Source organism: Pelobates fuscus, chromosome 8 (assembly GCF_036172605.1).
Source record: "Pelobates fuscus isolate aPelFus1 chromosome 8, aPelFus1.pri, whole genome shotgun sequence".
In the NCBI taxonomy this organism is placed as follows: Eukaryota; Metazoa; Chordata; class Amphibia; order Anura; family Pelobatidae; genus Pelobates; species Pelobates fuscus.
In genome coordinates this window covers 125723929-126010478 of record NC_086324.1, presented here as the reverse complement: position 1 = coordinate 126010478, position 286550 = coordinate 125723929, and the positions used below count along the sequence as shown (strand labels likewise).

General features: G+C 42.2%; 2 protein-coding genes across 3 annotated transcripts; both read left to right on the top strand.

The window, feature by feature from the left end:
- Positions 1-24446: 24446 nt before the first annotated feature.
- On the top strand, positions 24447-41843 carry LOC134570858 (fibroblast growth factor receptor substrate 2-like). Its single transcript, XM_063428842.1, has 6 exons — positions 24447-24498; positions 25842-25912; positions 29994-30180; positions 37439-37552; positions 40592-40740; positions 40823-41843. The coding sequence occupies exons 2-6, from the start codon at positions 25847-25849 to the stop codon at positions 41612-41614; spliced, it is 1308 nt and encodes a 435-aa protein (XP_063284912.1). The 5' UTR covers positions 24447-24498; positions 25842-25846; the 3' UTR covers positions 41615-41843.
- A 51746-nt stretch (positions 41844-93589) lies between these two features.
- Positions 93590-231238, top strand: PARN (poly(A)-specific ribonuclease). Of its 2 annotated transcripts, none has more exons than XM_063428841.1 (24): positions 93590-93671; positions 95115-95192; positions 99893-99972; positions 100766-100833; positions 100922-101003; positions 102257-102317; positions 102410-102575; positions 104765-104830; positions 105033-105071; positions 105901-105943; positions 108182-108259; positions 108845-108901; positions 110376-110453; positions 112373-112416; positions 113330-113372; positions 115756-115831; positions 119649-119759; positions 119883-119952; positions 142628-142683; positions 147991-148077; positions 156558-156632; positions 197435-197627; positions 224870-225057; positions 230634-231238. In XM_063428841.1, exons 1-24 carry the CDS (start codon positions 93653-93655, stop codon positions 230684-230686), a joined length of 1911 nt encoding a protein of 636 aa, XP_063284911.1. In that variant the 5' UTR covers positions 93590-93652; the 3' UTR covers positions 230687-231238. The 2 variants fall into 2 exon arrangements, with proteins under 2 accessions (XP_063284911.1, XP_063284910.1); XM_063428840.1 differs by having other exon boundaries at positions 108179-108259.
- Positions 231239-286550: the final 55312 nt, after the last annotated feature.

Sequence of the window (286550 nt, the reverse complement as noted above, 5' to 3'; positions counted from 1 at the left end):
TGTTTGTGGCCTTTACATTACTACCGTGTTTCAATTTTTCCACACGTTCACACAGCGCCGCCATCTCCCTGCGCGACAACTTGACGGCTATATAACGCTCCTTGCCTGGCCCCGCCCAGCTACTGGCAGCTCCGTGCGTGCACGCTCCCGCTGCCAGTAGTAAGTGACGTCACTGGTGCCAACTCCAGTACAGTAACTTTTGAGACCTGTAGAGTTGTCTACCTCCAAGGCGTCCACAGCACGTGGCAGGGTGGAAACTCTCAGTGTAAAGTCAGTGGGCCAGCCTCTTGTATGTAATGGCTCAATATTAGTGTTATGGTACTTTTTGGAAGTAAACCAAAATGTTCAAAGTCTATCTGTTCCTGTCCAAATCAATAAATTAAATTGCATATATACGCTGAAGTAATTAAGTCTGACACACGAGGTTCAGGTTAAAATAACTTCGAGAAAGTTTATTGGCAAGTGAAGTAAAAGCGGGCGCGCAGGCCCTTTTAAGAGGCATTTTGCGTCATCATTGATTATTAGAATATCAGCAAATAAACATCATCAATTGGATTAATTGTTAAGTGACGGGGTTAGTGTCTTACCTATTGGTTCGTAAAATTAAGAGGTTAGTCCCGTGCCCACCCATCAGAGGTGGGATTATTTTGGACACGGGTGGGGGACAAGGGGGTCCTAAGCGTCATTTTACACAGTCAATGATATCAGGCTTTATGTCCAGGTGCAAGGTCTCTTATGAATAGAACATTTCATTACTACTGTGTTCTGTGGCCTTCAAACTGTACTATCTTACAAGCTCTAAGGAGTAGCCAGCAAGTCTTAAGGAGTAGCCAGCACCTCCTGGTACTTGTCCTTGAAGGAAACACAGTCTTTGTCTACTGTACTAATTGGGTTGAGAAGTTCAGTCACGTAATGTAGTTTTAAAATGAACAAGTTAAGTCATGAGGACAAAATGGAGGATTGAGGAAGTCACAGTATAAAGTTAAAATGGAGTTAGTACAATAATTCAGTACAAGTACAATAAAGATTTTTAATAATTCCACATCAGTCCCCCCTATGAAATGTTAGATTCTAAGAGATAAAACTTTATTATGTTAGTATCAGAAGACGTGTTAACCCAAAGGCACAGAAACCCCGTGGCCGCTAGCTAGATGTTAATGCAAAGTGCAAGGCTGTCCCTAGATCTGACCCTAATAGGCTAACCATCCGTCAGTATGGCTCTCGAACGCTTCACACCCAAGGGTATCCCATGGCAGCTAACCCACCACTTCTCCACATGGGGCCTTTACCATTCACTGACAGATGCTGTCCCTAATCCAGTCCCTTCCTAGAATTCCTGCACTTTATCAACAAAGGGGATAATTTGCAGCGGCAGACAGGGTGAGTTGATGTCTTGAAATTCTTGGTCATCAACTTCGAGATGGGTGAAAGTGGGTGCCGCTTGGTCAACAGTCTTCATGAGGGATTTTCTCAGACATGGGAGGACACAACAAAAGAGAAGAGCAAAGATAAAAAGAAAAATTAGTATAGCCATACCAATCTGCATTAAAGCCTTTTGCCATCCTGTCATCCAACCAAACCATCTTTCCCAGGGATCTTTTATCCCAGAATTCCTTTTTAACTCTTCAGACAGGTCATTTAATTTTTCTATAGCTAGTGTGACTTTACCATTAGGGCCTGTGTTTTCTGGGATGTAGGTACAACATGTCATAGTGTCGGGCAAAATCTTACAAACCCCTCCTTTTTCGGCTAAGATCATATCTAGGGCCATCCTATTCTGGAAAGTCATTTGGGATGTGGCCTGCAACTGTTCGGCCAACCCCTGGAGGGCGTCTCTGGTGTAATTGACAAAACGCTGTTGATTATAATAAATGTAATTTATCCAATTTAGATTCTTGTTTGCGGTAACTATGGTAAAAATTGATTCAAATCCTGCAGCAACTTCATCTCTAGCTTTAAACTCATTGGGCACCCCCCTGGGCACTCCAATGGCATCAATATATACATGAGGATCAAAACTTCTTTTCACTGGGGCGTCACGTTTAACCTTAGTATGGCTGAACTCATGGGTGTTGAGGTGTGTGTCAGAAATAATATGTATAGGCATAATGGCCTTAGTCAAAGTACACTCTCCCCACCATTCCGTGTCCATTCTGGATCTCAGCTGTAAATCCCCACACAACCAGTAAATGTCTCCTAGTGACCTAGTATGGTGTTGCAGCAAGCGTACAGGAACAGTTCTGTATGTAGCACAATAACCTTTGGAAAAGTTACCCACAAATTTACCAATACCATCGTACATGGCATAGCACGTGTAATTACCTTTATATACGGTAATACCATCAGGGGGTTTGACATCGTTGGCTAGGAGAGGATACTCCTTTGTCCATGCAATACATATGGACCTGTTAAAATTATAGTGATAGGCAAAAAGGCTTAAAATACATTCTTCTATATCTACGGGTAGGATTAAAGGTACGGTACCCAGGTGAGGCCGGGCACCGCCACACACGTAACATGCAGTTCTATTATGCTTATTAGCATTATATTTCATTCATTCTAACCATAAATTTACATCATTAAAACCTGTTTCAGCGGCCATGGTATCTTCAAAGGTGGGGTTAGCAATGGCCATCATGTCCTGAAAGGTCTGGATATGAGGTTTTAATGGATTGGGGACCATATGGGTGGCTCCTTGTCACTCAGAAGAGTTGCACATATCTTTGAGGTAGAAATGTCCTAATTTCTGGTAGGAACCCCTTTTCCAGTACATTCCCATCACATACTGGTCTGCATCTGTTGGGCTTGGGTGCTCAATGTTAAGGATTAATTTCATTGGTGTACTCCCCCCAGGCTTTCTCAAAGTCATTCTCTGGAGGAGGGATCTACCATGATCATCTACTTTGGATACGGCACTTTTTGGTTTGTAACCCCAGGCAGGCCCGGCATTCCATCCCGCTGCCCCCCAATGGTCACAATTGTGCCCCCATTGCTTGTCAACTACACAAACATATGGGTCTTTCGAATGAGGGATATCTCTATAGATGCTCTGGATTTGTGGTGTGGGAAATGGGCATTCTACAATATCACAGTAGTCAAAGGTATAAGTAGCCACCTGGGTGCACGATGAATTATACCAGAAGGTGTACCCACTAATATCTTTGGTAATGGCTACTTGCTGGGCCTTCATAAGGCTAATTAAGGAGAAGATGTACCAGAGATACATGTTTGTGCGATATTCGCTTCCTCTGGGGCAGAAGATTTCTTGCAGTGGGAAGCGTGGATCCAATTTGGTCTACCGGCCAATTTGACGGAGGTTGCGGTAATCAGGAGAACTTGGAATGGACCGTCAAATCTCGGTTCTAGGGTATTTTTCCGCACAAACTTCTTGACCAGGACCCAATCTCCGGGAAGCAGGTTATGGGAACCTGTATCCAATTCGGGATCTGGAATTGAAGAGAAAACTTGGGCATGTATTTTGTTTAAAACACTTGCAAGTTCAGTTACATAATCTACTAAAACATCTGATTGGAGCTGTAACTGCTGTGGATAATAACAACCTAGCCTGGGTGCTGTCCCAAATAGAACTTCATATGGGGACAGTGAATGCTTCCCTCTAGGTGTGTGCCTAACACTAAATAAAGCTATTGGCAGACTTTCTGGCCAGGGCATCTTTGTTTCTTGTGACATTTTTAACATTCTGGTTTTTAGGGTGCCATTCATGCGCTCCACTTTACCACTACTTTGTGGGTGGTAAGGGGTATGGAAGGCTAGAGTCACCCCTAGAGCGGTCCAAATTTCTTTAGTCACAGTTGCTGTAAAGGCTGGGCCTTGATCACTCTCAATGACTTCTGGGAGTCCGAATCTGCATACAATATCTGTAATTAGGCGCTTTGCGGTTGTCTTTGCAGTGATATTGGCCACTGGGTAGGCTTCTGGCCAGCCTGAGAACATGTCCACTATTACTAGTGCATATTCATGGGGCCCACTCTTGGGCATTTGGATGTGGTCAATTTGAATTCGTTGGAAGGGGTACATGGGCTTTGCCAGGTTCTTTGCAGGCACCTTGACTGGTCTTCCTGGATTGCATTTTGCACAAATGACACAGGCCTTGCAGAAGCTACTGATCAATGTTGTGATTCCAGGTGCTTCATAATACTTCTGTATGAGAGCGGCCATCAATTCTTTTGACAGGTGTGCAGGCCCATGTGCCCATTGGACAACTGCTGGATACAAATTTCTGGGGAGACAAAATTTGAAGTTGTTATAATATATTCCGTCCTTTTGGACAGCTCCTTTCTTTTTCCATTTCTGGATTTCTTCAGGAGTGACTGCAGCTTGTTGTTCTTGTAAGATTCGCAAATCAGTAGGAAGAGTTTGCAGAGCAAAAATAGGGACTTCTTCTTCTTGTTGTCCGGACACTTCTTCATCCACTTCCTGCAGATCCCTGGCCGCTAACTTAGCAGCTTGATCAGCCAAATGGTTGCCCTTTGCTTCATCTGTATCCAATTTCCCGTGGGCCTTAACTTTCAAAACGGCCACTTCTTTAGGGAGTAGGAGGGCATCCATTAGCTCCTTGATTGCAGTGCTGTGTTTGACTGGTGTACCGGCGGTGGTAAGAAATCCTCTAGTCTTCCAAATTAGGCCGAAGTCATGTGCCACACCCAGAGCATATCTTGAATCTGTATAGATATTGGCACGTTTTCCTTCGGAAATTTTGCATGCTGAAGTCAGAGCCTGTAATTCAGCTTCTTGCGCAGACATTGCTGGCGGTAAGGATGATGATTTAATAATTTCATCTGTTGTGGTTACGGCATATCCTGTGTGATATGTTCCTCCTTCATCGGCATATCTCGATCCGTCCACAAACAGGGTAAAATCCGGATCTGGTAATGGGTTCTCATGCACAGTTGGTAAGTGCACTGTTTCCATTTTCATCTGTTCAAAACAGTCATGAGGTGTTTCTGGGTCATAATCATTCTTTATGACCAGATCTTGAAATTCCTTTTCCAGGAAATGGCGTGGCCATGCTTCTAGAAGGTCAGTTGTTGGGTATTTGACAATACCATTTTCCTGTAGCTGTTCTTCATTCATGGTGGCCCATAGTTTTGCCATGGGCCCAAGATCATTCCATGACCTTGTCTTCAACTTGGTAACAGGAATATGTGGGATAGCAGTATCCCAATGACGGTAAAGGTAGTTAAGTTGTTGAGGTAGCTGGATCAAGACCATGCTATTGCCTTCAGAGTCACAATAGAAGTCTTGTGCAGTAAGCTTTACATCGGTCCGGTGGTAAAGCTCATCTTCATAGCAAGGTTCAGGAGTAATGTTCGGTTTGTACCACGTGGTGCAGAAGGCGTGATCTGGGCCTTCACAGAGAGGTTTTTCGCCTTCATAAAATGTCAAATGTGGATGCATGACTTTCTTGATACATCCACAGAGCAGGTGAATGTAGGTTTCATCCGTGATAAATCCATAATAGATACCCCCCTCAGGGAGTGGAAGAAGAGTGGACGGATTAAGCACTTGACATCTTTGGATGGAAATGTTGTCAGGCAAAAGAAGATGACACTGTAAGCGCAGATGTCTGGCTGGAGACACGTGCTTGAGCTGGACTTGGTTGATGATGGCAGAAATGTCATGAGGGGCCAAAACAACCAGAGGGTGGCCAAGGACTAGGTCTGAGGTTCTTTCTATGAGTTCTCTCGCAGCAAAAACAGCCCTGAGACAGGAAGGAGTCCCTCTGGCCACAATGTCCAGTTGACATGAGAAATATCCAATAGGCCTCTGGCGGCCTCTTAAGTCATTAGTTTGGGTGAGGACTCCCGTTGCATGGCCTTGTCTTTCAGAGACAAATAATTTGAAAGGTTTGGAGTAGTCAGGCAGGCCCAAGGCAGGAGCAGAGGCGATGGCCCGTTTGAGGGCATTGAAATTGTCCAGAGCTTCAGCAGCCAGACAGAATGGGTCAGACTTAAGAACATCATAGAGAGGTTGCATGAGCAGAGAGGCTTCTGGGATCCATGCTCTGCAGTAGGAAATGAGGCCTAGGAAGGCATGAAGGGACTTAGAAGTCCTTGGAGGCGGAATGTCCAGCACAGCTCTCACCCGGTCTCGAGTAAGATGTCTGGTACCTTGAGATAGACAATGTCCAAGGAAGATCACTGAAGATTGACAGAATTGTAGCTTGATGAGGGAAGCTTTACATCCCTGTTCTGCCAAATAGGAAAGAAGACTAAGTGAACACCTTTCAGTAGTGGGCTTATCATCTCCACATAGCAATAGATCATCCACATACTGAAGCAGGACAACTTCTGGGTGCTCAGCTTGCCATGGGTCAAGGATGGTGCCCATGGCCTTAGCAAATTGACTTGGAGAATTTTGTGCCCCTTGGGGCATGACAGTCCAGGTATATTGTTGCATTTCATGAGTGAAAGCAAACAGGTATTGACAGGATGGGTCCAGTGGGACACTAAAAAAGGCATTGGCCAGGTCAATAACTGTGAAGAATTTTGCAGATGGTGGGACTCCAGAGAGCAGAGTATGAGGATTTGGTACAAGAGGGGTGTCCAGGACGGTAGCTTCATTAACAGCACGGAGATCCTGAACCATCCTGTACTTCTCTGGCTCACCCTTTGGAGTTTTCTTTTTCACAGGAAATAACGGGGTGTTGCATTCAGATTTACATTTGACAAGGGCACCCTTCCCCAAGAGTGCCTTGATGTGGACAGAAATTGCAGCAGACTGTGCTGGTTTTAATGGATATTGTGGTTTTCTTGGTAACTTAGCTCCTAAAATAAGCTTTACCACCACAGGGGGAACATTTAGGTGACCTATGTCCTCTGGGCCTGAGGACCATAACTTAGCGGGCACCTGTGTTTTTAATTCCTCTGGGAAATTGGACCTTAATTCTGCTGCCTCCTCACGGGGCTTTTCTAAATGCAGCATCAGAGGCAAAGAGCATAGGGCTGAAGTGTCTGATACAGACAGAGGTGTAAACATTTCTACCTGCCCATCCGGGGTAAAAGTGATGGATGCTTGCAGGCGTGAGAGGACATCAGCACCTAACAGGTTAATGGGGCATGTGGAGGATACTACAAAGCGAGCGAGCAGGCTAGAACCAACTCGCAGCGGAGTTGTTAGGGGGCTATGTCTCGGCTGGCCATCCACTCCAACACAAGAGACATCGATATTTGACAGAAAAGATGGGTCTGGCAGGTCTTGTTCTCGCAGAACACTACGGGCTGCACCTGTGTCAACAAGGAATGTGGTAGGGTGGCCTTCAATAGGCAAAGTCACTGTGGCGAGTGGCCCCCCTTTATCCCCTGTAGACACTGCCATTACAGGGGTTACAGACACAGGCTTGCCAGTCTCCTAATCGTCCGGTTCTTCAACAATTGGAACCTTTGTCTCGGTCCTGGGGCCTGGGGCAGGCTTAGAGAACTTCTTGGGTGCCCCTGGTTCCTTTTTAGGTTCCGGACAGTCGCCTCTGTAGTGTCCCTGAGCCCCACAATTGAAACAAGTTACATCTTCTAACCTGACTCTCTTGGTGCCAGAGGTGACGGGGGTAGCGCGAGCTACCATGAGGGGAGCTGGATTGGATCTTCTTGGGGTCTGAACAGATTCCAACCCTCTAGCAACTAAAAGCAGGGTATCCAGGGGAACAACCTTGTATTCAGGACGCGCAGCAATAATTCCCTTGCGTATAGAGTCTTTAACACCTTGGACAAACGCACCTGACAGCATTTGTGAATGAATCTTGTCAGTAAGATCAAACCCCAAATCTGTGAACATTTGATACAGTCTTGCATGAAACCTTTCCACTGATTCTCCTTTATCTTGAATAACATCAGTAAGGCCAGCAGCCTGATCCGCAAGTTTGTCCTTAGCCCATTCTCTTAATTGGGTGCAAAAAGTTACTCCGGAGGGGTAATCAACGTCACTGCCGAGCAGATCCGTACTGAGGTGTCGGGCCATGCTTGGCCAATATGCATCCCCTGCTTTTATAGCACAAATGCTCAGTAGATCACGCCATGCTGCGGAATAAGTCTTTTGAATTTGAACTATCCCTCGGTAGAAGGGCATAGGCTGTTTTTCTGGGTCAGGGAGTGATTTCATTAGAGCACTAGCTTGAGTGGGATTGAAAGCAACATATTTAGGAGGGGCCTGTTCTCCCCGACCCTTGTGGCCAAAGGGGTCATCGATAGAACGATGAGTTGGGGCTCCCGCGGCAAGCTCCGATGAGACATGGGACACCCTGTCCATCTCGTCATCATCGAATTCTATGATGTTGGCTCTTTTGCGCGGTGCAGGGCCCGCATGAGGTGAAAGGATCGGTGGTTGGGAACGGGCCCCAGATGCAGGGGTGGCTAGCGAGTCATAACCTGGGGATAGGTAGTCACCGGGAATTACCGGCATCAGGGCCGAACTGGGGGCCGCCATATTGGTGGCCGGAAAAGGTGTTACATTAGGGTTAGGGGAAGGAGTGGCGGCCATGTTAGATGTGGGCACACCCGGAGCAACCTGTGCCGGACTGGGCATAACCGGAACCTGGGGAGTGGCTTGGGGAAGGGGTAGTGGATATCCGGGATAGGGCAGGGCCATGGGATATGATAAGGGGTAGGGCCAGGCTGGGGAGGGAAAGGAGGTGGGGTATTGGACTGGGGCGGAGATGGGAGGGGACGGAGAGGGATTGGTAGGGGTGGGTGTAGAGGGAGGAGCCGGGGTGAGTGTGGAAGAGGTGGTTAGCTGGGCGGATGAAGAGGGGAGGGGATCATTAATGGAGAGGGAGTGTAGGGAAGGAATGGCAGATGAAATGTTAGGGGGAGGTATAGCAGGTAGCGTAGGGATGGATGAGGATGATGGGAATGTTAAAGATGGGGCAGGGGAAAAGAAAGATCCATCAGAATTCAGGACCGGGCAGACAGGGGAGGTAATGGGATGGGTATTGGGAGTGGGGAACATAGTCAGCTGGCTATCACTTATTGCTGACTGAACCTTGGGGATAGACATTCCCTGGGCGCCGGTTTTGGGCGCTGGCTGAGGATAGACCCCAGCAACACAATTATTATGATACACAAACAATTTCACACCTTTGTGATTTATCTCTTCCTCAACCCAACCTTCTAGCTGAATAGCCTTCGCTACTCTATACCATGCTTCAGCAGTCTTTAATAAACCATTATCTGTAAGCTTGCCTTTCTTTTCTGTCAGTAACCTACGCCAACTTTCTGGTTGCAATCTTCCACATGTCGGTACAGCAATTCTACATACTTTTGCAATTTTTTCAACACCTTTAACCATTTCCTCACCCTCTCTGTCTTCGACTAAATCACATGCTAACCAGCCCTTACTGGGCTTGCTTAAATCCTGTCCCATAATCCCTTTACCCCTATACCAGCGTCCTAGATATAGGGAGAGAGAGGGAAAACTGAACAAGAACGTCTACAATGCTCGACTGCCACCCGAGAATCGTGGGACTTTCTCAGGTGCGTCTTCCCAAAACGTAGACTAGTCACTGAATCCGCCTACCCGGGGTGGTAGACACGGATTGGAGCGAGGTGAGAAGTGTGTGACCAATCACTTCTCTTTCAAGAGAAATGGGAGTGGATAGTATAACAATATAGGAAGTGTAGAAAAGATGAAAGGCAAGGAAAAATCCTTAGAGACAGACACAGGAGTTCATGAGACTCCTAATAAAACAGACAAGACAACAATACAATTGAAATACAGTGCATGCATTACAGTTCAAATAAAATCAACAATAATCCCTTTCCTTCTACATGTGCTTACTCCAAAGTCACCTTTCTCAATCTCGTAGTGTCCCCGCTCGGAGAACGACTTTCATAAGTCTCACTACCAGCGGCCAAGGATAACAGCTAACACCGGTCCGAAATCCTTTCCAGCCTCCCTCTACTCTGCAGTCCACGAGAATGTGGCCACGTCTATCCTCACTCCCGTAGTGCCCCTATAAAACCCACTTATAAGTCTCACTACTACGTGATGCGAAAAACAAGCAATACCTGCCTGAATCTCCCCCGGAAACTGAGTCCCCTGCCACAAGGCTCAGACTCCTACCACAATTAAATAACCAGTGGATCTCCGGCTCAACTAGAGCCGAAAGGTCCGGGCCAGGACGTCCCCAACTCAACTAGAGCTGGATGGTCCGAACGTGCACAGTGAAGCTAGCTAGGCTATCAAAGTGACACACCATTGGATCACAGAAACCTATGATTCTACACAGATCCCACAGTTCCACCAACTTCTTTTTCCTTACAGCCACAGCCACGAGGCTCCTAAAAGAAGTAAACAGGCAACAGAAGACCCCCAGGAACACATCCACAGGTCAACCCCCCTTTTTCCTTACAACCACAGCACAGTGGTTCCTAAAAGAGGTAAAACAGGCAACAGAAGACCCCCAGGAACGAATCCACAGGTCCACCCCCCTTTATCCCAAAAGGGGTAAAATACAAACAGACAAACACACTGAAGACCCAGGCAAATCCCCTCAGGTCCACCCCCCTTTATCCCAAAAAGGGGAAAACAAGCAAGACAGAACCCCAGGCAAATCCCCTGCAGGTCCACCCCCCCTTTATCTCAAAATGGGGAAACAGGCAAACAATTCAAACACAATTCAAACACACCCAGGCAACAGATAGACTAAAATGCAGGTAAACAAATGAGTAACGAGACACCGGGCAAGATATTACCTGTCTTTGATGTCCTCCCGGGAAGCAGTCACAGACACGTGGACGGGTCAATCAAAGGGGCCGGAACATACCGGTGGCTCTGCAGAAGTCTCTACCGTGTATCTGGAGGTGATCAATCTCCCTTCCTTCCCCCTGGATTCCTCCGTCCACCCTTGTCTTCCTTAGGACGGCTCACCGGCCGGACATAGCCCGATGCCCCACGTTGGGCGCCAAGTTGTTATGGTACTTTTTGGAAGTAAACCAAAATGTTCAAAGTCTATCTGTTCCTGTCCAAATCAATAAATTAAATTGCGTATATACGCTGAAGTAATTAAGTCTGACACACGAGGTTCAGGTTAAAATAACTTCGAGAAAGTTTATTGGCAAGTGAAGTAAAAGCGGGCGCGCAGGCCCTTTTAAGAGGCATTTTGCGTCATCATTGATTATTAGAATATCAGCAAATAAACATCATCAATTGGATTAATTGTTAAGTGACGGGGTTAGTGTCTTACCTATTGGTTCGTAAAATTAAGAGGTTAGTCCCGTGCCCACCCATCAGAGGTGGGATTATTTTGGACACGGGTGGGGGACAAGGGGGTCCTAAGCGTCATTTTACACAGTCAATGATATCAGGCTTTATGTCCAGGTGCAAGGTCTCTTATGAATAGAACATTTCATTACTACTGTGTTCTGTGGCCTTCAAACTGTACTATCTTACAAGCTCTAAGGAGTAGCCAGCAAGTCTTAAGGAGTAGCCAGCACCTCCTGGTACTTGTCCTTGAAGGAAACACAGTCTTTGTCTACTGTACTAATTGGGTTGAGAAGTTCAGTCACGTAATGTAGTTTTAAAATGAACAAGTTAAGTCATGAGGACAAAATGGAGGATTGAGGAAGTCACAGTATAAAGTTAAAATGGAGTTAGTACAATAATTCAGTACAAGTACAATAAAGATTTTTAATAATTCCACATCATTAGACTCTGCTAAATAATAGACTTTATCTGTTATCTTTCACATATTCCTCCTGCCTCCCCTGAAGCACTTTTAGAACGTTTGCTAGTGCAGGTGGAACTTTTTCTTTCCAAATACGGTAGTTTTTACTGAAACATTTTCATATTATAAACATCAAAATAAATAAACATTAATGATGAAAATGTAACATATATCTAATAAAATAACCCCTTAAGGACCGGCCTGTTTTTGCGATGTTTGAACGTTAAGAACCAGAGCAGTTTTAACACTTTTGTGGTGTTTGTGTTTAGCTGAAATTTTCCGCTCTCTCATTTACGGTTCCCATACAAGTTATATATTGTTTTTTTCAGGACAAAAGGGGCTTTCTTTACATACCATTATTTGTATTATGTCATATATTGAATTTAAAAAAAATAATAAAATATGGTGAAAAATTAAAAAAAAAAACATGTTTTTGGACTTTTACTTGAAAAATCTTTTACTTATCTACAAAAGCTAATGAAAAAAACTGCTAAATAGATTCAAAATTTTGTCCCGAGTTTAAAAACACCAGTGTTTACATGCTTTATTGCTTTTTTTTTGCAAGTTATAGGCCTATAAATACAAGTAGGAAATTGCTGTTTCAATATATATATATTTTAAATGTATCAATAGTGACATTGTAACACCGTTATCTGTCATAAATCCCCGAAACACACCTAACATGTACATATTTTTTTAAAGTAGACAACCCAGGGTATTCAAAATGGGGTATGTCCAGTTTTTTTTAGTAGCCACCTAGTCACAAACACTGGCCAAAGTTAGCATTTATATTTGTTTGTGTGTTAAAAATGCAAAAACGCTAACTTTGGCCAGTGTTTGTGACTAGGTGGCTACTAAAAAAGGCTGAACATACCCCATTTGCAATACCTTGGGTTGTCTTCTTTTGCAAATGGTATGCCATCATGGGGCTAATTCTCATTCCTTGGCTACCATACGCTCTCAAAGGCAACCTAACCAATCCGACAAATTTCAATAAAAAAAAAAAAGTAAAATCAAGCCTTATATTTGACCCTGTAACTTTCACAAACACTATAAAACCTCTACATGTGGGGTACTGTTATACTCAGGAGACTTCGCTAAACACAAATATTAGTGTATCAGAACAGTAAAATATATCACAGCAATAATATCCTCAGTGAAAGAGCTGTTTGTGTGTGAAAAATGCAAAAAACTTCACTTTCACTGACAATATCATCGTGGTGATATGTTTTACTGTTTTGAAACACTAATATTTGTGTTCAGCGAAGTCTCCCGAGTAAAACCGTACCCCCATGTACAGGATTTAGGGTGTCATAGAAAGTTACAGGGTTAAACACAGTGCTAGCAAATTAAATTATCTGGACTTTCGGCCTGGGTTGGCAGGCAGGTCCCTCAAATTGCAATCATTAAAATTACTTAATTAGGTAAAAATATTACATAAATACGCACATAGAATTTTAATATATATACATATTTATATATTTGACGTCTACGTGTATATTTATGAAATTATTTATGTAATTATGTATATGGACATATGTATATTTCGTATTGTTTTTATTTATTTATTTATACATAGATATATATATCATTACATTCTAAGTCTATTTTGATATAAATATATATATATATATATCAAAATACTGTTAGAATAAAATTGCATATATAAATATTTTTTTTATAATGATTAAAAATTATTTTTATTTTTTGTTATTTATTTTTATTAACATATTATTTGTATTTTATAATAATATATATATACCATATATATAGCAATTATATATATTGTATATATTCGTGTGTAATTTAAATATAAGTGTATTTTTATATTAATATACATATATATAAATATAAAAATACACTTAATATGACATTATATATATATGATACATATACATATATTATATATAGATATAATACATGTATATATATCATATATATATATATATATACACATATTATTATTTTTTTTTACACTGATTTTACACTGTTTTTTTTTTCACTTTATTTTTTTGATTTTTCACTTGCAGGGAAACTGCCTGTCAGCACAGACAGTCCCCCTGCAGGCAGATACACAGACACCTATTGCGGTCATGTGATCGAGTGATCACATGGCCGTGGGGTCCTGATCTGCCGAGGGGGGACTGCCCGGGCAGACAGGCAGTCCCCCTGGACCGGGTGGAGCACTGATCGCCGCCGTGGGACCGACGGCGATCAGGTAAGTAGCCCCAGACCCTTATGACGGTTCAGGACCGTCAGCGGTCCAAACGCAACATTTTAAATAAAGAGAAAGGGAGGAAGCCTTTCTACTCTTCCTGAAACTATGAGCAAAAAAGCACGTACCAGCTTTGCATATCTTTGCTCTGGCACAATTCTTGTTTGAGATAAGTTAATCAAGTGGATACAATTTATAATTTAATAGCTATTTAAAGGCCACTCCAATCACTATTACCACTACAGCTTAATGTAGTGGTTATGGTACAAAGAGGCTGTCCATGCATACTGTCGTTTGTCCACTCCTTCAGACTGACAGTCAGAAGCGCTTAAGCTGAAACTTTTGTTATCTCTCTTGAGCTAAGTCCTGCTGATAATGTAGTGGGTATGGTCCTTTAATATCTCTTTAAAAACAAATGTATCTATTTCTAGCATTGAAGTTGTGGCAAAAGTAACCTCGCCACATATACTTGGAGGGGCCTGCTTGCCAGCCTCCTGCCCACAGACTATGGGCCTTGCAGGGAAACCTGTTAAAGACTACCGAACTTGACCGACTTTTAGCACTGATTTCCCTGGAACTGTGGGCATAGGACCATGTGCACGGTCGGTCAAAACTATGATTTCCATGAAATTCTTGAATCCCTGAATCGAACTGAGTAATATTTGGATATGTTGTTCACCCAGATCAGGGCTATCAGGGGATGTAACTTATGGGTTTTTGTGTGTTTTTAAGGTACTTTTTGGGGTTTCATAAAATTGTATGTTTTTCTGTGCTTGGAGATAATTGAGTTAGATTAGTACAGTTCCTGATTCAATTATCTCCCAAGCACAAAAGAATGATTCTATTGTTTGTGTATAGGAGTGTCTCAATGTATGACTCTGTTTTTATTGGTTTATTCACTTTGTGTCCCTGTGCCCAACAAAGTCCACCTGGGTGTCACCCTTGTTGGGAAACTTGCATAAAAGGCCAGTGTGCCTCCATTAAAATTCTGTTCCTGCTTACCCTCAACATAGAGTCTCATCTCATGTGTGGGGGAAACGGCTGTATCTATCCTGGGGATTGCTATATCACTTTACTCCCCAGGAATTATAATCACTAGCTGTTCCTGCTACGCTCTCTGTGAGTAGTAGAGGTCTGCCCACTGGAAGCTGGATCCCGGTCTTGAGTCCAGGGTGGGTGAAGGGCGGCGAGATCCCGGCGCAGCTGCATCGCTGGATGTGGGGTCTGCAGTGCGTGTCTGGTGGAGTGCTGGAATTCCTCGGTGAGCACTAGGAGCATCGATTGGCGGAGGCACTCGGTCGGAGTGCTAGGCAGTCTGTCACAGAAGTGTTCTTTTTTTAAGGAGTAGATCTAGCACCCTCTTTAATTTTCTTTCAAAAGTTAAATTTTTGTCAAAGGTTTTTGTTCTCATCGCAGCACCTCTCCATCTTCAGGAGCATCAGTAATACTTATGATCTACAGGCTAATACAATATTTTTCATACAGAAGCACTGGGGACCTGTCACCAGGGCCAAATTAAGTGCCCAGGGGGCCTGGTGCTGACAATTATGATGGAACTAATTACAGAAGCTTATCAACCAAAAACACTAAAACAATTATACCTCCCAAGTGTCATGTGTCTGGCGGAGGTGGTGCTGGAGGGAAACTCACAGGATGCAGCAATGAGAATACACATACCCTATCCTATCTCTCGCTTTCATATTTTAAGTAAATCCATACCCCCTAACAGCAGTGTCCAGTGAAGCAGGACGTCAATGTGCTTGGTAAAAGGGTGGGCCACTGATGCGAATCATGTAACCAGAACTGCCGAAAGGGGCGAAAATGCCCCAAAAGGGGGCCTGTCTGCCCGAAGAATATGAAGGCCTGCCTGGTGTGAATGCATGTCAGACTGCCTGCCAATCATGCAGGCTGGCCAACTAAGGACATACTATACAGACAGTACTCTGAGCTTGGCATAAATGTATCTGATGATGCGCTCAATCCACACTTTCTAAGGATTGTCCGCTAGCACTCACATGTCCACTTGTCTCCTTACCATCTTACTAGCAGGCAGAAGCTCCTGGTATATAGTCTAAGACAGAGAAAAGGTGGATGTAGTGAGTGTAGAAGAAAGAAGACATGCCACAGTGTTAGAGAGATCAAAGTCAGCATTACCTTAACCAATTTCATTGTCAGTCAGTCCACACAAGTTTTGTTCCCCTATATCCCTCTTAAGTTTCCATACATAAAAAAGAGTATGTGAAGAGTACTGTGTAACAAAAAAAAAAATCAATAGTCCTATTCCATGGGCATGGGCCTGCAGCTGCAAAACTCCATCAGCCTCTGTGTTAATTCAGCCCTGCCTTTCACCTGCATCATGCAAAATAAACGCTCTACTCTACTGAAGTGCTTCATGTGTCTTGAGTGTTCTCAAAAAGTCCCTTTCTTTGTCCTGCCTTTCACAATAAATGCTTGTGACCCTCTTGTTGAATTACCGGTATTTGTGTCTACAGAATCAGTGTCATATTGATCTTTGCTGGGTCTAACCAAAACAAGGTGCTAGCCAGGGTCCTGATGTTTCTTGATGTGTTTGCTAAATATTCAAACAATATATATTTTTTAAATATGTGCATTCTTTATTTATTTAAAGGGTTACTCCAATCTCCATGACCACTTCTGTTTTTAGAAATTACTATGGTAGTAGGAATCTGTATGTGCAAAGTTTCTGCTTGGAACACTGCACATACAGAGATATTTTTACTTTTGTGCCGGGAGATACTTGCACCTCCGTCAGAATATAGTGTCCCTTTAAAACACTTTGTTTATTCAGCCCTATAGTCATATATTAATATTATTATTTAATTATTTATATAGCGCCAGCAAATTCTGTAGCGCTGTTCAATGGGTGGACTAACAGACATATAATTGTAACCAGACAAGTGGACGCACAGGAACATAGGGGTTTAGGGCCCCTGCTCAATCAGCTTACATGCTATAAGGAGAGGGGTATAATGACACAAAGGGTAAAAGTAGGGGTAACGAATTAGGTTGCTAAAAAAGTATTCACTAAGGGCTTAGTAGGTTATTCTTGACAGTTGTAGGAGAGGAGTCATGGGGGGTGGCGATTAAAACCTGCTAACAGTTGGATTGCTATGCTCTCCTGAAGAAGTGAGTTTTCAATGATTTTTTGAAGGAGTGGAGACTGGGTGGAAATCTAATGAAAAAGGGAAGGGAGTTCCACAGAAAAGGTGCAGCCGTGGAGAAGTCTCGAAGGCAAGCTTCAGAGGTGAGTTTACGGATCGACGCAGATCCTCAGTGTAGGGGCCTCGATGGGACATACTTGTGTATTAGGGAGGATAGGTAGGTTGGACTAACATTATGTAGGAACTTGTAAGCAATCACTAGAATCTTAAATTGAGCCCTATGGGGTCTTACTGGAAGCTAATGTAGGGACTGATAGAGAGGGGAGGCGTGGGAGGTGGGGGTGGACAGGAAAATGAGCCTCGCCGCCTCATTCATTATAGCTAGCAGCGGTGCAAGCTGGGAACACGTAAGACCACTGAGAAGGCGATTGCAATAGTCAAGGCAAGAGAGAACAACGGTATGGACCAGCACCTTGGCCGCGTCCGGCGTTAAATAGGGGCGGATGCAAGCTTTTTTTTTTTTTAGATGCAAGGGGCAGGATTTGGTGATCGACTGGACATGAGGGGTGAAGGAGAGGTCGAAGTCAAAGAGAACACCTAGCCAGTAAGCCTGAGAAGTAGAGGTGATGGTAGCGCCATTGACTTGGAGAGAGACAGACACGGGAGTAGCAACACTTGAGGGAGGAAAGACCAGAAGTTCTGTTTTGGATAAGTTGAGTTTAAGGAAGTGAGCAGCCATCCAGTTGGAAATCGTGGAGAGGCAGTCAAAGACACGAGTCAAGATGGGCAGAGAGAGATCAGGAGAGGACAGGTAGATTTGCGTGTCATCTGTATATAAATAATAATGGAAGCCAAAGAAGCTGATGAGTTTACCAAGGGAGCAGTATAGATAGAGAACAGTATGGGACCATGGACAGAACCTTGGGGAACGCCAACAGAGAGGGGTTGGGGAGAAGAGGCAGAGCCAAAAAAGAAACACTGAAAGAGCGCTGGGAGAGGTAGGAGGAGCACCAGGAGAGAGCAATATCCCACAGACTGAGAATACGGAGAATGAGAAGAAGCTGTTGAGGATCAACAGTGTCAAATGCAGTAGAAAGATCAAGGAAAATAAGGATAGAGTAATGGCTGCCAAATTTAGCAGCGATTAAATCATTGCATACTTTGGTCACAGCTGTTTCGACAGAGTGATGAGCGTGGAATCCAGACTGAAGCGGGTCAAACAGAGAGTTGGAATCAAGGAAGACTGTCAATCTTGCACACACAACTCTCTCAAGGATCTTGGAGGCAAATGGCAGTAACGAGATAGGGTGGTAGTTGGATAGGGAGTTGGGGTCAAGGTTGGGCTTTTTCAGAATTGGGGTTACGGTTGCAGGTTTGAAGGGTGAAGGAAATGTGCCAGACGAAAGGGAGAGATTGAACATTTTAGTGAGAGGAAGATACATTCCTGTATGTGACTTGCACAGCCTTCCCAAACACTTCCTGTAAAGTTAGATTTACTGTTTACACTTCTCTTATTGCAAATTCTGTTTAATTTAAAATGTCGTATCCCCTACTCTATTAAAAGCTTGATAGACCCTGCATGAGCCTCTTGTATGTAATTAAAGTTCAATTTACAGAGCAAGAGATAAAAACTTTTAATGTAAGTTACATCAGATTGAAGATGAAACCATTTTTTTCATGCAGACTGTGTGTGACTCACAGCCAAGGGAGATGTAACTAGGGCTGCATAACAAAAACCAAAGTGATTTAACTCCTAAATGGCAGAGAATATTTGTGGCAGTGTATGTGTATATGTGCATATATCTTAGCTTTCAAATGCCAACACTACATACAAACACACCTCAAGATTATATATAAACACTCTCCTGCATTCAAAAACCAACACTACACATAAATGCATGCTTTCATTGAAACACCAACACTACATATAAATACACCGCTATATTCACACAAACATACTCAATATAAAAAAACATGCTTACATTAAAACACACAAACACTGCTCAGTGCTAAAAACAACGCTGCAAGCAAGGGTAAATGGTAAGGCCCCAGCTGTCAAACATTGTTTGAGTTGTACGACAGATGGGGATCTACCTTTTGGCCACCTTTGCAATAAGGGGGGCCCAAAAAAAGTCCTGCACCAGGGCCTTCTCTCCTTTAGTTCCATCACTGTTGATAGTTATATATTATAGTTGTTAAAGGGTAGAATTTGTGATGGACTACTTTAAGGAATCACCAAAGTTTGTTTTGGGCATTTCAAGAGTAACCATACCTTCAAAGTTCATAGTAAACCACCCTGGGTAAAACGGACGCACATTGGGAGAAGATCTTTATATTACTCCATAAAAGCTACGTAAGCACCAGGTACCAGGAAACTACAAACTCCTCTCCTCATGGTACAGGATGCCAGAATATCTGCACAAGGTGTTCCACACAGTGCCGAACACATGCTGGAGATGCGGAGACTCTGAAGGGGCAAGCAGACACTTATGAAGGGATTGTCCCCGAATAAAATCATTCTGGGAATTGTTTAAATCCAAGGTCTCAGATATACTGGGGGAGACTGCACCCTTCGAGATATAAAATGTTCTTCAGCACCCCATTAGCCATATAAAAAAATGTATCTACCGTCACCTCCTAAATGCAGCCACATCTCTTGATACCTGCCTTCTGGAAACAAGATAAGACCACAATGATCGAGCAGTGGTTGGATAGGGTAGGAGAAATCCAGTCAGCGGCAGCAATGCATGCATTCCTGATAGGGAAAGACACAAAACACACGGATCTGTGGTGAGCCTGGTTTGGGTAAGTGTTGCAGGCGGCTGCTGTGCATGTCGGAGGGCCGGGTGCTAACCCATGGGGTCTTGTATAATGGGTTCACCCCACAGCTTGCCTCTATGTCCCCATTTACCACATTGCTCCCCTATCTAATATGACCCTGCTATCTATTGCTACCTATTTTCTTCTTTCTAACTACTGATGTCGAATATGTGGGCGGGCCCGGACAGCGTAGCAGGATACTTGGGAGCCAATCGCTATTATTGGTACTGGCATAGTCATAGACCTACTCCAAGAGTCCTTTCTCAACATTGAGTTTATGAGAGATATGGGGAAGCATATAAACGCAACCCTACCAATCCTCGCCACAACCTGGATCTCCTGTCCATCTTCCCAATTCCCGGTGCTCGGTCTTCCCAAAGGCATATACACAAGATCAATAGTTCAGTCACAACATTTACAATTTGGATACCTCCTGTATAACCAAATCCACTTGTGCAAAAACAAAAAAAAGCCTGATAACAATGACGCGGTCCCTTCACTTAGCTTCTCACTGAAGGGTATGACTATCACTGCATTATGTTCTGTGATGTTCTGTAGGCCGTGATAGATACACATTCGTATATACTTATCCTTTTTATTTCTATGTAATACTAAATACCTATTAATCAACTGCATCTTTGTTTGTATGCACTGAGACCTGCGTGTCTCACACACATAACAATTGTCCTATTGTACTTGTAAAACTATGTTTGCTTCAATAAAGCCTTGTTAACAAAACAAAAAAATGTGGGGGCTCAAGCCCCAGGTATTTTATAACTCTAGCAATGCCCCTGCTAAGAATAACCACTTGATCTACTATCAGGGTTTCTCACAAAAGTAAGGACTGGCAAGAATTCAAAGTGAATTTCATATTTAATGCTAAAGTAGCCGAACTGGAACTACAGCTGATTTGGAGATTTTTTCCAGTTTGGCTATTTTGAGAAATTATAGTCACCAGATCCACTACTGCTTAATGTAGTGGTTCTTGTGTCTATAGCATTTGCCTGCAAGCTTTTCAATGTAAACGCTGCCTTTTCAAAGAAAAGGCTGTGTTTACATTGCTGCATAGTAACATCTCTAGTAGCAGTCACTACTAGAGGTGCTTCATATTTCCACTGTGTGCAGCACGTAAGTTCAGGTTATCCACGTTCTGCATAAGGAGATGTGAGGAGATGCTGATTGGCTTGGAGTGGCGTTTTGCCTTACATTGCAATAGCCTTCCTAAGCTTTGATATGGGAAAGCATTGGATTGGCTGAGATCATTAAGGTTAATAATCACAGCCATGATGGCAGGACCATACGTGGCAAAACCAGAGCAACGATGGAGAAAAAGTAAGTAAAGTTCACCTTTGCATGCACTTGGAGGGGGGGGCGGACACCTAAACATTGAACAGGTAACAAGAGTATTATGAATACATATTTGTATTTCTAACACTGTAGTGTTCCTTTAAGATTGAAATTCACTTAGAATTCACTTTGAATACCTGACGATTCTCAATTTAGTAATAATCCTAAACAAAAACGTAACTAGAAGCCACAGGGTGAGAATTGCCCCCTCCTCCCCCCCCCGACCCTATGTGTTCCATTCCCTCTGCCAAGCTCCTCCATTTGTCTTATTCCCTCTCCTCCCCATTTGTCTCAATCTTCCCAGCCACTCCACTTGTCTCATTCCCTCTCCTCCCAGCCCCTCCATTTGTCTCATTCCCTCTCCCCCCCAGCCCATCCATGTCTCATTACCCCTCTCCCCCATTTGCCTCATTGCCTCTCCCCACTAGCCCCTCCATTTGTCTAATTCCTCCCCCCTTCCCCCCCGTGAGCACTTCCTGTCAGACTGCAATGCTTGGCCACGCTAAATACAGCAGCAGCTCAGCAACAACTGTGGGCCCCGGGCCAGTGCTACAAGTTGTGGTGGCCCAGGGCCCCTGGAGTAACAGGTACACCACTGACCCTGAATGAGAGCAGGGCTTCACTTTCAATAACGATTTAATTTTGTTATAAGAGTGCTTTTGGAAGAGTTTCCCCAGAATAAGTGACACACTTAAACACACTATATATGTATACACACATATAAGATTTATCTAAAGTGCTCATTTTCACTGTACTATATTGTTTATTACTCTTATGGAAAGTACATACTACAGGGTTGTGTCAATTACTGGTGATCTGCAAGATGGCTATATTTATAAATATGCCTAATTAAACTGGTGATTGGGACACATGTATTGGTTGCACTCTGTGTAAAGTTGTAAGAAACACAAGCACTTTAGTAAAAATGATTAGAATGATGACTCGGGCACATCGGTTATGGGCCGAGGGCCTGAATAAACAGCAATGCTCTGGCTGATTGGGTAGATCATTCCCTCTACCCCCCAGCCCCTCCCCCTCCATTTGTCTAATTCCCTCTCCGCCACCAGCCCCTCCCCCTTCATTTGCCTCAGAGATCTCCCCCACCATTTGTCTTATTCCCTCTCCCCCCTTCATTTGTCTCATTCCATCTCCCCTCCATTTGTCTTATTCCCTCTCCCCCACCAGCTTCTCCATTTGTCTCATTCCCTCTCTGCCACCAGCCCCTCCCCCTTCATGTCTCATTCCCTCTCCCCCTCCATGTGTCTTATTCCCTCTCCCCCACCAGCCCCTCCCCTTCTATTTGTCTCATTCCCTCTCCCACCAGCCCATCCATTTGTCTAATTGCCCTTCCCCCTTCTATTCGTCTCATTCCCTCTCCTCCACCAGCCCCTCCCCCTCCATTTGTCTCATTCCCTCTCCCCCACCAGCCCCCTCCCTTCTATTTGTCCCATTCCCTCTCCCCCATTTGTCTCATTGTCCCTCCCCCTCCATTTCTCATTCCTTCTCCCCTCCATTTGTCTCATTCCCTCTCCCCCACTAGCCCCTCCCTTCCTTTTTGTCCCATTCCCTCTCCCCCATTTGTCTCATTGCCCCTCCCCCTCCATTTCTCATTCCCTCTCCTCCACCAGCCCCTTCCCCTCCATTTGTCTCATTCCCTCTCCCACCAGCCCATCCATTTGTCTAATTGCCCTTCCCCCTTCTATTCGTCTCATTCCCTCTCCTCCACCAGCCCCTCCCCCTCCATTTGTCTCATTCCCTCTCCCCCACCAGCCCCTCCCCTTCTATTTGTCTAATTCCCTCTCCCACCAGCCCATCCATTTGTCTAATTGCCCTTCCCCCTTCCATTCGTCTCATTCCCTCTCCTCCACCAGCCCCTCCCCCTCCATTTGTCTCATTCCCTCTCCCCCACCAGCCCCTTCCCTTCTATTTGTCCCATTCCCTCTCCCCCATTTGTCTCATTGTCCCTCCCCCTCCATTTCTCATTCCTTCTCCCCCTCCATTTGTCTCATTCCCTCTCCCCCACTAGCCCCTCCCCTTCTATTTGTCCCATTCCCTCTCCCCCATTTGTCTCATTGCCCCTCCCCCTCCATTTCTCATTCCCTCTCCCCCACCAGCCCCTCCCCCTCCATTTGTCTTTCTCTCTCCCCCACCATTTGTCTCATTCCCTCTCCCCCACCAGCCCTCCGTTCCTTATTGTCCCATTCCCTCTCCCCCCATTTGTCTCATTGCCCCTCCCCCTCCATTTCTCATTCCCTCTCCTCCACCAGCCCCTTCCCCTCCATTTGTCTCATTCCCTCTCCCCCACCAGCCCTCCCTTCCTTTTTGTCCCATTCCCTCTCCCCCCATTTGTCTCATTGCCCCTCCCCCTCCATTTCTCATTCCCCCTCCTCCACCAGCCCCTTCCCCTCCATTTGTCTCATTCCCTCTCCCCCTCCATTTGTCTCATTCCCTCTCGCACCAGCCCGTCCATTTGTCTAATTGCTCTTCCCCCTTCTATTTGTCCCATTCCCTCTCCCCCATTTGTCTCATTGCCCCTCCCCCTCCATTTCTCATTCCCTCTCCTCCACCAGCCCCTTCCCCTCCATTTGTCTCATTCCCTCTCGCACCAGCCCGTCCATTTGTCTAATTGCTCTTCCCCCTTCTATTTGTCCCATTCCCTCTCCCCCATTTGTCTCATTGCCCCTCCCCCTCCATTTCTCATTCCCTCTCCTCCACCAGCCCCTTCCCCTCCATTTGTCTCATTCCCTCTCCCCCTCCATTTGTCTCATTCCCTCTCCCACCAGCCCATCCATTTGTCTAATTGCCCTTCCCCCTTCTATTCGTCTCATTCCCTCTCCTCCACCAACCCCTCCCCCTTCATTTGTCTCATTGCCCCTCCCCCTCCATTTGTCTCATTCCCTCACCCCCACCAGCCCCTCCCCCAACATTTGTCTCATTCCCTCTCCCCCACCAGCCCCTCCCCCTCCATTTGTCTCATTCCCTCTCCCCCACCAGCCCCAGAGATCTCCCCAACACCAAATGTATAATTCCACACATATATTCCAGCCATAGGTAGCAGGGTATCTGCAACCTACCACACTGTAATTGACCCCCCAACCCTTTCTCTGAGTGAGCCCTAGCAGTGATTGTGTTGTGGTTATATTGTCTCTGGGTTAGGTCTCCTCTGAGGTGCTGTGTGAGAGGAAGAGGCGGGACCTGGGGATGGAAAGTGACATCACTTCCTGTGCTTTCATCTCCTGCAGAGTGCACCTGGGCTAAGTGGATAAGCAGCAGCCGCAGCAGGATAGGTTAGGGCTAGCAGAGACAGCACACACCAGGTATGCTCCTTTTTAATAAGGGGAAATGGGAGCTGGTGGAGAGACCAGCATTGAGGATGAGAAGGGCAGTGGCATATGTAGGCTGTATAGGTTAAATGGGACTCCTGTTCCCCATCACAACCCCTATCCCTGCTGCTCCCACTTCGGGCCATACTGTACCCCCTGACACTCTCCATAGCTTGTATCCACACACTACAACACACACTGCCCTAACAGCCACTCACACACTGCCCTAACAGCCACTCACACACTGCCCTAACAGCCACTCACACACTGCCCTAACAGCCACTCACACACTGCCCTAACAGCCACTCACACACTGCCCTAACAGCCACTCACACACTGCCCTAACAGCCACTCACACACTGCCCTAACAGCCACTCTCACACTGCCCTAACAGCCACTCACACACTGCCCTAACAGCCACTCTCACACTGCCCTAACAGCCACTCACACACTGCCCTAACAGCCACTCACACACTGCCCTAACAGCCACTCACACACTGCCCTAACAGCCACTCACACACTGCCCTAACAGCCACTCACACACTGCCCTAACAGCCACTCACACACTGCCCTAACAGCCACTCACACACTGCCCTAACAGCCACTCACACACTGCCCTAACAGCCACTCACACACTGCCCTAACAGCCACTCACACACTGCCCTAACAGCCACTCACACACTGCCCTAACAGCCACTCACACACTGCCCTAACAGCCACTCACACACTGCCCTAACAGCCACTCACACACTGCCCTAACAGCCACTCACACACTGCCCTAACAGCCACTCACACACTGCCCTAACAGCCACTCACACACTGCCCTAACAGCCACTCACACACTGCCCTAACAGCCACTCACACACTGCCCTAACAGCCACTCACACACTGCCCTAACAGCCACTCACACACTGCCCTAACAGCCACTCACACACTGCCCTAACAGCCACTCACACACTGCCCTAACAGCCACTCACACACTGCCCTAACAGCCACTCACACACTGCCCTAACAGCCACTCACACACTGCCCTAACAGCCACTCACACACTGCCCTAACAGCCACTCACAGCACTAAGTGAGGGGACCATGTGGGTGTGGGAGTCATAACTGTGTGGCTCTCACTCAGCCTTTCTGGGTACTTGGCAAATGTTTTTATGAGTTCTGCACAAAGAAGGGGCAGAAGACTAGTAGTAGCCAAAAATCCTTGCGCCTGATCTCCCATTACCCAAAGGCCCTTTGCTGTTTTCTGTAATTGTTTAATACTGCTTAATTATTAATTAATGGTAATCTATTAAACCACAACAGTAAAGCATTTTTGGTGTGATTTGCTTCTAGGAGCCATGGGACTTTGCCTCGGTAGCAAGATCAAGTTCTGTGATACTGACAATGCTGAAAAGAGATTTAAGGTAAATGTTAGTGTTTTGTGTAAAAAAAATAAATATATATTTTCTAGAATATTGGCTTCTGTAAACTTGGCAAAGCATGATCCAGTCATCTTGTTTGTGTGTGATATTTGCACCTTCAGTAATTATTGAGCTGAATTAGATTGAAACTGGTATTTGCTGATTCCAAAGTATATATTGCTAATGTGTGTTTTGTAATCTTAAACATTTTAAAGAACCATTCCAGGCACCACTATAACTTCAGTTATGGTGCAAATAGGTCCAAAATGATTAAATTGCAAACAAAATATAACCCCAAACAATGCACCTGGTCAGTCAGCCCCTCCACTTCTTATGTAGGTCCTTGACTTCAGCCAGGCTTCTATCACCTGCTACCCAGAGGCTTACCTAGAGCTTTTGGCACCTGAAACAGATCTTGTGTTTGGACACAAACACAGGGAGACACACACTTTTAAAATGTAATTTAAAAGATTATTTATTGCAATTTGTATACAGTATGTAAGAGTCCTATTAAGGCCTCCTGGCTGCCTCCTTGCGCCCGCTCCCCACTCCTGGCTGCCTCCTTGCGCCCGCTCCCCACTCCTGGCTGCCTCCTTGCGCCCGCTCCCCAATCCTGGCTGCCTCCTTGCGCCCGCTCCCCAATCCTGGCTGCCTCCTTGCGCCCGCTCCCCAATCCTGGCTGCCTCCTTGCGCCCGCTCCCCACTCCTGGCTGCCTCCTTGCGCCCGCTCCCCACTCCTGGCTGCCTCCTTGCGCCCGCTCCCCACTCCTGGCTGCCTCCTTGCGCCCGCTCCCCACTCCTGGCTGCCTCCTTGCGCCCGCTCCCCACTCCTGGCTGCCTCCTTGCGCCCGCTCCCCACTCCTGGCTGCCTCCTTGCGCCCGCTCCCCACTCCTGGCTGCCTCCTTGCGCCCGCTCCCCACTCCTGGCTGCCTCCTTGCGCCCGCTCCCCACTCCTGGCTGCCTCCTTGCGCCCGCTCCCCACTCCTGGCTGCCTCCTTGCGCCCGCTCCCCACTCCTGGCTGCCTCCTTGCGCCCGCTCCCCACTCCTGGCTGCCTCCTTGCGCCCGCTCCCGGCTGCCTCCTTGCGCCCGCTCCCCGCTCCCGGCTGCCTCCTTGCGCCCGCTCCCCACTCCTTGCGCCCGCTCCCGGCTGCCTCCGTGCGCCGGCTGCCTCCGTGCGCCCGCTCCCGGCTGCCTCCGTGCGCCCGCTCCCGGCTGCCTCCGTGCGCCCGCTCCCCACTCCCGGCTGCCTCCGTGCGCCAGCTCCCCCCCCCCGGGTGCCTCTTCTCGCGCCCCCCCCCCGGGTGCCTCTTCTCGCGCCCCCCCCCGGGTGCCTCTTCTCGCGCCCCCCCCCGGGTGCCTCTTCTCGCGCCCCCCCCCGGGTGCCTCTTCTCGCGCCCCCCTGCGCCCCCCCCAGGTGCCTCTTCTCTTCCCCCCCCCCCCTGCGCCCCCCCCAGGTGCCTCTTCTCTTCCCCCCCCCCCCTGCGCCCCCCCGGGTGCCTCTTCTCTTCCCCCCCTGCGCCCCCCCGGGTGCCTCTTCTCTTGCCCCCCCCCTGCACCCCCCCGTGCCTCTTCTCTTGCCCCCCCTGCACCCCCCCGTGCCTCTTCTCTTGCCCCCCCTGCACCCCCCCGTGCCTCTTCTCTTGCCCCCCCCTGCACCCCCCCGGTGCCTCTCCTCTTGCCCCCCCCTGCACCCCCCCGGTGCCTCTCCTCTTTCTCTCTCCCCCCCCCGGTGCCTCTCCTCTTTCTCTCTCCCCCCCCGGTGCCTCTCCTCTTTCTCTCTCTCTCTCCCCCCCGGTGCCTCTCCTCTTTCTCTCTCTCTCTCTCCCCCCCGGTGCCTCTCCTCTTTCTCTCTCCCCCCCCCCCGGTGCCTCTCCTCTTTCTCTCTCCCCCCCCCGGTGCCTCTCCTCTTTCTCTCTCCCCCCCCCGGTGCCTCTCCTCTTTCTCTCTCCCCCCCCCCGGTGCCTCTCCTCTTTCTCTCTCTCTCCCCCCCCGGTGCCTCTCCTCTTTCTCTCTCTCCCCCCCGGTGCCTCTCCTCTTTCTCTCTCTCCCCCCCGGTGCCTCTCCTCTTTCTCTCTCTCCCCCCCGGTGCCTCTCCTCTTTCTCTCTCCCCCCCGGTGCCTCTCCTCTTTCTCTCTCTCCCCCCCCGGTGCCTCTCCTCTTTCTCTCTCTCCCCCCCCGGTGCCTCTCCTCTTTCTCTCTCTCCCCCCCCGGTGCCTCTCCTCTTTCTCTCTCTCCCCCCCCGGTGCCTCTCCTCTTTCTCTCTCCCCCCCGGTGCCTCTCCTCTTTCTCTCTCCCCCCCCCCCGGTCCCTCTTCTCTTCCTCTCCCCCCCCCCCCCCGGTGCCTCTTCTCTTCCTCTCCCCCCCCCCCCCCCCGGTGCCTCTTCTCTTCCTCTCCCCCCCCCCCCGGTGCCTCTTCTCTTCCCCCTCCCCCCCCCGGTGCCTCTTCTCTTCCCCCTCCCCCCCCCGGTGCCTCTTCTCTTCCCCCTCCCCCCCCCCCGGTGCCTCTTCTCTTCCCCCTCCCCCCCCCCGGTGCCTCTTCTCTTCCCCCTCCCCCCCCCGGTGCCTCTTCTCTTCCCCCTCCCCCCCCGGTGCCTCTCCTCTTCCCCCTCCCCCCCCCCGGTGCCTCTCCTCTTCCCCCTCCCCCCCCTGGTGCCTCTCCTCTTCCCCCTCCCCCCCCCGGTGCCTCTCCTCTTTCCCCCCCCCGGTGCCTCTTTTCTTTCTCTCTCCCCCCCCCCCCGGTGCCTCTCCTCTTCCCCCTCCCCCCCCGGTGCCTCTCCTCTTCCCCCTCCCCCCCCCCCCCGGTGCCTCTTCTCTTCCCCCTCCCCCCCCCCGGTGCCTCTTCTCTTCCCCCTCCCCCCCCCGGTGCCTCTTCTCTTCCCCCTCCCCCCCCCCCGGTGCCTCTCCTCTTTCCCCCCCCGGTGCCTCTTTTCTTTCTCCTCCTCCCCCCCCCCCGGTGCCTCTTTTCTTTCTCCCCCCCCCCCGGTGCCTCTTTTCTTTCTCCCCCCCCCCCGGTGCCTCTTTTCTTTCTCCCCCCCCCCCCCCGGTGCCTCTTTTCTTTCTCCCCCCCCCCCCCCGGTGCCTCTTTTCTTTCTCCCCCCCGGTGCCTCTTTTCTTTCTCCCCCCCGGTGCCTCTTTTCTTTCTCCCCCCCCGGTGCCTCTTTTCTTTCTCCCCCCCCCCGGTGCCTCTTTTCTTTCTCCCCCCCCCGGTGCCTCTTTTCTTTCTCTCCCCCCCGGTGCCTCTTTTCTTTCTCCCCCCCCCGGTGCCTCTTTTCTTTCTCCCCCCCCCGGTGCCTCTTTTCTTTCTCCCCCCCCCGGTGCCTCTTTTCTTTCTCCCCCCCCCGGTGCCTCTTTTCTTTCTCCCCCCCCCGGTGCCTCTTTTCTTTCTCCCCCCCCCGGTGCCTCTTTTCTTTCTCCCCCCCCCGGTGCCTCTTTTCTTTCTCCCCCCCCCGGTGCCTCTTTTCTTTCTCCCCCCCCCGGTGCCTCTTTTCTTTCTCCCCCCCCCCGGTGCCTCTTTTCTTTCTCCCCCCCCCCGGTGCCTCTTTTCTTTCTCCCCCCCCCCGGTGCCTCTTTTCTTTCTCCCCCCCCCGGTGCCTCTTTTCTTTCTCCCCCCCCCCGGTGCCTCTTTTCTTTCTCCCCCCCCCGGTGCCTCTTTTCTTTCTCCCCCCCCCGGTGCCTCTTTTCTTTCTCCCCCCCCCGGTGCCTCTTTTCTTTCTCCCCCCCCGGTGCCTCTTCTCTCCCCCCCCCCCCCCCCTGGTGCCTCTTCTCTTTCCCTCCCCTGCGCCCTCACGGGTGCCTCTCCCCCTCTTTTCTATTGATTTAAAATTATTATTGGGTGGGGGGTGGGGGTGTAACTGCTGGTTTTCTGCCTATTTTAAGTGTTTAATAAATGTACTGTATACTTTTGTAATTTGTATACCGCCTGAGCCCTTTATTACGATTTTAAAAGTGCCAAAAGCACTTTTTTGTAGTGAAGTTTTAAATTCACCCTATTAATATGAAATAGTGTGTATGTCTAGAAAATAATTAGCACGCTTTTTTATTTTACATTGCAACTTTTTTTTTCTCTCTTCTCTCTCTCCAGGTAATAAATGTGAATGATGACGGTAAGAAGATATGCCCTGGAGTTATGGAACTCACAGACACCTCCTTAGATTTTCATCTTGAAAAAGGAGGGTTTGTTAAGTGGCCCTTCGTCAGCTTGTTGAAATATGGATACGATTCCAACCTCTTTTCTTTTGTCTGTGGTAAAAGGTGTCAGACTGGAGAAGGTACATCTGATTTGCATTTTATTTTTTCAGGAATTAATCATGTTGCTTGGTTTCTATAGTTTTTCAAGTTGAGATTTAGGTTAGATGGTGCATCCTCAGACTGGATATATCCTGAACAATGGGGAGAAAAGGTGGCATGATAATGACAATAGTTAATTTCCATTGTTTAAGTTGTCTGTTCTTATGAATAGGTGAGCAAAACATTCCTGTAATTGCACTTTACCAGTTAGCTGAAAGGAAAATTATCTGATGTTGAACAACTAAACAGTAAATCGAAAGAAAACACAACACAGGTTGTATACTGTATGCCAGTCTGTCCTTGCACAACCTGACATAAATTACCTTGACCTCTATGATTCCATGTTTAATAGTGCTATGAGACTAATTTAATCCTCCATCTTACGGGATATAAACTGTTGGAAACCAAGTTACCCATAGGTTATTATAGCCTGATGCTACCTTTGACCATTTAAATTACCCAAGTTATTTATTTTTCGACAAATATATAAATACAGGACTCAATGTTTTCACATGTCCACTAGCCAGTGACCAATGAAAATTCAGCCTTGGTTAGTAAAAACCCCAGACTTGCAGTGGCAAGTAACTTGTAGGCCTGGTGAGTAGCAAAGGACTTGAAAGTGTAAACCTTAATGTGATCTACACAATCAATATGGCAGACATGCGTTTTAGAATTTTTGTTTTCCAAAAACTCTACTGAAAAGCATTGCTGCTACAGAAAACAATATAATGTGACTAGTTGCCTGGGTCATGATGAATGTGTGGTATGTTTCAACCATTGCAAAAATGGATACTACCTGCATAGCATGTGGACCCAATGACTCCCACATTTTTAAGAACCTCTAGTTTAATACTGTTGCTCATGGAGCTTTCTCAGCTTGGTGCGATAATGCCTGGGATTGTCTAGCTAAAATAATAAAAATAAAACCATAAACGGTGCTCACGGTGCCTAGGGAGATATCAGCTATGCCTCACTGATGATGCCTTACAAGGCTGAAACGATCGTCTGGGGTTGCTGTGTCTCTCGTGCAGAGGGAACTTGCTGGCATTTCGGATCTGGACTGCCCGTATGGGTGGGACCCGTCTGATATGTTTCAGAGAAGTTCTCTCTGTAATGGCACAAGATGAGCAAAAAACAGCTTGAGAACTGAGCGGTGACCGACCGAAGGGCAGGCTATTTCAGTTGCTGCCCGTTCTCAGTATTCTCTTGCGACCCATTTTTTACTCTCCATAAAAAAACTTAAGATGAACCCACAACTACTGGATAAGAGAAAAGCAGCTGGAGATAAGCATTGTTTGTGTCAAGGAAGGGATACATTGCTTTCAAAGTGACTTTCACTTTCCAGGATCTCTTTGTATGTTGCAAAGACCTCCAAAGGCGATGTGCTTGTCTTGTTTGCAGTGGCAAGGGGACAATCATATGTTCCCTGCCTTTCAATTTAATTAGAAAATCCTCATTGAATAGATATGACAGAGCCTATACAGCAACAGAAGTAGGCATTACAAGTATACTAACTAATGTGTCCTTTGCCCTGTGTAATGCTCCAGCTGTCTTCCAAGAATTCATAAATGATTAAGAGAATTCATACAGTCATCAAATGTAGCTACCCATAAAGCTCACGTCTGTCAATTTCTTCAGAAATCACTCGAATGGACTATGCTGTAATCTAAAAAAAATACTTCAGTCTCTGATATCCTTTTTAGAGTATTTTCTATCATCCACTGTTTTAAAATATGGACCCACAGAAATTCAAAGTGGTCTCGGAATGGCCTTTGCCACGTGGCTTATAGTAATACTCTAACGTTAGGAATACAAACATGGATACCTAAAGTCAGTGTTGTGTTATCTTTGTAGATTAAGGGACCAACAGAGGTAATACAATTATAATGACCTACTTTATATCCCCAACACATCCGGTTTGCTGCAACCACTGCTCCTGATCTGGCAGAGATCATCATTTCTGATTCAATCCAATGTGTCCCTCCCATTGAAATATTTATGCTGAAGTGGTTTGTGTGAAGTGTGTCCTCTTTTTGTTTTTTCGTGTTTTGTTTTCATTTTACAGATTTTTTTTTATTATTTTTTTTTTCTGTCTCACCCCCCTATTGTCACCAGAACAACTACAGCTTAATGTAGTTGTTCTGTTAAGTATAATAGCTCCCTTCAGGCATTTTCATGTCAGAGAAAAGGTAGTGTTTACATTGAACACAGACAATACAGTGTTTACATTGCCCCTAGGGACTCATCCTAGTGGCCATTTCTCAGATGGCCACTGGAGGTGCTTCCTGGCTCCGTGCTGCACAGTAGGCAGCCCTGCCATTCAGCATCCCCACCCACGCTCTGCATGGAGACGCTGAATTTTCCTCAGAGATGCATTGATTCAATACATCCTGATTGACCAAAACGGCATTGGATTGGCTAAAAATCGTCCATTTTGATGTCACAAAGGGGGCGGAGCCAGCGTCGGCAGACCCGCATGGTGCTGGAAATAAGGTGTGCTTTAAACTTTAAATGGGGGGGGGAAAGCCACCTAAATGGTTGGTTTAGCACTATAGGGTCAGGAATACATGTATGTGTTCCTGACCATATAGTGATCCTTTAAGTTTTCATATAACAAACATGAAATAAATATATGTAACAATAACAACTGAGACCATATAAAGGTGTTTAAACCTTTACATTGTATTCATATTGAGAAACAACAAACTATGGCTCTCTGAATGTTAATTTAGTGGCTTTGATCTGTATCCAACTGGAGGACCACCAGCCAAGGCACCTTTCTGGGTCGTTTTACAGACTTTAATAGAAATCTGACTGTTAATCATGCAGCTGGTCCTGTCACTTCTTGAACGGTCTAGCTCAGTGGAGCTAAACGCAAGGGCAGGCAATTGCCCAGAGCATCTGCCTCGCAAAGAGGAACCTTTATCGTTCTGGCTGATATTATCGGCCGATATTCTGTATTTTCGGCAATATTGGTATCGGCAAATATAGATACTAATATTGCCGATAATACATACCAGGACCGCCGGGCCCATGACAAGCCTGGCAGTCCTGGAGGGCCCGCAGCAAGCTCTTACTTACCTTCACAGTAGCTCCCTGTGTAAAACTTGCGAGTCCCGCTGTTGTCAGAGCGTTGCTCTGCGCAACGCTCTTGCCGCAAGATTAACACTGGGGAGCTGAAAGGAGCTGCTGGGAAGGTAAGTAAGCGAAATGGCAAATGTACAGCATATCGGTAAGTTATCGGCTATCTCCCTGAAAGTTCAGATTATCGGTATCTGCTCTAAAAAATCAATATCCGTCGATCCCTACTTTACACCCCTTTTTGGAGCAATGAATTACTACATGTTAAACTGAGAACTATTACAGGCAATCTGGGTGGTTGTGGTTCCTCCTGTATTAATTGTATAATCACACACAGAGACCTGGTTCCTGAAATGCTATTCCCTTCCTAGACTGTGTTTTCCATCAGAGACCATTAATAAGTAACTTCCCCCTAAAGTTCTGGAAGTCAGAATTTAAGGAATACTTCAGTGTTGGCAACACATATTGATATTGGTAATGCTATAGTGTCCCTGTCCAGAGCAGTATTAAGTCCACTCCTTTTGCATACAAAGGATTAAAACCATAACTTTTTTTTTTTTTTTTTTTAATACATACCTTTTTCCAGCACTAAGACTCCCTTGGCACTGCTTAGTTCTCCTCCCCCGGCAATGTCATGGAGGAGTCAAGGCCACTGACGTTGTATGAGTGCCATTAGCACATTTAAGCTTACCCATGCCATTGCTGCGTATGCGCATTAGGTTGCTAACGTCGGCGTGGGTGGAACGGTGGCGGGTAAGTTATGGAAGGTTTTTATTTTTTAAGCCCTTTTGCACCACAGGGAGGGAGGCGGGCACTATAGGGAGCTATAGTGCGAGGAGAACAACTTTGTTATCCTGGCTCTACAGTTTCCCTTTAACCCCTTAAGGACCGGCCTGTTTTTGCGATGTTTGTACGTTAAGGACCAGAGCAGTTTTAACACTTTTGTGGTGTTTGTGTTTAGCTGTAATTTTCCGCTCTCTCATTTACGGTTCCCATACAAGTTATATATTGTTTTTTTCACGACGAGAAGGGCTTTCCTTAAATACCATTATTTGTATTATGTCATATGTTGTATTTAAAAAAATATGGTGAAAAATTAAAAAAAAAAAAAACATGTTTTTGGACTTTTACTTGAAAAATCTTTTACTTATCTACAAAAGCTAATGAAAATGAAAAAAACTGCTAAATAGATTTAAAATTTTATCCCGAGTTTAAAAACACCAGTGTTTACATGCTTTATTGCTTTTTTTTTGCAAGTTATAGGCCTATAAATACAAGTAGGAAATTGCTGTTTCTATATATATATATTTTAAATGTATCAATAGTGACATTGTAACACCGTTATCTGTCATAAATCCCCGAAACACACCTAACATGTACATATTTTTTTAAAGTAGACAACCCAGGGTATTCAAAATGGGGTATGTCCAGTTTTTTTTAGTAGCCACCTAGTCACAAACACTGGCCAAAGTTAGCATTTATATTTGTTTGTGTGTTAAAAATGCAAAAACGCTAACTTTGGCCAGTGTTTGTGACTAGGTGGCTACTAAAAAAGGCTGAACATACCCCATTTGCAATACCTTGGGTTGTCTTCTTTTGCAAATGGTATGCCATCATGGGGCTAATTCTCATTCCTTGGCTACCATACGCTCTCAAAGGCAACCTAACCAATCCGACAAATTTCAATAAAAAAAAAAAGTAAAATCAAGCCTTATATTTGACCCTGTAACTTTCACAAACACTATAAAACCTCTACATGTGGGGTACTGTTATACTCAGGAGACTTCGCTAAACACAAATATTAGTGTATCAGAACAGTAAAATATATCACAGCAATAATATCCTCAGTGAAAGAGCTGTTTGTGTGTGAAAAATGCAAAAAACTTCACTTTCACTGACAATATCATCGTGGTGATATGTTTTACTGTTTTGAAACACTAATATTTGTGTTCAGCGAAGTCTCCCGAGTAAAACCGTACCCCCATGTACAGGATTTAGGGTGTCATAGAAAGTTACAGGGTTAAACACAGTGCTAGCAAATTAAATTATCTGGACTTTCGGCCTGGGTTGGCAGGCAGGTCCCTCAAATTGCAATCATTAAAATTACTTAATTAGGTAAAAATATTACATAAATACGCACGTATAATTTATATATATATATATATATATATATATATATATATATATATATATATATATATTTATATATTTGACGTCTACGTGTATATTTATGAAATTATTTATGTAATTATGTATGTGGACATATGTATATTTCGTATTATTTTTATTTATTTATACAGATATATATATCATTACATTCTAAGTGTATTTTGATATAAATATATATATCAATATCAAAATACTGTTAGAATAAAATTGCATATATATATTGTATATATTCGTGTGTAATTTAAATATAAGTGTATTTTTATATTAATATACGTATATATAAAAATACACTTAGTATGACATACACACACATACATACATATATATATATATATATATATATATATATATATATGTGTGTGTGTGTGTGTATGTCATACTAAGTGTATTTTTATATTTATATATACGTATATTAATATAAAAATACACTTATTTAAATTACACACGAATATATATGCAATTTTATTCTAACAGTATTTTGATATTGATATATATATTTATATCAAAATACACTTAGAATGTAATGATATATATATCTATGTATAAATAAATAAAAATAATACGAAATATACATATGTCCACATACATAATTACATAAATAATTTCATAAATATACACGTAGACGTCAAAAAGACCCGGCATGGGGTCGAAACGTTGATTTATTTTACTACACTTGTAAACTACAACTAAGAATAAAAATACCACTTGGATGAAGACCTGTGAGTGCACCTTTTTTCCATTTTTTTATATATATATACATATTACATATTAATTATATATATATTTTTTTTTTTTACTACACGGATTGTTTTTGATTTTTCACTTGCAGGGAGACTGCCTGTCAGCACAGACAGTCCCCCTGCAGGCAGACACATGGACCCCTATTGCGGTCATGTGATCGAGTGATCACATGGCCATGGGGTCCTGATCTGCCGAGGAGGGACTGCCCAGGCAGACAGGCAACCCCCCTGGACCGGGAGGAGAGCTGATCGCCGCCGTGGGACCGACGGCGATCAGGTAAGTAGCCCCATACCGTTATGACGGTTCAGGACCGTCAGCGGTCCAAACGCACGTTTTACCGCTGACGGTCCTGAACCGTCAGCGGTCCTGAAGGGGTTAAGGTTTTTCTGGCTTTCCACAAAAAAATGCTCCTACCACCTGACTACATTAAATTCCTAGTGACTGACACATCTTCTCTCTTTTGCATTTATTCCCTTAAAGGATAACTAATCAAATTCATGAGGAAACACATATAGAAGACATATATATTTAATTTTACTTTATTTTTTTACTTATCTATAGCTTTATTATTTGGTAAATTGTTTATTTTTTATTTACAAACTTTTTTTGGCCAACCAAAATGCTAATTTTTGTTTACCGTGTATGCCAGGCTATGTAGCTATAAAAATAGAAATCCAGCGCACTCACTTATCAACTAAACAGCTACTTTGATGCTGACAGATTTAACTAGTTTTATTAAAAACACCTAATCTAGGCATTGCATAAGCCTGCCACAAACGTCAATGTACCCCATCTTTGGCAGGTCCTACTCTCACTGCCAACTGTCTACTAAATGAGCTACTCACTTGGGGAAATCCTTCCATCTCTAGTTCTCTGCAGTACAAGACTTAAATAGGGTCCTGAGATGAGACACCTGTGACAGGGGGCGGTGCAAAACCAAGGAGCTGGCTAGACATATATATATATATATATATATATATACACTCACTATGTAGCTATACCTCCTTATTTACTTTCATTGCATATTTCCAAATCCTGCCCACACACCTTACGCACATATTCAATAAGAGTGCCTGTCTACAACCTCATCAACCTTTCCTGTAGCATCATGCAAAAAAAGTAGATCTCCTTATTTAATGCATTGGGGCAGAGGGAGGAGGACTGGAATATTCCTTTAAAAAAAAAGAAACCATGGAATACGAGAAATGTTTTGCCATATTAATAATGTTTTTCTATTTGTTAATATAGGAATATTTGGCTTTAGCTGTAGCCGTGCAGAGGAGTTGTTTCACATGTTAAAGAGTTCAATGCAGAAAAACCGGATAAGCATAATCTCTGACACAGACTGGGAAAGTCATACATGTAAGCTCTTTGTTGTAAAACTTTTTATAGAAATTCCTATATAGACAAACGGATTTAAGAACTTATAGTTCTGGATACCAGTGATTGCTTATTTTAATTATTTAGTCACCAAACAGTCTTGTGCTTGACTTGGCACATTTGTACCTAAAACTCCTTTTAAAGAGTTACTCCAACCACAATGATCACTTATGCTTTTACTCAGGGGTCAAGTCCTGGGTAAAAAAGTGCAGGAACTCACCCCAGATCCACTCCCCTCCCCCCCCTCACCCCCCAAAAATTATACGCTTGTATGCAGGGGCTGAGTAAGGGCACGGGGCTGAGGAGGGGGGCAGGAGCTGAGGAAGAGGGACAGGAGCTTAGGAGGGTGGGGGGGGGGAGGGGGGCATGGGCTGAGGAAGGGGACATGGGCTGAGGTAAGGGATAGGGGCTGAGGAAAGGGACAGGAACTGAGGGGCTGAGGAAAGGGACAGGAACTGATGGGCTGAGGAAAGGGACAGGGGCTGAGGAAGAGGGACAGGGGCTGAGGAAGAGGGACAGGGGCTGAGGAAGAGGGACAGGGGCTGAGGAAGAGGGACAGGGGCTGAGGAAGAGGGACAGGGGCTGAGGAAGAGGGACAGGGGCTGAGGAAGAGGGACAGGGGCTGAGGAAGAGGGACAGGGGCTGAGGAAGAGGGGCAGGGGCTGAGGAAGAGGGGCAGGGGCTGAGGAAGAGGGGCAGGGGCTGAGGAAGAGGGGCAGGGTTGAAGAAGAGGGGCAGGGACTGAGGAGGGGGACAGGGGCTGATGCTCGTATGCAGGGGCTGAGTAAGGTGGACAGGGGCTGAGTAAGGGGGACAGGGGCTGAGTGAGGGGGACAGGGGCTGAGGAGGGGGACAGGGGCTGAGGAGGGGGACAGGGGCTGAGGAGGGGGACAGGGGCTAAGTAAGGTGACAGTGCTGTGGAAAAGGGACAGGAGCTTAGGAGGAGGAGGGGGGGGGGGACATGGGTTGAGGAAGGGGCCATGGGCTGAGTAAGGTGGCAGGGCTGAGGAAGAGGGACAGGAGCTTAGGAGGAGGGGGGCCATGGGCTGAGGAAGGGGCCATGGGCTGAGGAGGGGGACAGAGGCTGAGGAGGGGGGCAGGGGCTGATGAAGGGAGCAGGGGCTGAGGAGGGGGACAGGGCCTGAGTAAGAAGACAGGGCTTGAGGAGGGGGACAGGGACTGAGGAAAGGGACAGGGACTGAGGAGGGGGGCAAGGACTGAGGAGGGAGACAGGGCTTGAGGAGGGGGGCAGGGACTGAGGAGGGAGACAGGGACTGAGTGAGGGGGCAGGGGCTGAGGAAAGGGACAGGGACTGAGGAGGGAGACAGGGACTGAGTAACGGGACAGGGCCTTAAATAGGGGGACAGGGACTCGGGAAAGGGACTTAGGAGGGGGACAGGGACTTAGGAGGGGGACAGGGACTGAGGGGGACAGGGACTGAGTGAGGGGGCAGGGGCTGAGGAAAGGGACAGGGACTGAGTAACGGGACAGGGCCTTAAATAGGGGGACAGGGACTCGGGAAAGGGACTTAGGAGGGGGACAGGGACTTAGGAGGGGGACAGGGACTTAGGAGGGGGACAGGGACTGAGGAGGGGGACAGGGACTGAGGAGGGGGACAGGGACTGAGGAGGGGGACAGGGACTGAGGAGGGGGACAGGGACTGAGGAGGGGGACAGGGACTGAGGAGGGGGACAGGGACTGAGGAGGGGGACAGGGACTGAGGAGGGGGACAGGGACTGAGGAGGGGGACAGGGACTGAGGAGGGGGACAGGGACTGAGGAGGGGGACAGGGACTGAGGAGGGGGACAGGGACTGAGGAGGGGGACAGGGACTGAGGAGGGGGACAGGGACTGAGGAGGGGGACAGGGACTGAGGAGGGGGACAGGGACTGAGGAGGGGGACAGGGACTGAGGAGGGGGACAGGGACTGAGGAGGGGGACAGGGACTGAGGAGGGGGACAGGGACTGGGGAAAGGGACTAAGGAGGGGGGCAGGAACTGAGTAAGGGGATAGGGCTTGAGGAGGGGGGCATGGACTGGGGAAAGGGACTAAGGAGGGGGGCAGGAACTGAGGAGGGGGGACAGGGCCTTAAATAGGGGGACAGGGCCTTAAATAGGGGGACAGGGACTGAGGGGGGACAGGGCCTTAAATAGGGGGACAGGGACTGAGGAGGGGGACTGGGACTGAGTAAGGGGATAGGGCTTGAGGAGGGGGGCATGGACTGGGGAAAAGGACTAAGGAGGGAGACAGGGACTAAGGAGGGGGGACAGGGCCTTAAATAGGGGGACAGGGACTGAGGAGGGGGAACAGGGCCTTAAATAGGGGGACAGGGACTGAGGAGGGGGGGCAGGGCCTTAACTAGGGGGACAGGGACTGGGGAGGGGGACAGGGACTGAGGAGGGGGGGCAGGGCCTTAACTAGGGGGACAGGGACTGGGGAGGGGGACAGGGACTGGGGAAAGGGAAAAAAAAAATCAAAAATAAAGTGCCTTCCCCCCTCCCTGAGGCTTACCTTGGGCCAGGAGGGGTGGGACAGGATCTGGAACCTGCAGCCTGCAGTCAGTGGAGTAAGCCGGCCTCTCCTGATGATGTCAGGAGGAGGGGGCGTGGCTTCCTCTGCTCCCCAGCGGTCCTGTGAGAAGAGCAGAGAAAGTCACGCCCCCTCCTACTGACATCATCAGGAGAGGCTGGACGACTCCACTGACTGCAGGGGGAGAGGTGATATATATATATCTCTCATACAGGAAAAAGGGTTACAGTAACCCTTGAACACTAGTTTTACCCAGGCTACCATGACTCTCTAGGTGTTTAACTTGCATTTAATCTCTTAAGAGTATTTTCTTACAGTTAAGAATAATTATGGAAGAAAACACATTGCTTTATAGAAAAGAGGCAAATGTTTGCATGGGGAAGAGTTGTTGTGGGTTAGAGCTTTCTGTGATATTTAATGTGGTGCTTTTTGGTTTTAACAATGCTAAAGTGTTAAAACTCCCATTTATTCCTTCTTTTTTATATCCACATAGATGATGAACATGGTTTACCTTATAGATACAAGTCCTGCACATTTTATCCAAGCTCTTCACCTGTTATCCCAATCTCAAAAAGACCTGAACCTGTTGGGAGTGAGCGCCCACATGATTTTGATGGTATTTCCACACACACTTCAGAACAAGTGAGGATATTTTCTATTAATTTGCTCAAAATCTTGTCTTCCATATTGTAAATTCTTATGTGTGTTTTATTTATTCTTTTAGTTTTACACACCTACATCTTCTAAAGGAGACAGAGGGAGGCACAGGTATCCTAAAACCCTGGATCGGAACACCTTGGATACTGGTATCAGTCAAACATCTTCTACCCACAGTTACTATGAGGTTCCTATGGAGTATCCAGAGCCCAGAAACTATCAAAAACCATTATTTGCACTTAAAAACCAAATGGAAAGAGAAACTGGGCACCTAGAGTGCATAGACTACGATGTTGATGAGCACAAGTTGTCCTCTTGTATAAGAAGAATGGGTTATGAGAATATCAGTGCACTTCATAGTGAGGGGTCAAGAAGTATAATTTCGGATGTCAGTAGCTCTGACTCTCAGACTACAAATTGTGTTTCAACACTGTCTGCAGTAGGCTCGGAGAGCCGGCCATCAAGTCCTTCAGTGTCTGAAGAAAAGCACAGTTTGGAACTTAAGGTGTCTTCAGCAACTGAAATAAACATATTCCGTTCTTCTTATCTGAACAGACTTTCTTTGGGTCAAAACAGTGAGAACTGCACAGCTACATATTTCAACTTTGATATTACATCACATCCCCATGAAATGACAAAGCTAAACTATATTGATGTTGAGAGTAGCTGTGACTCAGACAATCCACAGACACCTGTAAGCCCTGACCCTTTCTTTCAAGGGGCTACAAGTCTACGATGCAAACCTTATGCAGAATTGGATTTAGAAAAAACTGTTGCATTATCGCGTATTCAAAATCAAAGGCTAACTGATGATGGCACTAGAAAGACCAGGCACAACTGCAAACATCTTCCAGCTTGATTAACCTAAACAGAATTTCTCACATAACTATGCTCTAGTACAGCATTGCTGAGATACCAGATCTTTTCTTTTGTGGGCCTTTTTTTTTTTTTTTTTTTTTAAATCCCTTCAAGACATAGGCTAAACTGAGTGCTGTCAGACTGATCAATTCATTATAAAATTATAGTAATCATGGTGTAATGTGAACAAGGTAATAATCTACTGTATAGAAGCACCAATTGTCAGCATTCTAATACGATCATGTAAGCGATTTGATTGCTTATGTTTACCATGAAGAAAAGAAGGTTGTGTGAAGTGGTTCTAAATATATGACAACTTATGTATTTGTAGTTTAAAAACAAGAAATACATTCATTAACTTGGAAAGGACTGAAGTAAGGTTTATGCTTATCCAGGAGGATGACTGTATAAATGAAGTATAATTTCCTGTTATTCAAATGGGTAAATCAATAGTGAAAATGGGTCTTCTTGTTTTTGTTAGTGTATATATTCATAACCTTGTATGCATTTGATACCTGTTTACCAGTCATTAAAACACCATTAGAAGGCACAAAAGACTGCAACTGGACATGCCAGAGAGCCATTTGTGTTTCCACACTGGTCCACTATTCTCAGTGGTACAACTGGACATGACCAAGTTGTCATCATGGGCATATTGATATTTCTAGTTCTCTGTGCTCTGGAAAAGAAGAGGAGCATGCTGGGAAATTAAAGTTGGGTATTGTAGTGGAAGGATCTGTGCTATCTAGATCTGTTGATCTAATTCCTGAAATGTGCTAGAGTAACTATTTAACAGGGATTTATTTACTAAAGAGGATTTCTACTGTAGGGTCAGAGTAGCTGAACTAAAAGCAGAGCTTCTCTAGAGAATGTTTATTTTTTTTTCGTTTTCACTATTTTGACTTTAAGTTTGCCATTTAATTTTGAATTCACTCTCTAGTGGATAACTGTTGGATAATTTGTAATATAACTAATTGATATATAATGTAGTGAGGTAATCGGTAACCTATTGAGTACGGATGGCTAAGTGGTTTTAAGTAGGGAAAAATATATTTTAAGAAACAAAGTTTCTGGAGATACACCAAAAAACCACAGCCCAACTTAACAAAACCCTTCCCCTCCAAATCCTTATAGACCACAAATCCTAATGCCAAATAACAGAATGAAATTTGAAAGTATAACTTTTTACAAGCAATTCTTAATTCATGACATGGACAAATCCCTGTGTAGGCTGACATATTTGAAGACAATACAGACCGCTCAAGATCGGCTTCTTTAGATCATTGCTTAAAACTAGATGATGAATTTCAATTTGTATTGAGCTGTAAGATGTGTTTGCTTTCCAATTGTAAAATTTTATTTTAAAAGTCTAAACATTTAAATATTTCCGTTAGTGTAAATTCAAATTGTTATTGGTTTTAGACCATTTATTTATTTTTATTTTCTTGCTCTGTAATGTATTGGAGTACAAAAGTTTGAGATATGAACCAATATTTGAAATTTGCATCAGTGTTTCATTTATTGGAACTAATTTTGTTAAAGGTGACCTTTACATGCTAGTTTATAACTGTTATAAACCTGGTGTGTGTGTTTTACTCTGCTGTAGATTGGCTTTTTAGTCTTTTCAAATGTGTGTGAATTGTTGAGAGCAAGAATTCTTACATTTTTATCAAAAATTGTAACATTTGTCCCTATTTAAAGGTAGAATAAATGGTCACTGTGAAATTTTTTTTTTTTTGTCTTAGTTATTCTCCATATGGAGCTGGTATGTTCTATAACCTCTTCTGTCTTTATTGCAAACAAAAACCACCTGAATATTATAATATAGCACAGTATATCCTCATGCATAGGTGTATGTGCAGTCTTGGAATGAATAAGCAGTTAAGAACCTTTCATGTAATATGCTGGTCTGGAGAGCATCTTAATAAAAAGTTTAAGGGAAATATATTGGTCATTATGCATAGGTTATGATAAAGTAAGCTAATAATAACCCACTTTTTATCGTACGTTAGGCTGGTCATTTTGCAAGAAATAGAAACGGGGAAGCGGTAGAACAGTATGTTTAGAAAGAATGATCAATACAGATAGAGAAGTGACCGGAAATGGGTCAATTCTACAGATCATTTTATGCAGTTCTAAGAACCGTTAACATGCTGTGCAGACTTCCAACCTCTACAGGAGGCTCCTAGAATGAAGAACCCCACAAATGCCACCCGTAACGGAACTTCCTGTACCCCGGTTGGGTACCTGCACCGACTGATGCTCCTAGTGCTCACCGAGGACCATCAGCACCGCACCGCACACTATAACTACTACAGACCCCACAAACCACCACAGCTTGGTTGGGGTCTCGCTGTCTCCTACACACCCTGGACCTACGACAAGGCTCCAGACTCCAGTGGGTAAACTTCTCTTCCTTCAGAAAGCGAAGCAGGAACAGCTCTTATTATTCAAGGGAGTATGAAGAGCATAGCAATCCCTTGTAGCAGTTCCCCCCCCCCCCCCCCCCCCCCCCCAAATAGGCAGAACTCAGTACTGAGGGTAAAATAGAACAGAAAGTTTAATGGCACACACTGGTCTTTTATAAAAGTTTTACAGCAAAGGTGCACCAAGACACACAACATGTAAGCCAATAAAAACCATGTAACAAGGAACGACACTCCCACATACATTACACAATCCCTCCCCTCTGCCTGTGATATAATTAAAGCAGCTAATTATTCGCAGGCAGGCAAACACACATTTTTGCCAAAATACAGAAAACACCCAGTATCACTATAATCCCCACATATCACCATCTTACATCCCCTGATAGCCCTGATCTGGGTGAACCACATATCCAAAAATCACCTAGATCAGAGCAGGGGTTCAGTAAATTCCTGGAAGTCTCTTATTGCTGACCGCACGCACATTTTCATGCCCAAAACGGTTCCAGAGAATTAGGTTGTGCCGCCTGTCTATTTTCAATGTCTAAGTTCAGTTCGAATAGTCGTAGGGAACCGTTCATGCACATAGTCAATGTGAAAGTGCCGTTCGAATTGCCAAACACCGTTCGACTCCCGGACAAGATGTCCGATTTGAATTCCATGAACTCGACGACAAAACCCCCGCTGACCTTGTTTGACTGAATAAAATGGGCGCCGCCGTGTTCGAATGGTGGCCACTTCAAAATTGCAAATCCTTTCCAATAGTATTTAAAGGGGCAGAAACAGTGCCTTAAAACCCAATAAGTCACAGGGCCATAATCCCAAGTCAAAAGGCTGGCCAAAAGTCCTCTCCAAAAACCAGTGGCGAAGTGGTTTTCGACACACCACCCAAAGGGGGCAAGGGGAAATTTTGGACTTTCTTTGTAAGTTACTTATATTTTATTAGACTTGAGCTACTATTAAAATAAAGCACTCTACCTGGAATTCCTATTTGAAGTTATTTCTTTTACATAAAAACTAGATGTATATAAACTAACACAGTGTCCGATTTTTAGTTCCACGCACTCGATGACCAAACACAGCTGCCTTTGTTCGTGTCTCAAGATGGCGGCCACCACATGCTCGTCTATACGAACGGCAACCATCCAGCCGACCGCTTAGAACGTTCATGTGATTGTGGTTTATGGAGGTGTGAATGGTGTTAATGAGCGGCACACTCCATATCTGGGTGGTCTGAATTTACACAAACGGCCAGGTAAAACAGGGAAAAAGCATAGAGTTCCAAGTAAGGGGAGTATGTCTTGCACAGTTATTGTAACTCCCAAACATAAGGTACAATGAGGAGGGGAGAATGGGGGTACAGACAGTCCGGAGCCAGTATAAGAATACGGTAGCAGGGTCCATTCTGCTACACCCCCTTATTCGCGTGAGCATAGAAGAAGCTCCTGGAATATTGGAGTGACCGGAGATGGCGATGTGTGAGGAGTTCCGTCAGTTGACGTCTGGCTTGCAGTAGTTCCCTGTATATGGGCAACGATTGTGTCCGTTTATGTTGAGACTCCTTTTTGAGAGAGGCTATATGTATGAATGTACCCTGGATTACGCTCTTGTGAGCTTCCCAGATCGGAGTAGGAGACATGTCTGCGGTCTCATTATCAAAAAAATAGCGGTCCAGGGCTTGTTGGATTTGTTCTCTAACCGCAGGGTCAAGAAGGTGCGACTCATTAAGGCGCCACGTCCAAGTAGAAGGACAAAACAACGGCAATTGGAGCATCACCTGGACCGGGCCATGGTCAGACCATGTTGATGGTCCAATTGTTGTGCCCAGCAGGTGGGTCAAACCCTCCTGTCTAATGAATACGTAGTCGATACGGGAATATTGGTCGTGCATTGCTGAATAGTGTGTATAATCCTTGACATCAGGATAGAGAGACCTCCAGCAGTCTGCTAGTCTCATATCCCTCGGAGCTTTACGAATAGAGTGAATATGCAGTTGGGAGATGCAGCTATGCCCGGAGGAAGAGTCGAGTAGCGGGTCGAGTGGAGCGTTAAAGTCCCCTCCCACTATGAGGCTTCCCTCCACGAAGTTCTCTAAATCAACCAGGGTTCTCCTGATGAACCGTGCTTGTCTACGGTTGGGAACATATAGGGAAGCGACAGTGTATGTCTTGTGATGCCTTTTATAAAAAGGAACCTGCCATCCCGATCTTCCATCCGCCAAGTTCCCGGAACTGCAATTCCGCTGCAAGTAGGATAACTACTCCTGCTTTACGAGCCATGGGGTAGTTGCATATGTATGCGGTCGGGTGCAAGCGATCCGAGAGTCTCGGAGCCTGCCTTCCTTAAAATGTGTTTCCTGTAAGAGGGCAACCGACACACGGTCCCTCCGCAGGACTCTCAAGAGATGCAACCTATATTCCGGGATGTTCAATCCCCTGCAGTTCAGGGTGAGGACAGTCAGGGGAGCCTGGCGATAGGCCATGCTCACGCGCGTTCCAGGCCCAGACATGACCAAGGGATTCCCCTCAAAGTCACACACCCACACTCACAGACGTGGGTCCTGCGACCGCCCCATCAGAGGCAGTAATTTGGGCTGTCTGGGCCTCAGCCGCGTGCTCTAGTGTGTGTATGCGGCCCTTCTGTGCACTCAACTCAGTTCGCAGACCTGCCACCTCCGCCCGCACCGCCTCCTGGATCGTGGAGGTAAGTAGCTGTAGGTCAGTCTTGGTGGCCATAGCTGCAGCCATGCTCCTCAGCTCCTCACCAATCCTGTCAAATGCCGTGAGGTCTGAGCCCGCCGGGGAAGCAGGTGAGGTCAGCGCCATCTTGGGACTCTTTCCCCCCCCCCCACCACATGCGGTGGGCTGAGTGTGGAGGAATCAGTCTATAGGTCCGGAGTGAGACCCGGACTGTGATCCCCTCGGGTTCCGGGGAGGCTTCGGGCGGCGAGTGCGTCCCATGAGAGGCTGTGTGGCTGCTGTACGAGCTCTTTACACGGGGCGTTTGGAGCGGAGCTCACAGGTTAGACGGCCATCCCGGTCGGTGCCAAAGCCACAAAGTTCTTATCTCCTGCTATGTTAGTTGCCTGATAAAGAAGGAAGAAATCAAACTTTTCTTCATTCTGAATTATCTTAACTTTTTAGAGCAAGCAGGGCATAAGTACAGCATTTAAGGGTTTAAAGGACAGGGTGGAGATAGAGGGGGCATGCCATGTTTTCAACAATGATGTACATGCCCTCACAAAGTGACCATGTTGGTTTGATGTCCCTCCAGGTCATCCCATGTGCAGAGCACTAATGAAGTGTTCTCGCTTGGCGAAAATGCTGTATGTTTGTTTTACTCAGTACAAGCAAATTTAATAACATGTTTGTGCTTCATTTACAGGTGTTTTTTTGTGTGTGCTCAGAAGTGGAATATTAATGTATGGTGAAGCTGCTTGAGTTTTTGATGTACTATGTGAAGCTAGGTACTTTAGTGTGTGGTTTAGGGCCTCACAGAAAGAGTGTCTGTGTGTGTGTTTGTGTAGAGATTGAGGTGTGCAGTAAAATTCTTGGTCTGCACAAACCGGAGGTGTACACCAGATGTGTGTGTGTATCTGTGTCCTTTTGTATCAGTGAATGTGTTTGTGTCTGTGTGTGTATTCCTGTGGGCGGGATTTGGAGGTGGTCCCTGTGGGCGGTCTTGGAGGCGGGCCCCCAGGGGCTCAGACCCTGAGCTCAGTTAGGGGCCCCAGAATTTCTGGTGGTGGCCCTGTTTGGCACACCTTGGTCTAAGGCAAAGGAAAGTTGTATTTTATTTTTTTACAGTAAGTAATGTGGAATCCTCTGCCTGAAGAAGTAGTTATATCAGAGTCTGTACAGCAACTAGATGCATACTTGCAAAAACATAGTATTCAAGGATATAATTTGTGGGGTAATACCTTATTGATCCAAGGATAAATCTGATTGCCATTCTTGGGTCAAGAAGCCTTCTTTTGGCTCAACAGCAAAAACAGATGTGAGAAATCTGAACTTGATTATTATTATTATTATTGCCATTTATATAGCGCCAACAGATTCCGTAGCGCTTTACAATATTTTGAGAGGGGGGATGTAACTCTAAATAGGACAATTACAAGAAAACTTACAGGAACAATAGGTTGAAGAGGACCCTGCTCAAACGAGTTTGCAGACTATAGGAGGTGGGGTATTAGAAACATTAGGACAGGGAATATCAAATAGGGTGGGAGTGAAGCAGAGCTGGAGGAGAGAGCAAAGCACTGTCCCATAGGAGAGAGCAAGAGACAGGTATGTAAGGTAGAGATTACTCTGGAAGGCCATAAGCTTTCCTGAAGAGATGGGTTTTAAGGCCCTTCTTAAATGATTGAAGACTAGGGGAGAGTCTGATGGCAGTAGGCAAGCTATTCCATAGGAAAGGAGCTGCCTGCGAGAGGTCCTGCAAGCGCGAGTTGGCCATATGGGTGCGAGCAGCGGTCAGGAGGTGGTCACGGGCAGAGCGGAGGGTACGAGGAGGGGCATACCTATGGATCAGTGAAGAGATATAAGAGGGGCTAGAAATGTTCAGTGCTTTAAATGTATGGGTTAGCACTTTGAATTGACTCCTATATGATACAGGGAGCCAATGTAAGGACTGGCAGAGGGGTGAGGTGTGAGAGGACCGACTAGAGAGGAAAATCAGTCTAGCTGCAGCATTCATTACAGACTGTAGCGGGGCAATACGGCTTTTGGGGAGACCAATCAGGAGAGGGTTACAGTAAGTACAGTAGTACTAGAGCATGGACAAGCTCCTTGGTAGCATCTTGCGTAAGAAAGGGGCGGATGCAGGCTATGTTTTTGAGTTGGAACCTACAGGACTTGGCAACAAACTGGATGTGAGACTCAAAGGTGAGACCAGAGTTAAGTATGACGCCAGACCGCGTGCTTGCAGGGATGGACTTATGTGGATATCACTGACTTGAAGGGAGAGCCAGAGAGGAGGATCAGTATTAGGGGGAGGAAAGACAATGAGTACAGTTTTAGAGAGGTTAAGTTTCAGAAAGCGTGAGGACATCCAGTCAGAGATGGAAGAAAGGCAAGCAGTGACACGTTGCAGGACGGCAGGGGAGAGGTCCGGGGAGGAGAAGTATATCTGAGTGTCATCAGCGTACAGGTTGTAGTGGAGTCCAAAAGAGGCAATAAGTTTACCAAGAGAGGCAGTATAAAGAGAAAATAGAAGGGGAACAAGGACAGAGCCTTGGGGAACTCCAACCGAGACAGGATGAGGGGAGGAGGTATCCTTGGAAAAGGAGACACTGAATGAGCGTTGGTCTCTTTTCAGACTATGTAAGTTAAGAATGAAATGGAGGAAGGGGGGGGGGGGAGAGGGTGACTGCCATGCTGAACAGTCATAAGAGAGAGCAGCTCCAGCAATCTTCTAAACTTTAAGCTCACAAACGCTGACTTTATACCTATTTGTGGCCCTCAGCATGAAGGGCCTACTGGATCCGAGGCGAGGCTTGCAATTTGTGTTTTAGTCCCATGGAGGGGTAATCTTCATCGTCCTAGATGAGGCCTTCTCAGGCGGTGAGTGGGGTAGACGGCCGCTGCCCTGCTATCCTGCCTAACAGTACCAAGCTTGACACCCGAAGCTGGCCCTCTTCTCCCCCCCCTTTGGACCACTGGGAGTGATCCTCTTCCTCATTCTATGGCCTCAACCACTACTTCAAATCAAAGACTCCGCGATAATGCCATGCTGATCTGCAGGTCAGGAGCCTCCTCTAAAATGGCAGAGGCCGAGTGCAGAATTGCCTATGCCAGAGGGACTGCCAACGCTCCCACCTCACTCAACGCAGTTTGGATTTCTGGCACAAAATAGCCCAATACCTGCAGCACTCTGCTACACACACAAAAAATAGAGTCCCAGTCCAATGCTTACCAAATGCAATCCAACAAGGGGCCTCGGCTTCTGGCCCGAATCTGGTGAAAGAGATGGAGGCACATCAGGCCAGTGCACACAGCACGGAAGCGGCTGCCAGATATTAACTCTCAAAAATCTACCCTCAAGTCGGTATGGGGAGCTGGTTTCCAGCACAAAACATCTCTTTCTCTCCCTGGTTTGGCATACAGCACCTCTGGGATAGCCGTGATCGAACCGCGATGCATACAGAAAGCCAGCTTGAAACAGGGCCATGCTAAGCCCACTGAGGGTATCGGCTGAGACGACATTCACAAGGACATTCTGCATACATGTCTACATGCCTCACTTACACTCATCTTGGACATTGCTTAACCATGATTTATGTTTCTGTGCTGAGCCAACCCCACTGATTATTTCCATGTTTTAACTACAAGGGTCTCTTGGGTGAATTCACTCTCCATAGATATATCAGCAACCCAGGAAAGGGCACAGGGACGCAGCGCCTTCTGGCTGTCCTCAAACTCGTATGGTGGTGAGTCAGTATGGAGAATATGAAGACAGAAAACAATATAGTGTAGTATATTTTATAGGCGGTGAGGTAAAAAAGGAAAAATTACACTTACAATTTTCTGGAGCTTATGCTCAGCTTGGTTCCTTGTACAGGGAGTGCAGAATTATTAGGCAAGTTGTATTTTTGAGGATTAATTTTATTATTGAACAACAACCATGTTCTCAATGAACCCAAAAAACTCATTAATATCAAAGCTGAATATTTTTGGAAGTAGTTTTTAGTTTGTTTTTAGTTTTAGCTATTTTAGGGGGATATCTGTGTGTGCAGGTGACTATTACTGTGCATAATTATTAGGCAACTTAACAAAAAACAAATATATACCCATTTCAATTATTTATTTTTACCAGTGAAACCAATATAACATCTCAACATTCACAAATATACATTTCTGAAATTCAAAAACAAAACAAAAACAAATCAGTGACCAATATAGCCACCTTTCTTTGCAAGGACACTCAAAAGCCTGCCATCCATGGATTCTGTCAGTGTTTTGATCTGTTCACCATCAACATTGCGTGCAGAAGCAACCACAGCCTCCCAGACACTGTTCAGAGAGGTGTACTGTTTTCCCTCCTTGTAAATCTCACATTTGATGATGGACCACAGGTTCTCAATGGGGTTCAGATCAGGTGAACAAGGAGGCCATGTCATTAGATTTTCTTCTTTTATACCCTTTCTTGCCAGCCACGCTGTGGAGTACTTGGACGCATGTGATGGAGCATTGTCCTGCATGAAAATCATGTTTTTCTTGAAGGATGCAGACTTCTTCCTGTACCACTGCTTGAAGAAGGTGTCTTCCAGAAACTGGCAGTAGGACTGGGAGTTGAGCTTGACTCCATCCTCAACCCGAAAAGGCCCCACAAGCTCATCTTTGATGATACCAGCCCAAACCAGTACTCCACCTCCACCTTGCTGGCGTCAGTGGCGGATCCAGAGCCTGATCTCGGGAGGGGCACTTGTAGATTATTTAAATAAATAATCCAGACACAATAACCACTACAGCTCAGTGTAGTGGTTATAGTGCCAATAATGCCAAGACCCCCTCCCAGAGTAAGTAGTCAAACTGTTTAAGAACTGTTTGACAACTTACCTGAGGTCCTCTGGGAAATGGGGCTGTAGTAGGGCAGAGGAGCAGTGGTATGTGTGAGTGGTGCAATGTGTGAGGGGTGCGGTGTGTGTGTGTGTGTGAGGGGGACAGTGTATTAGCAGTGTGTGTGTGAAGGTGTGTGGATCAGTATGTGTGTGTGTGTGTATTGCAGTGTATGTGTGGGGCAATGTATGTGTGTGGGGGCAGTGTGTGTATGTAGGGGCAATGTGTGTGTATGGGGGCAGTGTATGTGTATATGGGGGCAATGTGTGTGTGTATATGGGGGGCAGGGGCAATGTGTGTGTGTGTGTGTGTGTGTGTGTGTGTATATGGGGGGCAGGGGCAATGTGTGTGTGTGTGTGTGTGTGTGTGTATGGGGGCAGGGGCAATGTGTGTGTGTGTGTGTGTGTATGGGGGGCAGGGGCAATGTGTGTGTGTGTATGGGGGGCAGGGGCAATGTGTGTGTATGGGGGGCAGGGGCAATGTGTGTGTGTATGGGGGGCAGGGGCAATGTGTGTGTGTGTATGGGGGGCAGGGGCAATGTGTGTGTGTATGGGGGGCAGGGGCAATGTGTGTGTGTATGGGGGGCAGGGGCAATGTGTGTGTATGGGTGGCAGGGGCAATGTGTGTGTGTATAGGGGGCAGGGGCAATGTGTGTGTGTATGGGGGGCAGGGGCAGTGTGTGTGTATGGGGGGCAGGGGCAGTGTGTGTGTATGGGGGGCAGGGGCAATGTGTGTGTATGGGGGGCAGGGGCAATGTGTGTGTGTATGGGGGGCAGGGGCAATGTGTGTGTGTATGGGGGGCAGGGGCAATGTGTGTGTGTATGGGGGGCAGGGGCAATGTGTGTGTATATGGGGGCAGGGGCAATGTGTGTGTGTATGGGGGGCAGGGGCAATGTGTGTGTATATGGGGGCAGGGGCAATGTGTGTGTGTATGGGGGGCAGGGGCAATGTGTGTGTGTGTGTGATAAGAAGGATTTTTCTTTTAATGTGTGTGTGTATTTTTTTTTTTTTTTATTAAATAAATGTTATGTCCCCCCTCCCTTCTTACCTTTACTGGGAGGAGGGGGGACATCTTTCGTTCCCTGGTGGTCCCAGTGGGGTTCATTGGTGGTCCCAGTGGTAGGACTGAACTCTAGCCCGCGCTCCAGGGCTAGAGTTCACTCTCGCGAGATTTGGAGCGTTGCCGTGGTAACCGCGGCAACGCTCCAAATCTCGCGAGAGGAGGACCCGGAGGAGCTGCTGGTAACAGCTCCCGGGTCCTCTCTCCCTCCCCTGCCGGTCGGCTGTCAGCAATGTGCCTGCGGACCGGGGAGGGAGATCACTGATCTCCCTCCCCGGTCTGCAGGCACAATGCAGGGCTGGCACTTGGGCAATGTCAGCCCTGCATTAGCCGGCAGGGGAGAATCTCGGGGGGGGCAATTGCCCCGTTGCCCCCCCCCTGGATCCGCCACTGGCTGGCGTCTGAGTCGGACTGGAGCTCTCTGCCCTTTACCAATCCAGCCACGGGCCCATCCATCTGGCCCATCAAGACTCACTCTCATTTCATCAGTCCATAAAACCTTAGAAAAATCAGTCTTGAGATATTTCTTGGCCCAGTCTTGACGTTTCAGCTTGTGTGTCTTGTTCAGTGGTGGTCGTCTTTCAGCCTTTCTTACCTTGGCCATGTCTCTGAATATTGCACACCTTGTGCTTTTGGGCACTCCAGTGATGTTGCAGCTCTGAAATATGGCCAAACTGGTGGCAAGTGGCATCTTGGCAGCTGCACGCTTGACTTTTCTCAGTTCATGGGCAGTTATTTTGCGCCTTGGTTTTTCCACACGCTTCTTGCGACCCTGTTGACTATTTTGAATGAAACGCTTGATTGTTCGATGATCACGCTTCAGAAGCTTTGCAATTTTAAGAGTGCTGCATCCCTCTGCAAGATATCTCACTATTTTTGACTTTTCTGAGCCTGTCAAGTCCTTCTTTTGACCCATTTTGCCTAAGGAAAGGAAGTTGCCTAATAATTATGCACACCTGATATATGGTGTTGATGTCATTAGACCACACCCCTTCTCATTACAGAGATGCACATCACCTAATATGCTTAATTGGTAGTAGGCTTTCGAGCCTATACAGCTTGGAGTAAGACAACATGCATAAAGAGGATGATGTGGTCAAAATACACATTTGCCTAATAATTCTGCACTCCCTGTAGATGGTAGGTCACGGTCAAGCGTCAGTTAGATTGTCGAGCGTTGATGGGTATTCTCCTCCAAATGGCTGTGTCACAGATATTCACCAAATACATAAAATGAGAATAAAAACAACAAAAAATTGTGCAAAATAAAAGGAAGTATAGTCACAAAAGGAGAGCAAAAAAAACTGTTTTTTGCTCAATCCTGTGTAGCGTAGGTGGTTTCCTCCCCACAAAGGAGGTAGAAAGTGTGGATCCTCCAGATAAAATCTTCAGGGGTAAAATCAGGAAAGTCAAGTTAAGGTAAAAAACTAGTTTTATTTAACCCCCTTAAGGACACATGGCATGTGTGACATGTCATGATTCCCTTTTATTCCAGAAGTTTGGTCCTTAAGGGGTGAAAACGAAGATAATAAAACCAATAACATAAAAACAGTAACTCGTTTCGGTCAAAGGCGCTTTTTCAAAGTGTTACAGTGCAAAAGGACCTGTCCTGTTTAAATAGCCTCCACGATTAAGAATAAGAGGGTCATGTGACTTACAGGTACTCAGCACCAAACAATTTTACAATTCTAAAATACAAGGTGAAGGAGATTATGACATTGCAAGTGTGCAGTTAGCATATTAAGACATTTTAACCCCTTAAGGACCAAACTTCTGGAATAAAAGGGAATCATGACGTGTCAGACATGTCATGTGTCCTTAAGGGGTTAAAGTAAAATACAAAAAAAAAAGAAAAAGAAATTGGAGGTGAAAAAAAAAGAGGGGGTAGTGTGTTTATAAAAGTACACCAAGCTGGCCGCCAAAGCAGGACCATAGGGTACACTCTTATGGCTGCCGCCAGTCAAAAGACAGTGGTCGGCACAGCTGGAATATTACAAACTTAAGCCCATGGGTACGGAGGGAGCCCTGAAGTGTGGGGAAGTTGGCTTATGTGAAAAACACAGAGTAAAAGTAATAAGGGTAGTGTGGACCGTAATATAAGAGGGGAGTATAGCAAAATAAAAATAGCACAATAAGTAAAACTGACAGTATGCCTGTGGGCGATAAAATAGAAAGAAAATAATGTAAAAAGTATACAAAGATATAAGCAAAGAGAATAAACAGGCATTGGTAGCACACATTACAAAAGCACACAATAAAAAGAACATAAATAAGTTTAAAAGCTTTCAGATTATAAAAGCACTATATGGTCAGGAACACAAACATGTATTCCTGACCCTATAGGGTTAAAACCACCATAGAGCAACCCTGGCCCCCTCATGCCTCCCTAAATATAGTCTTACCTGTATTCAAGTCTGGAGCTGCTTGCTTTGTCACTATTTCCTTTTGACCTGCCCACTGCCTGCTGACATCATCAGAAGTGGTAGCCTGATCCAATCCAGGCCCGGACTGGCCATTGGGCACACCGGGCAAATGCCCGGTGGGCCGCGGTGGCCATGGGCCGAGGCCAGCAGGGAGATCACAGGATCTCTCCTGCCGGTCTTTGCAGGGCCGGCACTATCTGAGCGCCGGCCCTGCTGTAGTCCATGGCCGGCTGGTGGGGAGATCAAAGATCTCCCTCACCGGCCCACATGCAGGATATTCTGGCCGCCGGCTGGGGAGAGAGGGAGGGAGCCAGGAGAGGACCCGGCGGAGCTCCTACTTACAGCTCCGCCGGGTTCCTCTCGCGAGATTCAAGCATTGCCATGGCAACCATCCGGGTCTCGCGAGAGTGAACTCTAGCCTCACAGGCACACACACTCACACACACTGCACCCCTAACACTCACAACACACACTCACACACACACACTGCACCCCTGACACTCACAGCACACACACTCACACACACTGCACCCCTGACACTCACAGCACACACACACACACACATCCACACACTGCACCCCTGACACTCACAGCACACACACTGCACCCCTGACACTCCAGTACACACACTCACACACACTGCACCCCTGACACTCACATCACACACACGAACACTGCACCCCTGACACTCACAGCACACACACACACACACACACACTGCACCCCTGACACTCACAGCACACACACACTGCACCCCTGACACTCACAGCACACACACACACACTGCACCCCTGACACTCACAGCACACACACTCACACACTGCACCCCTGTCACTCACAGCACACACACACACACTGCACCCCTGACACTCACAGCACACACACACACTGCACCCCTGACACTCACAGCACACACACTGCACCCCTGACACTCACAGCACACACACTCACACACACTGCACCCCTGACACTCACAGCACACACACTCACACACACTGCACCCCTGACACTCACAGCACACACACACACACACACACACACACTGCACCCCTGACACTCACAGCACACACACTGCACCCCTGACACTCACAGTACATCCACTCACACACTGCACCCCTGACACTCACAGCACACACACACTGCACCCCTGACACTCACAGCACACACACTCACACACTGCACCCCTGACACTCACTGCACACACACACACACTGCACCCCTGACACTCACAGCATGCACACACACACACACACTGCACCCCTGACACTCACAGCACACACACTGCACCCCTGACACTCACAGCACACACACTCACACACACTGCACCCCTGACACTCACAGCACACACACTCACACACACTGCATCCCTGACACTCACAGCACACACACACACACACTGCACCCCTGACACTCACAGCACACACACTGCACCCCTGACACTCACAGTACACACACTCACACACACTGCACACCTGACACTCACAGCACACACACACACTGCACCCCTGACACTCACAGCACACACACTCACACACACTGCACCCCTGACACTCATACACACTGCACCCCTGACACTCACAGCACACACACACACACTGCACCCCTGACACTCACAGAACACATACACACACTGCACCCCTGACACTCACAGCACCCTCACTCACACACACACACACACACACACACTGCACCCCTGACACTCACAGCACACATACACACACACACTGCATCCCTAACACTCACAGCACACACACACACACTGCACCCCTAACACTCACAGCACATACACACACACTCTGCACCCCTAACACTCACAGCGCACACACACACACACACACACACACTGCACCCCTAACACTCACAGCACCCTCACTCACGCACACACTGCACCCCTGACACTCACAGCACCCTCACACACACACACACACACACACACACACTGCACCCCTGACACTCACAGCACACACACACTGCACCCCTAACAATTACAGCACCCACACACACACACACACACACTGCACCCTTGACATGCACAGCCCACACACACTGCACCCCTGGCACTCACAGCACACACACTGCACCCCTGACACTCACAGCATCCTCACTAGCACACACATACACACACACATACACACACACACACACTGCACCCCTGACACTCACAGCACCCTCACTCACACACACTGCACCCCTGACACTCACAGCACCCTCACTCACACACTGCACCCCTGACACACACAGCACCCTCACTCACACACCCTGCACCTCTGACACTCACAGCACCCTCACACACACACTGCACCCCTGACACACACAGCTTCCTCACACGCACATAGCACCCTCACACAAACAGCACACACACACACAGCACCCTTACCCACATAGCACCCTCACGCAAACACAGCACCCATCACTCACACACACACACACACACACACTACACCCCTCACACCCACACTGCACCCCTCTTGCACACACACTGCACCCCTCTTGCACACACACTACACCCCTTACACACACACTACACCCCTTACACACACACACTGCACCCCTCTTGCACACACACATACACACACACACAGCACCCTCACACACACACTGCACAATATGCTTTTGCTAGCATGTTTGTCTCCTGGTATCCCAACTATGGAGACACCAGAGACAAACTTCAAGCAAACACAGTGCAAGCATGTTATTGAATTTGCTTGCGCTGTGCAGAACAAATACAGGGTCTTTTTCTAATGCCAGAGCTCTTCAGCAGAACTCTGCGCACTGTCTACCCTGGAAGAGCATTGAACCCACATGCTCACTTTGTGATGGGGCGTGCTTGTCATTGGTGATGACAAAACACACCCTATCTGGCCCGCACCCTTTTTAGTGGGCCGCTGTAATTAAAAAATGCCCGGGTCGAATTTTCTTCCCAGTCCGGCCCTGATCTAATCACAATGCTTCCCCATAGGATTGGCTGAGACTGACAAAGAGGCAGATCAGGGGCAGAGCCAGCATGATTCAAACACATCCCTGGCCAATCAGCATCTCCTCATGAAGATGTATTGAATCAATACATCTCTATGAGGAAAGTTCAGTGTCTGCATGCAGAGGGAGGAGATACTGAATGTCTGGATGCATTTTAGGCAGCCATGACCCAGGAAGGATCTCTAGCAGCCATCTAAGGAGTGGCCAGTGAAGTTATCACTAGGCTGTAATGTAAACACTGCATTTTCTCCGAAAATACAGTGTTTACAGCAAAAAGCCTGAAGGTAATGATTCTACTCACCAGAACAAATGCAATAAGCTGTAGTTGTTCTGGTGACTATAGTGTCCCTTTAAAGAAGTCAAAATCAGCATTTAACCCATAAGGTGCCAATGTGCTAAATTTAAAAACCCAACTGTTAAACTTAACATTTTGGGGAGATTTCCACCCTGCCAAGGGGGGAGGGGGATATTTTCTCTAGAGCACAAAATCTTAAAAACTTTGGGTCTTTATTGTGGTTTAAAAATGTTTTGAAACTGAATTCAGCAATCCGGGTTTTTAAGCACCTTGTTGTCATGCTAACATATTGAAGTTTACAAGGGCATTCTAATAAGTAGATAACATTCTTTGAGTGGCATGTAACGAAACTGTTAATATTGTATTTATGGGGTGAATATTTCGACTTAAAAATTTATATTTGGGGCGGGGTTTGCCTGCAGAGCGGAGCGGTCGCATGTCGTGGCTGCTCCCGCTTCTAAAAGCACTTACCGGCAATTACCGATGAGCTGAGGCCTCGAATCAACTCCTAATCACGCCCAAGCGACAGAGGTCACCGAGACCTACGAGCTGACACCACGCAGGTGGATCTACGCTCCGGTTCCGACCCTCCCAAGGCTGCGGCCTGCAAGCATGGCGGCGGTGGGGGAGACGGCCGCTCTCCCGCCGCGAGAACACTCAGCAAAGCGCAGTTCGGACCCCCGTTCCCCCCCTATGGACCGGAGGGGGTTATCCCGGTCCCCAACGACTGGACACACGCGACAGCACGGGCTGAAGTTTCCCGCTCAGGACCGAGCTCCGGATACCCCGGGCCCGGCCTAATCAATCGGACTCAAAGTGCCCCTGAAATTGCTGCCGTAGTAATGGCCACGCCACTCGGGGAGAGCACAAAGGGCCCAAGAGACTACCACGCTGAACAAGCTGCACAGGCCGCAAGAATAGAAGCAATATTTGAGGCGTTCTGGACCAAGCTGGAGCGGCGCATGCAGCAGCATGCCATATATGCACATAGCGCCCGCTCACCAAAGCACCCACGAAGAGAGCACAAAATGGCCGCTGCAAGACGACCTCAGCGTCCGAAGGGCTCACTCACTCGCCCAACATCCCACAAACAAAAAGGGACTACCACTCCTCACCGTAACGAAGGCCTCCGGGCTCAAGGCCCACAAGCATCAGCCCTCACGCAACCCCGAGGCAGAAGAGAACTCCCGCCTCCAAAACGCAGCGACTCCACACAGGTGAGACGGCACCCAGGAGCGAGACCCGCACCTGAAAGAAAACGGATGACCGGTCACCATACAGCCCATTGCAACAGAGCTCCACTTACGGTACACACAAAGAAAGCGGTGCTGCAAACCCAGCAGAGCCAGAGGAAAGCCATGCCACACAGAGCCCTACTGGACAACGGCAGCATCTACCTAATAGCCCTGCTCTCACACAGGCTAAGGCGATCGGCGGACTCAGGTACCACCTACCTGAGCCATCTCGCCCTGGAAGACAGCCTGCCACGAACCGGCATGGGCTGAAAGAGACTGGTTTGCAAACACATAACTCCCGTTTAAACCGATCCTCTTATGCTGTATCATTAATTCTCACTAAGGGAATTCTGTGTTTTCTTATAGTTATAGTCATATTCTCTGCAGAACACACTGGCTGCTGTCAATTCCCTGGCACTAGAGAGGGAAACAGTACCCCCTATACATTGCTCCCATGTTTAAGCTCACACTTAACGTTTCAACACAAAAATGTGCACTGTGTTTTTCTAATGCTAGATGTACCGGTTCACTCTCTTTATTAATAGACCAACTGCGCTAGCTTGCCTACATAGTTTGAATGCACAACCTAACAGATTACTGGTTACGCTCATATGCACTAGTAGATTACAAAGTGAGGTTATTTTACTTATTAGCGTGACATAGCACCGTTTACTGTTCTTCAGAGCCCTGCAGCCTATGTAGGTACAGCACAACATATCTATCACCAGCTCAGCAGGTCCTACACAAGTAAGACTCACGAACGCTCTATTGTCATAGAGGGTAGCAATCTACTGTAAAACAACAGATACCTGGCCTGTATAACTCATGACTAGTTATATTGTATTTCTCATTTTTGTTTTTATTCGGTTTCGATCTTAGATAAGCTTGCGCTCCTATAATTTTACAAAAGTCAGTATGATAACCCGAAACAGTATTTTGTCTGCCTTATTTTACAACTGACATATTGATCTAATCCACGATGAACCTACATAATAATATATAAAAAGTGCAATGTTCTGTTATGCCACACACGTCTTTACATGTTGACTTAAAAGCTGGCAATAGCTGTTGTGGCATTGCTTGTCTCTCTGTATTTCTTTCCTGCACAATAAAATAAAGAATTAAAAAAAAAAAAAAAAAAAAAAATTATATTTTAGTGTCATCCTTATTTGTGTTTTTGCATGCTAAACAACATTTGCATTTGTAAAAGCCATTTTGTTTATTAAAAATACATTTTTTTTTTTTAATAATAGTTTTTTTTGAGTTATAGGTAGTCATATAGATAAGCCAAATTACGTCAAAATCGTCATCAGGAAAAGTTGTTTCCTGGATAGGAAGGTTTAGTGAGGCGAGACTGCCCTCTATAGACCAAATACCTAAATTGCAATCTGCAGGTTGACCACACCTTCAGTTTCCTATTGGCCTTATCAACTGATGACGTACAGAGAGTCTGGCCCTTTAAAAGTTAGGAGAAAGGGAAGAAGAGTTGAATTGAGTTGAAGTTGGAGTTTGGGCTTTCAGATTCGGACATGCAGAGAGGTCTATAACAGATATTCACTCTGGGACTAACTAACATTCAAACTCTCTTGGACCCAACTCAAGAAACACTTAGAATTTTACTCTTACTTTCTAAGCAACACTATTTTTCACTATTACTTACACAGCTCCATTCAATCAATCATACAGGCATACAACCAATCCTGGGACTACCTACTCATCTGATGAGAACACCTACTTAACTGGTAATTATGCTGGTTTTATTAATTAATGTAAATTAATTAAAAATCTTATAGCATGATATATGACTGGATAAATCACGGTCAGATTTCAATATTTAGAAATCTTAGTTAACTAAAGAATATATAGTTATAAACATTCCATTCTGCAGGTGGAATTAAGAATAATTATATATTGATGTGTTATCACGTGTTAGCATACCGATGTTTTTATCCAGATGTATTGATTTACTCTAAAATAAGATAAGATATCTTTTTAGGCAAATTAAAATTCAGCTTATAGAATCTGGTAGATTATTCTTATTGGATGGTTCCAGGAAATGATTAATGAGCTGGTTTAAATGTTATTTTATTTGAAAATTACATAAGAATAGGATATTATATGCCTAGATGGATCTAGCCAGCATTGAAAGGGTTACTCAGCTGAACTGTTAGCCTAGGTTTTATAACTCTTCGCTGCACTGTGTGAAGCTTTTTCTGTGTGTGAAGTACCCTCATAAATCTAAAGTCTTGACAGCTGATGCTGTAGCTTTGTACTGTGTTAGCCATTGAACGTGTATAGCCATGCCATTGTATTGCATACTCATGTTATACTAAATATTCACTGATTATTATCATGCATATTGCCTAATATCATTATTATTCGTCACAATAAATTATATCTATTTTTATAACAAATTGTGATTTTATTTGTATGGAATACATTTCACTTACATGATAACGATCTTCTAGATCTAAGAGAATTGAAATAGTGGGCAATTCTCGACTGTTTAATATTATCATCCCATAAATATCCCCACATCCTAGATTAAAAAAAAATAGATCATCAATATATCTCCGATATAAAACGAGATTAGATTCCATTTGCAGTTAGACCTGATTGAAGATTCCTCCCAGTCAGCCATAAAGAGGTTAGCGTAACTGAGTGCTACCTTCGTGCCCATAGCATTGCCTTTCTGCTGTAAATAAAAGGAATCATAAAACCAGAAATAGTTTGTAACGGAACCACCGGGCACCCCGACCGGGTACCTTCCGCTGACGGATGCTCCTAGTGCTTTCCGAGGACTCCAAGCACTCTGCCCGACACCATAACCACTGCAGACCCCACGAACCACCCCACTCCACCCACTCTGGACCCAAGACCAGAGTCCAGCTTCCAGTAGGTTGACCTCTCCGAATTCCAGAGAGCAGGAACAGGAACAAGCTATTAGCTTAATGATCATACCCTGGGGAGTATAGTGATTATAGCAATCCCCAGAGTGTAGTTCTTCAATCCCCCAAAGATGAGCCGAAACTTCATGAAGGTACAAGATGATCTGAACTTTTAATGACCACACACTGGCTTTTATGCAAGTCCCCATGCAAGGGGACATCCCACAGGGTGGGACACAGTACAACCAATCATTTACAGGAACACCGTAAAACACACCCAGCACAAACATACAATCCCTCCCCTCTGCCTGTGATATAATTACTGAACACAATGGGTTAATGTAATTTATCACAGGCAGGAAAAATACACTTTTTATACATATACTGTAACTTTAAAAATATGCATCATATTCACATATATATACAGAATCAGCATACTTTAAATATAAACATAACCAAAAATCATACAAATCCCTGCAGTACATAAAAAGTTAGGTGGAAGTCCTTTATGACCGACCGCAAGCACATTTTCCTGCCCAAAACAGTTCCATAGATTTGGGTTGTGCGGCCGGTCAATTTTATGCAGAAAAATGACTAAGTCCCATTCGAACGTGCGTTCGAATTGCCGAATGGGACTTAGTCTCTGCAGCTAAAAATTTAGTATAGGAGAAGGGAAGGGTCAGCGGTGTTCGGTGAAATGTGTAGCCGATTTCAGTTCCATGAATTTAGCTACACATACCGCTGACCTCGTTTGAATGAACAAAGATGGCCACCGCCACGTGTTCGATTGCACGAACTGCGGCCACCCAGCGGTCGGCAATTTACCTACAGCAGGCTCCCAGCCTGGGAGGTAAATTGCCTGCACACTTCCACTTCTGGGTGGTCCGCTTGTGTGGTACTTGGTTCAGTAAGCCCCATTTACTGAACCAAGTGGCAAAAAGCAATTGAACAAAATATTTTTTTTTTCATTCAAGCGGTTTTATTAAGTTTTTTCAATAACAGGAATGTTACAATATGTTATTCAGAACATGGTGTATGTAGTCTCATAAGGCGCAATTCAGACATGTTCACAGACAGTAAGGAATGGTCAATGATAGGTGCTACTGCTTACAGTTAAGTACAGTGGGACAAGATAATCGTAATACATAACTAGCATTCTACATGGAATTCTCACAGATGAGGCATATGCCTGTGTCTAAGATGGTGGTTATAATAAGAAAACAAATTATATGTGTGCCCTTCTCCGGTTTCTGCAATAATATTAAGAGCAGGTAGCAATTACCATCATTCTTGAGCTAAGCCTAAATACGCCTAAGTATTAGTTATAAAGGCCCTATGTGTCCGGTTTAATAAAGTAATATTAATGCTTATACAATCTGATGGTACCAGTTAATGCTTTAGTAGGCTAAGTTAGTAAGTGATAGCATATTTTGATTAACCTTCATAATAAAGCATATTTGCTGGAATCTTATGTCTAAATTTTCGATGTGAAAAAATAAAAAGTAAACCAAGTAAACTAAACTTAAATAAAAAATAAAAAAATATATCACTGGGAGCGTATGCCAGTGGTGCATGAGTATCTAGGTGGGAGGTTGCTATGCAAGAAAAAAAAAAAAAAACCGTAAGCCTCCCAGGAAGGCAGCTGCATATATCATAGGAAGTACTGATAATAATAACACACTATGGGCAGAGTTAGCAGTCTGGTTCCGGTTGCTGCATATGTTACTGAGGAAACATTTCATAAACCATCAACTTAAGAAGTAGCCTAAATATCTGCATCTAAACAGCATAGTAAAGCATCATGTATTTCATATTGACCATTTATGCCATAATTGTTTAAGCTGTGAGAAGACTGTGTTCCCTCACATTTTACGTTGCAATTTAATGCAATACTGAGTCAAGTTATCTGATCAATGATGGCATAAATCATGGTGGCATTCTAAATAAACATATTATTATAACTCCTGTTCCTGCATATATATATCTAAAAAACTAATAACATTAGTCAGCTCCAGAAAGCATAGCCTAAGGATATAATGAAATGTATTAAAGTAAAAAATAAGTTAGTAAGTAGAAAAGAAATATCCAAACTCTCTGTGGAGTCAGTAAAGGGGTATAGGGATTACGTGTAGGCCCTTGCGTGAGTTTCGGAGTGAATTCATCTCCCTTGGGTCTGGTCGGTGCACGTTTCTCCGTGCGTTCTGTCACGCCAAAATAAAAACGGGAAGGGTATATAAGTCAAAGGCTATAATCATGGCTATCATGTCCTTTCCTCCGTGCATGTGTCCTGTCCCATGTACAGCGGGGGGGGGGGGGGGGGCAGTGAGTGAGGTGCACCAAGGCAGGGGGCCCGCCATAGGTACCTCCGTGGGCGGCCCTGGGGCCATCAGCCATCTGCCAGTAGTTCTCCAGGCCATGCCAGGCCTTCTGCCGAGAGCTCCACAGCCCAGCGGGCACTCGGATATTCACCGGCGCACCAGACCCCCCCCTCCAAAGTCTACGCACCGGTCGTCTCCTGCACCCCCACTGTGCTCCAGAATCTCCAGCCAGGTAAGATGAGGGCCGTCGATTGTCTCTCCCATCTTCATCCGCTCAGGGTCGGTATCGGCCATCCTCACAGCTACCGGACCGCCGGAGTCCTCTGCTTCCCGGTACCCCAGGGCTCCCAGCTCTGGGGACAAGTTCCTCCAGGACCCCAACAAAGCCTAGAGGCGACGGCTCCATGATCTCAGCTTGGCACAGTCCCGGAGCACCGGCTTCTTGACAGTTGACCTCATGGGTGCCGCGGCGGCAGCATGTCAGGCCCCGCTGCCCACGCACAGCACCCCCAGAACCCCCCCCGTCCCTCAGGTGTCAAAAAATTAAACTTGTTAAACTTGATAACAGCAAACAGTAGGCCGGGATAACCCATTCTGGCCGTGGCTCCTGCCGTCTCAAATTAGCTACTGCTTGTCATCCTCGTTATAATTCAGCAGTCTGGGTGTCTCTGATGGATCATACAGGCTCTTTCCACATTCCCCAGCCAGAACAGGGTCTGTCATTGTTAGTGCAGGATGTAGGCCCGAGGCTCCAGTAAAGCCTTTTCTCGGGTGAGATCAGTATCAGACGGCCATCAATCGAAAGCAGGCATACTCCTCTGCTTGTTTCTGTCATGTCAGCCGGTAACTTATTAGTAATTTGCTCGATTTTGAGCGTTTTTTAAGGTTTTAGGACAGGAGTACCAAGAAATGGCTGCTGACCAGCTCCCAGGCCTGGCCCCGCACCCCTGAACAAAATATTTTAACTAGGTCTGGGGACACTGGGGACACCGTCTTAACCCCTTAAGGACACATGACATGTGTGACATGTCATGATTCCCTTTTATTCCAGAAGTTTGGTCCTTAAGGGGTTAAAGGGGCATTGTCACACAAAGTCTCAATATGTCCCCAGACGGTTCTTAAAGGGCCAGCATGGTCCAATACAAGTCCATAAGCCACAATGCAGTCCTTAAAGGGCCAGCAGCAGCACAATATAAATCCATTAGCCCAAATAATGTTTGTAAAGGGCCATACAACCCAGGGCCATAGTCATGAGGCAGGAGGCTGGCAATCAGGCTCCTCCAACAGCCAGGGGCAAAGGGCAGCTTGTCACCTAAAAATCCAGTGACAAAAGGCATTTCGTCACATAGTTGTTCTTTAAAATCACGTCCAGACCTTTTAAGCTAAAATCTGTTAAAATGTGTGGAGTGTCTTTATCTTTGTAAAAATCTTTTTGATCGCCGCACATCCCAGGTCATGGGGGATAATAGTATAAAGGGAATGGACATCACTGGTGACTAAAATATAGTTTGATTTCCATTTAAAATTGTTTAACATTTGCTGAAGGCTCATGCTATCTTTTAGATAAGATTTCATTTTAAGAACATGGGGTTGGAGGCCGGTGTCAAGATACTCTGACAGATTGGACAAAATTGAATTAACACCTGATACAATGGGACGGCTCGGAGGATTGGTTTCATTTTTGTAGATTTTTTTTTTATCTGGGAGGCAGCCAGAGCCTGACGCCAACTCCCTTGATCCTGCAAACACCTATGCCGACACCCACAAACCCCTACTACCACAGATCTGGAAACAAGAGTTTGTATCCAAGTGAACTGACTAGCCCAAGCTGTAGATCATCGGTGCAGGACTGTGCTTTACCCATACAAGGAGTGGGCTGATCAGAATCATAGGAATGAGTCTCACCCTGGCACTGTACCACCTCATTGCCTAACCTGCCTATACTGTGCAATCCTTCAGAAGCTTGATCTATGTCAGATCTCGGCTATTTCCATTTTATTTAATCTCTTATATCTAAAAACCTGGCGGGACACCTACAGAGCATGGAATGTGGCAGTTTGTACACGATAGACATATGCGATTGTAAAATAATTTTGCATACTATGCTCATTTTCCTCAATTGTGCAATATTGGATGTACGTTATGCTATGTGTGTCTTACTGTACTACAATGTTTGTATTTTTTCCGGTGTGCTGCCTTGCAATAAATAAAGAATAAAAAAAAAAAAGAAGCTTGATCTATGTGGCAAGACTGTTTTCCCTGGTTATAATCTACATGTTCTGCATTCTCTTGTGTTACTCCTTGTATATAGTTGATGGGAGGTCTCCTGGGGACTGTAACTCTTGACTATTTGATTCAGTTTGACATATACCGGTACATGGTTTACTTTAATCAACTTACCATTCAATTATATGCATGTTTCCCTAAGCTTGATTGCCAATTGTCAAGTTTAATATTCCCCAACACGCAAACCAGAGAACAATAAAGGCAAGCACAGATAGACGTATTACCGGACCTTAAAGTGCCCGGACTTAATGTAGGAATAAGAGATAAGAATAGTCAAACACGCCAAGGTCAGGGATATAGAGATACGGGAAAGCGAATAGACAGAGCCAAGTTCAGGGAGCCAGAAACGAGAATAACTGAATTACAAGCCAAAGTCAGAAACCAAAGAAAAGACAACTACTCAGAACGCACTCTCGGGCTATAATAAACCATGACAGGGCAAGGAAGTGATGTCAGAAGGAGGTTAATATAGGGCAAGGTGTATTCTGATGGGCAGGGACAGAAATGAGGGAGGATATAAATAGATAGTAGCAATAGGCTACTATCACTTTAAAAGTTAATGTCACGTCACCCCTGCCGGATGCGCAGGGACCCTGATACACACTGACACAGAGCAGAATAGGGACTGTTCCTCCTACATAGGGTCACTTGGCAGATATGGATTGACGCCTATCCTAAGGATCCCTGATACACACTGACACAGAGCAGAATAGGGACTGTTCCCCCTACATAGGGTCACTTGGCAGATATGGATTGACACTTGTCCTCAGAGACCCTGATACACACTGACACAGAGCAGAATAGGGACTGTTCCTCCTACATAGGGTCACTTGGCAGATATGGATTGACACCTGTCCTCAGAGACCCTGATACACACTGACACAGAGCAGAATAGGGACTGTTCCCCCTACATAGGGTCACTTGGCAGATATGGATTGACACCTATCCTAATGATCCCTGATACACACTGACGCAGAGCAGAATAGGGACTGTTCCCCCTACATAGGGTCACTTGGCAGATATAGATTGACACCTGTCCTCAGAGACCCTGATACACACTGACACAGAGCAGAATAGGGGCTGTTCCCCCTACATAGGGTCACTTGGCAGATATGGATTGACAACTATCCTAATGATCCCTGATACACACTGACACAGAGCAGAATAGGGACTGTTCCCCCTACATAGGGTCACTTGGCAGATATGGATTGACACCTGTCCTCAGGGACCCTGATACACACTGACACAGAGCAGAATAGGGACTGTTCCTCCTACATAGGGTCACTTGGCAGATATGGATTGACACCTGTCCTCAGGGACCCTGATACACACTGACACAGAGCAGAATAGGGACTGTTCCCCCTACATAGGGTCACTTGGCAGATATGGATTGACACCTGTCCTCAGGGACCCTGATACACACTGACACAGAGCAGAATAGGGACTGTTCCTCCTACATAGGGTCACTATTTTTAGCCCAAGGCAGCTCATCTCATCAGGCCTTTTTTAGTCGAATGTATCGCCCACTGTCAGTTGCTTCGGGATCCATCCCTCATTCATCTTAATAAAGGTGAGGTAATCTAGACTTTTTTGACCTAGGCGACTTCTCTTCTCAGTGACAATACCTCCTGCTGCACTGAAGGTCCTTTCTGACAGAACACTTGAAGCGGGGCAGGCCAGAAGTTCTATCGCAAATTGATATAGCTCAGGTCACAGGTCAAGCCTGCACACCCAGTAGTCAAGGTGTTCATCGCTCCTCAGAGTGTCGATATCTGCAGTTAAGGCGAGGTAGTCTGCTACCTGTCGGTCGAGTCGTTCTCTGAGGGTGGATCCCGAAGGGCTGTGGCGATGCATAGGACTTAAAAAGCTCCGCATGTCCTCCATCAACAACACGTCTTTAAAGCGTCCTGTCCTTGCCGGCGTGGTCGTGGGAGGAGGAGGATGACTTTCACCTCTTCCCCTGTTAGATTCCCGTTGTGCTGTGACATCACCCTTATACGCTGTGTAAAGCATACTTTTTAATTTATTTTGCAAATGCTGCATCCTTTCCGACTTGTTGTAATTTGGTAACATTTCAGCCACTTTCTGCTTATACCGGGGGTCTAGTAGCGTGGACACCCAGTACAGGTCGTTCTCCTTCAGCCTTTTTATACGAGGGTCCCTCGACAGGCACGACAGCATTAAAGACCCCATTTGCACAAGGTTGGATGCCGAGCTACTCATTTCCCGTTCCTCCTACTCAGTGATCTCAATGAAGGTATGTTCTTCCCCCCAGCCACGTACAACACCACGGGTACCAGATAGGTGACAACGAGCACCCTGGGATGCCTGTTGTGGTTGGTCTTCCTCCTCCTCCTCAAAGCCACATTCCTCCTCTGACTCCTCTTCCTCACAATCCTCTTACAGCGTTGCCGCAGGTCCAGCAAGCGATGCTGATAAGGCTGTTTCTGGTGGTGATGGTGACCACAACTCTTCCTCTTCACGCTCATCTGCGGCCTGATCCAGCACTCTTCGCAGGGCATGCTCCAGGAAGAAAACAAGGAGTGCTTGTCCGGTGTGACTCTCTGCTTTCAAGCAAGTCAAACCCAAGACGGCGTGACACTGCCGTATCCGGGATGTGGAATAGTACCTGGGGAGCTGGGGGGGTGCCGTTGATGTGGAGCAAGACGCAGCAGCAGAAGAGGACTCAGCCGAGGAGGTTATGGAAGAGGATGGAGTAGGAGGAGTAGAGGAGGTGGCAGCAGGCCTGCCTGCAAGTCGTGGCGGTGTCACCAACTCCTCTGCAGAGCCATGCATTCCATGCTTGGCAGCCGTCAGCAGGTTTACCCAATGCACAGTGTAGGTGATATACCTGCCCTGACCATGCTTTGCAGACCAGGTATCAGTGGTCAGATGGACCCTTGCCCCAACACTGCCAGACATTCCATTGTGCTGCCTGACTGAGACATATCCCTGTTATCTACATCCTCTGGCAATAATGGTTGCGCATCACTCATTTCTTCAAACGGATGTGTAAATAACTCCTCTGACAGATAAAGTGAAGCGGCTGTGGTGCTAGTGTTGGTGGTGGCGGCAGGCGGGTGAGTGGTATCTTGAGAGGTGCCCGAAGCTAAGCTGGAGGAGGATGGTGCGTCAAGGTTCTGAGCGGAAGCTGTAGAAGATTGGGTGTCCTGTGTTAGCCAGTCAACTATGTCCTCAGAACTTTTCAAGTTCAGGGTACGTGGCATTATTCTAGGGCAAAAGGGAATCACAGCACCACGACCACGACGGCCCCTGCGGGGTGGCCTGCCTCTGCCTGTCATTTTTTTTTGGATTAGTGGTACTATGCGTGCAAGCTACTGTGAGACCAGATATGAGTGGCAATGTGCACTGGCAGAGTTTGGCAGAGTACACGCTGTAGGCCTGACACCTGCTTGAAGACAAGTAACTGCTATTCAATCTATAACAGTGAAAAAAGTTTTTGGGTTTTAAATGCACGCTATGGTGACACCAGATATGAGTGGAAATGTGCACTTGCAGAGGTTGGCAGAGTACACGCTGTAGGCCTGACACACCCGCTTGAAGAGAACTAACTGCTATTCAATCTATAACAGTGAAAAAAGTTTTTGGGTTTTAAAGGCACGCTATTCTGACACCAGATATGAGTGGAAAAGTACACTGGCAGAGGTTGGCAGAGTACACGCTGAAGGCCTGACACACCCGCTTGAAGGACACTGACTGCTAGTGCAAAAGGTAAAAATGAAACGTACTTACAATAAATAGAGCAGCCACACTGCTCTATGAACCAGGCGTGAGTGGAATAATCCCCACCTAAGGATTTCTTTGTAGTACTGGATCTTTAAAACAGTAGGAAACAGCCAGGATAAAAGTAGCAAAAAAATTAATAAGAATAAAAAAGACTGACCATAAGAATATAGGTAGTCTAAAAATACTTTAATAATAACAAATTTATAAAAACACAACGCGTTTCGCCCAAAATAGGCTTTTTCAAGTGTAGGGGTGTTTCTCAAGTTTGCAATACAAACCATTAGCAAGAAGGGTCTGTAAAATATTTCTAACTTGTTGGTGATGTCATCAAGATACACAATAGCACAAGTGTGCAAATAATTTCTTAAGACATCATTGATAAAATCTTGGAAGACAGCTGGGGCATTACATAGACCAAAGGGCATTACCGTGTACTCATAATGACCGCTTCGAGTATTAAATGCTGTCTTCCATTCGTCTCCCTCTTTGATGCGAACGAGATTGTAAGCTCCTCTAAGGTCTAATTTAATAAAGATTTTAGAACCACGAAGCCTGTCAAAGAGCTCTGTTATCAGTGGTATAACTGAGTGATTTTATTCAGACCCCTATAATCTATGCAGGGATGTAAATCCCCCTCCTTTTTGGCAACAAAAAAGAAACCAGCCCCTGCAGGGGAAGAGGAGCGTCTGATAAACCCCTTACTTAGTGATTCTTGTACATATTCCTCCATAACCTTATTTTCATTTTGAGAAAGAGGGTAGACCCTCCTCTTGGGGGGCATGGTACCAGGGAGGAGTTTAATGGCACAATCGTATGGCCTATGTGGAGGAAGATGGTCTGCCTGTATTTTGTCAAAGACCTTTGCCAGGTCTTGGTATTGAAGCGGTACATTAGTGGAAAGTGGAGCAGCTAAAGGAACATTAAGAGAACAAAGGGGTTTAACTTGACTTAAACATGTACGGTTACAGGAAGGACTCCAAGACAGGATTTTACTTTCTCTCCAGTCAATAACAGGGTTATGTTTTTGTAACCATGGAAAACCATGAACCAAAGGGCAAAAGGAGAAGAAATGACCTGGAAAGACAACTTCTCTTTATGGGTAACACCTACTGATAAAATAACAGTCTTAGTTTGATGCGTAACATAGGGGACTGTTAATGGTCTACCATCTACGGCCTCAACGGCCAAGGGTGTTTCTTTCTCCTCCAAAGGAAGAGAAAGAGCTGTTGCAAAGGTCTGGTCAATAAAGTTGTCTGCAGATCTAGAGTCAATAAGGGCCATAGTGAGATGACTAACACTTTCCCAGAATAGGGTTACAGGCATAACACACCTGTATGAATTCATTTTAGGGGACAGAGACATTACACCCAAGGCCGGTCCCCTGAATGAGCTTAGGCGGTAGAGTTTTCCGGACGTGATGGGCAATTGTTACGTAAGTGCCCCTTACAACCGCAATATAGGCACAACCCTTCCCTTCTTCTGTAAGACTTCTCAGCCTCAGAGAGTCTTGTGTTACCTAGTTGCATGGGTTCAGAATCAGATTCAGGGGCTGGTAAAGCGGGTAATCCGGTTATCATTGAACGAGGAGTGGTTCTTCCTAAAGCCCTCCTTTGTCTATCTAAATGAAGATGCTTCTGTCTAACCCTTATATCAATGTTCAACATGTATTGTATAAGGTCTTCTAGGAGTTCTGGTAAATCCCTGGCTGCCACTTCATCCTGTAAGGACTCAGTAAGACCCTCAAAAAACACAGCTGTTAGAGCACTGTTTGTTATTCCAAGTCAGCTCAGAGGCCAAGGTACGAAATTCAATAGCATAGTCGGCCACTGATCTAGATTCTTGTTTGATTTTTAACAGCGCTCTGGCTGCTAGTCTCTTTCTGCCTGGGGGATTGAACACATGAGGAACAGTTCAAGATTAAAGACAATCACATCATCATTCTCCCACAAGGGATTTATCCAAGCCAGGGCTCTGCCTTCTAATAGGTTCATAATGAACGCTATCTTGGACCTATCAGTAGGGAATGAATCAGGAGCTACTTCAAAATGTACTCCCACCTGGTTAAAAAATCCCCTGCATAACGATGGTTCCCCGGAATAACGAGGAGGGGGAGTTAGACGAATGGATGGAGTGGAATGAGTCGCAGGGGGTAGAGAGAAAGCACCATGAGAACTACTGTCCTCTGCCTCTGGTTGAAGACACGCAATTCTAGTGAGGATAGTTTGCAAGGCTTGGGCAAACTGATCCATTCTATGGTCTAACCCCTCTATTCTATTTTCATATGCTGCCATTTGTTGTCCCAGGTTTGCAGGGTCCATGGCCCTGTCGTAATGTCAAGGTTAATACTCCCCAACACGCAAACCAGAGAACAATAAAGGCAAGCAGAGGCAGACAATTTACCGGACCTTAAAGTGGCCGGACTTAACTTAGGAATGAAAGATAAGAAAAGTCAAACACGCCAAGGTCAGGGATATAGAGATACGGGAAAGCGAATAGACAGAGCCAAGTTCAGGGAGCCAGAAACGAGAATAACCGAATAACAAGCCGAAGTCAGAAACCAAAGAAAAGACAACTACTCAGAACGCACTCTCAGGCTATATTAAACCACGACAGGGCAAGGAAGTGATGTCAGAAGGAGGTAATATAGGGCAAGGTGTATTCTGATAGGCAGGGACAGAAATGAGGGAGGATATAAATAGATAGTAGCAATAGGCTACTATCACTTTAAAAGTTAATGTCATGTCACCCCTGCCGGCTACCGTGTGCGCACGTGCACGTCCTCGGACGCCCTCCCAGATGCGTGCGCGCGTGCGACGCCAGCCAGCGATCCGCACCTCCCCACAGGAGAGGACGGACGGCGGGGGACACAAGGTATGACACCAATCTACTCACTACAGAGACATGTCAGTTTTGATAAGCCTGTTCACAAAAAATGTGCAACTTTTCAAGCCACTGTTTAGCATGTATGTAAACATGTATGCTGTTGTGCCGTTTGTTGATAATCTGTAGCCACCTGCACAAAAAGAAAAAGGGATTGAAAAAAATATATTTATTTCACGAAAATGAATTTTTTTTTAAATCACCCTTTTTTCAAATAAAAAATTACTAATGTTTAGTTTAACAACAACAACAAAAATATATTACTAATATTGCTGATAGAGCACTGTTTGAATCTTTTTCTTTTTTTTTTTAAATTGAAGGACTGACGCTACAAATTGAATGCATGGGAAAGCATTTTTCTTGCAAAGAATGTATATTTAATATACTGTGTCTTAGGTGCAAAAACAAACAGTGTTATAGTGTGTACACAGACGGCACAACCAATGTGGTAAAATGAATTCTGTTACCTAGAGTAGATGGTACAAACCTTGCTGTAAAACTCCCAGGTAAGAGGAAAATAGAACACAAAAAGGAAGAAAAAAAACGTATAGTGTAGTATTTAATATAAACGCCGAGCTGTGAGGATTAGATTTACTCCATGCTGGAAAGTCTGACGGCTGAAGGAGGATGGGTAAACGCTAGATGGTAGCTGTCAAATTCCACTGCGCAAGAGTCACAGTGAGGGTTTGGAGTTTCAACGTTAACACAGCCTGCTGGTGCGTCACCAGAACGGCAGCACTCCTGCCAGGGGAAACTCTCTACTCATGGAATATAGCAGTGCGGCTACTAAGTTACTGAGCTACTAAGGTACTATTAAGAAATAAAGTAACTAAGTGTAACTAATTTAAGGAGATGAAGCAGTAATAAACGGGACAGAGGTAATAGGGGTGAACCCATAGAATAAATAGGAAAAATAGGGGGAGGGGAGAAGACTGTCCAGTGACCCCAGAGTTTTACTAAAATATAACTTTTAATTTTAATAGTTTACCGAAAATATAAAAGGAACTAGAAAGATATCTAGTTCGTAATGAACAGACAAATAGAAATAAAGGAAGAAAATATATAGAGGTGATAGTAGTAACAATACCCTCTAAAATGTATCTGACTTATACAGAAGTATCTCTATCTGAGCTTAATCGAGACTCCTGTCTGTAAATAGCTAGGTCAATGTTATAAAGTATCTACATAATGAGAAAGAGATACATCCACATATAAATAGTAACCATAGCGGAGTTCGAAAGTACATAAAAATATAGAGACAAAAAATCAGAAGAAATAGCCCAGGACGGAGTTAACCTGGTACTACCTATACATGTGTAGCTAGCTAAGCGAAAACAATCCCTGCTGCAGCTAAAAAAAATTGTCAGAGACGAGCAAGTGATCAGGCTAGAAAATCCCTTGGTTAGATAAAATTTACGATACTAAGCTGACTGAATCGTAGTGTCTGCCTCTCTAAAAGTGCTGGTCTAAAGCTGTGGACAGCCCGTATACCGGACCCAAGCAAAATCTGCAGCTAGTAGAGACAAGTAGATTATAAGTTCTTAAGCTGGTATCAGGATCGTAGGGCTAGCTAGTATAACTTGCTGACAATCAAAGAAAAAGGCTACACGGAAGAAAGCCCCGACGCACGTTTCGCAGTGAGCGGCTTTTCACTAAGTGTAACTAAGAGCTGTTGAGAGATGCTAAGTTGTAAGTTACTAAGTGACTACATAAGTTACAAAGTAATTATTAACTAAATACATAATTTCTAGCTGTCTGGGAAACAGGTCGAAATCAATACGTTAAAAGCTAAGCTGAACTACCTTTTCACCCTACCCGGATTTCATTTGAAAATGAATTATCCATGTACCCCACAGCCATATGGTGCAGCATATAGCGTTGACTTTTTCTCTACACCTGAGGCTATACTTTACTAAAGATTCCCTAATGCATCTAAATTCTTTGAATCTAATTGTACTTGCTGAGACCTGCATATTTTTCAAGTGCTAAAAGAAGACAGTATACTAAATATATTAAAGGGAAAATTATATAAGAAATAAGGAGCATAAGAAAGAGGAAAGTGGATAAAAAGAAAGAGTAAGGAAGGAGGAAAGAAAAGAAAAGGGAAAAGGAGTGGAAAGGGGTAGGGGAGAAAAAGAAGGGAAGAAAAGGGGAAGGGAAAGGAAAAAAGGTAAACAGAAAAAAGAGGAAAAGAAAAAGAGGGGAAGGGAAAGAAATAGGAAGAAATAAAATGGATAAAGAAGGGAGAAAAGGAGAGAAAAAAAACGTAAAAATTTAAAATTAAAAAATGTGAAAGTGAAAATGGCACCAAAAAAAAAAGACAAGCTTGCAATCTCAAAAAAAATAAAAGTATTAGCACTTTCTACTCTCCTAAAACCAATGAGACTAATAGAAGATCTATGGTAAACGATCAAAGAGAAGAACTGAATCTGCCTATGGATATCACACAATATCAAGAAATACAGCCAAACCCCTCTTTAACTAAAATGCAACAGACTATGGCTGAGTCCTAAAACAAATTCTATATTAAATTAAAGCAAGATCTTGACTCAAGTATTTCTACCCTTAAAGTGGAGCTTACTCAAATTACCAGTACTCTAACAATGACAGTTAGTAATGACAGTTAGTCCCCCTGCTGGCTGAAAATCAAATTAAAATAAATTAAAATAAGTGTAAAAAAATATATATATATATACTTAGATCATATATATATTATATATATATGATCTAAGTATATATATATATATATATACACATATACATACACACACATACACTGTCTAGGTGTATTTTAATATTAATATATATATATAATTATATATATATATATTAATATCAAATTACACATAGACTGATACTGATTAAATATATATATAATTATTGTTATATATATATTTATATATAATATAAAAAAATATGTAAATACGTAAAAAAAAATAAAAAAATATATAGATGTGTTTTATTTCGTTCTAACTGTATTGTGATATTAATATATATATATTTATATCAAAATACATGTAGAACAAAATAATATATATATCTATATACATAAATATATACGTATATATGACTATATATATACCTATATATAAATAAAAATATTAAAAAAAAATATATATATATATATATATATATATATACGTATATATACACATATGTATATATATACATATATTAATTCTACACATATATTTATGTAATAATTTTACATAATTAGGTATCCTAATTAATTACAATTAGCGGGACCTGCCTGACAACCCATGCCGAAAGTATAGGGAATTTAATTTGATAGCACTATATTTAACCCTATAACTTTCCAAGACACCATAAAACCTGTACATGGGGGGTACTGTTTTACTCGGGAGACTTCACTGAACACAAATATTAGTGTTTCAAAACAGTAAAATGTATTACAACGATGATATTGCCAGTAAAAGTGACGTTTTTTGCATTTTTCACGCACAAACAGCACTTATACGGACGATATTATTGCTGCAATACTTTTTACTGTTTTGAAACACAAATATTTGTGTTCAGCGAAGTCTCCCGAGTACAACAGTACCCCTCATGTACAGGTTTTATGGTGTTTTCAAAAATTACAGCGTCAAATATAAGGCTTGTGTTTCATTTTTTTCACATTAAAATTCGCCAGATTGCTTACGTTGCCTTTATGACCCTATGGTAGCCCAAGAATGAAAACTACCCCTATGATGGCATACTATTTGCAATAATAGACAACCCAAGGTATTGCAAATGGGGTATGTCCAGTCTTTTTTAGTAGCCACTTAGTCACAAACACTGGCCAAAATTGGCGTTTTTTGCATTTTTCACACACAAACAAATACTAACGCTAACTTTGGCCAGTGTTTGTGACCAAATGGCTACTAAAAAAGACTGGACATACCCCATTTGCAATACCTTGGGTCGTCTACTATTGCAAATGGTATGCCATTATGGGTGTAAATTTATTTCCTGGGCTACTATACAGTCTCAAAGGCAACGTAACCAATCTGGCGAATTTCAATTTCAAATGTAACATGCTATATTTGACCCTGTAACTTCCCAAAACACCATAAAACCTGTACATAGGGGGTACTATTTTACACGTGAGACTTTGCTGAATACAAATATGTGTATTTTATTGCAGTAAAAGCAAACAGTATTATGACATTGACAGTTAAAATGTCATGTAGAACTAAAAAAATAAAAAATAAATCTTATTTTCTCCCATTTGTTTCATATTAAATTAATGTTTCATAGCTAAATATTTGATATTAAATGAAAGCCCTGTTTCCCCTGAATAAAATGATATATAATAAGGGGGGGTGCATTTAATATGAAAGAGGTGAATTACGGTTGGACAGACATATAGCGCAAATGCCAGGTTTTGTCTACATTTTGTTTCGTTCACAACTTGTACATTTGGCTCAGTCCTTAAGGGGTTAAACTCATAGGTCTATAATTTCCAGGCAAGGATTTTGAACCCTTTTTAAATATAGGAACAACAACATCTGCCTTCCTCCAAACCTCTGGTTCAATACCTGAAACAAAAGAATCTTGAAAAATTAAATACAGAGGTTCACTTATTTCCCCACTTAGCTGATAGAAGATCGATCTAGAAGAAATAATGTAAAACTCAGAGGAATACCTGAGTCAATTACACAAGACCAATTAGAGCAATATCTCAGATCTTTATTTTCATCTTTAATACCATCCCAACAATTGGAAAACTATCCCTTTGAGTGATTCCATCGCCTCTTCAAACCACAAAATATCCCCTCCTCTTCACCTAGAGACACAAAACTTAAATTCTCAAACGGCTATATCAAGAATTTGGTTATGCAAGCTAACCAAAAATCTCCCGTTACCGATTCTTAGTTTAAGGACATCAAACTATTCCCAGATTTGTCACCAGCAACTCGGTAGGCGAGAAAAGGATTTAATGAGAACAGCAACTCTCAGATCAGAACATTAGATTTAAATAGAATTTTCCAGTTGCTCTAGTAATATTTTATTAAGATGAGCATACAACGCTAAGGGATACAGTATGTCCAGTGTCCCCTTCCAGGAGATAGCAGACCTGGAGCAATGACGTAACATGAGCGCGTACCGTCCTCGTGGAATGCGACTGAGGGGGCGACGGAGAGTGTCGATCAAGAGTTGACGGGACGGTTGAACTCCATGGTATGCCACAGATTCTCACTCAAGACTGATCAGGACCTGATATTGAGTCAAAAAAATGGGAAGCTACCTGCAATCTTACCGGATAGAGTGATACAACACAGCTAGCCACGACAGGAGGAAACGGCAAGCGTGACAGCCTGGGAAGACATCTAAAAGCTAAGTGTTTAATACATCAAATGTATGCTGACAACAAGCAGGGAAAGATATAAATAACAATACTCAAAGGTTTAGTCAGTAAAACAGCAAAGATCCCCGGATAGAAAGGATCTAAAGTCTATGTAATTCTGCCCACAGTGTTGATTGGTTTACTTGATAGTTCCAATCAGGTTGGGGTAAAACCCCTTGTAACTTCTGCCTGTCTGTTTTTTTCTTTATTCTTTTTTGGTCGGCTGTTCCTTCTAGCCCCCCTGCACAACGTCCTTGTTTATTTGCCATGTACTCTGGCCCTGTTTGTTTTTAACTTTACTTCCTGCTCTTCCCACACTAAATCAACTACTACAACAATAGTGGAAAGAAGTGTATGCTTGATAAGCAAAAAGTAAAAGGAAAAAAAGGGGAGAAAAAGGGAAAAGGGGAGGGAAGATAGGAAAAAACTAAAGAAGCAAAGAGGGAAAAAATATAAAGTAAATAAATAAATAAAAAAAGATAAGAAGCGCAAAATAGAATTAGGCAAGTGAAAACAAGGAGGTGTGGGGGGAAGACAATATATCAAATTAAGATACCATTATACCAAAGAGAAAATAATCTCTAGGATAAAGTAAATAAAAAGACACAAGATGGCAAACATCTGAAAAAGAAAGAAAACCTGAAAATAAAACAGAAAAACACCTCTACTTCTTTTCACCACAGCAGCCAGGCAATAAGACAAATAAGGAAGAATCTCTCCTGTCAAATATCACAACAGAGGGAGATATTAATAAGGGACAGACGGAGGACAACCAAGAGGCAAGAGAGGAAAGGGAGGAATATGACCACCTACTCAGACACCTGGATAATCAGTTTGAGAAAATAAGAGAGGAAATACAAGCCAACACCATGGATATTAAGAAAGAATTGTTAATGTGGTGGAATCTCGGTAAAAATAAATTTAGTAGGCCGAGATTACCACGTGGCATGTGTACGTGCATATGCTAACGTATCGATCAGTTGGTTGCACGAGGCAAGATACGATCAGTAGTGTACGGAGCATGTGCAAGAATACAGGATGTAGTATTCCCCTCCTCCATTGTGCTGGACAGGCCATGCGGTCAAGCAGGAAGTTAATTCTTATTTGTATTGATTGGTTAAGAGAATGTGTGGGTGGAGCTTAATATGGGAGGAGTTATGTGCCTATATAAGGAGCCTGCACTATTGTCCGGGGCTCAGAACTTGCTGTATTTTGGTGACATTAGTCCCTCTGAGTCCCGATCGGTGATCCAATAAAGAATCTCTTCCTTCCTGAAGAAACCTGTGTCCATCTCTCTGTGCTTGGCTTCCGTCAGTTTCTCCGGTATCATTTGGTGCATTGGCCGGGAAGCTCATCGTTCAACGGTAGCTGAGAGGCAGAGGCGTGAGACGGTCTATCTTTGCCCACGTTCTCTACGGCTGCACCCCTGAACTTCTGCGTGGACTTCCCTTCGTCTCGGCGCCACTGGTCTGTTGTCCAGGAGATCATCGGCCTCTACGTAAGAAGTGCTGGGGTGTCCCCGTCGATGAGTGTGAACTCAGGTTCAGGAACGAGGAGGTAAGACAACTGCTGTTTTAGACGGCAGACCCACTAGGGGTATACCGATTGTGCGGTAGGCCCATAAGGGGTTTGAATTGTGTATGGAATCTGCCCCCTCTGTCGGAGGGAAGGAGCGAAGGCGCACCGCTCAATCGAACGCTCTTTAGTAAGACCGTTTGATTTGGTTTGGAGTCAGGCGGGGTTCTGTGTAAATAGCCCTAGCCGGACACCGGTGTCTTGTCTAGACTAGCGTTCTAGGGTGTATATTTCGTTCGCTAGGTCGGAGGGACCGGGAGACTAAGCGGCGTCTGTGTAAATTCGGTCTGCTAGCTCTCAACCTATCTTGGCTAAGTGGGAAGGCGTGTAAATTTGGAACCCACTAGATTTTTGATAGAGTAATCGACTAAGAGGCGTCTGTGTAAATTCGGTCCTCTAGTTCGCTATATGTGGTGCTTGGGCAGTGTGGCTAACCAAAACGGATGTAGATAGTTTTAGGTAGTCCATTCAAGGTACTGGCCAATAGTTTAGTTGGGAATTGTAAATGTGTTAAAGATTGTTAGTAAAGTGTATATCTTGTTAGATAGCGCGAGCTCAGCCGTCTAGCGAGAGTGTTAATAGTGTGTTGCTGTATCATAGTGCACGGTACCATAACCCTGTATATTTACTGACACTGTATATAAGTACTAATCATTGTCGTCTATTGCATGTTTAACACCATAACCACTAATAATTGTATTGTGACCTTAAATTGTGCTTTGACCTATGCTAACCGTACTGTAACCGCTATTTGTAAAAGACGATGTTACTGGGGTGTGTTATAGACGGGTAATTCATACATAGAGAATTATAGCGTGGGTGACTGTATAGTTTCGCCAAAGGGCATAATATTGATTATCTAGTGACTGGTGTAACAGCTGTGTGTGTACGGGAATTCCCTGAGTGTTTATTGTGTTATTGTGTATGTTTCACTTGGTAACCGTACCACGTGGTGCTGTTGCCAGAGGAAACGGGTGTGACTGTTGAATAGTACGCGTGCATAGTATTCGTTGTCAACGACGTTCCATTGATAAGTATGGGCGCGTCGGAGTCAACGATTCCGGATCCCTTAGGTTGTATGGTAAAGAATTTTAAAAAGGGATTCAAAACATGTGATTTTGGGGTTAAAATGTCTCCTGTACGTTTGGTCACTTTGTGCACTAGGGAGTGGCCTACTTTGGTTGCGGCATGGCCGCCACGTGGCAGTTTGGATCCAATTCTGGTACAGCGCGTACACGTGGCTGTGTCAGGTAGGCCTGAACTTTACGGACAGTTTCCATATATTGATTGTTGGAGACAGGCCGTAAACGACTCGCCAAAATGGATTCAGATATGCAATGTCGCCTCATGGTGGCCAGGACTTGTTTGTCCACTAGGACTGTGGTTAGGCCCATTTTGGACACGCCCCCTGAGTCCGAGATCCCTTTGCCGCCCCCTTACTTCCCTTTAAGAGGAAATGACGCGAATGCAGGAAGTTCTATACCCCTCCCCTCATTGCCCTCATCCACTTCCGCTTCCTCCTCCAGTACAGAATCCACCCCCCCTCGTATTAAACCTCCCCTTCCGGAACCAGAACCAACCCCCGTTAGATCTAAATATCCTGATTTGGCGCCACTTCAAACTTCCGGTCAAGCTTCTTCTAGCTCGGCTGGGAGTATTCTATTTACCAGCTTTTCCCAAAATCAAGCTCCCACATCCTCATGCCCTATTACCCCCCGACTGGAACCCATAACTGACGCCCCTCCACGTAGCCCTATACTAACCCGACAACTGACCGGTACCCAACAACTTAGACATTATCAGATGCCTCTTCGTCTGAATCCCGGGTCAGCCTATCTCGATGCCGCAGGTCAAATGGCACATGCTGACCCAGTCTTCGTATATGTCCCGTTCACTACTACCGATCTCTTGAATTGGAAGACCCACAATTCCTCGTACACTGAGAAACCACAAGCTATGACCGATCTGTTCACCTCGATAGTTCAGACACATAATCCGACATGGGCTGATTGCCAGCAGTTATTATATACTTTGTTTAATAATGAGGAAAGGACAAGGATTAACCAAGCGGCCATTAAAGCGCTAGAGGATAGAGCCCGTGCTTTAAATCAAGCCAATCCGGCAGCATGGGCCGCAACACATTATCCTAACACCGATCCCGACTGGAATGTTAATGGCGCAGATATGGTCCAACTTAAAGCCTATAGAGACGCTATAATTGCTGGCATGAAAGCCGGAGGGAAGAAAGCCATTAATATGTCGAAGACAGTTGAGGTGATTCAGAAAAGTGATGAAGCGCCCAGTGTCTTTTATGACCGATTATTGGAGGCATACCGCTTGTATACCCCCTTTAATCCGGAAGACGCAGATAATTCCCGAATGGTAAACTCCGCCTTTGTCAGCCAAGCTTACGGAGATATTAAGCGCAAGCTACAAAAGTTAGAAGGGTTTGCAGGAATGTCTATTTCCCAACTAATGGAGGTAGCAAATAAAGTATATATGAACAGGGAAACAGAGACTAAGAAAGAGGAAGAGCGCAAGATGCGTAAAAAGGCTGATATGCTAGCGGTAGCGATCGCAGGCGTAGATAGACGGGGCCCAGATAGAGGCGATAGTAAGTGGAATGAGGAACCTCTGAGTAGAAATCAGTGCGCATACTGTAGGGAAGAAGGGCATTGGAGAAGTGAGTGTCCGCGAAGAGAACAGTATGAGAGAGACAGACCTAGGACAGGTTACGGAAACTTTAGAGGCAGAGCGAGAGGTAGAGGAGGCCCCGGAGGGAGCAATGGTAATAGAGGGAGTAATGGGAACAGAGGAAGTGTAAGGGAAGATAGGTATTATCCAGCAGCGCAAAGGTCCCGCGATAGAGAAGGTAGGGACTTTGTAGGATTGGCTGACACGGTCATGGAGGACTATTGATACCGACCGGGCTCCATCCCCCTTGGTCGAGCGGAGCCTATGGTCGATGTATCAATAGGGGGAAAAAGGAGTGCGTTCATGATCGACACTGGTGCTGAACATTCGGTGGTGACTGACCTAGTTGCTCCTCCATCTGGAAGAACTATTACTGTAATAGGAGCAACTGGAAGAAGTGCTGCAAAATCGGTTCTTAAAAGTCGACTCTGTACATTGGGAGGCCACGTAGTAAAACATCAATTCCTTTATATGCCTGAATGTCCAGTCCAATTGCTGGGACGTGATATGCTATCTAAGTTACAAGCGCAGATTACGTTCCTACCAAATGGAACAACATCCTTAAAGTTTAATGGACCTTCAGGTATTATGACATTATCCGTACCAAAGGAAGAAGAGTGGCGACTTTATACAGCGTTGACTATCCAAAACCCTAGGAGTGATGAATCCTTATTCAATATACCAGGAGTTTGGGCAGAGAACAACCCACCAGGACTGGCCCGCAATATTCCACCTATTAAAATCGAACTAAAACTTGGGGTTTATCCAGTGAGCCTAAGACAATATCACATCCCGCAGAAGGCTAAGAAGAACATCCAATCTTATCTGGATAAGTTCATACGGTATGGTATCCTAAAATTCTGTACTTCCCCCTGGAACACCCCATTGCTGCCTGTTCAAAAGCCCGGTACAGATGAGTATCGACCTGTGCAGGACTTGAGAGCAGTCAATGATGCAGTTGTTAGTATACATCCAGTTGTACCCAATCCATATAACCTGCTTGCTTTAATTCCGGGCGGGGCTACTTACTTTACAGTCTTAGACCTCAAAGATGCCTTCTTTTGCCTCCGAATTGCCGCAGAAAGTCAATGTATCTTCGCTTTCCAATGGGAAAACGCTGTAACGGGCTCAAAACGCCAAATGACCTGGACAAGACTGCCCCAAGGGTTTAAAAATTCACCTACCCTATTTGGTTCAGCTCTAAGTCAAGATTTATTGGATTTCGAGTCCATCCCAGGAGAGTGTGTATTGTTACAATATGTAGATGACTTGTTGATAGCAGCAGTTACAAAGGAAATATGTCAGCAAGCAACGCACGATCTACTACACATTCTCTGGAAGGCAGGATACAAGGTGTCTAGAAAGAAGGCTCAGTTGTGTTTGCCAACTGTCAAATATCTGGGATTCCATATCTCTGAAGGTCAAAGAATTATGGGGCCAGAGAGAAAAGAAGCTGTGTGCCAAATACCGATACCCAGGAATAGAAGACAAGTGCGAGAATTCTTGGGGGCAGCAGGCTTCTGTAGGATATGGATTCCCAGCTACGCGATACTGGCAAAACCTCTGTATGCAGCTATCAAAGGTACAGAGCACGACCCCTTCTTATGGACTCAAGAACAGCAAACGGCATTTGAAGATGTGAAGAAGGCTTTGATGAGTGCCCCAGCATTAGGTCTACCTGATCACACACGACCATTCTACCTGTATGTACATGAGCAAAGAAGAATGGCTGTGGGAGTATTGACACAGTACTTGGGATCATGGCAAAGACCTGTCGCCTACATGTCTAAGCAACTGGATGCAGTGGCCAGCGGACTTCCACCTTGTCTAAGAGCCGTAGCTGCAGCCGCCTTGCTAGTAGCTGAAGCCGATAAACTCACTCTGGGTCAAGAACTTTATGTACGAGTCCCACATGCAGTACAGACATTGTTGGATTACAAAGGAAATCATTGGTTTAGTAACAGCCGTATGACCAAGTATCAAGCAATGTTGTGTGAAAACCCAAGAGTGCATTTAGAGACTGTAAATACCTTAAATCCAGCTACCCTTTTGCCACAACCTACTGAAAGTCAACATGATTGTTTGGAAGTAATGGATGAAGTATTTTGAAGTAGACCAGATCTTCGTGATTTTCCCATCCAGAACCCCGATGTTCAATATTACACCGACGGCAGTAGTTATGTGAAAGAAGGGATCCGCTATGCAGGATATGCAGTAACAACAATAGACAAGGTGATAGAAGCTCGACCACTGGCAAAAGGAACATCAGCACAAAAGGCAGAATTGATAGCACTGACACGAGCGTTACAATTGGCTGAAGGTTTAAGAGTGAACATCTACACGGACTCCAAGTATGCGTTTTTAACCACTCATGCCCACGGAGCTTTGTATAAAGAAAGAGGACTATTGAATTCAGAAGGCAAAGAAATCAAGTACGCAGCTGAAATCCTACAACTATTGGAAGCAGTGTGGGAGCCGAAAGAAGTCGGTATTATACATTGTCGAGCGCATCTGAGAGGAGATGGTGATGTAACCAAAGGAAATCGGATGGCAGACAGTACAGCTAAGCGTGCCGCTGAATCGGGAAGACAGGAGTATGTGGGGCATATAGCTGCTCTTATACCAACTCCACTGTCTCAATGGACTCCAGTTTATACAGCTCAAGAAGAGGAGTGGTTAAAGACTGAACCTGGAAAGTATTTGGAGAACAAATGGTATCAGTTAGAAGATGGAAGAATAGTCATTCCAGCATCACTAGCGGTAGAAATTGTCCAAAACTATCACAACGGGACACATTCTGGGAGAGACAGCACAGAAGAATCTCTCAGAAAACATTTCTACATACCAAGATTGTCCAACTTGGCTCAGGCCATTGTACGAAGATGTTTAACGTGTGCTAAAAATAATGCAAGGCAAGGACCAGTAAAGCCACCCGGAGTCCAGTTTATGGGGGGACTCCCCATGTCCGATTTACAAATTGACTATACAGTGATGCCTAAATCTGGTGGACATCGCTACCTGCTGGTAGTTGTGTGTACCTATTCAGGCTGGGTAGAAGCATGTCCTACTCGTACAGAGAAAGCAGGAGAAGTTGTGAGATTCCTGTTACGAGAAATAATACCCCGATATGGACTACCCTGCTCTATAGGATCGGACAATGGTCCAGCTTTTGTTCATCAGTGCCTACAACAACTGACTCATATGCTTGGTATAAAGTGGAGGCTTCATACGGCATATAGACCCCAGAGTTCTGGTAAGGTAGAGAGAATGAATAGAACTATTAAGAATCAGTTGGCTAAAATGTGTCAGGAAACCCAACTTAAGTGGAACGTTCTCTTGCCCATAGCTCTATTGCGAATCCGCAGTACACCTACCAGAAGGATGGGCCTCTCTCCTTTTGAAATCATGTATGGGCGACCACCTCCCGTACTTGGTAACTTAAGGGGGGATTTGAGTCAGTTGGGAGAAGGAATTACCCGGCAGCAGGTTGTAGAGTTGGGTAAGACTATGGAGGAGGTACAGAAATGGGTACAAGATAGATTACCTGTGAATATTTATCCCCCAGTTCATAGTTACCACCCAGGAGACCAAGTGTGGATTAAAGAGTGGAATAATGTACCATTAGGGCACAAGTGGAGAGGTCCTTATGTTGTTCTTTTGTCTACCCCTACAGCGATAAAAGTAGCCGAAGTGACTCCGTGGATACATCACTCCAGGGTTAAACCAGCAGCAGTTGATTCTTGGCAAGCTACAGCAGATCCAGAGAATCCCTGCAAGATCCGGTTAAAGCGCACGACTCAGTCGGAGTGACGAGGAACCTTGTGGATTACAAATTTTATTGTTTCAGAGATTTGGTAAGTGAGTGAGAAGGCCATAATAAAGCCTGTCCGCTAACCGACGTATAGTGTATAAGCCAGGAAAAGTCCCGAAGGGACCCCTGTGAAGACGAGCAGAACTCCATTCCCTGCAGCCCTTACATCCTGGAAGCTGAGGTGCCTTCGCACGGACGAAGACTGAGGATGACGATGAAAGATGTGTTCTTAATAATGTTTTTATATGTGTATTTTTATATTCAGGAAGGTAGAGGTACCGACACTCCTAGCTGTGAGGTATGCATTAAGACTACAAGAACAGGTAACCATATTTCCCAAACCCTAATTTGGCATTCACAATACGAGTGTAAAGGAGATGTATCAAGATGTAGATACCTAAATATAGAATATAGTGTGTGCCATTTAGGAGTAGGAGAACCTAAGTGCTTCAGTCCAGAGTATCAACCTCGTACAATTTGGTTGACTCTCAGGAATGGAGATCCTCAGGGGACCCTAATTAATAAGACGGTATTAGAATCCGTACATTCTTCGGGTGTTCTGCTATTTGATGCGTGTAAGGCGATATCAAGTGGTAGAAAGCCGTGGAATGTATGTGGGGATCTTAGATGGGAGAGAACGTATGGGTCTAACGATAAATATATTTGTCCCAGTAGTAAAAATAAGTATGTGAGCCCTAGATGCCCAAATAGAGATTATAACTTTTGCCCATATTGGTCTTGTGTGGGGTGGGCAACTTGGGGACAGACAGTAGACAAGGACATGGTTGTGACTAAGTTGCCTACCAGCCCATATTGTAAGTCTATGGAATGCAATCCAGTCCATATACTTATAAATAACCCCGACAAGTTCTTAGATAAATATGGTAATTTATTTGGGTTTCAAATATATGGGACGGGTTTAGATCCTGGGACAGTATTGTTTATAGGGATAGAGACTGATACGGTAACCTCCCAAACTCATCAAGTATACCATTCCTTTTATGAAGAAATGAGCATAGATAACAAGATCCCCCATAATGCTAAAAACCTGTTTAGCCGAAAGTATTGCCGGTAGTCTTAATGTTACCAACTGCTATGTGTGTGGAGGTACTAACATGGGAGACCAATGGCCTTGGGAAGCAAAGGAGGTAATGTCCGGTTCTGAGGCAGTTGACCAATTAATATCTACACAAGCCGATTATCATATGAGTGTTAGAGGTAAATCTGAGTGGAGATTAAAGACCTCCATCATAGGTTATGTTTGCATAGCAAGGAAAGGAATGATGTATAATACTTCTGTAGGAGAATTAACTTGTCTAGGGCAAAAAGCTTATGATGATGATACAAAAAATACAACTTGGTGGTCGGCTTCAAATGTCTCAGAACCATCTAACCCGTTTGCTAGATACGCCAATTTAAAGGATGTGTGGTTTGACCTATCCATCACATCTAACTGGAGAGCCCCAGCAAATTTGTACTGGATCTGTGGTAAGAAAGCCTATTCGGAGTTGCCACAGGACTGGGAAGGGGCATGTGTGTTGGGTATGCTCAAACCATCCTTCTTCTTGTTACCTATTGAAACAGGTGAGACTTTAGGTGTTAAAGTGTATGATGTGAATCATAGGAAGAAAAGGGGACCCATAGAGATAGGCGCCTGGGAAGATAATGAATGGCCTCCCCAGCGTATTATAGATTACTATGGGCCAGCCACGTGGGCAGAGGACGGTACCTTTGGTTATAGAACCCCTATTTATATGCTCAACCGTATTATAAGATTACAGGCAGTGGTTGAGATCATTACTAACGAGACATCACAAGCGCTCAATCTTCTAGCGAAGCACAATACCAGGATGAGGACAGCAGTATACCAAAATAGATTAGCCTTGGATTACCTTTTGGCAGTAGAGGGAGGTGTATGTGGGAAGTTTAACCTGAGCAATTGCTGTCTTCAAATAGATGACGAAGGGCAAGCAATAGCTGAGCTTACTAGCCATATGGTTAAACTAGCGCATGTGCCTACTCAGGTATGGAAAGGGTATAATCCAAGTAGTTGGTTTGGTAGCTGGTATGAGTGGTTTGGAGGGCTTAAGGCAGTGGTAGGTGGAGTCCTACTGATTTTAATGTTGTGTCTACTCCTGCCGTGTCTTATACCCTTAGTAGTTAGGTCTGTGCAAAGCCTGATAGAAAATATAGCAGAGAGGAAGGCTGCTGCACAGATAATGGCAATTTATAAATATAAGGCTCTAGATCAGGGAGAACCAATGCAGGAAGATGAGTGTTGAAGATTCACATCATAAGATAAGTCTGGTCTGGTTCAAGGTAACTTGCGGTGTATGCAAACTAAGGTTAAGTGATGCCTCAAGTAATTGTGAAATATCAAGAGGCATCAAAGGGGGGAATGTGGTGGAATCTCGGTAAAAATAAATTTAGTAGGCCGAGATTACCACGTGGCATGTGTACGTGCATATGCTGACGTATCGATCAGTTGGTTGCACGAGGCAAGATACGATCAGTAGTGTACGGAGCATGTGCAAAAATACAGGATGTAGTATTCCCCTCCTCCATTGTGCTGGACAGGCCATGCGGTCAAGCAGGAAGTTAATTCTTATTTGTATTGATTGGTCAAGAGAATGTGCGGGTGGAGCTTAATATGGGAGGAGTTATGTGCCTATATAAGGAGCCTGCACTATTGTCCGGGGCTCAGAACTTGCTGTATTTTGGTGACATTAGTCCCTCTGAGTCCCGATCGGTGATCCAATAAAGAATCTCTTCCTTCCTGAAGAAACCTGTGTCCATCTCTCTGTGCTTGGCTTCCGTCAGTTTCTCCGGTATCATTAACTCTTAATGTACGAATACGAGGAACAGAAGAAAAACTAAATGCGATGGAACACGGGGAAAAAGTCCACAAAGAAGAACACCTGGCACTAGAATGAAAAATAACATGAAATGGAGAACAAATTGATAGACTTGGAAGATAGATCAAGACGGAACAATTTAAGACTTTAAGAATATCAGAGCAAGTAGTTACAAAAAACCTGGAGCCATACAAAAAAGATTTTATCAAACATCTAGATGTGGAATGGGGCACCAGAATACCTATAATCGAAAGATGCCATTGAGTAAATAAACCGAGAAGTATCCCAGACCATTTTCCAAGAGATATGTTGATATGCTGCGCTTCTTTAAAACTCAAGACTCAAATAATGAAAGCTATAAGAAGTAAAAATGGCGCAGAAGAATATGAAACCCTGAAAATATTTAAGGACATGTCATGGCCAACTAGACACAAGAGGAAAACCTTGCTGTGGCTGCTCACTGTAAAATAAAAAACAACCTGTGTCCCCCCTCCCGAGCCCCCACCCGTGCTGTGCGAGTGGGGGCTTTAAAACTGAAGGGGGGACCTATTGACCCCCCGGCCCCCACCCCTGCGCAGCGGATGTGGGCCCTAAATACCAATATGGGGGAAGCCTATTGTCCTCCCGCCCAGCCCCCACTCCTGAGTGACGGGTGGGGGCAGGGCCGGCGCCACCTGTAAGGCGACCTAGGCAGCCGCCTAGGGCGCAACTTACTAGGGGGCGCCGGATCCCTGTCCCCGGTGCGCCTCCTCATGCTGCGCCGCCTGAGCGCTTTAGCAAGCCCCAGGCAGCGCAGCACTGCTGTGTGAGGGCGGCCGGGTTTGAGTGACCGGCAAGAGGGAAGCGCAGAGCGCTCCCTCCTGCCGGTCTCCATGTAGCGTGGCCGGGCAGCGCGGAACGGGGACAGGAACCTTTGTTTCCTGTACCCGGCCGCCGGCGGAATGACAGGAAGTGCTCACTCAGTGAGCATTTCCTGTCATTCCGCCGGCGGCCGGGTACAGGAAACAATGGTTCCTGTCCCGCGTTCCGCGCCGCCCGGCCACGCTACATGGGCAGGAGGGGAGGGTAAGGACCACTAAGGGGGGGGGGGGTGTTAAGGACTACTAAGGGGGGGGGTGTTAAGGACCACTAAGGGAGGGAGGGAGGGTTTAAGGACCACTAAGGGAGGGGGGGGAGGGTATAAGGACCACTAAGGGAGGGGGGGGGGTGTATAAGGACCACTAAGGGAGGGGGGGGGTATAAGGACCACTAAGGGAGGGGGTGGGGGTATAAGGACCACTAAGGGAGGGGGGGGAGGGTATAAGGACCACTAAGGGAGGGGGGGTATAAGGACCACTAAGGGAGGGGGGTATAAGGACCACTAAGGGAGGGGGGGGTATAAGGACCACTAAGGGAGGGGGGGGGGTATAAGGACCACTAAGGGAGGGGGGTATAAGGACCACTAGGGGAGGGGGGTATAAGGACCACTGGGGGAGGGTATAAGGACCACTAAGGGAGGGAGGGGGTATAAGGACCACTAGGGGAGGGGGGGTATAAGGACCACTAGGGGAGGGATGGGGGGTTATAAGGACCACTAGGGGAGGGATGGTTGGGATAAGGACCACTATGGGGGGGGGGATAAGGAGCACTATGGGAGGAGGGGGATAAGGAGCACTATGGGAGGGGGGGATAAGGAGCACTATGGGAGGGGGGATAAGGAGCACTATAGGAGGGAGGGGGGGATAAGGACCCTATCCTACCCCACAAACCCTCTCTTTTACACTACACACATACACAATGCATCCCCCCCACACACACAGAAACAAACAATGCATTCCTACTCACACACAGACACACCCGAAACACACAATTCATCCCTTACGTTCTCTTACATAATTAATGCACCCCTTACAGACACACACTGCATTCAATTACATACACAGAAACAAACCTTGCACCCCTTACACACACACACACACACACACACACCCAGAAACATACAATGCATTCCTTACAAGCAAAAACACACTACATCCCCTATAAACACACTACATCCCTTACACAAATTGCACACATAAAACATCCCCAACTCACGGATGGGCCATGTAGGTGGATTTATGGGTGGGCATTGTAGGCGTATGCCCCCTGGGGGCCCAGACCTTGAGCTGTGTAAGGGGCCCTAAAAAATGGAGCTGCTTCCTGTTCGTTAATTGTTGTGAGCACTGTTAAAAACAGTCTCTAGAGAGCCTCTTCTACACCAGACCTGTGGAGCCAGACTGAGCCCATCATCAGCCTCTTGTCCTCATCTGGTGGTAAGTAGGCAATCCAATATATTATTAGTGGCACTAATCTCTAATTTACCTCACATTAAATGGATACTATAGTCACCAGAAGCACTACAGCATAATGTAGTGGTTCTGGTGTCTATAGCCTGTGCCTGTAGGCTTTCTAATGTAAACACACTGTCTTTTCAGATAAGACACTTTGTGAAGACTGGCGTTGGCCCATATGGCAGAGCATATGGGCGGGGCATTGTGATGGGCTGGACATATGGGGGGGCGGCAAAAAATTTTTGCCTAGGGCGGCAAAAATCCTTGCACCGGCCCTGGGTGGGGGGCCCTAAAGTAAAATAAGGGGGAGGGACCTATTTTACTCCCCCCGGGCCCCACCCCTGAGTGGCGGGTGGGGGCCCTAAATACTGATATGGGGGGGGGGGGGGGAGACATGCCCTCAAGTAAGCCTCTCCAAACAGCTATGAGGCCAGCAGATTACAGAATAGACACTATTTTTTACCCATATTTTTTCTTGACTCACCACGCTCCCCTACAGTAAAAGAGGACTGTGTACTAGCCTCAGCTAGCTATTTCGCTACATTTCACTATTGTGACCATACTAGGGACTGTCTCTCCTAATCAGGGAGCCTTGGGCGATATACTTTTGAGGGTTATTCACGAGGAAACTTAATCCCTACGTTTGCTTATGTATAACTAAGAATAAGCATTATTTACAAAAAATAAAAATCAGAGTAATTTTAACCCCTTAAGGACACGATTCCCTTTTATTCCAGAAGTTTGGTCCTTAAGGGGTTAAGCATGCTAAAAAAAAGTTACATGACTTTAAAGAGGTCTGTATCCAATTCTACTATTATTCCCCGTGTATAATATTGTCTATAAACTACAGTAAATGGTTGGAATGGCTCATAATGAATATCATCCGATATGAATTAAATACGTTAAAACACATGGACCAGTCAGATACAATTTATTTTATATAACAATTGCTTCTACTGTTACACTCATTCAAGTTTGCAAAATGTTCTCTTTCGATTTTGCATGTTTTTTTTCTTTCTTCTTAAAGCACCCGGAAAAACTGAACTTTGAAACTTTATTAGTCGCAATGTGGAAACAATGCACAAATAACTAAAGCGTATAAGCAACCTTTAGACATGCGACTGCAAAAACGTCGGAGCCGATGCCGACAGCAAGGTTAGCCACGCCTCCCTGGAAATGCGAGACACGGATTGGTTGTCACGTCGTAGCCACGCCCTGCTCAGCGGGTGGGGGATTCTGAGCTGTCTGGAGTCGGACTGAGGACCTGAGAACCGGAAGTGATACCCCGGGGAGGAGTTAAAGGGCCACCGGGTTCAGGCATCTTGGCAGGCACTGCTGGTGTAAGGTTTGCAATAATGGAAATCACCAGGAGCAGTGAGTGGCCATCTGTCATTCTATATATATATCGATATGTCACATACTGCATGTTATGGGAGTCACTGAGCATGCATGTTAGCAGAATAATTAGCCTGTGTCCTGTAATGTGGAGGGAGCACGCTGACATGTTATTAATGTGTCTGTATCTGGGCTCCTTGCTGCATTGTGTGCTATGCTAATTACTGAGCCAGGGTTTGTCACTTGTATTAATTCGCAGGCTCAGTAATTATCATTCACTGTGTTCTATTTATGTATCTGTTATCAATGTAAGCCAGCCCCTCACACTGTGTACACTGCCATGTAGGCTAATGCTGATCACATACACTGTGTACACTGCCATGTGGGCTAATGCTGGTCACACACACAGCTATTTACACTGTGTATACTGCCATGTGGGCTAATGCTGGTCACACACAGCTATTTACACTGTGTACACTGCCATGTGGGCTAATGCTGGTCACACACACCGCTATTTACACTGTGTACACTGCCATGTGGGCTAATGCTGGTCACACACAGTGTGTACACTGCCATGTGGGCTAATACTGATCACATACACTGTGTACACTGCCATGTGGGCTAATGCTGATCACACGCGGCTATTTACAACAAGTGACAGGGTAGACTCAACAATCTGCATTCCATTTATTTATTTTGCGCATGTGCTGTGTGGATTTTGCAAATACATTTGTCTTTAAAATAATTGAGCATTGCAAATGTCAGTGGTGTATAATTTATTTATTTTAACCTATCTTTTAGTTTTATACTTTTTATCCTCCCAAGTCAGTATTGCTACCCTTCTCTGAGTTGGTGGGCTCTCACGTTGAGTGGGGGACTCCTGGCCCATTATTGGGACCCAACAAATAGATCAGTCTTATAGTAAATCTCCAATTTGATGGGTGGTGTGATATGGATATACTGATGCTCAGCTCACATTCCTGCTTGGGATGAGGATAGAGGTTATCTTGTTGCTCATTTGTTTCAAAAGAATCCTTGGAATTCACCTGCTTTTTCACTAGCCAGATTTCCCTTTTAAAATTGCAGTGGAAGCCGTGTTTTGTGATCAATATTTAATTAGGTTGATTTAGCCGTAGACAATGAAGGTTAAAGTAATATTTCAAGCACCTTGACCACTTACATGTATATACATGCTTTTATATTGTTACGTATCTTACTGAGTGTTCAAGAGGGCACCAAATGGCCTTTCCTGCTGAGCATATCAGAAATAGTCTGTTCCCTTTAGACAAAAATGACAGCAAATCAGACCAGTTGACTTACTCATTGAGGGTTTCTCAGGGTTTTGCTGAGGGTTTCTTTGACTGCAACTGTGCGTGTGTGTGTGTGTTTAACTGTTTGTCTTTCAAACTGAAGCTTTTTAAAAGTATTATTACTATTCTGCATTAAGATTTCTTTCCATGATATATAATCTCTATTTTTAAGATTTTAAAGACCAGTTGCCAAAAGTTTATCAAGCGATTGAAGAGGCAGACTTCTTGGCTATTGATGGAGAATTTTCAGGTTTGTGTTGGTCAAATCTACTACCTTCTTATTCTGACTACTTAAAAAAAAACCCCCCAAAAAAACCTAACTTTTATTTGTACGATTTGATTAGCTAGTTGATGAGTCTGTTACTATTCTTGTGAATATCATTACATTTTTGCATGCCTGGAAAAAAAGTGGTGCAAGCTTACTTGCATGTTCCTATAATAGTGTGTTTGCCAGGAGAGGTGTGGTTAGTGCTGCTTAAACAAAGCGATTTAAAGTGGCGTTAATTCCTCAAGCTTACCTTTCTCCTATTGTTTCCTATACTCGTCCTTTTTCACAATCTTTTTATTTTTTTCTGATCTATTTCTCTTTCAACCATAACACAAAGTAGGGACTACTTGTAGTAGAGGTTTGTTCCAAAATTATTTTCTGTCTAAGAGAAACTTTGGCTTACGAATTTAATGCGTTCTCCGGGACGTTTCTTATTGCGAAACACTTGTAAACCGAAACACGGTTTCCCATAGGAATTAATTGAAAACCAATTAATCCGTTCTGGAGGTCAGAAAAAAAGTCAAAATGAGCTGGCATGGAAACCAACCCACAATGCAGAACACACAATAAAATACATGCAAACGACGAAGCTCAGCTCCCTACCTTTCCACAGCTGGAGAAATGCACCAAAAAGTCCCCAAACAACTGCAAACAATTTCCAGAATGGCTCCATAACTCGGTGCAAAATCCGCTCCAACACCTCCACACTCAATGCCACGTGTTACCCACAGGCTCCAGCATGCAGGGGGCGGGGCTATAAACCTTCCAGGTGCATTGCATCCTGGGGAAACTTGCTTTGTATTGTGAAAAATATTTGTAAACCGAGGCGTTATTTTCAATGTATCTTCATTTGTAAACTGAAAATTGTTAACCGAGGCGTTTGTAAACCAAGGTCCCACTGTACTGGAAAACTGTGGATACGGTCAGATTGTGGCAATACATTAAACGATTAACTAAATACTAATGACGGGTAGTCTCCTAGCAAAAAATAATTGAAATTAGCATGTCATACGTCAGTTCTTTCTGGTCCTGGGAGGCACGTAATTGTTGAACAGGCGGCAAGCCTGTGCTTTTTGGAACGCACGCATAGATTCAGGATTTTTATCTGCTTTGGGAATTAACCTAGAATCTCTGGGGTCTATGCACCTTAAGAAATCGCTGCAACATAAGGTTTCCAAAAAGGCTTGTCTCTTCATCTGTTCAACTTTAATGGGTTAAAACAGTATGACTGTAAAAAATGTTATGCAAGTAACTATAACTTATGATTAAAAATATATTATAACTACCAAGCCACACTGATCGAAGCAAAACGTACAGAGTACATACATTTCCCAGCCCGAGATGGTACACTTTATACACAAAAGTGATTAACGTATGTGCCTGGATGGCATTGTTCATAAAGAAAGTGTATGGAAGTAACTTATACAAAGTGTATAACATTTCCAAGATACAGATGATACACACAATGCACAAAATGACACTTGTTACTAAATATAACTATATGTGCCTAGATAGCACAATTCATTAGGGAAGTCTTTGATGATGAAACAGATTTATTCCTTTAATTCTTGTCTTCATAGAGCAGCTGTTCAATTCCTCACAGGTTCTATTGAACATGTAAAGGAAGTATAGATAAAAAAAAAAACAAAAAAATTTAGACTGAGTGTTTTACTAAAAATTAACAATTCAATGTATTGAGTTTAAAAACACAAAAATTTTCACAGTGCATAAATTGACTGGTCTCTCTTTTGCATTTCACTGTATCGATCGATACAGCCTCTAATCCGGATTTGAGAAAGTCCTTGCAGTGCCCGGCATCCCGTTTTAGTGTAGTCGGAATGGCACAATTTCTTCAGGTATTATTTGCCTTCTGATATAATATGCGGAGTGAGAGTGGTGGGAGTCTTAGCATCCACACACGTTTCATCTTAAATTTGGCCTCTCCTGAATTTGTGATTTGTCAACAGGACAACGTTGCTTCATCCTAGACCTTCGTTCATGCATAAAGTGCTTAAAAAGAGAAGCCATTTGTCAGTGTATTGTACTTCCTACAATTTATCAAAATCATTTTCAACTACTAAATCTTAAAGGAACACTGTAAGGAATGCAAAGCTGTGTTCTTCTTACCCCCAACGCCAAATAAAGGGTTATTAACCCTTTGAACTCTGTCTCCACCCCGTTGGACGTCGGCGCGGGGGGGGGGGAACCTAATACGCAAGCACTTTGTGCATTATGCCTTCCCCATTGGAAATCTGTTTTCCTGTGGGGGATTTGAAAATGTTGGACGTTCTCATGCAAAACTTAAAGGACCACTCTAGGCACCCAGACCACTTCAGCTTAATGAAGTGGTCTGGGTGCCAGGTCCAGCTAGGGTTAACTAATTGTTTTATAAACATAGCAGTTTCAGAGAAACTGCTATGTTTATCAATTAGTTAAGCCTTCCCCTATTTCCTCTAGTGGCTGTCTCACTGACAGCCGCTAGAGGCGCTTGCGTGATTCTCACTGTGAAAATCAGTGAGAGCACGCAAGCGTCCATAGGAAAGCATTAAGAATGCTTTCCTATGTGACCGGCTTAATGCGCGCGCAGCTCTTGCCGCGCGTGCGCATTCAGCCGACGGGGAGGAACGGAGGCGGAGAGGAGGAGGAGAGCTCCCCGCCCAGCGCTGGAAAAAGGTACGTTTTTACCCCTTTCCAGAGCCGGGCGGGAGGGGGTCCCTGAGGGTGGGGGCACCCTCAGGGCACTCTAGTGCCAGGAAAACGAGTATGCTTTCCTGGCACTAGAGTGGTCCTTTAAGGGCGTCCAGCTTTGTTTCACAAGTCAAACTCACTGAAACTGCAGGAAGCGCCTCTAGTGGCTGTTTCTCTGAAACTGCAATGTTTTAGATTGCAGGATTAAGGGGACAGGGCACACAAAACCCCTTCAATGAGTTGAAGTAGTCTGGGTGCATATAGCTTACCTTTAACCCCTTCGTGACTGCTGACGTACCAGGTACATCCGACAAAATAACGGTCGTTAACGACTTCGGACATTCCTGGTACGTCCGCAGCAAATGTGAGCGCTTCCAGATGCTCTAAGGGTATTGCAGCAATGTCTTGATGTCAAGGCATCCTGCAATACTTCTCTTGATTGCCGGGCCACCTGGTGATCGCTCCCCATGAGTGATCACTTCCGGGCTACCCCACGTGGCACCCAGCAATGTAGCAGAGCATCTGAAGCCATTGATATAGATTTAATGTGATCTTTGGTATATTCAAGTGAGCCCAAATTATTATTTCAAGTGCATTTGGAGGAGCATGAATTCAGACACCTATTGGTATTCAAAATAAGCCTCTGACCTTTATTTTGTCAGTTGTTTTTCTACATTAAAAAGTAAGTGCTTGCGTGCAAATACTCATAGGACAGTAGTAGGAAGGGAGTGAAAGGAGTACAGAAAAGACATAGGGATGAACGTCATGTACATATAACAGAGAAGTTCCAAGAGAGAGAGAACAGACTGATTTAGGAGAGACAGCTCAGGTGGGGGCTATCTGCTCCCAGAACTAGACATACATGGTCTTAAGTGTCGTTTTAAACATTAAGCATTTCCTGAGTCCAAGTTAGCCAATTTTAATATAGGATATTTAATATGACACCTATAAGCTTGAACCTTGGAATCAAAGTAAATTTTCACACCATCGGGCAGGCTTCCGATGCTCTGCCTGAGTGCCTTAAGGGGTCTAGGTACTCAGGGAAGATAAAAAAAAAATCTATGTATTAACCCCCCTCCAGGATCGCATACATAGTCCGTCCGCGGTATTCCTATTTACTTACCCAATCGCCGCCGTCCCTCTCCGTCTGGGGGGACTGTCTGGAAAGTTATTGTCTGAGAGAGCGGTCACATGGCCGCAATAGGCAGCCACAGTGCTGCCTGCAGGGGGATTGCCTGAACTGACAGGCAATTTCCTTGCTGGTGAAATTTTTTATTTTTTTATTTATTAAAAAATGTTACATAAAAAATAAGTATATACACATTATATCTATATCTATACATGATTGAGATCTCTCTCTCTCTCTCTCTCTCTATATATATATATATATATATATATATATATATACAGAATACAAAATACAGTTAGAATAAAATTACATCTATACAATTTTTTTTGTTTATAATATATTATATATACACAGGCGTGTGTAAATTTACACAAAGCTTAGTATGACATTTTTAAGATTGATATAGAGATTGGTGTATGTGTATATATATATATATATATATATATCTATATCAATCTTAAAAATGTCATACTAAGCTTTGTGTAAATTTACACACGCCTGTGTATATATAATATATTATAAACATAAAAAAAATTGTATAGATGTAATTTTATTCTAACTGTATTTTGATATTAATATATATCTATATCTAGTTAATACATTGCTAAACACAAATACACATACACACACACACACACACACACACACACACACACCAGTCAAGCCAGAAGACTTGCTTTTCCTGCAGAAATCTCACTTTAACAGTGCTCTCACTGCTGCAAGGGATTCTGGGTAGGCATATGCAAATGAGCTCAACAAAGAACCACAAAAATGAATCTGATTGTGCTGTGTGCCATCTAGTAATTCCTTTTTATTTTTAAATCCCAAACAAATTTCACTGAGAATGTATTGTGCTTTCTTTTAGGAATCAGTGATGGTCCATCTGTTAGCACTTTAACAAATGGTTTAGACACACCAGAAGAAAGATATCAAAAGTTGAAAAAGGTAGGTTTGTATCTAAATATATATTACACATTATTTGGCATCATACTTACTACATAATGATGTAGTGGTTATGGTGCCCTGCCCCCCGCCCCAATTGTAAGTTGTCAAAGAACAGTTTGACTTCTTACCTGGGGTCCACCAGGTTTTGCCTCTGAGAGCTGGGAACTCTGCTAAACTGCAGGGCGTAGCTCAGACAATTAGCTGTCACTTTCAGCCAGAGTTTCTAGCTCCATAGTAGAATAGAAGAGGCATGCAGCAGCCATCAGGAAACCCCAGGTACGAGGTCAAACCCTTCTTAATCAAATTGGCTACTTACATGGGTGGTGGGGGGAATTGCCAAGGCACTCCTAGCAGCATTTCCACTACAGTGGTTATGTTGCTTTCAGTCCTCTTAACCTGCATTTACACTAGCTAACAAGCAAATACTTTTAATTCCATTAACAAACCATGTGTGTCCTGATGATGTATGCTTACATTTCTGAGATGAAGCAATCACCAAGATCTAACTTGTGATTCAAGCCAGATATTTCTTTGTAATTGGCACATTTTTATTAAAAAAGCTGGTGTTTCTCAGAAGTGCATGGTAATTATATCTTGCTACCTGAAATAATTTCTGTAAATCTGATTTTTAGTTCTAGATAAAATGTATAGTTCATCGTTTGGATCTTTTAGAAAATTAAGATATTATTATTTTTTTTTTTTTTCCCCAGAGTCATTCAAACTATGTTAAGCCTTGTATTGTACCTGACAAATACCTGTTCACGACTTATTTTTAAATTTGTTTTTCTTGCAGCATTCAATGGACTTTTTACTCTTTCAGTTTGGCCTATGCACGTTTAGCTACGATAACACAGAAGCCAAGTATGTAATGTTTTTGTGTGGTGTTTAAATTGTAATTATTGCCAAGTGATCATACCTTAATAGTATATTTTCCTCTTTTGTTTTGCAGATATTTGATGAAATCGTTTAATTTTTATATTTTTCCCAAGCCATTTAACAGAAATTCCCCAGATAAGAAGTTTGTTTGTCAGGTATTTCATGTTTTATTACATTTTAAGCCACTTTATGTGAAAACTGTATAGTGTTAAATATTTTAGTCTTTGCATAACCGACGCGTTCCATTGACACGAGAATAAGTACCGGTAATGTATTTCTACTCTATTGCTTACACACAACCCAAAATAATCAGATAATCAGTATTTTGTCTTGTTTATGAAAACAGAGCTGCTTTACTTTAGTAGATCATATGACAGACTGTAACATTGCCATTTCTTTGTTCTGCTTAAGAACATTGGCTTCCATGTTGGAGATCTTCCCATTTTAGGAAATCTTTATACAAAACACATTTTTAAAGGATCACTGTAATCTCTATATTAGCATATAGTCAATGTGTAGGGAATGATGTATTTGCCTCCCTGATAAGAGGGGCTTGTAAGTGTTGCTACAGCTTTTAGTGTCCCGGACTTACTTCAAAGACAATGTTTACTTCAGTTCATTGATGTCTAAACCTGCCCTAGCTGTTGACACTGGTCAAACGCACACCCATATTCCTACCCTCTCTTGGGGAAAACGCACACCCATATTCCTACCCTCTCTTGGGGAAAACGCACATCCATATTCCTACCCTTTCTTGGGGAAAACCCGGTAAAAACATGCAAATGTCTTTGAATACACACGGTATTACTGCTAAACTTACATTCTTCTGCAATACATGTTGCTACAGAAACTTGAGGTAATTGGGTCGTATGTAGGGAGATTCAAAACCCTGTATAAAACATCCTAATATTTAGAAAAATGTCTTCTTTAAAGAAGTTGTTTAACAGTGATGATGATTAACTGCCCATTATGAGATTGACAGGTGCACCAGAAAAATTCCAGGCTTAATCTGAAAAGTGCTTCTTCTGAGCCATATTACTTTAGAAATATTTGGCAAATATTATGTGCAAGTATGGTAGCTCTTTTAACAAATTCTCATTTTGTGCTGTAAAATACTTCATGCTTACAAATTTCACAACATCGCTGTAATGCTGTGTGCCTGTATTTAGGGAATGCAAAGTCACTACAAATTGATATTCGTGATAAAGTCAGAAGTGCCAAAGTAATGGTAAACGCATTTTGGGGTCTACCCTTTTCTGTGGGCAGTTTGGGTTTCAAGAATACAATCCTTGGCATAGAATCCTAAATGTGTCAATGTGCTTATGTTACAATTGCTGTTAATAGCACTGTGAAATGTTTACTTTTGTATTATTGTATTTTTTTTTATTTTTTTTACGCTTTCTCACAGAGCTCAAGTATAGACTTTCTGGCTAACCAAGGTTTTGATTTTAATAAAGTTTTTCGTAATGGTAAGTTGGCCTTTAGAAACCTATATATAAAGATGGGGATTATTTTGTGCAGTTTAGACTTGTCTTTTATACTTTTTATTTTTTTATATGAGGAATTTCATATTTAAATCAAGAGGAGGAAAGACAGCTACGAGAGCAGTATGAAGAGAAGCGATCCCAGTCGAATGGCGCAGGTTCACTATCCTATATCTCTCCAAATGCTCCAAAGACACCCATTAACATCCCAGAGGAGCAGAAGGATTTTATTGACAAAAATGTGTAAGTTCCTCTTTGCATTTGTTTCCATAAAAAAAAAAACTTTAAATGTTAACTGCATTTATAAGCTGTTTGCACGTTTCAGGAATAGCCTATAATGAGGCATGAGCTTTTCAAATGGTTTGATATCTTACCTGGGGCCCTCCATGTTCTGTGTTCCACCTCCACTATCAGCCAACAGACAGAAGTTCCTAAGTAGGAGCTTCCATTAGCTTTTCTAAGTTAAAGGGACACTATAGTACCCTGAACAACTTTCGCTTAATGAAGCAGTTTTGGTGTATAGAACATGCCCCTGCAGCCTCACTGCTCAATCTTCTGCCATTTAGGAGTTAAATCCCTTTGTTTATGAACCCTAGTCACACCTCCCTGCATGTGACTTGCACAGCCTTCCATAAACACTTCCTGTAAAGAGAGCCCTATTAAGGCTTTCTTTATTGCAAGTTCTGTTTAATTTAGATTGTCTTATCCCCTGCTATGTTAGTAGCTTGCTAGACCTTGCAAGAGCCTCCTGTATGTGATTAAAGTTCAATTTAGAGATTGAGATACAATTATTTAAGGTAAATTACATATGTTTGAAAGTGAAACCAGTTGTTTTTTTCATGCATGCTCTGTCAATCATAGCCAGGGGAGGTGTGGCTAGGGCTGCATAAACAGAAACAAAGTGATTTAACTCCTAAATGACAGTGAATTGAGCCGTGAAATTGCAAGGGAATGATCTATACACTAAAACTACTTTATTGAGCTAAAGTAATTTAGGTGACTATAGTGTTATTTTAAGTCCTGCATTGTTGGCTTAGTGGAGCTATTGGAAGTTTCCCACCATATACGTGCCCTTTTTCTTGGTTCTTGCATCCATTTCATCTTGGAATCAACACTTGTTTAAAATCAAACCAGGGACAGGCAGTTTAATATATGTATATTTTAAACCAATTTTTAGACTGCAAGCTTTACATTAGGGCCACTTTCACATTGATCCTGTATGTCACATTTTGTATTATAAGTGACTTTAATGTTTGTGTATCTTTGACATGTCCTATTGTTGAAAACTTTTGTTTATGTGCATTGGCTTTGGAAAATATGTTTATGCTGTCAGTGAGGATCTATAAATTCACAAATTACATAGATATACTATGAAAAACAATCTGTTATTGATCTATATGTAAGTAAAACAGAAATAAGTGGAGCTTAAGGTTTACCTTAATAAACAGTAATATGATAACGGTGGACAAGGTAAAATTGCAATGATTTGGGAAATATTTCCTCCTGGGACTCTTTGCAGGTTAAGGTTAAATAGGGCCCTTGAATGAGGCACCTGTGACAGGGAGGGGTGCAAAGCTTTGCACCCCTCCCTGTCACAGGTGCCTCATTCAAGGGCCCTATTTAACCTTAACCTGCAAAGAGTCCCAGGAGGAAATATTTCCCAAATCATTGCAATTTTACCTTGTCCACCGTTATCATATTACTGTTTATTAAGGTAAACCTTAAGCTCCACTTATTTCTGTTTTACTTGCATGTTTTACTTGTGTTGTGAAGGTTAAGGGGTTCCTTCACTTAAGTGTCAGAGCTGGTTTTCACCTTACTGGTATTGTGTGCACCTTCCCTTTCTTGTGTACCAACATTGATCTATATGTGTATGTAATAGAAAATGTTGTCAGACTAAACATGGTAAAATTTCCCAAAGTGCAATTAAAAAAAAAACTTTGTTATGAATCACCTGCTTATCTCAAGTTGGGCTTTAAAAAGTCCTCCTCTGGCACAGAAACTTGAGAAATTCTGGTTCCACAACTTTCCCAGTCTTGACATGCGAATAAGCACAAACAGGCATCATGTTTATACTGCAGCTAGCCTTAGCAACAGGTGCTATTTTAAGCACAAACCCTTAGGTACTTTACTATATGCTCTAAAAGAGATTTCAACTTTCAGACTAGAGCACCATGCTGATGAGACCCACAAGGTTAAAACTGCAGTCTTTGGCTGGTGTCTGGTCCGTCATCCTTTTTGGATCATGGCCTATGCTTTTGTTTAAAAAGTTATTTTAAAAAAAAAAAAAAAAAAAAAAAAAAACACCGTCCATTGATTTGAGTGTCAGTAGAAATACACTAGTAACTTTTCTATATCTCTTCTCTTATGTTTCAGTGTCCAAAATTCTGAAGCAATCATTTATTTGTACTGTATTCTTTTTACCTTTCCAGTGAACGTGTGGACGATTTTTTAAAAGATGAAGAAAGAAAAAGCTTAGATTTAGAGCCTTGCACTGGGTTAGTATTTTCATTTTTCATTTTGTTTTCCAATTCTATCAGTTGGTAACACATTAGGGTTAAAGAACAAGAACGTTTCAGGAACATATGTGGTACAGTTGTGCATATTTTTTTGCGTGTTTGTGTTTTTGACCTGATTCTGTACTATGTTTATTTTTTTATTTTTTACTAATCCTTAACAATTCTTCAATCCCCATTTTAGATATCAGCGGAAGCTTATCTACCAGACACTAAACTGGAAGTAAGTTTAAATACACATTTCACAAATCGCATCATTGTGTAAAATATGCTTTTGAATGGGACTTGTATATCTTTTAAAAATGGGGGGGGGGGGGGGGGGGGGAGGGGAAAGAACTAAACACTTTAAAGTAGCACTTTGTTTATTGTTAATGTTTGTTTTCCTATAAACGGGCTCTTTATGTTAAGTATGTGTTTGGTTTGTTTTTGGTTTTTTCCTCTTTGTTTCTTCGATTTGTAATCAGATCCTTTCTGCGACTCTTTGATTCTGCATGATTTATGGATTTATTTTTCTCCAAACGTACCACTATACATGACACACCAAAATAATCTGGCAGTTATAAAAGACTGTGCGTGCTCTACTGTAAAATTGGTGTAGGTCTGCAAGACAGCAGGGCTATGCAATTTTTAAAAGGCTCTAAAACGTGTTGCAAAGTATGACCTTTTGTAATTTTAATTTAAAAAAAAAAAGTGTCCGTTAGCACTGTGACTGTTATGTCTGTTACAATTGAACTACTACAAGTGATCTCTGTACATGTATTATAGGTTTATTTATTTTTCCACTTGTTAGGGAAGTTAGTAACCTAAAATAGTTTTAATCTTAAATTAATTTAATTTGCATTATATCCAACAAACCTTGACCACCATTCCAGTGAAAAGTGTATTCAGAGCATACCTTAAACCTTGGTTATGGGCTGCTGTAAAATTATTAATCCTGAAGGACATTTTGCCCTTTATTTAATTCTCGAGTATGTATACTTGACAATGAGCAACATGAAATATAATATCCATCTATTTATAATTTTTTTTTTATTTTTTATTTTTTTTTTAAGATATCCAAGAGGTATCCATGTTGAGACTCTGGAAACCGATAAGGTAATTTTTTTTAAAATTTTTTTTTTTGTAAATCTTGCTTTTATTATGGCATTTGTGTTATGGGATACAGAAGAAAAAAGAGGAGGCACTGTGGGGTAATACAAGTTGATTAAAACCAGATGAAATGTAGTACACTCCTACTAAAGACTGCTGTTTGCTTGACAAAGACCTTAGGGTCGAAACGTTGCTGTTGTGGTTCCAAATAAAGTGCTTTTCTTGAACCAAGGAGTGCCTGAACCTCTTTTCATCTTTGTTACTACTTGGGAATCTGGTGTTTGGTTGCAGTACAGAAGCACCCTGGCTCAGTGATGGAGTGAGTGCGGTTCTACACATATTACATTAAGTTTAGGAAATAACTGGAGATAGAGAGGGGTGTGTGTATTTGCACAAAGTTGCTGCTACTTAATGACCGCTTAGTATAAGTAAACTTGAGCCATATGGGTAGTATTGTTTGTCTAAACGAATAGTTGTAATTAGCAGCAGAATCCTGCTTGAAATACACTTCTACTTGGCTGCTTGCTGAAGCAGTGGTTTGCTTACAAGTTAATTCAGAAAACCGGAACTGAATGACCTCTGCAAATTACTGGAGCCAAGTAGCAACTAAAAATATCTTCTTTTTTATGTTAAAAACTTACAAAAAGATTGTGAAAATGGAGACCTAATTAGAAGTTACCCAGGATCATTCCCTAAATTTCCACTGCACTTCTCACCTAAGTTAGCACAAACTAGGAATCTATAAAACGCGTGAAAATAGATATTGATAAAAATATAGCATTACATTACCGTATCTTTCGTACTTTTATCAAACGCTTACAATAATGTTGTCATGCTTTTCTTCAGTCTTTTATGTAAGATCGATATTTTACACAGGAGGCTGCTGGCAGAGAGCAGTGCTTCTAATGGGCATTTACAGCTTCACAACTCTGAGCTAGGAGATGGCCTCTTCCAGCTTCTGCCACTTCTAACATAAACACTCTGCTGGCTCTATAGGTTAGATGGCTTTTCTGGAAGTGTTTGAGGTTTCGTGATTGACCGCCAAAGGCGGTGTAGCTAGGGTCGCATAAATAGTTATTTAACTCTTAAATAGCAGAGTATTGTGAGACTGCAATTGCATTGTTTGTGCTTTAAAACCACTTTGTTATAGATTACTCAATCCACCATGACCAGTGATTTGAAGTGGTCATGGATGTTGGATTTTGATCTGTATGTACAGCATTTCTGCTTAAAATGCTGCACATACAGATTAATCTGCACGTTTGTGCTAGGAGCTAGTTACACTCCCAGCACACATGACTTTACTGCCAAATTTCAATGCTGTGCATAAAATACATACGTCGTTCGTGCGTACTGCATGTTAGCGACAGACTTTTTTTTTTATGCATTTCTCTTTCAGGCAGAGCCTGCCAAGAGAAGCGTTTTGAAACCGGCCAGTCAATGGCTTATCTATCCATGTAAAGCCACTGATTGGACTGTGCAATGCTCTGGCTGACATCTAATGGAGGTGTGGAAGGCCGCACTGAAAGGGTTTACTGTAAAATGTAGGGGAGGGCAAATGAATAGCGCCCAATGGGAATTTTTCATAGTAAAATATGCTCCCCAAAATAACGCTTAAAGTAACCCTATTATCTTTCCATGTTTTGGTGTTTAGTCTCTGGAATGGTAAGTCAACATGGAGATTTCCCCAAAACCTCCATGAAATATCTTAAACCACTACAGCCCACAGTAGTTATGCTAGGAGTACACTGTTGCTGTTACCTGGTAATTGGAAGGTGGAGTTGCAAAACAGGCATACATGATGCTAAAATCTGCACATACAGACAGCAGGCACAATGACCACTTCAAATCACTGAATTGGTCATGGTGCTTCCCCTTAATGGAGAATAGAAAATCAATGATCAGGAAGCAACCTATTGTATGTGGAAGCATTGACACTAAACAATGTTACTGACTTTACTGACTCCTCTTATGCAGTGTGTTTTCTTGGCTGTGCCAGAACTGAAATGGTTTGTGATGCAAACTCTTTAATTGTGATCACCTAGTAGTGATTATGGTGTTGGAGTGTTCCTTTAAATTAGGATTACAAAGGGCAATTAAATATTAGTTGGAAAAAGTGTCCAGCTATTATTTTTCAATTTTAGCTTAATCTAATGCCTATTTTTTTAATTTTATTTTAGCTAGGCTTCTGAAACCTTTTGATAGCCTGGAATGTTCATCTGCTAATTGCTTATTTTTCAGAAGGAGCGGTACATTGTGATCCGTAAAGTTGATGACGAAGAACGTAAGAAAATGGAGCAGGACAAACAAGCAAAAGAACAGGTATCAAATTCTAGCTTAAATGTCCAGCCTTTAAAAATTCTGTAGCAAAGGTTTTCAAACTTTTTTTCATTTTAAATGTCATTCTTCGATGGGCAGCAAGTGCTGTAGACACTAATTATTGGTTTTATATTATAAGAGCATTCTTAACTGCTTTATTCCACTGTACTGTGAGTTTAAAGGGAGACTTTTTTTTTTTGGACACATGCTATGAAAGGCCCAACCTTATCATATCTCTGAACAAGGCTTTGAATAAAATCATATCAGCTGGTACAGCTATCAGTTTATTGAGCAGTTTAACTCATCCAGCCTGAACTGTGACTAGAACTGGTACTGTTTCCTAAAAACAAATGCACATCAGGAGTTAATATGTAGTATGTAATTGCAGATAGGTCATGCCTTTTCTGAGTTTAGGATGATCTGTCTGCTGCTAGCCTATGTACTGGAAACAGAATCAACTTTTTTTTAATGCATTTATTTGTAGTTATTACACTTGCAGTACCCTGTTTTAAAAAAGAATATCAATGTGTAAAATTTGCTTGATGCTTTTTTTTTTCATGTTTAAATCGAACATTATTTCTGTTGCAGGAAGAGCTTAATGATGCAGTTGGATTTTCACGTATTATACATGCAATCTCTACCTCAGTAAGTGAAGATATAACATATTACAAGTTCTAAAAATCTTACTTGGTTAGTCCAAACACGCAGCATTAGTTGTTGCACTTAAAGGGTCCCTTTTGCACTTTGTGCTGCAATGTTAAACATTGCAGGTCCAGAGAAACTGCAATATTTACATTGAAGCTCTACGTCTGCCTCTATTGGCTGTCTCCAAGACAGCCACTGGAGGCACTAACTGCATTGTAACGGACATTTGGTCTGGTATCTGATTTTTACTTCTAGGTAAGCATTGATTCAATGCTTTCCTATGGGGAGGTCTAATGTGCACGTGGTACTTTCGCATTTGCATCTCACTGGTCAGTTAGTGAAAGCGACACAATATTAAAACTGAATCTCCTTGGATTTGTTATGGCCCCAAATTTTAAACCATCTTATGGGCTTATATATTGAATAAGGGTCCCTGACTGTCACTAGCCCTACCCCCCCAATAGAGATATGGCTAAAGCAGTTGGGACATCATCCAGGTATCCACCTTCTTACACATAACAAGCAACTGGAAGTTACCAGTAGGTTCCAAAGTTGCACAACTCATCCCTTTTCTGGAACTAAACCGAAAACGATCACTTCTTAAAGACCAAACACAAAATGTAGAATATATGTAAATCAGGCAGGACACCTAAAATGGTAGGGCTCCCTCTAAGCCCAACAAGTAAGTAAAAACTAAACAAAAGAGGAGATAAGGTTGCGCCAAAACAGAATAGACAAAGTATAGTTACAAATCTATAAAAAAAAAGATTGCAGTTATTGTGACTGCACTGCTGTAAGCAATATCTACAGTTTTTTTATTATCTGTCCTGGGCATTTTTTGAACAAAAATTGCTCTCTGGAAAGAACGGAGTTGGTGTGTTCCTGCACCTATATAGCCTGGTGAAGAGGTAGAAGAGGAAAGAACTGGTATTTGTACAGAGTCCCATGTAGCAGTCTTAATGAATGCTTGGAGAAGAGGTACACTCTTTACAAAAAAAAATGTAGAGTTGAAGAAGAAAAATAGAAGTATAATTATTCGTTTTCAACACTATATATCTGAGATTGATCAATGTAACACTGCCAGACAGGAGCTGGTAGTCTGTTCAATTCACCTCTCTTCTAGTAATCAGAAGTTCAACAAGAATATAGAGAAGCACAGTGTTGCCCTTGTCTTTCTTATACTCCCCTCTCTTCCCGAAGTGAAATTATGCCTCTGGCCGCAAAATTAAATATCTCTATATATTCAGGGATTCATACCAAAACACTGCATATAAAGATTCCTAGCACCATGACCACTTCAGATCAGAAGGTGGTAAGTATTTCCTATGTATTGACTTGTGTTTAAGATAATTGTATGTGTTGAGGAGATAGGGCAAGGTAATAGTCTAGTTTAAATCAAAAGATAAATTATCATTTGGGCTTTATTTTGAATTTTTTCACTGAAGACTAATTGTTGTTTTTTGTTTACACACAGGGTAAACTTGTGGTTGGGCACAACATGCTGTTGGATATCATGCACACTATACACCAGTTTTTCTGCCTGTTGCCTGATGTAAGAAACTGTTTTAATCCTTATGTCCTTTTTGCCAACATTTGTGTACTTGCCTCTTTATGGCATAGTTTCAGTGCTTCCTGTTGGGTTATTTTTTTTGTTTGTTTTTGTTAATCATGTTAACTTTACTGTATACCGGTCATAAAAATAAAATTGTCCCATTTTACAGTGAACTAAAGTCAAACTATACATTGACCATTAGATTGAAATTAAATCATATTCTGCTTTTAGAAACTGCTCTCATGGTATGCGGATGACGCTACTGTCTGCGTTAAAATAGATATTGTGCATGCCTTTCTCACTCCCCAAGGGTCCATACAAAATGCTTTATTTCCTAATCCACAACCATTTACCTTTACATCATGTTTTACAATGCGACACTTTGCAAAGATATGTTTGCTGCACACTGTTTTTAAAGGCATGTCTAATTAGAAGTAAACCGACTATCCACAAACTTTGTGTGTGTATATATGTACATAATTCGAGGTTCCCCCCCCTAGTTTAGCACTTAAAAAGAAAAAAGAAAAAAAATTATTTGTAGAACATGTGATCAGATGTTAAATTCAAATAAATAGTGTATTTTTATAGTTGAGACAAATATATAAACTACACTAATCACAAGAACTGGGTATATAGACCCCTCAAATCCTGAACGATCAGGGAAAGTCCAGGATATTGCAAACTAACAAAACTCTTTCAGGGATATAGAAACAACAAATCTACTTACCCAAGGAAATAAAGCCATAGCCCAACCTACTGTCCTGACACACAAACTAATTTCTATTTAAGGCACCTGCCTACAGCCCTGGACTTTGCTAGGGTTATTTTCTAAACTCTGTATTTTCATGAAAATTCTCCAAATCTGCCTACTTATGCCTCAGTTTTTCCATTTTTTGAAAATTCAAAGTTTAATGAATAACCCTGAGTGTCTCGCCCTCACAATGTATGTGTTTGATGTTGCATGCTGGCTTTGTGTATTATGCATGTGTTGGCTGTTTAATGCTGGTGTTGTTTTGGCCCTGCCCTTCATAGCTTTTTGGAGAGGAGGGCTATGGTGGTCCGGTCTGGGTAATCAAAAAAAAAACAAAAAAAACCCTGGTGGTCCAGCAGTAAAACGTATGGTAATCACTCCCTCTTGGTCAAGTTGCTGTGCATTCTGTGAATCAGGGCAGCCACACTCTGACTCTTTTTAGCTCTAGAAAATCAGGTAACCATTACTACGGCCAAAAACTACAGTTTGAGTCCACAGGCACCCATATGCTAGTAATAACCAAATGATATGACAGTCATTAGGTGGCTTTCAAGCTGCGCAGGTTGCTGCCCTATTCATTCCCAGAGGTTACATTGCAGTTCACAGTGGCAAGTAACCTTCATACCTCTCTAGTAACTTATGACTTAAGCCTGGCATCACAGGATACCATTTGCTCTGCTGTTTAATGCCAACATTGGTCCCTATTTAGTTTTCTTTTTATTTGGAAATACTTAAAATATACCTTTTTGGTAAACTGTTCACTCCAGACTTCTGTGGGAGAACTTGTACCACAAATTTGTGGGTCTATTTTATGACCCTTTTCATTATTGCAGTTGTTTTTAAACTTGTTAATTTTCGCAAGTGTCTGTGCTTATTTCTATATTGGGGCTGGGCTGTATCAAATAAAGTATGGCCTTAACACTTACAGATTGGAATATGTGTTGCAATTGCTTGTTCTCAGTTTATTTTTGGGTTGTGGCAATGTGCAACTGGCTCTAAATAAAACATATGTTTTATAAAGGGTGTTTAACTACATAATTAAGCAGTACAATACATTTGGAGATATCTATTTTTAGAAGACTGTTACTTAATGCTTTTTGACATGCTGCTAAGTATTCTGTTATATTATTATTTATTTATTTTTTTTTCTTTTCTTATTCCCGTTTAGGAATTGAATGAGTTTAAGGAAGTAACCACTTGTGTCTTTCCGAGGTAGGACAATGATTAAAAGTCAAAATCAGAGAATAAAAGCAAATGCAACAATTAAACTTATAAAAGCCAGATACTTTTGAAGTGCAAAACATGTTTTATTCTAACAGTGTTTTTCACTGAAGTCAGAATTTTTGGGAATTCAAAGGGAGTTTAAAATGTAAGCCCTAACTACAAATTGTCCAGGTAATCTATTTTTAGTTGAGCTACTTGGCCTTAAAGGGGCACTATAGTCACCAGAACAACTACAGCTTATTGTATTTGTTCTAATGAGTAGAATCATTCCCTTCAGACTTTTTGCAGTAAACCCTGTCTTTTCAGAAAAAATGCAGTGTTTAATTACAGCATAGGGGTACCTCCACTGGCGGCAACTCTGATGGCTACTAGAGGTGCTTTCTTGGGCAGTTCTGCAGAGTAAGCCACGCTGCCATTTAGTGTCTCCACCCTCTGCATGCAGACACTGACCTTTCCTTATACAGCTGCATTGAGTTAATTCATCTGTCTCTTGACTTGTGCTGACTCTGCCCTTGGTCTGCCTGCTTCACAGTCTCAGCCAATCCTATGGGGAAGCATTTTGATTGGCTCATACCACTACTTCTGCTGAAGTCAGCAGACGGGGGCAGAGGCAGCAGCTGCAGACTTGAATAAAAGTAAGTCTTTACTATATTTAGAGCAGCCAGGGGGGTAGATGGTGGTTTTAACACAATAGGGTCAGAAATACATGTTTGTGTTGCTGACCCTATAGTGTTCCTTTAAATGTGAAATTCAATAGAGTGACATATGTCAAGAATGTAATGTGAGCAACCCTGTAAACGTTGACTATGAAAATGTGGTTCATTTTAGATTCAAAGTTTGATTTCATTTGGTATTCATTTTTGTGTTTGTGACCATTGCCTTTTTTAATTAAACTTTTCAGGGTATTGGATACGAAACTTATGGCCACTACAAATCCATTTAAGGTAGTATTGTGACTGATCTATTCTTATCTTGCCTGATATTCAAAATGTTAATATTCTTTATTAATAGTTTTACACAATGAGTAGGATTGTGCTCCATACCAAAAAGCCCATTCACGGTGAAAGGATTTTGGTGACTTGCTTGTGTATGAAAACTTTCTACTAAAGATTGAGACTTAATCCATTGCATTTGAAGTTTGGAAACACTGTACTACAACAGGAACCTATCAAGAATCTTGTGCCTCTCTGGCTTGGTGGTATTCAGCCAAGTAGTCCTTAGAAATGAGTTGCAATGCAATAAGGATTGACTAGTCACGATCTAGTTTTCTGCTTTGCATGTTTTGGTTAAAGGAAAGTGGTTATCAAACTTTCACTTCTCTTCCTTTAATGAAACTTATTTATAGTTTTTATATATGTATAAATATGTATGCTCACCTTGGCTAGGAGCCCATAAATGACTGGCTTAGTTTTTGTAGGTATGGTGTCAAATGTTGGGTGACTGCCCTCTTTTCCAAACTTGGAACGCAGTATTGGGAAGGAATCATCAAATGGATTTATTTAGGTTAAATGAAAACCATTAAAAATCTATATGATCAAATCCTTCCTCTGAGACCGTTTCACCTGGTTTTTCAATCGGTACATTACTTTTTCAATCAGTGCATTACTTCTCCTGTGTTCTCCTATTTAAAGGAGAAAGGTAGACACATACTTAGATCTAAAGGCAGGAATGTGTTCATTCTTTTGATACTGGAGTTTGTGTATTGGAAATGACGTATCGCTAGCCTTCCCGACTCGTCCCTTCACTGCATCATGCAAAGTCCCATGTTGGTTCAGCACTTCTTCAAAATTGTGACGATCACTTTGCTTCCGCACGATATCTATAGTCTATAATCCTTTGCACTTAAATTTTATTTTATGAAAGAAAAAAGTACTACGGTTAATGGATTATAAGGACAGTCTAGGCATTGGCTACAGCCTGTTTAGTAGTTATGGTGTTATTCCACTGTAAGATGTCATATAGTTTGACTCTGTAGCGGAGTAGTAGTGTAATCCACGGTATCTCCGCTGGTAGTCAGGATTCAGTATACAAAGTACAGGTAGCTTAAATACAATCCCTTTTTCCCAAGAACTAGACGACACATAGTTTGGGAGTCAACTGCGCTTTTATTCCAATGTCACCGTTTATATAAAAGTCCCCATGCAAGGGGTTTCCATACTGGCATTGCAGGGGCTTTCAACTGGTGGACTCTGTGGAAAACTTAACCTGCAATGCTATTTCCCATCATGCATTACTGTACTGGAGAGATAATTGCGCGAGAATATACTGTTAATTGCATTATCTCTCCGTACAGCAAAATATACCATTTAACACCGAATTCTATAACTTATACAAATTTACTCTGATTTGTCCGAAAGACCCTTCATTGAATAGCTGGGATCTGAGCGCACCATCTGGCAAAATACCGCTCAGATCCATTCATTAGAATAGACAAGCCCTTTGAATGAAGGGTTCATACGAACACACATTGACATTATACAGTGAAATGGGGCTAGTGGAATATGCGAGTTCACGAGTTTTAATCTGTCGAACGCTGTTCTGTTTGCACGAATGGGGTTAAGCATATGAATGACATGGAAGTGTAGCGATGTTTGCGAGGTCGGGTAGCCGTTTTTAGTTCCAGGCACTCGACGACCAAACACCGCTGGGCGTTCGTAAGCAAAGATGGCCGCCTCCACGTGTTCGGTAATACAAACGGCGGCCACACACAAACCAATAATGTTCTGCGGTTAGAATGTTGCCAGTTCGTTAACTGGAGACACACGACTCCCTTGTGTGGTCTCCTGTTCGGCTGTTCATTCATTTCACAAACGGTATAATGCAATATTGTTCGTGAAACTAGCGTATGAATGCTCTCAAACTTTAGAATGTAAAAGTAACACACGGATACCCTGAAGTGGCAAGGTTTGCATCTACTTCCACATGGAAGTCAGTTCTCCCACAGTATCTGTATATACTCCTTTAAGGAGCATCAGATTGGAATATTTCAGAGGTGGCCATGCCTCCTCCCTGACGTTGTGGGAGGAGAGGTAAGCAGTGCCAAGAGGACGTCGTCCGTAGAAAAGTCAAGTTGTTGGTGAACACAGCAACTTTTGTCTCATGATGGTAAGGGACTATCTGTTGTGAACATAACTGCTCCTTTCTGTAAATAAGTTATGAATGCTGATCTTGTAAAGAGATGTATGTGTCTGTACGGAGGCATAAACATTGTGAGTTATTGTACTTTCTCATTCCTTGTAATACCACATGGTGGCAATAGTTGTCTTTCATGCACTGTAAAATTGCGTAATCTGCATCTGGCATTAATTATGTCTCCTGTGTTCTTAGGAAATTATTTATAACACATCCCTTGCTGAACTGGAAAAAAGATTAAAAGAGGCTCCTTTCAAACCCCCTAAAGTTGGTAAGAATTCAAAAAGCAATTGGTTTCTGTCAACTGTCTATTAAAATATGCAATTACCTTGCATTGAATAAACTGCATTTTCAATAACTTAGCTCTGAGTTTTCTGAAAAGCATTAAGGATATTTATGTATTAGAAGCCCTTGTCTCTGGATATAGAATGCTCTAGATGTAATGCTAATCCAAATCCTAAAGTAGTTTAAAGGGGAACCGTATAAAACAAACACCAAAAAAAAAAAACAACCTCACGTTTAGCTCGAGTTTTTATTTTTCCCCATTTACATTGTCATATGACAAAATTATTTTGCTTTTTAAACGAAATGGCCACACATGAGGGCCTTGAAATCAAACCTGCCTCTGAGGCACATTCAGGTGCCAGTGGCAGCATGTTTTAAACTTGCCTCGACTGCACTCCTCATCCAAGTATGTTTTGATTGTTTTTTGTTTTTTTCCCCTCTGTTTTGTAGCTGAAATGTTTGGGTAATATAACTTGCTGAGCATGTAAACTGAATTTGCTAACATTTAATCCCCCCCCCCTTTTAGTTAATTAATTCCCCCCTCCCCCCCTCCCCCCACCACCACTACTAGGGAAGAAATATTTCTCAAACTGTTTAATCTGAGTTACACTGTTAATTCCTGTAAATTAATGTAATATCACCTTAATCTGCACTGTATATTGATACAATAAGGAGTGAGGTATGTGGCATTAGAGGCATACATATATGGAGATGGTTTGGCAGCACATAAATTATAAAGTAGATATTTTCCCAGCTAACCTTTCTCCTTGTAGAGCATTTATTACCACTACCTTAATTTATTTAGACATTTAGTTGGGAATATTTTGATCATTATGTACCATTCACTTCACATAAATACTAAAATCACAGGTGTATTAACTTTGTAGTTGAGCATAAACTGTAGATTTCTAAACTATATACCGTATATACTCGAGTATAAGCCGAGTTTTTCAGCCCATTTTTTGGGCTGAAAAACCCCAACTCGGCTTATACTCGAGTCAAGGTCTGTATTATGGCAATTTGCATTGCCATAATACAGACTGGGGGAGAGGGGGGCTGGCAGAGCTGTACTTACCTGTTCTGCAGCTCCTGTCAGCTCTCTCCTCCTCCGCGCCGTCCGTTCAGCACCTCGGTCAGCTCCCAGTGTAAGTCTCGCGAGAGCCGCGGCTCTCGCTAGACTTACAGTGTAAGCTGACAGAAGAGCAGAACGGACGGCGCAGAGGAGGAAAGAGCTGACAGGAGCTGCAGAACAGGTAAGTACAGCTCTGCCAGCCCCCCTCTCCCCCCCACTGAACTGCCACTGGACCACCAGGGAAGGAGAGCCCCCCTCCCTGCCATATATCAAGCAGGGAGGGGGGACGAAATAAAATAAAATAATAATAATAATAAAAAAAAATTAATAACAAAAACAAGGGGTATAAGGACCACTATGGGAGGGGGGGGGGGGGGTATAAGGACCACTATGGGAGGGGGGGGGGGGGTATAAGGACCACTATGGGAGGGAGGGGGGGGATAAGGACCACTATGGGAGGGAGGGGGGGGATAAGGACCACTATGGGAGGGAGGGGGGGGGGATAAGGACCACTATGGGAGGGAGGGGGGGGGGATAAGGACCACTATGGGAGGGAGGGGGGGGGATAAGGACCACTATGGGAGGGAGGGGGGGGATAAGGACCACTATGGGAGGGAGGGGGGGGGGATAAGGACCACTATGGGAGGGAGGGGGGGGATAAGGACCACTATGGGAGGGAGGGGGGGGATAAGGACCACTATGGGAGGGATGGGGGTATAAGGACCACTATGGGAGGGAGGGGGGGGATAAGGACCACTATGGGACGGAGGGGGGGGGGGATAAGGACCACTATGGGAGGGAGGGGGGGGGATAAGGACCACTATGGGAGGGAGGGGGGGGGGATAAGGACCACTATGGGAGGGAGGGGGGGATAAGGACCACTATGGGAGGGAGGGGGGGATAAGGACCACTATTGGAGGGAGGGGGGGGATAAGGACCACTATGGGAGGGAGGGGGGGGGATAAGGACCACTATGGGAGGGAGGGGGGGGATAAGGACCACTATGGAAGGGAGGGGGGGGGGATAAGGACCACTATGGAAGGGAGGGGGGGGGGATAAGGACCACTATGGGAGGGAGGGGGGGATAAGGACCACTATGGGAGGGAGGGGGGGGGATAAGGACCACTATGGGAGGGAGGGGGGGGATAAGGACCACTATGGGAGGGAGGGGGGGTATAAGGACCACTATGGGAGGGAGGGGGGGTATATGGACCACTATGGGAGGGATGGGGGGGGGGATAAGGAACACTATGGGAGGGAGAAGGGGCATAAGGACCACTATGGGAGGGAGGGGGTGGGATAAGGACCACTGGGGGGGGGGGGGGGGTGAAGGAACACGGGGGTGGGGAGGTAAGGACAACTGAGGGAGGAGGAGGGGAAGTCAGGACATATGGGGGGGGAGGGGGCGGCAAAATGTTTTTTTGCCTACGGCGGCAAATATCTTGCACCGGCCCTGCACACACTGCATTCACACACTGCATTCATGCACACACACGCTGCATTCATGCACACACACGCTGCACTCATACACACACACGCTGCACTCATACACACACACGCTGCACTCATACACACACACGCTGCACTCATACACACACACGCTGCACTCATACACACACACGCTGCACTCATACACACACACGCTGCACTCATACACACACACGCTGCACTCATACACACACACGCTGCACTCATACACACACACGCTGCACTCATACACACACACATACGCACACACTGCATTCATTATACACACACTGTAAATAAATATTCAATTAATATATTTTTTTTAGAATCTAATTTTATTTAGAAATTTACCAGTAGCTGCTGCATTTCCCACCCTAGTCTTATACTCGAGTCAATAAGTTTTCCCAGTTTTTTGGGATAAAATTAGGGGCCTCGGCTTATATTCGGGTCGGCTTATACTCGAGTATATACGGTAAGTGATTTGATCCTTTCCAGGGTGTACCAGAATGGGCAGTGAGTTTTCTTGGTGCACATTCATATGGATGGCTTTTTTTTCTCGCTCTCCCTTACCCAGACACACATTCAAAGAGGCATCTGTTGAATTATTTTTGTCCTGTAATTACGATCTTGGTCCGTATTTATCTACTTGGCATTAAAAAGGCTGACTAGGCATTTTAATGTAATGTTTGAATAAAAATAACATTTTTAATTTTACAGTGCATTCTTAAATTCAGATGAACTATATAGTGACCGACAATATCAAATGGGTGGAGTTTTTATTTTTGTAATTTTTTTTATAGTTGATTTTTCTAATTCTTGCATCTTTGTCAATGCTGAGTGAAGGTGCCACTAAACTAGTCACATTGATATTGGTTCTACAGAACATTTATTTAAGAATCTTTCGGTTGTATTCAGATATTTCACCCGTCACCCCCTATATTCTATTTTGTATCCATTCCATGAAGTGTACTGTGCTTACATCAGCAATTTCCAAATTACTCCTACTCGGTCAGTGTGCTGTATTTTGAATCGATATTCAACAGTCGCGAATGTTCGTTTTATTTCCTTGTTTGTGAGAGAATAGTAACTAAGGAAACCTAATGCCAATTTTATTTAAACTTAATGCCTTTTTTTTTTTTTGTAATCTTGAATAAGGCTGCAGGATAGGTCACATCAAAGGTTACTTTTTGAGAAGCAATGTTTATTTTTCTGGAAGCTTAGTGCTTGTGCAGATCAGTGTTGTAAGCAGCTATTTTTCTGTTAGACAGCGCTGAAGGATTTCCAAGCTATAACACGGATTCCGAACAGCTGCATGAAGCCGGCTATGATGCCTACATTACTGGACTTTGCTTTATTTCCATGGCAAACTATCTAGGTAAGGGATGTTTGTATATACCTTGTATCTGTTTGAGTGCTGGCAGAATAAATGTTGACATTCATCTCTAAAATGTGATGTCTCAAAATCTATTTGAATTTATCGCCTTCCCTTGATCACTAGGTTCGTTTCTTAGCCCTCCAAAAAACTTCATTTCGGCTCGGTCAAAGATCATCCGTCCTTTTTTCAACAAGTAAGTAGTATGCTGGTCTTTCCTCTGCAACAATGTGTTTGCTTTTGATTTGAAATGCCTACTTTGATGGTAGGTAACAATTTGTCAATTTGCTACTCCAATATTCAAGAATTCTATAATTTTCAAACTTTATGCAACCACTCAACAAGTGGGTAGTTGCCACATCCTACATGTGGGACAGATTGCTTGACATATGATTTGTTTCCTCCCCAAGCTCTCCTGTATCTGCCTATCCTCCAACAGACTTGAACAAGTACCTTGTATTTTGTTATGTTATGTTGGTTGTCTGTCTTGTTGTGGAAACCTGTTGGAGATTGAGTGATGGTGTGAAGGTTCGAGGGATGAGTTGGAGGATTTGTTCGAATGTTCGAATAGTTCCCTCTTGGCCCCTTCAACTGTCCGTGCATTCTGTGGAATATATGCCATGGGCATGCATTCCAGTTTATCGTATTCCATGGAAGAAGTGATTTCAAGTTCCAGTGTTAGATGGAGTAGGAAGCTAGTGGAGCACATGTCAGGATGGCACAGAGTACCCCTATAAACTGGCAGGTCTGTACATGTGCAGAAGTAATCTTTTAATTTTGGCACCAACTGAAGCTTTGTTCTATTTAAATACCAGTGGCAGCTAGAAATAGTACACCAGGCTACAGTGCATTACTAGAAAAGTCAAATAAGGATCAGCGCTAAAACGCCACAGAGGATAATATATATACATAGTATAGGCAGCACACCTATAAGGAGAGAGGTACCCTCTATAACCCACTAATACAAACGTAATATGGAAAATAAAGACAAATAAGGTAGCACCTGTGAGGAATAGATATTTAAAATAAAAAATAAATTAAATATATAATATAACTTTAAAAAAAGTCCAGGTAACTTAACACTTGTCCAAGTGAGGTAGTTCTAAGTAGTAGGGGAGGGTCTTTGTGGTTTTGATAGTACTGGTATCATGGAATAAAACTTGAAATCCAATAGGACATGTGGAGAATAAACAGAAAGGGAAACTCCAATGGTATGTATATACACTCTGTTACAGAAGGTATATACCGGTAAATGAAATACTACTCACAATATCCAGAGCTAATATCCAGCTCTGGTTTAGAAAGCGTGAAGTGGAACAATCCCAACTGAAGGATATATGTAGTTCTTCAGGCTTTCAATCTTGTGCAGCAGCAAAGTAATCCAACCCAGAAAATAAAAGGTGGTAGACTGTAGTGCTCACTGTATCTTTAAGTGTAGGAGTAAAATCTATGAAATGTTCGATGTACAGCGTATGGGTGGTATAATCCCCACCTAGGGATTCTTTGTGCTTCTTAGGAACAACAAAAGGGATGTCAGGCCAAAAATAATAAAAACTAAAAAAAAGGAATATGGCAAATGAAATATGTAGCCAAAAAAATCCTTTATTAAAACAGAAATACTAAAAAGGTTTCTAAATGTGTTTCGCCTACACAGGCTTCAAGTAGAAACTATCATACAGTAAAAACCAAACCAAAGTGACGTTCTGTGGAGCTCCTAAAACCTGCTAGGCCTATAAGGTTCGTTCCAGTGCCAAGAGTCTATTTGGTTAACCCCTTAAGGACACGTGACATGTCATGATTCCCTTTTATTCCAGAAGTTTGGTCCTTAAGGGGTTAAGGTCTTGGTAAATTCTGCATCCAAAAATGCTTTGGTTTGAATAGGGGTTGCACGAACAAGGAGTCTGTCTTGTAGTAGTAGTAGTATTACTATTATTATTATTATCTTTATAGCTCCATCAGATTCCGTAGTGCTGTACAATGTAGTGCCCTCTAGATGAGCTCATAAAACAGACGCTGGAAGGCCAGAAAAGACTTGAGTGTTGATTGAATGAGGCAAAATCACTTTAGAGATTACCTTGAACAATATTCAGTACAATAGGCAGCAAAACCACATGACTGGAAAAACAAACAAACCTAAAAAGATCTAGAAAGGTGCCTAAAGAGAGAACGAATTGTTTGTCTTACCTGTATATGACCATTTAGTGTAATTTGCAAGTGTCCACTTCAGATTTCTGGGTGGAAAGAAGCTATCGGTTACAGCTTCAAATTCGCTTTGTTTTATAGGATTATTAGAGATTATCAAACCTCTGCAAATGGTTCTTTATTTCAAGAAACGGTAACAGAAGCACTTGCCCTTTCAGAGGATAGAATAGGCAAACATTGAATTGTTTCTGGTAAAGAATTAAACGGAGAACATTTTTGAAGAATTTTGGATAGAACATTTGTAAACCGTTCAGGCTCTTAGAAGTTTAGGATGGAGTTCTACTTTGTGGCACAACTTATTTATTAAAGATTAACATAGATTTGAAGATGACAACATATTTCCCATTGCAAGACATTGCAGAAAATGGTTTTTGCTTCACTATTTTTCAATATACCTAGACATCAGGCACTTCCAATTTCAGGACTTTCTAATCAGCCTATCTTTCAATCTTAATGTTTTCTGTGATGCTTTTTGTTCAGGGAGTTAAACCAAGAAAGACCTGTACTTAGTCCACATTTAGACAATTGGTTGGTCATGGCAGACTTACAACCAAACATTCTGCAGCACTGATGTAGGCGATGTCAGATTTTCCTTGAAGTGGAAAAAAGAATAGCTTTTAAACTCCAGGCTTGAGTGTGTACCTAGATAAGTGTAATGATCAGGTTTGAGACTTCCGTTTATTTTATAGGGGAGAGTGCTAATTGTTTTTTATTATTTTTTTAAACATTTCTCCTCACTTTTGGCTTAAATATCTCTACTGGGTGACCAGAAAAGCGCCTAAAATGTGTACCGATTTAAATGCTCTATGGTAGTATCTCGCTGTAAAAAGCTTGAGTTTCAGATTGCACTAGTTACAGAACTTGATCTAGTAAGTCTTGTGAAAACCAACTTTATTCATACCTTTAAGAAATGAACAGATGTATTGTAAGCATAAAACAGATAAAAGTAGTATTTTATAGTAATATTAAGGTTTCCATAAACCATCTGTATAACCAAAATTTGTCATGTGCCATGACACGAATATGGCAGCTGTGGTTAAACCAAGAATTTGTTTTTAAAATGGTGGATTGTGCAATACCAATTCATAAAGGTTATCGCACAAAAAAAGAATTAAAAATGGTCAAGCAAACCATCTTTATAATTGGACCACTTGAGATGGATTTACTCAGCTACCAGACCTAAGTGGGATTAATTAATGTATTTTTAAATGTTTACATTTCTCAAACTTAATTCTCTACAGATTCTAAAATGTATTTACCATGTTTGTGCACAATAAAGAACAAAATCCTTTGCTATTATTCGTTATGCAGGAAATGTTAAAGTTGTTTTTAACCCCTTCCCAACCATGGACGTACCAGGTACGTCCGACAAAAAGTCAGTTAACGACCGCGGACGTACCTGGTATGTCCATTAGTAAATCCCCACTTACCTGATCGCTTGTGATCGCAATCCTGGGCTCCCAGGCAGACCCTCTCTGCCCGATACGGCTCTTTTGGGCCATGTAATCGCAGAATCCTCTCGATCACATGGCCAGCTTGTGCAGTGCCTGACCGCTCAGGCAGTCCCCTTAATGCCTTTACAACATTTTTTAAAGTTATTAAAAAGTAATTGAACATACTTAGAGAGAGAGAGAGAGAGAGAGAGAGAGAGAGAGAGAGAGAGTGTGTGTGTACTTTTATATACACATAAATCATTATTAAAAGTGTATTTTAATATTTATTTATATAAATATTAAAATACACTTAGAATAATGTGTGTGTATGTATATATATATGTGTGTGTGTGTATATATATATATATATATATTATATATATATATATAAAAACACACACTGCTCAAAAAAAATGAAGGGAACACAAAAATAACACATCCTAGATATGAATGAATTAAATATTCTTCTGAAATACTTTCTTATTTACATAGTTGAATGTGCTGACAACAAAATCAGACAAAAATAAAAAAATGGAAATCACATTTTTCAACCCATGGAGGTCTGGATTTTGAGTAAGACTCAAATTTAAAGTGGAAAAACACACTACAGGCTGATCCAACTTTGATGTAATGTCCTTAAAACATGTAAACATGTAATGTCCTGTGTATTCCATTTGCATACTAGTATGTAAAATTGATTGTCACTCAGTGTTGCTTCCTAAGCGGACAGTTTGATTTCACAGAAGTGTGATTGACTTGGAGTTACATTGTGTTGTTTAAGTGTTCCGTTTTTTTTTGTTTTTTTTAAAGTGTGTGTGTGTGTGTGTGTGTGTGTATATATAATTAAAAATATCAGTAAATTGAAAAAAAATAAATATAAAAAAAAATTATATTTAAATTTGTTCTAACTGTATTTTGATATTAATATACATATATATTTTACTCAAAATACACTTAGAATGATGTTCTAAATACATATCCACTTAACGACCGTGGACGTACTAGGTACGTCTGACAAAAAAACGGTTGTTAAGCAAATAGGAGCCCTGGACTTACCTGGACCGGCAATCACGGTCGGGGACTGCCGAAGACCCCAGCAGTCCCCCTGCAGAAGCACTGGCCATCCAGGGCCATGTCATCACCATGATCACATTGCCGCAATAGGAGTCTATGGAGCTGTCAGCAGGGGGATTGTTGGAGCCATCAGGCAGTCTAAGAAGTAAAAAAATAAATATATTATATATGTATAATGTACATATATCTCAAAATACACTTCTAATGAAATATATATATGCTATATATATATATATATATATATATATATATATATATATATATATATATATATATATTAAATGAGATGGATAGGTGTGTGTGTGTGTGTGTGTGTGTGTATATGATAAATAAAACATTTATAGTCCAATAAAAACGCTAATTTTGGCCAGCGTTTGTGACTACGTGGCTTCTACAAAAGACTGGACATACCCCATTTTTAATACCCTGGGTTGTCTACATTTTAAAATGGTATGTCATGGTGGGGTTAATTTTAATTTCTGGGCTGCCATCACGTCTCATTGGCAACATAGCCAATCTGGCAAATGGCAATTTACAAAAACTGAAATTGACAAGTCTTATGTTTGACCCGGTAACTTTCCAAATCACCATAAAACCTGTAATTGAAGGGGAACTGTTGTACTCGTGAGACATTACTCTACACAAATATGAGCGTTTTAGAGCAGTAACATGTATTATACTGATATCATTGGCGAAATGGCAATTTGTGTGAAAAATGCAAACAAATAACTAATATAAATGCAAATTTTGGCCAGGGTTTGTGACTACTAAAAAGACTGGACATACCCCATTTTGAATAGTGCGGGTTGTCTACTTTTATAAATGGTATGCCATGATGGGGTTAATTTTCATTCCTGGGCTGCTATACGATCTCAAAGGCAACATTGGCCCAGGAAACAAATCTGGCAAATTTCAATGTGCAAACATGGAAAAGGGGAAAGCCCTACATTTGACCCCTGTAAGTTTGCAAAAACCCATAAAACCTGTACATTGGGGGCATTGTTGTACTCAGGAGCTGTTGCTGTACACATCTTGGGGGTATTCTTTGTCAGTAACACATAACAGGAACTGAGAATCCATGCCTAAAATACAGCACAAAATGTGTGTGAAAAATAACACAAATTACTACCGAAAAGTTTGATGACAGACTGGTGATAGAATTAGTGCATGGAAAGTGTTAAAATACCATTATTTCAAATACCCTAGGGTGTCTAATTTTCAAAAATGTATGGTTTGATGGGGTTAAATTACATTGGCCGGCTTCAAAAATTGGCCCAAGTAGGACATGGGTGAATGATGACCAGCTGGGAAAATTCCAAATTGGAAAACTGGAATGCGCACCCTCCAAAGCCCTAGAGAATCTGACAGATTTATACATGGGTGGTAGTGTTGTCGCGAACCCGAAATTTTCGGTTCGCAAACGCGAACTTCCGCAAATGTTCGCGAACCGCCATTGACTTCAATGGGCAGGCGAATTTTAAAAACAACAGGGACTCTTTCTGGCCACAATAGTGATGGAAAAGTTGTTTCAAGGGGACTAACACCTGGACTGTGGCATGCCAGAGGGGGATCCATGGCAAAACTCCCATGGAAAATTGCACAGTTGATGCAGAGTCTGCTTTTAATCCATAAAGGGCAGAAATCACCTAACATTGACACCTGTCCTCAAAGCCCAGCCCTGATACACACTGACACAGAGCAGAATAGGGACTGTTACCCCTACATAGGGTCACTTGGCAGATATGGATTGACACCTGTCCTCAAAACCCCTGATACACACTGACACAGAGCAGAATAGGGACTGTTCCCTGTCCACAGAGTCCATGATACACACTGACACAGAGCAGAATAGAGACTGTTCCCCCTACATAGGGTCACTTGGCAGGTATGGATTGACACCTGTCCTCAAAGCCCCTGATACACACTGGGGGGAGCTACTGTCCTCCCCAACCCCTGCGCGGTGGGTGGGGGCCATAAATCACAATGGGGGGGCCTACTTTCCTCCCCCCCGGCCCCCATCCCTGCGCGGTGGGTGGGGGGCATAAATCACAATGGGACGGACCTACTGATAGGAGTGGAGTATTGTTCATATCAGTTTAATACCTTCCGCGTCTCCTATCAGTGGACGTGTAAATGGCAGAGATTTTTAATTGTTGAATCACCTCCCCTTTTTAGGCCAAGGTGGGAAGATGCTTAGACCACTGGTATATTGGTGCCATCTTGGAGGATTTTAATTTTTGGTTTGGTTTTTGAAGCCACAGTGCTGCACCAGTGGGCCTAAAAATTAGGCATGTACACATGCCTGAAAAATTTGGTATTGTTGCAGCCGCTGCTGTAGCAGCGGCCAGAAAAATTGATGTTTGTTTCACAGGCAGAAAGTGCCCTAAAACATGGCGGCTTGAACCCTAGTTGGTGGCGGATAAGTCACGCAAGTCAAACGTCATTCAGAGCTAAAATACAGCAGCGTGTGGACCATTTTTAGCCCAAGGCAGCTCATCTCATCAGGCCTTTTTTAAGCAAATATATCGCCCAGTGTCAGTCCCTTCGGGATCCATCCCTCATTCATCTTAATAAAGGTGAGGTAATCTAGACTTTTTTGACCTAGGCGACTTCTCTTCTCAGTGACAATACCTCCTGCTGCACTGAAGGTCCTTTCTGACAGGACACTTGAAGCGGGGCAGGCCAGAAGTTCTATCGCAAATTGGGATAGCTCAGGCCACAGGTCAAGCCTGCACACCCAGTAGTCAAGGGGTTCATCGCTCCTCAGAGTGTCGATATCTGCAGTTAAGGCGAGGTAGTCTGCTACCTGTCGGTCGAGTCGCTCTCTGAGGGTGGATCCCGAAGGGCTGTGGCGATGCATAGGACTTAAAAAGGTCCGCATGTCCTCCATCAACAACACGTCTTTAAATCGTCCTGTCCTTGCCGTCGTGGGAGGAGGAGGAGGAGGAGGATGACTTCCACCTCTCCCCCTGTTAGATTCCCGTTGTGCTGTGACATCACCCTTATACGCTGTGTAAAGCATACTTTTTAATTTATTTTGCAAATGCTGCATCCTTTCCGACTTGTTGTAATTCGGTAAAATTTCCGCCACTTTCTGCTTATACCGGGGTCTAGTAGCGTGGACACCCAGTACAAGGTCGTTCTCCTTCAGCCTTTTTATACGAGGGTCCCTCAACAGGCAGGACAGCATGAAAGACCCCATTTGCACAAGGTTGGATGCCGAGCTACTCATTTCCCGTTCCTCCTCCTCACTGATGTCATTGAAGGTATGTTCTTCCCCCCCAGCCACGTACAACACCACGGGTACCAGATAGGTGACAACGAGCACCCTGGGATGCCTGTTGTGTTTGGTCTTGCTCCTCCTCCTCCTCCTCAAAGCTACAATCCTCCTCTGACTCCTCTTCCTCACAATCCTCTTCCAGCGTTGCCGCAGGTCCAGCAAGCGATGCTGATAAGGCTGTTTCTGGTGGTGATGGTGACCACAACTCTTCCTCTTCACGCTCATCTACAGCCTGATCCAGCACTCTTCGCAGGGCACGCTCCATGAAGAAAACAAATGGTATGATGTCGCTGATGGTGCCTTCGTTGCGACTGACTAGGTTTGTCACCTCCTCAAAAGGAGGCATGAGCCTACAGGCATTGCGCATGAGCGTCCAGTAACGTGGCAAAAAAATTCCCAGCTCCCCAGAGGCTGTCCTAGCACCCCGGTCATACAAATATTCATTAACAGCTTTTTCTTGTTGGTGCAGGCGGTCGAACATTAGGAGTGTTGAATTCCAACGTGTAGGGCTGTCGCAAATCAAGCGCCTCACTGGCATGTTGTTTCGCCGCTGGATATCGGCAAAGTGAGCCATGGCCGTGTAGGAACGCCTGAAATGGCCACACACCTTCCTGGCCTGCTTCAGGACGTCCTGTAAGCCTGTGTACTTATGCACAAAGCGTTGTACGATCAGATTACACACATGTGCCATGCACGGCACATGTGTCAACTTGCCCAACTTCAATGCCGCTATCAAATTTTTTCCGTTGTCACACACCACTTTGCCGATATCCAGTTGCTGCGGAGTCAGCCACTTTTCCACCTGTGCGTTCAGGGAGGACAGGAGTGCTTGTCCGGTGTGACTCTCTGCTTTCAAACAAGTCAAACCCAAGACGGCGTGACACTGCCGTATCCGGGATGTGGAATAGTACCTGGGGAGCTGGGGGGTGCCGTTGATGTGGAGCAAGAAGCAGCGGCACAAGAGGACTCAGCCGAGGAGGTTATGGAAGAGGATGGAGAAGGAGGAGTAGAGGAGGTGGCAGCAGGACTGCCTGCAATTCGTGGCGGTGTCACCAACTCCTCTGCAATGCCACGCATTCCTTGCTTGTCAGCCGTCAGCAGGTTTACCCAATGCGCAGTGTAGGTGATATACCTGCCCTGACCATGCTTTGCAGACCAGGTATCAGTGGTCAGATGGACCCTTGCCCCAACACTGTGTGCCAGACATGCCATGACTTCCTTTTGCACAATCGAGTACAAGTTGGGGATTGCCTTTTGTGAAAAGAAATTCCGGCCGGGTACCTTCCACTGCGGTGTCCCAATAGCTACACATTTTTTGAACGCCTCAGACTCAACCAGATTGTATGGTAAAAGCTGGCGGGCTAATAGTTCGGACAAGCCAGCTGTCAGACGCTGGGCAAGGGGGTGACTTGGTGACATTGGCTTCTTACGCTCAAACATGTCCTTGACAGACACCTGACTGCGGGCAGATGAGCGGGAACTGCTCAAGGCGGGAGACGGAGTGGCGGATGTTTGAGAGGGGGCAAGAAGGACAGCAGTGGTTGACGTGGCTGAAGATGCTGGACCAGGAGGAAGATGGCGGCTTAGAGTAGGCGTGCTGTTTGTACTCATGTGTTGATCCCATAGGCGTTTGTGATGTGAGATCATGTGCCTACGCAAAGCAGTTGTACCAAGGTGGGTGTTGGACCTCCCACGACTCGGTTTCCTTTGGCACAGGTTGCAAATGGCAGATCGCTGTTGTCCGAGGCAGACACACAAAAAAAATGCCACACTGCTGAGCTCTGCAATGACGGCATTCTGGTGGTGGACACAGCATGCGTTGATTGGCGTGCTGTCGGGCTGACCCCGGGTGCCGATGCATGCTGTCTGACTGTGCCACTAGCTCCTTGCGACGACCCCCCCCTGCTTCCAACTCGTCTCCTCCTCCTCTCTGTATCCCCATCTGAACTTTCGCCCTGTTCTTCTTCTTGCCGAGCGGGCACCCACGTGACATCCATGGACGCATCGTCATCATCAACCGCTTCGCTTGTATCTGACAACTCAGCAAAGGAAGCAGCAGCGGGTACAACATCATCATCATCACACCATACGTCCATGTGTGTAATGCTGCCTGCCTGAGACATATCCCTGTTATCTACATCCTCTAGCAATAATGGTTGCGCATCACTCATTTCTTCAAACGGGTGTGTGAATAACTCCTCTGACATACCAAGTAAAGCGGCTGTGGTGCTAGTTTTGGTGGTGGCGGCAGGCGGGTGAGTGGTATCTTGAGAGGTGCCTGAAGCTAAGCTGGAGGAGGATGGTGCGTCAAGGTTCCGAGCGGAGGCTGTACAAGATTGGGTGTCCTGTGTTAGCCAGTCAACTATGTCCTCAGAACTTTTCAAGTTCAGGGTACGTGGCTTCTGAAAACTGGGCATTATTCTAGGGCAAAAGGGAGTCACAGCACCACGACGGCCCCTGCGGGGTGGCCTGCCTCTGCCTGTCATTTTTTGGGGGATTAGTGGTACTATGCGTGCAAGCTACTGTGAGACCAGATATGATTGGCAATGTGAACTGTAACAGTTCTGCAGAGCACACACTGTAGGCATAAGACACCCGCTTGAAGACAAGTAACTGCTATTCAATCTATAACAGTGAAAAACAAATTTTGGTTTTAAAAGCACGCTATAGAGACACCAAATATGATTGGCAACTGTCAAAGCACGCTGGAACAGGTCTACAGAGCACACGCTGAAGTAGGCCTGACACCCAGACGCTTGCAGACAACTAACTGATCTTCTATTACAGTGAAAAAAAAATATTTATTTTAAATGTAAAGCTTAACCAATTGTTAAAACAGATATGAGTGGTGGCACTGACTGTGCAAATGGGCAAGGCATCCAACCTGACACAGAAGCTGGCAGGCAGGCAACTGCTCTTCTATTACAGTGAAAACAAATTATTTATTTTTAAATGTAAAGCTTAACCTATTGTTAAAACAGATATGAGTGGTGGCACTGGGCAAGTAGGCACAGTATCCAATGTGAACCTCACACAGAAGCTGGCAGGCAGGCACCTGCAATTACATTACACAGGAAAAAAAAAAAAAAAGCAGCCTGATGTTATAGCCCTAAAAAGGGCTTTTTGGGGTGCTGTCCTTACAGCAGAGATCAGATGAGTCCTTCAGGATTGTAGTGGACACTGAATACCCTAGCCTAGCTATCAATTTCCCTATCTAATCAGCAGCAGCTAAACTTTCCCTCCTCTCACTAAGCATGCATCTTCCGAATGAATCGAAAATGGATGCTGGGAGGGAGGTTGGAGGGTGTGGAAGGGAGGGAGTGCTGCTGATTGGCTGGAATGTGTCTGCTGACCGAGAGGCACAGGGTCAAAGTTTGCCCAATGATGACGAATAGGGGGCGGATCGAACTGCGCATGTGTCCGCCCGCGCGGCGAACACGCTAATTTCGCCGGGAAATGTTCGCCGGCGGACAGTTCGGTACATCACTAATGGGTGGTATCCCTGTACTCTGAACATGTTGCTGAACACATATTGGCGTTTTCTTTGGCAGTAACCCTTAAAGTTATCAGTACATGTATTCTTAAATTGCCATGTGTGTCAAAAAAATCACAAATGTATTTGTTTTAAAACTTGGGTATAGATTTGTGGTAAAATGGTTGCATGAAAAAAGTCAAAATACCCCAAGTTTAATACATTAGGTTGTCTTCTTTTTATTAAATATATACATGTTAAGGGTTATTCAGGGATTCCTGACAGAAATTAGTGTTACAATGTAACTTGTGTTAATTTTGGGAAAAAAATGGTTTGGAAATAGCAAAGTGCTAGTTGTATTTATTGCCCTATAACTTGCAAAAGAAAAAGCTAAGAACATGTTAACATTGGGTATTTTTAAAAATCAGGACAAAATTTAGAAACCATTTAGCACGAGTGTTTTTTGGCAGTTGTATATGCGCAAGAGATTTTGGGGGTCAAAGTTCAGAAAGACTAGAAAAACTGTATATAATGTGTGGGTACAGTAAATATGTAAGAGGAAAATTACAGCTAAACACACCGCAGAAATGTAAAAACAGCCCTGGTCCCAATCGGTAAGAAAATTGAAAAGCAGTATAGTCACCAAAGGGTTAAAGGACCACTTCACACTTAAAAATAAAATAAAAAATAAAACGGTTTAGTAGATATAGCCCAATGAATAAATGCATGGATATTTTTATGTATGTATTCATTGGGGTACAGTCTAAAACAGCTTGCAAAAGCTGCAGTTCTTATGACTGCTGCATTTGTAAGTCCTCCCCTTTTTCACAGGAAGTGACTTTTAGTCACTTCACAGACAATTGTCCAATCAGAAGCTTCTCACAGAGAAGCCTCTGTCCCATTCTTTTTCAGGTGTCTCCTCCCCCCAATCCCACCTTGTGTCTTAGCCTACCTCCCTGTGTCAAATCCTCCCTCCCCTCCCTATGTCAAAGCCTCCAAACTTTAGTTGCCGATCTGTGTGTAGAGGATCTTTAGTTTCCTCTACCCAGACTGACCGGAAGTGAGGACACTTCCTGTCAGTCTCGGTAGAGAAAAATAAATATCCTTTACACACAGATCGGCAACTAAAGGTCAGCAGGCAGGGGAGGAGAAGGAGGCTCTGACACAGGATGGGGAGACAGACGCTGCAAGAACGGACAGGCAGGAGGGGAGTGCTTCCCACCTGCCCTTCACCCGGTGACTGCACTCATGCAGTTCTTGCAACCAATATTGTAAGGCAGGCACGTTTTTTTAGACTGTGCCCACGGCCGGCGCGTCCATAAGGCGGCACAGACGGCTGCCTCAGGGCGCACCGGCTCCGGGGGCGCAAGATTTCAGTGACCGGCAGGAGGGAAGCTCTCCCTCCTGCCAGGCCACCTTCTGGACCCCCGGCGCGGCGTGTGGCAGTGGTGTGATCAGACGTGGCGAGGGATCTCTAATCTCACCGCTCTGCTCCCTCACGCGCTGTCTGCTGATGCTGCGGGAGCCGGAATATGACGTCAGCAGACAGTCCGCGAGGGAGCAGAGCGTGGAGATTAGAGCTCCCTCGCCGCGTCTGATCACACCACTGCCGCACGCCGCCCAGCAGCCCCACTGGACCCCAGGGAATGATTAATCATCCACACCAGCTCTCCAGGTAGGGAGGCTGGGTGGAAAATGTTTGTTTATAAAATAATTAGTGAGTGTATGTGATGTGTATCTGTGAGTGACTGTCGCATGTGGGTGACTGTATGAGCTGTATGAGAGTGTCTGTCAAATCAGTGAGAGTATCTGTCATTGAGTCTGTGTGTGACTATCAGTGTGTCGGTCAATGTGTGTCAGATCAGTGAGTGTGTGTGACTGTCAGTGTGTATACACCACTGAGTGTAGCGTGGTGGAGCGCAGTACAGGAGCTTCTCTTTCCTGTACCCGGCCAGACTGACCGGAGGTGCTCACTGAGAGAGCACTCCCTGTCAGTCCGGCCAGGTACAGAAAATTGAAGCTCTTGTGGGGGATATCCTCCACTCGGCAATGCTACAAGAGAGGTAGGAGCACACCAGGAAGAGGAGTGCAACCACTAAGGGGGTGGGGGGTGCCCCAAGGGACAGGGAAAAGAAGGAAGAGGTTAGAAGAACACTAAGGGACAGGGAAGGGAGGGGACCACTAATGGACCGGGAGAGGGGCTGGTTAAGAGGCACATAGGTGAAGATGTTATTTGGGCGGGGGGAGGGCGGGGGGGAAATACATCTTCGACGATGTACCCAAAAATCCTTGCACCGGCCCTGAACGTTAGCTCAGTGGAGCTAACGGAAGTACGAAGTGAATCTCCCCATCTGTTTGACAGCTGTGGGAGCGTTTCTATTTTCATATATAAAAGTGCTAATTTCACAATGATTTTAAAGGGATATTCCACATATATATATATATATATAGCTATTCAGCAAGCTAAAGTGCTCTATTGGTGTGGAGTGCTCCTTTAAGCTGTTTTTATTCTTGATCAAATAAATGCAATAAATATTCCAGAAGAGACTTTTTAATGCACAACACTTCTTGGATTGAAAATGGGAATCAAGACAGTGTGTTATGCAAACTGTCTTTAGCACGGTTTGGATAGTTGGCCATATACAATTTAATTAGGATTGCTTCTCTGCATGTCTTAATTATACAGAGTCCCGGAGACAGGCGAAGTTGTACTTTAGTTATTAATCTCTTTGCAGTTTGACAGTGTGGTGGACAGTATTTTAAATTATTTTTTATTTTTAGACCAGTGGTCTAGTTTCAACTAGTCTGCACAGAATGGCAGGGAAGACCTGCAGCCAAATGTTACAATTATAAGTGGTTAATTAAGAATTTAAGGAAAAAAACCCAAAAAACTAAAGGAGAAAAGTGTCTCACTGAAGTGTCTTTGTTCTAAAAAGGTTGGAAACATGGTCTTAGACAGTAGTCTTCCCATGTTGAAGAAATAAAGCATGTGTTATTGCTCTAACAATGTCATCATCCACCCCGTTTTCCGAAATATCTAGTTATGTGATTCCGAACGCTGAAGGATCTATACAGATTAATTTTGTAATTTGTGTATTATCAAAACATTTTGCATCTTTTATTCAAACCTCTTCCTTGATCTTCTGACTGCACTTGAGTAACTCTGAGGGGCTTTTTATTGGAGCGATCCAGTGGTGACTGCCTATAACTGTCGATTTCAAGTCCAATCTGCTTTAGGAGGGTTTGGTTTTTATTTCATTTCTTTGACGGAAGTCCCTTAACATGGAGTTTGCTTAAAGTAGAAGAGTCTGAAAGGGAAGTGTTCTTGTTTGGTGATGAATTTACGCTTTTGACTCTTAGTTGAGTGCTGAAATGACTGTGGAGCCTGGTATTTGAGTTATGAATCAAAGAAATGTTTAGAGGATCACAGGATATCTTGGCTCTGTAAGCCTGCTTTAACTGCTTACTCGTAAATTAGTTCAGCCAACCTGAAAGCTAGCATTGCAGCTACAAGGTAACACTGTAGAAAGGGTTAGTGTGAGACATGTTGGTTTTGGCCCTGCTTGTTGTTTATGAAAGCGTTTTTTCTACCCACCCCATAAAGACAGCATGTTACTTTGATTTGGTCCACTTGCAATAACAGGGGACTGAAAGTGATAACAAACTTACATAGCTGTAAAGATTGTTAAATACCAGAATATTGATTTATTTTAAATGGGAAACTGTGCAAATGTTGTAATATAAAGAAAATCTATTTTGCTTGAAACCCGCACTATAAATGTGCTCTAGTTTTAGAGAGCAGTCCAGACATTCCTGAAGGCGATACAGTTTTGTAAGTTTAAGCTTAATCTGAATCAGTTTTACACTTGGAAAAAATTATTTGTTTTCATCATGGGTTTAATTTGAGAACATGCGGGCACTTGTTTGTGGGTACAACATACTTTCCTGGCAGATAACAGGTTAACTAAGATCTAGGATCTAAGATCTTGAGTTTATTCATTTCCCATCGCTAAAGTAGGCCTGTCCTTGAAACCAGTTGTGCTTGTAAAATCTCCTAGATTTATTTAATCATGTGTATTGGGCAACATGGCAGCTTTCTATTAAAAGTTCATTTTAATTTCTCATGAGGATTTTGTTGCCATTAAACAGTTTGATTTGTTTGCTTTTAACCCCTTAAGGACACATGACATGTATGACATGTCATGATTCCCTTTTATTCCAGAAGTTTGGTCCTTAAGGGGTTAAGATTCTTTTTTTCACATAAGGTTCTATATTGGCTAATTGATATAAAAAAAAAAAAAAAAAATTGAAACTTTATTTTTTATTGTGGGTTGCATCTAAAAAACACTTGCAAAAACTTCAGAACTCTTGTCTTAAGCCTTTGCAAGCCCTCCTCTTCTGCTACAGCCCAGACTTTAGCTGTCCAATCACATACTTCCCAGTGCAGCTCAATGCAAAGTCTTTGCAAGGCAGGTGCTGTTGGTAATTGTTCTTACGTTGAGGTCCACTAAGCTAAACAACCAGGAACTAAGAGAACTGGTTGTCTGACAGCCAGAGGGCTGTATTTTATGAAATTTTCAAAAAAAAAATTTTTTATTTTTTTTTCAGGTGTTTGTGTGTGTCTGACACTATAGAGTTCCTTTAACCTGCATTGAAAAACGTTACACAATCCTAAATTAAAAGATACAATGAAAAATAGCAGTCTGCAGGGTATGGAGTGTATGTTAATGTCTTTGGCCGCTAGGAGAGATTTGTAGTAATAAACAAAACTTGGTAAATTGCAACCAACTTTAATGGGTAATATTCACTACACACGCAGTATGAATTTGCTAGTTTAAATGCAGAATGCATGGCCAAGTAAAACACTGTTTGAAATCAATACTTGAAAAACTATTTTTTTTTTTTTTTAGAAAGGTTTTCATTAAAGTGGAATCCAGTGCAAAAACACTGCACAGTTGGGATAATATAACATACATCTCAACAATTGATATATTTATAGAGATGGTGATATATATATATATATATATATATATATATATATATATATATACATATACACACACACACACACACACACGATAGAAGAGAGAGACAGCAGACAGCGCTAATTAACCAGCAGGCAGCAACCCTAAAAAATAAAAACAAAGATAAAAAAGGGCTGCGCCACAATAAAATAGTGAATAAATGAGCAATGTCCAATTATAATAATAGAAGCAAATAATAAAAAAAATTAAAGAGAGGAGAGGTCCAACCTAGGTTTTCTTATTGTCGTCTTAGAGGGTTGGATACAGGAACAGGGTCTTCAGGTGTAATTATGATTCCAATAATATGGAAAATAAAAAAGAACAGCCAATAGCGCAATATGTGTAGTTCAAATGAAGTAAAATAGGAGTAATGGTAGAGAACGCAGTCACTGCTGATTCCATTTGATAAAGTCTGTAGACGAAACGCGTTATGGAAATTTTATATTGTGTATTTTTGAATTAAAAGTTTTTGGTCATTGTGTGTGTGTGGCGTGTGTGGCGTGTGTGGCGTGTGTGGCGTGTGTGGCGTGTGTGGCGTGTGTGGCGTGTGTGGCGTGTGTGGCGTGTGTAGCGTGTGTAGCGTGTGTAGCGTGTGTGTGTAGCGTGTGTGTGTAGGTGTAGCGTGTGTGTGTAGCGTGTGTGTGTAGCGTGTGTGTGTAGCGTGTAGGTGTAGCGTGTGTGTGTAGGTGTAGCGTGTGTGTGTAGGTGTAGCGTGTGTGTGTAGGTGTAGCGTGTGTGTGTAGGTGTAGCGTGTGTGTGTAGGTGTAGCGTGTGTGTGTAGCGTGTGTGTGTAGCGTGTGTGTGTAGCGTGTGTGTGTAGCGTGTGTGTGTAGCGTGTGTGTGTAGCGTGTGTGTGTAGCGTGTGTGTGTAGCGTGTGTGTGTAGCGTGTGCGAGTGCAGCGTGTGTGTGTGTGTGAGTGCAGCGTGTGTGTGTGTGTGAGTGCAGAGCTTTGGTGGGGGGTGGGCAATTTTATTATTTTTTTTAATTATTTTATATTATTTATTCTTATTATTTTTAATTTCATTTAATTATTATTTTATTATTATATATTTTTTTCGTCCCCCCTCCCTGCTTGATATATGGCAGGGAGGGGGGCTCTCCTTCCCTGGTGGTCCAGTGGGATTGGTAGTTCAGTGAGGGGAGAGGGGAGCTGGCAGAGCTGTAACTTACCTCTCCTGCAGCTCCTGTCAGCTCTCTCCTCCTCCGCGCCGTCCGGTCAGCTCTTCTGTCAGCTCACACTGTAAGTCTCGTGAGATTTACACTGGGAGATGACCGAGGTGCTGAACGGACGGCGCGGAGGAGGAGGGAGCTGACAGGAGCTGCAGGAGAGGTAAGTTACAGCTCTGCCAGCCCCCCTCTCCCCGTGTCTGTATTATGGCAATGCAAATTGCCATAATACAGACTATTGACTCGAGTATAAGCCGAGTTGGGGGGTTTTCAGCACAAAAAATGTGCTGAAAAACTCGGCTTATACTAGAGTATATACGGTATTTTTTTTACTATTATTGGTTTTATAATCCCTGGGAGCTCCTTGCAGCCAAAGAAATCCTAGGTGGGGATCATTCCATCAACGCTGACATCAAAGAGCAGTTGGTCTGCTCTATATTTGTAAATGCGGTTTTAATTATTTACCATTGAGAAAGTTAAATAGAGAGCACTATTGGTTGTCTCCAATATCCCATAAGCGGGGATTATACCGCTGTATGCGCTTTACCCTAGAGCTGGACATAAGCTCTGATAAATGTGAGTTCTCTACCATTACTCCTATTTTACTTCATTTGAACTATACATATTGCGCTATTGGCTGTTCTTTTTATTTTCCATATTATTGGAATCATAATTACACCTGAAGGGGGGGCGGGGCTGGACCGCCAAGATGGACGGTCGCAGAAACGATCAGCTCCTGCAAATCATAATCTATGAAGCCAATATTCCATGCCTTTTGACAAATCTACCTACCTGTAGCTGCGACCCTCAATGAACACGGGCTGCCGGATCCGAGGAGAGGCTTGCTCCCTGAGTTTTAGTCCCTCTGAAGCGAGATCACTGCTGACTCCGGCGGCGAGTGGGGCAGACGGCCGCTGCTCCACTATCCTGCCTAACGTGGCCCGACAGACACTCTCTTGATCGGGCGGATCTGGTCCTGTTGGAGAATTACATATCTTTCTTTCTTGTTGCTGTTAAAAACACCTTCCTCTGTTCTATTTCTAGCTCTCCAATATCTTTCTTAAAACTTGGTGCGCAGAGTTACACCACATATCCATGGTGGATTCTTACCATTGACTTGTTAAGAGGCAAGTGTGTATTTTTTTTTTTTTTAATTCTTTATTTTACTTTGTGCTTAAAGGTACATACACGTGTGTTCTGCCGCAACAGCAGGCATTTAAAGCATTCCGTCAGTACAAGTGATATAGCATTGTGGCATATGATGTCCAAGCACATTTTTCTTTTTTAAACATGTTTTAAACCTTCAATTAACAAGTGTTTAGTAACTAGACAGGCATAAGGTTACCACAGGGTTGTGTGTCCAATTTGCCATAGTCGGCGGTTAAGGTGTATGCATGTTGGATTGAGGTTTGGTTCGTGTTAAACTGGGTCGGCACATGGGAGTGTTAGCCCGGGAAGCAGTACCCTTTGTGGTGGTTCAGGGAAATATGTGAACTAGGATGTCCATTTAATATGAAGTGGGGTAGTGCAGGCTAACTCACGGGGTAGGTCTTATGACAAGATATCTTGTGTAAGTTCAGGGTTGGTAAATGAGTCATGATAGATTCAGGTGAGGATGCTTTGAGGAAATGGACACCAAAGTATTCAGTAGCCCATGTCCCCAAAGGTGGTTAGTAGCCCCTGACCAAGGGGGTGGCGGGGGGTGTTTGTTGCTTTTCCCTTGAGGGAAGTGGCGCTGCTACCATTTAATGGGCTCCCAAATGGTGAAGTTGTCTTATGTTGTCAGTTGTAGGAGCCTTATTTAGGTGTGTTTAATTCGTGGGATGGCATAACGATAATTAGGTACATGCTGGGATTTCACTAGAAGGCAAAAGAGCGAGAGCAACGGGATTTAAAAGAAAAGAAAACATAAAAGATATAAAAGTCATAAAAGTCAGTGTGATTCTGTACATCTCCGTCCTGCGCCAAAATCCGCGCGGGCTCTTGGTAGGATCTCTTGCGCGGTGTCCAGTCAGGTGACTCTGTTTGTTGGTTCCGGTGATCGCGGGATAAAAGGTATTATGGTGTCCGGGTCCCATGTCTGTGTAGGTGCTCGTGTGGTATGGCCACTGTCTGACAGTCCCAGTTTGGCGAGCACAGCAGGAGCTTCTTTGTCCGAGGAGATCTTATGAGTGGTTCCGTTGTGGGTGATCAGGAGGGCCCTGGGTGTGCCCCATCTGTACTGCACCCCAGCGGTGCGCAATTGGCTTGTGAGGTGGTGCAATGTACGGCGCCACTGGAGCGTGGCTCTAGTCAGGTCCTGAAAGAATAATAATTGTTCACTTTCAAAGTCCAGGGGGGGTTTACCCCGTATTGCCGCCATGATGTTGAGTTTGTCCCGTGAGGTGGCACAGCGCAGGATGACGTCTCTGGAACTTTTGTTGGGCATATTGGGTGTAGGCGGGAGCCTGTACATCCCGTCAAGAGTGGTTTTCTTGGCTGTTGCGGCCGGCAGGATAGTGGCCAGAAGCCTCCTTACATAGTGGGGTAATTCGTCAGGTGTGACGTCAGCGGGTATCCCGCATATTTTTATATGATTGTGACGGGCGCGGTCCTCATGGGTCGACATTTGTAAAGCGAGACCCTGTTGATTAATCTGCATTTGTTGGAGCTCAGTTTTTATTTGTGTCATGTCGGTTAGCAGAGTTGTGATGGTCTCTTCTGTCCCCCTTACTCGCTCCGTCACCATTTGTAGGTCTCCTTTAAGTATGCCCACATCCGTGGCTAGTGTTTGTTTTATGTCCTGTACCCAGTTGTGCAGGTCCTGTTTAGTGGCCAGGGTGTTATCTGGAGGTGCTTGGGTTGGTGCCCCTATGTGTTCTTCCTCCCTCTCTGCATGAGCGGGTGTTTGGGGTTGAGAGCGGGGTGGTGTCGGGGCCCGTGAGGCCTCCGCGGCCATTTTGGATTGCGCCTGCCGCTGCAGTAGAGCTCCGATGTCGGCCTGCTCTGCTGGCATACCCTGCTGCGACTTTTGAGTGCGTCTCCCCATGCTAGTTGGGGCAGTGTCAGGGGTCGGCTGGGGGCTGCCTGCTAGGTCTGGCTCACCTCGTGTGAAGATCCCTTCAAGGAAATACTCCAGTCCGGTGGTATTGGGCGTGGGGTAGGCCTTAAGCCTCCGTTTCACCTTACCGGATCGTGGGGTTTGGAAAAAAGGCATGAAAGTGTGTGCCTCTCCCTCCCGAAGCCGTTTTTGGGGTAAGTTTAGTGATCCGTCCGTTTTGTTTCAGGATGGCGTCGGATTTGTAACAGGAGGATTGGGAGCTCCCAGAAATGGCGACCGCTCCGCTTCGAGTCCAAGCTCCGCCCCCGCAAGTGTGTATTTTGAACTTGTGAATCCTGACCACACCTTACTAACCTTTGCAAAAGTAGACTGGTATTGTACACTATTGCCTAGTTTATGATCAATGATCGCTTAAAAGCCCTTCACGTTAATCCTAACTCTGCACCATTTAATGTAGAAGTGCGGAGTTATTCCAAAATGCATGACTTTGCATTTATCTATATTGAATTTAATCTGCCACTTGCCTGCCCAGTCCTCCAATTTATCGAAATCCCACTGTAGTGAAGTTTTATCCTGGACAGTCGGTTTTATTACATAGTTTTGAATAATCTGCAAATACACATTTCTTAAAATGCCCACTTCAGGATCCTTTAGAAACAAATTAGCGAAGTGGACCTGGGACAGAATCCCGAGGCTCCTATTACCACTCTTATCCAATTTGAACATTTTCCATTTAAAACGACCTTTTGAACTCTCTATTTAGATTACAAATCTTGTTCTTGGATTTGGAACAGTGTCTTAAACGGTTTGCAGCTTAAATGGTAACATTTTGTGTGAAATGCCTTGGCAAAATCGAACTAGATCCCATCCACTGGAACACCCTGTTCTACGTGTATGTCTCTAGTAACTTTCATGAATCACAATTGACCCATTAACGTCCTGCAGCATGCCCTATCGTCATTGCACTCACTGCTGCAATGTCTCAGCCAATGATATGTAACATTGAGACTGTCTCTGCCCATCTCTATTCTTTACTTTGATCTGAGGCAAAACTATAATTACAAAAAAAAAAAAAAAACAGGTCAGGTGTGTAGTTTTATGGAGTCAAACTCAATGAAACTATAGGAACCGCCTCCATTGGCCGTATTAACCCTGCAATGTAAATATAGCATTTTCTCTAAAACTGGAATGTTTTGCATTGTAGAGTTAAGGGAACGGGGAAACTGCACCCAGACCACTTAAATGAGATGAAGTTGTCTGGGTGCCTATAGTGTCAAAGTATAGGCACCACTGCTTTCTAAACAAATATTTAAGGAATACATCCAGATTACAAATAAAATGAGGGCTGGGTTTTGTTAAACCTGCAAGCCAAGTCCATTAACATCAGCATATAACCTTATCCACCAATAGTCACTAGATTGTCAAAACTCATTAGCCTTAATTTTCTAACACATCACAGGTTCACTATGGTTACACAGACACTACAGTTATGCTTTGTCATACATTGAAAATGGACTGTAATTAATGCAATCCCCCTCTCTACTTAGCAGCTTCTTTGTCCTCACTCTTATAACCATAGATCCACTCCCTGTTTATTTTTATTCTTATTTTATTAATTAATCAGATCAGTTGAACAACAACTCCCCTAACATTGTGGTAGAAATCAATGCAAAAGATATGCAAGAATGTCTTAAAGGGTGGAGCGAAAGATAAGATTTACTTGTCTGAACCAACGTTACCCTGGCGGGTTCTGCCATCCTCTTCCATCTGGTTCTCTTAAGCACTTGGTGCTTCAGCTGCAAGGGGCTGATGTACTCTCACACACAGCATTGAGGCCAGTGGAAAATCTAATTATTAAAAACCTCATTATTTAAAAACTGTGAACTAGCTTTGCATTATGCATTGTAATCAGTGGAGTTATATCAAATGTAAGTATTGCTTTGTGTCTGTGCACACATATTTCTGTTATTTTCAGTAACTTTTATTTGGATATAATCTTATATTGAACATATAGTACTTGTATTTTCAAGGACTCTGATGTAGACCGCACATGAAATTTGGTATTAAAAAAAATAAAAATTTTAAAATCAGTTCTCTGTATATGGCCATTGTGATAGCTTACAAATAAAAGTAATGTATATAAAGTTTAGAAACCTATTTTTGCTTATATTATTATAGGCTGTTCTTGATGAGGATCATGGATATCCCCTATCTCAATCTAGAGGGACCAGACTGTAAGTAAGCTTTGTATTTATTTTTGCTTTTGAAGATTGTTGCCTCTTAACACTCATTTATCAGGTCCTGTTTAGATATTTTCTGCATCCTAGACCACTCTCCGCTAATGAGCTAAGCCATGGAGCCAGCAATCAGCTAATGCTGTGCCAGTGACTTGGCCCTTTACTGTAGGGATTACCTCAGCAGAACGCTCACTACCAGCTGCAGGAAGCAACATTAAAAGTCAAAGGGTTTGAATATTTGCATTGAGAGGGTAACCATGACACTAGTTGCGCAATAACCATTACACTGTGCTGTAAGTTTCTCCAGTAGTAGCACAAGCAGGGCTTATCAAAGTCAGGTACATTAAGTCATCTGTTATTTCTCTATTATCCAACCCTTTTGACATTGCATACATTTTTGTTTGAAAAGGTTTTTCTGTCTCCATTGCTTTCCCCAGCTGTTCCCACCTCCTATAACCTCTGATTCAGTACCAACACTTTAGTTACTCTACCTCAATACAAAAAGAAAGCTGCCCGATCCTCCTTTTTCTACAGAGCACCGCAATTGTAGAACGACCTCCCGCACAATTTAAAATCTTCCCTAAGCCTAAGGGATCCCTCTCTAGATACCTCAAAACAGAATGCACCTGTCATGGTTGATTATGTATTTCCTACCTGTTCTATGTTAAATTTTGTATTTATTGTGTATTAATATTTTTGTATTGTATTGTACCCTAATGTAACAATGCAATTATTTGTGGACCCAGGACATACTTGAAAATTAGAGAAATCTCAATGTATCTTTCCTGTTAAAATATTTTTATAAAAAAATAAATTGAAAACTGGTTCCTATGTTGCTGCGTCACACGGCTATAGCCACTTCTCTTTGTAAGAAATTCCTCACAATTCAGATTCTAAATGTCTCTAAAAATAATAAAATGTAAAATATCTGTTTTAAACAAAAATGTTGCCCCCTATTATGAATCTGATTGATTTATTAAATTAGAAGAACAATGGCCTGAGTAATTTTACTTAAGTGCCACTGACAACCTATTTGTATATCGTGATACGGGCACATTAGCTTCTTACCACCCATATAGTAGACTTTAAGAGATTACTGTAAGCAGAGATTTGGCTCACCTCCCTGGCTGATCATTCTACCCCCTCCCCTTTCCATTTCCTTGTTCTTGGTTTACATTTTTTTTCCCTCTTCTGTGGGAATTACCTTCTTGAGTTAACATGCTTTACTCAAACAAGCAATGTCCTTTACAGTTATTGTAAAATTCTGGTTTAACTTGGCTAAAGGGGACCCGTGAATCCCATAGTACAGACAATCTTAAAACATAGATTTAAAAAAAAAAAAAATAATTAAATAATTTAGACATTGATAGTGGCTTTGTAAACAGACAAATATGCATAATCTCATGTGAGAGGAAACTATAAACTTTGATTTTCAGTTAGAAGCCCAACTATGGTAATTTAACAGTTCTTCAACAATGCCTTTAGATGCAAAAACTCCTGTGCTCTTTTTGGCTGGAAAACACATAGGTTAAGCTAGGTGCATTTTGGTTCATGAGGAAAAAACATAAATTGGGCCAGCTTTATAAGGAAAATGCCAGACTTATTAGCATTATTAATTTATTGGTAAAATGGTTTTAAATCCCTGACCTGCACAAGGTCAAAAGTTTCCCAGTCCCCCATCATTGGCTTGCTGATCTCCATAAGCAAGTTCCTCAGGCATTTTGTCATTACCATAAAATTACCTCATAAATTCCATATCATCAACCCCTCATTATGCTCTACAACCAAGGCTAGGATTTTGAAGTTTGAGTAATTCCCCAGACAGATATGTTACATCTGAAGCCAAAGTTAGAATTGCTTATTTAAAACAAGCTATGAAGAGAGCGGGTAGATGTACTTAAAACGATTTATAAACTGTATATGTTGGAAAATCAGTTTTTATGCAGCAGTCTTTGTTTCTAGCTGCATTGGTGGGTAGTAGCTGGTTTTGTGAAGAATATTTGTCTTTAATATAAAAATACAGCTACTTTAAAAGGGCCAGTAGTCACTTGTGATCAAGATTAATTTTTTTTCTTTGTTTATTTGCACACTGAGACTTATTGTAATATGCATGTAAACGGAATATGGTGAATTTTCTAACCTTAAAATTAATAGAACAAAGACACAGATATTGACTTTTGAGCTTCATAACTCCGAAAAGAATCAGCTCAGGGATTGTTACAAATTTAATTGGGACCGCAGATTTATTGATTATCTGGGGGTGATGATCACTCAATCCTTTGACGATTTGATAAACTATAATTATCTTAGGCTCTTGAAAGATTTTAGAACATAATTCAAGAAATGGAGTAGCGTCGAACTATCTTGGTTGGGTAGAATAGAATCAACTAAAGCCTATTTGCTTCAAAAGATAATGTATTTATTTAGAACGTTCCCAGTCAGTTATAAAATCTTGAGCTGTTTTAAGTTGCTATCTCAAAGTTTATATGGGCAAACAAGAAACCCAGAATTTCCTAGAAAATTCTTATGAAATCAGGGAGACATGGAGGTTTGGATTTTTTAGAGGTATGTGTTACATGAAGCCTGTATGTTATCACATTATCTAGCTTGGGATTAAAAAACAAACAAACATCAATACTAACTTATGGAAAGGAATTGAAATTCAAGAGTTTAGAGCAGATTTTCTTTACGATTGTTTTTGGATAGATAAAAGATGTATCCATTAGATAAAATTACAAAAAAATCCTATTCTAAAGGCAATTCTGATTACGATTAAAACCGTAAGGAAAACATTACCAAACAAATGGAATGATGCTATCTTTTACATTACTTTCCAATAACTCTAATGGAGGAGTTCTGGACTTGAGCAGCTGGAGAAGATGTGGAATTAGTCAGCTTTCAAATATCTATTCTAATGGTAGCTTAATTCCTTTCCAGCTGCTGCAGCCTACTTATTCTCTCGCTTCAGGTGAAGTGTTTAGTAGACACGTAATTTTTTACTCAAATACGTAAACAAATTTCAGATCTTATTGAAAACATTGACTTTTTAGAACGCCATAATCCTCAGAAGAGAATATCCCGATCACTTAGATTTCTAAGTGGTATTAATGATATCTGTTAAAGAGTCTCCGATATTGAGATGGGAACGAGATTTAAAAAAAAACGTTTGAGATACAGACTTGGAAACAGAGTATCATATGGGTCAAACATGGTACACACTGTGTAAATTTGAGTTGTATTATAAAGTTTTGGTTTTTTTATATAAGTGGTACGTGGTCCCAATAAAATATACAGTGACCATTCTGACTAATGTTGGAGATGCAATAACGCTAAGGGATCCCATCTCCATATTTGGTGGGAATGTTCTGGGTTACATACTCTGAAGTCATTTAAAAAGACTCCCTTTTGAAATCTTGGGGGAAGTGATGATACTGACCCCACAGCTGCCTTTTCTCCTTTTATACTTTCCCCAATTGGATAAACCCTTACTCAGCTTAATGATCCACATTATGCTGGCAGTAAAAATATGCACAGCTAGAAATTAGGGAAAAGGCAAGGGCATCAAAATTGGTATGAAAAAGGAAACCAAATAAATTACCAGTGTTCAATGGAGAAAGGCTATTATTTGATGAACAACCAATTAAACTTGTTTAAAAAAAAAAAACAAAAAAAAAAAAAACCTCTGATATATTTAGAATGTGGTTATAATATTTAATGTAACAATGTAAATCCTTTTTATATATACATAAAACGTTAATAAAGATATAAAAAATAAAATAAAAAGAGAAATGCACGTTAACAGTGTTTCATATCTCTGTGCAACGTGTAGAAGAGACTTGAGTGGGATTGAAAGCTTGGCCTGTAAATCTGCCTTTTGGAGTACAAAAATAGTATCACCTTTCTTTGGTTGTTTATCATATATTTTAACTGTTTCAGTATGACACGTATTTTGGAAAAGTAGTAGCAGCCTGTTATGACAAACCTCGACTAGTTTTGAAATTAAAAATAGCATTCGGCACGTATACAAATCATAAGAACATTATCACTGATGTGATAAATTGGCAGGCCATGGATGTCAAGCTATCAAGGATAAACACATACATTCATTTTACGTAGCTATTCAAACTTCTTTAGATCTGATTTTCTTTACTACTTAAACATACATTTTTAGCAACCCACTCACTACAGGGAGCTGTAACTGTGTGGATTCCTTGAACTCCCTTACACATTTCCCAGCACCAAGGGGATCTTACCCCATCTCAGCCACATTGGTAATGCGGAGTTAAAACATCTGCATTATCAATTTTACTTTCACTTTCATCCAGCCTGCATGACACTGGCTAAGTGTGATGGTCTAACCTATACCCTGTATGGTTTGAGATTAAAATGGGTAGTGCGTCTGGGGGTTCTGTACCATCCAACCACTGCTACGAGCGTGCAGCTGGTAAGTTGCTTAGCGTCTTAAGTTTAAGCTGTACTATCTTTTTTTTTTTTTTTTTTTTTAGTTTGACTTAAAATTTAGAATATAGAGTTAAAGGGACATTCCACAGCACAATTACGAAAAATCTATTTATGAAATATGCCTCCCTTAAATACATGCATTTAATTATGCATTTTTTCATTGAGGTATGTCTAAAAACTGTTTGCAAAAAGCTCTAGATCGCTTGTCTTCAACCTTTGTGATTGGACAGCCACAGAAAGTCTAGTCTGGGAAAGAAGGGGAGGGCTTACAGACTTCCCAATGCAGCTCAATTAGAAGTCTTTGTTAGGCAGGTGCTCTGGGTAATTGCCTGACCCCAGAGTTTAGCCCAACTATGCTAAACTGCCAAGAAGCAACAGGGCCGGTTGTCTGTCTGAAAGCCATTGGGGTTGTAACAAGGTTAATTTATAAATGTGGCAGTTTCTACTGAAATCTGTACTTTTTTGTAAATTAAAAAGACACCAAGCACTTCAGCATGCTAAAGTGCTTTAGGTGTTTGTATATTGGTTAAAGATTAAAGCAGCGTTCCATACCTAGTTGCATGCATAGAATTGTGTGGGGAAAGCATATCTTTCTATGGCTGAACATTTAAGTCCTGCGGGTTGGAATTTCATAATTTCTGATTTAGTATTTTTTTCGTTTTAAGTGGGCAATAAATCTATGTGCTGTTATAACTTGATCTTGTTTTACATGCTTTTATTTTTCCACACTTTCTATTTGTTTTTATGTTAAAAGATACAATTGAAAAAGAGAAATTGGGTTACAAATATTTTTCATATATTGCTTGTATTGAAGTATGCCTAATTACTATATTTTTGCTTCAGTGCAGCCAAAACGAGACCATGTTCTTCATGTTACGTTTCCTAAAGAATGGAAGACCAGTGACCTCTACCAGCTGTTCAGTGCCTTTGGTAAGAGATTTACATCTAACTAGGGAAAACATGCCAAGTATGTTGAGGTTAGACTTAAGTCGAATATTTGGGTACACTGCTCCTTTACTCATCCTGTACCTTTCCTTACTTTATAGACGTTTATTATACATGACCGATTAAATGCCACTAAAGTGTTGCTAGCAAAGAATGACAATTATAGATTAAATGCTTGAACATAATGTTATGGTGAAATGGGACCACTAATATGTTTTGATGATTTATTTCTGCATTGTGTTGCAACATACATATTTGGACATTAAGCCTCAAAGGGACACTATGGGCATCAAAATAACTTCAGCTTAAGGAAATAGTTTGGGTATATAGATCATGCCCCTGCAGTTTCAATATTCTATTCTCTGCAATTTAGAAGTTAAATCACATTTGTTGCTGCCCATGCTGCTCTAGCCAAACCTCCCTTGGCTGTGACTGACAACATCTGATTGAAAATTACACAATTTTTTCATGCAGGCCAAGTAGTTTTTAGAAACGTATCTCCCTCTCTGTAAATTGAACTTTAATCACACACAGGAGGTTCCTGTAGGTTCAAGAAGACTGTTAAAGGTGCACTCCAGGCACCCAGACCACTTCTGCCCATTGGAGTGGTCTGGGTGCCAACTCCCACCACTCTTAATCCTGCAAGGTAATTATTGATTTTTTTTATTTTTTTATTTATTGATGATTCTAAAAACTGCAGTAATTACACTTGCAGGGTTACGTCTTCCTCTAGTGGCTGTTGTGGCGAAACCGACCTCGCCACGTGTCCTTGGAGGGGGCTGATTGCCCGCCTCTTGCCTTTGGACTATGGACCAGACTTTATGGGAATGTGATACCCCAGATAGCCATACCATGGAGCCTATTCATATAATGAAAGACTATGGGAAAGACTTTAGCTCCATGGCAATTGTACTGTGGGAGTAGGATCTGCGCGCTATTCGGTGGTTTTGTGCGTGCAGATCCCAGCTATCTGGGGATAGGTGAAATGTCTGTGTGTTATGTGTAAATGTGACTTTATGTATTTTAAAGTGTTTTATGTCGTTTTGCAACCATGTGGTTAATGGAGTCTGCCTTTAGTCCTGGGTAATTGGATTACTTCTCCAATTAACTCCAGGGCAGAAGGGAGGAAACCAGGGTGCATTGTGGGGATGTTTTTCTGCCAGCCAGAAAGGAACAAAAGATACTTTTAGTAACTTTTGAACCCCTGTTCGGATTCATGCCATTTTTTAATATGTTTTTCCCCTGAATGGATTGATTGTGGATATGTATTTTTATGTGAATGTGATGTATGGTTTTAAAGTTATGAAAGTTGTGTAAAAGTATATTTTACACTGTATGCATAATGGGATTATGTGTCACACTAAGGGGAGGGGATGTGTGGGAGGTAACATCTATGTCATTGGTTCTTTTATGCCTCCCCCTGGGTGTGGCCTGTATGTGTGAGTTGGAAATAAAAGCCAGGCTGGATGAGCCAGTCCAGAGTTCCTGTTTTACCCTCAAAGTGATGTGTCGTCTCATTATTGGGGGAAGGATTTATTGCATGCTGTTCCAGTTGACTGCTAGGAGTACAAGCCTATTCGTATGGTTCCTATTCAATGGTCTACAGCATTCATATGCTTGGGAGAATTTAAAGGTTTCTCGGATTTGGTGATTGTGGTGTCTGCCAGAGTGCTTGGAGTCCTCAGGAAGCGCTAGGAGCATCCATTAACGGAGGTACCCGGTCGGGGTGCCAGGCGATCCGTTACATCCGTTACAGCTGTCAATCAGACAGCCACTAGAGGGACTTCCGTGTTCTTAGAATACGCTATACATGAGGACCTCAAGCGTTGTCAGAATCCTCGTAGGAAAGCATTGAATAATGCTTTCCTATGGGGAGGTCAAATGGCCGCGCATGCGCATTAGGTCTCACTCGCCAGCTGTCGGCTGGGAAGGAGTGTGGGTGGAGCCTGACCCAGCGCCGAGGGATATCTGTGCTGGATTCGGGTAAGCAACATGGGATGGCGGAGTGGGAGGGAGAGGGGCACTGCAGGGTCCCGCAGTGCCAGGAAAACATGTTTTCCCGGCACTGGGAAGTCCCTTTATCTGTGCAGGAGATAATACATTCTAAATTAAATAGACCGCAGTAAAGGAAGTTTAAACCTTAGATCTCTTTTTACAGGAAACTCCTGAGTAGTTTATCCGTTACTACAAACATTCCACCGTGTGGAAGGTGTTCTCTGGATGTAAAGTGTTCACTTTGCACCATACATACTGGCCAGATTGTTGTAATTTGGTCTCATCAGACCAGAGAACCTTTATTTGTTTAGTGTGTTTTCCATTGGTGTTTTGGCAAATTAAATTTGATTTACAAGACACCCGAGACAGAAGTTTACATTCCATGAGGATAATGTTCCTAAAAAGCAGCCAAAGCCACATTGGAATGGTTTAAAATCTAGTTCCTGATTGTCTTACAGGGTTATTCACTAAAGTGAGAATTGTCACGGAAGTGAATTTCAAATTTCAATTTTGCCTAAATGTGACAAGGCATTTTTATTTTTTGTGTATTACATTTGTATATGAATGGAACTGCCTTCCAACCAAAGTTGTAGATCTTAACCACTTAACGGCATTATATGCTGTCACCATTCTAATGGGCTTTAAAGCTGTTGAGGTGGCATAGAACGCCGTAACGGCCTGCCGCCGTGGAGCCTCGGGAATACTTACCTTCCTAGCGATCCGCTTTGGGAGGACTGCCTGACTGCCCAGGCAGCCCTTCCCTGGCAAATCAGGCCCCTGGGGGCCATGTGATCACTCTCAAACAGTGATCATATGGCTCCCTACAGCTGGCTGTGGATCTGCCTACAGGGGGACTGTCTGGGCTGGCAGACAGTCCCACTGCTGGTGGGCAGTATCAAAAATATTATGATTAAACATGTTAAAATAAATTGTATTATGGGACTCTACCCACACTAAACACAAACTAGCCTCCTCACCTTCCCCCCTTATGCCCTATTTACGAAATAGAGCCTTCCCCCCCCCCCCGGGCATGGCCCCCAGGGAGTTCAGGACTATAGAACAGACAGGTATTCAGAGGATATGCCAGCTGTATCAGGGCACTGAGTTTATTGGCTTTGATGACCTTGCGCAGGGGAGGCACTTGACGCCTGCTGACTATTTTCGTTATATTCAGTTAAGGGATTTCGCGAAACAACCCCTTATACAAAGGGCGGCACTGCAGCAAAAGACGTTCTTCGAAAGGCATTGCCTGGCAGAATCCGTACCCAAGGGGATGATAACGGAGCTATACGCCCACCTTTGCTCTGCGAATCGGGACTGGGGACCGCTGAGGTACACTGACCTATGGGAACGCGACTTAGGGGAGGTTCTCGAGGGAATCGAATGGCAGGAAATATGGGAGGCGAGTAACACCACCTCCGTGTGCGTGACACTTCAGGAGCAATCCTTTAAAACACTGTTTCGATGGTACACCACCCCCGTAACGTTATTCAGGATGCACAAAACCAATACAGACACGTGCTGGAGGGGCTGTGGGGAGCAAGGTACCTACCTTCACATGTGGTGGGAATGCCCAAAAATGGTTCTTTTCTGGTCCACAATTAAACAACTGATACGGAAAGTATTCTCCTTGACCCTTGACTTAGACCCATGGGTCTACCTCCTCAACCGTACGGTCGAGGGTTGGACTAGGGCAGAACAAAAACTCATACACAAACTCACCCTAGCAGCCAGGAAGGCAGTGGCAGCAGCATGGCTGCAACAGGATACCCCGAAGGTGCCAGAGGTTATAGCGAGAATTGGGGAGATCCACTTGATGGATAAACTGACAGCTAGCTTGCGAAGCTCAACACAAAAATTCGCCAAAATATGTGAACCTTGGGACAGCAGCGACCTGGGGCAAGAATGAGATGAGTGCTCCGACTCATGAGCCGCTTGGGCCTCATCCCCGCCCTTGCCCCATCCTCCTCCTCCCCCCTTACTAGGATTAGTAGGTGCTAACCACCCTTTCTCGACTGATTAAACTAGGTCCCACCCTCTACAACTCTTTCCCTCTTTCTCTCTCTTTCTCCCTCTCTTCTTTCTCTGTATACTAGCCCAGTCCAGGACACGGGACTGGCCGACACTGTCTGGATGTCTGACGCAGAAATTACCTGGTGTACAATATAAGAGCTATATGTTGGCGCCCCTAAACAAGGGAAAATTATACATTCTTACGCTGTGTAATACGCATCTGTAGAGTTATTCCTACCTATTTAGATGCACGTCGGATGTCCCGGCAGGGTCACCAATACTTAAAAAATCCCTTGACAACCAGCCAAATTGTATTCACTTGTATAGAATATGAATTGTTACAAAGACATTATAACTTCTCATTGTTCTAAATTGTTATATTGATTCCCACTGTTAATGTCTTGTGCACAAGATGCGTTGCTACGTATAAGTTCGCTGACTGTCAAGATGCAAAAATAAAGAATAAAAAAATAAAAATAAAAAAATTGTATCTATCTAGATATATAGATATATAGATATGTGTATGTAACGTCATACGTAGTGTTTTTTTAATGTTAATATGTGTATATATATTAGTATTAAAATACACTTAGAATTACGTTACATATAATATAAATATATGTATATAAATATATCATTTATAATTACTTTAATAAATTATATTTAAATAAATTAAAATTATATATACTTATGTAATTTCATTCTAACTGTATTTTGTTATTAATAAATATATATCTATATATAAATTATATATAATTACATAAATTAAGTATACACGTAGAATTTAAATACATATATGTATCTATATTAAAATTCTACGTGTATATTTAAGCAGTCTTTTAACATAATTGTGATTTAATTAAAATGTGATTGTGTCTGACAACCCAGGCAGAAAGTGCAGAGAATTTAATTTACAAGCACTATATTTAACCCTATAACTTTCCACGACACCATAAAACCTGTACATGGGGGGGGGTACTGTTTTACTCAGGAGACTTCGCTGAACACAAATATTAGTGTTTCAAAATGATAAATTGTATTACAACTATGATATATTCGGTAAAAGTGGTGCTTTTTGCATTTTTCACACACAAACGGCACTTTTACTGACGATATTGTTGTAATATGTTTTACGGTTTTGAAACACTTTGTTTGTGTTCAGTGAAGTCTCCCAAGTATAACAGTACCCCCATGTACAGGTTTTATGGTGTTTTGGAAAGTTAAAGAGTCAAATATAAGGCTCGCGCTTGATTTTTTTTTTTTCACATTGAAATTTACCTGTTTGGTAATGTTGCCTTGGAGACAGTATGGTAGCCCAGGAATGAGAATTAACCGCATGATGGCATACCATTTGCAAAAGGTATTGCAAATGGGGTATGTACAGTCATTTTTAGTAGCCACTTAGTCACAAACACTGTCCAAAGTTAGCGTTCATATTTGTTTTTGTGTGAAAAAAGCAAAACACAAATATTTGGCCAGTGTTTGTGACTAAGTGGCTACTAAAAAAGACTGGACAATACCCCACTTGCAATACTTTGGGTTGTGTACTTTTGCAAATGGTATGCCATCATGGGGTTAATTCTCATTCCTGGGCTACCACACTGTCTCAAAGGCAACATTACTAATCTGGCAAATTTGAATGTGTAAACGAAAGATGTATATTTTATACCAGGAAGACTTTTTTTTTTTTTTTATATACACACTTCTTCTAATGACTTCATTCTTAATGGCTTATTCTGTGGTTTTGGAGTTCAAAAAGATAAGCACAGTTCTTCAGCCTAACATTTTTTTCTTTGAACTAAATGTGTTTTGAAGAATTTCTCTTCTCAGGTCTCGGAAATAAAGCTGTTGTTGAAAGTTGTCTTTTTGATTAATTGAAAACTTATGTAAAAGTAATGATATAGGTATCCCATTAAAATAGAACATAAGGCACATGTAATACATGATGTATCAGATGGCAAAATATTCTGTTCTTGCAGTCAATTCATGTAATTTGAAACATTCTCCATTCTTGGCATGATTGTTGTAAGGCAATTTGTTCAGATTTTGTCGCACCTGCTTCCAAGAATAATAGGAACTATAAAGTGAAGTCTAGTCAAAAGGCTATCGGGGTTTGGGTGTGTGTGTGTGTGTGTGTGTGTGTGTATATGTGTATGTATGTGTATATATATATATATGTATGTATGTGTGTATGTGTATGTATGTGTGTGTATGTATGTGTGTATATATATATATATATATATATATATATATATATATATATATATATATATATATATATATATATATATATATATATATACTGCACTCACGGACTTCAAATATCAAAAAAGGTGTTTATTCTGTTGAACAAATAAATCAACGTTTCGGTCCGCACAGGGACCTTCCTCAGGATGAAGTGACACAAATATCAAGTGCAAACAACACTAAATATATATCAGTAGTGATTATATACTAGAACAGCTACAATTTCTGGGGAAATTGTGTGAAGTGTTCTTGCCTCCACCAGTTTATATAGCACATTTAATTGCAACGTTGTTGCCCAAAGTGCTTCACAGTTACATTAAAACATACATTTATAAAAACATTAGCAGGTGTACAAAAGGCCCTGTCTATGACATCACTTGCTGCTCCAGCCTGGCACAGGTCAGAGTATTTTGGCGGTTGCCATCTTCAAACGGTCATATTTAAAAAACTATACATCCTACAGAGAAGAGCTTTATATTGTGAGAATCACAAGATCCAGATCTACATTTTGATGCAGTATGTCTCTGAAATAATAGAAGTGAAGGCACAGTCGCAGTTTAGAAATTGCCCTTCAAGTTTGAGCTTTACAGAGTGAAGTTTCAATGAATGTCAATGGACGGCGTGAGTTGCAAACAAATATTGTGAAAACTATCAGGACTATGGCTAAGCCGTGGACATGTTTAGTAGCAGCAGGTATAGCTGAACGTTTTGATATAAGATTTGTGTAGATGGGCTTGAAAATTAGGGAGTGGTGGCAGTTTAGAAATCATGTCGTGATTTTTCAGCTTTTGCCAGCTCCCACTCTAGTTTTGAACATTTTGCCATTCATTCCTATGGGACCAATTTCGCCACAAGAACGACGATATTCCGTGAAACGTTCCACAAAGTAATGGCAATCCAATCGGGAACAATCCGCACGTTTCGGTATATTACGGTCTATGTAGTGTAAAAACTGTGGGAGGAGTTAGGGTGGTAAATTTGGCTATAATAAGAATAATATATATGTGAGAACATTAAGTGGTCTTGCTATGCAAGAACACTTAATATATATGTGAGATAACATTAAGTGGTCTTGCTATGCAAGAACATTTAATAAGTGACTTACTCCAGGTGCAATGCATAGAACCCGGCGTTCCCATTTACTCACCACGCATGTGCGGAAGTAGTATAACTGTCTTATGACCCGCCTATGTTACGTAATGACGCAACAGCGCCGTAACCACGGAAACGTTGACATAGTCTCCATGGCAACCGCTGCGGTCAAAATTAATAGTACAGTGCCGTGTGAATACTATTCAAACGTAAATAGAGAAAAAGAAATAAGTACCGAGTGAAAAAGGGATACAAAGCCCGAACAGAATTAATGAAAGAAATATATATTATGTAAAACCAGTGAGTTTAAAAGAAACTAGTTTTCCAGCAGTCAGACAGTTACTATATATCATATCTCGCTATGATCTATTGTATAAAGTTGCTATTCAATGATTTTAAATATCTTATACCCTAGTTCTAGTGTATTAAACTGTGCATCAAACTTTAATGTCTACAGATTTCACATATTTAGTGATTTATTTGCCACTGTTTCAGGTATCTTTGAATAGCAGCTGATTTAAGAAATTAAGTAATTAAGGGATTCACTCTTACTTACAATTTCTATACATATGCATTACACCTGGGGTAAGTCACTTATATATATTTAGTGTTGTTTGCACTTGATATTTGTGTCACTTCATCCTGAGGAAGGTCCCTATGCAGACCGAAACGTTGATTTATCTGTTCAACAGAATAAACACCTTTTTTGATATTTGAAGGCCGTGAGTGCAGTCTACATTTCTATATTGGTATTTATCGAAGATCCCCTAATGGACGGGCACCCGGCAAACCATACCACTGTATAACAGTAGGACATTCAAGCGTGAGGAGGGGGGGGGGGGGGACTGCGGCCAATCAGAGAGCAGCCCCAAGTGTAGCATTGGCTACAGCAAACCTCAATGCTCTATAAGCAGCCATTGAAAGTACTCTCTCTAGTGACGGAGCGATAATCTTACCAATAGCAAGTCAGAGAAGGGCAGCCAATAACAGGCCACATCTTGCAGAGTTTGTTACTGGTTTCTAGAGTCCTTGTGCTATGACAGATCAAGTTATAGTACATTTAGTCCTCCTTATCAAGAAATATTTGATCATCATGTGTATAATTTTTTTTTTTTCAGGTAACATTCAGGTATCCTGGATAGATGATATATCAGCATTTGTGTCACTGAGCCAATCAGAGCAAGTTCAAATAGGTAAGCAATGTTAAAGAAGTTTTATTTGTGTTGTCAATGCAGTGCTGGAAGATCTCTGAATTCTTCATAGTATATTGCTATGTAAAATGTCATGAATTTTGATGACCCCTGCCCAAAATAATCATGTGAATCCTATTTTTTATGGAAATTGTGTCTTAAACAATATCTTTATTAACCTCTTATGGATAACCAACAAATCAAGATCTATGTATAACGTGGTGTCTTAAATATATATATATATATATATATATATTTTTTAACTCTGGTAGTATGACTAGTTTGTCACCCCAACAAATATTACAATATATTTCTTTTATACAAAGTGAATTCTGAATCTGTCATTTATTTAAATTTTAACTCTTAAAAGGGGGAAAGAAATGGAAAAATACAATTCAGTTGTTAATGTGGCTCAATGTAGCAAAACAACCGAATATCCAAAAAAGCAAAAAAACTTTTAACTGAACTCCTAGTAAATAAAATAAAATATCTGGGCTTGTATTAAGCGTTCCCCTGAATTATAGCTCTAAATTCATTTTCTGTACAAAAATGCCTTGTGACTGTTCTATTTGCGACTGGCATGTGATTATCAGTCTTTCTGTAACACAGGAGACCTTAGATTATGCTGAAATAATATAGTATCAGATTTGGTTCCCAGCTATACATAGAAGTACTGATACACTAATATCAAAACGATAAGTCAGGAGACCAGGTGGATAATCCAAAGCTTCAGTATCCAATCAATCTATAAAGACAGAACCGGGTCATAGTGCTCACTGATAGTGCAAACTGTCACATGATATGGGAGGTCCTCTGGGGCCTGACCTCTGCTTAGTGGAAAGCACATCACATAGCCACACTCAATAAATAACCCTACAGCAACAAAATCAAACCTATGAACACAGGTTTGCTGCCCAGGAGGATAGACGACAAAAAAACCTAAAAATCAGGGGGTCTCGGAGAGCAATCCAGGGGCTGAATTATCTTGCTTCACTTGACGCCTCCTGGTGGCACTTCTGACCCCGAAAGTGACCAAAGCGGTCTTGCTGGAGGGGACTTGGTGATACAATTCCACAGCCCAAAGGATAAAGCGGCAGTCCTGGCTGCCCCTAAGGGACAATTATAATAAAACTTCGAGGAGATGTCATTGGCCTTTTATGCAGACCTCTCTGGGGGAACTTTTAGCATGGCGACGCTCTCTCCGAGAGTTTACCACCCTCCTCTGCACGAACAACATCCGATATCGCTGGAGTCAGGCCCGCACGCTACTGGTCATGCAGGGGAACACCATACTTACCATTCACGACCTACAGGAAGCCGAGAAGCACCTACACAACCTGGATCTTCCTCTAACTTAATTTGGCTCATCCATATGGGCTTCAGGGCTCACTGGAGCGCATGACTGGGACCCAGCATCCAACCCAGAATTTGTGCCTCAAAAGACCACCTCGTATTCGTATGCCATGGCTACGACCTGACCCCCTGTCGGACTAAGCTGAATACTTAATCCGTGGTTTCAGTTTTATTTCACTTAGTTTATTTTTGTTAGTTTAAGATGTCGTTGCCAAACACACCATGGGCCCCACAGACTTGCCTACATATGCCCGACTGTCTTTTGCCCTTCTACTACCCCCCACATCCCCTCCCCTCGACAACTTGACTCACAGACAAGGGTGTCCCACCACAGTCTCCACAATGGCTCCCAAATTTACCACTCAGTTAAGCTTATTTTATCTTGTTTTTTTTTTTTCTTTTTTCAATTCTTTATTTTTGACGTGCAAATACATAGTACAAGCAGGCGAGAGGTGCCCCAACAGCAGTCCTCAGGCTTTTCCACGTGGAACATGTGGGGTACATGAATATCAAGCACATTTTATATATTGTTATCAGGCGTAAACAATTAAATTTAAACATAGAGTGAAGGTATATGAACGTTAGATCTTTGCGAAGGCCATGTTAGAAGCCACCTAGTTAGTGCATTGGAGTGTCATTATTTTTACAAAAAGCCTCTCATTTTAACAACATATTGGACTAATCACACTGCTGTAACATACATTTTCGGTGGCATTAGATATTACTGCACATTCCAAACACATATACAAAAGGTGTCACTGGTAGGCTTCAACACAAACATAGATTTTATCATTTTATCATTAGAGTGATTATTTTATCATTAGAGTAAACATTCAGGCAAATTTTATCTTGTTTTTATATACAGTTCCTCCTATGTTACTGCATAGGATCGACTTTACACAGCTAGTGTTTCTCAAGTGAACTAGAGCAACACATTGGAGCACATACCACACCATCTCTTCACTTTAGTATAGCAGACACTACATATAAAAACCACAATGTGACAGGTATGCCTTATGATTTGAATGTACTGTACCTAGCCAGGTTTCTATGTTTGATGCACTTCGAGAATATGTCCATCCTGTCACATTATGGAAAAATAAAGAATAAAATAAATAAAAGAACAAAATGACAATTGACTCTCACAATCCAGATTTGGACCAACATTTTAAACATTTTTCTCTGGAAAACACCAGCTACTTAGATTATTCAAAAGACAGATTGGATGAGTTATCTGGATCTGAAGGGTGCTGATCTGCATGTTCCTATCTTAATACTCTGCAGGAGATTTCTGTGATTCTGCATCCAGAAACAAACTCAGTAGCTTCATTTTCAGTTGAGACCCCCTCCCTCTTGGACTCTCTTCTGCATCTCTTGTGCTTACAAAAATTCTACTGATTCTCACAGCGTTCTTTAGAAGACCAGGTATACATATAGTTCCATATCAAGATGATTGGCTAATAAAAGCTTCTTTAAAGTAGCAACTTCAACAGATATCTACTAGCGATGTGCATGGGCAAAAAAATGGCATTCAGTTCGGCAATTCGGACCCTAACCCCAAACCCCTTGTTTTGCCACTTTTCAGGAATCCGAACTCCCTCTTCTAGTTAGAGGATACACATAGAAAAGCTTGCATCAAGCAACCAGAGGTCAATTAAACAGGTCCTCAAACTTCAGGGAGCTGACGGCTACATGGATGGCTCATAAGAAATTCAGATGTCCTATTAAAAATCAACATGTACAAATGATTTTAAACACTAGGATTGTTTTAAAAAGCTAGGAAGGAAACTCTTCCGCTCTGTCATTGACAGAAGAATATATTCTTTCCATATCAGTGATTCACCTCAAAGGGGATATAAATGTTTTAGCAGATGCCTGAGCGGAAATCACATCTGACATGGGGATTGGTCTCTGGCCCCCAGTTTCAGTCCTAGTCAAGCTTTGGGGTTCCAGAATTGGACCTAATGGCTTCCCGACTAAACACAAAAGTTCAGAGATATAACACTTAGCAGGTCTGACCTACCAGATTTCTTTTATGCTTTGCCATAAAATGGAAATCTTAACTTGCATGCATTTTTCCCCGTCAGTCTCATCCAGAAAATAATACAGAAGATCAATCGAGGCAGATCAGATGTATTGGCATTTTTGGCCAATGAGGATTTTTTTTTTTTTTTTTTTTCCCCACTGAAGTGGTCTGGCAAAAAAAGAATTACTTCCTACTTCTACTGAAAGACATTCTGGAGAATTGCTTCCCTATGCAATCCTTCCCTATACGTACCTATTCTATCAATAAAAACCTTCCACCTGACTGCCAATTAGCTGGGCAGCATATCATTACTATAAAGGTCAAGCCTGAATTTTTTTTCCACTAGTAAAATGTATTTCAGATTTTGGGGGAAAAAATGTCTCAGGAGGGTCAAAGTTGATCCTCTTACAACATCTTTTCCCTATATCCTTAAGTTTCTGCAATTGGGATATGACAAAGGCCTGTGGCCAGCCTCTCTCAAAGTAGATATCTCAGCAACTACTTTTAACTCTGTCAGAGACCTGACTCCAACATCCTTTTGTGTCAGTTTATCAGAGTTGTTTCCAAACTAGTTCCAACTATCATGCAAATTGTTCCTCAGTGGTGTCTTGTAACAAAATCCCCATCTAACAGTATATTAAAACCACCTGCCTAATGTGTAGGTTCCTTTTTGTGCTGCCAAAAAAACTTTGATGCATCAAGGCATGGACTCCACAATACCTTTGAAAATGTCATGTGGTATCTGGCACCAACTTATTAGCAGCCCATAATTAATGTCCTGCAAATTGCATGGATTGTATTTGTTGTTTCAGCACATCCCACAGATGCTCAATCAGATTGAGGTCTGGGGAATTTGGAGGCCAAGGCAAAACCTTGAACTCTTTGTCATGTTTCTCAAACCCTTCCTGATTTTTTTTTTTTTTTTTTTTTTTATTCCCATTTTTTTTTTTTAAATAATCATGCTGACAGGCCACTGTGATCAAGGTTTCCAAGCAGTACATTGCTCAGAGCATAATACTGCTTCCGCCGGTCTGCCTTCTTCCCATAGTATATCCTGCTGACCTTTTTTCCCCTGGTAAACACACATGCATCCGGCCATCCACCTGATGTATAAGAAAATGTGATTAATCAGACCAGTGCTCCATTGTCCAGTGCTTGCGTCAACACCCACGTTGGTTTCAGCAGTGGACAGGGGTCCTCATTGGGCCTCTTACTGATCTGTGGCTAGTCAGTCCTGCAAAACCGTTTTTGTTCTCACACCTTTCTATCATGGCCAGCATTAAGCTTTTCAGCAGTTTGAGCTACTGTAGCTCTTCTGTGTGATTAGATGGGCTAGCCTTCGCTCCCCACGTGCATAAACACGCCTTGGGTGCTCATGACCCTGACGCCAGTTGACCGGGTGTCCTTTCTTGCACCACTTTTGGTAGATATTAACCACTGCATACCGGGTACACCCCACAAGACTTGCCTTTTGGAGCTAATTTGACAGTCGTCTAGTCATCACTATTTGGCCCTTCTCAGTGTCACTCAGATCTTTTCACTTATCCATTTTTCTTGCGTCTGCATGAAAACATGAAATTTTAAGAACAGTGTGTATATGTATGTATACATATTTATAAGCCTTTTTTAGGGTTTTTATAAGGTTTTATTTTGGTAATGTTGATAGTAGTTAGTCCGGGGTGGGAAATAAAGTAGTGTGGCAATTCTGTTAGGAACTGTCTCTCCTGCCTGGTCCCATCAGGGATTCCAGTAGCAAAGTGTTAGACCTATTTCTGGCTCGACCAGTTCTGGTGCTGGGGACCTGTTTTTGGCCTGCAATCCAAAAGCGTGTTTGTAATGGCAACATTTGGAGGCAGCATTGACAAAGTTACAGCTTCTGCCACTGTCTTTACAGAGTGGTTGATGCTTGCCATGAATAAGAGGGAAAATAGATCAATATCTGCCTGAGTGGACAGAGTGAGCAAAGGGGCGTACACTGGAAAATTCTAAACTTTTAAAGGAATTGCTTGAGGGGCAATGTATATCTCTGTGGGATATACATTAGTAGTGTTCTAATATACCTTGTCAAGGCTACATCCATTTTGAGGTTTTTTTTTCCCGAAGAAGAATAATCAAGGCTACATAATATTTGAATATTTTAAAACCATAAAATGTAAAAATTTCATTAAAATACCAGGTCATTAAAAACCTGCAGCAGGAGTGTGGTTTAAAAAAAAAAAAATATATATATATATTTTTTTTTTATGTAGCGCTGCACAATGGGACTTGTTAAAGCGTTGGCCCAATCTATTTGTCCGGGCACACAATAATTAAAATTAAAAAGATTGGGGACCCTGCCAACAGCCCGGGCAGTGACAGGGCTATTTGGTGAACTTGGTGTTCTAAAAAGGAAATTTGGAAGAAAACCTAGCTGATGTGGAAACATTTTCTACCCCTGCTATAGACACAGCACAGCTATATTTGCCTCCATTTTGCCATTTGGATTTATTTTGCAAAAATTCAGTCTTGTAACCTTGTAACCATCTGCCCTCCCATAGTTTTTTTCTTTTTCTTAGTGTGTGTGTGTGTATACTGACTGTTATTGGTGCAAGTGTAGTGTGTACTAGGTGTATGACGGGTGTGTGTGCTGGCTGTGATTCACTGACCCACACATCACAGGTAAGATTTGTTTATTTTTGTTGACAGAGCCACTTTAATACTTTTTTTTCGCTTTCAAAATTTTACATGTATTTGGTTTTGAACGGTTTCCTCAACCTTTTTTTATTAAATATTTTTGGTGAAGGGGGGTGTACAGCGCTATAGAATGTTGCTGGCGCTATATAAATAAAATGGTGAAAGTGCAACAGGGCATCACACCACAAAGATGATATCCTGATTTTCAAAGAATGGTTACAATGTGTGTTTTGTTAAACTTTTCACTCCTCATTCTAAGGTTTTGAAACTTAATAGGATATTTTAATTATTCTGTTATTCATACAGCAGGGTATGCTTTGTCTTGACTGTTCTGGTATGTATTTTAAGGGACTGGGAAGCTTTTGATTTATTATACATTTTTTATTTGGATAAATTCCTACTCAAGCAGAGGCGGCTCGGTAATTAGGTGGCCGCCTAAGGCCTTGCTCAGGCTGGGACCTAGCGGCCCTCTAAATTGCCTTGGAGCAGACTGTCTGGTCGGGTCCTCGGTCCATGACCAGTCCATGTCCATAAAGGCCAAACTTCAGCCAAACAGAACCCGCGGCAACGCTCTGAATTGAAATCGCGAGACCTTGACCAAATGGTCTGCAGCTCTGTACACTGCAGAGATGCAGACCAGAGGCTGCAGAGTGCTCTGTCCCGAGCAGACTGGGATCAATACCACCGGACCACCAGGGAATTCACTACTGGAGAAAAGTTATTTAAGACACTCAGTAACCCCCCTCAAACACGGTTACCACTCACTGTCACCCCCCTCAAGCACGGTCACCTCTCACTGTCACCCCCCTCTAACACGGTCACCTCCAGGTATACTCTGTCACACACTCACTCTCAGGCACATACACAGGTAGACCTTGCCAGACACAATAAAAGATACACATGCCAGATACACATTGTGACTGAATGTTTATATTTGTTAATGTGTGTGTCTCTGTGCATCAGTGTGTTTGTGTGCATGTATTAGTGTGTATCTATGGCTGCAATGTGAGGATGGTATTGACAATGAAAAGGTAAAGTGGCAGCATATATAATAAACTCCTCCTGTATTGTATATGTATGTATGTATCTCTGTGTGTGTCTCTCTCTCTCTCTCTCCATGGGTGCCCAAAAGACAGATCCCCAGAAGTTTTAGAACTAGAACTTCAATGATGTTTTGTCTTTATAAAGGCATTGGAGTTGTAGTTCTACAACATTTGGGGATCTATAACTATGCAACTAGTGGTGTACCTAACAGTCGCAGTTGCGATCGGGCACCTCACTCCAGGGGGCCTGCCGCAGCCACGACCCCTGTGACTGTGGGCTGCCTGGATAACTCCCGGGTGTCTGACAGGAGGGGAGCTGCTACCCTTCTATCCTTGTGTAGCGTGGCAGAGTGTTCTGTCAGGAACTGCTCACTAAAAGAGCACTTACTGTCAGACCGGAATTTCACCCCCATGTTCCTCCTGTCATAGCGGGCCCAAGAGGTGGCCTTCTGGCCACCTAATGGGCCCCCCCGGCGGATGTCTGTGTTCCCAGCAGAGGCGGCGTGGGAGCTGTGTTCTCCCTACTCTCCTCCCTCGCACGTTGTTTGCTGATGTTGGAATATCATATTCCAGCTCCCAGCATCAGTCGACAGCCTGAGCGGTGCGAGGGAACAGAGTAGGGAGAACACAGCTCCCCGCCTCACGGAAGCCCCACTGGACCCCAGGGACAGATCCACGCCAGCTTTCCAGGTAGGGAGGCTGGATGGACAATTTAAAATTTAAAAAAATGTGTGCGTCCGTCCGCCCGTCCGTCCCCCCCCAGGGCAATTTTCGCACCGGGGCCCTGTTTGTTTCTAGTTACGCCTCTATATGCAACCATATCCAATTATGTATACAATTGTTTTTAAACCATTTGTTTATTGCAAATTATACCATAACTACAGTCAGGGAGCCACTACAGTCCTCTTCTCAATTAATACAGACTCAATCTCTCTGTATCCAGGTCTGTAAGCCACCCTTCAATATAACTACAGCTTCTTATGCACACACAATGCAACCCCTATTTTTTCCTCTTTGGGTGTTTGTGAGGCTTTAGGCGACACTCAAACATAAGGCTCCACTAAGTCTAGAGCCACCACTGTACTTAAGTATATATTCAGATGTGAGTGGAGCCATAAAATGTGTGCTAACTTCTGTTGAAATTTCGGCATATTTAAAGACATTCATAAATACATCTCTATGCCACATGGGGGCTGTATGATTACAGGAATGTGCATGGGCTTTTTGATGTAGCATTCAGTAGGGAAATTCTGTTCAGTACCTCATTTTTTGCTTAAACAAGGAGCACAACCCCATGAGTATATGAAAAAAAGTTCATTACATGGGTCAAAATAATAGGCTCTCATACACAGTATCTATGCATAAAAAGGACAAATGCCCACTTAAGAGTACAATGTAATATCAATAGATTCTTGAGTTGCATGTAAGCAAACTACATAATGCGTAAATGGTTACATATAAGTGTACTAAATGGTTATATGAGATGCCAAGTTCAGAACACACAAAAAAAAAAAAATCACAAAAATAACATACTAGACCTAATGAGAAGAAGGACAACCAATAGACCCCCAAAGTTTCGGGAAAATGCCTTCATCAAGGGAGCCTGTAATAAAAGAGTGAATAACACCCTTATATACCCCTAACTAGAAAACAAAACGAAAAACACCTGAAGGAATGGGTGGCCACCCATCATGATTGAAATCCTCCTAACCATAAACAGCTGTTACTTATGGTTACCAAGGAAATCAATTTACAAAACATAAACAAAAGAAAAATAAGAAGTGTATAAATCCCTTTCAGACTTAGAGCCAAGTCCACAGAGCTGGATATCACATAAACTGTCTGTATATAAATAAACATAATTCTGTGTAGTGAGTACAAAAGTACCCAGGTCAACCGCTGGGTTGGAACGCATGATGCGTTCCACGGGGTGTGCGCCTCCTGCACTTCCGTGTGTTGCGACACACGGGGTTCAAGCCTCAATTTCGATTTACCACCCTAGCGCGGATCTGGGTGAACACTTAGTAGGATTATCCCTACTTTTGAAATATTTTGCTGATCAGTCCTTTGCCATAGTGAAGGGTTTAGATGTTACCTTTGTACTCACTACATTTCCTTGATTTCCTTGGTAACCATAAGTAACAGCTGTTTATGGTTGGAAGGATTTCAATCTTGATGGGTGGCCACCCATTCCTTCAGGTGTTTTTCGTTTTGTTTTCTAGTTAGGGGTATATAAGGGTGTTATTCACTCTTTTATTACAGGCTCCCTTGATTAAAGGCATTTTGCCGAAACGTTGGGGGTCTATTGGTTGACTCTTGTCCTTCTCATTAGGTCTGGTATGTTATTTTTGTGATTTTTTTTTTTTTTTGTGTGTGATTAATTACTTTGTTTTGGGTTTTCTGAACTTGGCATCTCATATAACCATTTAGTACACTTATATATAACCATTTATGCATTATGTAGTTTGCTTACATCCAACTCAAGAATCTATTGATATTACATTGTACTCTTTATTGGGCATTTACTGTCCTTTCTATGCATAGACTGTGTATGAGAGCCTATTATTTTGACCCATGTAATAAACCTTTTTTTCATAAACTCATGGGGTTGTGCTCCTTGTTTAAGCAATATATGTAATTCTTTTAGCCTTTTTGGAATCTGGCCTTATACGAGTGAGCACCCAAGATTAGTTGTTTTTCTGTTCTTTATTAGCCTATTAGAGTGTGCCTACCTGTTTTAATTGTGATTAAGTACCTCATTTTTGACAGCATAGTTATTCTTGCTATGCCCAGAGTACAATGTTGCTTATCCTTGTGCCCATTTAAACGTAGAATGTTGGTGATCGGAAACAAAAAAAAAAATTCAAAAAAATTGTGGAGTCCTCTATTTTGTAGCCAGGCACATTATTGGAACACAACTTTTTATGCATGTATAATTTATATTTTTATATGTATGTGTAGTGAGTACATAATACAATAGCATTTTGTTTATATTTTTATTATGTAAACGAACAATGCATGCAAATACTGAATTATTTTTCTGAATTTTAAGGGCATTAAGCTGTAAGTGTAACGTTTTCTGCAGTCAGGCTCTTTTACTTTTAATACTTTTTTTTTTTTTTTTAAAGACCATACTGTTATCACATTATTTGTCACAAGGGAATTTTATAGAGAGCTTGAAAAAATTGTCTGGGGTCAGCTTTAACTCCATCTTTTACTGTGTTGTGGTTTTTATCTCATCTTTGATAAAACATTGAAGAAGAAAATCTTATATTCCTAAATGTGTTTGTGTTTTTTTTGTTTTGTTGTATTTAATAAGCTGTCCAATGTATTTTAAATCTGCATCTTAATTCTCATGCTCTTTACATTTTGCACTTATTTCCAGGGCATACACTAGCATTTGCATGATTTATTAGTCCCCTGCACGCACATTCTTGTATGTAATATACACCCATCTGCTGTGTGAGCATGGGAAGGACAGGCCTGACAATGCAGAAGATTGTTAGAAAGGGACACAAATAAAGGGCTTGAAGGATTTCTAAATTGGTCACTCTTCATGCCTCTATGGCATTTGAGGCATTGGAAAGATAAAATAAATAAACTTTCATTGGGATATATACATAGCATGTTTTGTTCTTTAATTTGGCTCTTTTATCAGTCATATTATTTATATATATATATATATATATATATATATATATATATATATATATATATATATATAGTAAGGCCTTGGCCTGTAGTTGTGGGAGGGGCTTGAATTCCCTTTAAAAGGGCGGCCAATCCTCTCCCACCTTACCGTGGACAGTCTGGCGAATCACTTCCGGTTCCCAGAGCGGTTGGACTTCCGGTTCCCAGAGTGGCAGCAGCACAGCAGCTACTCCTGACAGCTGGCATTCCTCCTTCACGGCGGTTTGCGACGGATGGTGAGTAAGCAGGCCGGTATCATTGTACCAGCCTGCAGACCACACACAGCCTGACCCGCCGGAGGCCTTGCCCGGGATCGACACGTCCCCCCCCCCCCCCTCTCGATAGGAGCCGGTTCTCTGCATCGGTGGATCCGGCTCCTTAATCTCTTACCCCTACACGCCTACGAGCTTGGGGGGCCCGGTAACTCGGCCGGTATGCTATTGCGCCGCAGGCTCCCGACACTGTGTTCCGGCTGGTTGCCATGGTGATGTATGGAACGCACGTGGTTGGCACAAGGGAGTCTTGCAACCTCCTGGTTTTATAGGGGTGCTAGAAAAACATGATACAATTTAACACTTGGTGCATTATATTTTTAAAGATTCCATGTTTAGCCTTATAGGTGATCCCTCACATTTCAGCCTAAGAACACCTGAATCTCTTGCATTAACAATCCACTAGACAGATACAGTGAGCTATGTGCCCGTCTTCCAGGCATTGAATACATCCTTGCAATTGCAAACAGTTTCACATCACAATCTTTCTTCAGTCATTTGCTACAGATGTACCAAGATAGCTTTTACAGCAAATGCAGGATTCAAGACACATTTACATGGCAAATCCACATAGGGATTGTTAAACACTTGTAATGCTGCGAAAGGGTTAAAGCATAATGGAGTAAAAAAAAAAAAAAAAGCCCCGCGTAAATACAGTTGTCAGGAACCTGCTAAATTACGCCTAGACAGGAACAGGTTAGAGGGACAGACCCACGCAAAACACACATAGGGTCATTTATCAACGTCTCTAAGCAACAAAGCACCGCATTCGATTTATCAATCCAGAATATCCCCTTTTATTACATATGGTGAGAAAAACGTATCAATTTATTATGCAAACCTTGTATGTACATGTTCCACTGCCTCATATTTGAACCCTCTGGTCACAACTGTTCACAATTAGTATGCCACGCAAGTCATATTAAGGAATGCAACTTTTGTCCTTTACTTTCCGTCCCTCTAGCCGATAACACCCTTCTACTTCTAGTGGCATAAGAGCAACCAGAATATTTTCTGACAGAAGGTATGTTGGTGTCCTGCAAATGTTTCCCTTCATTGCTCTGCCTCACTAATATACCATAGTTCTAGTGGTTGAAATCTTGTTTATTATTTCATAAATTATAATTTTGGGTATATTATAGTAGGGTGTTTGATCACACTTGGAACCAGGGTTCAATTTTAACATCCTGCTGTTCAGATTTCCCCCCTGCTTTCAATATTTCACCTTGCTGGCACCTGCTTTCACCTTGCTGGCGTCTGAGTCGGACTGGAGCTCTCTGCCCTTTACCAATCCAGCCACGGGCCCATCCATCTGGCCCATCAAGACTCACTCTCATTTCATCAGTCCATAAAACCTTAGAAAAATCAGTCTTGAGATATTTCTTGGCCCAGTCTTGACGTTTCAGCTTGTGTGTCTTGTTCAGTGGTGGTCGTCTTTCAGCCTTTCTTACCTTGGCCATGTCTCTGAGTATTGCACACCTTGTGCTTTTGGGCACTCCAGTGATGTTGCAGCTCTGAAATATGGCCAAACTGGTGGCAAGTGGCATCTTGGAAGCTGCACGCTTGACTTTTCTCAGTTCATGGGCAGTTTTTGCGCCTTGGTTTTTCCACACGCTTCTTGCGACCCTGTTGACTATTTTGAATGAAACGCTTGATTGTTCGATGATCACGCTTCAGAAGCTTTGCAATTTTAAGAGTGCTGCATCCCTCTGCAAGATATCTCACTATTTTTGACTTTTCGGAGCCTGTCAAGTCCTTCTTTTGACCCATTTTGCCTAAGGAAAGGAAGTTGCCTAATAATTATGCACACCTGATATAGGGTGTTGATGTCATTAGACCACACCCCTTCTCATTACAAAGATGCACATCACCTAATATGCTTAATTGGTAGTAGGCTTTCGAGCCTATACAGCTTGGAGTAAGACAACATGCATAAAGAGGATGATGTGGTCAAAATACTAATTTGCCTAATAATTCTGCACTCCCTGTAATATGCTATGTTACACTATTATCACGGCAAGCGCCCCGACTACAAATGTAAGGCCTTGGCCTATAGTTGTGGGAGGGGCTTGAATTCCCTTTAAAAGGGCGGCCAATCCTCTCCCACCTTACCGTGGACAGTCTGGCGAATCACCCCTCCCACCGCTCCCTCTATTCATATCACCCTCTAAGGTGGGCCCACTTTTATCACAGGCCTACTGCACTGTCGGTGTCAATGACTGGTGTCATTTGAATATGTCTTTTGGTTATAATATGCTATGTTACACTATTATCACTGCAAGTGCCCCGACTATATATATATATATATATATATATATATATATATATATATTAGATAACCTTTCCATATTAGCAGATCATAAATCTCAGATTTCAAATAAGGGCTTTTCTAGCAAACCTAGAACTGCTTTTTTGTTTTAAAGTTTGCATTTTGGTTTTCAGAGTTAGGCAAATTATTTTAGTACTAGTCACAATTTGGCTGTCTTGGCATAAATCCCTCCCCCTTAAAAATCTGAGCTGGAAAATAGCAGAGTTAGAGATTTTTATTTTTTAGGCCTACGTTTGCTGAACCCTTATCGATTCTTTTCAGAATTTGAAACCGTGGAACACATGTTTAATAAACCGCGTTCCATTTTTTTATTTATAAGTATTGGCTGAGAAAAATGTGTTCATCCTTGCGCTGCAGACAACTGTTTAATCATCTGCAGTACTTCCGAAAAGTAGAGCGAGAAATTTGTCTGTTACATGCCTAAAGTAAGAGGAGGGATCGGGCGCTTTTCGCATTACACTTAAGATGGTTCTCTGGCACCATGCCACCTTCACGCAATGAGGACGTGCAGGGAGTCACATACACCTACTTGTTGAGGGTATTGGACTGTTACTCCATCTATACCAGTGAGAGAAAATCACCAATATTGATCAAAATTACTTTAGTACAGAGGCCTGTATAGGCTTAGCATCCAAGGGATTAGAGCAAAACATAGTAATTCAATTAGTCCCCTCTCAAATAGTACTTACAACAGTTGCACATCCAGATCCTAAATACTGGCTTTCTTATGCATGAGCTATACAGCAAAACCAAAGCCTTATGTATGACGTTTTTGGTTAAGCAGTGTCCAAACTGTATGGATATTTAATTAGGTTGGGCGGTACTTTGCATAAGGGGATTTGTGACATCTCTGCTTGCTTGGTTTTAAAAATTAAAAAATAATTGTACTTGGGTCCATGTTAATAATTTGTAAGAATGTTAAAAGGGATAGCTACGCTAGTATTCAAAAGTTTGGGGTCACAGGAAATTTCCTTGTTTTGTCCATCAAAATAACACCACATTGATTAGAAATACAGTGTAAACATTATTAATGCTGTAAATGTGGTTTGTATGTGGAAACTGCTGATATTGGAATATGAATTAATTGAAGTTCTATATAGGTGTAGAGGCCCAATATCGGATATCATCTATTCTGTGGTCCAATGGCACATTTTGTTTGAGAATTCTAGTTTTTGATCTAAAAGGCTAATTGATCATTCGTAAACTTTTTTGCAATTATGTTTGGACAGCTGAAAACTATCGTGGCCAGAAAGAAACTCTCAAACTTCAGTTCTTTTCTTGTTCTGAAAAATTAAGACACTTTTGTGCGAGATTTTGCCAAGAAACTGAACAACCCTGTGTATTACTACGTTTAAAGAATGGTACAAACTGACTCTTACCAGAATAGAAATGGATGTGATATGCCTCAGTGAACAGCTGAGCGAAAGGGACATATATCCCTCACAGGTCCTCAATTGGCAGCTTCATTAAATACCTGTAAAAAACACCAGTCTCCATATCTGATTTCAAGAAATTACTTGGGGATGTTGGTATTCTAGGCAGTTTCATATCTCAGACCGTTCTTTTGCCTGTATGAATCATATTTTTATTGGACAGAGGAAGATGGGAAAAACCTATGGAAAATGTACGTTTTTGGTGTTTGCATCACAAAGAACATTCATGAGCTGCAGACCAAATGACAGGATGCTGAATGAATGCTTGATGCCATTTATCAAGTGGAAGCAATGTGATGGTCTTGAGGTACTTTTGTGGTGGTAAAGTAGATTTATACAGGATGAAAGGAAACTTGAAGGAAGCATATCACTCAATTTAGTAGCACCATACCCTATGTCCGGACAATAACCCAAAACAGCTCCAAACTATGCAAGAACTATTTAGGGGAGAAGCAGTCAGCTGGTATACTGTATTTAATGGAGCTTCCAGCATAGTCACCAGATCTCAAACCTTTTGAGCTGTTGTGAGAGCAGTTTGACCTTGCGGTACACATCAAGCCCACCCAAGGTGCTTCAGGAAGTATGGGGTGAAATTTCTTCAGATTACCTCAACAAATTGACAACTAGAATGCCAAATGTCTTCAAGGCTGTAATTGCTTTTGTTAAAGAATCCTCCACATGCAGCAAAGATTTTGAACACTATTATTTAACTTACAATTATTATTCATAACTTTGTCAATAGCCAGTCCATATTTAAATGTTTTTATGGAAAATATGGAAATTTCTGAGTGATCTTAAGCTTTTGAACGCCAGTGTGTATGTATATATGTGTTTGTATTTGTGTTTAATATATAAAAATTTTATTGCTATTTTTGCATTCCTTCTGTAGCTGAGAAAATGTTGCACATTGAGATTTTGATCTGTCATTGTGCCAAGGTAAACATTCAGGGTTGTTGAGTGTGCCTCAGAAAAATTAAGCCTTTCTTTCAATGTGAAACGTATAGGAGAGTGCAATAGCAAGTATGTGAAAACAAGCCAACTTATTGAAATGACTAATGAAATTTGGTTGTGGGAAATATTTTCTGTCTTTTGCAGCTACCAATCTATTATATATTATCAGAGGGCTTTTAAATGACTAGCTGTAAAGAAAACAGCTGACTAATGTGTACATTTATTTTATTTTACAAGTAATTCAAAAAGCATATTCATAGTTTAACAAGGTATTACATAGCTAATTGCTGGGTAACTGTACAGTTATCATTTAGATTAAATGAATGAGTGTTGGACTTACTTATTCCGCCATTAAACAGTTTAACGCTGCAGTACATTTTGTGTTTATCTCGAAGACCTGGCATACAGGAAGTATGTAAAGAGCGTTGTATATACAAGGAAACGAAGTGTGCTTGTCCAGGTTTCTCACCATTGTAATAGGATATTAATGATTTTATGCAGTGCTGAATGATTCTGAGGTTGTATCTTGTTGCTGTTAATAAATACTTTATAATGGTTACATGCTCCTGTGTTAGAAGGCCCCGTGCAAGCGCTTCAGCTTTAAAGGGAGACTCCAGGCACCCAGACAACTTATGCCCATTGGAGTGGTCTGGGTGCCAACCCACACTTTTAGTGTTTTAAGAGATGCTGGAAGTCCTCACGCAATGCATGAGGACCTCCAGCGTCGCCGGAATCCCCATAGGAAAGCATTGAATAATGCTTTCCTATGGGGCAGTGTAATGCACCCGCGTGACCGTTGCCGCGCATGCGCATTAGGTCTCCCCCGCCGGCTGACGTTGGCAGAGCCTGACCCAGCGCCGAGGGACATCGGCACTGGATACAGGTAAGTCACTGAACGGGTTTTAACCCCCTCAGCAACCTGGGGTGGGAGGGAGAGGGGACCTGCAGTGCCAGGAAAACAGTTTGTTTTCCTGGCACTGGAGAGTCCCTTTAATAATGCAGAGGGTATTTTTATTAATATATTTGGGCATACTTCCTGTTTAAAAACACATTCCAAATTAAAGGGAAACACCAGATCACAATGAACTTCAGCTTACTGCAATGCTTTAGGCGTTAATTGCATTTCCCCTCTGGTCTTTTTATAAAAGATTTCTAGAGAAATTTACTCTTATTATCCCTGCTCCAATCACTGACTAGCTCAAAGTAGATGTGAGTACTTCTGTATGGAGAGCATTGTTGGCGTATCGTGATTATTGCAGCATGTGTGCAATGTGTCCCAATGCTTCTGTGGTCAGATTAATTCACGATTCATATCTAACCGCTAACTAGTTTTGCCTTTTTATGCTTCCTTTCTGTAGCTTGTTGCAAATGCATGTCAGGTTACGAGTTAGAGGTCACTGTATACCTAAATTAAGAGGGGGGAGATTTTTTTTTTTTTTAATCCGTGTTGTATTACTTACATTTTTAGTTTCCATGAAAGATGCTATGTGAGCAATATAACACATACATCTTTTCAAGATTATGGTCTCAGAGTGCTTTCTTGCCAGGTTTTAGTCAGAGAGACTGACTTTAAAAAAAAAAAAAAAAAAAAAAAAAAAAATTAAACCAAAACTTTGAGACAATGCCTAAAGACCATTTGCTACGTAAAGGGACACTATAGGTAACAAAACAACTTTAGCTTAATGAAGCGGGTTTGGTGTTATAAATCATGCAGTTTCACTGCTCTATTCTCTGCCTTTTAAGAGTTAAATTACTTTTGTATTGTTTTGTGCAGCCCTAGTAACATCTTCCCTGAGTGTGACTCACACAGCCTGCATAAAATGGCTTTATTTTCTGTCAGATGTTAACTTGCTTTAGAAGTTTATCTCCTACTCCTGTAAATTGACCTTTAATCACACAAGGAGGCTCTTGTAGATTCTAGAAGGTTATTCACAGAGCAGAAAATGAGATTCTAAATAAAACTTTCTTTCTTGCATGGTCAGTTTCAAACATTAGACCTCTTTACAGGAAGTGGTTTGGAATGCTGTGTACAGGTCAAATGCAGGGAGAAGTGGCTAGTGCTATATAAACGAAGTGCTTTAACTATAGAGAACTGTGCAGTGCGACTGCAGAGACGTGATCTGTACACCAAACTGTTTAAGCCAAATTTGTTTTGGTGCCAATAATGTCCCTTTTAAAGTCTACACGGAGGTAAAATGGCCATAATGTTTACATCTTAAAGGAAAAGTTTGTTAACCCTTTCACTACCAAACACTTGATATTTAAAATAAAAAAAATAAAAAAAAAATAGAACATTTATTTGACGCAAAGATTGCATACCCAGCTTATAAACATATCATAAAAGAGCAGTTTTTTATATATGCAAACTTTACCATCTCACTGTCTGCATTACATTAGCAGTCCAGAAAATGATGAATAACATTCACCCTTTCCCCCCACTGAGTGTAAGAATGCGATCACCCAGTGAAACTTCCTGTACTATTTGAAAGCACACTATTCTGGTATTGAAAGGGTTAAAGGAAAAATTTATTTTTTTTTTTTTTATATATATGTACATTTTCTGCAATTTCTGCAACTAAGCGGAACATAGCAATTTTGGGCCAGAACCATCTTCCTTGTTCATGCTGGTCAGTATCCAATTAAATGCTTTTCACAGAGACATTGTGGCCACATCCGGAAGTTATAGACCGGAGTAATAAAACTTTTAAGTGATTTTCACTTGCTACTGTACATAAGTTCAAGTCTGGTGCAACTGCACAAAGATTATTCCATACTGGAGGGAAGTCAGTCTCAGGTGGTCTTGTACTGGACTGTGGGGGTACCTTTTTTTTTACCAGATACTATGCTACTCTATACTTGGCTTGTGTTTATTTTTTTTTATTCAATGTTTGGATTTTTTTTGTTTGGTTTTTATAGAATATATAGAAATATATTATACAGGGAGACAGAGTATAGGTATCATAACATTCTCAATAAACCTAAATTTGACGAAAAAGTTTTGCTCCTGACCTCAATTCTGCTGCTGGAGGGTTACAGGATACCTACATTTAAATTGCTTTGTCTGGTGGCGCCATAATGTTTACCATCTTTATAAAAAAAAATTTTTTTTTTTTTTTTTTTTTTAAATAAATGCAGAATTGGAATACTGTGTTTAAAGGTTCCAATTGGTCATTTGGAAGTTTTGTATTGCAGGTGCCTTTGGGTCGTGGTGTGACTGTGAAAAATCAAAATCATGGTCAACAGTTTGCAAACATATTCCTTGTAAAAAGATTTTAGTACTCCTTAAAGTGCATGATGAGGTAGACATCTCCTGTCAGAAGGTTGACTTCATGTATATGACAGCCACACAAGCATTACAAATAAAAGAAAAATAAACCAAGTGATTGGAAAACATTTGCTTAAGGCATTTTTCAGCCAATAAAAACATTATTAGTTACTTGTATTAACTTCATTGCTTACATCAAGCAACATTTTGTTCTGCTTTTGGAGTAAATTTAAACCATCTGGCTCAGCTCTTTACAGTGGAGCTCTAGGTATATTTCCAGACTGTGCTTTTGCATTTTAAACAGGTATGTCCAGAATTCATGTTTATTGCTTTAATTGGCTTATTAGTCATACTGTATATTGGTTAAACATCCCTAATCTGGATGGTTCTTTGGTTTTAAAGGATGAATTTGCCGACTATTGAGAAGTCGCTTGTCCTTTAGGCAGTTATTTCATTAGAAGTTAAATTGCACTAGAGAGCTGATTGCAGAATTAATTTTCTTTAATATTTTTTTTGAAAAACATGTTGTAAATAACGTAGATAAGAAACCTGGAGGCAAATTAAACAATGATCCAAAATTCTGATAGAATTATGAACTATAGGACGTATGTCAACAGATGGAACATAATTTTGCACCTGATAACAGAAGATCAAATTCAACGTCCAACCCATCTATGTTGACCTATGGCTGTGTGCCAGGCTGCAATTTGAAGTTTAACTTCATTATAATTAGAAAATGGACTTTTGTAAACACAGATCCCAATTTTCCTGCTGCATTAGTGTATGCTTGGCAATCCTAAAATAGCTGTAATAAAAAAAAAAGGAAGCTTTCAGTTGTCTCCACCTATCCAAGTAATGCAATATATTTCTCTATATTCTCTCTACATGTGTACTCTGAAAATTGGTGTAAAATAAAATAAAATGCAATGCTGGTAGAGGAGTAAAGAGTTGGCTGAGGAAGTGATGTCCTGTGTGTTTATGTAGTGTATGTGTGCGTGTTTTATGTGATTTGAAGTTGCAAATTTGCAACTTCAGACTTCAGACAGTCATAGCATTGTTGCAAACTTTTTAAAGATCTATCTGTAAGAGAATATCTGCATACATGCTGATCTTAAATTCCCCCCAAAAACGGGATTGCCCTGTATGGTATTAGCTCTTATTTTAATTGCCAAAATTCCTACTGTTATTTATATATATATATATATATATATATATATATATATATATATATATATATATATATATATATATATATGTGTGTGTATATATATGTGTGTGTGTGTGTGTATATATATATATATATATATATATATATATATACACACACACACACACACACACACACACACACACACACACACACACACACACACACACACACACACACACACACACACACTAATGGTGAAAGTGGGCAACCTTGTCTGGTCCCGTTTTTCCTAGGGAGAACCAGTCAGCACGTATGTTTTGCCCAATAGTGCCATCAGTGGGAGTGCTATATATAGCTTTGATTGCCTTGTGGAACTGTTCTCCAAACTGAACAATTCCAAAGACTGCATCCTAAATCCCCAATCTACCCCGTCAAAAGCTCTTTCTGCGTCTACAGCTACGGTGACTAATTATCTTTGTTCTTTTTTTGGCCGAGTCTAAAATCAATTATTCTTCTGATGTTATTTATAGAACTTTGACCAGGGACGAATCGTATTTGATTGGAAACCATTAACTCAATAATTTTTGTCAATAATAAGTCTGGTCGCAATGACTGAGGAAAAAATGTTTGCATCCGTATTTATTAGAGCTATAGGCCTATAGTTTTTTTTTTTTTTTTTTTCCCCCCATAGGTGAGGTCTTTATTCTGTTTAGGTATGGGAAGGATATTTTCAGCAAGGAATTCTGCCTGACATTTACCCTGCCTAATAAAATAATTGAAAGCTTGTCATATCAGGCACTATCTTCTCCTTAACTAATTTGTAGAAATATTCCCCAAACACATCTTTCTTTTAAGTTCCTAAATTGCTGCAGTGACTTATATCTTTATCAATGTCCTTATCAAGGAATTCCTTTTGTACTCAATGTTTGGTATATTTAATCCTTCGACAAATTGTTTCATTCTTTCTGGATTAGTCTTATTGGTGCTGTTATATAGTGAGTTGTAATGTTAAATATCTGGCCAATGTCCTTAGGTGCTCTTTATATCTTGTGTTTATGTATTTTATCTATCCAGCTCAAAGCTTTTTTTTTTTTAGTTTGTCGGTAAGCATTTTATCTGCTCGATTACTTTTCATATACCATTTTTGTTCTAGTTTTTCTAAATTATTTGATATTCTAATCATTGTGTTAATTTTGTTCTTAATTGACCGAATTTCCTCTGCCCCCTGTTTGGTAGATACTTCTTTATTGCTTGTATAAGGCAATGTGCATATCTACTAGAGTATTCCCCCTTTTCTTGTTCTCAGTTGTCCCTAGTTTAATTAGGTGACCCTGTATAACGGCCTTATATGCGTTCCATCTAATATCTGGTGCCGAATATTTGTTTTCCAAAAAATGTCAGTCATTTGGGTGATATACTCTGTTACTTGCACTACTCTGAAGGGATTTGTTCAAACTCCACTGTCTGGTATCTCTCTTCGGACTATCTTGAGTCTCCCATACCACTGCATTAGGATCTGACCAGTAGATTGTTTTAATTACTTTATTTAATGCTCTTTACTAACAAAATATTGCCTATCAACATATCTATCCTGGCATAGGAATTATGCATAAAATCATAATCCTGTGGGTGGAATAATCTCCAAACGTCATACCGAGCAGCCTTTTTCAAAATTGTTGAGAGCCCTTGCCTTTCGGTGCAGTGCTGTATCAATATGGTCGCCTTTTTGGGTCCTCTTATCCCAATCTGTATCTAGGACACACTTGGTCTCCTGCAATTATCAATCTACCTCTGGATATCTTGTACAATTTTTCAGTAATGTCACGCACAAAATCCACTTGACCTGAATTGGGTGTGTATTTATTGGCTAGGGTATCTCTCGTTCTCTAATCTACATATCGTGATATATCTAGCCTGAGGATCAATCTCTTGATAGATAATTTCACATGCAATGTCTTTCCCAACCCATATTGCACTACCACGCCTTTTCCCTTCCCTCAAGGATGCTTTAATCACAAAAGCAGTTTTCTTTCCAAAATAAAAATTCTTATTTATCAACCCAATGGGTTTCTTGTAAAAAAAAAAAAAAAAAAAAAGTTTCTTTCCTCTTTAATCAGTTCTTTTTTGAGGACTGTTGAGACCCTGGGTATTAAGCATGAGCATCCTAACAATGATCTAGCAAATACTTATTCAAATTTATTCTGGTGACTTGTTTAACCCCTTAAGGACCAAACTTATAGAATAAAAGGGAATCATAACATGTCATGTGTCCATAAGGGGTTAAACAATACAAAGCCTCCTAAGCTCATAAAACATCCCAAAACCCACTGCCTATGTGTCCCCCCCCCCCCCCCCCAATATGGGCACCCAGCATGCATTCCATGCATGCTCAAAAGTTGTTGTTGAAGCTACAACCCGTAGCTACTCTTTACTAGGTGACGTGGGCCGGGTTAGCTCGGTCGAGGTACTAACAGTTTTTATTGTTTATAGGTGTATACATATCTCCTTTTTATGACTTTACCTTGTTAAACATTTGCAGCAGTAGACCGGCATCGAACACTGCTGCCTTAAATATGTTTGTTCCCAAGATTGATACGCTATCCCTAACGCAGCCCAAATTATGCTGTAAGTTGCTTGTGGGTTTGTTATTCCAAAATGCATGACCTGTCATTCGTTTCAATCAACTCTCATCTGGCATTTGCTTGCCCAGTCCACCAATTTATCCAAATCCTGATTTTATGATTTCATGTCAGTCCTGTTTCAGTAATATTCATTCCACATTTATACAATACGCTCATCCTTCATGTTTGTACTCATCTCTCACCTTGTATTATTCCTCATTTTCCTCATTTATCAGTTTGTCAACAAGCCCCCCCAAATGTTGTATAAGCATATCTTCACACATGAGTACTGGCTGCTAATGGTCTTTACCATTCCTACCCTTCTAAATAGTCGTTCCTCCTTCCCTTCTATGGTTCTTGTGCTCCAATATCCATGCTATTTAAGAATAGCTAATAATGGTATGTGACCTTGTGTGTTAGCATGGCTTTTTTAATAGTGCCTCCTTGATTTGATGGCCTCACTATAGTGTAGACCAGGGGTGAGCAATCTTCGGCCCTCCAGATGCTTTGCTAGCATTATGGCCCTAAGAGCATTATGGGAGATGTAGTCCAAAACATCTGGAGGGCCGCAGACTGCGCACCCCTGGTGTAGACAATGAATGTAATTTCAGAGGCCTTACAGTGTCTAAACTGGCCCCTTTGCCATTGATTTGCCAACACAGTTTCAAAATGTATTTGAAAACTAGCCAAAGCCAAATTTGACTTGGACTCCGACTCCTCAATTCATGGCATTAGATTCCACAGCCATGGTTTTTAGGTCTTTCATTCGAACAAAGATTTTGATGATTGGGGTCTAATGTAGTGAATTCCAAATACAGAAATGAAATGTATTTTTTTTTTTTTTTTTTTTTTTTTTAGAACACTTCTCTTTTTATCTTGCATTTTATAGTTGTTCAAAATATTATTGTAACACTTCTATGCTGTCATGGTTGCATAAGTATTGTTTTTTTTTTTTTTTTTTTTTTTGTAGAGTATGAATAATCTACAAAATTAAATTTCATGATTATTTATTTTTATTTTTTTGTTAAACAAAAACGACCCAGAGGAAATGCAACATGTCAGTAAAAAATAGAGAAAAATTATCCGTTGGGTCGTTGCCAACTTCAGAGGAGTGTTGCACTGAAACAGGATACCTGGTTTAAGCTTGCATCTAAGTTTAGCACTCTTCTGGTAGCTCAAGGATTTGGGACACAGATGTACCAGAGGTAATGCACAATATACTCAGTCACTTCCTGTGATATATTTTCACAAGTGTAAGTCAGGGGGTCAGTTCCATCATATTTATCTTGGATGGAAAATCCGAATTTGCTGCCACTTGACTTCCTGCATTGCATCTGATTTAGACACACCAGATGGAAAGCAACTGTCCTCTCTTTATTGGCAGTGAATTTTGTTGAACTGTTCAATGTGTCAGCTCCTGGATGTATAAAATTGTAGAGGGTTTGCTGTGAGTCAGATGCTCTGCACAGAAATATGAACAGGGCTGTGCCTTTATTTATAAGTGGATGTTCGATGTACATTCCGAGCAGCTGCAACAGTGAAGGTTTTGTGTTCACGGTATGTTGGTGCATTCAGGATGTTCTTTATTCCAATACGCTGAAGCTGTTAATGTGATCCTGAAGCGAATACCCACCCAAGAAGCATTATGGTAATATTCACATAAGACTTCAAATGACCTATACTTATGCACACAGTGAGTGGAAATAATCCAACATGAAATAGAAGTTTAATGTTAAAGGGACACCCCGGCCATCATATACACTGTAGTGCCTTGTAGTGGTTATTCACACCAGGAGTGCCTAGCCCTAGGCACTATCCACCTGTAATCTGTCAAACCATTTAGGAACTGCTTTACATGGTCATTCCAGCCTTAGTTGGTCTAGTAAAGCAAAACTTTATACTGCCTTATCATACCATGTTTACACAGTATTCATTCATGTGAGAGCTGTCAGTTGAAACTCTCAACCAATAAATGCATTCGATACCTGATAAAATTGGTATGGTAAAAGGGGGGAAATATTTACTACTTCTAAATCAGATCCACTCCAACTGCAAGGACCACAGATGCCAAACACAGCAAGGTTACAGCCATTCCTAAATGTTTTGACATTTTAATGGCGGACAGTGTACCTGGTAACTTAACCACCACTGCACTCTAAAGATGGCTCTAGGTACCATAACCACTACAAAGGTTTCTCCCCCACCTCCCACCCCATTGTCACCCCGAAAGATTACAATGTTATACCTTTCTGGTTAGCCGTTCTTGTTTACTTTAATTAAAAGATGAATTCTACACCTGGGAAACGGATAATTCGGCTGTGCTGTGCCTAAATATTCTATAAGATGTACTACCTACCTCAATTCTCGCAGGGCCATCAATGGATTGCGTAAAGGATTCAGAATCTTTCGTTTTTAGTTTTGTATTACCTATAGAGGTGTGGACTCTTATTAAATTGAGGCTGAACGCTATTGCTACTTACCTAGGAGATTTTTTTTTTTTTTAAAAAGGGCCTGTAACCTCAAAAAATAAATAAATAAGTTCTAGAATCCCGTGAGTCCGTGGCTTGATCCTTAGAAGAGCCTATAACAGAGCTTCCAGAAAGTGGGTAACCCTAGGAATAATATAGAAACTAAGAAATCCCTTGAAACAAGAGGGTCCTGAGGTAACGCTCTGGGAAAACAGATATGTTCCTATCTAGATGAAATGAACAGTACCCAGGAATTAGGAACACAGGGGGGAAAGGAAGGGGTAGAGAAAGGGGTATATGACTATTTTCAGGGTACAGTGTCGAGTTACATACAATATGTGGTTTTTCCACAGTTATTACCTCCCCTTACCCTTGTTCTGGTTTTTATACACTTTCTCTACCTCTCTTCTCCCCTCCTCCCCCGTCCCCCGGTGTTCCTAGTTCCTGTGTACTGTTCATATTCCTTTCCAGATTTCATCTAGATAGTAATGTTTTCTCGGAGCTTCACCTCAGGAACCTCTTGTTTAAAGGGATTTATTATTTTCTATATTTCCATTCAAAACTTAATGAAATGGTTATATTAGTTTTGTGGTGATCATTATTTAAATTTCCTCCTCTGGTGCTCTTAGTCAAATGAGTCACATCTGCAGTATTCTTTTGCGATGCACCTTAGAGCTTTCTATTTTATGCTTGTGCTCTGTATTCACTTGCACATGTGAACCACAGGATCTATTGTAACCGTTGAAATATATAGTGTGTGGTGTAGATTATACAAAGAAGTATGCTGTATTAAAATTCACAATGCTTTCTTGAGCCAGGGAATTCGAATTTAATGTAGTCACACATATAGACTGAAAGAAAGGAGATTTAGTCAAAGCAAAAGTGTGGTTTTTATTTTATTTTTTACAGTAAGAATAAAGATGTGGAATTCTCTGCCTGAAGAGGTGATTTTATCAGTATATACAGATGTTTAAACCGCAATTGGATGAATACTTGTATAATATTTATGGACATAACTGTTAATTTGTGGGGTGATAGCTTCTTGATCCAAGAAGAGAGAGGACTGCCATACTGGGGTTTAAAATAATTTGTTCTCGTTTGTTGCAAAGTTGGAAGTGCTTTGAACTGTTTTTTGCACTGCTGTGATTCTCCCAGGGTTGTTCACCATAGTGGGAATTCAAAATAAATATTAAGTTTTTGATCATACAAACTGATTTCAAAAAATTATGTAGGACACCGGTCATTGCCGCTAATTTGAGCTAAATTTTGAATTCCTTTCGAATTTCACACAATTTACATGTCAATCAGTAACCTTAATCCAGATTCAAAATAGGTGGTGAATTATGCCTAACCTATTGGGACTGAAACCATGCAAACATTCAGAAAGCAGATTTTTACAGTTGTATTTATAAATGACGATTTGCTAATCTTAAAGACAAAGCATTGTTTTGTGACATGCATAAGAATGAAATACTCCTTGATACCTAGAATATCTAAATGTCTCAAAAGATAGGGTGTATATAATAGGCAGTTCCTTTCACAGGCAAATTAAATTCACATCATTGTATTTGGAAAAACCTTTTGTAGATGGGTCTGTCTAATCATCGAGCTTTCATAATCCCTTAAACTGATCCCATCATACAAGGTATATCGTTAGTCTGTTAGTTTTTTGTTTTTTTTCCCAGATTATTATTTTTTCTTCAATTTACATCGATTTCATTTTGCAGGCAAATTTATTTTCCCTTCAAGGAAAGGGAATCTATGTATGTGTTCATCTACATTTCTATTTTGTTTAATCCCAATATATGGCTTGCAACTGTCTTAATTTTTACACAGTGTGCCAACTAGATTGATCCCACCAGAGGGAGTTCTTGTACTCTTGTATGTATAATCAGAACTGCTGCAAAAGTAGGTACAAAGTGTGGTTGTATCCAACATTTGTAAATGCTTGGATTTAGCAAGTTTCACAGTATGTTGTTTTACGGAGTGGCATCTTTTCAAATAGAAGAAAATAAAACAAAATCTAACTAAAATATTTTCACATGAGTAATTTCCCGGTCTAATTTTCTATCAATAAACATTTTTTTTTTGTTTCTTATAGTATGGATTAGCAGTTTTTGACTAGAAGAAAAAATTTCTCTCATAATTGGTCTTGTTTTTTTTTTTTTTTGCTTTAATCATATTAGCCCATATGATTACTGACTAAAAATACCTTGCATTACCTCACTTAGCATGCAAGTGACCTTAACAGCAGTCTGAATTATGACAAATGTGTCTAAATGTAAGACTACAAAGTAGTTTTTTGTTTCAGAGCGCTAACAAAGAATGGGATTGCAGCATACTTTCTGTGACATTTTGCATTTTATAACTGTGTGGCGTTATGAAAGCAATGATCACAGTGTAGCTAGACAATTGGTGGTTTGTTGAAACAGGTTTGTGTGATGACTCCTCCCCATTCTCTCCCCCCCCCTCTTCTCCCCCCCCCCCCCTTCATTGTTTAAATCTAAAAAATTTCTGTCATACCACAATGTCAAGGGTCACATAGCTGAGATTCCCAAATAAACCTCGGATTCATTGTTTTTTCCTTTCCCCTTTAACAAATGTAATCCTGTTTTAGGGGGTGTTTTTGGGGGGCTCCCAGTTTTTTCTGCATCTCTTATATTTGTATTTGGCAATAAGATATTTGTAATATATAGACTTCTTCCAGTGCAGATTATGATGAATAGATGTCTGCTGTGATATGTTCTTTATAGCAGGAAGTTGCATAAACTATGTCATTCAGAGTTTCTGTAGGCCTCTAAACACATTTTTATCCACATCGGAAAGCTGGTCTTTTTGGTTCAGTAATCAAATAATAAATATGCTCGTGGCAAGAGCAGGATCCCAACTGAGCGCACAGTAAAGCCATTAAGTGCAACTTAAGCTTGCTGACCTTTATGGCTGTACAAAGTTTGATGCATGTGAAAGAAATATGTTCCATCCTTTCTTGGCAAATATGTCTCAGAGGTTCCACCCTTAAGGTTACGAAGGCTTATTTGTGTAAATGTTGTTTTTTATGTTTTATGTTTTTTTTTTTTTGTTTTTGTCTTGCGGTTTAAGAATTTTTAGGTCAAGTTTCACAAACAAATATATGGTTATTTTAGTTTGAACTGTAATTGATTTTTAATTCAGAATATTTCATGTTCCATTCCAATATTTTAAGGTTTATTCTCTTAAATATGGATTTGCAAAATATGGTCAAAATGACCAGAGTAGTAAATCTCATATTTATTAAAGGCAAATTGGGTAGGAATTTACCAGATGATCACATCGCACTACTATGTGACTTATGCTTTAATATAAGTGCTTCTCACATGCAAAATAATTTTTAAAATATAGGATATGTCATTTTGTCAAATGCCACATTGCATCTGGATTCATTTTGAACAAATTGTACAGAATTAACAATTAATTCACCTGCTTTTTACAGATGAGCCTACAGAATTCTGTATTTCCCCCTCTGATCGCACAAGCAACCAACAGGCAAAATGGCTAATAAAACAAATGTACTAAATAAGTATATTTGACCCCTCAGTCAATCTATTCCCTAAAAAATCCTTCTAAATATGAGTTATGAAAATGGTGCTAATGACAAGTGGTTGTTTTTATTTTACAATTGTTGACTAATATGTAATTATCACTCTTCTGTTGCATACTTAAGACCAGTTTTGAGCTTGTTTCATATACTCAAATTGATTTAATACAATCTAGTTTGAAAACTGTATTGCAAAATCTGAACACTGTTCACAAGATTTTCTGGTCTGAATGTCCCTGAGTAATCACAGATTATGGTCTTGATTTAATAAGCTTTCCTAATGATTTGGTCCTACTAGAAAGCTTTCCCAATTATTTTTACAAAATTCCCATAGACTTTAATAATGCATTCTGACAATAAATAATGTAAAGTTTTTCAAACTGTATTGAATCATTTGGAAAGCTTATTGAAGGCCTGCATTTGCTAATCTGGGCATGGGACATTACAATTTTAGTGAATTGGCCTTTTGGGTTGCATTGCTCTGGCAAAACAGCTTTTTCTTTGTAGCTGGAAAAATCTTAAAGGAGCCCTGATTTTATGTATATTTATATATATATATATATATATTTCACTCTACATATTTGACAAAATAGAAGGCAAGCATGCAAAAAATACACCACTCAATGTTACGAATAACCTTTTCAATATTAATAAAAGAGTGGAAACAGACCAAGATACCTTACTTAGAATTTAAGACCGTGACAGTGCTGCTTTAAAAAAAGCCTTTTTTAACTTTCCAATTTTAGAACAAAAAAAAGGCCTTAAGTGCTTATCTATAGCTAGATATTCACAATGATGGCATTGTTGGGTCACGAGAACCTCAGAATATGATGACTGGCGTGTGCTAAATAAATTGTTGGTTAGCTCTTTAATTTTTTTTTTTTATTTTTTTTTCCAGAAGCTTGTTAATTATCTAAAATGGTTTTATAACTGTCTGTAAAGCTACTAAATTACTCTCCAAATGTTTGAACTGTCAGACAGGAGACAGTAAGTTGTAAGTAAATGATCTTTTTTTTTTTTTTTTTTTTTTCTTGGAAGAAGAATTCAAAGCACTTGCATCTAGGTAGGGCAACTGCAGATCTCAAACTCTTCTATTGTTAACTCTTGTCACCCTAAGCCAGCCCATGGCAATTATAGACAAACCGCTGTACCCAATAAAGACATAATCTAAAGTCAATCATTAAAAAAAGTCTATTTTAGGAATTGATTTACAGATCTTTAATTTATTGCTTCAGACCTGTGGAAGAGAGGAAAACTCTCAAAAGCTTGTATTTGAAATATTATGTTAGTCCAATAAAAAAAGATCCTATATCTCAATATAGATATATGTATATAATGTGTGGGTAATTGGCACAGACAAATGTATTTATGTCCGTATACAGTTGTTTTCCTAGATGGCAGTTTTTCCTTTTCGTTTTTTTTAAGAGGCATGTCCCCTTTAAGGCTAGTAGTCATTAAAATAGTTCTTAGACTATTCAGTAAAAATGTATGGATAAATGTCTCTATTTGGGAGGAAGTGGAATGCACGTGTAGGCGCCTTTAGTAGAAGAAAACTATAGTATGTTTTTGCTTTGGGTTTTGCAGTCTGTTTTCTAGTGTCTTGAATTGAGCATTTGAGACCTCGATTTACATAAAGGTCCTCCATAACTTTGTTGCAACTGCGCTGTCATAAGAGATTTAACTTTTTCTATTTGACTGCAAATTAGAGTAATGTAAAAATGAGATTTACAAGAACGGTGTCTTGTATATACTTTTCTCCTTGAAACCTGTATCAGCATGTTTACATTCGAAACTCTAAAGGCTATTAAAATGCAAAGTAAACTTATTCAGCAATTTCCTGCCTGTCTATTTTACATGTGAAACTAATATTTCACAGTATGTGGATGGTTGTATTTCAGAAGGTTATATATGTAAGACAAAAATAACAAGAAAGTACAATCGCGGAGTATATCTGTATTTCAGGGCTGAAATAAGTGTGGCTATATTGGGCCTAGTCTGAACAATCCCTGCTAAGAAGTGTTAACATAATGTTGCTAGTCTTGGTTGCACAGTCATTTTCCTACGTACGTATGCTGTGGTACGTGCGTGTGTATGTATGTATTTTTTTTATTATTATAATCTGCAGGTCCCTTTTCATTCAGGATGACAAATTTTGGAACAATACCTGTTGAAGTAGATGTAATGTAGCTGATGATATGTAGTACGAAATTACACAAATGCAATGCCTGCAATTTAGTACGCTGTATGTCCCTGGTTGGACATCCCTGCCACATAGCACAATGTCTAGGTTTCCTGGTTATGTCCTCCTTACATATTATAAAAATATAATGCGTATTTGTTTAAATCATTATTTCTCTTTTACAGAACTATATAATGGGGCACACACGTTTTATTTACTATGGAAAGTTGAGCACATACACTTCTATAAAACACTCGATGCACGTGGTCCATAATTGATCATAGAAATGAATCGAAATGGTGTGCAAAAAGTAAAAATTTGCAACATGCACTGCATTTAACACGAAGAGCTGCAAAAGTGTTTTGACTCAAAATTACAAAATGTATCTGTATGTGTTTTAGATGTGCAGATTTATATATTATGGCACAAGAATTCTCCCATGCTGGATAATTTTTGTTTAATTCTACTAGACTGATTACACTGTTATCGCTCTTCTGTACACTATACTTACAAGTGCAACAAAATGTAATCTTTATTTTATTTAAAAAATAAATAAAATCTAAATTCAGACTATTAACACCTTATTTATTTATTTTTATTTATGTCCACCTTTTCATTTTAATGTAGGACTATATTTTTAGATTTCAGCCATATGACATTAGACGGTTTGTAAATCCTTCTGTTGTATATTTTAGTAAATATTATCAGCTGTAGTGATTTTGTATCTGGGATGGTTTTAATTTGGTTTGTTGCAGTGTCTTCTTTTCCCTTCTCTCGGAATTGGAATGAATGAATGAAAATCCTAATCATTTATATTCTGGCTGCTGTTTTGGAGCAGCGTTGATCTCTGTAACATTTTCATATGCGTACATAGTCTTTCCAAACATGGCTAAAGTTTTATTATTTCTAGATTTGGTTAATGTTTATTAAGTTTAAAATCTCTGCTCATTTTGTATGCACATATATATCCAGTGTGTTTGTATACTTTTACCGCAGATGGTAACTGCTCCGTTTCAAATCTGTTGTCCAGAGGGTGCAGGTAAAAGGTAGTTTTTGTCTACTTAACCATGTTCCTCATGGTTACTGCCATCTTCTTATGCAAGGTCCACTTCAGATTCTAGTGCTGCATCTGCCAGGAGCCAACATTGGCACTGTACTCTTGCAAATGCGAGAGTACATGACTGTCTTTTTATTCGGTTGTTAAAGTATTTTGGCTACACACCTTGCAGGTTTTTTTGGTTTGTTTTTCATATTGCATGCATTGTTTCGGTGTTTTGAGTTAAGTGTGTTGGTAGTTCTTTAGGAGATCGTTATATTTATGTGTTTATATTTTCTATTTACAAATAAACTTAGCTCATTATCCAGTTTTGCTTATAGCTAAGGGATTGGAGTACACCAACATTTGACATACTGAATGTTTTATTATTTTTCTGCATACTCAATGACCCTTCATCCCGCAAATCTGTGAAATGTATCTCCTATATATCTGTTTATTATATGCGTGGTGTGATGGCCATGGCACAGGCAAAGAGATAATATGGAGTATATTGCAGTACAGTTCCATTTTATGTCAATTTAATAATGCAAGTAGAGGAAAAAGCAAAGTCCTATAGTTTCTCATCAGAATCGCAAACCTTATGATATACTTCGAATGCATTATAATTTTTAAAATGCGTCTATTAAATGTATACTATTTTATATACATCTGGCCCAAGTTAGGTGGTTTTTGTAATGAGTTAAAAGGGAGGGCTCATCCTGGGAGAGGCGAAGGCACTCCTAGGAACAGATGAGTCACGGAGTTCTGGTTGCACAGGTGTGATAATACAGCTACAATATCTGTAATTGACAAGATTTTGGCACAGTTCCTTAGTTTTTTCCCTGCGGCCATAGTTTGGCTGAAAACCAAACTATTGTAATTTTGCCTCTGGTGGATTCTTTTCATTATCAGACCACATCACAGGTTTCAGATGGATTTATTTTATTTCATTATAGCACTTTATTAATTAGTGTGTTAATCAAATGTTTATATATTTATTTATACACAAGTATTCTTATTGCCTGACATTTATATAGATGATGAATTATACTGCAGATGTATTTTTTGATTTTGTCTTTTTTTATTTTTTTTAACTTGCTTCTGCTGCACTTCCTCATTATTTAATACTGGTAAATGCTAGCCAAACTAATATTGGTCCAGGAACTGCTTCCGGAGAAATAGTTTGTAATAAAATTCCTACTCCTGTTTGTTACATTCAGAATGTGGAGTGTTTTGAGTGAAAGGATCACATCAAAATATACCCAGTGGAGCGCTGATATTAAACACTTACCCTTCAAGTAAGGGAACACTTTGTATATCAAATATCTAAAGACAAGAAATACACAAAATCTGGTGCTGTATGTCTAAACAACTAGATAGTGTAGAAGTATATAAGCAACACACTCATATAGCTTGGAGCCTGGGGAGTATAGGCTCAAGTCACAATCGCAGGGATATTTATAGATAATGCCAAACTTCTTCTACATGAAGATCCAGGTACTCAGGAAAGAAAGAGTGGAACAAATTCCTAGTGTATTATCTTCAGAGTATGAATATAAATAAAATGGTGCAAGTAATTGCTCACCTTTTAGAGAGCCAAAATATCTGGGTTCTCAGTATTATAAGCACTGTTCCTTTAAGAGGGCTCTTCTCTTCTCTTCTGACTTGTTAAATTAAAGTTGACTATTTAGTATTACATCGGTAGTATAATATACATCGGATGTACAATGAAATGCTTATATTTTGAAAAATGTAATGATAGGGTTAACAAGTACACATTGTGGGCCAGGTTACGGTTTGTCCTGTATGTAATTTTTTTTAAACAAAAAAGGTTGGTTTATAATCATGGGATATGTAGTTTCAAACAGCTAGCTGCCACACTGCTGTTTTAGGTGGAATATTACATTTAACCAAATACTGAACCTGGTTGATTCTCTGGAAATAAAGTGAATATAGTGCAGAGACGTGTGTGTCACAAAAGATTTCAGTACTGTGCTGCATTTCTCAGGCAAACACTAGCACATACCAAACCTACTACTTAATGCTGAGCGTACACTTTACCCTACCCATGCTAATGGCAAATGATGAATGCCAGACAGCCTACGGTGTGGAACATGAAATTAAATACAATTTCTGTACCCTGAAAAAAAAATGTCTCTCCCTTATTTGAAGGTGCCTGTGGTGTGCTTTATTTTATTTTTTGGGTATTTCTTGGAACAAACACCTATTTCTGTGTTAGAACTGACCCAGTATACAAAAGTTTAATAGGAGACTGACCACTTCATTCAGCAGAACCTGCTTTGTGTGTTCCAACAATATTTTTATATGCAGTGCATGAAATTCTGCATAGATTTCCCAAAAAAAGTTATATATATTTTTTTTATTTAATTTTTTAAAACCCTTTTTATTAAGATTATCAGCAAATGGCTGTATTCTGCTGAAGGATCGACTTCTTCTGATCATGATCCACACATGACCCTCCGGCTTCATGAACATAGAATAATCACTCAAGGAACAATGCCTTTTTTATTCCAGACAGCTAAGTTGGAAACTGCAGAGGACACTAGTTGACAGCCAATTCATTTTGCTGATTCATCCATTCTCCAGATGGCTTCAGGCCAGAGCTTGGCTTGCAGATTAAAGGCTGAAAGCTGCAAAGCTGCTGGGACTTGAAGGAATGTTGGTAAATTGTTGCTGTATGAAAGCAGGCAATAAAAAACTTTTTTGTTAAGTATTATTCTACTTTCCTTTAGAACTGAAATAACACTCGGTTTCTCATGTATTGCTGCATCATGTATCCTTGATATCTATAGCATTATAGTGTGACGTTTTAGAAGAAGAAACTCCAGTTATCCCTGTCCATGAAAACGGCATCATTTTTTTTTTTTTTTTTTTAAACTAGGAGATTTTTCACCAATTCGAACTATGACATGAAAGGGAGGTGAATATTTACAATCTTTCTTGACTGCACCTCCATATAGCAGCAAAAATAAACTTCATCCATTTGTTCTTTTCTATTGAGCACTTATTCCCTCCTCAAAGGGACATCCTTTGCTTATCTCTATTTAATTTATCTAGCTGTATTCACTTCTGTTTTGATGGTTTTTTTTCATGCACATAATATACTTTCCTTTCCTTTTCAATTCGGCTGAAACTTGTGGCCATTTTTCCAGCGTCTGCTATTTTATGGTTTGCGTTGAGAGAAGCGGGCTTATCCTTTCAGGCTGGATTCGGATCCGAATTGCGGTTTTTCCGCAGCGGCATTATTTGCCTCTCGTCATGAGACTTAGGCGCAATCTTTGGACACCTGCCACTTACACACAGGTCTAGCGGCCATCTTGTTGAGACTGATAAGGTTATCACTGTGGACGCATTTTTTTCCTCCTTGTTGGAAGGCACATTGTTGTCTTATGTTTACTCTCTTCCCTATAGCTTTCCTGCGTTTAAGGTATTTGTCTAGCATATTAATAAACCTGCCTGCCCTGGCGTGAGCCCCCTCTTATCTATTGTTTAATAATCCTGACTTGGTTTGATTTACCGTACAAGTAGGAGTGAGCCCCCCACCCCCACTTATTCAAACACATGAACCTACCGTTAATATTGCCATTTTAATATATTATTTCTGCCAGTTAGCCTTGTCCTGACTATGGAAAGGCTAGATGAATCCATGTATTCCACTGAAAGCCTACAGGATATGGGTAATACTGATGTTGCAGCTTCTCTGACCAAAGTGCTGCCTAACTTTTCACTGACCCAAGTGGGGCCAATGCCAAACCCTGTACAGGATAACATACCCTCTCATTCTAAGGACTGATAATTCATACACTGAGCTGATAAGGCCTTTACAACTGCACTGGAAAGGCTCTAATTATAAGCCAAATCAATTAAAGGGAAGGCTTCTGCTTAGAAGCCAAGTGACCTCTGTCCCTGAGGTACAAGGAGTATCCAGACCTTCATCAGATGAGGAGGTCCACAATTGCCCACCACGTTTGGCAGATGCGATTTACCCACCTATGGTCACATTTAACATGTGCAGACAGAGACCCCAGAAAGGGGATTGAGAAAGGGCTTAAATTAGAATGGAGGTAATTATGTTCTCAGGGACCTCCTTCAAGGAAAGAATTGTTTCACATACCTAAATCTAGAGGACGCCTACCTCTCCGTTCCCGTACACCTGTCCAACCACCATTTTCTCAGGTTCCTTATGGAAGGGGGGGTCCTTGCCAATCACATGCCTTCCTGTTTCTGTTACTGTGTGTTTTTGCTGATTATGGAGGTGCAGTAAAGAAACAATACAAATATTCACCTCCTGGCCTTATTTAACTTAAGGTTTTGTCACTAAAAGCTAAAATAATCTACAACTTTTGCTAACTTCACATTGGAATGTTCAGGGCATCAGAACAGTGTCACTCTAGTCTAGAGGATGTCTCTATACTAGAATTGGTAAAGTATTTGATTTGGAAACCATTACTAGAGCTGTAAAGAAAAAAATCCAGGCATCTTATACTGCAACATAGGTCTTGTTCAGTTTGTTTGAAACTAGTTTCTTAAATGTGCAGGAACCCAAAAGTAAAGTTGCCAATCGTGCCTAGCATTTCTGTATATGGAGGGCAGACTGTTCGCTGGCGGATCTGCAAAAAAACAAACCCCGTTTATGTATTGACTTAAAAGAAAATATTCAGCAAGCCTGTTTATACCAGTGTGCAATTTGGAAGGTATGTGATGAATTAATGATTTCTCATTAAAAGAAAACCTGCTTTGACATGCTGCAAAAGCTGGTGCAGAGTTGCCAAAATGATCTGTGTGTAGCGAGTACTGAAGCATTTTAAAGAGAACATTCTACAGTTATCTTCATTCTATTCTTAACTTCAAAAAACCTTAAAGGAAAATACCCACCCCCATAACCATTTCTGCTCACCTATGGGGGGAAGCATTGTCTGCAATGCTTGCCTTCATCTGGCACTCGCAGCCTACCATCAGCCACCTGGCATACCTTGCTGATACTGCATTGGCCGTAAGAAAAAAAAGACAGAAATGTTGGGGGGAGGAGGGGGAGGAATAGTTACCCATTTTGTTCATGGCCATTTCTGCTTCTTTGGGTATTTAGATGAACTTGCTATGCTGGAACTTTTCTTGTATTCTTGTAGTCATAGGTGTTTTGTGTACACTTGATATATTTCCTTTTTTTTTTTTTTTTTTTTTAAGCATTTTTGTGCAATTTTTCTGAATGGAAAATATAGTTGACAATCTCTCCTGTTTATGTGCCATTTTAACGGTTATAATCGCAAGGAAGTAGTTGTGCATAACCTGTGCTGCTTGCATGGCTTTTTATGAGCGAGCCTTGGCAGCTTTCCCTAAATTAAACTGGGACTGCTAAACTACACTGAACAAAATTATAAACGCAACACTTTTGTTTTTGCACCCATTTTTCATGAGCTGAACTCAAAGATCTAAGACTTTTTCTATGTACACAAACGGCCTATTTCTCTCAAATATTCACAAATCTGTCTAAATCTGTGTTAGTGAGCACCTCACAAGTGTGGCATATCAAGATGCTGATTAGACAGCATGATTATTGCACAGGTGTGTCTTAGGCTGGCCACAATAAAAGGCCACTCTAAAATGTGCAGTTTTAGTGTATTAGGGGGGATCCGAAAACCAGTCAGTATCTGGTATGACCACCATCTGCCTCACGCAGTGAAACATATCTCCTTCGCATAGAGTTGATCAGGTTGATGATTGTGGCCTGTGGAATGTTGGTCCACTCCTCTTCAATGGCTGTGCGAAGTTGCTGGATATTGGCAGGACCTGGAACACTCTGTCGTATATGCCGATCCAGAGCGTCCCAAACATGCTCAATGGGTGACATGTCCGGTGAGTATGCTGGCCATGCAAGAACTGTGATGTTTTCAGCTTCCAGGAATTGTGTACAGATCCTTGCAACATGGGGTCGTGCATTATCATGCTGCAACAAGATGTGATGGTCGTAGATGAATGGCACAACAATGGGCTTCAGGATCTCGTCACGGTATCTCTGTGCATTCTAAATGCTGGCGTTTGGGCATAGATTCAGCAAAAACTGTTGTTGAGATGATAATGCTTTGTTTATATTTTTAACATTGACACACATCTAATGATTGTCAGAAAGCCATTAGAGACTTTCAGCTAAAATAGGTGAACACAGGGACAGGTACATTCCATTCCAAGAACCTTTATTTCATGACGTTCATGTCTTGTTTTCCACCTTGCTGGACAGGAGGGGAAACTGCAGAATCGCGTGAACCTGGATCCTGGAGTACCTCCTTTCCAGGAGACCGTGAAGACATCTCCAGCATTCCTCTACAACTGTGCTGTGGCTCCTGGAGACACTCTATCCCGCAACTACCAAAGATGTCATCTTGCAACTCTGGTGCCTCCCGACCAGAAAACTATGCTGAAAAGACTATCATTAAACCGTTACTACCTACTATCCTCATGCAGAACAGACAGATACTTGAAACTTGGGGGAGGTTTTGCCTTCATATAGGGGGTGCCTGTAAGGACTTTCCTAAGGGAGAGCCTGTGTAATTTGATTACTTGGAGGTCTACCTGTCCTAGAGGCATGGTTATACTGCCACAAGAACATATGGAAAAGTATGTTGCAGCTGAATGCTAGATGTGTGTTCTTTAGGAGAAGCACTGGATTGGGGGATTGCATAGATTGGTGTGCACTGTCTCTGCGGGAAGTGAGAACTGGAAGCTTCTGCTAAGTTTCCATTTGCTGCTAGTAGTGTTAATTAGCTCTCTTTAGCTAAGCCCTGTGGTGCAGCACTAGGTCATTTGGATGACCGTGTCAGCCGATCAATGTCGACCAAAAAGCTAGGCCATGCACTGCAGCTCATTGCTGCAACTTCTTACTAAGGAAGAAAAGTACCTGGTGGACCCATGGTAAGACGACAATCTATTCGTAAATGGTTTAACTACTTACATTGGTAGGAGGGAATTCCTGGTACCTAACCACTGCAGTAAGGTTGTGATGTTTGGAGTGATCCAAAGTCAAGAAAACGTTTACTACTACTACTTAATCTTCATTATTATAAGATGTTGGTATTGGGTCTACTAAAGTACAAATGGCATCTTTGCAAAAAAGTGCAATTTGTAACCATAATCAGTATTGTTTCAGTGCTGAGTGTTTGGGTGTTTTTGTTTTTTTTGTTTTTTAATTTTTCTTTTTTTGTCAACACATTGAACCAGAAAAAACAAATAAAAGCTAGTGATAAAGACCATTCTGACTGAAAAAACAATCTTTTATAGTAAGCAGTAAAAGGTTTGTACTTTTTTTTATTTATTTTTTTTTATTTATTTCGCACTTGTGAAACAGAAACAGAGGTCTTCTTTTGGAATCTGAGGTAAAGAAAGAGACTCCAAGACTGTTTTGTGAATACAATTTCCAGTCGGCAAAGAGGGCACCAAAAATTGATTCTTTGGTGAACAATTTTAATATTACATGTTTATGTTGGCCTCCCATCCCCCAGCTCATTCCTATTTGTATACCATTGAGAAGTGTCAATGCATAACCATTTATTTCTCTTGTCTGATTATCTTAAAATGTGGGCACTGTATCAAGTAGAATAAAATGTTAATTTTTTGCCTTTTTCCCCAAGAATGTGAATGACATCCCTAACCTTTCTGTTGGACTGAATTTTTTATGGTTGGTTATCAGCCAGGCCCAGGCTACTGCCTTAAAATTATTTTTAAAGTTGGTTTATAAAAGCATTGGTTATTAAAAATGTTTGTCCGTGCAGTTTGAAGAAATGTCTGGGTCCAGTTTTGTTTATGGCTTTTAAAGTCAAGGGTATGTAGGCCCACACTTTTATTTATCTGACTAATTTACAGACCAATGCAGCTATTGCTGGAGACCAATTGATGGGCAATAGTTTTAAAACTCTTGCCTTGGTTTCAGCATTTTACTTTAATATATTATGTATTAAGATTATGGGTTGACCAATCACAGGTGGTTGTCTCCAATGCGACTTGAAATTGTGGTTCTTAATTGATGGCTCTAACATTTCAGCTGTCTTGACACTATTTTGTGAGTTATTACCTTGAGGGGTTGGCAGAGCGATCCTGTACAGTTTGGACTGCTTTGTCCTTTCTCTGAGTTTTCTGTCGAGTCACTGGTGATTCAGTGTAGTCGAACGATTGTTCTGCATATCTTGGTGCTTGACGTGTTGAGGTTTCCGTTGAACTCCCTAATCTGTTCTCCTTTTTTGATGATGATGATGATGATGGTTTTACCATGCCAGTGTTGGTGGAATTAAAAGGGAAATGGGACACAGTATTTTTAATAGTAGTTCCTACAGTATTGTTGAAAAAGGATATGAGGTGTGCAAAGTTTGTCAAATTATTGTGCTGAACTTTAAAATGTGAGCTTTGGTATCTTCCTGTAATTATGAAATTACCTAGTTTTTTTTTTTCTAAACAGATCATTTTGTCAGTAAAATACAACTCACAGTATACTGCCGATATTTAAGTAAAAATTCCAACAGTCAATAACCAGAAAAAATATCCTGAGCAATCTTATTTTTATGTCAGTGTCTACATAGAACTTCCATTTTTTTTTGTTTACCACTTTTTCTAAATTTACGTGACTGTAATGTTTGTTTTTTTCTTTTCTAAAATGCACTGAAATATTACTGCAAATTATGATCTTGTATGTTTTTCATTTTAACACTTATTTCTCACCCATCCCTTTTAATGTAGCGGTCAACACCAGCAGGTACGCAGAAAGTTACCGGATCTTGACATACGCAGAATATATTGCAAAAAAGAATGAAGAGAACAGAGCCAAAAGAAAATGGGCAGAAGATGGATGGAAAGATTTGGAGAGGAAGAGGTTAAAAACACAGTACACGTCATATATTCCACAAAATCCCAGGGATTTTTACGCTAACAGGTGATTCATTCTTAACTTTGTAATACGGAAGTGTTCACTGCACAAAATATATATATATATTTTTTTTTTCTTCAAGTTATTGTGTGAGCAATAAACCACAGAAAGAACTACTTGATTTAGTAGTAGTTTATTATCAAACATTTAAGTGTGTAGTAGCGATCCCTCTTTGGTATATTGGATGAACACCAACATTTGAAAGCAATAGCAAGTTCCCGGTCCTTTCCTCCTATCTAGTCAAGCATGACTTGATATTTCCTTACCTATTAATTTTAGCACGGCCAAAAGTTAGGAGCCAGGCAAAATTTTGATTAGCGTCTCACACGTTACTTAAGACACTCACTCGCATACCTTTTCAATTGTAATAATAATTTTCCTACATTACACATGAGTAGCTACATTCTGGATTTTTCCCTTTAACTCTTAGTATGGATATTGCAAATTTTAGGCCTCATTAATTACTAGTTTAGTGACTAGCTCTAATTGACACACAGTGTCAGTTGTGACATGTTGGCAATCATAATGACAAGTGTAAGTAAGAGGAGACAGCAAACGCTGTCTGCTGACAGAGCACGCAGATAAATCCTTGTCTTGCAATATTTAAGGACCAGTCAGAGATCATTTGAAGAGTACATTCCCTTCAGCCGGTCCAATTTCAAACTTTGCAATAAAGCTGGTAAAACTTCATATGATATCATACACAGAATTTGTGCTGACTTATGTCTGTACAAGATTTTGCATGGAGTTTGCAAATATGAAAACTCATTGTATGGCTTTTAATTTAGATTTTTTTCAGAGAGCCTGCACAGCCACAAGCAGCTTCATTAAGTAAAATAGCAACTCCTATTGGCTTGCAGAGTTGGTCATCATATATTTCTAAGAATTAAATGCTAAATTACATATTCCACAGGCCCTGGTGAGCTAGGATTTCCAATGCAAGGAATATGAGACACTTTATGACACTCTAGTGCCCATGTTAAGTTGACATTCAGATGTTATTTATGGTAGTGCTCCCCTTTCCCCTAAAAAATGAAAAAACAAAATGTTCAACATCTCTACATTCTGCATGTAGGCACTGAACGTTAATCATAAAAATCTGAGCAGATGCTTCTCTGTGTGGAAATGCATGCGCAGCAGAACGGCTGCACGGTGTTTGTAGCGGACCACGGGTAATCCAACCGGTTACCACTGCTAATTCCGTTCTTTCAGCCGGTCAGGAACCATGTGAAGTATATAGACTTATTTTCCCCCCCAGTAACTGGATGACGCACAGTCCTGGAGGTACAATACAACTTTATTGGCCACACACAGCTTTTATGCATAACCCCGTGCAAGGGGTTTACCACACAAACATACAAGGACACATCCCATGATCCTCCCCCCCTCCCTGGGTTGCCACCGTGGGAAGGAACTCCGTTCCCTTTGGCCAAAGCCCACCACTAAATCCACAGGGTTCTCCACACAAACTGCCAGGGTTCTTCTTCCCAAGGTCCTCAGTGCCTGGGAGTCTAGGTGCGTGAAAAAGGGACTGTACCTTTGTCTCCCAGGCACAGAAAAGTCCTCCTGCGGGAAAAGAGCTGGTCTTTATCACTCAGGCTCATGAAAGCTCGCAAGTACCTAATCTCAGGAACAGTCGCCTCGGTCCCTCGATCGACTAGTCTCCGTCCGCGAGGTCCTGGTGTGAAACCCAGACAAGGGAAACGTCTCCTTTCGGGGTACGAATGCTCACCCTGGATGGAGTTCGTTTATACGATTGGTGCCCACCCAGGGAAACACTAAACTACTTCCCTTGCGGTTTCAGACCTATGTTGCGAATGCAAACGTTCTGATTAATTGGTGTGAACGTTCTAATGGGGCACCGGGGAGGTCCTAGTTCGGGAGACAAACGAAGTGGGAAACAATCCATGAATGCTCCTGCTGATGGTGTTCGACTATACGAATGGCGGCCACAGAGGAAAGCACTCATTGTTTCCCTTGCAATTTGACACTTATGTTGCGCGTTGTGAATGTTCTAACCCAGCGTTCTAAATAGGGGTATTGGGGTGGTTCCCGTTCGGGAGACAAATGGATTCCTTTCGTGGAAGCGCTCCTGAATGGGGAGCAGGCACAAAAAATGAACACACAGGGAAACACATGAGAAAAAAAAAGGGAAATCCATGAACAGGCAGCTGTTCTGCTGCGCATGCACAATAGTCTCAAAATTGATAATCTCAGCCAAGGAAGAGAAGCCAGCCACAAGGAAATTGAATTTTAACATTTTACATACACCCAGTAAGTATATACCTTTTACAGGTCTCACCAGTGCTTTAACTGGGGAAACAAAGTGTACCAAACAACCTTAAATATCATACCGTGTGTTTTTTTTTTTAAAAGCAAGAAACCCTACAGATAAAAGCTAAAAACTGCAGACAGTTAACTGTACATAGGTAGGTATTCTGTATGAAAACAGTAATTTGTGCATGCATTTTCTGGCAGAGGCGATGAATCACAACCTGTGTGCACTTTTCTCTCGTTATTGGAAACACAGAGCAACCTCTGCATATGTTGGGTAAAGCTTTTTCCTCTACCATGTAAATAGCGTAACACTTTGTAACAGCTTTACTGGAACATAAACCAATATGTACTTGCCTTAAAGACATCATTTCAACTGTTCTTACAAATTCAGTTTGAAAAAAGAGGCTTTAAAGAATTGGTGTACCAACAACCTTACTGTGAGTAAGACAAAATGCAGGAATACACAGAGGCTAATGTGGATTTCCCCTGGCCTTCGCCTATTCTGACATCGATTGGGTGTATGTGACAAAGGAGTGGAACACTGGAGGCCAGCCATGCATTCAATAGTCTGTAATAAAGGACAAGCTCACATTCCAAGCCGTTCTTCCCAAAAGCCAGATAGAGCCCTCTGGGAGTCGAAACCACCTAACCGCATCTGTCCAAAACACAAAATCCATAGCTTTGACAAAACTACATCCCTGGTGCCTGTGGCAGAACCCCTCTTCATTTATTCGTGTTTTTTCCCCTTTTATTGTTTCCCCTAACTTTTCACGTATTATGCCCTGTTCCCTGTTCGGGAGTGTTCATACGAACGGAAGTCTCTCGAACGGGGACCACCCCGGTGCCCCATTAGAATGTTCAAAATAGATTGCAGGAGTCGCACTCACTCCCAACGGCCACAGGTGCTCCGGAGCAGGACCAGCAATCCCACCACGACAAGGCAAACAAGGAAAAACTCACAGGCACTCCAAATGGGAAGCTGCAGGCAGATTTATTGCAACAAAATGCACAGCAACGTTTCGACCTAACTAGAGGTCTTTGTCAAGCTAACACCACACAGTGACTCATGTGCATATATAACAGTGCCAAAGAGGAAGTCAATCAATAATTCACTTAATTGATTAACAAGAGACATTAATTAGTGCATCAAAAAATCTACAAATACTCTAGAATACACAGAATAAATATAAAAGATACATAGAATAAGTATTAGAAAGGAAATCAAGCAATAATACATTAAATTCATTAACAAGAAACACCAACTAATGCAAGGATACATAATTACTATAGAATACATACAGTATGTACATGTAAATATAACATGAATAATAATCAAATCATCAGCTTACCCATTTGTGCCAAGTAGAGGAGGCAGCATAAGGTATAAGAAAAAATAAGGGAAAGAAAGAAAAAAAAAAAAACAAATAAAAATGCCTCTGATAGCGTCCAAATGCAGCTCGTTTCCGGATAGATGGAATGCATACCGGATCGGTGGAGTGTAAACTCCCCATCTACGGGAAGACATAAGGGACAAATGAAAGGTATTTTGTGTATAGTTACACGAAAGGCATATCTGAACATGCGCAAAGAGCGCTTAGTCTAATAGCTGTAAAAGAGAAGTGAGCGGTCGTATACTCAAATGCACGAATGGCATATAGGGGCATGAGACCAGCGGCACGAATACACATTAATATGATAGCTGGTCATAGAAAAAGCGTTTAATAGCTTGCACCAGATAGGACTATAAGACATAATGGCCAATATCTACACTAAAGGCACTCGAGCGTAACCAAATAATGCCAATAGAAGGCACCTAAAAGAGCCTATCAGAAAAAAAGAGAGAAAAGAAAAGGTAAACAATAAAAATAAATAAATAAATATAAAAATAATAGAAAAAATCCCTGTTCCCTGTTCGGGAGTGTTCATACGAACGGAAGTCTCTCGAACGGGGACTACCCCGGTGCCCCATTAGAATGTTCAAACCAAATTATCAGAACGTTAGCACGTGCAACGTAAGTGCGAAACCGCCAGGGACATAATTAATGAGGGCTCCCCTGGGTGGCCACCCCTTCGTATAGACGAATGCCACCCAGGGGGAGCATGCCCTTGCCTGGGGTTTGCATCGGAGCCGTACGAACGTAGACCAGTCTGGAAATGCACGGTGTGGGGGTTCTGGCCAGTTTGGCGGGCTTTCTGCGCCAGGGGGAGAGTCTGGGTCTCTTTTCCCACGCCCGATCTCACAGGTACTGAGGATCCTGGGATGAAGACCCCTGTCGTTGGGTGTGGGAGACCCCCTTTGTATGTGGGTGGGCTTTCTGTACCTGGGAGACAAAGAGACTAAGTCCCCCCCCGTGCTTTCAGGTACAGAGGATCCTGGGTAGAAAACCCTGGTTGGCTGGGTGGAAGGCCCCTTGCACTGGGTTATGCATAAAAGCAGTGTGTGGCATAATAAAGCGTTGTTGTACCCTTCATCTAGTCTCGACTGATGTTTGGGAATGTGATTGCTGAAACAGCGGGATTTACTTGTATGCTACACTTGGGTTCTTGGGTAATGTACAAATCCGCGCCCAAACTGTGAGCTATAACACAAAGTACCTAGCAGTTCGGGAGGAACCAAACGAACGGGCATACGAAATACCAGCGTTCGTTACAAACTTAACCTATTCTTTTAAGACCGGCAAAGAACTCTTGAGTGGTTCACTGGCTTTGCGTCTTTTCCTAAGTTGTGTTTCAAAGTCTATAGCAAACGGACTCAAAGGAATCCATGTTTAAAATGGAATAAGGCAAAAATGTGATTCCTTGTTGAACTAATTTGCATATGCCCACCCAGCATCCTTTGCGGTCGTAACATCACTGCAAATTTGTGATTTCTGTGAAAAAGCAAGTCTTATGGCTTGACTGGTGTGCAGATTTTTGTTTAACATTGTATTAACTATCCAGACTTCAGGTGGATGGGGTTTTCGTAGTGTATATGTAGACGTATACACAAGTACATTATTATTATTATTATTATTTTATTATTTATATAGCGCCAACAAATTCCGTAGCGCTGTACATACAACAATATACATATAAATACAACTCAAATATATGTACATGCACACCTACACATACATCCAAACACAAGCACCAATACATGTGCCTACAAATACATAGACCCATATATATGTATATGTACACACCTCTAGATTTGAGCAGGGTCCTCAACTACCTATTGTTCATGTTACATTTTGTTATTGTCTCATTTGGTAAATTCCCCTTTTATTGTAAAGTGCTGTGGAATAAGCTAGCACAATATAAATACCAATAATATGTATACACGAACACAAACATATACATACACACAAACACATATACATACATGCACATGAACTCATATACACAAATATACATGCACAATCACATATATAAGCATACAGGCATAAGAGTATGGGAAATCATAGATCTACACACAATACTTTGTATATTGATAGAATGAACATAACATATCATTGGAATGCATTTTAAAATGTTGATACATATGACAGAACAGTAAGATAATGCTGGAGGAGTGTTCATGTAAAGTGTTGGTACAGGGACAGGAAACCTAAATCAAGATGTAGTCCTCTATTCCAGTTGTTAAACAATCGGATCATTCTGGCTTCAACAGTTTTTTTTCTTTCTTGGATATTTTTAAAAAACCCCTTTCAGTACTTTGATTTTTAGGTCATTCATTGAGTATCCATGCTGGGTAAAATGGTGTCCCACAAGAGTGCAGTACGATTCTTCTTTGTGGTGTTTAATGGAGTGTCTGTGCATATTCATTCTGCCATTTAATTGCTGGGTGGTTTCACCAATGTAGCATCCTAGGTGGCATTTGGTGCATTTAATCATGTATACCACATTGCTGGATGTGCAGGAGTATAAATCTTTAATGCTGTAGGTTTTATTGTTGTGTGTTGTCTGGCAACACTCTCCCCCCCACCCCCCCTCCCTTCTAGCACCATCTTCTGCACTGTTTTTTTTTTGTTTTTGTTTAGTTTTTTGGGGGGTGGGGTGGTTCTCTTTCTCCCCCTCACTCTGTGATCTTCACTCATGTCACTTTAACCTCTGTATCACAAATCAACTTTGAATTATATTTGTTATCTTGCTCAGAAATGCTTTCGACTTGAGAAAGGGAGGTTCTCCCAAAAGCGTCATTAAAAAATTGTTAGTCCAATAAAAAGGTATTACAAGATACAAATTTTATGTTTTTTTACATCTACATCACTGGACTAATACGGCTACACAAGCTCTACTTGAACACGGTATTATATATTCATTGTTTTTTTGTTTGTTTTTTTTAACCTTTTCAATGTTACCTGTCCTGTGAGAGTAGAAGGGGCATCTACTCATTTGTGATGACTGCCACTTTGATGTTTGTAAAATACAATTTACTCCCCGCCTTTGCAGCGCAAGGCCTGCACTGGAGCCTCTAGCTCTTCCTCTGGTGATATAGTCATCCAAACTGACATCACCCACAATCTCCTCCAATCTTTTGTTTCTCATAGAGAAACAGTGGAATGGAACTAGACATGCATGGCCAAACACCGCACTCCTCCAATCAAATGCTGCTATCAGAGTTTTACTGTCTGGAGGTGGAAGTGCCTCTAATGGCTGTCAGAAAGCTAGCCACAAGAGTTGTTTTGAACCCTGAAATGTAAACATGTTTTACATTGTAGGATTAAAATAGCAAGAGCACTGCACCCAGATCACTTCAATGAGATGAAGTGGCCTCCGTGATTATAGTGTTCCTTTAATGCTTTAACTGCTGTCCTTAAAATGGGTGGCTTTCATACAGCAAACATTTTAATGTTTTTTTCCCACACAAGTATTTTTCCTATTAGACTATTCAGGGTCATCTTTTGTAGCATGTTTCTTTAGATCACTCCAGAAATGTAAATAAAATAGCACAGTTTAGATTAAGTTGATAGAAAACAGGATTATTATTTCTGCTGAACAAGCCAAACGTCTCTGACATTCAGAGAAATCATTAATCAGGTCTCTCCCTTTTGAGCAATACCTTGATGTTCAAATCCATACTGGGAATAGCATTCATCCCATATAACTGGACATTATATCTTTTAATGTAACATCTGGCAGGCATATGTATTAATATAACGATCCATTTTCTAAAGTGGATATGCATAGGAAGCAGTGATGCCGAATCCCAGTCTGTCTTTGCGTTTTGTACGGCTGTCTGATCACATGCATTACAGTACAAACTTTCTGCCAAAGGAACACAACTCCATATTGGCCAAAAAGTAGTTAGACACAGGAGAGTGGAGTCAAACAAGCTTTGAGACTTTATGTATGATAGATAGGATATTTTGGGATTCTGTAAGTGTACCTATAATAGAGGACAAAACATAGTGCAAATATTGCTTTAAAATTAAAATGAAGCTTCCAATGATTAGAATGCACTCACATATTCCAGGATAAATAAAGCGTGTTATAGGTGCCTCCCCTTGGTGGAAGAGAAAAAGGGGGGTGTGTTCCTTTAAAAGCTCCCTCCTCGAGTGATAGCCAATGGGGTATCCGGGTCAGCTAGAAGATTCACAGACAGCAGACCAAACGGAGTACTTAAATGGCAATTTATTCACTTGTAGAAAGGTGTATGATAAAAATCATAAAAACAAATTGAGATAACGATGCTGGTCCTACGCGTTTCGTCCTTGTACAAAAGGACTTCCTCAGGGACCTCTTTCAATGATCAATAATCAAACAGGTACATAAAATCACAGCAGCATCCTAAACATACTAACAATAAAACAACTTATATAGGGCTAGTCCCTTGGAGTCATTGGTGGAATAGTGGGTGTCTTCAAATCCTGCAGTTCTAATTCGTCAGGGTATTCTCCTTCAGGTGTATTCACTTTGCCGAGATGAAGAAAGCCGGGTCCGTTTCCCTTGTCGGCTACTTCCGCATTCGTCATCTGTGACGCGTGCGTCACGTGTGTCATCACGTGATCCTCATGCGTTCCATGCTCGGACCAAAAAAATGGCTGTGCGTTCCACAGCATAGAAAGCAGCCTAAGGGAGAGTGTTTCTTATACCAGATACTTATATATACGTAGCTGCAAGATAGAAGACTGTTAGAAACCATCTTTTAATCCAAAGTATATAAAAAAGGGTAATGATGTGTCCTCTATATAAATAAAAAACGAATAATCAATTATTGAAACAAAATAATAAATAAATGAAAGACACAACTTCCTATCTAAGTTGGTCATTCATAGTGAGTGTTTGTGACTTTGCTGAAATAATAAAACATAATAAAATATAATAATGATAATAATAAATGATGATTAAGAGATACTCATACTCATAACCATATTTTAACAAACCATTAAAGTGACATACAAAACATGTCAATTGCAAAATCATCTTGTGTAAAGTGACATGAATATTTATTTATATATTCAATTACAAATCCATATTGTATTAAAGTGACATAACTAATACCATATTTAATAGCATGACTGATTGAACACTTGATATTTGTTCAATCCTAATGGTGACAAAAATTTTGGTTATAACAACCTTAACCTCTAAATAGGTGTTTCTGTTAATGAGTGTTTAATTTTGATATTAATATGTGGTGTATGGTGTGTTTTTCCCAGGCACAACGACTTCATAATTCACTAATTCAAAAAGCAGACAATATCCATATCCACGTTTAAACCCCTTGGTGTAAGGGAACGTAATCTATGGATCCAATAAGATTCTCTCTGGGCCAACCTCTTTTCTTTATTGCCCCCTCTCCAATGTGGTTGTATCTGTTCGATCCCTATACAACGTAATCCCTTTAAACTAAATAAAGGACAACCATTGCAATGGAGGGGAACTGAATGTGTGTCCAGTTTCCTCTTTATATTGTTTATATGTTCCAGAAATCTTATTTTCAAACATCTTTTTGTGCGGCCAATGTATTGGCTACCGCATGGGCACTGAAGGAGATACACCACACAAGTCGAGCGGCAGCCAATCTCTGATTTAATAGAAAACTGTTCCCCTGTCACAGAGCTACTAAATTTAGTTGCCCTCTCCGTATTCACTTGTGAACAGGCTTTACAGCTTTTGCAACCCCTAAAGCCTTTTCTCCCTTTTATGTTATTTTTGAAACCATTTTTCAGAGCATAGCTAGGGGCCAAAAGGTTTTTAAGATTCTGTTTCTTTCTATAAATGATTTTTGGTCTTTTAGAAAGATGCTCCCCCAGGATGGGATCCTCCAACAAAATTGGCCAATATTTATGTAGACTCCTTTTGATTTTTGGATGGTCTACATTATATTGAGTGAAAAAAGCCTGTTTGAAATCTTCCTCTTTTTTCTTTCTACTGGGGCCATCCGCTAAGAGTTCATTTCTATTTCTTTTCGACATCATATGAATTTCTCTATTTATCTGTTTTTGGTTATAACCCTTCTTAACCAACTTATCAGCAATATGTTGAGCCTGTATCTGGAAGTCTCCAGTATGTGAGCAATTCCTTCTTACTCGGGTAAGTTGTCCCTTTGTGATGCCCTTCAACCAAGGCTGATGGTGACAGCTGCGTCTATGGACGTAGCTGTTACCATCGGTGGGTTTGAAGAAGCATTTGGATTTTATCTCATTTCCCTCACAGAACAAAGTCAAGTCCAGGAAATTGATTTCTTTACAATTCCACACTGGGGAAAATTTCAAATTATATTCGTTCTGATTGAGGTGGTTAACAAAGGTCATGAATTCAGAATCCGTTCCCCTCCAAATGATAATGACGTCATCAATGTATCGCCGCCATAGGACCAGGTTCGCTACCCAGTCATGCCCCCAACGTACGCAGAGGTCCTCCCATCTGCGCATGTATATGTTGGCATAACTGGGGGCGAACCTGGTACCCATGGCGGTTCCTACTAGTTGTAAATAAAAGGACTGATCAAAAAGAAAATAATTATGTTCCAAAATAAATTGGACGCCCCACAAAATGAAAGATCTAAGGCCTCGAGAGATTGTGTCATCCTGGTCCAGGAAAAAGGCCACTGCTTCTAAACCCAGATTATGGCTGATAACTGTGTACAGTGAGGTCACATCTAGTGTGGCCCAACTGAAATTTTCTTGCCATTCTATACTTTCCATTTCCTGTAAAAAGGATTTTGTATCCTTTGTGTATGACCATGCCATTTGGGCGTATTTTTGCAAATAGGAATCAAGGAAGGCTGACAGATTAGCTGTGATTGATTCAATACCACTTATTATTGGGCGCCCTGGGGGACATGTTAAGTTTTTGTGGATCTTTGGGATGAAATAAAAAATGGGAATAACTAGATGAGGGTTCCAAAGAAAATCAAAATTTCTTTTTGTGATGATATTTTCATTTTTGGCCTCCTCTAAAAGAGTTTTTAGTTCCACGTTAAATATTTGGGAAGGGTCCTTTTTGAGTTTTTGGTAAGTTTTGCCATCAGCTAGAATGTTAAAAGCTTCTTGGCGGTAATAGTGATCTGACATGATGACTATTGCTCCCCCTTTATCTGCCTCTTTTATTACAATGTTCTCCCTTGAGGTAAGATCTTTTAATGCTGTTTGCTCCCCCTTGGTTAAATTTTGTACTTGGTTTCCTCCTTTTCTTTTCCTCTTACCTATCCATTTTTCAAAATCTTTTTCTACCAGATTTTCAAAGGTCTCAAGATGTGACCCTTTGCTCTGTACAGGGAAAAATTTGGATTTAGGTTTAAACTTATTCTGTACATCCTTTAATTCACCATCATTCTTATTTACAATTGGATAGGGGTGTTTTAGAAAATGTCTTGTCACTGTCATAGATCTAATAAACTTTTTGAGGTCTATATACAATTGAAAGTCATCTGCCTCTTGATTGGGGGCAAATTTCATTCCCTTCTCTAAGAGATGCATTTCCTGTTCTGTCAAATCAACTCCAGACAGATTGACAACCCCTCTCTTTAATTCATCCTCTGATAATTCTAATCTCTCCCTAGATTCCTCTCCTGTTCCTCTGCTCTCTTTCTTTTTGATGGGGATTCTCTGTATAGATGGGAGAAGCGGTTGGGATGCTCCCACCGTTTCTCTCGGGGCTGAAAATAGTTGGTAATAACTTTCTCTTTTGGGGCTCTTGATCTTTCCTGAAAATTTTCAGTTTCCCTGGTCTCTAAAGGATTCCCCTTTCTCTTTTCATCTCTATTCCTTACCACCTGTGCATAAGTCCCAGGGAGGTGGTCGCTATTATGTGGGGGTTGGATAGCTCCACTGGCAAGATTCATCCTACCCTTGAACGATGTTTCCCCTCTTTCTTGATTCCTATGTGCAATGTCCCTTGTCCTTTCTGGGGAACTGTTATCAAAGGTCTGTGGGAACCTATTTCGAACTGGAGTGATGTCCCTAGTCCCAAAAGAACGAGATCCCCGTCTGGACCTATATTGAGATTTTTTATCTTTCTCTGGACTATTCCTCCTGAAATTCCTAGATGGAGTTCTAATAAACCCATTTCTAACATGCGGTCTTCCTAATCTTTTACGGGCAATTTTTACGGGCAATAGCGACCACCTCCCTGGGACTTATGCACAGGTGGTAAGGAATAGAGATGAAAAGAGAAAGGGGAATCCTTTAGAGACCAGGGAAACTGAAAATTTTCAGGAAAGATCAAGAGCCCCAAAAGAGAAAGTTATTACCAACTATTTTCAGCCCCGAGAGAAACGGTGGGAGCATCCCAACCGCTTCTCCCATCTATACAGAGAATCCCCATCAAAAAGAAAGAGAGCAGAGGAACAGGAGAGGAATCTAGGGAGAGATTAGAATTATCAGAGGATGAATTAAAGAGAGGGGTTGTCAATCTGTCTGGAGTTGATTTGACAGAACAGGAAATGCATCTCTTAGAGAAGGGAATGAAATTTGCCCCCAATCAAGAGGCAGATGACTTTCAATTGTATATAGACCTCAAAAAGTTTATTAGATCTATGACAGTGACAAGACATTTTCTAAAACACCCCTATCCAATTGTAAATAAGAATGATGGTGAATTAAAGGATGTACAGAATAAGTTTAAACCTAAATCCAATTTTTCCCTGTACAGAGCAAAGGGTCACATCTTGAGACCTTTGAAAATCTGGTAGAAAAAGATTTTGAAAAATGGATAGGTAAGAGGAAAAGAAAAGGAGGAAACCAAGTACAAAATTTAACCAAGGGGGAGCAAACAGCATTAAAAGATCTTACCTCAAGGGAGAACATTGTAATAAAAGAGGCAGATAAAGGGGGAGCAATAGTCATCATGTCAGATCACTATTACCGCCAAGAAGCTTTTAACATTCTAGCTGATGGCAAAACTTACCAAAAACTCAAAAAGGACCCTTCCCAAATATTTAACGTGGAACTAAAAACTCTTTTAGAGGAGGCCAAAAATGAAAATATCATCACAAAAAGAAATTTTGATTTTCTTTGGAACCCTCATCCAGTTATTCCCATTTTTTATTTCATCCCAAAGATCCACAAAAACTTAACATGTCCCCCAGGGCGCCCAATAATAAGTGGTATTGAATCAATCACAGCTAATCTGTCAGCCTTCCTTGATTCCTATTTGCAAAAATACGCCCAAATGGCATGGTCATACACAAAGGATACAAAATCCTTTTTACAGGAAATGGAAAGTATAGAATGGCAAGAAAATTTCAGTTGGGCCACACTAGATGTGACCTCACTGTACACAGTTATCAGCCATAATCTGGGTTTAGAAGCAGTGGCCTTTTTCCTGGACCAGGATGACACAATCTCTCGAGGCCTTAGATCTTTCATTTTGTGGGGCGTCCAATTTATTTTGGAACATAATTATTTTCTTTTTGATCAGTCCTTTTATTTACAACTAGTAGGAACCGCCATGGGTACCAGGTTCGCCCCCAGTTATGCCAACATATACATGCGCAGATGGGAGGACCTCTGCGTACGTTGGGGGCATGACTGGGTAGCGAACCTGGTCCTATGGCGGCGATACATTGATGACGTCATTATCATTTGGAGGGGAACGGATTCTGAATTCATGACCTTTGTTAACCACCTCAATCAGAACGAATATAATTTGAAATTTTCCCCAGTGTGGAATTGTAAAGAAATCAATTTCCTGGACTTGACTTTGTTCTGTGAGGGAAATGAGATAAAATCCAAATGCTTCTTCAAACCCACCGATGGTAACAGCTACGTCCATAGACGCAGCTGTCACCATCAGCCTTGGTTGAAGGGCATCACAAAGGGACAACTTACCCGAGTAAGAAGGAATTGCTCACATACTGGAGACTTCCAGATACAGGCTCAACATATTGCTGATAAGTTGGTTAAGAAGGGTTATAACCAAAAACAGATAAATAGAGAAATTCATATGATGTCGAAAAGAAATAGAAATGAACTCTTAGCGGATGGCCCCAGTAGAAAGAAAAAAGAGGAAGATTTCAAACAGGCTTTTTTCACTCAATATAATGTAGACCATCCAAAAATCAAAAGGAGTCTACATAAATATTGGCCAATTTTGTTGGAGGATCCCATCCTGGGGGAGCATCTTTCTAAAAGACCAAAAATCATTTATAGAAAGAAACAGAATCTTAAAAACCTTTTGGCCCCTAGCTATGCTCTGAAAAATGGTTTCAAAAATAACATAAAAGGGAGAAAAGGCTTTAGGGGTTGCAAAAGCTGTAAAGCCTGTTCACAAGTGAATACGGAGAGGGCAACTAAATTTAGTAGCTCTGTGACAGGGGAACAGTTTTCTATTAAATCAGAGATTGGCTGCCGCTCGACTTGTGTGGTGTATCTCCTTCAGTGCCCATGCGGTAGCCAATACATTGGCCGCACAAAAAGATGTTTGAAAATAAGATTTCTGGAACATATAAACAATATAAAGAGGAAACTGGACACACATTCAGTTCCCCTCCATTGCAATGGTTGTCCTTTATTTAGTTTAAAGGGATTACGTTGTATAGGGATCGAACAGATACAACCACATTGGAGAGGGGGCAATAAAGAAAAGAGGTTGGCCCAGAGAGAATCTTATTGGATCCATAGATTACGTTCCCTTACACCAAGGGGTTTAAACGTGGATATGGATATTGTCTGCTTTTTGAATTAGTGAATTATGAAGTCGTTGTGCCTGGGAAAAACACACCATACACCACATATTAATATCAAAATTAAACACTCATTAACAGAAACACCTATTTAGAGGTTAAGGTTGTTATAACCAAAATTTTTGTCACCATTAGGATTGAACAAATATCAAGTGTTCAATCAGTCATGCTATTAAATATGGTATTAGTTATGTCACTTTAATACAATATGGATTTGTAATTGAATATATAAATAAATATTCATGTCACTTTACACAAGATGATTTTGCAATTGACATGTTTTGTATGTCACTTTAATGGTTTGTTAAAATATGGTTATGAGTATGAGTATCTCTTAATCATCATTTATTATTATCATTATTATATTTTATTATGTTTTATTATTTCAGCAAAGTCACAAACACTCACTATGAATGACCAACTTAGATAGGAAGTTGTGTCTTTCATTTATTTATTATTTTGTTTCAATAATTGATTATTCGTTTTTTATTTATATAGAGGACACATCATTACCCTTTTTTATATACTTTGGATTAAAAGATGGTTTCTAACAGTCTTCTATCTTGCAGCTACGTATATATAAGTATCTGGTATAAGAAACACTCTCCCTTAGGCTGCTTTCTATGCTGTGGAACGCACAGCCATTTTTTTGGTCCGAGCATGGAACGCATGAGGATCACGTGATGACACACGTGACGCACGCGTCACAGATGACGAATGCGGAAGTAGCCGACAAGGGAAACGGACCCGGCTTTCTTCATCTCGGCAAAGTGAATACACCTGAAGGAGAATACCCTGACGAATTAGAACTGCAGGATTTGAAGACACCCACTATTCCACCAATGACTCCAAGGGACTAGCCCTATATAAGTTGTTTTATTGTTAGTATGTTTAGGATGCTGCTGTGATTTTATGTACCTGTTTGATTATTGATCATTGAAAGAGGTCCCTGAGGAAGTCCTTTTGTACAAGGACGAAACGCGTAGGACCAGCATCGTTATCTCAATTTGTTTTTATGATTTTTATCATACACCTTTCTACAAGTGAATAAATTGCCATTTAAGTACTCCGTTTGGTCTGCTGTCTGTGAATCTTCTAGCTGACCCGGATACCCCATTGGCTATCACTCGAGGAGGGAGCTTTTAAAGGAACACACCCCCCTTTTTCTCTTCCACCAAGGGGAGGCACCTATAACACGCTTTATTTATCCTGGAATATGTGAGTGCATTCTAATCATTGGAAGCTTCATTTTAATTTTAAAGCAATATTTGCACTATGTTTTGTCCTCTATTATAGGTACACTTACAGAATCCCAAAATATCCTATCTATCATACATACCTTGTTATATGGTTATCAGCTGGGAGATAACCTTGGGAAGTCGTGTGCCTATAAGTTAAGTTTTTTGTGTTTTTATATATTTTACATATTTTCACATTTGTTCACGGGTGTCCGTGTGTCTGTTATTTCTAAGCTTTGAGACTTTAACTGGTTATGCCAAGAATTTAATTTATTCACTTACACAATCAGAATTTTCTTTTCTTTCTTGAATTGAATGCTTTTTATTTCATTCCTTCATAATGCAACTCCTCCCCCAATGTGGTAATTCCAACAGAGTTCACATAAAATAAAAGCATATAGATTTTGGAGGAAGTTCCACAAAGTGATGTTCAGCAAATGTACGGCTATTGTGAACCAATTTCAAACTTAAAAAAAAAAAAAAATTGGTCCTCCTCAGAGAGTCGAGTGATTAGGTACACCGTGTACATGATCAGTCTTGCTTAACCTAAAAGCTTTATAAAATATCCATTCAAACCAGGATTGGTCATGTCATCTATGGTAAAACATATATAGAAAAAGAGCTGAATCTTCCAAATGAGAATCAAACTTAACCGGTTTCTCTTTTTAGAAGGGACAGTACTTCTTGTAGGCCAAAATCAGTCTGTCCCTCTTTTCTACGAGCTCTGTATTGTTGGTGTGTCTGAGTGTATAACAAAGCTCTACAGCAATAATACTCGCCGTAACGTGTCTTTTGAACTACTATAAATGTCTTTAGAAATCAATCTGTGTAAATTAGACACATTGTTATTGTTCTAAATTACATTTTATTTGCATAAATTATTAGGAAGTCACGTAAAATTACTTGGATCAGTCCCTCCCCTGGTAACAGCCCCCACTCACACACCTAAAATTAAAGTATCCCAATTTGTACAATTGTAATGTTGAGAGGCATGCAGACGTAGCTAAACAGAAAAGTGCAAGGGAAGTAGAGAATGTAGAAATATTTAAAGAGTTTTTAATTTACGGTAGTGTCTGACGGCAATAATTTTTCGTTGAATGACTTCAAAAGAATGTGTTACTGCAACTGGTATAAATAACCATTATAATCAGTGACCGTATTCTGAAAAAGCCTAACAATTTATAGAAGTCCATAGTAACGCAACTGAAAGCATGGCTGACTTAGATAAATGTTCTAGTTCTAACATATTGGTTTTAAATTTCGAATTCAGTTTGAATAGTCTTTGAATTCTCACTTACAAGTTAAACCATACTAGTTATACACATCACTACCGTAGTATGATTGCATTATCACTAGTATGATTATATGATACACATCACTAGTATGATTGCATTTCTGCATATCCACCAGATATGTAGATAACTGCTTCTATCCCCTAGCACAAGCATGTCAAACTCAAAGTCTAGCACAAGCCACATAAACAAAGTTTATGTTTATGTGGGCCACAAAAAAACTTACATTTTCATAGAAATTTAGGTTTATTTTGAAAATTACAGTATTTAAAAAAGGGAAAAAAAAACAGCACACACCTCTACTAAACCACAGCAACCCTCTTGTTGTGGTAGTTTTTCTTCTTTTAAATATAGTCTCCTCCTTTACTGTGTTGATTCCCTTTATGTATTTAAACGTTTCTATCATATCCCCCCTGTCTCGTCTTTCCTCCAAGCTATACATGTTAAGATCCTTTAACCTTTCCTGGTAAGTTTTATCCTGCAATCCATGAACCAGTTTAGTAGCCCTTCTTTGAACTCTCTCTAAGGTATCAATATCCTTCTGAAGATATGGTCTCCAGTACTGTGTACAGTACTCCAAGTGAGGTCTCACCAGTGTTCTGTACAAACTCTCAGTCCTCCCCCCTCTACTAAATACCAGCACCCCCTCTAGCCAACAAGCAGACTCCACTCACATTGCCACTGCCAGTATGCGACTCCGGAGTCTGGCCTCTGTTATACCCCAAATGGCGCCATCTGCATCCTGTGCCATTTCCTGTGCCAAATCTGATCCGCTACTTTTTGAAACCCTGTGAAGGTGGAGCACGTTGATGTCACGTTGGGATGTGACGTGGCGTTGCATGCCTCCATGCACTTCCAGGTACTCCACTGCCCAGTCGCAGCCAACGTAACACTGACACACACACACACACACACACTGATAGAGACACACACATTCACTACAGACACTGACAGAGACACACACAGTGACACACACACACACACTGACTGACTGAGACAGACAAACACACACATACTTTACTTTATTGCTCCCTACCTTTTGGAGCTGATGTGGGGCATCTCCCTGGGGTCCTTCTGTCTGCTCCTCACTGCTCCCTTGCGCGATTTAGTGATGACGTCATATTCCGGCGCCCGGCTTCACTACCGACGTCGCATGCGAGGGAGCAGTGAGGAGCAGGAACACTAAGCTCCCTCGGTGGCCATCCTCCCCGGCTGGGTACGTTTTAGCAGAGTAGGCACCTGCAATGTGGGGAAAGCAGGTGCTTGCTCTGCTGTAACACAAAGCATGCACTCGCGGCTCGCCGGGCCGCAAAAATGTCCCCTGTGGGCCGCGAGTTTGACATGCTTTTCCTAGCAGTTTTCAACATATGTCAGGATATCTTTTTTTTTTTTTTTTTTCAAATTTGACTTTTATTGTTTTTCAAATAAAAAAAGGGGGGGGAAGATGGGATACAGAAAGAAAGAAGGGTGGGGGGAGGGAGGGGAGACAACAAATCATAAGATTACATGTCCTCATTTTTTAAGCATGTTCCGACATAACATGGTGTTTCGGGGTAAAATAGCAACAAATCAAGGTTATGCAAGATGGTTCTTTGGTTCAAGATTACAAATTATCTCCACCAAAAAAAATTGAGTAAAGAACACAGTGGGTTTGTCAAGGTTTAACAAGTAGCAGTGATTGCACTTCCTACAGATCAATCCGTAAGCCCTCACTGGTTCCCTTGTTAATTAGTAAGTTGTATAACAGAAAAATAACAATAATAATACTAATATTAGATTTAAATTAAGATCGAGTTGGACTAAGCCAGACTTTTAGAGCATGAGTGGCTTAGTCTTGTGTGTCGTGGTGTGTCGGGTCTCGTGGGACATAACATGGCAAGGAACTATTGTGTGCCTGCGTGTGTCTGGGTGGCGAGTACATGACTGTCTCATATTGTGCCTGTCAGTAGGATAGGTTGTGCCTCGTAGCGGTGGAGGCCGCCACAAGTTGGCTTGAGTGTGTCAAGTTGGTAAAACGTAGATATTGCATATTGTTATTTTCGTATCATGGGGGTCTTCTCTGATCCTTTGTCTTTTTGTTCGGTATCTCTTTGTTCAGAAGTGTAAGCCAAGGTAGCCATATACTTTCTATTCGTTTTGCTGAGATGTGGGAGACTGCTGAGAGCAGTTCGTATCTATAGTACTGGTAAATTTTGTCAGCCAGTTCTTTATGTGACGGGCAATATGTTGTCTTCCAATGCCCAGCTAGAAGGTTCCTGGTCGCTAGAATGATAATAGTGATTACTTTCTTTGCTGCAGTATTCCATGTAGTTGGAAGCAGCAGTAGAAGGCTTTCCCGTGGGGTAAGATGTTGCGTTTTGGGCAGAATGGTTGTTATGAGCTTTTGAGTTCTATTCCACAGAGGTCTAATCTTTTCACAGTCCCACCACAGATGCATCATAGTTCCTAAATGTGACCCGCATCTCCAACACGTGGGGGTTGTTTTAGGGAATATCTGCTGTAGGCACTGTGGGGTGAGGTACCATCTGTAGACCATTTTTCTGTGCGCTTCTACATGTGAGAAGCATGAGGTGTTACCCTTGAGTGCATTAAGTGCTTGTAGCCATTCTTCGTCTGAGAGACCAGACAATCCATCCTTTTCCCATTGGGACACATAGGTGAAGGACTTGGGAGGTAAAATGTGTAAAAGAGTTTTGTAGCATAGGGATAGTGATTTGGGTTTAGTGGGGGCCGAGCGACATCTCTCAATCAAGGACGTAGCAATATTTGCCTTTGGTTCCGATGTTTGAGTTTGGAGGGTTAGTTTATCTTGGACAATACTTTTCAATTGGAGGTATGGGAATATGAAGGAACTCGGTAGGTTATATTTTTCTTGTAACTCCGGGAAAGCGAGGATCCCAGTTCGCGAACACACATCTCCAACATAATGAATGCCGTGTGCTGCCCATGCCTTTAGTGAGAGCCATGGGGATAATTCTTCTATTGCCACTAAAGGGGCATGTACGCTATATTTCCCTTTTTCGACCTTGGTGGTGAGGAATTTATCCCAAATTTTCATTGTTAAAGACGTGGTAGGGTACCATGGTAACCCTTTTTTCCTATATATCTTCGGTGTCCACAGAACTGTCGTCAAGGATGACGTAGTAATTCTGTCTCTCTCCATGTCTACCCACTGGAAAACTTGTGGAGATGCGTGGAGGCGTATTGCTGATTCGAGAACGGCAGCTTCATAGTATGTGCTTATCTTTGGTAGGCCTAAGCCCCCTTCTGACTGGGGGTTTTGAAGTAAGGAAAGAGACAATCTAGGTTTTTTGCTATTCCATATAAACCTGTTCAATGTAACTTGGAGTGTCTTAAAGAAACTAGTCGGGACTTGCAGAGGGAGCATTCGAAATATGTACAGGATTTTCGGTAGCAGCACCATTTTAATAGTGTGAAGTCTGCCTAGCCACGACAGCTTGACCTGTCTCCATTTCTGAAAGCTAGAGATGCAGGTGTGTTGTAGAGGGCTATAGTTTAAGGACACCATTGTCTGTTTGTGGAGGGCTAGTTTTACCCCTAGGTATGTAATATGTTTCTGCCGCCAATCAAAACGGAATGTGGTGTGTAAATGTTGTATACGTGTTGTAGGTATGTACAACGGTAAGGCTTGTGTTTTAGCAGTGTTTAGTTTGTAGTATGAGATGCGTCCAAATTCGTGTAGCAAGGACATAAGTTTAGGTAAGGATGCCTCCGGATTGCTCAGGGTTAACAGAATGTCATCTGCAAACATAGTCATACGGTATTCATTATCTTTGATTCGGATGCCAGTGATGGTTGGGTCTTGTCAGATCTTAGTGGCTAGAGGCTCCAGTGCTAGTATGTAAAGTATGTAAAGGAGGGGGGATAAGGGGCACCCTTGACGAGTTCCATTTGTCAGGATAAAGGGTGCGGAGAGGAAGCCTGATTGGGACACTTGAGCAGATGGGCCATTGTACAGTGCCATGATCCCTTGGATTAGCTTCGGTGGAAAGTTGTATTTAGCCAACACCGAAGACATATATCCCCAGTGCAATCTATCAAATGCCTTTTCAGCATCTAAGGCCAGCAAAAGGCTTTCTATGTTTTCATCATCTATGTGGGATAGTATGTTCAGCAGTTTTCTAGTATTATCCGACCCCTGTCTGCCTTTTATAAATCCAGATTGGTCATTGTGTATCAATCTCGGGAGTATTAGTGCCAACCTGCTCGCTATTAATTTGGCATATATTTTCGTGTCACAATTTAAAAGAGAGATGGGTCGAAAATTGGCACAAAATTAGCTGGAGGATTCGTTTCGTCGTAGAGTGCGATGGTGAAGCTTTGTTCGTGCGGGTGAGTTCTGCAAGTTCGGTGACCGTGTCTGTGTAATCTTTTATACGTTGTCTTTTGCAATAACTGGCTTGTTTGATGAGCTGGCCCCGAAGGACCGCTTTGTGTGCCTGCCAGAGTGTATCTACTTCTATCAAGCTAAACTAGTGTGGTGATTGATAGTATGGCATCCATTTGGAGCATTGGAATTCCCATGCCCCATCTGTCTGCCTTTTTTACCATATCTTTGTGTGATATTCAATATATATTGTTTAATTGATTTTACTACTGCATTCTGTGGCGTTAATTCGCCACCTTCTCGCTGATTTCAACTCTTTATTAATCTCTTTGGCGACATTCCGCCAGGTGTATGTATTTTTCTTTATTATTTAGATCCCCACGCATGCGCGTTTAGGCACTGATCCTTATAATATGTTTAGAACTCTTTTTCGGATTACGCATGCGCAATTCAGACGGATGGACGTCACAGGAAGTACTACTCTGCGTTCCAGTGTGGAACGCACGCTGCCGGTGAACAGCATCAAGGAAGATTGAATCGGATATAAAAGTTCCCTCATACCCGAATCCATTTATATCCCTGAAGAAGTCCTCCACTTATCACGGACGAAACGCGTTGGATATTGAACTTTTTCGGACTGTTTCTTGATTTTAATTGTTTTATGGTCCTTTATTGTTCCTGTACTCTGCTACTCTGACTGGATCTGCATCTGGTATCTACTATTCTGCCTTCCAGTTCCACTGAGAGTGGAGACATGCCTAAAACCACTTCATGTTTGTAAGTGTACCAATAAATTCTCTTTTGATACTTTTTACGTACTTTCACTATGTATGGCTCTTTCTTTACATATCTTTGAAGACATTTTTACATCTGGATCTACTATCAAGTTCCATACTACATATACCCCAGGGGGGTGAGAGGCCTGATTTACACTTTTGTTTGTGAGTGCATTACTTACTCCACATTTTATTATTATTATCTTACTGTGTTACGCTATGATATACACTTTTTTATTTCAGATTGTATAATATATTCATAGAGAATATTCCAATTTTGGATATATTCATCAGGTTGTATTTTATTATTATTGTGAAGGTGGTTTCCGCTTTATCTTTTTCTGTATCTACTTCTATGTCTGCTGTTTTATTCGTGGCAAAGTAGGTCTCCATGTCCCCAGAAAGTTGCGTTACAAATGAATGGTCCCTAAGGAGTGTATCGTTAAGGCGCCATGACCTATTGCCTGATACTGGGTATTGAGTCATGTACGATATTGTGATCGGAGCGTGGTCAGACCATGTGGTGACACCGATGTCTGCTTTGGTAATCTGTGCCATTTGTGTTATTGGGAGGAGGAAGCGATCAATTCTCGAGTATGTATTATGGACCAGGGAGTGGTGTGTGTAATCTCTCCCTAGGGGGTGCAGGGCCCTCCATACATCGGTGTATCCGTGGTTGAGAAGAGTGTTTGCTATCAGTGAGGTGTTGCGTTGCCTCTTGCGCGTTGTTGCTTGAGCTACCTGTGTGGATGAAGTAGTATCCAATAGTGGATCTATAATAAAGTTGGTGTCACCACCACCAACAATAATGTGTCCAAATTTGTGAGCAGTTGCGAGAGAAAGAACTTGGTCCAAAAACATGTGCTGATCATTATGTGGACCGTAGAGGTTGACCAATGTGTATTGGGCATTGTTAATTATGCATTGGAGAATGAGGTATCTCCCTTTCTTGTCGCTTAATTTTTTGATCAGTTGGAACGAAACTTCTTTGCTTATCAGGATTGTGACTCCCCGTTTCTTTTTCTTATACGTGCTATGGTACCCTATCGGAAAGTGTTTGGACATGAAGGTGGGTTTGTGCGTTGTCTGAAAGTGGGTCTCCTGATAGAATGCAATGTGTGCTTTGTGTCTTGTGGCTTCCTGGAGTGCGAGACGTCTTTTGTGAGGGGAATTGAGGCCTTTAACATTTAAAGAGAAGATATTAAGAGCCATACTTGCGGATTGTTTGGTTGTTTGTGAACTTTGGGCATACTACTTGGATTTCTGTGTCTGTTAGGTATATGGGCAGGTAGCTCACCGTGATATTAGGTCTGAAGGTTGACCCCGAATTCTTGTGGGCTTTATGTGGAGACACATCTGCATGAGTTGTCTGGTCAGTAGCTAGGTCGTGTGAAACATGTGGTAGCTCGATCTGTTGTCGTTGGGTGATTCTGCAGGTGTAACGGGACCGGGGGGGAGGAAAGTAGATAACTTGGATTGGGTTATATACAGGAAGATGGTCTCCATAGTGGGACCGATAAGTCATAGAGACAATTGAGCAATGAAGCTCGCGTCGGGGGAGGAGTCTTCTGTGGCCCCCTGAGGGGGTAACTCTTAACTTGTATATTCTTGGGGAAAACACTATCTCAAATATTAAGTTTCCCATATGTAGAATAATAGGACTCAGGTGCATGCTAGTTATATGTTACTCAGATCGCCAGCAGTAATACATTTCCAATAGCTAGTTATAAGATCATAACATGGGACAGCAGCCTAAACATCAATTCATATAAACAACAAGAAAAAGAAAAAACATACAGCCGTTTTTCCCAGATCCCATACATAGTTTGACTATCTTGGTTGTACCTAATACATATAAAGGTATTAGAACACATAAGTGTCATGTTCTGATGTTATAGACTTAAGGCAAATCTATATGCAGCGTTTGTTACAAGGTGTATATTGTAATATCTGTGGGATTGCAGACCCCTAGATAAAATATCACATTGAGAATGGTAGAGTGACATGGGTAGATGGACGTGAAACTTAAGCAGGTCAACGAAGTGCACATGGTAGTTGGTATCTGCTTGTGCGTAGCCTGGTATTATAATTCCTGCTTGGTGCCCAGTTATATTTAGTGCCCACATCGTATGGGTGAAATCGTGTAAATTATCTTAGTTGGGGAAAGGATTAATATATATGACCAAGGGCTGCACATAGATCTTAGGGCTATTTGAGCAGCGGTGTGCTGTGCAAAAATAGCACATAGGAAGTTACATTTCTTGTGAAGCTAAATAACATTAAACATTTTAACATAGCAAAGGTGGAAATACCACAACAGTATGAGGAGAGCCCATGACCAGTTTACTGGTAAGCTGGGTAATAGGTAGTCCTGGGAGGACATTGTGAGACAGTCACTTAGCTGTGGCTACAGATTTCCAGTCCTGCGGGATTTTCAGCGGTTAAGTGACGGCTGGCTTCTTAGCAGCAACACCGGGTGTGATGTCTTCTAGCGGGTTTTTCCATGCGGTCAGGAGCTTTTCCCCGATCTCTGGTGTTGTAACGACGTGTTCGGATCCGTTGTATCGGGCTATGATTTTCGCTGGAAAGCCCCATTTGTATGTTATGCCGGCATCTCTCATGGCTTTAGTAATTCGCTGAAACGACTTTCTCGCTGCCAGTGTAGTTGCCGAAAGGTCAGTGAACAGGTGAATATTATGAAAGGTCTCCGGTAGGGCTGGTTGTCGTCTAGCTGCCTGCATTATCTGTTCTTTAGTGGTATAATAGTGTAGTCTGGCGATAGTATCTCGAGGCATAGAGGTTGGGAGATTTTTGGGCCTCGGCAGCCGATGAATCCTGTCTATTAAAGTGGATTCTTCCGTGAGCTCCGGCACCATGAGGAGGAACAATTGTTTGGCAAATGAGCTTAGGGCCGATATCTTCAGAAATGCCTCGGATTCGGATATTGTTCCGTCTGTCTCTGTCTTCATGATCTGCCAGTTTAGTTATGATAGAGGAAACTTTCGCTTCAATGGTCTCAAAGGCTGTAGACACATTGTTGTGCGCCGAAATGATCTCCTCCGTTTTTGTTTCCAGATAGTCAGTTCGCTCACCAAGTGATTGTAAATCCGCCCGGATTTCTTTAGCTATTTTGGCAAAGTCGGAAGTTAAGGATGTCTTCAATTCATTAAGCATTCTTTGTATAGATGCGTCTGTTGCTGGGATGGCTTTAGCCGAGACTGAGGTAATGTCGCTTCTGTCGGAGCTGGAAGCTGGCGATGTAGGCCTGCCGGCGCCATCTTGGATGCAGCGTGGCGGTGACTGCATAGCCGAGATCTGCAAAGGAGCCGGTTTTGGCTTTACTTTCTTCAGAGAACGGTGAGCCATCAGCTCGGGTGACTTCCCCGTCGTAAGTAGGTAAGTTTAGGTGAATATTGTTCTGTTAATCGCTGTCAATTAGTGACTCCCGCACGGAGCTGATCTAACAGGCGTCCGTCTCCATTAGCCGTCAGGCCACGCCCCGTCAGGATATCTTTTTATGCCTTTTGCAAAGTTTTCAAGTTTAGAGTTTGAAGAGACGCTGTAGTCACTGTTTTTCATCTCATTAAACTGGGTACTGGAGTGTCTGGAGTTACTTGGTGTCATCCTCCCTTTCAGTCCCCAGTAGCTCATCCCCACTCTGCTGTTTGATAATGTTGGAGCATTAAACCAAGTAGTAATTGGTGTCTGTGGTTGGCTGAGCGTGTCAGCTGACAGCTTGCATCCCATCGGTGTCCATTTCTGGTATGATTGGGTATGGCTACAAGGTTGTTTGGTAATCTTTGCATTAGCCATGCCTCCTGTGGTGGTGAGGCTGTGGGTGGCCAGGAACCCTTGTTTAGTGTTAAAATCTTCGAAAATGGTTTAATGACTCCAGGCATTATAACTGGTTCCATTAGATGAAATGGAAATGGTTATAGTGCCTACAGTCATAAGGTTCTGATCTTTTGTGGTTGTCACATATGAGCCAGTCAACTGGCTCATGTTCTGGGCTTAAATCTTGTTCACTTGTCTTGTCATACTTAATGACTGCAAAATTGAGAATAGATTTTGGGCTGATATCTTGGCCTATTCCACAATGAATAAGTTATAAGTGAAGGGTCATTTCATAAGGGAACTTTGTTTTGCAAGTCATTTTACAATGAGGCATTTTAAGGTGTCCTGCCCACGAATACCATAATTCTTACACATCTGTTTATGCAGTGCTAACCATACCTCCCCTGGCTGTGTCTCTACTTAAGAAGTTCTCCTGCTTTAATTTAACTTTAATCACACACATGAAGCTCCTGCATGTTTTAGCAGGCAATTAACAAAACACAATATAAAAACGTTTAAACGAATTTAAACACACAGTGCACCAAAGGAAAACTAAAAACTAAGACTTTTTTTTTTTGTTTTGTTTTTTAACCCCCTTAAGGACCAAACTTCTGGAATAAAAGGGAATCATGACATGTCACACATGTCATGTGTCCTTAAGGGGTTAAATCCCTCAGCTAGGGTGGTGTGGTTGGAATTGTATAAACTAAATCATTTAACTGCTAAATGGTAGATAAGTGATAGATACGTGAGCAGTAACACTGCAAGGGCAAGCTCTGCACACCACAACTACTTAAGTTGCTTTGGATGCTTGTGTCTTAGTCCTCATAGAAGCTATTGTGTTAACTGGTATGCTTACACTATGCAAAATGGTAATTCTATATGCTACTAGAGAGACCGTAGTAAAATCAAATAAAATTTGTTTTATGGTTTTATAATATACAAAATAAGTCTTGAAAAATATCATGGTTTTCAATTGAGTGTTGCGTTTTAATGCATTAATTTTTGCAGTTTTTGGATTGCCATTTTGATACTTAGAACATTGCCTACAGTTACTTGACCTTATCTGTTGCGTCAAAAGGAGTTTGTGTGTGTGAACTTGTAAAACCAGTTTTCATCATCCTTTTTAGGATTCTGTGGACATAATGTCTGAATTTCTTTAACGTAATTATTTTTCGAAATGCTTTTGCCGAAACATGTTGAGCCCTACATGTAGAATTCATCACGACCAGGATGAAAAGCACCAATCTACTAGAGATTTATCCATATGAATAACAATTGGCAAAATAAAAAGTCTTAAATAGCAATTATGTTTTGTTTGTTTTTTAATATATACTTTTATGCATGTGCTATTCTGTCCATTACTTTCAGCTTTGTTGGACCAAGTTTAGCTGTGAAAAGAAGCATGAGTCCTATCCAAGAAGAAACGGTCTCCGAAGATAATGAAGATGTTGCAGCGAAAGAAGCAGAAGGTGAATCTGCTGACCCCCCGGGAGTTTCAGAGAAGAGGAAGAAGACAAAGAGTCACAAGCGACAGAAAACAGATTCTTCTCCAGCAGGTATATGGCATGAAAAATAAAACCAATATATTTACATATGAAACCAAGAGGGCTACATATAATAAAAACCAAAGAAAAGCGTTACTTGAGCACTATCGCAAATCCCTATGCATATTTAACTTACTGGAGGTTTTTAGTATCACTCCACTGGACGTTAGGAGGAAGCTCATTAACAAAAAAATAATGTTGTTCATGCATGCTGTGCGGCTAGGGCTGCATAAACTGAAACCAAAGTGATTTAACTCCTAAATGGCAGAAAATCTATACACCAAAACTGCTTAATTGAGCTAAAGTTATTTTGGTGATTTATATAATGTTCTTTTAACCCCTTAAGGACGGCGTGCTATGCCATCCTTGGGGACCTGGCTCTAAACGCCGGGGGGCGGCATAGCACGTCCCCGCCGTCCTTTCTACTTACCTGGTCGCTGGCGATCGCGGTGTGCGGACTCACTTGGCATCCCAGAGAGTCCCCCTGCTTCCTTTCTGGCCCTCCTGGGCCATGTGATCACGTGGTCCTTGCGAGGACCTCGCTATCACATGGACGGCATAGCCATCCATTGCATTGCCAGCAGGGGGAGTGCCTGTAATGACACTCCCCTTGCTGCCTGTAAAACAAAACAAACAAAAAAAAAGTGTAAAATACAATACTTGGATAAGTAGTGTGTAGCGAAAGCCACTTCGCCACTGTGTTTTGGAGGGGGCTGCTTGCCCGCCTCTTACCCTGTGACTACGGTCCCTGGGCGATTTGGCCCTTTATGCCCGGTATTTGGGCATACTGTGGGTTATTGGGCTGCCCCAGGATTATGGGCCCTCTCATCAGCCCATACGAAACTTAAACCCCATGGCGTTTGAACTGTGTTTGTGGCATCTGAGTGCTGTTTGGATATGTTGAGCGCTCAGATCCAAGCCATCTGGGGATGGGTTGAATGTGGGGGTTCTGTTTAGTATAACAGGAGTTATGTATTTTTATGTCTTTTGGTGGTTGCTGGTAACATGTGCTTAATGGAGGCTGTGTTTGGCCCTGGATATAATTAAATCAGCTTCTCCATTGTCTCCAGGATAGAGGATTCTGGGGAACTAGTTTGAGCTGTAAAAAACATGCTTCCAGAAGGTCAAATGCACATTTGTATTAACTTTTGAACCCCTGGTCCAATTCGTATGATTTTTGAGTATGTTGTTCCCCCGAATGGATTGATTGTGAATATGTATTTGTATGCGAATGTGATGTATATTTTGGGAGTTATGAATGTTGTGTAAAAACTGTATTTTCCCTACCTATGATAATTGTATTTTCCTGTGTGTATAGATAATTAGTTTACAGGTAGAGGGGAGGGCTATGTGTGGGATGTAACTATTGTGTGATTGGTTAATGTACGTTACTGTGTGTGTCCCTCCCCTTCATGGGAGCACCTAATAAAAAGGGCTGCAAGCTAGCAGCCAGAGTTCTATTTTTACCCTCAACTTGAGTCCTGTCTCTTATTGGGGGAATCTGCTACAAGGGATTGCTATGCTAGGCATATTCACTTGCTATAATCACTGAGCTCTTGTAAGAGCTTGTTCCTGCTTCGTTCTGAAGGGAGATAGCTGCAGCCTGCGGTGCTTATGGTGTCTGGTGGAGTGCTTGGAGTCCTCTGGAAGCGCTAGGAGCATCTTTCAACGGAGGTACCCAGTCGGGGTGCCAGTGGATCCGTTACATAGTGTAAAATACAATGATATATATATATATATACACACATACATAGTCTAAGTGTATTTTGATAATATAAAATTATAAATATATATTGATATCAATGTACATGTAGAATATTTATAAAAAATAATTATATATTTGTATATAAAATAAATATGTAAATACGTTAAAAAATAAGTGTAATTTCGTTTTAACTGTATTTTGATATTTATATATTATCAATACTCGTAGAACGAAATATATATACCTATATATAAATAAAAACTATTTAAAATGTGTATGTATGTAATTCTACGAATATATTTATGTAATAATTTTACATAATTAGGTAATTTTATTAATTACAATTTGCGGGACCTGCCTGACAACCCAGGCAGAAAATCTAGAGAATTTAATTTGCTAGCACTATATTTAACACTGTAACTTTCCAAGACACCATAAAACCTGTACATGGGGGTTTTACTCCGAAGACTCTGCTAAACACAAATATTAGTGTTTCAAAACCATCAAATGTATAACGATATAGTCAGTGAAAGTGACATTTTTTTGCATTTTTCACACACAAATGGCACTTATACTGACAATATAATTGTGATACGGTTTTGGAACCCTAATATTTGTTTTCAGCCAAGTCTCCCAAGCATAACAGTACCCCTCATGTACAGGTTTTATGGTGTTTTCAAAAGTTACAGCGTTAAATATAAGGTTTGCATTTCTGTTTTTTTTTTACATTGAAATTCACCAGATTGGTTATGTTGCCATGGAATTGGTTATGGTAGCCCAGGAATGAAAATTACCCCCATTATGGCATACCATTTGCAATAATAGACAACCCAAGGTATTGCAAATGGGGTATATCCAGTCTTTCTTAGTAGCCACTTGGTCACAAACACTGGCTAAAATTGGCATTCAAATTTAGTTTTTTGCATTTTTTTTTTTACACACAAACAAATATCAACACTAAATTTGGCCAGTGTTTGTGACCAAGTGGCTACTTGTAACAGTCACCAGGGGACTTGTGTAACAGTTTAACAGGAGTTGGAGCCCAGTTGCAGGAGATGGCACAGGAAGGAGGCAAAAACCAAAAGCGCAGTACAGATTAAGGGGAAATCCAAAGGCACGGTCAGACGAGAAGCAGAAGTCGGGGCTGGCAGCGGAGTAACGTAGTCGGTAAAGCAGGCATAGGTCTTGCCTGCGGACCACGGTTCCATTGGAGGCAATTACAGTCTGGGGACAGATCCTCTGTGTTGGAGCAGGAAACTTTAGGGGAGACAGAAGCTGAGGATTGGAAAGTAGCCACAGTAGCCTCCTCTTGAGGCTCTGGAACCAGAGCAGGGTTAGCCAGGGCTGTGATGGCGTCATTGGTCTGGTTAGGTGGTCTTTTCAGTCAAGTAGCATGCAGAGTTGAACAAAAAAGGGGCCATGATGAACTTGTTGGATGGTGACACAGAGCCCCCACATGGATCTGTTTAGGGCGAGGAGGACATATCGGGCAATAGCTGATGTATTGGCCTCCCTTGCCACAATAGAAATAAAGGCCTTTGGCTCTCCTTCTGGCCTTTTCAGTTACTGTGAGCATGGTATTTAGTGCTCCAATCTGCATGGGTTCCTCTGTCCATGGTGGGGATAGGGGTATAGGTCTCCACAGCAGGTTGGGAGCGTTGATCGGGCAGAGTGTTAGTTTCAAAACGCTCCTGCCTTCTTTCTCTGAACCGGAGATCCAGCTGGGTGGCTAGCACCATTAGTTTCTCCAGGGAGGTTGGAACTCCCACTCGTGCCAGTTCATCCTTAAGGGTTTCACTTAATCCAAGGCGGGATTGGTCCACTAGGGTGGTTTCATTAAGTCCAGTGTCTGACAAGCCACGGAACTCAGTGATTTACTTTTCCACAGGACGGTTTCCTTGTTTAAGGGAACAGAGAGAAGTCCTGGCTGTGGAGGCACGGAAGGGGTCCTCATACAAAGAGGTCAAGGCTGTAGCAAAGGATTCCCAGGTGTCCAGTACAGGGCTTTTGGCATACAGCTGTTGATGAGACCAAGTCTTGGGTTGCCCGGATAACCGGGTGATGACAGTTCTTACTTTAACATGTAAGAATTATCTGTGGCATGGGTATGGGGTTTAAGTACAAACAGGATTTCAGGCTGTGATAAAGGAGCGTAAGGAAGCCCGGCGACCAGTGAATCTTTCAGGTAATGCAATATCAGGTTCAGGAGCTTGGTGTGTGTTCCCCTTTAAATCAGCATACCCACGCTGCAATTCACTTACGGTTTGAGACAGGAGGGTCACTTGCTGTGTGAGGGTACTCAGGACATTCATCATCTCCGCGGGCTCCATGATAGTCGATCTGGTCATTATGTAACAGTCACCAGGAGACTTATGTAACAGTTTAACAGGAGTTGGAGCCCAGTTGCAGGAGACTGCACAGGAAGGAGGCAAAAACCAAAAGCGCAGTACAGATTAAGGGGAAATCCAAAGACCCGGTCAGACGAGAAGGAGAAGTCAGAGCTGGCAGCGGTGTAATGGAGTCGGTAAAGCAAGCAGAGGTCAGAGTCCAGGAAATCAGTCAGTAGCGAGGCTACTTTTGCAGCCTGCTAATTAGGTGCAGCTGACCGTAATTGGAAAAGGGCTGCAGGTGGATCAGTGCTGCTAAATCCAGGCAAGGGGTTAGGAAGCAGAAAAATGCAGACAGGTACTGAAGCCCCCTGGTGGACAGCATGGCAGAGAACCTGACTGGGATACTGGAGCAGTGAGTTCAAACCCAGCCAGTTCTCTTAAAGGTGCAGCCACAAATTGCTGTCGTGCTGTGCCGTGACACTACTCCAAAAGACATTTACAATACCTTGGGTTGTCTACTATTGCAAATGGTATGCCATTATGGGGGTAATTGTCATTCCTGGGCTACCATACGGTCTCAAAGGTCTGTAACCAATGTGAAAAAAATTTAACATGCTATATTTGACCTGTTTCCCCTGAATACAATTATATAATAAGTGTGGGTGCACATAATATGAAAGAGGTGAATAATACAATTATTAACAATAATTGTTTGTTTCTAGAGTAATGGTATTTCTGTAACACATGGTGTGCATTTTACTTGTTGTCCTGTTTAATAAACTCCTTTGGTGAGTTGGTGTGTATACAAGCCATTAGGAAATATATTGCATGCTTTCAAAACAAAATTCTGATCCAAATTATAGGCATTTCAGCCAAGCAAAATACAATTTGCACAGTTTTAATATTACTCATAGAAATGTTAAGTTACTTTTTGTTTGAATTAATGTTGTTTTCCCCCTCTTTCTTACTGTAACAGTTGGGCTTGCAGTAGATTAAAGCAAATATATTGTGCACTGTAATGTTTGTTTTACTTTTGTTTAGCCTCTGTAAATGTCCAGGCATGATGTATAAAGTGCACTTGGCCTGACCAGTTAGACTTTGTGTCACGTCAAAGAGAATAGAAGTTTGCATACACATTTTTTTTATTTTTTATTATAATATTCCTGGTCTTTCCTTCTATTCAATTGACTTTTTACAAGTGACGTACAGCCATCCCATAAGTTGTAGGGTCTCCTGTATCTGTACATATGAAATGTCTGTCCCTAACCCAGACAGACTGCAAGGCATACTATGAATCATGCCAACCCCCAGGGGTGGGCACAGCAGCTAATTTATATTTTAAATTATATTCTTTTATAGTAAAAGTAGCATAATTACAGTGCCTGTTGAGGTTTTTCCAGATTTATTAACATAGGTAGATTTAAACTAAATTGAGCATAATGACTCCAAACTGTATGTTAGTCATATTGCGTACAAGGTTTTGTAACTAGATGATGCTCTGAAACCGGTAGGAATTTTATATGTATAACTAACCATATATACTTTTCTTTCAGAATGCAGCAACAGCAGTTCATCTGGTATCTTTGAAGTCCCAGACACTTGGTAGCAGGGACTTGCCTCATCAATGTGAATACAACATTTGGAAGCCATACTTTTTTGTAGATTTTGATTTGTTTTTGTTTGTTTTGTTTTTAATTTCTCTTTGTATCAACATTTTGGCTGTAATATTGTAGTCTTTCAAACTTCGCCTCTGTGTAAATCTTTTCATTCCTGGAGCACCAAGAAAAGCACAAATGAATGGCCAGTGTGATGTTTCTGCTTGTGAATTATTTAACACACGAATATAAAACCATTATTTTGTTGGACACCTATTTAACCACATAAAGTGAGCGGCATAAAAATAAATGTTTAAACGCCAGGAGACGTATATCTACTTTAAATTTTTGTTTCCTTTAAGAAAATCTTTTGATCGTTTATTTGTTACTATATTGTGAAACCACTCACTTGCTCATTCCAAGTAAAGAATATTAAATATTTGGAAGTATTTTTTTCTTGGTTGCATATGTCAGATTATCTGTTTTCTGGCTAAATATATATTGTAAGGGAACTTGTTTTGTCTGCTAAAATACTGTACCCTTCATCTTCGTTCGTCTACATAAGATGTAAAAAGATGAAATGCAGTAGCTAAATAAGACAAGATATCAATGTTATGTATGCTACTGGAAAAACAAATCCATAAAATATAGTAAAGGTGATTTTAAGGTATTTATAAAAATTCTTATTTTGATCCTGCATCTGGGATCTTTGCATTTGTATGTATGTGTACTTCTTAAGTTGCACGTCATCCATAGCATTTTGCGTTTAACATTTATTAAAATAACATGCTCATTAAATACCTATAAATACATTCAAATTCATTTTACTCAAATATTCTGAACTACAATGAAATTGTAACATTTATTCTTGATATTAGTACATCTCAGTATCTATGTACTCTAGGATAAAATTAGTCCATGCCCTGTTTGCAGTAGCAGACAAATGCTAATCACTGTACCTTTGAAATCTTCATACCTGGGATTCTCGGCTGCAATCCTCCAAATATTGTTTGACTAAAACTCCCAGAATTCTAGCCAGCTTTAAGCAAATTACGTTAATATATATTAGTCCAATAAATATTGATGAACTCCATTTGGACATGCTGATATGGGATACGATTTTCTGGCTCTTCTTTCCATAGGCAAGTACTACGCCTTATTTGTGAAGGGACATTATTTAAATGCTTGCAGCTGGGTAATACCTGAAATGCGAGTTCTATATAATATATATGCTGTTTAAGTCGTAATAATATCCTGGGAAATTATTTTAACTGAATGTGTTACAATGTCGGTTTGTCCTCTGTTTTATTTTGTTCTATACAGTACATGCAATGGTTTACAAGTTATTTAGTGTATTTTTTTTTTTTGTATACTATGATTGTGCTTTTTTTTTTTTTTTTTTTTTTTTTTAAACCTGACTTTCAAAAGTGAATGCTTGTTTAGCCACCAAATGCCACATTGAGACTACACAATGACAGTAGTTTCTCCATATAATATATTGATGTATGAATTCAATATTTTTTGTTTTTTTTCGTTGTTTACACATAAGTTGGCACAGGTAGTATCATTTGCCATGTGTTAAGTCTTAGAAATGTCATAGTTGTGGCCTCATCACTAAAATGTTATTAAATTGCCTTGTAAAACCTTTCCTAAACTGAATAATAATCATTGGTTATTTTACAAGCTGTAAAATAGTTTAATTTTGTTTCTCTACCGTTTGGTTCACTTAATATTTGTGCGAGTGTGGATGTGATGTATAGGTCTAAATAAAAGAAAAATAGGTTATAGGAAAACTTAAACTATATTGTTGTTTGTATTCTTTTTTTTTTATTATTTTGTTTGTTAAATGCTTGTTTATCAGCCTGTATAGAAAAAATATTGCAACTGCACCAGCTGTCTGACTTTATGGAAATACATTTTGAATTTTTTTAAGTTCCATGATACAAAAAATATATAAATTAAAGAAACTTTTGTAGTTATTGTACTTTGTGCATTTCTTTTTATTTACTTTATATAAAAATAAAGCATACGATTTAGGATAATTTACCTGGAATCTTTGTAATATTCACTTCATGGACTGAGGCGAATGAGTGCCTACCACTGCTAGCAGCTAGGCCCTTCTTATTGTATAATTTCTGTGATGGGGTATTAAAGTGACACTATAAACACCCAGATAAGTTCATCTCATTGAAGTGGTCTAGGTACAATGTCCCTGCCCACCTGAACCCTACAATGTTCATTACTGCAGTTTTTAAAAAAGGAAAACCTCTAGTGGTAGTTGCTAGGCAACTTTTCTTTTTTACCTGTTCTTTGAATTGGGCAATCAATCTTCATTACTTTTTGATATTAAGATCAACCACTAAGTCAACAAAAAAAAAAACACACAATCTTGATCCTGTCCTTTTCCATTGGCTTTTCAGATGATGCCCATAATTTTCCATAAGAAACTTGATAAAAATGTAAAAATATTGGGGGCGGAGCTTGAACGCCGAAGCGAACGGACGCCAGCAAAGGGAGCTCCGAGCCTTAGGCAGTGAAAAATCTGAAATACCCCCCTCCTCTGCACCCTAACTGGCAAGCAAACACCCCAAGACCTCATGGGAAGAAAGGGGAAGAAAACGATACCACACAAGCCCACCTCGGGACTTACGATAGGGGAGATGTGGAGGCAAACACGTGGAGCCCCAGAATCCAGCATGGCGGCTCTGCATGGCGGGTGCTCGGATTTCTCAGAGGACATATCCGAGGAGGAGGAGTACCCACAGCCTCTTCAACCACCACAGAAGGCAAACCGAAACGGCATGGGGACAGAAGCGGAGCCGATCACTACGGCGGTCCTGAAAGCGTTATTAGCGGACCTGAAACGCAGCATCCACGAGGATGTCACAGCGCTCCGCGCTGATTTGAAAGGCCTGACGGGACGCATCTCCACACTAGAGGGCTCCTCACAATCCCAGGCCCAAAGTGTCACTGCACTGCAACACACCGTACAAGCCCTGCAACAGCAGAACCAGCAATATGAAGGCCGCCTTGCGGCGATTGAGGACGCCAGGCGAGCTCTAAACATCAAGATTAGGGGAGTCCGGGAGGACATCCCGGAGGCCGACCTGCCTACACTTATGGGGCGCCTGATACCAGCAGTGCTACCACAAAGACCCACCATGACAATCACCCCAGCGGAGGTCTTCAGAGTCCCTAAACCAAAAAGCGCGCCTGACTCGGCCACGAGGGATGTCATTCTGACCCTCCGCACCAACAGGGAGAAAGTGGCGATTCTGTCTTCCCTCCGGGGCAATACCCCCTTTCGCTTTGAAAATATGGACCTCTCATTTTATACAGACCTGTCCTCTGCCACCCTCGCCTGGCGCAGGTCGCTCAGATCCATCACCTCAATGCTCCGTGCCCACAGGATTGACTACCGCTGGCGGTCCTCTAGAGCACTAACGGTCCAGCGAGGATCCAACATACTTACCCTTCAGGACATCCGGGACGCACCGACCTTCCTACAAGCTCTAGACCTGCCACAAGACTCGCTACCCCAAGCAGCATTGGTCGCCAACGGTTCCCCAAACCGCACCCATGTCTGGGACCCGGACCGGATTGCCCCATTCATCCCCCAAAGCTCCACACCGGACATGTATGCTACAATTACGTCCTAAAGGCACAGAGACACCTCACACCGCGGTCTTGGACCTGCCGCTTGGCCCCGGTAAGGACACGGTACACATCACCCTAACACCTGCTGGTCTACCTATAACCGGGAACGGCACAGACGGGCAGGACCCCCTGAGACCCAACGACACGGACCCCTGACACCACCGGAAAATCCCCCTTTGCCGGGCAACACTGGGTCCTCGCCCCAACGAGACCAGACGGGCGGGCCCATGCCGAGACTCTGGAGACTTTTGGGCACTTACCTCAACTGTTTTAATTTCAATTTTAATTCTTTGCTTTTCACTTTTTACTTTCTGGTTCTTATCCTGCAACTCATTAGCTAGGTTTAGCCTGTATGCATGCTTAATTCGTCCAGGTGGGCATCGAGAACCAAACCTCACGTCATCACATGACCCGTACAGGTCTATTTAACTATGTACCAACATACAGTTGCGTAACCTGGGCGCCCTCATTTGCCCCCATCCACTGCCACTGCGGCTCTCATGACTTACACTTTTTTATATTGACACCCCGGTCAGTAGCTTGCGCTCCCACAGACTATAGTAGGTACACTTACTGTAAAAATTGAAATTAGTCTCTGATTAGAGCACTAGCTCTCCTCCAGGCATGGCCTCAGGGGCCGCAGTAAGGCATGTACTGTTGAATGGTTAGTTTAGTTTATCGTATTTTCGGTTATGCTTCAAAATTTTATCGCATGCCAATTGCTTCTGTTCATGCTTTAATGTTGACTCAACCACACTCCACACTAGTGGCAGCAAAGTTTACTCAACTAACATACATACTGATGCCAAGGCATTAGCTCACTATTTTCAATGCACCTGAATATACCTATTCATGTCCCTAGTTGAAAACCCACATCTTGCCTACCAGTCGTAACAACTCAGCGTAAAAAGGCGACTGGCGTGACAATTACCTACAGTGAACGTTTGATAGCATTATTTTTCACCTTTTATGTCACCTCATGCCTACAGCATGCCCTCACCCCCCTATTACTGAGCGTGCAACTGAGGACACTGCTTAGCAGGTCCATATTACCCGTAATTTACGGCAGTACCTGCTCAATCATAAATGCGCTCAGCCCATGCTGCCTTCAGTACGCATTATAGGCTAATCAAACATTTACATTCACAGACAGCACTTACTTGTATATTGTTTTTCTTTAAAGTACATACCCTATGTACAGTTCCTTGCATGCATGTTTAATATAAAAACTGTGCAGTACTAAATTGGTTAAAGTTATAAGCATTACGTAAAAATGCACTACTGTCAATGCCACTGTTTCGCCAGCTTAACATGCACCTGTTCTCTCATCTTGATTTTTGGTTAGAGGGTACAAGTATGCTTCATTCATGTTAATGCACATGCTATATCCCGCACTTAGCATATACACCCACAGGAGCTGATGCATAGGATGTGAGACCACGCATACAGATATAGCACTGGTAATATGCTAAACTATGTTCACAGCCATTATATTGCTGCTTATTGGATAGGAACAGGTATTGAGCTATGTTTACCTACTGTTCAGGTCTCCTCTTAAAAGCTAAAACTCAGCGACTATTACATTTTTTATCTGATATGTATGCACAAACATCTAGGAAAAGAACAGCCAACGTTTAAGCAGACATAGTATTTTTAGTGTGTACAGCTAGATGTCAACTCACTGGAAACGGGACTTAAGCTACGATTTACCATTGATTGTTTTAACTCTGTAACAACCCGACTGTTTATACTTTAAAAATGTGCACATATTAATGCCACGAATAAGCTTGTATGCATATCTATATGAACGCTGTTGTGGCGTATAGAAATGTTATGTACCTACCTGCACAATAAAAACATAGAATTTAAAAAAAAAAAAAAAAAAAAAGTAAAAATATTTTTTCACCTCAAGTGTAGATGCAAAGTTCAATACTTCTCCGCCTTGACTAGTTAAGTTTGCTTCCAGTTTAAAACCTCATGTTTTGTAAATAACAATACAAAAAAAAGGACGAAAGCGCTAGTGTTTACGCTGGCATGTGTAGGCAGCAAACACTGATTATAAAGGTTACTTTCATTCCCTTGTTAAATAAAAACCCCAAAAGTACATACAGGTTGTGCCAAGAGGCTATATTTTGCAAACAAAAAGTCCAGGGTAGTCACAGTTCACAGAATATATCGGTACATGTAAAGAAATTACAAAAAAGACAGACAATAGTGTGACCTATTTTAGGTAAGATAGGACATACAACAGAAATGTGTGGAATACCACTCTCATTTGGTGTCTTGATCAACCAGCTCTGAATTAAACCACGTACAGTGGTACAATTCCCACGGATGGATGTATGCCTTTTACAACCCCTTCGGCAGTATATACATGGATATATAGGGTAAAATATAAAACACACAATAGTGCTATCTGGTGCAGTAATAATTGGGATAAACAGAAGAGTTGTACTCACATTTTAGAGGGCAGTTGGACCGCTCAGAATTATCAGCATAGGTGGTACAGTACTCATTACAGATGTGTATAGCAGTCTATACAGTGTGCCAGGGACAAATAAAAAAAAAAGTTTTAGCTGCCCCTCGGGTGACAGTTGATGCACAAGTGTGTTAGCCCCTCCCCGTAGCAAAGCATTGCTGCAATTTTAGTTTGTTTTTTTGTGGGGATTTTACTGAAGCTGGATGTCCAGTACATTCCCACCCCCTCCTGGGTGGTATATTTTATTTCTCATTCTCGGGTACTCTGAGATGCCTATGGATTCTACACAGTATCTTAGCTTTTCCTTGAACTGCATTATTCTGGAAAGCGATCTCAGATCCCACCTGGAATCTGTTGAAGCCACTTCTCCAACTTGAGAGTCACAGCCCTGGTGCTCCTATCACAACAGGGACTGGTACTGTCTTCACTTTACATATCCTTTCTAGCTCTTTCAGTCTTTTGGAGTTTGTCGATCTTCACATGTTCCTTCTTCCTGATGTTAGTCACTGGGTATTGCCACATTCACCACGACTGCAGTCTTCCGTTCCCTGTCTACCACCACCATGTCTGGTTGGTTGGCCAACACTTGCTTGTCTGTCGGGATATGGACAGGATCTTAGCCCTGCAATTCACAATTGCCCTTTGTGGTATCTCCTATCTGGACTTGTCCTGGTCCAGACCATATTCTGTGCAGATGTTTCGGTAGACAATCCCAACTTGCTTTTCACTGTGTGTATATGCTGTTCCTGCTAACATATTGCATCCAGATATGTCTCAGAGGCCTGTTTGCACAGTCTGCACCTTGGGCCTGGTGTGGTTAGTCTCCCGCTTCTATTGATCTGGTGCTGAGTGCCTGTTCCTGTGCTGCCAGGATTAATGCCTCTGTGCTTTAGTCCTGCTTTTAGGATTTTATTTGAGCCACATCCACTATCTGCCAGTGGTATACCCCATGTAGAGATTTGCCTTGCCATGGAACCTCTTCTTTTTCTGCATCCTCTTATCTGTTGTCTCAGGCATTCCCTTAGCAGTTCATCTATGGGAGCCATCTTCGTGATGCAATTGTGGTTTCTCTGTGTTTCATCCAGGACTGTGGCCTTGACACTTATCAGGCCCCAATCTCCTTCCTTCCGGCTGGTGTACAGTCTCTAGGTGCTGGATTTTGGGTGGAATCCTTTATTCATAGTGAGTAATTTCCAGGTCTTGACATCTATGGTGACCAGGTCTTCTCTTGGCCAGGTGGTTATTGCAGCTGGGTAACTGATGACTGGTATGGCATATGTGTTGATGACTTGGATTTTGTTCTTGCTATTGAGCTAGGTGTAGATGACCTGTTGGACACTGTGGAAGTACTTGGATGTTGCTATCTTCCTTGCCTCTTCCTCATGGTTGCCGTGTGTTTGCAGTACATGAAACATATGTGGAAGCTCTGGATGAATGAGATCGTCATCTACTCTAACACCAAAACAGCTGGTTACACAACATTTGAAAATCTTCAAGAGTAAGTTAGTCACAATTGGAACCAGATGGACTACAGAAATTCATATACACACACACACAAACTATCTCACAAAAGTGAGTACACCCCTCACATTTTTGTAAATATTTTATCTTTTCATGTGACAACACTGAAGAGATGACACTCAGCTACAATGTAAAGTAGTAAGTGTACAGACTTTATAACAGTGTAAATTTGCTGTCCCCGCAAAATAACTCCACACACAGCCATTAATGTCTAAACCGTTGGCAACAAAAGTGAGTACACCACTAAGTGGAAATGTCCAAATTGGGCCTAATTAGCCATTTTCCCTCCCCGGTGTCATCTTACTCATTGGTGTTACAAGGTCTCAGGTGTGAATGGGGAGCAGGTGTGTTAAATTTGGTGTTGGAGCTCTCCCACACTCTTACTGGTCACTGGAAGTTCAACATGGCACCTTATGGCAAATAATTCTTTGAGGATCTGAAAAAAAATGTGTTGCTCTACATAAAGATGGCCTAGGCCAGGTGTGGGCAATCTGCGGCCCTCCAGATATTTTGGACGACATCTCCCATAATGCTCTTAGGGCCATAATGCTAGCAAAGCATCAAGGGAGATGTAGTCAAAATATCTGGAGGGGTGCAGATTGCCCACCCCTAGCCGAGGCTATAAGAAGATTGCAAAGAACCTGAAACTGAGCTGCAGCACAGTCGGCAAGACCATACAGCGGTTTCACAGGACAGGTTCCACTCCGAACAGGCCTCACCATGGTCGACCAAAGAAGTTGAGTGCACATGCTCAACGTCCTAGCCAGAGGTTGTCTTTGGGAAATAGACGAATGAGTTCTGCCAGCATTGCTGCAGAAATTGGGGCTTGGGGGGGGGGGGGGGGGGCGCAAGCCTGTCAGTGTTCAGACGCACACTGCATCAAATTGGTCTGCATGGCTGTCGTCCCAGTAGGAAGCGCAAGAAAGACCGCAAACAGTTTACGGAAGACAAGCTAAGGACATGGATTACTGGAACTATGTCCTGTGGTCCGTTGAAACCCAGATAAACTTATTTGGTTAAGATGGTGTCAATCGTGTGTGGCTGCAACTAGGTGAGGAGTACAAAAGCAAGTGTGTCTTGCCTACAGTCAAGCATGGTGGTGGGAGTGTCATGGTCTGGGCCTGCATGAGTGCTGTAGGCACTGGGGAGCTATAGTTCATTGAGGGAACCATGAATACCAACATGTACTGTGGCATACTGAAGCAGAGCATGATCCCCTCCCTTCGGAGACTGGGCTGCAGGGCAGTATTCCAACATAACGACCCCAAACACACCTCCAAGACAACCACTGCCTTGCTAAAGAAGGTTAAGGTGATGGACTGGCCAAGCATGTCTCTAGATCTAAACCTTATTGAGCATCTGTGGGGCATCCTCAAACGGAAGGTGGGTAGGTCTCTAACATCCACCTGCTCCATGATGTCGTTCTTAAGTATTGGAAGAGGACTCCAATGGCAACCTGTGAAGCTCTGGTGAAATCGATGCCATTGAGGGTTAAGGCAGTGCTGCAAAATAATGGTGACCACACAAAATATTGACACTTTGGGCCCAATTTGGACATTTCCACTTAGGGGTGTACTCACTCTTGTCAACGATTTAGACCAGTGATCCCCAAACTCCGGTCCTCCATATGTTGCTGAACTACAACCCCTATGATTCTCTGGCTATGTATTCCATTCAAAGAATCATGGGAGTTGTAGTTCAGCAACATCTGGAGGGCCAGAGCTTGGGGATCCCTGGTTTAGGCCATGGCTGTGTGTTGTTATTTTAAGGGGGAAAGCAATTTTACAATATTATACAGGCTGTGCACTTAGTACTTTACATTGTAGCAGAGTGTCATTTCTTCAGTGTTGTCACATGAAAAGATGTAATAAAATATTTACTTTTGTGAGATTCTCTCTCTCTCTCACAATAATATATATATATATATATATATATATATATATATATATATATATATATATAGAAACGGACCGTTTCACTTACAAGAGGATAAAACCCAGTTTAGGAGATATCCCCCTTTTCCATAGACCAGCAGCTACAGCAATCACCAGTCTCCCGAACTGCAAACTGTACGAATTCTGGAAACTCCCGAACTGGAAACACACGAACCCTGGAATCAGCCGAACAGGAAAAGCATACAATCCGCTTACACTCCTGGCAGTCAGCATACAATCCAATTCCCCCAAAAACGAGACGACACATCGGTTTGAGGGTCAAGCAGAATCTGAGGTCTGGAACACCCAGCCTGCTTTTTATTACAGTTGTGCACATACAGGACACTCCCAAGGGGAGGCATAAAACAACCAATCAAGTAACAGTACAACCCACACATCCCCTCCCCTCAGATAAGCAATTAACATAATTATTACATACAGTAAAAATACAGTTTCCACACATACTCTGTAACTTTAAAACCATACATCACATTCACATAAAAATACATATCCACAATCAATCCATTCAGGGGAACAACATATTAAAAATGGCATGAATCAGACCAGGGGTTCAAAAGTTAGTAAAAGTATCTTTTGTTCCCCCTGGCTGGCAGTATTTTAATCTGGCTCAAACAGTAAAAGTAAAAAAATCCCCACAATGCATCCTGGCTTTCTCCCTTCTGCCCTGGAGATAATTGGAGAAGTAATCCAATTATCTCCCAGGTCAAAGACAAAACTCCATTACACATGTGGGGACCTAAATACAGGATTATGTGTTAAAATATATAAAGTTACTTTTTATACATTAAACACAGACATGTAACATATCCCCAGATAGCTCAGGTCTGCGTGCACATTATTAGGTGAATGGCACGCAGACCACACAAATACAGTTTAATTGCCAGGGAGCCAAAGTCTTTCCCATAGTCTTTCATTATATGAATAGGCTCCATGGCATAGCTATCTGGGGGTATCACTGCTCACACAGGGCAAGTACCGAATGGCCCCACTGTGTTTAAAGGGCCAGAATGAGTGACATGCACTCTGTTAGGGCCGAATACGTTTTGTAAAAGAGCCCAATCTCCCAGGGCCATAGTCCAAAGGCAAGAGGCGGGCAAGCAGGCCCCTCCAAGGACACGTGGCGAGGTCGGTTTCGCCACATATATATATATATATATATAGTTTCTTTTTTACACACCGGTCCAGAAATAGTGGACACTGACACAATTTTAATAATCTTGGCTCTGTACGCCACCACAAGGATTTGAAACGAAACAACCGAAATGCAATTGAAGTGCATACTTTCAGCTTTAATTCAAGGTTTTGAACAAATATATTGTATGAAACGTTCAGGAATTGCAACCATTTTCATACACAGTCAGGGGCTCAAATGTAATTGGACAAATTAACAGAATCATAAATAAAATGTAAATTTTTCATACTTGGTCAAGAATCCTTTGCAGGCAATGACTGATTGCAGTCTGGAACGTATTGCCATCATCAAGTGCTGGGTTTGCTCCTTTGTGATGCTTTGCCAAACCTTTACTGCAGCTGTCTTCAGTTGTTTGTTTGTGGATCTTTCTGCATTACATTTTTGTCTTCAGCAAGTGTAGGGAGGACAATGCATGGCTAAAGTCTTGGTGTAAGAATTTGGGCTTTTTAGAGCACTGGACTGATTTTGTATTTGGGTGAAATCTTTATAGCCGTGATGGATTGCACCTAAATGGAAGAGGATCTGCAGTGATGTGGGACAGGATGGCTAGAAGGTTGGAGGAGATCTACTAACTAATGGTTATGGGCGGGGGAACATAGAAATCTACAAAATGGAGATAGGATAGAAAGTAGTCGGGCTTTATCACAGCACAAAGTGGGTGAAGATGGGAGGACGGGCAAGACTAGAACAGAGGAGGTATGTAATAGTAATAAAAATTCAAATTAATTAGAAGTGACCCGTAATAATATTTATTAAATGTATGCTTGCTAATGCAAGGAGCCTGAATAACAACATTCAGGAACTTGAGGCAATAGTATACACTAAGCAATATGACATAATAGCATAAACGACACACGGTGGGATGAAGCACATGACTTGACAGTTAACTTAAATGGTTACACGTTCTTTAAGAAGGATAGAAAAAACAGGAAAGGTGGTGGGATATGTTTGTATGTCAACCATGAGTTAAAGGACAATCTTAAACAAGTGGAAGGTGACGAAGGCATCTGCTTGGGGCAAAAAAACAAGAAGTAATTTATTAGTTGGGACATGTTGTTATAAACCACCTAATGTTAAGATTGATGAGGAAGAATATCTGTTAGAGCAAATTGGGAAAGTCTGGGTAACACATTCATTATTAAAGATTTGAATTACCCTGGCATAAATTGGGATAGATATCAGTGGTAGAAAGAGGATCCACGCACTCCAAGTATCTTCAATTGTATTTATTAGGACAAGTGAGACACCGCAACATTTCGACCACTGAAAGGATATTTGTCAAGCTTGACAAAGATCCTTTCGCGGATTGAAACGTTGTGGTGTCTCAATGGCAGCCTAAATGGTCGAGAATTAGGGATAACAACACATGAGAAGGATTTGGGAATTGTTATAGACAAACTAGGCTGCAATGTCAATCAGCAGTGGTTAAGGCAAGTAAGATATTATGTATAAAAAGGGGCATTAATACTCGCAATGAGAATATAATTTTGCCTCTTTATAAACTACTGGTATGACCAAGCCTTGAATATGCTGAGCAATTTTGGGCACCTGTTCTAAAGAATGATATTATGGCACTAGAAAAAATGCAGAGGTGAGCTACAAAATTGATAAAAGGAATAGAGCATTTTATTTATGAAGGAAGACTAAAACATTTAAATCTCTTTAGTTTGGAAAAACAGGGGGGATATGATAGCATTATGTAAATATATTCAGGGCCAATACAAAGCATTGTCTTGGAATCTTGTAATAAACAGGACTATGCATAGGCCACAAGGTCATGCATTTAGACTGGAAGAAAAGTGATTTAGGCTAAGGCAAAGACACCTTCTATCCGAGTTATCTAAAACAAGGTGCAATAGACACCTTCTATCCGAGTTATCTAAAACAAGGTGCAATAGAAACCTTTGAGAGGGTGGTCTCACATGATCTAAAGAAGTTGCAAAAGAGACAACAAGAGCCGAATCTCACACATGATGAGAGACAGGCATTGAAAGGTCTTAGAGAAAATGAACACATCATCATCAAACCCGCAGATAAGGGCGGAAGTCTGGTGGTGATGGATACAACTAAATATGTGGCAGAGTGCAAAAGGCAATTAGAGGACCGGGCAGTATATGAGAGACTGAGGAAAGATCCATTAGGGGATATAAGAAAGTCTCTTGTGAAAATTTTGGACAAGGGTAAATTGGAAGGGATTCTCTCCAAAAAGGAATACGAATTTTTAAACATCAAATCCCCAAGAACCCCAGTCTTTTATATACTCCCGAAAATCCACAAAAATCTGGAAACACCTCCGGGTAGACCAATAGTGTCGGGCATTATGTCCATTTCCTACAACATCTCCAAATATATAGATACATTTTTACAATCTATTGTACCTCTCACCAGATCATATTTGAAGGACACTATGGATGTACTCGATATGGTGAAGGATTTTGTATGGAAGGGAGAATACCTTCTTATTACGTGTGACGTGTCTTCACTGTACACCTGCATCCCACATGATAGGGGATGCGCGGCCGTAGAACACTTTTTGTTGAAATATCATGACTTACCCCCCTCACAGGTGAAGTTTCTCTTGGAATGCATTCGGTGGTCCCTCCAGAACAATTATTTTTGGTTTGACTCTTCATTTTTTCTACAGTTACGTGGAACGGCGATGGGCAGCACGTATGCACCTAGCTATGCCAACCTATTCATGGCCCATTGGGAGGAAAGTTTCATCTATGGTGACCATGGCTGGGGTGCACACGTGCTTGCCTATCGCCGTTACATAGATGATATGTTCCTCATATGGAATGGTACTGAAGACACCTTTCTAGACTACTTGAGGTTTCTTAACCATAACGACTGGGGAATTGAACTTACCCATAATATCAGTCCCTCAGCCATTGATTTTTTAGACCTGAATATCTACGTAGCGGATAATACATTGAAAACAAAAACCTTCTTTAAGAAGGTGGATGCCAATGGTTATGTGGCGTATAACAGTGGCCACTATTCACCCTGGCTCAATGGTATCCCGAAAGGGCAACTGTTGAGACTGAGGCGGAATTGTACAGAGGACAACACCTTCCAGATACAAGCTAAAGAGTTACTGAATAAGTTTAAGGAGAAGGATTATCCTGATGATATTCTAAACAAGACATGGCATGAGGTGGAAAAGCTAACGCAGAGGGATGTTTTGGAAAAACCTATAAACAGTAGAAAGGACCCCCCAAAAGATTTAATGGTGTTTAATTTTAATTCGGAACATAAAGCAATAAAACGAGTGATTAACAAATCATGGCATATCCTGAAAATGGACAAAGATCTTGGAGATACATTACCTGAGAAACCAAATATCACTTTCAGGGGAGCACCGAGTTTCAAGACTTCATTGGTGAGAAGTTTTTTAAAAGAAAAAATTCCACCGATGACTAATAATGCATTTGGGGACCTAAAAGGTTTTTACAAATGTAGAACATGCCTGGGGTGCAGAGATACACGCCGGACTGACAAAGTAGTACACAAATTCCGGTCAACTAAAAACAAAAAGGAATACGACATAAGGGAGCATATTACATGCCGAAGTGCTAATGTAATATACCTCTTAGAATGTCCCTGTGGTCTCCAGTATATTGGGAGAACCACACGGCCTCTCTATGTGAGAATACGTGAACATATATACAACATCCGGAAGGGGGTCACAAGTCACAGTGTCTCAAATCATTTTAAGGAGACACACAATCAAGATCCTTCAGGCCTTTCTTTTACAGGGATAAAAAGAGTGTATAAAGACTGGAGAGGAGGCGATTTCATCAAGAAAATTGGGCAGGAAGAGATGAAATGGGCCTACTATATGGATACATTATTCCCCACAGGACTGAATATCGATTTTGACCTTTTTAACTTCCTCTAGTGCTTAACCCTCTAATTTCCCCTAGTGTTTAACCCTCTTTGGCAGTTATTCGGGACATATGATCAATATATTTTCCCCCTAACTTCCTCTAACGTTTGACCTTCTAACTTCCTTTAGTGTTGAACCCTCTCTGATAGCTATTTTTGGACAGAGGATTAATATATTTGGGACATATTATCAGTATAATTTCCTTTATTTTTCTCTAGTGCTTAACCCACCATTTTTTTCTAGAGTTTAACCCTCTCTGACGGTTATTCTGGTCATATGATCAGTATGGCTAATGTTCAACATTTATGTAGTTTCTAATAAAGAGATAATAAGGTGTTCAGATGGGTATGTGTTTAGTAGATATCCCCTTCTCTTTTGGTTTTGGGAAATTGGTGATAGCTTAACATTAGTTGGTGAATATATTTTAGGCTGTATTTAATTTCACCCATACCTATGTATATATTTAAATCCCCCCACAAGATGTATTTATTTAACATGTATTCAGACACTATGTTAAGTGATCTTGTTCCAAGAATATTGTTGCTTTTATTTGGTATATATATATTTGCAATATAAATTTTCAAAGCATTAATACATTTTTACTGCACATTTTTTAGATATTGTTCTAGCATATGTATGTATCTTCAACTAATTATAACTGGATTAATGGATACATTAGATGCTGGTTTTCTGAAGCACATTTGCACTTTATATGTATGATATGACAGGATCAAGTAATGACACTTATAAAGATGCCAATCTGGCTAATTGGGTAGAGACTATTTAAAGGACATTGGGAGCCACCCACATTTACGCTTGAGAAAGCCCCAAGAGGCGGGGCGAAACGCGTTGCGTGATACCGGAAACCGGAAGCCGGAAGTATCTTCACTGACTGGGAGAATTCGAAGACAGAGTAAGAGAACTATTACTTTCGTTTTATGCAGAAAGTGCAACTCTGGACTTGTTGAACCCTCATACTAGCGACAGGAAGACTTATTTTTAACTTTTATGTTATTTTTATACATAATTTTTATGTGGAAATAAAATGGAATTTTAATTGTAAACGGACCGGTTACCGAGTGATTGCTTCCAGTTGTCTACCCACCGGATCCCACGATTACAGGGGACTGATCCCCCCCAGAGCCAGATAGTTTGGAGTGGTACTACAACCACTCCACAATTGTGAGTTTGAAATATTCCTCTCCAGCTATATCTATTCGTTTTAACAGTGTTGCACTAGGTCTGTGTCTGTTTATATTTTCAGATTGGACCATCTGAGCTGACCTGTGCAAGTATTATTTATTACTATTCACTATTATTTTTTGATCAGTGTGTAATTGTTCTGCACAAATCACTCAATATATGGTGTTTTCCTAATTTATGTATAGACCTGCAATTTTATAGCTGGTCACTTGATATATGGTGTTTTCCGAATATATGGATATACCTGCGTTTCTACAGCTTATTGTAAGATAAATTTGCATGCTTTGCACATTTTATTGTTGAAGTGATAAATTTATTTTGCGCACCTACTTTTTATGGTTTAGGCTAAGGCAAAGGAAAATTTTTTTTTTTTTTACATTCAGAACAATAAGGATGTGGAATTCTCTGTGTGAAGAGCTGGTTTTATCAGAGTCTATACAGATGTTTAAACAGCAATTGGATAAATACGTGCAAAAACATAATATAAATGGATATCATTTTTAATTAGTGGGGTAATAGCGTCTTGAACCAAGGATATATCTGACTACCATTCTGGGGTCAAGAAGGTCAGACTGGATTTTTTGCCTTCTTTAGTATCAACAGGAAAAACAAACGTGAGAAAGGCTCAATATTATACAGTGCTACGGAATTTGTTGGCGCTTTATAAATAATATAAATTATAATAACATGCAAGCATGTCTCTTTTCAGCTATGTAACCATGTATGTAGATACAGCTGTGAGCTAAATCTCACACTAGCATGCAGTAGTCAGATCAGCAAACCATAGTTGTTTAGAAATGGTGAATATCTTTTATAGATAATTAATATGTTGCTACATATTTTATTGTCTTTGTTTAATAGCTGACTTGTGTACATTCTGTTTTTTAATTTATTGTATTTTTTATAACACCAGTGACTGTAACTTTTGCAGTTTAACTTTAAACCAGAGGCTGAACCATTCTGTTCTGACTTTTCTCCGACCACATATGTGGCTTCGTTGTATAGCTGGAAGGAATTTTAATATGGCTGGTAAATATGGCCAATTCGGACCGTAATGGTAACACCATCAATTAGTATATCCGGATTCTAATTAGACATTATCACCTAACTCAGTTGATAAGACCAGTCAAATAGTATTATATACAGTGCAGAATTTTCATTAACATAACGAGCACAATTAAATAGTAATCCCACTCTGTTTTGTCCACATCTTCCTTGAAAGACCATCAGTGTTTTTTTTTTTTAACTAAAGTGAAAATTGTTCAGATTTCAAGGTGAATTTCAGATTTAGGGACAAGGTAGCTAAACTAAGAAGGAACTTCTCTTGCTCTCTTGAATCATTTTTCCTATTTTGCTATATTGGTTTTAGATTTGAAATTTACTTTGAATTCCCAACAATTCTCACTTTAGTGCATGGCTAAACAACATTTGGCACTTCAGATGTTGTGGACTATATCTCCCATAATTTTGTTACAGCTATAAGTCCCAACAGCTGTGCAGGGTTAACCTGGTGGAGGAGTTGAGATGAAGTGGTCTGGGTGACTATAGTGTCTTCTTAAAGGTTGCATCAAAATAAATTTTAGTTCTGACTCTTGATATATCCGAGTGTTCATTTAAAATGTTAATTTATATAGTTTTTCTTAAAAGTTAGGTTTTCTGTATTTTTTCAAGTGGTATTCTTTACTTGTAGCACTGGCTATTAGTTTTATTTCAGCAGCCAGCCAATAGATCATATTGCGTGATGTCTAGCTGTTTTGAGTCATATTGACATTAATGTCTGACTCACATAAATCAATGCAGAGCTACTTAATACCACATGGACATTTCCCTTGACCAGTCAGGAGAGGCTATCAGTAATTAAAGCAAAACTAGTCATTCTTGGAAACAGTGTTCACTCAGCTTTCAAGTTGGCAGTTGACTGCCTTTCTAATCTCTGTCTGAATGCAAGGTCAAATCATGAGACACTTCCTTTTTGCCTTTAACACTCTGTGTCGTAAAATGTTTTTAAACTCTTTATAAGTAGTGCATTCAAACTTACTTAGAATGCCTCCCAAAAATAACAGTCATGTATTTACTGCTATTAATTTAGGCAACAAATTCTAAAAGATTTTCCTAATGACTTATTTAATTATTATACCAGGCTGCAAACAATAGGCACCAAACTGTAATGGGTTAAAGAGTGAATTGAAAGATTTGGGCATAAAGTGCTTATTTGGAAAAATTCTACAATTCAGCTCTAGTTAGAGATTGGTTCCAGTCAGCCTCCTATGCTTGATAACCGAGTTGCAGCAAAATATATATAGAGGGTGTAAATATCAGTGCTGTACCAGCTCCTACAGAATAACTTACAAGAATCACAAACAAAGACACGTGCACACACACACGAATCAAGGAGAAACCAAGCCACACACACACACACGCAATCAAGTTACAAATGATAAAATCCCAGCTGAGCAACCACCACGCTACAGCTAACAATAAAATCTGCATAACCCTGTCCCTACCAGACCATAATACAACAATAAAAAATACAAATCCTGTCCCCACCGGACAGTAAAGCTAACAACAATAAAAATGCAAACCCTGTCCCCACCAGACAGTAAAGCCATCAATAATGAAAATGCAAACCCTGTCCCCACCAGACAGTAAACCTATCAATAATAAAAATGCAAACCCGGATCTGATGAAGCCGAGCACGTTGGTGAAACGCGTCATCACGTTCTGACGTATTACGTCATAGCGCTCTACGGCCGTAAGCCCCGCCTCTCGGAACTGTTATACAGTCATTTCAGTAATTTCGGCTGGACCTTGCAAACTGGTATACCCACAACAGTAGAGGAGGAAACAAAGAATCAAAGGGGACTTATTTGCCTAGTAGCTGTTTTATTTGAAATAAAGATTTTGATCATCACCACGGCCTCAAGTCTTCAGATCATGCTAAGAGAAGCCACTATAGTTTAGAGCAGGCTTATTTGCTCTACCTTTGTGAGTGTTTAATTTTACATCTCTATACAATTATTTTTTATGCATATTGCCCTATGATTTGTTGTCTCCTTTCTCTCCCTTTTTGAGATTTATATCGTATTGCTGAGACAAATTTAAGAGTATACCTCATAGTGGGAAAGTTGAGTATACCTTATACTTATTTTTGCACTTATTTTTAAATATACTATTACATTATTTAAAGAGTTTTTTTGCACATTAGCACATTTGCACGTACTTTTGTTGTATAACAATTGCACATATTTGCACTGTATCAGAATTACTTGTGTAATATATTGGTCTTAAAGGCACAGCGCACTTTATTCTTTGTTTTTACGATAAAAATGCAAACCCTGTCCCCACCAAACAGTAAAGCTATCAACGATAAAAATGCAAACCCTGTCCCCACCAGACAGTAAAGCTATCAACGATAAAATTGCAAACCCTGTCCCCACCAGACAGTAAAGCTATCAGCGATAAAAATGCAAACCCTGTCCCCACCAGACAGTAAAGCTATCAACGATAAAAATGCAAACCCTGTCCCCACCAGACAGTAAAGCTATCAATAATAAAAATGCAAAACCTGTCCCCCCCAGACAGTAAAGCTATCAACGATAAAAATGCAAACCCTGTCCCCACCAGACAGTAAAGCTATCAACAATAAAAATGCAACAAATCTCGCTAGGCTCTTTCTCCCCTAGGCAAAATACATTCACACCCAGGAGGCAGATAATCAATATACAGGTTCTTCATAAAGAGACTCCGGGCAAGATATTTACCTGTCTTTGGTGCCCTTCGGCAGCCCGCGTAGGCACAGAGCCAGACCAATCACAGGGACAGGAGATATAGGCAAGGTGCTGATGCAATCATTACCGTTTATGCAGAGTTGATCAATCTCCGTCCCGTCTCTGAAGGTCTGCTCTCCGGTGCCCTCAAGGACAGCTGACTGTCGGGTCACAGCCACGGAGCCCCACGTTGGGCGCCAAATTGTTGTGGTTCAAACCAAGTGTTTGATTATTTGAATATCTGCCCCTGTCTAAATTGTTTAAAATAAATGCGTGCACGCTCTGAAGTAAATCACACCAGACACAAGTTTGCAGGTTAATAAAAAAACTTCGGAATGTTTACTTAGGGGGGCGGGTAACCCCTTATAAAGACAAAGATGTATTCTTACTGTTATCTACATTTTTGCACATGATGTATTCTTAATTGTTTAGATGTTAAGGGTTATCTAATGCACATCCTACAAGGTGTGATGTCACCGTCTTCCCGGGATTTTACTCCAGATACAGGCGCCATCTTGTTACACGAGGTAGTTAGTCGATGGGAGGGGTTGCTCTAGCAGCCATTTTGAGTAAATATTGAATACAGGTATATAGAGTAAATAGACATTTTAGTAATACTATGGATAGACACCAATAGTGTGTATAGATACCAGGAGCTGGCCTAAGATATGGTAAAAAAGAGTAAATATCTGGATATGAGAATAGGTAAATGTGCAATAGTACTATGCCTTTAAAAAGGAACTGGTGTTCATATAGAATAAATAAATAGAGAAAATCAGAATGAATGGATATATTTAAAAAACATATATGTAGATACCAGAAACTGGCCTAGAATATGATTAAAATAGGGTAAATCTCAGATATGAAAATAAATAAATGTGCAGTAGTACTGTGTCTTTAAGAAGGAACTGGTGTTCGTAGAGGATAAATAAATAGAGAAATGTAGAATGAATGAATATATTTAAAAAGCATAAATAGAATATGTCTGGATACGAAATTGATGTCTTGTATACATATAGTATATAAAATGAATAGATGAATAAATAAAAGAAAAAAAAAAATAAAATAAATAAAAATAAAAATAAATCTGCGTCCAAAAGTCAAAACTGTGCAGTGCAGGTGCCTCTAATGCTGCTATAAAACAGAATAGCTGGCACTTGTACCAGATAGTATACTCTGTATAATGAATAGATACAGATGAAAAAAGTGCAAATAGGGGGGAGGAGCTTAGGCACGCTCCGGCCAAAACGAAAACAAAAACGACGAGAAAATAAAACTAAAAGAGCCCACATACCTCTGAAACCCAGCAGGCAGACCGGGAGAGCAAAGCAGACACCCGAATGATGCCCTCTACATTCCAGCAGACGGGTCAGAAAGTCCGCTGCAAAGCCAAGGCCTACACAGATTATAGGGCCCTCGAAACAGCGCTATACAACGCGGCACTCTCCATACCCGCACAGCCAGCAGAGAACAAACATACCGATCCGGACACCATGGGAAGAAAATCCCAGCGGACGGCGGCAGGTGCGTGCAAAGATACCCATGACATTAGCGCCATGCTCCAGCGTCCGGCGGGCCCAAAGATGGCGGCCACGTCTGACCCAGAGACTAACTCCACATGCTCGGATCATGCCGAAGGAAATACACGGGACCAGCAACCACCCCATGACACACATGCTGACCCAGATGCGCTAACACCAGCCACCAAACTGGACATTAAAAACCTATTACTGGAACTAAAACGAATGGCAGCGGCAGACATGGCCATAATAAAAACGGAGGTCCACGCGGTCACGGACCGCGTAAAAGCCTCAGAGGAGGATATAAACAACATACAACAAGAAATAAAAGGCCATAAAGACACGGTATCCCAAATTAAGTCCTCTCACTCAACTCTGCTCAACAAACTAGAGGCAACAGAGGAGAGGAGCCGCAAATGCAATGTAAAAATCAGGGGAATCCCCGACGACGTCAGCCAGTCAGAGTTGCCGCATTACCTCAGGCGACTGGTAGCCACCATATTGCCTCAAAAACGGGCCATCGCAGAGATGTTTTGCATCCGCAAGTCACCACAGGCACCCCCCAAGCAACCAGGGATGTAATAGTCAGGTGCCACACACAGGCGGATAGAAACGCCATCTTTGCACGCTAAAGGGCAAGACGCCACTGGGCTTTGAATCTGCAAGTCTTGCCTTTTACCAAGACTTAACACGATCCACACTACAATGGAGACGGAACCTACGCCCAGTGACCCGTCGCCTTCAAGACGCCAAGATAATCTACCGTTGGACAACGCCCAAAACCTTGTCTGTAGATCACAACGACACTACCCTGCATCTCACCTCCACCCAGGAGGCGGCCTCTTTCCTCAAGGCGCTGAAGCTCCCACAGAGACCAGAGCCAGCTGACGAGCCCACCAGCTGTTTTTCTTTTACCAGTTCTACGATTACTTGTATACCAAGGGTTTAACACCAATTAGGGTACCCATGTAACACCTCCTAAAGTTGCAGGGCCAACTCGCAGGCGACGACCCACATACCAATAACACAATTACTGGACACCGCAATACCCACAAAAGCAACCGTTAAGCTAGGGCCTGCTCATATACCACTAGTATAGCTCCACCCCCCCACCCCTCCCGGGGCCCCCTAGGCTAGGGGTCAAAGACCACACACACATTGTACAATTACCCATGAGGCACACAGGACAACTTCATGATAGAGAGACCTAAGTCCACGCACAATACACCCAACCACATTGTCCTGGATGAGGGATACATAGGCGAGTAGTGTGGTATGAACCTGTGTCGCCAGAGCGTCCACTAAGACTCACTCACACGAAATAAGCGACCGTAGTACAACAATCAGAGTTGAACATGCTTAGATACACCAAGATAACTACACATAACTTATCATCTTAGGGGGACCTATGGTGACGCAACGATAGATCAAGCAGGATCGATGTAACAGATAAAATTCACCCTATACAAACCTGTACACTTAGTTACAGGTCACGCAGCACTACAGGCAACATGTACCATTACTGTTCAGTTACTATTTTTGCTACTTTTTTTTTTTTTTGTTCAATACCAAGCTACAAACTTAAATGTAGATAACGTAGCCATATAGCTTACTAGTCTAGTATGTTTATTGCAAACTAGCGAGGTCTCATAACCTTTATCCAGGGGCTGAACAAAAATGTTACTGTTTAAACTGCTAAACTTCGCAATGAAAATCTTGGTACTACTTATTGTCTTATATAAATGGAATCTATGCTGCTTTTTGAACCTAAACAACGTAAACCTATTCTGTCAACTTCCTTACCAAAAAATGTGCAAGATCTACTGTTTACCCTTATGTTTTAACTGTGTATACTACGGTAGAGGAATGCCTTTGGGGTACCTCTTAAGCATTTGTTACCATCGTACGCACTACAAAAATAAAGAATTAAAAAAAAAAAGTGCAAATAGTAATATTGTAGCAATACAGTATGTGGAACAGCAGAAGTGAAAAGCAATGGTTCCGAAACTGGATTATAATAAAAAAAAACAGTTTATTAGACAACGAATAAAATATATGTAAAAATAAGTATTGTTAAAAAATATGCATCAGGAGAAATTCATACAGATGTTACCAGTAAATATTGAAGTCAGAATTATTCAGAGACCTTCGGATAGTACTCGGATGGATATGGATTGTATCTCTTGCCGCTTGTAATAATACCGCCGGTGAGGACAGCGTGTTCGTTCAGCCTGCGTCCCTGCGGGAGCCTCACTCCGGAGGAGCGTGTGCTGTAGGCGGCTCTTGATTCAGCAAAGAAGAAACCAACAGGTCCTGTGGAGATACTGACTTCAAATGATGTACGGATGCTGGGTCTATATCCTGATGTGTGTCCAATAGTCTTACGCTTTTAGTAAAGCTACTTTTACGTCTATAACACTCACACAGTCTGCATTAAAAAAAACACTTTGAAGTTTCAGTCGGATGTTAACTAACTTTAGACATTTTTATCTCTTAGTAAATTGAACTTTAATCACACGTAGCAGGATCCTGCAAGGTCTAGCAGGCTATTAATAGTGCAGTAGATATTAAATTCTACATTAAATAGACTGTGCAATAAAGGAAGTATAAACAATAGATCACACAAAGAAGGTTGTACAAGTCACATGCATGGAGGTATGACTAGGTCTGTATAAATAAAATAAGTTAACTCCTAAATGGCAGAGAATTAAACAGTGAGACTGCAGGGGTATGCTCTATATACCAAAACCACCTTATTAAGCTAAAGTTGGTTTGGTGACTACAGTGTCCCTTTATATCTCCCTTTCTCCTAACCATGTCTAACATTATATTTGACCCTGCTACCCTACCCATTAATCACTTCTATATATTCCTCTAACTACATCCTCCTATCACTCCCACCCATTAACGTATCACTCTCACCCATGCCTCCAATTGCATTCTCCTATCACTCCCACCCATCCCTACTTCTCTCTCCAATCCTCCTATGTTCCCCATTCACTTATTACTTCCATCTAAACCTCCATCTGCATCCTCCTATCACTTCCATGTGACACACAAATATTACTTTTGTCAAATAAAGCTTTATATTTACTAACCAGTTTGATTTAACCTGAATGTATCAATAGAATTGCTGTAACTGACATCTTTGATACTGATGATCTTTGTTATAGAAAGTTCTATAGTTACCTTCATGTTTGAGTCTACCTAATTGAATAAATAGTAAGTGAATTGAAAAGACAGACATTTTTTAGAACTTCATGACCTCTATGTTTTATTTTAAAAACTTAATAAAAGACAATTTACAAAAAAAAGAAATCTCAAGAAAATGAAGACTGTTTAAAGAATGTGAAACTCAATATGGCACCATGCATGTAAAAGAAAATGTTATAAACTTTTATAATATATCTAATTATTATTTATTAAGCACTAACATACACATACTAAGGTTCAATGAGCAAATCAAAATGATTATAATAAGCACGTGATAAGAGCTTACAATTAAAATATTATTTATAGCCATGTCATGTATAATGTTTTATGCCCTAAACTGACTGTGATTACATGTTGTAATCAAGTTAAAAATTCTTCTTACACTAACTAACCCCTGACTCTATTAATGAGCCATCACAGCTCTTATCAATTATTGCTTAGTTCAAAGTAAATATTCCATGGCAGTGGTGGGTGTCCGTGACATTGAAGTAATCTGCACCAGCAGCAGTCAATGCTAAACTCAATTGCAAAAGTCGCCTGCTTTGCTGGCATGCAATATAGTTTATGAGTTGACTACTATTAATGCTGGGGGGACATGATCGGTGCTTAGTGCAGTGGGAAGCCCTGGAATCTCAATTATCTTGCTATGTTTGCAGAGGGAACTGATCACTGAGCATTTTAAGATCACAGATCTCTAGAATTAAAGTTCTCAATATTCATTTCTTTCCAATTCAGCTTTTAAAGTGCTTTGTATATAATACCATGCTTTACCCTTCACAGGAGCTCAACATTTTCACTGATTGAATGCCACGTTTGCCTTATTAATGGATTTTAACCACTTATATTTTGGTATTTAGCTACAATCTGAGTTATCCACAAAATAGCGCTGGGAAAAAAAAAAACAGTGATAGGGATTTTATTGACAAACTTTCATTCTATGGTTATTATTTAACCAGTATCGTGTTCTTGTTTTTTTAATATAATTTTTTTATAATATATATTTGCAATAGGCCTTTGCCTGGACGCTAATATATCTCTCACCGTCAATAATCAAAGAGTCATTATTTGATTCTTATTGTGTATTTTGGAGTTTTTATGGAATATATATTTGTATTCCAAAAAATGTTTTTATAATCAGACTTAGGATAATAATTTGGGCTTTAGTCACTTTTCATTTTAAGGGTGGCACTGGGTTATACATGTTTACATGTCAATTTGGCATTATTGGGAGATAAACTTCAAGGAAAAAAAATTTTTATTTGTCACTGCTACAATTTACCTATTTAATTAGTTAATTTCACATCTTAGGATGTCCGCTCGAGGCTCTCTGCAGTTAGGGTACTAAGATGGACCAGAAATGAGGTGCTTTGTCTTGAAGCTGGCCAAACCTCCAATACATATATATTCTACACTTTATTTATATTATCAAATATTATCAAATAACAATGCAGAATTGTACCATTTTATGTGTTGCTGAAGAAAATCTATGTATCTATCTAATTTTTTAATGTATATACAACTGTGAAAAGTGTGCCTGTCTTGATTTTAGAGTTGAGTGATTAATTATAGTGACATCATCTAGAAACTCAGGAAGTGCTGACCTTATCACCTCTGCAGGGATACAATTTTGTGGTATCTGCACACATGACATCATAAAAGGGACTTTTTTTTATCAGTATGATTGCTTGTCAGACTGCTTTTAATTTCCCTTAGTCATTTCGACTGAGGTCATTAACTGTTACGTTTGAAACCGACTTTGCCATTCCTTTCTGGCATTAATTTTGATTCACATGGTTTGTTTTAACAACCACACACAGTCAAGTCAGCTTAAGGAAAATTAAAACCTGAATACAGGAAAATGTGATTCGGCATGCAATGCTAAATGGTTGTTTTTTGGGTTTTTTTTTTATATCAACACTGAACTGCAATTCAGGGAAATTCAAGCCAATCAGGTGATCGGAAAAATTTCGGAACAGCCATGTGTCAGAATCGCGCAAGCCCTAACATGCTCGTTTTCATTCATGATTCGGAGTACGATTCCGAACACTAAACAATGCGGGATAGGATGGAGAAGAAGCTATTTTTTTTTTTTTTTTTTTGGGTGGTGTCAAATAAGCACCTTAGTTTCTCATGATGGACAAGAGGTCTGCTCAGTCACGTCAGCTAGATTTCCTGTCCAATCAAGAAGTAGCAAAAAAAGATGATTGATGGACAGCCACTAAATGTTGATGTTATTCACAGATCAAGTGAAGTGACCAATAGAGGGGGAAAAGGAGGAGCAACATGACGTCTTTATTTTCAAGCCGGGTTTTTCAAGACACTTTGATTTCAGCTGTTGAAACAGGCAGACCAGCAGTAATACTGTGTGTTCATCCTTGCTGTCTCCTGTGTTGTAGTGGGAGATAGCCTCGGTTATTGACTTTAGTGTGAGATTAGTTTAGCAGTTTCTGCTGTATCTAGCAGCTAGTATTGCCAGAAGCACTGGAAAAACTATGAGTGGGAGATAGCCACTATCATTCATCCTATTATGAGGATATTTACCATTATACAGTTGCTAAAAGTGATTTATTTTTGTTCAAAATAAATTCTTGAATATTATCCTTTAGGAACTCTTCAAATAATTTCCCAACCTCAGATATTAAACTTATCAATCTGTAGTTTCTGGGTTGAGCTTTTGCACCCTTTTTAAATATAAAGGCTTGATAAAGACCCGTTAGGGTCAAAACTTTGCTGTTTTTGCCCCAATAAAGCTGTTGTTTTTTATTATCCCGGAGTGCCTGAACCATTATTTATTCTGCATATCTTTTTAAATATAGGCACTGCATTTTCTCTCTCTCGAATGTTTCTAGCCATTGTCTCAGTTTAAGGCTTTTGGATAAGCTTTTCAAGTGACCACACATTTTGCAACTGATTTATCCACAAACGTTACCAGTAAAGTCTATGGGAATTTTTGTAGATAAATCATTTGAAGTTCATTTGAATTGAAACAGATTGCAGTCATTTGAAAAATTATCCAAACAAATTAAATCAAGGCCCATGTTAGATATAGATTCAGTTTCTCCAGTATTATTTATGTTTTAATTAGTCAATATTTACTAAAGTTTTTTTCCACATGATTGCCAATTTCATATGCTGTGATTCTCCATAACGGCTGCAGTAAAAAAAATAGTTCAGTAATCACTGAGCAGCAAGTCTAGCACATGTGGAAGGTACTATTAATTAGTGGAAAGTAAAATTAATTAGTGGAAATGTAAACACTTTTTTTTTCAGAAATATATTTATAACCGATGATAAATAACCCCTCAGGATATTCTGCAATGTCATGCAACATGCATCAAATAATCAACCATTTAACATTTACTGTTTTTTATTTAAAATATCTTTAAAAAACAGTCACAAATATAAGTTCACTTTCAGTGGAAAAATATGCTATTTTGAATCTGTTAGTTGGCGCATATAAGCAAGCTCCTACATCTAAATATTAAAATCTGAATAACATTTATCAGACACAAAGGAGACATGCCTACAGATGATACTAGCCCATCAAACATTGAAAGTAAATATGAGGATTTGGTAAATTATGTTACCCAGAGTTGGTATTTTATATTAACCTGAGTGGAGGATGGCAGCAAAAACCACATCTGCCCTGCTAAAATTTTAGTTGGAGAAATCACTCGTTAATAAGGAAAATTTAAACCATACTTACCGTAATTTTCTTTTCCTGGCTATTATTCATGGCAGCATCACTTATGGGTAGCTCTGCCCTCAGGACCAGAACAGGACAGGAACTAGAATTCATATGAGACCAAGTATATAAAGGGTCCATCCTCCCTTCACGCACCAGTCAATTATTGTTGCGGTCACCGGCCCGCCGAGCCTCACGGCCGTGCCCGACCGGCACGACCGCACCGACTACACAAGCTTACCTGCTCGTCGGCGAGCCGGGAACCGCGCACTCAGTTCTTCCGGGCATCACGCCCGAATCCAATATGGCGCCGACCACGTGGTCGCGTCTATGGATAGCCCCGCCCCCGAGAGTTATACCAACGTGTGCGTGACGTCACGAAGTCAACGCACACGCACGTTTTGGGGTCAGAGGTCGCCCTCTGACCAATCATAGCTTAGAGAGGGGTATTTAAACCCCTAATTCACCCCAGTACTTTGCCCTGTCGTGGTTTCCGTTTCCTGGTTTCCTGAGAGTGCTATTTTCGTGTTTCTGATTTCCTGGTATCCTGATCTTGGCTTTTCCCTGGTTATTCTGATCTCTGGTTTCCCTGACTTGGCTTGTTTAAACGGTATTGAGTATTTTCTGGCTTCCTTGACCTCGGCTTTCCCTTTGACCGTTCTCTGTCTCTAGCGTATTAGTCCGGCCATTCTAAGGTCCGGTTTATGCTCTATCCTGTTATTTTCCTTTTCTTACTTATGTATATGTTTACATAGTTTCTGCGTGCTGGACCACATTACTAGCCGTGACATTACGACAGGGCCATGGATCCTGCAGAACTACGCAAACATATGATTGCCTGTGAAAATAGGGTGGAGGATATGGACCACAGGTTAGACCAATTTGCCCAGGCATTTCAGACCTTGCTCCAGAGGACTGCCTGTAGCGGATTGGTACCGGGCTGTCCCACGACATGTATGAGAATAAGTGTATTTGGTCATATGGCTGGTTTAATGTGTATGTACATGTATAGAAAGCATGGTATCCGGGTATAATGACAGTTAAATGTATGTAAAGAATTGTATTCCTCTAGTTGTTCGGTAGAATCATTCAAATAAAACAAGGGAATGAAACTACCGAACAACCAGACCACCCAGGAATGAGTGTGCCTCCAATTACCGTTTGCAACAATGTTGCAAACAGGTAATTGGCAATCAGTGCAGTGTGGTCTTTGTCCTCTGGGTGGCCGCCATTCGGGAAACAAACACGTGGCGGCGGCCATCTTAAACTACCGAACAGCGGTGTTTTGCCGTCGAGTGTCTGGAACTAAAATCGGACACTTGACTAGGCAAACACCGCTGAGACCTCCATACTTCCAGAAATTCGTATGGAAACTACCGAATGACCCGCCGTTCGGTAGAAAGAGCCCCATAAACAAGGGAATTCATTCAAACCCTCTCCAGGCTCTATAACACAGGCAATTCGCCTGTTTTCATTCCCTTGTTTGTGACCGACCGCAGGGCCAAAATGCATGGAACTGTTTTCGGATACTTTACCCATGCGGTCGGTCAAATCTTTGGAACCCCATATCTCACGAACCATTCATCCGAATGGGCTAATTTTTAAGTATGTTGGTCCCCCAGAATAGAGCTATCTGGGGATGTTGGATTTGTGGATGTACCCCAAGTATTTAGGGTACATCCAAAACTCGGGGAAAACTGTGTACACAATAAGGGGATTATGATGCTAGAGGAGGGGAGGAGATCTGTGGGAGGTTACTGCTTAGAGATTGGATAATGTCTTAAGTGTTAGAACCTCCTCCCTTGCATGGGAGAGGGCTTTATAAGGAACTGTGGAATAAAGCTTGTCAGACTACTCCTGAAACTGTGTGTCGTCCAGTTATTGGGATTGCGATGGGGATACTGCTGTATTACTTTACCTGCTGGAAACCTTGCCTGTGGACTTAACATCACCTTGTTCCTGAGCCTCACTGGAATCTCTAGTGGAGAATAGCTGTGCAAGATCGGCTCTCCGCTACATTGGTTGGCAGCGCTGGGATCCAAACTCACAGAGGAACAAGCGTAAATGGAGTACGGATGGAGATTGATTTTTCTGCGCTAAAACGCTCCACGCTAAAGGACCTCCTAGAGGCAAGGGGTATACAAGCCAGCAATAAGAAGAAAGCAGTACTTGTTACAGAACTCATGGCAGAGTACAGAATGGAGGGCGATTCAGTTCCGGCACAGAGGGAGCCGGGAGGAACACCACAAGGATCGGAATTCCAGAGGCAGGTTCAGTTCAGGCTATCCTTTTATGGGGAAAACCCCCCAACAGAAATTGTTACCAGGACAATGGCCGAGGTACAAGAATTCATCCTAAGGACACAGGCACCAGAACAAAGCTCTGCAATTAATGTGCCACAGGAAGGTAAGCCTAAAATACCATACCAGGCTTTTAAAACATATGTGGAGGCAGAGGAAGATATAGACGCTTTCCTGCAAGACTTTGAAAGACTGTGTGCACTGCATAAAATTAACGCAGAGGACTGGGTACCTATTTTGGCCGGAAGGTTAACCGGGAGGGCAGCAGAGGCATATCGGACTGTACCTAATGACGAAATAAGGAATTACAGTAAAGTGAAAGAAATTATACTCGCCAGGTATGCTATAACACCCGAGGCATACCGGCGGAGGTTCCGGGATCTAAAGAAAACAGAGAAGGACTCGCACGCAGAGTGGGCATGCCGATTACAGGGGGCAGCGCTCGGGTGGGTGCAAGCTAGCAAGGCACGTTCTATGGAGGATGTAATACAAATGTTGCTGATGGAGCAGTTCTATGAGGGAGTAACCAATGAGGTCCAGGAATGGGTAAGGGACAGAAACCCTACTTCCCTTACCGAGGCGGCTAGGAAAGCGGATGACTACCTGGATGCACGCAGGTCACAAAAACCTACAGCTCCAAAAGCAACCTTTAAAACATTCGGGGGAAACAACTACACCCCAGCTCCACCGAGACCGCTACCACCACCTCCACCACCCGCTGCACAGCCCCGGTTCCGACAACCCACCGCTGGCCCCTGTCATCACTGCCAGAAGTGGGGACATTATAAAAGGGAATGCCCACAGCTACGGGACCGTTCCACCTGGATTCGTCCAGGCCCACCTCCACCCAGGGCGGCCGCAGCCCACCACTACCAGGACCTAGTCACCACCCCATATGGTTCCGCAGTCCCCATTACTACTGTGGAACAATGGGAGGTACTGCACGAGGCAGATCCGGTCCAGGCCAATGTGGATAATCTACGGCACCATCGACAGACGGTATATCTGAATGGTACAGCAGTCCGGGGATTACGAGATTCGGGAGCCACCATCACTTTGGTACAGAGCCACCTGATTTCAGATCAGGCAAAACTGAACAAAACTGTTGCCGTCCGGGTAGCTGGGGGAGCAGTGTACCGGCTACCTACAGCAAGGGTACATTTACATTGGGGAGCGGGGGCAGGGGAAGTGGAGGTGGGGTTGATGCCACATTTACCGGCGGAGGTTTTATTGGGGAACGATCTGGGGAGGCTCACTTCTGCTTTTGAGCCCCAGTCACCCACCACAGGAGAGGTCAACCCTGTAGTCACCCGACAACAGGCCCGCACCCAGGACCACAACACACTGCCGGAGGTCCAGGTAAGCAACCCTACCCCCCCTCTAGAATGTGTCCCCTGGGCTCCACCTAATGAATTTGTAGCTGAAGTCGCAACAGACCCCACGCTTCAGGTGTATAGGGACAAGGTTGGCACGGGTTCCCCCGGGGCGGAGGGAGAGAAGTTTATCTGGGATAAACAACTTTTATACAGGGAAACAACCAAACAGATTACGGGGTTAGACCCGATAGCGAGGAGACAATTAGTGGTACCACAGCGGTACCGGGCTGAATTACTCCGGATAGCGCATGATATTCCGCTATCCGGACATCTAGGGGTTAGTCGCACCAGGTACAGACTAACCCAGAGTTTCTTCTGGCCAGGGATTAGCCAGGAAGTACGCAGATATTGCACGACTTGCGATACCTGCCAGAGAGTGGGAAAAAGGGGGGATCGCAGGAAGGCTAAACTTCACCCCTTACCCATAATAGAGGAACCTTTTAGCCGAATAGCGGTGGATCTGATAGGCCCCCTCAATAAAGTTAGCCCGTCAGGAAAACGGTATATTTTAACGGTCGTAGATTATGCCACCAGGTATCCAGAGGCAGTGGCTCTGACCAACATCCACGCTGAGACGGTCGCGGATGCCCTCATGCGGATATTCTCCCGGATGGGATTACCCAGGGAGATTATCTCGGATCAGGGTACCCAGTTTACCGCAGAATTCACCCAACACCTCTGGAGGATCTGTGGCATTAAGCCTATTATCAGCGCCCCTTACCACCCCCAGACGAACGGGCTCTGCGAACGATTCAATGGTACCTTGAAGCAGATGCTCCGAACCTTCGCAGAGACCCACAAGGACTGGGAACGATTCCTGCCGCACCTCCTATTTGCATACCGGGAGGTGCCGCAGGAATCCACAGGGTTCTCCCCGTTTGAATTATTGTTTGGAAGGAGGGTCCGAGGCCCATTGGATCTTATTAGAGAGCATTGGGAGGGAGACCGGAGCACAGATGGCACTCCCATCCTACCATATGTGTTGGCCTTTCGGGACCGCCTAGAAGCGTTGACCAAGACGGTACGGGAAAACCTTCAGGAGGCCCAGACCCGCCAGCGTACATGGTATGATCGGGGAGCCAGGGACCGTAGCTTTCAGGTCGGGCAGAAGGTACTAATTTTAAAACCTGTCCGACATGATAAGTTACAGGCCGCCTGGCAGGGCCCATATAAGGTGGTGGAGCAAAGATGCGATACCACCTATATTATCGGCCCCTGCACAGGGACTGGGGGGCGACGCATGCTCCATGTGAACATGCTGAAGCCCTACCACGAGCGTACTGAGGAGGTAACCGCCATCTGTGCCCCTAACACGGAAGAGTTTGACAGCTTACCCCTCCCCGATTTGCTGGGGGATGGGCAGCTGTCCGGAGATTTAGGGGAGGTTACGCTGGGAGAACGGCTGAGCCCACAGGAGCGGATCGAGGTACAGCAACTATTGGAAGAGAAACGCGACACGTTCTCTAATGTACCTGGATACACGCCTCTGGCAACTCACCGGGTCGAGACCCCAGGGCAACTACCCATGCGCCAGACGCCATACCGCATTCCAGAAGCGGTACGGGCAAACATGCGTAAGGAGATCGACGAAATGCTCCAACTGGGGGTGATTGAACCCTCAGACAGTCCTTGGGCATCTCCTGTAGTCCTCGTACCAAAGCGAGACGGTACGACCCGCTTCTGCGTGGACTATAGGAGATTGAACGAGAAGACTGTATCTGACGCCTATCCGATGCCCCGGATAGACGAGTTACTGGACAGAATGGCCAGGGGCCAATACCTCACCACTATTGACTTGTGTAAAGGGTATTGGCAAATCCCCCTGGCCCCAGACGCCATCCCGAAGTCGGCCTTTGTCACCCCATTTGGCTTGTACCAGTTTAAGGTCATGCCATTTGGGATGAAAAACGCCCCAGCCACCTTCCAAAGGATGGTGGATCGACTCCTAGATGGATTCCAGGACTATACATGTGCCTACCTGGACGATATTGCTATTTTTAGCAATACGTGGCAGGAACACTTAGCTCACATCGGAGCTGTACTAGATAGGATAAGGGAAGCAGGTCTGACCTTGAAGCCGGCCAAGTGTAGTATCGGCATGGCTGAGGTACAATACCTGGGACATAGAGTAGGGTGCGGTAAACAAAAACCCGAACCCGCCAAAGTAGAGGCTGTAGCCCAGTGGCCCACCCCTAGGACTAAGACCCAGGTTTTAGCGTTTCTAGGGACAGCAGGGTATTACCGGAAGTTTGTTCCCAATTATAGCGCCCTGGCCAAACCCCTCACTGACCTGACCCGTAAGAACCTTCCCCGCCAAGTAAACTGGACCCCGGAGTGTGAGCAGGCATTCCAACAATTGAAAAATGCACTGATAAATGCCCCTGTCTTGGCAGCTCCCAATCCAACTAAACGTTTTCTTGTTCACACAGACGCTTCTATGTTTGGATTGGGGGCAGTACTGAGTCAAGTCGGGGCCGATGGCGGGGAACATCCAGTGGCTTACATCAGTCGCAAACTGTTACCTCGAGAAGTAAGCTACGCCGCCATCGAAAAGGAATGCCTGGCTGTGGTGTGGGCCCTAAAGAAGCTACAACCCTATTTATATGGACAGCCCTTTTCCTTGCTCACGGATCACAACCCGTTAGTCTGGCTGAACCGGGTGGCTGGAGACAACGCCAGGCTGCTGCGCTGGAGTTTGGCGCTACAGCCTTTTGACTTTAATATCCAGTACCGGCCGGGTAAGCAGAATGGAAATGCTGACGGGTTGTCAAGACAAACTGACTTAGAGAAATGATCCGTGAGCCCCCGGACATCCCCAAGCCGATCCGTGTTGGATCAGACTGTGTATGCCGGCTTGTGGGCAAGGGGGAGCAGTGTAGCGGATTGGTACCGGGCTGTCCCACGACATGTATGAGAATAAGTGTATTTGGTCATATGGCTGGTTTAATGTGTATGTACATGTATAGAAAGCATGGTATCCGGGTATAATGACAGTTAAATGTATGTAAAGAATTGTATTCCTCTAGTTGTTCGGTAGAATCATTCAAATAAAACAAGGGAATGAAACTACCGAACAACCAGACCACCCAGGAATGAGTGTGCCTCCAATTACCGTTTGCAACAATGTTGCAAACAGGTAATTGGCAATCAGTGCAGTGTGGTCTTTGTCCTCTGGGTGGCCGCCATTCGGGAAACAAACACGTGGCGGCGGCCATCTTAAACTACCGAACAGCGGTGTTTTGCCGTCGAGTGTCTGGAACTAAAATCGGACACTTGACTAGGCAAACACCGCTGAGACCTCCATACTTCCAGAAATTCGTATGGAAACTACCGAATGACCCGCCGTTCGGTAGAAAGAGCCCCATAAACAAGGGAATTCATTCAAACCCTCTCCAGGCTCTATAACACAGGCAATTCGCCTGTTTTCATTCCCTTGTTTGTGACCGACCGCAGGGCCAAAATGCATGGAACTGTTTTCGGATACTTTACCCATGCGGTCGGTCAAATCTTTGGAACCCCATATCTCACGAACCATTCATCCGAATGGGCTAATTTTTAAGTATGTTGGTCCCCCAGAATAGAGCTATCTGGGGATGTTGGATTTGTGGATGTACCCCAAGTATTTAGGGTACATCCAAAACTCGGGGAAAACTGTGTACACAATAAGGGGATTATGATGCTAGAGGAGGGGAGGAGATCTGTGGGAGGTTACTGCTTAGAGATTGGATAATGTCTTAAGTGTTAGAACCTCCTCCCTTGCATGGGAGAGGGCTTTATAAGGAACTGTGGAATAAAGCTTGTCAGACTACTCCTGAAACTGTGTGTCGTCCAGTTATTGGGATTGCGATGGGGATACTGCTGTATTACTTTACCTGCTGGAAACCTTGCCTGTGGACTTAACATCACCTTGTTCCTGAGCCTCACTGGAATCTCTAGTGGAGAATAGCTGTGCAAGATCGGCTCTCCGCTACACTGCCTATTTAGAGGTCCCTCCTGTACCACCTGTGGTTCCGCCACCTGTAGTGGTTCCCGTACCACATAAACCACCGTCCATAACCCTGTCACCTCCCCCTCATTATGGAGGTGATTCTAAAGAATTCAGAGGTTTTTTAAACCAAATTGAATACCACTTTGAGGCCTCCCCAGGTTCATTCCCAACAGATAGATCTAAAATAGGCTATCTGATGAACCAATTAACTGGAAAAGCCTTAAGGCTAACCCCTTATGGGAAAGTGGAGACGCAGTAGCCCGTGATTACAGTGCCTTTCTCACAGCTTTTAAGGCTACGTTTGAACCTAAAGGCAGGGAGAAGAACGCTGACAAAGCCCTTATGAGAATAAAGCAAGGCAGTCTTTCTGTAGCCGATTACGCCATAGAGTTCAGAACATTGGCGTCTGAAGTTGATTGGACCAATAGTGGTCTGGTGGCTGCTTTCTCTGAAGGTCTAGCTGAGAGTATACAAGATGAGACCGCAGCTAGAGACCTTCCGGTTAATCTTAATGAGATTATTGCCGACATGATAGACATTGATAACCGGCTCAGAGAAAGAGAGAAAAACAAACAACGTAACAGACGTTCTAATTTGTCCATAGCTCCTCGTTTCTCTAACCCAGTGGTGAGTAGCCAAGCGCCTCTTCCAGAACCTGAACCCATGCAATTGGGTAGCGCTAAACTCACTGAGGCAGAGAGACAACACAGACGTAACGAAGGGCTATGTATGTATTGTGGCAAGAAGGGACATCAAAGATTGTCATGCCCGGTTCGGCCGGAAAACTTGCACACCTAAGGCACGTACGGGGACCGACCTTAGGTGTGATGTATATGTCCCCTAAATTGACTAAGAACCGTTTCCTTGTCAAAGTTACCTTGTCTTTTAAGAAGACCACTGTTCAGTGTGAGGCTATGATTGACTCTGGGGCAGCGGAGAATTTCCTAGACAAAGAGTTCTCTGCAAAACATCTCCTGCCCTTAAGACAAAAAGAGAAACCTATAGCAGTCAAGGCCATTGATGGAAGGCCTCTTACCCAGCCTTTCATCACACACGAAACTCTGCCAATCACTGTCTCAGTGGGTATTCTCCACTCTGAAGAGATGACCTTTCAAATCATATCTTCACCTACATGTCCGATAATACTCGGTTTCCCTTGGCTCCTGAAACACAATCCACGTTTGGATTGGATTGAAGGAGAGATTGTGAGTTGGGGTGAGAGATGCAAAGGTGTTTGCTTTAAGCAAATCCCACAACCTATTGGTACCATTAATGTTCCTATTGCACCTCCCTTGACCACACAAATACCGCCGCAGTATATGGATTTAAAAGAGGTATTTAACAAGGTCCAGTCAGAGGGGTTACCTCCTCATAGACCTTATGACTGTACTATAAATTTATTACCAGGGACCATGCCTCCCAAGGGAGGAGTTTATGCCTTGTCCCCCCAGGAAAATCTTTGTTTGGAAGAATATATAAAGGATGCTCTCAGAAAGGGTCATATCCGTAGATCCTCCTCACCAGCCGGGGCTGGGTTCTTCTTTGTCTCTAAAAAAGAAGGGGACCTACGCCCCTGAATCGACTATAGGGGTTTGAATAGGATTACCATAAAAAATGCCTACCCTATTCCCCTTATATCAGAGCTGTTTGACAGATTGAAGGGAGCTCGAGACTTTACTAAGCTCGATCTCCGAAGTGCGTACAATCTAGTCAGGATTAAGGACGGTCACGAATGGATGACCGCATTTAACACAAGAATGGGACATTACGAGTACCTGGTTATGCCGTTTGGATTATGTAACGCTCCAGCGGTATTCCAGGATTTTATTAACGATGTCCTAAGAGAGTACCTTCACATGTTCGTTCTAGTGTACCTGGACGACATTCTCATCTATTCCCCAGACCCAGAGAACGTCACGAACATGTGAGAATTGTACTGAAAACCCTGTTACAGAACGGTCTTTACTGTAAACTGGAGAAATGCCAGTTTGACCAAACGGAGATACAATTCCTTGGATACGTTATATCTCCGTCTGGTTTCCAGATGGATCCCTGCAAACTGGAGGCAGTCTTGCAGTGGCCATTGCCCAAGGGCCTTAAAGCTACTCAACGCTTTATAGGTTTTGCGAATTACTACCGCAAATTCATAAAGGGATTTTCCTCCGTGATTTCCCCTATAACCAATTTAACCAAAAAAGGAGCAAATTGTATATCTTGGCCCAAAGAAGCAAGAGAGGCATTTGAACGGTTAAAATCGTTATTTTCCTCAGCACCTGTCCTGACCCATCCTGATCCAACCAAACCATTTATCCTAGAGGTGGATGCGTCAGAGACAGGAGTTGGAGCCATTCTGTCTCAGAGAGAAAGTCCTGATATGCCTTTACATCCCTGTGGATTTTACTCTCGCAAACTCACACCTGCAGAGAAGAATTATGACATAGGGAATAGGGAACTTTTGGCCATTGTACTTGCCCTTAAGGAATGGAGGCATCTCTTGGAAGGTTCCAAAGAGCCACTTTTGATCTTTACTGATTATAAGAATTTGGCTTATATTGGGGACGCTAAGAGACTGTCCTCTCGTCAGGCTAGATGGTCATTGTTCCTCTCCCGATTCAATTTCGTAATTACGTATAGGCCTGGTACTAAAAACACCAAGGCAGATGCACTTTCTAGGCAGTTTGAGACAGAGGAAGTTCCGGAACAGGAGATATATCCTATTATACCTCCTGAATGCCTCATTGCCACTACAGTTTCCGAAGTGTCTTCTCCACTCTTCTGTGCCATAATAGCAGACCAAACTCAGGCACCTGTGGGAAAACCTCCGGACAAACTGTATGTGTCACCTCCGTTCAGAAAAAAGGTACTAGATATGTTCCATGACAACCTCACAGCGGGCCATCCTGGAGTCCATAAAACTCTCTCTGCTATCTCCAGGAAGTTTTGGTGGCCTGCTCTTAGAAACGATATCAAAGATTATGTTGGGGCATGTCAAATATGTGCCGTTTCTAAAGTTCCTCCTAGATTGCCCCCTGGACTGTTACAACCACTGCCCATACCTAATGCTCCATGGACCCATTTAGCCATGGATTTCATTGTGGATCTACCCAGTTCAAACGGGTTTAATACAGTCCTTATGGTTATCGATAGATTCTCAAAGATGGCACATTTTGTCCCACTTAAAAAATTACCATCTGCTCAAGATCTAGTTCAAATATTCTTGAGAGAGATCTTTCGGTTGCACGGTGTACCCAAAAGCATAGTATCTGACAGAGGTACCCAGTTTGTTTCTAGGTTTTGGCGTTCCTTTTGTAAACAATTGGGCATCGAACTCTCCTTTTCGTCAACGTATCACCCTCAAACAAATGGAGCAGCAGAGAGGGCGAATCAGTCTTTAGAAGCCTATTTACGTTGCTTTATAAATGCCAATCAGTCTAACTGGTATGAGCTCTTACCCATGGCTGAGTTCGCCAGGAACAACGCCACTCATGAATCTTCTACTCATAGCCCATTCTTTGTAAATCAGGGTTATCACCCCACTGTTTTCCCTTCTGAATTCTCAGACACTGACATCCCTGCTTTGAACACCCGTTTAGAATCGATTCATGATACTTGGGATTCCGTCCATTCGGCTCTGCAAAAGGCTTCATTACGTGCAAAGGTCCAAGCTGACAAGAAACGGGGTGCTAATCCTGTCTATCTTCCAGGTGACAGGGTGTGGCTCTCCACAAGACATATCAAACTTAAGGTTCCATCCATGAAATTTGCCCCTCGATACATAGGTCCTTTTCGTGTCATCCAACGTATCAATCCAGTGACCTATTCCTTGGCACTTCCGGCTCATATGAGAATTGCGAATACTTTTCATGTCTCTCTACTCAAGCCCCTTACTTGCAATCGATACACCAGGTTATCCACACCTCCTCCACCCTTGGTAGTGGGTGACCAAGAGGAGTACGAAGTTCGTTCTATCTTGGACTCCAAAATGTCCAGAGGTGTCTTGTCCTATCTTGTTGACTGGAAGGGCTATGGTCCAGAGGAACGTTGTTGGGTTCCTGCTGACCGGGTTCATGCGCCCCGTCTTGTCCGGTCGTTTCACAACCGCTTTCCTCTTAAGCCGGGTCCTTCCCGCCCGGTGCGCGGTCTTCGAGTGGGGGGTACTGTTGCGGTCACCGGCCCGCCGAGCCTCACGGCCGTGCCCGACCGGCACGACCGCACCGACTACACGAGCTTACCTGCTCGTCGGCGAGCCGGGAACCGCGCACTCAGTTCTTCCGGGCATCACGCCCGAATCCAATATGGCGCCGACCACGTGGTCGCGTCTATGGATAGCCCCGCCCCCGAGAGTTATACCAACGTGTGCGTGACGTCACGAAGTCAACGCACACGCACGTTTTGGGGTCAGAGGTCGCCCTCTGACCAATCATAGCTTAGAGAGGGGTATTTAAACCCCTAATTCACCCCAGTACTTTGCCCTGTCGTGGTTTCCGTTTCCTGGTTTCCTGAGAGTGCTATTTTCGTGTTTCTGATTTCCTGGTATCCTGATCTTGGCTTTTCCCTGGTTATTCTGATCTCTGGTTTCCCTGACTTGGCTTGTTTAAACGGTATTGAGTATTTTCTGGCTTCCTTGACCTCGGCTTTCCCTTTGACCATTCTCTGTCTCTAGCGTATTAGTCCGGCCATTCTAAGGTCCGGTTTATGCTCTATCCTGTTATTTTCCTTTTCTTACTTATGTATATGTTTACATAGTTTCTGCGTGCTGGACCACATTACTAGCCGTGACAATTATCAAGCTAACTTAGGGAGGGAACATGATGCTGCCATGAATAATAGCCAGGAAAATAAAATTATGGTAAGTATGGTTTAAATTTTCCTTATTTCTGGCAAATCATCACAGCCTCACTTATGGGTTATACCTAAGCTTAAAAAATTAACAGGGGGGGATAACAAAAAAACTTTCAAACAGAGATTACAACACCAAATTTGTGACTTATTTGAACTTGTGAACAGAAGACAAAACCCCTCTTCCAAAGTAAGTTGATGAGGAGGCCAGGTCCAATTTGTAGTGCTTAATAAACGTCATTGGAGAAGACCATGTGGCTGCCTTGCAGATATAATCCTTAGGCACCTCTGCCCAATTTGCCCAAGTCGTGGATAGTGATCTTGTAGAGTGAGCTCTAATTTTGTCTGGTAGAGATATGTTATTCTTCCGGTATGCGTCTGCTATGATTGCTGTAATCTAACGCCTCAGAGTTGACTAAGAGGCACCTTCTCCTTTCCTGGACCCGGATGATAGTATGAAAGGTTACTCAGTTTTCCTAAATTCCTCTGTGTTCTCCAAGTATTGCATTAAATATTCACGTATGTCTAATTCATGGAGTTTTACCTCTTCTGGAGTGTAACGGAACTCCCCGTACTCCGACCGAGTACCTTCCGTTGATGAACGCGTCCTAGCCTGCGCCGAGGACCACAAGCACCACACTGGACACCACAACCACCGCAGACTCCACAACCGCCAAAGCTTAACTGGAGTCCCCCCGTCTTCTGTCCACCCTGGATCAGCTTCTGTCCTCCAGGACCGTGTGGGGAAGACCTCTCCTCCAGGAGAGCTTATCAGGAACAAGCTCTTAAAAGAGCTAAGTGATTCAAGCTCAGGTGAGTATGCAGAGCATAGCAATCCCCAGTGTGAGTATAGCTGTCCCCTCCAATCACGAGACAAGACTACGTGTTGAGGGTCAAGAAGAACTGTTTTACTTGGTACTAAAGGGCCTTCTTTTATGCAGGTTTTACAGATACAGTACCGCCCACAGGGTTTTGTAAAATAACCAATAAATCACATAACATACAGTAAAACCACACTTATTCACTCCTACAAAATCCTCCCCTCTGCTTGTGATATAATTACTGCACACAATGGGTTAATGTAATTATCGCAGGCAGGAAAAATATACTTTTTACACATACACTGTAACTTTAAAAATATACATCCAATCTTCACAAAATTCAGCCAAACCTATCCAGTACTTAAAAAGTTAGCTGGAAGTCCTTAATGACCAACCGCAAACACATTTTACTGCCCAAAACAGTTCCATAGTCCAATTCGAATGCACGAACGGGGCCGTTCGTGCATTTAGCTTAGTATAGCAGTGAGTTCAAACTGCCGAACGGGACTTAGTCTCTGTAGCTGAAAACTGAGTGTAGGAGAAGGTAGGGGTCAGCGGTGTTCGTTGAAATGTGTAGCCGATCTCAGTTCCATGGATTTGGCTACACATACCGCTGACCTCGTCAAATGAACAAAGATGGCTGCCTCCACGTGCTCGTTTGCACGAACTGTGGCCACCCATTGGTCGGCAATTTACCTACAGCAGTCCCCCAGCCTGGGAGGTAAATTGCCTGCATGCTTCCTGGGTGGTCTGTCTGTATGGTACTTGGTTCAGTAAGCCCCATTTACTGAACCAAGTGTAAAGAAGCCATGAATAAAGTACTTTAACCAAGTCTGGGGACACTGGGGACACAGGCTTAAAGGGGCAGTGTCCCAAACACGTCTGGGGACACCGTCTTAAAGGGGCTTTGTCCCAATTTTCCCAATGTCCCAAAAATGTGCTTAAAGGGCCAGCACCAGTCCCATAAAAGTCCATAAGCCCCAAAAATATTCTTAAAGTGCCATACACAGTCCAATACAAGTCCATAGGCCCAAACAGCATTGTTAAAGGGCCATACACCCAGGGCCATAGTCACAGGTGAGGAGGCTGGCAAGGAAGCCTCTGCAGGACCAAGTGGTGAAGAGCACTTTGTCACATGGAGATTGAAGATTAGGAATAAATTAAAGTAACACTACTTCTTGTCCCATATGGAAATTAGATACATCTTTCGGAAAGTTTTTTTGCATAAGTTTAAAAACTATTTGGTCGTGGAAAATTAAGGTTTGCGTTAATCAGTTGAAATGGCCACCAGAAATACTGTTTTATAGGTAAGATGTTGTGTAGAAATCTGCGAGAGAGGAGCATATGGTGATTCATTTAAAACTGTAGAACTAATGGAAGATCCCACGGTGGAGAGGAATTTCTTGACAGAGGATTAATTCTCATTGCTGCTTTGAAAAATCTTGTTGTCCAAGATGTATTGTGAAGGGCAGATAAGACCGATGATTGGACTTGCAGAGTGCATAGACTAAGGCCTTTATCAAAACCCGACTGTAAGTAATTCAGAAATTGAATATGGGATGTATTAAGATGGTCAACATCTTTAGAACCTGCCCATTCTCTGAATGTTTCCTCTGTAATAGCAGGAGGATGTCGATTTTTTCTTGGACTTAAGAAAAGTCTCAACCACCTTATTTGAAAGGCCTTGTTTTACTAAAGTTGTCCTTTCAAAAGCCAAGCTCCCAGATTCCATTCAGATGGGTTCGGATGAAGAACCGGGCCTTGGACTAGAAGGTCTGTCCTGATGGATAGTTTCCAAGGTTGGGTTATAGCCATCTTGAGTAAAAGGGGATACCAAGGTCTTTTTGGCCATATGGGAATTATGAAAATGATCTGTTTTCCTTCTTTGCCAATTGTAACAGAACTATGCTTTATGCCTGGACTTATAATGTAACAGAACACAGTTGGATTTATCCGAATACCTATTTCATGAGAAATGCCATTACCGGAGAATGCAGCCCAAACTACCGAACATCGGACCACCCAGGGGAACAGTTAAGTGATATTTTACCTCCCAGCATTGTTGCAGCCGTTCGTATGATTCCACACAAATTCTTTGTGCTCTGAATAGATGGCCTCCATTTTGGGACTTTGCACGTGTTCGCGGCCATCTTACGCAGATACGCTAACAGGCAAACACCGCTGAGACCTCCATGAGCCCATAACTTTGTGCTGGAACTACCGAACAACCGGCCGTTCGGTAGTTATACTTAAGCTTACATAGGGATTCCAGCGAACACCAGGAATACTATGGATGGCAAGGAGTTCATGGGGTTTTAATGCACGAACAGAGACCGACCGCAGGGCCAAAACTTATGGAACTCTTTTCGGCTAGAGAATCTGTGCGGTCGGTCAAAACTTCAAAGACCCATAACTCCCGAACCCCTCAACCGAATGAGCTGAAATGTGGATATGTTGTTCCCCTGAATGAGAGCTATCAAGCGGTGCTTTAAAGGTGTACCCCCTGTTTTTGGGGTACATCCAGAACTTGAGTAAAATTGTGTATGTTTTAATTGTGTTACATGTTTATCTGAAGGGAGGAGACGTGGGGGTTGTACCATGTATGTGATGTAGGCTCTCCCTTTGTGGACGCCGTTCGTCTGGCCAAACTCCACGAGTTGGAGAAAACGACGGCCATCTTGCCGCACAAAGAGAGGCGGCGGGACTTGGTCATCGAGTGTATGGAACTAAAATCGGACACTCAACTTCCCGAACACCGGTTCATTTTACGAACGCCTGCATCTATTCACCAACTAGCCAATATAGCGCTATTGGGTAGGTTTGTTGCCACAAACTAGGGGACCAAACTCTACCCATTTCCCAGGGGAACAGTTTGTGGATTTGTTCGGTTTTAGAATGGCCCGAAATAGACCGACCGCTACCTCTGAAACTGTGGAACTGTTTTGGGCATAAGACTTTGTGGTCGGTCGGTCAAATTATGACTTCCATGGAAATCCCGAACCCCTGAACCGATTTGGGTGAATTTTGTATATGTTGGTCCACCAGATCGGGGCTATTAGGTGATGTGACTGTTGTGGGGTTTCCATGTGTTTTGGGGGTACTTTCAGGGGGTTATTAAAATTTATGTTTTCTGTGCCTGGAGATAATTAAGTTTAGTACAGTTCCTGACTCAATTATCTCACAGGCACAGGGGAGGGATTATCTTGCCAATGTAGTTACAGTGTGTACTTTGCCATAGTCCCCTCTCAGGTTCAGTGGGGAATGCCCCTGGAATATGTTACAGTAAACCCCTTGCATGGGGACTTGCATATAAACTGGCCAGTTGGCCTGAATAAATTCATTCCTGTTGTACCCTTTATCTAGTTTAGGCTGATGTGTGGGTATGCGTCTGATTGCTTGGAGAATTTACTGGAATACTGCATTTTCTTCTGGAGAATATCTGAATTAACACCCGAACTGCGAGCTATGATCACTCAGCCTTTAGCAGTTCGAGAGGAACCGAAAGCGAACGGGTATCTGAAATACCACTGTTCCTAACAACTGGTGGCAAGCGACAGGATCGAAAGGAATTCCCAAGCAAGGAAAACTGATGAATGGCCCAGCAGTATGAGAAGTTAAGGAGAACTATGCTGACAGCTACACTCATTGCCGAATTGATGGAGGGCGATCAAGCCAGCGGTGAGGCAGACATAAGCCGGGAGAAAGCAGAGTAATGTGGAGACTCGGCCTGTTGGGGCCAAACCCTTCCCTGGAAATTGTAGTGCAGATCTTGGCACAGGAAAGTGCCGAACAGAGGTCCTAGCAGACGATCTAAAGATCTATAAATTGAGGGCAGTGTAGAAAAATCAATTATGCTGCTTTCAAAACTTTTGTTGATGGGGGAATGGAGATTGACACCTATTTGCAGGACTTTGAGAGATGGTGCACTTTAGAGGGGCTAGAGCAAGAACATTGGGCTGCAATATCGAGCAGCAAACTCACCTGCCGAGCAGCAGAGGCCTACCGGGCAGTTCCTGACTCCACTATTCACAATTATGAGCGGGTAAGAGACATTCTGCTCGCCCCCAGTATGCCGTCACCCCGGAAGCGTACAGAAGAAAGTTTTGAGGGGTTTGAGAAAGGGGAATTGAGACTTGTATGCCGAATGGGTCTTTTGGATGCACCGGGTGGCTTGGAATTGGGTGCAGGACTGCCAGGCAAAGACTTTGGAGGATGTGGTGCAATTGTCATTATTGGAACAATTAATTGAGCACACGCCAACAGAAACTCGGGACTGGGTGAAGGATAGGAAACCGGGTACGGTGGAGAAGTCAGCTCAGTTAATGGAAACCGAGGGAGCTGGGAGAGACCAGCATCCCAACTGGCATGGGCCGCGGCACTCTGCTACCATTAACAGGTCCTTGTGGCACAAGGACACAGCGAAGAACAATGGATGGTGCTACATGAAGCCAACCCAGTCCAAGCAGCAGGTGAAAATCGGGGTCACCGTTGACAGACAGGAGGCCCGAGCCTTAAGAGACACCAATGCCATTCTCATCCTGGTACAGCCCCACAAAATTCGAGCACAAGCCCGCACCAACAGGACAGTGGCGGTCTGAGTAGCAGGAGGTGCCATCCACAAACTACCCACTGCTCGAGTACACTTCAACTGGAGTACAGGAGCCAAACACTTGGAAGTGGGCATCATGCAGGAGTTACCGGCCGAGGTGCTTTTGGGGAATGACCTCCCAGCTTGTCCAGCCTGAACCAGAGGAGACATGTCCTGTGCTGACTCAGTCTCAAGCCCTCCGCGGGGAGCCAGCGCACTTCGAGAAAACTCAGGTAGGATCCCAATCCCTTCCTTACTCAAAGCCCCTACCCTATTCTGGGGTACTCCCCTGTGTTTTGACCAAGAGCAGACGGTAGACCCTACACTAGAGGGGTATAGAAAAGAGGCCGCATCCCCCCAAGGAGATATTTCCCAGGAGAGGTTTGAGTGGGAAAAGAGTCTGCTGTACAGAGTGACCGGGGGAGTGGGGAGTGGGGCTGCGCAGATCCCTAAAAAGCAATTAGTAGTAACCCGTAAATATAGGGCATAGCTACTTAAGCTCAGCCATGATATACCCTTAGCTGGACATCTGCATGTCCGGAAAACCAAGGACCGGCTCACCCAGACCTTCTTTTGGCCAGGGGTCACACGGACCTACAGGATTATAACAGGACGTGTGACACCTGCCAAAGGATAGGGGGAAGGGGTGACCATACCAAAGCCAAACTTCGCCCTTTGCCTATAATAGAAGAACCGTTTCACCGGGTAGCGGTGGATTTGATAATCCCTCTCAGCAAATCTAGTACCTCGGGAAAGAGCTACATCATCACGGTGGTAGACTATGCCACTAGATATCTGGAGGCTGTGGCCCTTTCCTATATAGAGGCAGAGACCCTGGCTGAGGCCCTATTATAGATTTTCTCTAGAGTAGGTTTTCCCCGGGAGATTCTGTCTGACCAGGGGACCCAGTTCATCGCAGCTGTGACAGAACAATTATGGCAGAGCTGCGGAGTCAAGCCCCTGTTCAGTTCTTATTACCACCCCCAGACCAATTGACTCTGTGAACGTTTTAATGGCACACTCAAACAGATGTTCAAGGCATTCACAGAGCCCTGTGGACACTGGGAAAGGTTTCTTCCCCATCTCCTGTTTGCCTAACGGAAAAGTGCCGCAGGCGTCCACCGGGTTCTCCCCCTTCGAACTCCTATACAGGAGAAAAGTACAGGGACCCCTGGACCTCATACGGGAGCACTGGGAGGGTAATACAGGAGAGCAAGGGATACCTATCGTGCCATATGTACTGCAGTTTAGGGACCGGTTGCAGGCGCTGACCAACTCTGTTCGGGAGAACCTGCGAGCAGCTCAGCAATGCCAGAAGCGGTGGTACAATAGAGGTGCTCGGGATAGAATCCTGGAGCTTGGACAGAAAGTACTAGCCCTGAAGCCGTCTAAGAAGAACAAGCTTCAGGCGGCCTGGCAGGGACCGTTTAAGGTGGTGGAGCGGATAAGCGAAATGTTCCGATGAAACGATCACGAGAGCCTTTCACATGAACATGCTCAAACCCGACTTTGAGTGAGTAGAGGACATGGCAGCTATATGTGCCCTGTCAACAGAGGATAGTGAGGGATTCCTCTGCCTGACCTGCTCACTACCTCCCTGTTTAGGGTAGAACAGGTCGGGTTAGGGGGAAAGCTAGATCTCGTTCAAAAAGCTGAGGCCGCCCTACTGCTTCAGAAATACCGGGAATTATTTTCCATGTTACCCAAGTACACCTAGGCTGTGGTCCATTGAGTAGAGACCCAGGGAGAAACCCCCTACGGCAACAACCCTATTGTATTCCTGAAGCGTTTAGGGCGGGTATGTGGGAAGAGATTGAGGAGATGCAGCAAGGAGAACAGCAATAATGATGATTTATCCCGCCAAACGGAGTTGACTTCCCCGGACATCCCCAAGCCAACCCATGTAGCTAGGGGGGAGCAATGTGAAGAAACTACACCTTTTGTTTTGTTAACTTTGATTTTCCTCATTTGGTAGATAAAACTACCAAACACCGACCACCCCCCATGCTCATTAACTACAAAGCAATCTGCAGATTAAGGGCTCTCCCTGTGTGGCTGCCGTTCGTATGGCCAAACTCCACGTGTTGGAGAAAAGGGTGGCCATCTTGCCGCATGAAAAGAGGCAGCGGAACTTGGTCATTGATTATATGGAACTAAAATCGGACACTCAACTTCCCAAACGCAAGTCAACTTTGCGAACTCCTGCTTCTATTCACCAACCAGCCAATATAGCGCTATTGGGTAGGTTTGTTGCCACAAACTATGGGACCAAACTCTACCCATTTCCCAGGGGAACAGTTTGTGGATTTGTTCGGTTTTAGAATGGCCCGAAATAGACCGACCGCTACCTCTGAAACTGTGGAACTGTTTTGGGCATAAGACTTTGTGGGCGGTCGGTCAATTTATGACTTCCATGGAAATCCCGAACCCCTGAACCGATCTGGGTGATTTTTGGATATGATGGTCCACCAGATCATGGGATGTGACTGTTGTGGGATTTCCATGTGTCTTGGGGGTACTTTCGGGGTGTTATTAAAATTTATGTTTTCTGTGCCTGGAGATAATTGAGTTTAGTACAGTTTCTGACTCAATTATCTCACAGGCACAGGGGAGGGATTATCTTGTTCTTTTTCTCTCTTCTTTTTTTCTGCCATTTGCCCTTTTTTGATTCATTTATACAATATCTTGTGTATTTGTAGGGTTGTACTTTGTGTGTATTTTGTAGGTTTTTTTTCCCCTTGTGTGTATATATATTTGATAATCCATATTAACAACCTCGAAACACCAGTTAAACTCACTTTGGTTTACAGTGAGAAAGAAATACCGTTTTTGGACATCACTATATACAAAGATGGCAACAAATTTGGACACACACTGCACCGGAAAAGTACAGACAGAAACACTCTCCTTGCAAGCACCAGCTATCATCCCCAGCATTTTAAAGATACGTTACCAATATCCCAATTTATGCGGGTACTTCGGTACAACAGTGATGAGAAGAACCGGGACGTACAATTACAAGAAATGACCCTCAGGTTTCAAGATAGAGGGTACCGGATCCAAACATTGAACAAAGCAAAAGCATGGGCGATTGAGAAATGGACACAGGAAAGAACGAATACACAAGGCAGACCCAATATAGATACACCAAAGATCTATTTACCACTTACTTACCATACAGGTACTACACAAATTCGGAATTCAATTGAAAAACATTGGGATATTCTTTATTCCGATAAATCACTACCTACCGTTTTCCATAAAAAACCCACCATCAGTTACAGAAGAAGTCAGAATTTAAGGGACATCCTTATTCGCAATGACCCCATACAAAGCTACCAGAAGAAAAAAATCTTTAAGAAACCTGGATGTTACAAATGCAGTGGCTGCGTAACTTGCAGTCACATGATGCCGGGAAATTCATTCTCCCACCCACATAGTGGGAAAAGAATTAAAATTGCACACCATATTACATGCACGATGGATCACGTCATTTACCTCATCACTTGCCCATGCGGGCTATCCTATGTAGGGAAAACGGACCTCACCCTTCGGGACCGCATCCGAGGTCATAGATCTGGCATCATGACAGCATTCAGAGATTCAAGAACGGACAAACCAGTAGCCAAACATTATCTTGCAGCCTCACATAGACTTCCCACATTGAAGTTCATGGCCATAGATCATGTCCCCCCGTTATCCCGTGGGGGTGACAGATCTAGAGCACTACTTCAAAGGGAAGCTTACTGGATTTTCACCCTGGACACAGTCACACCCAGAGGTCTTAATGAATACAATACCTACTCGATGTTCCTGTGACATTGTTATATACCAGAATTGGTATTGGAATTTTAGATGTTAGCTCTCACGAGTCGATAAAAGTTTGTAAGGTATAAGATATTATTATGGATTTTCAGGACCTGATTATCTGGTCCTTTAGTTTATATACGTTGGTTGGTTATTGTTAGATTGCAATTATTACGTTGGACACCTAGTCTGTGATAAGATAGATTCACAACCTATTTTCTTCCCGTAAATATAGTTCTTTAATTGTGAGAGGTATATTCCCATTAGCATGGCCTTATTATAGAGTAGGGGTTTAGGATATGTTCTGCTATTAAACCACAAGAATAATATTATGTTCATAGTAATACATGCAGGATACCAGATTGTGGATTATATTGATGTAATCATTTGATTAAGTCATGTGCATACAAATATGTATTTTACTGTTTATTGAATATATCTTTATAGATCGGGGTATCTTCTCTAGGTTGTGTTGGAAGCATTGGGTTGGGGATTGTTTTTTGAAGTTTCACTGACACTGCATGCATAATAGGTGCACTTGACACACGAGTTAGTTATGCCCCAGCCGACCTAGTTTGATTATGGATACCTAGGGTTGTTAGTGTACATCACTACCATATCCTCCCGTTGTTATGATTTTAATCTGAGGGATCTCTTATTACTATAAGGCTGTATCCTTCCATAAAGGCACTTAATCCACACGCTCACTCCATTTCCCCGAAAGCAGTCGTTAAGCTCTCGGTTAAATAATAGTTTCACGGAGGATTTGTTGACCACGTTGCTTAGCAACGACACACAGTACCCGCGTCATCACGCCCATTCACGTGATTACACGAGCGCACTTCCGGGTTTTCGGATGGCCGGGCGGGAGTTTGTTTTCACACACCGGTAAGTAAGTTCACTTTATTTATTTACCTATATATTCACATTGATTTCACAGTTAGTTTGATCTTGAAAAAGACCCGGTATGGGGTCGAAACGTTGATTTATTTTACTACACTTGTAAACTACAACTAAGAATAAAAATACCACTTGGATGAAGACCTGTGAGTGCACCTTTTTTCTATTTTTCTACATATTGACGCCAAGGTTGCACCCAGGCAGATTGCAACATTATGTTCATTGAGGGGTGAGTGCCAAGAATATCGCTGTATATATATATATATATATATATATATATATAAATATAAAAGGGTATTTATTTATATAGGTAAGTAATTCCATATCTTTTTTTATCCTCCTTTTTTTTTTTTATATTTCCTTTTTGGTTATCATTTTTTTTCAAGTCTAAGATCTCCAATCATTTATATGTACACATTTTTGTTGTCGTTAGATATACAGACAAACATGTCTTACTTAAAATAAGGAATTGTTGTAGGAAGTCACAATATGGGTATGTGATAGGGTGATTGTCACTATCATATTGGTATCTTGCACTAAACATCACAAATCACCATTAATTATGTATAAAAAGTTATGAAAGTATACATATCTATTTGACATATAACCACATTGTAAAAAAAAAAAAAATAGTGATTGAATATATAAACTCTATGCACAAATATCATTGTGGTGCTATGGAAGGATGCAATTTTTTCATTCTATTTTTCTTTTATTTTAAATATTGTTTATTGAAACTAAGGATAAAACAGATTTTTCATCATATAAAACATGTGTGTAACAGCCCTCCCGTTTAGAATGTTTTGGGGTTGTTCCCTCTGGCGACCACTGGGGGAGACTGGGACGTTATGTACACCTTCCCCATAGTGGAACGCACAGCCATGATGGATCAGTGCGAAATGGAACGCAAGTGAAATACGTCACGAACGCGGACGTAATTAAGGCATACCACGAAATAATCTTTTCACCAGTGAACTTTTTGGACTGAGGGAAGGGCATTTTTAGATTGCTTTTTGAGTTTTATTTGTTTAATGTTTAATACCACTGTTTTATGCGGTTTGGTCCCTGAGGAAGTTCATTGTAAGAACGAAACGTGTAGGACCTGTGGACCTTTTATATATCTGTTGTTAATGTATTTTATATCTTTTTACCTCATGTGCGAATAAATACCCATTTTGGATCATCCTTTTGGCTGGAGATTTCTGAACCATCATATCGGTCCAGGTGTCCGACGGCTATCACTTGAGGAGGAAACCCAAGCCCCCTAATTACATCGAGGGTGGCACCTATAAAACGCTCTGAACATCTGAAATTTGTGAGTGCAATTTAACAACAGATTGTTGATCATTTTCAGACAATATTGCACTGTGTTTTATCCTTTATTTTAGGTACACTAGCAGAATCCCTAAACTACCTATCTTTTATATACCAGTGGGGAATGCCCCTGGAATATGTCATGGTAAACCTTGTGCATGGGGACTTGCATATAAACTGGCCAGTTGGCCTGAATAAATTCATTCCTGTTGTACCCTTCATCTAGTTTAGGCTGATGTTTGGATATATGTCTGATTGCTTGGAGAATTTACTGGGATACTGCATTTTCTTCTGGAGAACATCTGAATCAACCCCAATACTGCGAACTAGAATCACTCAGCCTTTAACAGTTTGTAAGGAACCGAAAGCGAACGGTTATCTGAAATATCAGCGTTCCTAACAGAGAGAACACATACCCCAGTGTCATGGACATGAAGGGGTGCTGCCCAGAGACAGCACTATCCCTTTAAATGTAGGAACCAATTTAGCAAAGAATGCAAAAGACACAATGAATAGTGCAAATAAAGAAATATATATTATAGAGAATCAAAGTACAAAAAGATAACAAAACATAATAAATATATATAACAATATAGGATAAGCATGAATAGTGCTGGCAGTGAATACTTAAATAGTCCTTTGGTATGAAGGCAGGATTGTGCAGGCACCACTAGTAATAGGTAGGACACAGATCCACAGATCACAAGGCAGATATACCAGGAAGCAAGACCAAATGCAAAATAAATGAACCAGGCTGCAGGGTCAGGATCACTGGAAATAAAGCAGAGATCATAGAACCAGAACACAGGATCGGAGGGCACAGCAACGAAGGACCAGGAGGACACAGGACGAAGACCAGGAGAACACAGGAACAAAGAACAGTATGCAGGATCAAGGAGGCAGGAGCCAGAATCACGGGAAACCAGGAACCAGGGAAACAGGAGACAAGAAACAATGATCTGGCCAGGAGTGAGGGGAGAACCCAAACTAAATAGGTGCTAAACAAGGACCAGGTGAAGTGCTAAATGAAAAGAAATGAGGAACAGTGCCAAACAGAAACAGTGGTGAGTATGAGTACTGCACGAGGGCAAATCAGCTAAGGAGTGGCGTGACACCCAGATCAAAATGTCATGGCTGTGACAGAGCATCTTGATCTGTTGAAAGAGGGTCTGGCATTAGAGAGTACAATTCCCTCACTTGAGCATTTCTCCTGTTCACCATGAGGTCAAATAGGGGTTTCCCCCACCTTTTTGTTATCATCTTGAAAACCTCTGGGTGTAGACTTTATTCCCCTGCATGAATGGTTTTCCTGCTCAGATAGTCTGCTATGGTGTTGTCTACCCCTGAAAGGTATAAAGCTTTTTAGACCCATGAGGTGTTTCTGAGCCAGATTCATAAGGGTTTCATTGCCGAAAGGAAACACTTGCTTCTGGTGCCCCCCTAGTGATTGACTCACTACCCTGTTGTCTGTACAAATCAACACCCATTTGTGATGTAATAATGGTAGAAACACCTTCAGGGCCTTGTAAATTGTTAACAACTCTCTAAGTTTTGAATTGCATTTCTTCTTCTTTTGAGACCAGTTCCATTTAGTTAAGTTCGAGTTAAGATGGGCTCCCCAACTCTTGAGGCTGGCATCTGTTGTAATTGTGAGCCAATTTAAATCTTCTAAAGGAAACCCTCTCTGGAGATTTTGAAGGGATACCCACCACTTTAGCTGATACTTCACTTTTTGTGGAATCACAATTTTTTGGTCCCAATTGTTCTGGAGAATTTTGAACTGAAGAAGAAAATTAATTTGGATAGGTCTTGAATGCCACTGAGCACATTTTACCAGACCTATAGTGGAAGTGAGAGAACCTAGGAGACTCATATAATCTCTTGCGGATGTTGAACTCTTCTTTATAATCCCTCTGAACGTTTTCCTAAATTCGAGAACTTCTCTCATGAAGCCACAGAGCTCTTTTGGATGTCACTAACAAAGCCATACTTCTTGCTATCATTTTAGTGATGTCCAATGAAGCTTCTGAAACAAAATCTGCTGCCATTCTGAAATCTTTCCAAGAGGTTTTCCGTTCTAACTCCACTATAAATATCATCCTTCATATTATCAATCCATATCTTAAGAGATCTGAAAAGAGTAGTGAGAGCAATAGAAGGATGAGGAGCCGAACCTAATGCTAAATAGGCTATGATTAGGTCTGCATCCATTCTTTTCTCAACTGGTTCCCTAAGATAAGCTAGGGAGTCTATAGGTAGAGTATAGTAGAGTAGAACTAACAAGCAAATAATAGACACTCATTGTTGGGGGATAGAGAGGGACTTTTTATGCCCTGTGAGTAGAATCTTCTTCCAGATGTTAATTGTCTAGCAATGTAGAACGTCCACGAAATGCTTGATATAATATGATAAGATTCCCCCGTGGCAGTTCAAATATCTAATTTTGAACCTACCCCAGTTAGTCCTATTCACAAACAGACGGTTTACTGGGTTCTTCAGAACAAAGAGGGGCTGAACTTTGGGAAGGTGGCCAAAAATAAAAGTACAAAATAGGAAATATCCTGTCTGTCTGAGGACAGAAAAAAACAGCCCGTCCAAAAACACTTCTCCCTTGAGGTGAGCGGAACGCTTGCCGCATCGATGACTGTGGCTTGTTAAGGGTAGTGAATAATGACACATGCTTTTTCAACTCGGCAATAAATGAATCTCCAAACAGGAGGCCGTTGGGCCTAGTTCTTTGGAGGCCATGATCATCAGCTTTGTGTCGATGCGCAGGAGGGCAGCACTGCGTCTTTTGTGCATAGGGCAGAGTTTGTATTTCCCAAAACACATATGCACCCCTGGGCCCATTCCTGGATCGTGCTTGGGTCGAGTTGTGTGCCTTCGGCCATGGCAAGGTCCACGAAGTACAGGATCTTGCCCAATGGACCTAGTAGGTCTAGCAAATTATCTTGCCTCGCCTTGACCCCTTTTTCAATGCCCTTGCGAGGGTCTTGCACCATCTGGGACATGAAGATCACCCCCATTTCGTTGAACACTGGTGTGACTGCAATTTTATCTGGGAGCAAGGGCCTGGGGCATTCGCCCACATGCAAGTCCTTACGACCCGGTCCAGCGGTTTCCGGAGCCATAAGTGGACAAATCTGACGAGATGGGTCAGTAGACTTTATTCAGAAGACCGAGGGTATCTGATGGTCCTCGGGTCAAAGATTGGGCTGCCATGGGTGTCAAGGAACAGACCATCGCCTTCCGACAGGAAGGAGTCATGCATGGTATGATAGAGGGAATCACCCTTGAAGGATTCTCTGTGGAGTGAAGGTGGCACATCCTGCCTGTCGCCCTCTTGCTCCAATCCAGAATCTTCCACTCTCCATTTATCCAGGATGTCAAGAAACTCAGGATGGTAATCATCCTCCTCGTCCGAGGAGGGTATTGGGAATACGGGTTTGGCTGTTGCCAGCTGCCTGGAGCACTTGAGCGGTCCCTTCCCCTTAGGCTGGGGCCCCGTGGTGCCTTTCTGATGCTGCTTAGATAGGGGTAGGAGGTTCTTTGTGGAATCCTCTAAACCCAAGACATCCTCCGGTTCTTGAAGTGTTATCCGGAGGGAGGTGCATCAGGATTTTAGATATGGCCTTTTCCATGGAGGCCACCACCGCCGCGTTGATAATGGACTGGAAGTTCTGCGTCTGTTGCGGTGAGTCCGACATATTGTATCACGTGCCTAATGTAAAGGAGAGGACACAGTTACTCCGCTTGTTTGTCAGGCCTGTTGGAGAGGTCCCCCCTGCAATATACAGTATGAGGTTTGCCTTCAGAGGCCGTATATGTGTATGCATAGACCTTGTATGCAAAGCCAGTCGG

Bases quoted from the DNA above. Each gene is read 5' to 3' on its own strand.
- PARN (XM_063428840.1), top strand. The intron at 100,834-100,921 runs GTATGTAATGTT...TTTGTTTTGCAG, and splicing joins TACGATAACACAGAAGCCAA to ATATTTGATGAAATCGTTTA. The intron at 119,953-142,627 runs GTAAGTAGTATG...ATATTATTATAG, and splicing joins ATCCGTCCTTTTTTCAACAA to GCTGTTCTTGATGAGGATCA.
- LOC134570858 (XM_063428842.1), top strand. From the start codon at position 25,847: ATGGGACTTTGCCTCGGTAGCAAGATCAAGTTCTGTGATACTGACAAT. The intron at 25,913-29,993 runs GTAAATGTTAGT...CTCTCTCTCCAG, and splicing joins ATGCTGAAAAGAGATTTAAG to GTAATAAATGTGAATGATGA. The intron at 30,181-37,438 runs GTACATCTGATT...TTGTTAATATAG, and splicing joins AAGGTGTCAGACTGGAGAAG to GAATATTTGGCTTTAGCTGT.